At 45.1% G+C, this 288,358-nt stretch overlaps 2 protein-coding genes across 2 annotated transcripts; one reads left to right on the top strand and one right to left on the bottom strand.

Moving 5' to 3' along the window:
* Positions 1 to 60,861: 60,861 nt before the first annotated feature.
* On the bottom strand, positions 60,862 to 268,802 carry LOC121837522 (connectin-like). The gene is made up of 3 exons (XM_042293131.1): positions 268,756 to 268,802; positions 209,946 to 210,937; positions 60,862 to 61,424 (listed from the first exon to the last, which is right to left on the bottom strand). The coding sequence occupies exons 1-3, from the start codon at positions 268,800 to 268,802 to the stop codon at positions 60,862 to 60,864; spliced, it is 1,602 nt and encodes a 533-aa protein (XP_042149065.1).
* Positions 268,803 to 272,052: 3,250 nt separating this feature from the next.
* On the top strand, positions 272,053 to 279,075 carry LOC121837521. The gene is made up of 3 exons (XM_042293130.1): positions 272,053 to 272,323; positions 275,178 to 275,378; positions 278,627 to 279,075. The coding sequence occupies exons 1-3, from the start codon at positions 272,053 to 272,055 to the stop codon at positions 279,073 to 279,075; spliced, it is 921 nt and encodes a 306-aa protein (XP_042149064.1).
* The last annotated feature ends 9,283 nt before the right edge of the window (positions 279,076 to 288,358 follow it).

Genomic DNA, 288,358 nt, shown 5'->3' with positions numbered 1-288,358 from the left:
ATTTGCTTAAAGGCCGGCCCGCAAGCAGAGAGAAGGATCCCGACCCTCACTTTCCTTCTCGCCACTGTGAAAGGAGGAAATCACCTCTCGTTTCCTCCTCGCCATCTTCCGATTTTTTTTTTTTTTTTTGCTAACTGTTTTTTTTGACAAGTTTGGGGTGGAGGAAATGAAAGGCTTCAAGGATTTGAAAAGATTATCCAGAAGCCAGCCGGCACACCTGCGACAAGGAGCTGAACCAACCGAGTAGCTATTTTGAGCGAGCTTGGCACTTGCTCTTCCCAACGAGTTGCATAGGCTCTTTTTTAGCATTGGTTTGGAGGATGATTCTTGCTGGTTGTGAGAGCACAAATACCTCGTCCTGCTCAAAGAAGTAGTCATTAAAGTATCAATTTTAATATAAATATCTGATTTGGCATCTTTCGCTGTCGGATTCATGGCGACAACGGGAAGTACGAGCGGCGTTTTCTGTATATCAGGGATGGCGCCCCATAGACCACTGGTTCTGTATCATTATGGTTCGTAAACCGCCAGAGGTGACGGAGGACCCCATCCGTAGTGGGTCTAGCACTTTTCGGCGTGGAGCGTTTTGCTGTAGGGCATTTCGGTGCGGACGTTTTGGTGCAGAGACGTTTCAGTGTACGGACTTTTTGCTGCAAAGACATTTTGGTGTGGGACTTTTCGGTGCGCGGATATTTCGGTGCACGGACATTTTGATGCATGGACATTCGCCGCTATGGCTCGCTCGCCGGTATCTCTTTTCCAAAGTACGCGGACACGCTTCACATCGTGTTTGCGCGTTGAGTTGATAGAAATAGTCTCCTCTATAGGGTTTTGGCTTTATTATTGGTCAAATGTGTAGGAAAGGACCCAAACAGCAAGACGTTTGAGGCTGTTTGTGTATTCAGAACAATTTTGAATATCTTCAAATGCGCCGCCTCCGCGTAATCGCACAGCTCCTATTGTTAAAATTAAATTGTGATGACCTCGCACGACAAAAAAACAATGTAATTATCACTTGTAACTCATTAGGGAATAAACGAGGCGTGTGCGGGTACAAGATAAGTGTAATAAAATCAAATATCGATTTGAATTAAGTAAAACAAGTCGAATTTGGTGAATGCTAAATTTATTTTATTTTGTATCAAATGTTTGCTCATTCTCGTACGAAAAAAAAACAGTGACCACAGATCATACACAGCGTATGATCTGTGGTCAACGTCTCCTTCCATGCCGTGATGATGTCGCCGTACGTAAAGAACTGCCTTACAATCGCGCTTATACAAAGCGATTTTTTTTTTTTTTACGAGTAGACATTTTTCTACAAAAGACGTTCGAGTTACGCAATTTCGGTTTGTGCCTTATCTGTAGTCATCAAAAACACCAAATCATTCAGTTTTGAAGAGATGTAGTGCACGTGAAGTGGTTCACGGCATCCTAAAATGCCGAATTTGGACGCGAATCGTGTTACCGCAATCTTTTCGGCCGCCGCACTCCTCGCCCCTTCTACAGTGGCGTTGTCACAGCGATGCGCATGATTTGTCGTTTTGGCTTCATGGCGTTAGGCTGTGCCACGCGGAGATGGAGCCCACATAAAATCAGAACTATATTTTCGCGCCCAAATTAGGAGGACGCCGTATCAAGACGCCGTATGGACGGTTTGGTGGCTCGCGATTACGACCAACAACTTTCTGAATACACGATGTCGTTTTTCTTTTCTAACTAAAAGGTTAATTAGCGAATTTTAGGCAATCGATCGGTTTTAGTTGCGTTCTTTCTTGAGCCTAATCCTCGCCTGGCCGTATAGTTCACCTACACAAATCGCAATGGCGCTAATTTTCACTGGACAATTTGGTGGCTTTCGATTATGCCCAACAAACTTTATTTATTTATTTATTTGTACATACTGCTGGCCCGTGGGGCCGTGGAAGGGAGGAACAAACACACACACACACATCAGAAAAGAATATGATTCATGCCTCCAACAGAGCTACGAAGAATAAAGTGGTTAGAAGATTAAATACAAAACGCACCGAGAGCGCAAAATAGAAAACAAGAGCACTAAATGCACGTAAAAAGTGATCATAAAGTTAACAATGACAATATACTGACAAAAATTATCCCGTTTTGTTTTATATTCAAAAAGTTTATTATCAAATTTTAGGTAACCAGTCGGTTTTGTTGCGTTCTTTCTTGAACCCAATCTTCACCTGGCCGTAGAGCTCACATCCACAAAACGTTAATTTGCACGTCTTTTCTAATATCTAGTAGGTGAAAAAAAAGAGAAAAAACCAACGCTGTATATAAAACAAAGGGCAGTTCTTTTCTGATATAAATAAAGCGTGAAACACGCGGCTTTGCATGCATCTCTTTTTTTTCTTTTTTCCCGGCCTATAAAAACAAATCCCGGGACATTCGAAATTGAGTTTATGATGGGACGGGCGCTTTATCACAAGGTATTTTGTCATGTTTCATAAGCTTTGTTACAGGTCAGAAGGAAGCCACGCGAGTTACATTTGTTGACAAAAACTAAATGCACGTTTGGCCACGAAGAATTTTTTTTTCAAAGGCTGAAAATAGATGAAATATACCATAAACCGTTTCACTTTTTATGGAAGTTTGTTTTTACTATTCTTAGTAGCTTCAACGAGGCGGCCGTCACTCTAGAAAACACCTGTAGTGCAACCTATATATTATGCCCCAGAAATGGTCAGACTGTGTCCCTCCGACTGCAATATCTTTGACTTGTAATTACTCATGATTATTATTTTGTACAAAAAACAGAAAAACAAAAACACAATAGTGATACAATCACTCTTCAGTGTGCCGTTGTTAGAACGACCAATTTTCAAATCTCTGGGTAGAGCTCAAAGTTCAGATAAAAATACCCATCTTTTTTTCCTTCTGCTGTGATGTTCAAGTTCCGTTCACTCGAGATAAATATACCACCGTTTACGGTGTTGTAGCGTATGTGGCCGCACGCGGAAGTATCTGAATGTAAAAGAACTTGCTGTTGGGCTAGTTGGTGTTGACTATCTGAGTGTGCTTTAGAGCTGAAAAAAAAAAAGGAAGTAAAAAAAAAAGTAAAAAAAAAAACGAGAAAAGCGAGCCAGCCCGAACCCTTCCAAGCTCATGTCCAGGCTGCCTAACTAATCCCTGATGTTTGGGATTGAAGCAGAGAACCTTGAAGGGATACAGAGATTTTGTCGGGGGGCCGGTAAGCCCATTAGCACTTGTGCAAGAACGCCGTAAAAAAGCGAGGAGGAAAATGAAGGAGGAAAGGGGAGGAGGAAAAAAAGAAAAGAGGGGGAATTTCTGCCACGCTGAAGAAAATTTTGAGCGCCCGCCTTTAAAGCGGCTGTCGCGCTCGCTGACAGCCACACGAAGACGCAAAAGCAGGTGGGGAGGATTTGCAAAAGGCGAGGTCGAAGGGGCATCAACAACGCATAAAAGGAAAGGCCGCTTCTGCCGGTGACCTTGTCGCCTTGCCTAGTCTGTCAGCGTGCGGCTTCCATTAAAGGGGTCATGAAACGCTTTTCCAACTTTTTCCTGTTTCGCTTTCCTCCTGAACTCATAAATCGCGCATTCCACCAAACAGTTGAAGAAGACGGAAAGGGGGAGTCTCCTCTTGCTCGCACTCTCGTTTGTGTAATCCCGGACACATCCATTCTCCCCCTAGAAGATTAGCCCGTCGCTTAAAATTCAGACAAAAGTCGCTTTCCCCACCACGTTCATTTCGAAGCTGACAGGGCTGTTGAAGCTACGTGCTCGTTGGGCCAGCCACACTTGCCACGTGAGCGTGGCAAATGTGGCTGCAGAGAATGAAGTCAGGTGATGAAAGGGAGGCGGCTGATTGGTCCGGCAAGCGTGTAGCTTCCACCACAATATCAGCTTAGGGGTGAAGGGAATAAGTGAGGTCCGGTTGCGTGTGACGTCAGTTTGGACCCGATAACGCGCTTTTGGGACCGCGGTTGTATCACAGTGAAGAGGCAGAGAGGTTGCGAAGGGGAGGAGGTACGAAATAGTCCGCTCTGTTTTCAAATTTTCGCACTGAAAGTCAGGCTTTTGACTTTCTACCTTTTTCTTTTGGTCCACTGAACGATGTGCTATTAGTAAAATCCCAATCTAAAATGAGTTATCCCAACCCAAAAATCGTTTCATGGGCCCTTTAAGGGCCTAAGAAAGATAATCTCCTTTCTTGAGAGCGAAATGGACGGGGTGGTTATGTTTTCCGGGCTTGTCGCCATCCGATAGGCCTCAATTATTTCTCTCCCCATTTGCTCGCAGTGGCCTCCCATGGCTGTCGTGCCGGTGAAATTAGGAGCGCAAAAATACTCCACAAGCCGGGCGAAGACGTGATAAATGTAATAACAAAAACGGCTTGACATCACGAAAATAACAATTTAATTAAACGTTTCGCCTCCCATGCGGGAGGCATCTTCAGTAGAGCGCAGAGCGAGTGAGAGTCGCACAAAAAAGTTCGGTTATTTAGGCATAAAGTTTGTGTACACGTCCGGCAGGGGGCCACGGTTCTTGTTTACCAGCGATGAATCACTTCCGCGTTTGTCGTTCTGGATGAACCAAGATTCCAGCAGCTTCCTCGGTTCCCACCTTTTATCCCCCTCCAAGGTGGATGCCTTGTCAATGTCAAATTGGTGTCCTGACGTCCATCCGCGGTCGACGAGTTCGGACATGAAGCGGGTAGCGGTCCCGTGCGTGTTCTTTTAATCTTGTTTTTCTTTTTCGTCTCGTCGCTCCAATGTAGGAAGCGTCACATTCCTTGCACTGTACCTGGTAAATCACGACCCTTTCTGCCTCGGGCAGGGTCGGATCTTTTGGCTTGGAGATAACATTGGCGATTGTTCTGTAGGGTTTGTATACAGTTCGTACCCCCAACGGCCCAAGGCCGCGTCCCAATGCCTCCGAAACCCTTCACGTAACGTGTTCGTTCGGCTCGATCCAGGAGCCGATGGGACATTTGTTTGTTGGTCAACAAGAACGCATTGGTCTTAATGAGTTGAAGTCAGACAGCTCCATCATGATTTTAAAGGCCGACAAAGGAAAAAGAACCGTTGTGCTTGATAGGGATGACTACATGAAGAAGATGTATGAAGTTATAAACGACAGTCACTATTTCGTGAGGCTATCAAGAGATCCCGCTGCTAAGTCCGAAAGAGAGTTAGTTGACCACCTTCGAGAGCTGAAAAAGAAAGGACGCATCAGTGACGACCTATACCGTCGTCTCTTCTCCTTTGACGCCGCGACACCCAAGATGTATGAACTCCCCAAAATTCACAAACCGGGTTGCCCCCTACGCCCGATTGTATCTTTTATTAGTTCATCCACTTACAGCCTTTCCAAATATCTGGTTATGATTCTGAGCCCTCTTACAAGAAAAAATGAGTTTAGCCTCCGGAATTCCCATGACTTTGTTGAACTAATACGCGCTCAGACCCTGCTACCGCACGAGGCTATGGTATCCTTTGATGTGATTTCATTATTTACGAATGTCCCCAACGCCCTGGCGGTTGATGTCGCCCGTGACCGGTTGTTGGCAGACCAGTCGTTGTCCACTCGCACAACCCTCCTTGTTGAAGACGTTATACTCCTTTTGCGTTTTTGTCTCAACCAGTGTAATCTTAGTTTTAATGGGGACATATATCATCAGGTCAGCGGATGCCCTATGGGGAGTTCAGTTTCCGTCACCGTCTCGAATCTCGTCATGGAATATGTTGAGGAAAGGTAATGTCTGGCATTGATTTCCCCGTGAATTTCTACCGTCGTTATGTCGATGACACTTTTGTAATGGTTAACAGAGAGAACGTAACTGATTTTCACCGCAATTTGAATAGTGTCCACCCCTCAATTCAGTTCACCTGCGAACATGAAACCGATAGTACCTTGCCGTGTTTAGATGTACGTGTCCATAGAACTAGTGAACCTTCTTTTAAGATGGAGACATCCGTATATCGTAAACCATGTGACAGACAAAACTTTCTTGACTACCACTCTCATCACCCTACTCAACACAAAAGCTCAGTTGTAAGATCGTTACTTCATCGTTCAGAAACTGTCCCATCTAAGTCAACACTTAGCATTCAAGAACTTAGCCATGTGCGGGAGGCTTTGAAAAAACGTAACTACCCCGACTGGTTTGTCAATCGCGTTAAGAAACAAATGTCCCATCGGCGCCCGAATCGAGCCGAACGAACACGTGACGTCGTGTGCATCCCGGAGGCATTGGGACGCGCCCTTAGGCCGTTGGGGGTACGAAAGAACAATTGTCAATGTTATCTCCATGCCAAAAGACCCGACCCCGCCAGAGGCAGAAAGGGGCGTGATCTACCAGGTGCACTGCAAGGAATGTGACGCTTCCTATATTGGAGAGACGGGACGAAAAAGAATAACAAGACTAAAAGAACACGCACGGGATGTCGCCAATTCCACGAACGCCACCTGCTACAAGTCCGAACTCGTCGACCACGCATGGACGTGAGGACACCAATTTGACTTTGTCAAGGCATCGACCTTGGCGAGAGATATAAGGTGGGGACCGAGGAAGCTGCTGGAATCTTGGTTCATCCAGAATGACAAATGCGGAAGTGATTCATCGCTGGTAAACAAGAACCGTGGCCCCCTGCCGGACGTGTACACAAACTTTATGCCTAAATAGCCGAACTTTTTTGTGCGACTCTCACTCGCTCTGTGCTCTACTGAAGATGCCTCCCGCATTGGAGGCGCAACGTTTAATTAAATTATTTTTGTTATGTCAAGCCGTTTTTGTTGTTACATAAATTAGGAGCGCAACCGGGACATTTTCTCCCGTGAATGACTATCGGGTGCTTTGACTCCGAAGCAGCTCTTTCGGCGTCCATTTGATGTTCTCGGAGTCGGTCGTTGAGGCATCGCCCCGTTTGCCCGATGTACCTGGTCCCGCAGGACAGGGGGATCGCGTACACTTCCTTCGGTTCCTCTCCTTCCGCCAAGATTTCTCTTTCCGGTACTCCCACGGAGCGGGCGGGTTTTAAGGTTGAAGCCGAAAATAAAGTTCGCTCTTTCCACTTTTTTTTGCGTTTCCTCCTCTCCTGCCCTCCTTTCCTCACTTCACCGCCCTCTCCCGAGGGGCCAACACGGAGAATGGATTAGGAGACGCCTCCGTTAATCCGGCATAACCCGCCGTAGAGGGGGCGTGCTGCTTGACTAAAAATTATCTCGCTGCACAAAAAAAAAAAAAAAAAATAAAATAAAATAAATAAATAAATAAAAAAAAAGAAAAAAGAAAAAACGTCGCGGGCAGCGATTTAATGCGCTTTGCCGGATGCGTAATGCTTCGTCCGCCTTGAACAAGCTGGTATGCATTGGACTAACATTTTTCGAAGCGCGGCAGGTTTCGTGTAGGTGCTATCATAATGGTCCTGCAAGACTTCCCTGTCCGCCACAAGCTAGCCAATAATTCAAGGACATAACGACGGCAGCGTATTCAAACAGTGTAAAATAAAATGTATATATTATTTATAAGAACACCATCGTCTTCACTGCTTGGCTTTCAAATTTTTAGCGCCGCAAATAATCGTAATCAAAATATTTTTATAATTGAAGACCCCTCGTCGTGCATCGAACCCAAAATTACGCTTACGTGAAACATGATTCGGCGCGGGTGCAACTCGAGTCACCGTAATTTTTTTTTTTTTTTTTAACGTGGATTTTGCTTTTTAATCTAACTGAGGTACCACTGGCAGAACACGAATCGCATACTTGGAAGGATCTGAAAACTCATATAGTTGGTTGATGAATGCAATACTATCGCATTCGTTGAAGCTCGATATGTTGATTCGAACTTCAACAAATCACACGCACCCATTCTCCCTATTTCTGTTTACCCAGTCATAGTCGTTCCCTCACGATGCAATACGAGTACAAGTAACGGCAGTTTATGCAATGTTGACGATACACAGCCGTGATCGCACGGTTTTTAGAAGCGCTATAGAACGAGCACAAGCGTCGAATTTCGGTACTCTGATTGATTTCTGTCTTCCCGCCGTGACACCACACGAGAAAAGCGATTTCGTTCTGTCTGTGAAACTAGGAACAAAGAAATCAAGATATAATCCCATAATAAAACAACGCGAAATGGATCTCTGCAGCCAATACCCAACCGTTCGCGAGGTGACTGGGCAAAAGCATATATTACCTCCGTGCCTTTACCCTCTGCGCACCGCCAGAGAGAGTCATACAAACTCCTTTGCGCTATTATCAACACGATTGCGTTTGCAAGCCAGTAGTTTGACTCGGCTGGGATTCGCCCCTTTCATAGCTCTCTATGAAACCAGAAAGGTAGATACTTTTCTCCATTGGGTTGGTTTGCCCGGGGCCTCCAGTTATTTACGGCCAAAATCACACTAGAGGCGCTTCAGCAATGTTTACTCTGGTCGACACACGTGCTCCTTAAAGATGCCTGTCGTCAACTCTTTCCCGAAAGATACTTGAAGAGCCAATCTTAGAGGCCGACGGATAACGAGGCCTTAGACCTCAAAGAAATTATAACAGAAATTTGGCGTCGTCATTCCCAAACTGGTTGCCGGACGAAATCCAGGGTTGGTAATAGTAACATAAGATACGTACGGCAGAATTCCCTGCCATAAATAAAATGATTTGGCTAACGCCAATGTAACGCGAAATAGGTGCAAAGAGTTTTGCGATAGGAAGCGTAAACCGAAAAAAAGGGAAAAAAAAAAAGAAAGAAAGAAAGAAAGAAAGAAAGAAAGAAAGAAAGAAAGACTGAAGAAAAGGAGAAATTAGAAAAAAAATCTCTGGTGACTTGGCCAAAAAAAATTCTGTTCATGTTATTTTATCTTGCCACGTGACCAAACAAAAAAAACAAAAAAAAAAAAACGAAAAAAAAAAATAACGAGAAAAAAAACCATCCCCTGCCCGGTTTCGAAGCTAGGCCCTCTTGATCGTGAAACTAGCGCGCTATCCGTTGCGCCAACATAACTTTTTTTTTTCTTTCTTTATTGCAAGTTGCGCCAACATAACTTTGCCAGTAATGCTCACGCATTCCCACATCATAGGCGAAAGCTTAGGTGCCTTCGCAGTTTTTCATGCATGTGTTATTTTTATTTGTGGCAAGGGTTCACGTCCAGAATGCTTTTAGAGTTTTCGACCAAAACGAGTTTTCTTCATCCGAGTCACCTTCTAGAACCAGTAGACCGCACTGGGTCGTCCGGCTAATCAAGCAGCTATTTTCAAATTCTCTGGCGTGCCCGTCCTCGGATCCGAGGTCGCCGTTTGACAAGCTTAACTTTCTTCCACCTGGTAGCCGGAACCACCACGGCCAGCTTTGTTCCGTCCCCACTCCCTCTCGAGAGGATGGCCTCGCCCCGAGGCTAATCCCATTCTCTAAACCTCCTTCCATCCAACGCTTGACCTTTCCCTCCCCGTCCCCCAGCTTCGGGAGAGAAGGTTCTTCTCTGCAGAACGTCCCGTTTGTACAGCGGCTTTAAAGTTCAGAGATTGTCCTATCTTTATCGTCCCTTTTGTGTCTCCACTTTTTAATGTTTAAAAAGTATCAACACGCTAAAATAGTACAATTTCCGGGATTTCATTTTCATCCCCCAAGTGTGATGCGGGAACCGCGCCATAGAGCCACGGTCGTTTCTGCACTTTGTTATCGCTAGGATTTGACAGTGCTCAATCACAATGCAAGACACGCACAGAGCCACGCTCGCTTTTGCAATGCGCCGCATAAAGGAATGTCCAAACAGGACACGACTCCGACAAATCGTGAAAATTGAAGCGGGCTTGAAGCGGGCGCGTCCGCTTCAATTTTCACGATTTGTAGGAGTCGTGTGTTTTGTAGTGTCCAGTTTGGACACCCCTTAATAATGATATATCTTGTTGAGACGTGCGCACATCCGTCTTGCGCAGTGTTAGCTCAATGGCAGCACTTTCTGTAAAGGCGGATTCACACCGGGGATAGCAGTCGCGCGATCCAGCTAAATCGCATCGCAAAAAAAAAAAAAAGAAAAAAAAAGTAATTAGTTGGTCAATTTGGCGTGCGCGATGAGCGAGTCCAATGCCTTCGTTGGCGAGTCGCGTCTCAAAAACTCTCGCTCCGAACGCCGTTGGTTGGCTCGGCCTCTCCGCGACTAGAGTGCATCGCAAAACGTCGGGTCAGCAAGCGACTGCTCAAAACCCGTCACTTTTTGCCCGCGATGGTCGCTTTTGCGATGAAAGTTATGGCGCGACTAGATCGCATCGCCGGTGTGAACGCGCCATAATGTCGAACCAGTCTCACGGCGCGTCCCGATATTGGCTTGTGTACCTACGCGCGAGTAAAACATCTGGCACAATTTGCGTTTGCAAAGCCTGCTCCAGCCGCGTCAAAACATTCAGCCAACCTTTGGACTGCAGAAATCAAGAGACAACCAAAATAAGATAAAGTTGCCAGCCGAATAAAACTTGATTTCTATTTAATTAAGATGAAGACCACCCGCGTACATCAAATACCTCATCAGCCAAACTCCAAGGCAGTAAGCCTAGTTCTGGCACTTGTTTGGCACCGTTGGCCCGTCGCTGCCAGATCACAGCCAAACTATCGGGAAGCGAAGCCTAACTTGGGCACTCGCTTGGCGACTTGGGCCCAAAGATGCCAGATCTCAACCGAACTACAAGGGAGTAAGCCTAACTCTGGCACATTTGTGGCGATTTTGGCCCGAATGTGCTAGGTGACAGCCGAACTGTCAAAAAGTGAAGCCTAACTTTGGCATTAGTTTGGCGATTTTGGCCCGAAAATGCCAAAGCTCTGCCGAACTACAAGGTAGTAAGCCTAACTCTGGCACATCTGTGGCGATTTTGGCCCGAATGTGCCTGGTGACAGCCGAACTGTCAAAAAGTGAAGCCTAACTTTGGCATTAGTTTGGCGATTTTGGCCCAAAAATGCCAAAGCTCTGCCGAACTACAAGGTAGTAAGCCTAACTCTGGCACATCTGTGGCGATTTTGGCCCGAATGTGCCAGGTGATAGCCGAACTATCAGAAAGTGAAGCCTAACTTTGGCATTAGTTTGGCGATTTTGGCCCAAAAATGCCAAAGATCTGCCGAACTAACGGGCAGTAACCCTAAATTTGGCATTTGTTAGGCGATTTAGGCCCGAAGATGCCAGATAATAACCGAACTACCCGGGAGCGAAGCCTAAGTTTGGCACTTGTTTGGCGAATTAGGGCCAAGATACCCAGACTGTTGCCAAGGGAGGTCAGGTTTGGCACTACTTTGGCTTCTTCGGGCTTTTTAATGCCCTAAACTGCCAGACGCAAGCCAAGTTTTGGCCCAGAACTCGGTGCTGCCTGGGTTTGCTCGTGCATATCATGAGACGGCACGAGCCGTGTCGTGCATAGTCGCCTGTCCCCTGTGAACTAAAGTTATGGTCTCCGATCTCCCCAAGCACCGAACGCTTGGGGAGATTGGTCTATTGCCTGAATGTAGCAAGCTGCGTTTTTATAGCCCCATAAATTGCGTATTCATCGTCTAAAGTTTAAACTATTATTACATTTCAATAAATGCATTGCATGGCAGCACCTGAATTTGCGGTCACACTACTCATACATTATGCAAACACAAGTCACCGCAATATCCGGGGTTCGAACGCTGTGTGCCAAGTTTTCTCCTTGAACTCATTGCCATGCGGCATTCGAAGCACCGATATCGCGGTGACTCGCGTTCGAATCTGTTTTCAGGCTGTCTTTTGTAAAATATATAAGTACTATGACCCCGGCTTAACTTTCAAATGAAAGGACAAGTTGCGACGTCTAACTGAACAAACAAGGTGGCCTGCGCACATAAACTCCCGCAAAGGCGCCATCATATCGCGGTGAATTCAGTTTACTGAAACTTGAGTTAAAAAGTTCTTGAGTTAAACAATTCCTCGCAGTATTAATGCAGCACTTGCTAAATCCCCCAAGCGTCCCGGCCGGCACTCGAGGAACTTCACTAGTGATAAGGTATTTTGACCAATATGGCGCTTAGAGACTCTTGAGTGTAATCCAGAGTCACCCTGAACAAGCGTCGTGGAGAGCTTCAAGGACCTGCCATTTAACTTTTAAAACTTCTCGTCAATGTTAGTACGTTTTATTGTTTGCACGCAATGCACAATTCAACCCGGCTGAGATGCAGATCTATTTTACGATATTATCATTCTTATGATTGTTGTTGTAGCAGGAAGTGGTTAACAATCCGACAATTCACAACTAAAGCCAGGATTGAGCTCGGAATCAGCGGGGCTTTTAATAGCATATTATTGCGTTTCTAATGTAATATTAAGTTCTTTGAAGCTGCACGAGAATAATAATATTCTATAATATTCCTACCCCTCAACCAGGTTGAAAAGTGCATGGAATGCGCATTATATATATAAATATATATAAAAAAAACGATATTATGACGAGATATTTTAAAAGTGACAGGAGACTTCTTTGGGACTCTACCTGACGCTTGTTCAGTGTGACTTTGGATTACACTCAAAAGTGTGTAGGCATCGAATTGGTCGAAATTACCGATCACTAGTGAACTGAACTGAAGTGAACCCATGATTCCTCGAGTGCGGTCCGAGACGCTTGGGGAATTCAACGAGGGATCTATTAACAAGAATGCTCGAGCCACAACGTGAGTCAGCAAGGTACCTGTTTGCGCGGTCTGGCTGCATCGTTTCTCGTTAAAATATTTCTAAGAACACAAAATGTTTTAAAACAGCGGCGCTCTTTATCGGGACAGTCACATCGATCTAAACGTCGTTAATGCAAATGTTTCGGGTTGCTTACAACTTTCAAAAGCTTGTTTTCAAGCTCGATCTCATACTGTGGCTTTTAATGCAGTGGACTCCAGATGACTATTCGCCGAGAAACTGAGGGAGAGAAGGAGACGAGAGTGCGCGGTGTCGTCAGAACGCTCTGGTTGGAATGATTTGAGGGTAGACCTAAAGCTACCTTTTTTTATCTCCACCGCGGTAGTAGAACGCGTTAAAAAGCAGAAGACCGGCGTTTGGCTCTCGCAGTGGAGTGATGATAAAGGCAGCTAGCTGTAGGTCTACCCACTAATCATTCCAAACAGAGCTCGGCGTTCTGACGTCACCGCGCGCTCTCGTCTCCTTCTCTCCCTCGGAGTCTCAAAGGATAGGCATGCCCAGTGTTGTAAGGCTTCTTTTCTATATAATCACCCACGTTTTCTTCGCAACGCGAAGCTCATATGAGTAACTGACTACACTTCACGTCTTAGGATGAAAATAACCGGCGTTGTCAATGTTTTATTTTGATAAAGGCGCACTTGCCTAATTTATGTGCATACAGCAGCCAACTCTCACCGTGGCTCATAGATTGCAGTCTTGCTCAAAAAGCTGTGGTCTTTGGAACTGCTACTATATATATATATATATATATATATACATATATACCCAGGTTTGCAGTGCACAGCACATCCGAGAAAGCTCCAATAAAACAATCAGTTTAAAAAAAATTGTTGATGCGGCGAATATTTGTTTGCAGATTGTGATTGTGATCATGAAAAAATTATGAATAATGAAACTCGCAATTTCAGCTAGCATGGCGTATGCTATTTGTGATTTTTAGAACAAAGGTTTTGAATGCCAATGTCGTTTACTGTTTTGGAGCTTCCTGAATGTGACACAAATACAACACGAGTTGGGGTGAACACAAAGGTGTTATATAAATTAGACTAAATACCGTGGCTCGTTGCTTGCTATAAAATTCACTAAGAACGAGTCACTCTTCCCTGTTTTGAAAGCGTTACGGGCTCATCAATTTGTTTCAAACAAAGTAACCAGATATAAATAGTGTCACATTACTTGCAGCGTGTGACATTAAGACTGCAACGCTGTTATAACGCGGAAAAAGATCGTTAGCCTGTTTTAGAACTGAAACGCCATCACTAGAATTTAATCTCAATGGAATGTGTGCACCTCTAGTGCCTGCTTAGTTGGAAAAATACGGCATTCATCAATAGGACGCTTTAACTAAAGCAGAAGTACCGATGTCTTGTTCGCTTGAACCAAGTGGCCCAGCATTGATATCATGTCTGCTTTCGATCTCGTGGGATAGCTCTCCCTTCATACTGCGCTAGAACATACTACACGTGAACACATCTTTGTTGTAGTTCTACAAAGACCTGCTTAGTAGTCCGCGCTTCACAAGAAAAAGCCACCCGTAAAAAAAAAAAGAAGAAAAACATGAATTTCACAAAATTGCAGGCGTTGCCACGGCTTGAAGAGACGAATAAATATGCAGCACCTTGCACAGTCTCCACGCACACTGAACCTCTTTCTGTTAAACTTTAACAGAAAAATAAATACTAAAATTTTGCTAGAATAAAGGACTGACTTCAAGGCGCGGCGAACGGCTGGCGGAGAATAAAAAAAAAAGAGCCCAGTTAAACGCGCCCACGCCGTTTTCTAAGTTTGGCGGTCTCTGGTCCTGTGGGCGCCCATAGAATGTGGCAGGATGTTTCGTTTTGATTTAGCGGTGCGAGGCGCTGAAGTGGAAAAAAGAGTTCTCGTGATAAAATAAAGTAAACGATAAGAAATAAACGACCAAAAGATTGGTGTTTTTTTCAGCTAACAATAAAATTAGAAGAAAAAAGTACACATTGAAGAAAGGTGGACTACTCTGCTCCGGAGGTATGAACAGTACATAAAAAAGGCTTCTGTTCGCTTTGAGGTGTTTATGCACGTCTTCGCTGTTGGAGGCTTTCTCATCACAGACATTTGATTGTTTAAAATTATCTCCTTTTTTTCTTTTTAAGATTATGATATCACAAGAGGTGTCGCGCGCGAGTAATCGGTTTACAACTGAGAAGTCTGCAGTTTCTTGGCTGTGTTCTCTCTTCGCCAATTTCAAGCAGATACAAAATTTTTTCTTCTGAAGTGTGTTGGCACACAACCTTCATTGACGTCCAAAAACCTGCAAAAACTATCGGAAATTCCTTATTGAAAAATTCAAACAATGTGTCAAAATGCGGATAAAAATATTTTATTTTGTGCCTTTGAGGTCAGCCGAAGTTCAGAAACCCAGTATCGTCCCATGCATTAAATGACGCCATAATAACCCTGTAGAAAGGGGGAAAAAAGACGGGCAAGCACAAAGACCCGAACGCAGCTAAAAGTTTATTAAGCCAAGAGAGAGGCTTACGACCTGTACCCCCTGAAATTTAAACACAACAAACATTTAACGAAAAAGGTTAAAGCAGCGCAAAAAACGGCGGACAGGGTAAAGAAGTGTGATGGTTTTACATTGATGGTACGCTGCGCTGCGTAGTTACGCGGAAAAAACTGGAGAAATGAAGTTAAAGCAGAAGGACAGGCAAAAACATGCATGAATTGGCGCAGACTAACAACTGTTTAATTTCTTTCTCTTTTTCCTCCCCCGACCCGTATTTCCGAAATTTCGGCTAAGAAAACGAATGGTCGATGTATTGAATTTGTTGGCTTCTGAAATTGATGGTGTTTGCCGTAGCTGCATCTTTGATATACGAACTGGATGGTGTGTTTTCGTAGCGTTTACCTGGGGCCTGATGTTTGCTCCGACTAGTTTTATGTCTTATTGAGTAGATCTATTTCTTCTTGTCGCAAAGCTAGTGATGGCTCACTGACGCGCGCTCCGTGTCTACCCGAGGCCATGTGAAAAGCCTCGATTATTTCACGCTTTGTTCTGTCCTTTGATCTGGCCAAGATGGAAGTAGTGTCAAAGAGAGCTTTGCAGTTGCATTTTGAACAATGCGGTGCAAGGTTGCCAGGTGCTTGCAGTCGTTGGCATGCTTGGTTGTGTTCCCTTAGTCTCTCGTTAAGGCATCTCTCAGTCTGCCCAACGTAAGATCTTCCATACGACAGTGGTAGTTTGTATACCACACCTTCGACACATTCAACAAATTTGCTCCTGTGTATCACTTGGCATAGCGCCTTGCCGTTAGTCTCGTCCACTTCATTGTTGACCTTCCTGCATAGTCCTTTGAGCCTGAAAGGGGCAGATAGTGACACTCTGACTTCGTACCTTGCGGCGATATTTTTTATCCTGTGTGAAAAGTTGTGTATATATGGCGGTACAACCATTGGTCTTTTGTCCAAGATCTTCTCCTTGGTTTTGCACTTTCCTGTGAGTGTGGAAATACATTTTTCTGCGACAGCTACCAGTATGGGTTCAGGATAATCGCTTGCGTGTAGTCTGCTTGTCTGCCTTTGTAAAATTTCTGAGACTTTGTGGTGACACGATTTTTGTATTGCTCGCCACATGCATCCTGCGGCAACACTCCTCTTTACTAACTTTGTGTGTCCATAGTCATACGGCAGAATTCGCTTTTTTCCTCTAGTTTTCTACATCCAGCATGTGTGCCTGTGCTCAAAAGTCATGTGGATGTTCAAGAACTGAAGGCTGCCTTTCTCAGGTAACTGAACAGTAAATTCTAGTCCTCTGTGCGCTTCTCTAAACTTCTTCATGATGTTTGAGCGTACCTTGTCTGTTAGTTTGTGTATTGGAAAACACACCAAAAAATCGTCTACATATCTAAAGCACTTGCTGACTCCATTTTTCTGGAAAAACCCCTGCTTTTGCGATCTACAGGTCACATAGGGCTGGCGCTATGCACGAACCTATACATATGCCCTCTTTTTGAGTGTATACCTTCTCTTCAAACATGACCTTTAGAGAACCTAAATATGTTCTTAAGAGACTCAAGAACTCAGTAGTGCCGATTCCGCACTGGTTTTGAAACCTCACAGAGCCGTATGCGTCGATGCCATCTTCCACCGCCTCGATTGCTCTTTCCTGCGGAATGTTGTTATACATATCTTTTACGTCCACCGAAAAAGCTGTGATGGGTTGTGTTGTTTTAAAGATTCAACCACTTCATCGGAATTGGGGACCAGGAACGGATCGTCTACTTGGAGAAGTGATAAGTGCTTCTGTATCTCTTTTGCTATCACGTGTTGCCAGGTTCCTTTGTCCTGTACTATAACCCGGAATGGGCTGCCTTCCTTATGTGTCTTTACCGCAAAGAAAGGATTCAGATAGAGATTCTTGCTCCCTTTAACCTCCTTAGCAATCTTAATGAGACCATTATTTTCACAGAGCCGTGCCACTTGTGCTCTTGCTTAAACACTAATAACACGTTACTCTGGCTCAGAAATCACAACTGCCGCCTACTCATGGCTGACAAGACTGGAGAATTCGTCATTTTAGAACAAGAGATGTATGAGAAGAAATCTAGAGAAGCCATTATAAAAAACTTCGTGACAAGAAAAGAGATCACCGACAGAAGCATAATAAACGCAAGAGCACAAGTGGCACGGCTCTGTGAAAATAATGGTCTCATTAAGATTGCTAAGGAGGTTAAAGGGAGCAAGAATCTCTATCTGAATCCTTTCTTAGCTGTAAAGACACATAAGGAAGGCAGCCAATTCCGGGTTATAGTAGAGGCCAAAGGAACCTAGCAACACGTGATAGCAAAAGAGATACAGAAGCACTTATCACTTTTCCAAGTAGACGATCCGTTCCTGGTCCCCAATTCCGATGAAGTGGTTGAATCTTTAAAAACAACACAACCCATCACAGCTTTTTCGGTGGACGTAAAAGATATGTATTACAACATTCCACAGGAAAGAGCAATCGAGGCGGTGGAAGAGGGCATCGACGCATGCGGCTCTGTGAGGTTCCAGAACCAGTGCGGAATCTGCACTACTGAGTTCTTGAGTCTTTTAAGAACATATTTAGGTTCCCTAAACGTCATGTTCGAAGAGAAGGTATACACTCAAAAAGAGGGCATATGTATAGGTTCGTGCATAGCACCAGCCCTATGTGACCTGTACATGGCAAAAGCTGGGGTTTTTCCAGAAAAATGGAGTCAGCAAGTGCTTTAGATATGTGGACGATTTTTTGGTGTGTTTTCCAATACACAAACTAACAGACAAGGTACGCTCAAACATCATGAAGAAGTTTAGAGAAGCGCACAGAGGACTAGAATTTACTTTTGATTTACCTGAGAAAGGCAGCCTTCAGTTCTTGGACATCCACATGACTTTTGAGCACAGACACACATGCTGGATGTACAAAACTAGAGGAAAAAAGCGAATTCTGCCGTATGACTCTCGACACACAAAGTTAGTAAAAAGGAGTGTTGCCTCAGGATGCATGTGGCTAGCAATACAAAAATCGTGTCCCCACAAAGTTTCAGAAAGTTTACAGAGGCAGACAAGCAGACTACACGCAAGCGATTATCCTGAACCCATACTGGTAGCTGTCGCAGAAAAATGTATTTCCACACTCCCAGGTAGGCGCAAAACCAAGGAGAAGATCTTGGACAAAAGACCAATGGTTGTACCGCCATATATACACAACTTTTCACACAGGATAAAAAATATCGCCGCAAGTTACGAAGTCAGAGTGTCACTATCTGCCCCTTTCAGGCTGAAAGGACTATGCAGGAAGGTCAACAATGAAGTGGACGAGACTAACGGCAAGGCGCTATGCCAAGTGAAACACAGGAGCAAATTTGTTGAATGTGTCGAAGGTGTGGTATACAAAATACCACTGTCGTATGGAAGATCCTACGTTGGGCAGACTGGGAGATGCCTTAACGAGAGACTAAGGGAGCACAACCAAGCATGCCAACAACTGCAAGCACCTGGCAACCTTGCAGCGCATTGTTCAAAATGCAACTGCAAAGCTCTCTTTGACACTACTTCCATCTTGGCCAGATCAAAGGACAGAACAAAGCGTGAAATAATCGAGGCTTTTCACATGGCCTCGGGTAGACACGGAGCGTGCGTGAGTGAGCCATCACTAGCTTTGCGACAAGAAGAAATAGATCTGCTCAATAAGACACAAAACTAGTCGGAGCAAACATCAGGCCCCAGGTGAACGCTACGAAAACACACCATCCAGTTCGTATATCAAAGAGGCAGCTACGGCAAACACCATCAAGTTCAGAAGCCAACAAATTCAATACATCAACCATTCGTTTTCTTAGCCGCAATTTCGGAAATACGGGTCGGGGGAGGAAAAAGAGAAAGAAATTAAACAGTTGTTAGTCTGCGCCAATTCATGCATGTTTTTGTCTGTCCTTCTGCTTTAACTTCATTTCTCCAGTTTTTTCCGCGTAACTACGCAGCGCAGCATACCATCAGTGTCAAACCAACTAGCCCAACTCCAAGCATTATTACGGTAAAGAACGACACAAACAGAGCGCTGACTTGCAACTAAAATTTTATTGGACCCAACGGTGCAATATATGCACACAATTGAGAACAAGAAGAAGAAAATCAGCCAAAAAAACACCCAAAACGAAAGCACAAAAAACGAAGTATCACATCTAAAAAATCAAACAAAGGTCACGTGTTAAAACCAAGCTATCAAGTGGCCAGAAAAGTAATCTCCTTCCTTGATAAGACAACAGAAGGACTGCTGGCAGACATGATACCCAATGTTTCTATTTCTAGAGTCTCCAGAATTTCACGTGTCAGCTGGTCCCGGTGACGTTTAACGACCTCGCACTGCTGGAACTGAGGCTGGCATCTGCAGTCACGGCAATGTATGCCAAGGTGGCCGGAAACCGCCGAAGAGACGTTGTAAGCATGTTCCCTTAGCCTGTCATTGAGACACCGACCTGCCTGGCCAACATAACGCCTGCCCCAAGACAGAGGGAAAAAATACACAACTCCCTCAGCGCAGGTGACGTAACGGTAGCGATGCTTCGTAGTGCAGGCCCTCGCCTCCCTATGAGAGGGGTTAACGGCTCCGCACAATCATGAAAGCTCTTCAGGAGCGGTGAACAACACGTCCACATCACATCTGCCTGCAATACGTTTATTAAGTGCCACGCCATGCATATACGGATGACGGCGAATTTTCTTCCTTTTTTTCTCGTCCTTTCTACTGCTGGAAGGGATATCGCTCGTCGCAGGCCAAGTTTTGGATTCTTTGAGCAGTGACTCAGCAACAGCTGTCACCACGTCTGAGGGGAACCCGAGGACAGTAAGGCGTTATTTCGTTTATCGAAGCTAGGTTGAACTCTGGTTGAAGCAAGACCTTCGCAAAGCATGTGTGTAGCCGCAGGTCTTCGCGATTGCACGTATTACAATTTTTGAATGCGCGGATTCAAAGGGGGAAGAAGAGGCTCTCCGGCCCGAGGTTCGTAAGCCCAGCATACATGGTCCGGGCACATTGTTAATGTTAATCCGGCTCCAGGTACTTCATGAGCTAATACAAGTGGCGAAAGACAGTTAGAAAAGATGTCTAAAATATGAGCCATCGATGAATGAAACGACAAGACGGCAGTTTCCAACAGGACTAAAAAATCGTCTACATAGCGGAAAACCCTTGCAACCTTGGTACCCTCAAGGTGTTCTAGAATGATGCGATCGATGCTTGCTAAGAACAAGTCGCTAAGAACAGGGGCGATGCAAGATCCAATGCAAACTCCTTGACGTTGCAAGTAGACAGTAAACTCCCAACCCGCAAGGGTCGACCTCAGGTACTTGTCAAGGAGCTCTAAAAAACCATCAACTGATATTCGAGCAGTAAATTTCGATAACCAACAGCACCAAACCTGTCTATACAATCACGAATGCAAGCAAGAAGAAGGGAAAGGAAATATATATATATATATATATATATATATATATATATATATATATATATATATATATATATATACATATATATGAGTATGTTTGCATCGTGTGTGTAAGGTAAATTTCCCAGACGATTTCGGGGTCATCAGAAATGTCATGTGCCACAAGATCCGCAACACGACCTAAGAACAGAAATATCTGTAGCAATGTTGTGAGGGAGTAAGCAATGGTCATTCAGCATAGTCGATAGAAATATGGATTATTATTACTATTATATTTGATTTTATGAAAAGCGGAATCTTTACAGTTCGCTTAGTAGTTCCAGGGAAGCGGGCTCCGGCGACAGAAAAGACAGGCCTACAGCGAGTCAGAGTCGGAAGAACATAGCTAGCCATACTGCTGGTTCGGAAGTCGAAGTGTAAGAAAGCTTTTTAAGCAACCAATGAGATCGACGAAGGATTTTATAGCCCTACAAAGGGGGAATGATGGCCTGACAGAATGGCGTCCTTGAACATCTCACACCGATAATATGACAACGTCTTCTTTTCTGAGCCCGTCGTTGTTTTGTTTGCGGGCCAGTCACCAGCCTGAGCCTGGAGATGTATTTTATTGTGTGCAGATGGCAGTCCTTGAGAGATCCTGAGGGCACTTCAATGAAATGTATGGAAGGCTTTTTACTAAGGTTGTCTAAATTTAATCCATGGCAGGACGTTAAGAATTCGGTCCACGATAATGCCGCCATGTTGTTCAAGTCGGCTGGCGGAACACATCCAGCCACAATCATTCTAATTTGCAAGGCTCGTTTATATTCCGTCTAAACTCGGGTTCCAGTTTGATCTGTCCTTGAAGATAACACGTCACGCAGAGGTATCCAACCCTTGTTTGTCTTTTCCTTTCCTGTCTCCCCGCTCGATTTGTAATGCAAATCGAGAAACAAAAGGGTGGTCGCCTTTTTGACGCTGAGACCACTCGGAGGCAATAAGGCTCGCACATCGCTAAGCCGATTAAAAAGGGACAAATCGTTATTGTTACGAGTGCATTCTGGTGCTGTACAAGTGTAGGAACTTTTGAGAGTTCAAGAGGATGTCGATTTCTAAATCTAGTTGCCACACACAAAAAAATTAATTATTCCCATTTTGAAATTTAGTTCGCTATATTTCATCAATCACAGTTGGTCTCCAGCGTGACCAGTTTGTTTCTGTATTATAGTACAGGGTGTTTCAAGTGGCGGCCAGATTCTTTAAATAGACCGCAGAATTCGGCTTCTTAAACTATCCCGCTACGATTTTGTGCAGCGTTGCGCACAGGTGGTGCATTTTTCTATAAATTTTGCAAAGAGGGAACTTACCTGAGGAAAAAATTAATAAAAAAAGAAAGGCTTAACTGCCATGGAAAAGAGGCGAAGCCACTGGTCTTCAAACAATTGGCCACCGTATTGATGGAAGACCGGTGGCTTCGCTGAGTTTCCGTAGGAGTTAAGCCTTTTTCTTTCTTTACTTTTTCCTCAAGCAAGTTCACTCTTTGCAAACTTTATGCAAAAAAAAAAAAATGCACCACCTGTGGGCAACGCTGCACAAAATCGTAGCGTGATAGGTTAAGGAACCGAATTTTTCGACCCATTAAAAGAGCCTGGCCGCTCTTTGAGACACCCGATATATAATATATATATTTATATGTTTATATATATATATATATTTTTTTTTTTAATTTTGGAGTTTATCCGGACTATTATCCTCAGATTTCAACCCGGAAAAGCATGCCAGCCGAAGAACTTAATATATCTCTCAAATATTTTGTACAAATACTTTTGCCGCAGTTTTCGTCGAAAATAAGAAAAAAAAAAAAACGTGTCTATCAATAACTGCGAGACTGGCGCGTCGCTCCATCACCTCCGACCGCAGAGGCAGCCTCTTGTGGCAGTTTCAATTGTGCGTGGGCGAAAGGGGCAACGCGAGAAGACGTTCCCTCGCGGGGCGGATCGAACTTTGGGTAGGCCCAGATCGGTGCCCCTTCCCCGCCCGGGCTGCCACAAAAGGAGACCACCGGGAATGAAGGGGCATCCGAGAGGGGCTGCGGCGCCCGGTCACCGAGAGAAATCGGGTTTCCGTCCGGGAATCTATACGTCCGAACGATCCGAGGAACCCGCAGTACCAAGGATACTCACGTCCTTCACTTTTCCTCCGTTTTCTTACTCGGTTGGGTCTTCGTTTTCGACTTTTGTGGAGTTAAAATTGAAAGTATGTTTAGGCGTCTTGGATGGCTGTGCCCCGGTCACGGTTCAAAGCGTTTATATATGGACTTCTTTTTTTACTTTTTTTTTTTTTCTGGGGAGGTGGGTGGGGGACTTCACTCTACTGGATTCGGGCAGGATCGCGGAGAAGAGTTATAAATACTTAAACAACTGGTGAGAGAGTCAATTTTATTTCCTAAACAATATCCCCCGAGACGCAGGAGCACACGAGAGGAAACGAACCTTTTTGCATTTGTCTTGAGTTTATCCTGTTGCCGATTTACGGTTTTATTTATACAATGACTCAAACGGCACAGTTTTTAGGAAATCGTACAAATTCAAAGTATTACCTTCACGAATTTGTAGCAGGTCGGACGAGATGGCAGTTAAAAGCCGAAAGTTTCTTTCACGGTGACATTCAACCGAAGACTTGAGTCTGCCTGCCACAGTTTCATAAAATTATAGAAGTATTTTAATAGCAGGTACAGGAATGTATCAATATTGCTGTTTTACAAATCTTACACCAAACTGATGGCATTTTTAAAATAGGATTATGTAACGTCTCTTTCAATGAAATCACGGGATCACAATACCTGCTTTTATTACAGCATGAAATGCTTTTAAACGTAACCCTCATTCCTAACATTTTGTCCTTCCCTCCGTCCGTGCATTTACGGCTAAATTTAGCTGTAAATTTTCACATCATGTCACGTCACGTGTCCTATACAACCCGGTGAAATATACGGCACGTGACCTCCACGGCAATTCAATTTCCTCGCTAAATTTGGCGGGTGAAATCGACATCAAGGGACCAGATGCCACGTGACCTGCACATCAATTCAGTTTCCTCGCTAAATTGAGCGGGTCAATGTATGTCATGTGACACATCAATTCCCCAATCCCTACCCTCTCCCTCTCAATCCCCATCCCTTCCCCGTCCTAGCAGCACCTCATTTATAATCCTAGGTGATCCTAGGGCCCATCCCCCCTCTCCCTCTCTCTCTCTTGAGGCCATCTTCCCATGCCTCCCCCTTTCTTCTATGGAGCCCTTCCATTCCCCCTTCTTGGTCATATGACACACCAATTCAGTTTCGCCGCTTATTTTAGCGGGGAAATGTACTTCATGCCACCAACTCCGTCTGCCCATTACTCTCTCCTCCCTTCCGTCTCCTCTTTTCCCAACGCTGCAACGCCGTCTCCTCACACTTCTGCAGCCCTTTACCCGTTGCCATCTGCCTCCCTTCCCCTCTCTCTTCTTCCTTCCTCTCCCACCATTCCCTTCCCTCTGCCTATTCTTTACTCCCTCCTACGGTACCTTCCTTCTTTTAAATCCCCACTTGCCGTTCTTCCCCTTGCCCTCTCCCTGGTCAGGTAACACACCAATTCACATACCTCAAAATAACGACCGTTTAATTGATTAACGATTGAAACAATCGCTCCTATAAACTGCATTTCATGCATTTTGACTTTGAGGTAAATGTCGCTGCCATTTTTTTAATTACCGTCAATAGAAGTCATTCATAGCCATAAAAGAGTTGCTTACGACGATTAAGCTTGTTCTAGGTTTCGCAATGCTCAAGATTGAGGATTACTTATCGATCGAAGTATTTTCACTGAAATCGCAGAAATACTTACTGCATCCTGGAAACCCGGCCAAACATCATGCTGTGTGCGCAGGACTTTCCTTTGAACTTTGCAACGATCCGGCGTTGTTACAGGGCTGTTAAATATATGCATTCATGAAAGCCTTAACTACTATAGGGCCTCCCACACAGGTTCCGAGTGCTTACTACTGCTCTGCATATCGTAGAAAAAAAGGCCACCGGCCCACCTTTAATTTCTTCACATTATGAGGTGGGCGGTGGCCATCTTGCCACAATTGTCTTGGAAGTCTCTGTGGTACTAAAGCTGTGCGTCACTTTGCCTTTGATACTGCATCACCATTGAGGAGTGATGCCTTCTCTCCTTCCCATTGGCTAAGCTGATTAAAGGAAAGTCAGGGATTGGCGTCCCGAGTGCGTCGTTGTGCGGCACACACTCGTGAACGTTATAGCGCTGCCAGTGAATATAGAGAAAGGGTGAGCAGTTTTGGCAGGGACAGTCCCCCTTCAAAGGTGCATTCCTCCCGTCCCCGTAAATGTGCATCAATGACGCCTCACGTCCGGGTGTCGTGGGAAAGTGCGTGCAAAGTTGCAAGATGGGTGCTAAGCGAGTGGAAGAGATCTGAAAGAACACATACTACATTTTATAAAAAAAATAAACTGAGGATAAAAATCTTACCCGAAGTAAATTTAGAGCTCGTTTTGTGGTACCATTGATCAATACGTTCAGTTCGGATCACTTTTATATATTTACAATATTTGGCAAACTTTGATTTGTTTAAAAATTAAGAAAGGTGCTGGTTCACCAACTAAACGAAGTTCTTCGAAAGATTATGCATTTGCACAGTGTACTGAATAGTAGCAGAGCTTGCTTTTTCTTATGGCCGTGGTACCCACTTCCGTTCCACTCCGCCCCCCCCCCCCCCCCTTTTCCCCTCTCCCCTCCATCCATGTCCCGTTTTTAACTCTGTAGATTGTGATCACCCTACATGGAGACTACAGAGTAACCGGTGGATGCAGCCCCATCGGCCGCATAATTCGCTGCCACTTGGGAGCTCCAGGTTCTAGTGGAAAGTCAAGCGCATCTGTTTTAATGGCACGTAAAGACGCAACTTTTGTGTCCTTCCTCCCCGCAGATGACGCGTTTCGTAAAGAATGAAGCCACACGAACAGGCAGGAAAAGCTGCCCTTTTTCGGGCCCCCTGCAACCTCCATGCTATTTACGCGAAACTACAAAACTTCTTCGAATTTCAAGGAAGAAAAACAAGTGTATGTGCTTCTTTGTAAGGCAGCAAAAGCCGCTAGCTCGCTCCCGGTCTTGACCAAACAAACACCGTACCGAAATGGCTGCGTTCGGAACGCGAAGCGTTAAGACGGCCTGGAGTATTAGTGTGCTTACGCTACAACCAAGGATAGCAGTGGTTCGTTGTCTTTTCTTTCCTTGCGCGCACTGAAGCTGCTTTTTCTTTTTTTGACGAATTTCTCAGAACGTCTAATTCCGTCTTGTATCTCTAGGAATCAAATTGACAGCCAGATTATTGAACCAGCTACCATGGGTTGAACACACTTAATTGTTTTTGTCTGTTTGGTTGGTTGGTTCGAAATCTTCTTTATTGGGGTTTGGTTGGCGCTTTAGCTTGCTTTTTGACGCTGTAATACTTCTACAATACGAAGAGGCTTCTTTGAAAAAAAATTTTTAATGTCTTTTTTGTATTGTCTGTATGGATTTTGTTTCACCCTTAATGAGAGAAGAGTCGTTGTTTGGGAGAGCTGGTTTGCCATCTTACGCAATCTTGTGAGCAGCAAGGACGAGGACAAAAGGGAGAACAGGACACAACGAGGCGCATCTCTAAACTGATTTTTATTTAATACGTATTCCGGTTTTTATAGTCTCAACCATCGTCACAATGACAACAAACAAAACGACAAAAGCAAAGAAACAAGCACCACAGGGCATAATTGGGACAAAAAAAACACTATCGTTCTCAAGAAAACCAGTTCCTTCTCCGATGACGCGATTGGCGGCATAGCAACACACGTGTCACCTAAACAATCAATGCGTTCGGCTTCTACGATTTCGCGTGACTTGAATTTGCCAATTTTTACGCATTCATCCAACAGTGGGGTACAACCCCAAGTCCTGCAATGCAAGTAAAGATAATCACCGTTCGGTTTTTGCACTTTGTTTTTGTGCTCGCGAAGTCGATCATTTAGGCAGCGCCCCGTCTGCATAAGTAAGAGATTATAGTAGTCATATCTGCAACGAGTGTAGATTTTCGTAACGGCAGACGCTAACGATATTATCCGTCATAAACTAGCTCATTAAAAAGATCAAATGAGCACGTGAAGACTTCAGTTTCCGGAGAGTGTGAGATAGAACATGTTCTGGTATTTCTAATTTAGAATGAGTAGATTACAGTGATACTGCCTCAGATGTCACTGGCTACACACCGCATCATGGCGCACCTAGAACACCAATCAACCTCTGCTCAGTTCAGTGGAAGATTTTTTTTTATTATAGACTTGAGCGTGTTGGTAATCTACCTTGACTTAAAACGAAAGAGACACACACGAGGACGAAACAGACGACACGGCTTTCGGTTACTTGCAACTACAGATTTACTGGGGCGGCTCGCCGCTCAGAGCTCGACTTGGGGAGGCGATGGAGAAAGGGGGAGGGGGATGAGGGGAGGCGTAAGAAACACAGGGAGACCGCTGCGGGGGCGAGCACAGCGGGCGGTCGGGAGTCTGGTCCACGGCGTGGACCAGACTCCCGAGCCGTGTCGTCTGTTTCGTCCTCTTGTGTGTTTCTTTCGTTTTAAGTCAATGTAGCTTTTTTATTTTGGGTTCCTCATCACAATCGATGGAAATAAAGTTCCTAATGAGCAATAAGACCGGTAACAATTTCCAATAAAGAAACATCTCTAAGCAGAAAAGTGGTTCATGCTTTATTGGTGTGTTTTTGCTGCTAATGTAATTTTTGTTACTCTGAATAGAAACAACTCTTGGCCTTAGTAGCGTGCATATTATGCAAAGTTAAGCTCTAAAGTAAAAAAAAAAGAACGATTAAAACAAATAAATAAGAATGTATAAGAGTACAATTTGGGGGTTTTACGAGTGAAACTAACGACGGGCATCTGGCACGCCCCAGAGGAAGACTGAGGATTAATTTCAACCACCTGGCGATCCTTTGACGCGCAACCAAAAGCTCGGTGACACGGCGCCTTCTCTGCAATAGGCCTTCGTCATATTGCGTGCATCTAGGCAGGGATTCGAACCCTCCACCTAGAGATCCGCAGGCTGGAACTGTGCTCGGAGTCATCGAGGCTTTTTTCCTATTTTTGTCTCCGGCTTTTGACAAACGAAAAGGAAAGCACTGGAAAATTAAAAAAAGGACTCGTGTTGACCCTACAGCAGGCAACGTGGCATGGTTAAAAGAATCTCAAATGCGCCACACTTTCCAGCACAGATTCACAATCAGGCACAGCTTTGAGCTTTCCACACCTCTATAATTTGCCGCATCATTTCGCAAAAGCGCTTTGCATGCGGCACGGCCGTACGCGACTTTCAAATGCTTTGAAGCCCCACAAGTAAAACAAAATAGAACGGTATATTCTTGCAATTTTCAACGGCTAAGTACCGAATGCTGTGTGGGTTCAAAAGTAGAGCCTCTTCTTCAATGTACGTCGGAGAATGTCCCATAAATATACCCAATCTCAGCACTCCAAAAACATATGCTCTACTGTCTTTGGCTCATAGAAAAAAAATTTACCCCTATGCTACGAACATACCCTTCTCATCCAACGATGTCTTAAGCGGTAACACTCCGGTATGCAATTTAAAGAAAAAACGATTTCACACTTGCAGGCACTGCCATTCTCTTCAATCGCTGAAAAATATTTTTACCAGGGCGCACATAATACAGCATCCTGTATAACGGAACAATGAACGCAACATCGACGAGATCCCTATACATTTTTTTTTTCCACGACACTTCACTTTAATATTCGAAAAAAAAAACGAGTGGTCAAAGCCCGTGTCGCCTGAATGAATTCTCGCCAGTAGCCCCCGGCTGCAGCCCATGCGAGAGAAACAACAGACTGAGGCAAAGCTCTGCCTGAGCGCAGATGAAACATAGTGCGGAGAAAAACAACATTCGGATTGCGCGCAAAAATTAATCCGTTCACAACCTGACTCAGAAACAAATGAGCTAATGACAAGTCACCGAATCGGGCACGCCAAAAAAGATTCGTTCAGCTGGTCGTTCCGAGGTCAATCCCCAAATGAAAAGGACGAAAACTGTACGTTTTCTGTACGTTAACGCGCGAGCAGTGCAACCATTGAAGTGCATACCGGAATTTTTGGACAATAAACGAATTGCACACCGTGGCACGTGTAAACATCGACAAGTCCCTCCTCTTTCATCTTTCAGCTTTGTCGCGCAGCTCTACCGTCTGTCTTTTCCAATAGGAATATGCTAGCACGGTTACTTTTTAACGGGACACCTTGGCGCGTTTTGGGTGTTGTTACACAGATTTTTTCAAATACCCTGGGGGCTGGGCCCCATTCCCCATGCCGGAGAGCAAGACATTTACGGGTTTCTAACTCCGATTCCCACACACCCTGTCCCTGGATGAACAGGACACAGGAATACTTCGCTCTCGGCAAAAGGGTTTATTCACTCACTTATTGCCTGGGAGGTTTCGGGATTGGGGGACGGTCATCAGCGAGGCCGGGGGAAGTGCGCTGCGTCTGCAGCTGCTCCAAATCCTAGCGGTAGTTGTTCACACCTTGTCGCAGGACGACATCGTCCAGGTTCGCAGTCCGGTTCGTCCGTTGAGTCCTCGGCTCGACTTTGCATCCGCACTCCCCGCGCTAGCGTCCGTGTCCCGTCGAATCCCGCGCCAGCGTCCTCGTCTCCTGTCACCGCTGGACGCTTCTTGCTGTCCTCCGTACGAGAGCGTCGCCGTCCGAGAGAGCCTTCCTTTGTCCGGACTCCCCTTTTTAGTCCTTCCTAGCTTTGTCCCTCCAACCGTCCGATCGGGCACCTTGTCGCAAGCCGGCCATCCGACGTCAGCGCTGGGTGAGGGGGTACTTGCCAGGCCCCTCCGGGATAGCCCCGAACATTAGGGAGTTTTCGTAGACCGCGTTGCCCCCTCCACTAAGCGTTCCGCAACGAAAACGTTGCTACTGCGCCTGCGCGCGGATAGCCTTTACTGTGGATTTCCCGCTATCGTAGCGGGTTGCGGAGGGCCTTCCGGGACGGCGAAAACGATCTACGAAAACTGCCTATTCCCCGACAGAATGGCGGTGGAAGGCGGGAAGGTCACGGGAAATAGGGGAACGTCCGGACAGGACGGCTGCGGGCAGCGGGAAGGTCATGGGGAACGGAGGAACGGGGAGAGGGACTCCACACATTACAGCCAGTTTATCGAGCTGACACCATATTTGCCAAAAACATTAACATGTTTCACTGTCTTTCTTATGATATTTCATCCTCACAAAAATGGCAATGTCCATCTACATATAATAATACACGCATCTCACCCAACCTGAGTCAACAAGACGGCATTAAAAAAAGTATAAAATAATAAGCCACATACGGGTTTTGAAGGTGCCAGAAATTACTTTCTAAAACTTACGACTAGGAAACTAAATAATATTAGTGTTATTTTCATTAAAAAGAAGCTCCAAGCACGCGTGTCTCAACATCATAATGCTTCAATTAAAAGAAAAAAAAATATATGAGACGTTTTTGGAAAGCACGATATAAAATGTCACTAAAGAGAAAATGTGAATCGATCACGGCGTTCGCAGTTTCATGCAAGAACCTTCTTACATACGAAGGCGCCCTACCCAACAAATTAAAAACAGGATATTCACAGCCAAAATAAATGCGAGTACCGAGTAATGTATCGTAAACAGTAAACACAATACGACGGTTCTCTTTTTAAAATGTGGGACCGACTCACTGCAACGAAGATCCACCCGATTGCGCAAAGCTGCAGATTTGATAAATCAATTGCGTAAAAAATGTGAATCATGTATACGCGCAGACTCAATGCCACCCATTGTGCATGGTTTGCCACTGAGACCGTATGGTCATCGGGGCGCGATATCGGCTTACTTTCTCAGTGATTGAACTTATCAAAAAATATTAAAGTTATGTATACAATTTCAAAACGCAGGAGTATACATTCAGCAAGATCTGATAGTGTTCTGGTGGGCTCATGATAAGAATGAAACATATGCACGAAACACCGAGAAAAAATTGCATGGAAATCGAAACATGAGGGGATATGTTTTGCACTATCGTTTTAAAAACGTACTAGGCGTGAGTACATATATTTCGCTCAAAAAGGTTCATACACCCTTTCGGCGAAATTCGATTTACATAGAGTTGGTATCCTCGTTTTTACGAAAATAGCCGGGAACTATTTTCGCATGTTTTAATATTTCCTGCGATTTGCGGTAAGCTCTTCGCACATGCGTTTCAGCCTACTGTAAACACGTCTTAGGTTGTTAGGAAGTAGGCAACGACACTAATTTAGTTTCACGAATCATCTCGGGAGAAAATCTCCCCTGTACCACAGCACCCTCTTTTCGAAAGACGTCTAGTTCGTGTTCTCGCAGTCTGTAGGTCTTGCCGCTCCCTTCGAGCGCGCGCGCTGCTTCGAGAAGTATTCGAGACCCGCTCACTGAAGGCCTGCTGCGCGAACCCGCACGTGGGCGCTTCTCCGCGTTGTTCCGCTGCTATTGATCGGAATGCATATCCTCCACAGTGCTCCTTGGCAGTCTCGGCAATGGCTGAGAGAAAGTGCTTCGCTCAGACATGTGTCCGCGTACCATGGATGTAATGCTGCTCGAATATATTTATTGCTTCCCGGCGCCAGTTGTGGGGAGCTCTCAAAAGACAGATCGATATTGCATATCGCATTCTTTTGATCAGCGAGGATCAAGAATTGCGTCTGATACGGATCTTCGAGGAACCGCGAATGCATTTTGAGCAGAACCCATGACATGTGTGTGGAGAGGTACTTGCTTTTCTAAAGGGAGCGACGGCTGTTCTAGGTGAAAATGAATATTACTATAGCAATTACAGTTGCAAATAATAGATCGACAATATATTAATTAGAACGGGGTGACCCGACTGTTACCTGATTGAGGAGGAGGAGATGAGGCACGGTGAGGGGTAGTGGTTGCGTGTACGACGAAGCTCCGCCCGCGCAGCTGCTCCTCAGTCCGGAGGGTGGTGGAAGGAAATGTGTCTGAACAAGGTCAGAAACAAGGCGAAAATTTCACTCGGGCAGCGCGCATCTCCTGGCAGGGACACTATTGGTTTAGGGCCTTCGTGGAGGCGTGGTGGCGCCCCACGCGGCCTTTAAGCACGTACGCTAGCGCCCTGCAAGGCCTTGAATCATGTGCGCAAATAGGTACGCTTCTTCGAGACCTTATTCGCATTAATTTATTTATATCAAAATACGACCTTCACCATTCGGAGACAGTAACATCTATTGATTTAAGGAAAGGCTCACTCGTCTATGGATTCATGTCCCCGAGGCGAGAGGGAAAGGATTGTGGGGATGGATGGGAAATAGTAAGCGACCATGTGTAAATCTAGATGAAGTGATGGACTTTAGAGTCCCCGATGTTGCGAATCAGGGAGTCAGTAATTTATTTTTTGTGCTGCGGCTGTCCCCCGAGTAGGTCCAGTCCTCAGAGCGCCGTGGGCTTTTTCTCGCTGGGTGGCAAGTCCCGTGCCTCTGCTCTAAAGTCGTCCAGGCTTTTGCATTCCCAGCTGTGTGTGTGTCCTTCCGCTTGTCGTCCCTCGTCGTTTGCGCTGTTTTAACCTGTTAAAAAGGTCATACCTTGCATGAATGGTCCGTTCCGGTAGAAGTGAACAGAGCAGGTACTAAGTTCTTTGTTTTGAAGAGAGATATGATGGCTATTTTAGCGCAATACAGTTTTCGACGCCGCGAATTCTAAAGAAAAATGCCTTGACACATATTTCAGTACATTCGATTGTGAAACGTTCAAACTTTTTTATTCTATCACCACACTAAGCAATGTTTGCTCTTATAATCTAGCACGAAGAGGAAAACGCATTCGCGCTTTCCCGTAGGAATGCATTACCGGAATTGAAATTCAGACTGCTTGCTGTCTGCTTCAAAGTGCAACAACACACTAGCGCCACCTGAACCTCTAGCGTTCATTGTAAAAACTCTATGTGGGAAAGGCCTCGTCTTCTAAATGGCATCGCTTGAGTCTCCCGTGGGATCCGGAGGCCATTTTCTTTGACTGTTTGCACCGTCATCTTCCCATGTGGGCCTCGTTCAATAAAAGTGGCACAAGAAAGGAGAGTCGACAGTTTTCCGAGACGCCTTGTGAAAGCCAACGATGCGAGTCGGGGGGCGAGACCAATTAGATTTTAATATAACGGCCTAATCCTCCGAAGCGGGCTCCGGAGGATTTTTGTCCATAGGCTGCTCGGGGGAAGTTGTTCTGCGTTCACTCTGGCGTAACAGATGGCTGCCTGTAATGCGCTAGACAAATTCTGGAAAACAGATGTGAATTGTTTTTTTGGAACACTGTAGGTGGTAATTGAGGATTAATGCGATCAAAATGACTACCTATTTTGCTCCCACATTTGTTGCGTTTATAATTTATTCTTATTGGTTTTCTGGAAGTTGTCCCAGCAAACAGGCTGGTTAAAATCACTGGTAGTGCTTTTTTGTATTAAATTTGGCACATAAAGCTCCCCCCGCCCCCTCCCCTAGCTTATCAGCCGTAGTGCGGTAGCATCAACGTGTTGCTCGCAATCCGCTACTGATACTGGTAAACTTTTTTTTTAGGATGAGGAAGGGTGATTTTTAAATATTTCACTTTTACGTGATGACGACGAATAACGACATTTAGTTACCGGATTCTTAATGTTGGCATATTGGAAACTCGCAGAAGTGAAAACCCAAAACAAAAGAAACGGATACTTTGTTCGGCAGTTCTTATCTCGTTTTCCTTTGCATAGTCATATGGTTTTATTTTCCAAAAAAGCACACCTGGAAAAAGAGTGACGCCGAGTGGGTGCTGTCTTTTGGTAAGCCAGGCTGTCTCTCAAAGCAATTTACTTTTCTCGTAAGTTTTCGATATTTCCTACTAGTAGAGTAAGAAATACTACTCCCATTAGCATCTAATTAGATTAATGCGTGAATATTGTGCACACGTATACTCCATATAAAAGATGGGTTTCAGTTCCAGACAATTGCAATAGCCTTACAAAATATGCCTCTACCGATCTCAAAAACTCCGGAATATGCGACCTGCGACAGTTCCATTCCCGGAATGTCCCTATGAAAGCAAATACCGCTTACCTATGCACTAATGGCCTCATGTCAACTTCAAAGAACTCCTCTTTCGAAGCTATGCATATCGCCAGACGGTGGTGCCAGGGCTGGAGACATTCTTGGAAGTTATTTTCCGGAATACCTCGAAGTAACGTTGTTGTGTGGCGCTGGGTGTAAGGAATGTCTGAAACTATTACTCCTTTCAGGGCACTTTTTTTTTTCGTTTTGAGAAGAGCTTAAATTAGCCGAGCGCTAAGTCAGGTGAATAGAGCGGATGTTTTATTAACGTGAATTGTTCTTTGGCTAGTTGCTACGGATTTCGTGAAGCCGCATTTAGTGAAGCCTTGGCTTGTGACGTCAGTCAACTTCACTTTCCCCGGTAGATTTAGCGAGAAAATGAACGCCACGTTACCTCAACACCAATTTAGTTCCCTTGCTACATTTAGCGGGAAATATGATATCACATGACATCATGTCACATGACCTTACATAAATTTAATTTCCTCCTAAATTTTAGCAGAAGATATGGCGTCACGTGACATGATCTCACGTGTCCTAAACTCAATTTCAGTTTCCCCTCTAGATTTAGAGAGAAATTTGACGTCACGTGACCCATGCATAAATTCAGTTTACCCCCTAAATTTAGCGGTAAATTTGACACGTGACCGACGGGGAAAGTCAATGGGGTGGAGAGGAGTGGAGACGCCGGGAGGCACAGCTCGAAAAGAAATGCCTGGAGGTTACTAGCGCTAAACCAAGAACGTTTCACGTACACTCTGAAAAATTCGTGTGGGTCTACTTCCCCACAGAACACTCGGAGAGCCAATCACCGCAACTTACGGATGTAGCTCAGCGAATGACGATGCCGAATCATACGTTTAGACCAAAAAACGCAGTCCGTGTTGTGACATTAAGCAATGCAAAACGCCACGCTTGCATTGCTTAATGTCACAACTCAGACTGCGTTTTTTCGTCAGCGAATGACGGCATCGTCATTCGCTGAGCTACCTCCGTAAGTTGCGGTGATTAGCTCTCCGAGTGTTGTGAGGGAATGTAGCCGCTCGGGCTTTTTTTATAGTGCGAATAAGCAAATGTGGGTCGCGTTTTAGGCGGACCACTGAGTCGTCCGTCATGCCCCAAGCCGTGCGAGCCCCTCCCAAGACCGCGGTATATACTTTCGAACAAACCCTCCGTTCCTCTGACACGAGTCATGCGGCTTGCCTCACAAGAAGAACACTGTTACAATAGAAAGTGATAGCCGACACTGCCAAGACAAACCATAATTTATGTCATAAAATCAATGGCAAAACATTGAAATAAAATAGTTAGGCTCACGAATCGTCGGCATCATGCACGCGCGTTCGTCAATGCCTTATTTTGTTTCTTTACATCGAATCTTTTATACGGTGAAGGAATGCGCGTTCGGGCACCGGCGTCCACAGCAGTAACTGTTCTAAAGCAACAACCAAAAATAAAAGGCATCTTGCGCGCGCGCTCGTCAAGGCTTTATTTTGGTTATTTACTTCAAATATTTTATACTAGGAGGCGTGCGCGTGGTGCGCGTTCGGCGGTCCGAGCGTGGACTTTTTGTTTACGCACATGAAAAATACAAGGAACCCTAGCCATTAACGGCTTCGCTATAAAACCACTCCGCGGCACCCGCTCCATATTGACGAGCGGAAGACGGAGTCGCAATTTTGGAGCGACCTGAGGAGACGGTCGTTGAAAATGGCCTCTGTTTAAACTTACCTGAGCTTGAACTTGACGAGCTGAATTACATCTACGACAACCAGTCAATACTAAAGTTCCTAGATAAGAGCTTCCTACAAGTGGCGACATTCTTTAAAGCACCAACTGCATGCTTTAGGAAGCGAATGGAGGCGCACAGCAGGAGTCTGAACTATATGACGCCATTTGCTTCGAGCGGAATGTGATTTGTCATTTGTATTGGTTGGCGTTGCTTGTATAAAAAGTAGCAAGGGACTTTAGTGACAACCAGTCATTACTGTCGCACTCCACCAGCAGAAGAAATACCCGGCACAGGTCGAGCGCCAAACCAAGGAGTCCATGTCACATGGAGGGGGGTATAGACAGCAAACAACGAGGGAGATTGCCCAGGCGCACCACATATCTCGACGTGGAAATGACGTGTTTTGAAGTGCGCCCTAGATCGCTCGGTTTCATAAAGAACTGGCGTCCCTGGGAACACCTGTATGTGAGTCATAGTGCATGACGAGATGATAAGAATTGCCTCCTGCTTATTCACAGAGATTCTTTATGTGTTGCTTTCCAATAAAGTTCAGCTGAGAGTCAGCGCTCTGTCTGCCTACATATACTCTTGTCCATTGTCCTATTCGCGCTATTCTGATTTTTTTAGTATGCAAAACCGACTCGCCCGAGTCTTCACCTTACTGGAATAGATCCGCGTTCGGCACCCATGAACGTCGGGGCACGCAGTGACCTCCAGCGGCGGAGCTCAGGTCGCTGGCAAGGAATTAATGAACACAGAAGTAGCAAACCATCACTTGCACGGTCGTTGCTGAGTCTGCTCATGCATTATTGCACTAGAACATAACCGGCGGCATGCAAAGTACACAGGTAAACAATCAGTTGCAGCAAAATCAACATGCCTAAACTTGCATCTGCTTCCTTCGGTTTTTCTTTTGTGTTCTTTCTCGTTCTTCCTTTCGAGATCTCAGATGTCAGCGCTTGCAGTTTGCCACGTCCCAGTCCTGCCTCTGCACTCCCAGAAACATGCGAGGTAACCTCTTACGAGACGGAACGCACGTACCGCACGCACTGCCCGTAGCCGCCCTCGTAAACAACCGACCGACCGGACGAGATCGGACATACCCGGCCCAAGAAGCGCATGCGCAGTAGCGATCTGCTGTCGACTTCCGTGGAGATGTTCGGGAGCTGACAGGAGATGTGCTAGCGAAAGATGGGCGCTCCGAAAGGGACGCTTTTGGAGCGCTGCAAATCTGCGAGCGGAATTCACCCATTTGCTGCACAATTAATCTCCTGTCCGAGAGCACTAGGATATACACTTTGTCCACATTTGCATTTGTTCTTATAAGGGCAGGGCAGCTTCGCGATACAAATGTATCGCGAAAGTATTTTAAAGATACTCTCGAGCATCTGTAGATCTGTATCGAGATAAATTTGAAAACAAAAATATATATATTTATTTGTATCTCAATACTGGAATAGATCTACAATATCGCGATACTTTGCCAGACTCGGGTATCTCCTTAGATTTGTTGCCGTTTTCACAACAAATTGAAAAGATAAAAAATGAGCTTGGTGCAAGCTTCTTCAGAAATCATAACATGAACCAGCCCTATACCATAATCCATCACAATCACCAACATAAAGAACAACCTGTGGCAACGTTACAAAACCCCTCAGTTGGGAAACTCGCCGTCGAAACGTAGGCCGCTGGCGTCCACCGAGACCGAGCTAAATGGGACAACAGCGCCACTCTTTTTCGTTTGTCTGTACTATGGTCACCTCGAGCTTTTTGAAAGCCTGTTTTTGCGTAGAAACAAACGGAAAAGACTCTTTTTGTATGAAATTTATTGGAGTTTAGTACCAGATGATGGGCGCGTGATTTTTTTATCATATTTAGTTTGCAAGGTTTTGCGGAACAATTAATATTGTTTTCATACAACCATGCCTCAGCGGGCCTTTCAGGTAGCACGTCCTGACCTAGGTGCATTTTAACGTCGCCGCCGGGGAGACGGGGGTGGCACCCGTAACCTCTGCCGCTGTATCTGTTCTTAGAGCCAAAACAAAAGTCACGTGCAGTTCTTCGAGAGGCCGCTGCGGGAGAAAGGGTGGCGTTGTGTTCGTCATTAGCTCGGAGACAGATTAGGGCCACTTTTTCAAAGCTGGCTCTATAGGAGTTTCCCAACTGAGTGTTTTAGTAACGTTGGCCTGTGGTTTAGAGAAGGCTACTTGCAAGGGTAACAAAATAAGCTCCTCTCACAAAGCCCTCGACTCTTTTCAATTTAGCATAGCGAGCGCTGCAAAGGAATCGAGTCGAGAAAAAAATATGCGGCTCTGTCGTCGAATCTCCTCGAACTATGGATGACTCGGGGTCATATAAGACGACAGTTTTAGATGCGCTCTCACGTCAAAACAGGGTTCATTTCGCGCAAACGCCCTTTGTCAAGCATGGCACGCAGTCTTTACCGTTTTGCAACTATGTGATTCACCAAGCGTGATATGTCTTTTTTTTTTCAGCGGATTAAGTTTGAGGTAAGTGGAAGTACAGAAAATTACACAAAAAGTGGAGCACAAGCGTAAATCTCCATTTTCATTCGCCTCGAACTATGCCCTCCCCACGTAACACCTTTCGGGAACAAATTTATTTCTTTAAGTATATGTATCTGTATTCCGGAATACTCTTTCGGTGTTTTTTTTAGAGGTATCTTAGGGATATCCCGTTGCTTAAAAGACAAATGTACCTCAGCATCTGTATTTTTGGGTCTCAAAATACATGTAAGTCAGTATTAGTATTTCCGATTATTTTTCGGAGTATATCTGCCCAGTCATCGTTCTTGTGTTATTCGCTGCCTACTTCTAACATTACCGTGCGCCCCTGCTCCGATTTACTAAACCACCTTTGTCACTCAAAAACACCCAATTTTTTTCTTGAATGTTTTCCTTAAGCTATTTTTATTAGGGCTAACAATTCACTACTTCATTGATCTATCTTCACACAAAAGTTTATCCGCCGCTCCGGATTTCGTTCCCTGATTTTCCACCCAAAGTATAAAATACGAGCATGTACAATCTGCGGATCCTGTGTTTAATCCCCATCCTTGCCCGTTTCGGTCTGGATAAGGATCTCACCGGTGTGCGGTCGTGTATCACTACTGCGTGGTGCACGTTAAAGAGCCATGGCTAGCAGCCGTGCTGCACTGGCTAAATTTCCCATCTACTGCGCAAACCAGTGCCGCCGCAGCTCAAAGGAAGACCGACCTTACGCTGTATAAACACGAACGTCAAATTGGTTTTCGTTATACTGTTCTTTTCTCGGCACCGATTCACTAATGCCATCTTCGACTCAGAGAAGATTGCGTTAGAACATGTCCTCAACCTGCTCAGGTACAAATGTTTGTTCGATCGCAGAAATACCACAATGCCTGCCACTCCAGAAATGAATTTGTTACGCCTTGTATTCTACCCAAGATGCACTCAACACACATCACTTTTATTTTATTATCCAGATTAACCAATGAGAAGAATGGTCAGTGACTTAAACCCAAATATAGGAGCTCTGAAATATTTTATCGCCGGAGCCACCGGACATTTGGAGTATGGTAATATTTCAACTTCTCGCTGATTGGTGTAATTAAATGAACACAAATGGTGGGTGTTCTGCGCTCGTTGTTGCTCGGTATTAACTGGAACAAATTCAAGGGTTCACTATCAAAATGACATCTTATGCCCCGATGTGTCTTCTTTACGGGTTCCACGCGTAACCCGGCAATACAAAGCTTGAGAGGGCGTCCACTTTTCTTGGAATCTCCGCATTTTCAATAACGAGTGTAATATTTTCAACGGGTAGTTTCGCCGCGTCACTACGTGCGCTATCCTCTCAGAGTGATGAGGAAGCCACTCGCTGTTCATTCTCCGCAGGGGCCGCAAAGCCTTGGGAACGCCGCTCACGACGTTCCCAAGGCTTCATCCTCAGTACAGGCTTGTCTCGAACTGAAAATAGAAACCCCGGAACCTCTTTCCGCTGCACTTCTTTACTTTTCATGACAGTCGCCTTACTTCTTACTTGACCTGTTCAATTCCAAGCAGTCTCGCTAAACACGACACTAAAGTGTCGACGTCCTTGTAGAGCATCTCGGGAATCAATCGTAGCAATATTGAGAACAGCCTAAAGCTTTTTCCTTGTTACTTGTAGGCTCCTGCAGATCTCGGGTTGGAGCTGTGTGTATATATATATATAAACAAATATGTGCAGATGAATGAACCGTACTTAATCCAATGAATCAAGAATCAAAGTTTCCAGGAACCCGCCGAAAGCCAAAACTTGGCGGAGCCAGGATTTGAACTCTGGGCCTCCCAATGTCCGGTCGGGTGTGCTAACCTCTACACCACTCCACCTTGGCTTTCTGGCGTTTCCTATTTGTCTTATTAATGCACAAGAAACGAAATGTATCCAATCGGAGGTGTTCTGGAAGCACACGCCGCCGCGTGGAACGCGGTACGACGCTTAGTGTCACGTGGTACGTGCTCGTTTGTGCTCCAGAAATCCTCCCACTGTTTGTCTCGTCCCGTGTACATGTAGTACTATTTCTTTTATGAGCTTTAGAGACACGGTATCATCATCATCTGCGAGAATCAAGAGCCACGTTATTGAATATACAACACGGGCACTTCACACCATCGTACGTGGTCTCAGAGGAGAATATAAACAAATATGTGCAGATGAATGAACCGTACTTAATCCAATGAATCAAAGAATCAAAGTTTCCAGGAACCCGCCGAAAGCCAAAAATTGACGGAGCCAGGATTTGAACTCTCGGCCTCCCAATGTCCGGTCGGGTGTGCTAACTTCTACACCACTCCACCTTGGCTTTCTGGCGTTTCCTATCTGTCTTATTAATGCACAAGAAACGAAATGTATCCAATCGGAGGTGTTCTGAAAACACACGCCGAAGCGTGGAACGCGGTACGACGCTTAGTGTCACGTGGTACGTGCTCGTTTGTGCTCCAGAAATCCTCCCACTGTTTGTCTCGTCCCGTGTACATGTAGTATTATTTTTTTTATGAGCTTTAGAGACACGGTATCATCATCATCTGCGAGAATCAAGAGCCACCTTATTGAATATACAACACGGGCACTTTACACCATCGTATGTGATCTCCGTGATCTCCGAGGAGGATATAAACAAATATGTGCAGATGAATGAACCGTACTTAATCCAATGAATCAAAAAATCAAAGTTTCCAGGAACCCGCCGAAAGCCAAAAATTGGCGGAGCCAGGATTTGAACTCTGGGCCTCCCAATGTCCGGTCGGGTGTGCTAACCTCTACACCACTCCACTTTTTTTCTTTTTTTTTTATTGCCGTGTTTTAACAGGTTAAAAACGCAAAAACAAATCCAAACACACAAACGAGGTGAGACAATGCTAAAATGCAAGCCTGCTTTTGGCCAGCACGATGGAGTTAAAATTTGCTCATTGTAATCAACCCTTCAATACACGGGAGCCACTCAGGCACGCTCCGCTGGGCCTTATAGGTTTCAACGAATGATATAATGCTTTCCCGGAAATAATCCCGAGCCTCACGCGCATCCTGTTCAGCATGTCGCACAGCCATCCGACACCTTCAGATGCTGTGCAGGCCCAGTAGCATAATGCAATCTACCGGGACGTCTCCATCGGTCTCTACGGGCAGGAACCTGATCCCATGCTTGTCTAGCGGGAAGTCTTTCTTCAAGGTGCGCTGGAGGACATCCCACAGAAAGACGCCATCCCAGCACTCCAGGAAGACATGTTCGATCGTCTCCGGTTTCTGACAAAGGAAACAGTGTACACCCCAGGGAACAAACAGTCCCTTCTCCTCCATCCATGTTTTGACCGGTAGGGTACCGGTGTGTAGTTTAAAGAAAAAGGCCTTCACACCGGGAGATACTAACATTCTCTTCACGCGTTTTAAGACGTCTTGTCCTGGGCCTGCACAGTACAGAGCTCTATACAAAGGAACGGGAAAAACAGCATCACAAACATCCTTATACAATCTCTTGCGGGTTACTGTACTCAAATATTCAATTGAAAAACGAGTTAACAAAAACCGGCATGATGCAACCACTTCCTTGAGGTAGCCATGAATACCACCTGACATATAAGTTGAAGAAACTACCAACTCGGGCATAACCCGACCCAATCTCACTTGGCACACAGTGCGCAGAAAGGGATCGCTAACATCGCGAAAAAACAAAAAACGGTTGACTACTTGACGCAAAAACAGATGTGACAGACCTAGTCCCCCTTCGCGGACTCGCCGAAAAAGGTTCATTCTGCTCGTACGCTCCCAAGAAGAGCCCCAAATAAACACTGCTAATACTCGATGTAGCTTCTGCACATTTGCTCGAGAACAGTGCAATACTTGAAGCACGTACCACAACTTGCTCACAAGAAACAAATTGCAAACGGTGGTACGTGCGAAAATTGAAAAACCACTACCCCTCCATTTTTCTGCTTTATCTCTAACCTCCACCGCTTGATTACGCCAATAATGCTCGCTATCCCGATAATGCTCAAGGGGAACGCCCAAATACTTTGTTCTCTACACCACTCCACCTTGGCTTTCTGGCGTTTCCTATCTGTCTCATTAAAGGGATACTGAAGCGAAACTTGAAATACACCTATTATGGTCAGAAATAGGTTTAATATGATCAATGATATCCGAAAATCATATTCGCGCGTTTGTATTTTGAACGGATGGCTATATTTTTCACCCTGAGGGGCCCGATTGGGCGCGCGCTCAAAAATCAGCCATCGGAGAGCGCGATGCGTCTTGGGATATTGGGCGCATTCGTGACGTCACTTGTGCCAGACGGGAAAGGCTACGGCGTGGGTGTTGGGGTTACGAGCGTTGCCACTTGGTGGCGCGTCGACGATTTACGACCTGTGACAACGCGGCCGTTTGAGATGTGCAAGGGCTGCACGCACGCTGCACCACGGCAAGTCGGCAACCACGGCACCACTGACGAAACCAGCTCCGAGGCCGGATTCTCAAAGCGAACTTACGACGAAAAAAGTGCGTACGACAAATTTGAGAGAAAACCCGTATTCTCGAAACGAAATTGTCGTAACTTTTGCGCAGGTTACGACAGCTCCGCAGCTGTCTTACGCACTTTTTACGATCAAATCAACATGGCCGACAGCGTCGCTCAGTTACTTGGTAGCGACGACGAACGGACATTTATTTTTCTACGTGCTCTTCTCGTGCGTCCCGAATTCAACCAGCAAGAAAAAAAGGAAGGAGTACTTGAAACAGACCACGACGATCAAGAACGCAGGATCCACAAACACCTGAGAAGAGCTACAGCGGCCACGATTCTACCGACCCAGCGAGCTCGGCAGAATATAGGCCTAGCAGCAATGACTCGGCGCAGCGTTGCTCCGGCGGTCCTTGGCCAAGACCGTCTGCCCTAGGGTGCCTTCATGAAGGCTCCCTAGTCTGCCCATGACCGTCTGGCCTGCTGAATGGAATATGCCCGTGTGACCCTTGTGGACCCTTCCCGGATGAATAGTTTGATCCCTGAAGTAAATTTCAGAGGTTAATCTTTTTCCCTTGTTATCTTGATCTCCTTGTTTTCCGAGACAGCGGTGACACGCTGTCGTCGAAAAGGGACTCTCATTGATTCTATCTCCTTGTTTTGTGTGATATAGAGCTCAAATAAACGCCATACGGATTACCTTCGCAACACGGTATGTACACTTTGTAGTATGCCATTTTTATTCTGACACGACGCTACTTCACTGTCGAGCTATAGCAGTTTGTGGGAGCTACGCGATGTCGGTCCAACCTTTATTTGCCGAGTGTCATGTCAGTGTCGAGTTGCAATCGTAAAAGATCGGTCCAGAAGCGCTTAACGAAACGCGGTCTAACAGAGCGAATCCAACACTTCGATCAAACGCGAATGTCCGCTCCGAGTGTGAACAGGGATTTGCGTGGCTCTTGCTGACACTCTCGTAGTTCAAACCATTATAGAGTTGGTCGTGGTTCAAACATATATTTTTTAACGTCGCTCGCAGCTCGCGACTCACAGCAACTAATACCGGCCGCGCCAGAAGCATGCTCGGGTCGTGTCGTGTGAAGAGCCGCAACGAGAACGAGCTCACTGTGGCCAACTACGCTTCGGCTTTCTCCGCCAAGGTTTTGCAAACGCGTTAAGGCCTAGCCTAATTATGCCGGCACGCCGTATTGCCGCAGAACGGCGCTGCTCCTATGCCACAAGTGATGTCACGAGAACTTTCCCACCATCCACCAGATGTGAATTTGAAATCGTTTAATTAGGTTTAAAATTAGTTCTCCTGTGTTTTACAGCGCGATATTGATATTTCCGAGGTGGTGCCTGTCCCTAGCCCATATTTATGCAGAAAGATCGGCGCTAAAATTTCGTTTCCGTACCCCTTTAATGCACAAGAAACGAAATGTATCCAATCGGAGGTGTTCTGGAAACACACGTCGCCGCGTGGAACGCGGTACGACGTGTCACGTGGTACGTGCTCGTTTGCGCTCCAGAAATCCTCCCACTGTTTGTCTCGTCCCGTGTACATGTAGTATTATTTGTTTTATGAGCTTTAGAGACACGGTATCATCATCATCTGCGAGAATCAAGAGCCACGTTATTGAATATACAACACGGGCACTTCACACCATCGTACGTGGTCTCCGAGGAGGATATAAACAAATATGTGCAGATGAATATATATATATATATATATATATATATATATATATAATGGGCATGGTGGTGGGAGGCCGAAGGCGTGGGTATATAACTGAGGAGAAAAAAAAAATAAAAGCCGTTTACAATTCCCTGTAACGCCGGTTAGAGCGCAGCTCTTGAGGAGGAAGATGGAAGCGTACTGAGGGGTAGGTGACTCCTTGAGGTCACGTGACCTCACGGGGGTCACGTGACCTGCAGGGCTCACATGACTTTAGGGGGTCACGTGACCTCAAGAGGGTCATGTGACTTCAGGGGGTCACGTGACCTCAGGGGTCACGTGACTTCTGGGGGTCACGTGACCTCGGGGGGTCACGTGACCTCAGGGGGTCACGTGAACAGGAGTGTCATGTGACCTGGGTGGGTCACGTGACCCCCTGAAGTCACGTGACCTCAGGGGTCACGTGACCTAAGGGGGTCACGTGACTTTTGGGGGTAACGTGACCTCCGGGGGTGACGTGACCTAGGGGTGTCACGTGACCTGGGTGGGTCACGTGACCTCGGGGGGTCACGTGACCTCGGGGGGTCACGTGACCTCACGGTTACGCCGACGGCGATGGCGACGCCGACGCCGCTCAAGCCGGAAACGGGCCCCTAAGAGCTGCGCTCTAAAACCCTTAGTGAAAACAGCAACAACGGACGATTTATTTCTCGACGTTTCGGCCGGAGTCCGGCCTTCGTCAGGAAGCTATATATATATATACATATATATACAGGGTGTTATTTTTTATTCGAAACAGATTTAAAAAAAACGCGTCTTTACTGCTACGTGAATGCCGTCTTCACTATGTGTTTCTTGAGCTCGGCGGACATTCGAGAGGCGAACAACCGTCACAGTCTGGTGAGTCATTAACTAAAATCTGTTAATTAACTTTTTAATTATTGGTTTTATGGACCATGTTGCAATTGTAATTTTGAAGCCAGCCGTCCTGGAAGGCTATACCAACTTACACATTAAAAAAAAAATGCAACTGGTTTGGAGAAATCCGTCGACAATTTCTCCCCTTTCTATCATCCGATTCCGAAACTGAAAGTTCCAAGTGCGCCGGAAGCGCTGATCACGTGACGCTTGTAGAAGTGACGGTTTCGTGACGTACAAATCGTCATGATCTCATATCTGCACTGCGGCTGTCACGGTGCGGCTCGAGGTATGCAAACTCGCGGGGGCGGTCTTTAGCGCTCTCGCTTTTAATGCGTCATTGCCCTCGGAGCTTCATTCGCGATTGTTTGTCGGCGGGGGATTCGCTTCGCCAGATAGCGTGGGCGCACGAACGCCGGCTCTGCCACTTGTAGCTTTAAAATGGCTGCGCAAATTCATTCGAGGTATTCAGTCGCCGAGAAGGTTCAAATGGTTATGGCGTATGCTAAAATGAATGGCAACGTTCGTCTTGCCACGAGGCTGTATGCCGCCCAACACCTTCGTCGCACTGTTCCTGCCCCATCCACCGTCTTCCAGGTTGCCAAGAAGTTTCTGTCCACTGGGTCTGTGCATCGTCAAAGAAGAAGGAAAGCAGCTGTCTTGGACGAAGATTTTGAAATCGCTGTGTTAGCCTACGTGCGAGCGTACCCCGAAATCAGCATCCGAATTGTCGTCGAAGATTCCGGAGGCAGCATCTTTTCGGTATGGAAAGTCCTGAGAAAGCACAAGCTCCATCCGTGTCACATATCTTTGCATCAGGACCTCAGCGAGTGTGACTTTGAGAAGCGCTTGGAGTTTAGCAATTGGGCCCTTATTAAAACGGATGAAGACCCCGATTTTCTCACTAATGTACTCTTGACTGACGAAGCACAGTTTTGCCGAAATGGCAACGTGAACGTTCACAACGCGCAGTACTGGTCTGATTCCAACCCTCACTGGCTCCGCCAGCATAACCATCGGGTTCGGTGGTCAGTGAATGTGTGGTGCGGCATGTTTCGTGACGGAATAGTGGGACCATTTTGTTTCGAAGGCACACTGACAGCTCAGTCATACACAGCCAACATACTTGATGGTGCTGTCAGTGACTTCATCTGCGATCTCCCGTTAAGCGAGCCTAGGAGCACGTGGTTCCAGCATGACGGAGCGCCAGCTCACTTCTCGTCGCGTGCGCGGAGCTACCTCAACGCCTGTTTTTCCCAGCAGTGGATTGGGCGCGGTGGACCTATGTTCTGGCCGCCAAGATCGCCTGACCTGACCCCGCTAGACTTTTTCCTTTGGGGTCACATCAAAAACGAAGTCTATTCAACTGAGCCCCAAGGTGTCAACGACCTGAAGAACCGAATTGTCTCAGCATGCGCCAACATTGAACCACACGTCCTGAAGCGGGTGGTTCAATCTATGAAGAAACGATTCATGGCATGCGTAGTAGTGGAGGGTCGCCATTTCGAACATTACTTGTAGTAAGACATTACCTTAGGGTTTAAGCACACCAGAAACTTAAATTATCAGCAATTCTGATTTCTGAAGTTATTTCGCTGAAGATAATAAATAGAAAAGACTTCTTTCTTGTAGCGTTTCATTTTCTTTCGTTAAGTCGACTGGCAGAGTCAGCGTTCGTGCGCCTACGCTATTTGGCGAAGCGCCTTCCCCGCCGACAAACAATCGCGAGTGAAGCTCCGAGGGCAATGACGCATTAAAAGCGAGAGCGCTAAAGACCGCCCCCGCGAGTTTGCATACCTCGAGCCGCAGCGTGACAGCCGCAGTGCAGATATGAGATCATGACGATTTGTACGTCACGAAACCGTCACTTCTACAAGCGTCACGTGATCAGCGCTTCCGGCGCACTTGGAACTTTCAGTTTTGGAATCGGATGATAGAAAGGGGAGAAATTGTCGACGGATATCTCCAAACCAGTTGCATTTTTTTTAAATGTTTAAGTTGGTATAGCCTTCCAGGACGGCTGGCTTCAAAATTACAATTGCAACATGGTCCATAAAACCAATAATTAAAAAGTTAATTAACAGATTTTAGTTAATGACTCACCAGACTGTGACGGTTGTTCGCCTCTCGAATGTCCGCCGAGCTCAAGAAACACATAGTGAAGACGGCATTCACGTAGCAGTAAAGACGCCTTTTTTAAAAATTTGTTTCGAATAAAAAATAACACCCTGTATATATATATATATATATATATATATATGGGTGGTTTCGTTTGAATTCGACCAAGCTTGTCGGGGTCGGTCCTCAGAATTATCTGTCAAAAATATATGTGAAATCCCAATCCCTGCGATGAACAAAACTGCCTTTCAAAAAAATTAGAAATATGTAGTTCGAGAGAAAAAAAATATGGAACGCTGCCGGGTGAAATGCGTGGAAATCGCGATTCCATTTCTGCTCAGGTTTAGACGCTCTTTACAAAATATTGACTAATCACTTACTCCTAATACTTTTTATACTATAAGTATGCGATGTGTTCTATTTTTAGAGGTAAATTATAGTTTTTTACCATTTTTAGTTATTTTTACATAAAATCGCAAACATGCCACCGAGAGCAATTTCGACTAACATTGGGATAGCTATATCAAACGAACGGTATGGAGCTGTGTCATGAGACATATATCAATACGTAGCTATTTAAATAACCTATCGATTGATATGTGTTTCTTGTTTATCGATTTTATTGAACACTATTGATTTCACCCCAAATATGTACAAAAATTGAAAATATACAAAGTTCGACATAAATTTTTTCAAAAAGGCCATTTTTTATTTTCTTCTAACTTCTCTACTTCATAGCCCATAAGGTGTAGAAATAGTGTATATAAGTCTTGGGTGTAATATTTTTGTTGTATTTTGGTGACAACCATTTAAATAAGCCAATTTTATGCCTGTCACTCAATCCTTGGTTCATCTATTCTGGCTTCACCACATTGGTACTGGCGGCCTCAATAATAAGAATCGGTTTTAGAAGCCAGTCCCTCATGATCAGTTTGCCATTATATATGCTCATGACGACTCCTGGAACATCTGACATACGTTACGGAGGGCAAAACCTACCATTCACGTTAACAGTAATGCCACCTGCAGTCTGAGAGCGGGACAAGCTAGACATTATATTTTGAGATTTGGCGGGCGAGTGTTCTTACCGATTAAATCGCTGAAGCAGAGTGCGGTTAAGTGAACTTGAATATGCAACCTATATGTTACATACGATAGCCCGGTTTGTGAGAGAAATGAAACCCCTTACTATTATTGCAAAAGCCGTTATAGCTATGGAAAGAAGAATGATTAAAATGTTCTTATTGCTTTGTAATTTTGCCTTCAAATTTAACGGCTAAAGGAAGCTTCTTGTCATTTCCTTTACTTTAAATCACGAACAGGAGCGAAATTGGTAGGAATTAAGAACGTAGAGCTCCCGAAAGCGGCAGCCGGCGTTTCACCAAGAGAGTTGGACATCTGGTTGTAATTTGTTTACGTAGTTTAACAAATCGCGAACAAAATATTTCTGACAGCCACGTAGAACTTGAAGACGACTCCTCTTCAAAATAAAAATAATAAAACAAACGTTTTTTTTTCTTGCATCAAACGGGGTGCTAACGTAAGTAGCACTCTGTTCTTCATCGAACTGACCCAAACGCGGGTCCCTTTTGATCAGCGCGAGGGAGAGCAATGATTGTCTCAGACGATACATCTGAGACAATCATTGATAAGCTTAGTTGACCTCGTTGACCTACGATAAGCTTTGCTGACCTCGTGCTCCCGACCGAGGCTGTTTATCGGACCGGTTCGCTGTCCCCAACTATCCTTCTCTGACCAAAGGACCTCACTGCGCAAACTTGTCTGTCTCCGTCTAGTCAAGGTTATCTAGGGAAGGAAACGAACAGAGTAGAGTTTTGACTTTATCATGCCGATCTCCTGAACGCGCGGAACTTTGTTTACGCAGGGGTCGCAACGCATCTTAGTTATGATCACTGTGATTTTTGGCGGTTGCCGGCAAGACCAGTCTCGGGCACGCAAGCACCACACCAAAGAGAAACTCTCTGTCGGCGTCTATCTCTTTTAAGTTCGTCTATTTGATTTTGTACGTGTTTCCTAAAGTTTGCAGTCCTCATTTATCCCGCGATTTTGTTATCGTCGTTTTTCGCTATTTATTACTTCCCTCCCCTTTAAATGAAAAGTCATACAGCGCGCTCTTTCTCGGTGATGGTTTTCAGCGATTATATTCACACAGTCGTCGATACTAAAACAACAAGAAGATAAGCAGAAAGAGAGAAATAATAAACAAGCAAAAGATCGCGGCAAGGAATAACACACCGGTTTGAACGTAGAATTAGGTGGCCACTCGTATTTCTCACGTCCACGTTTCAGTCATGGCTGCAGTTTTCAGCGTCAAAAGGAAGTCCTGTGCCGACTACTTTGAGAGACATAAGCGAGTGATATACCGCAACCGACATTTTCGACCCGTAACCGACCTCAACGTAGAAGCATTGAAAAGAATTCTGTCGCCAGCCAAAGCTGCTACTGTTCTGTCGACGGATATGCTCTGCCAGAACTGTTTTCGACGAACCGGTTAGCAACTTTCAGCCTGTGCGGTGAGTGACCCATCTTCAAGCTCTCCGGCAAGCTTCATTGAAGAACATGAAGTAGTAGATGACATTAACGAAGAAATATCTGCTAAAGGGCTTGAGACAACTCCCTTGCGGATGCCGTCTGTCGTAAACCCGAAGAGCCGTCACTCCTATGCGGCAAGAAAACAGCGGGAAATGGAAGTGTCGTACAGCAGACAAGTACGTAAAAAGTTGGCTACAGCATATAGCCTGGAAACGAGTGAGTCAAACTCTGGGACTGAATCCTCCTGCCTTAACTGTGACGAGTGGTGGGCAAACCTCAGAGAAGCCTTTGTCAAGACACCGTCTTACCAGGAGAGATGCCAGCTGCTCACGCTTGTGCCTGCAAGTTTAACTGTTAACGAGGTCGCACGTTTAATCCCGGAGGCATCGAGCTACATACTAAAAAAGGCCAAGCGACTTCGTGAACGTTTTGGCGTATGGGATCGTATCGAGCCATACCAAGGCGCTAAGATAGGCGAGGACATCGTGCAGTCAGCCACGCGGTTTTACACCGACGATGATTTCGACTGTTCCCGGCAGAGCCCCAACAAAAAGGACGTTGCAAACATTATGAAGGATGGGGAACAACAAGCCGTTGTCAAGCGCTACATGACCAGGTCCATAAGAGAAGCCTACAAGCTGTTTAAGAAAGCTAACCCGGACTCCAAATTAGGATTGACCAAATTTTATTCGCTGCGACCAAAATGGGTTAAGCTGAACCCTGACCAAACCGTGTGTGCATGCGTGTGCTGCACAAATTTTGATTTGTGCTTATCTGCCCTCAACAGCGTACGGGAAGAAAAAATAACGGCTGAGGATATTGTCGCTCTGTGCCTTTGCCCAGACTCAACGCCCAATTGCTTGCGGGGCGAATGCAAGAAATGCCCTAGCATTGATCGGCTCTCCTTACAAGAATTACAATTGGTTCCAGATGAGGAGATTAGATTTTGCACGTGGGAGAATGGCAATTTGGTGAATAAGACTGCGGACTCGAACGCCTTTTTGAAAGAGATGCAAAAATGGGCCACAAGGTTTTCTACTCACGACTTCATCCGTAGAAGTCAACGGGAAGCTGTTCGGGTTGAGAAGAGCAAGGTGACCACAAGGCATATTGTCATGAACTTTGATTTTGCGGAAAACTGGACGGTGACCCTGCCACACGAGATACAAGAGCATCACTGGCACAAGCGTCAAATCTCCGTGTTCACATGTGTTGCGTCGACATCGCAAGGTCCCAAATGTTTCGGTGTCGTGTGTGAAGACCTGTGCCATGACACTGCTCACGCAGTACTCGCTCTAAGGTGCATTGAGGACTGGCTGGAGAACAACATTCCAGTTTATACGTCATTAACGTATATATCTGACGGTGCACCAGCTCACTTTAAGAATAGATTTCAGCTCTACGAGTTCCAACGAGCCGGTCTTCCGAAGGTGAAATGGGTTTTTTCTGCCTCAGGACACGGCAAGAGCGCCTGTGATGGAGTAGGGGGGCTACTGAAGCATCAGGCGACGGTGCACAACCTCCGTTCGCCTGTGGATGAGGCCATACAGAAATCAACGGACTTTGTGCGCAAGGTGGGAAAGTGTGTAAAAAATGTGACTCTCCTAAATTTAAAGCAAGAAGACGTGAGTGATTTCCGCAAAACCAAGAGAGCCGAATGGGGATCCATACCGGTTCAAAAAGGCATCCGCCTCTCCCACGTGTGGCGACTTGAAAAAGGGGAAATCCATCTTCAGCGAACTGCATAAACGGTATTTTAGTGCCTACATGTTGTTTCAAAATGTGTGACTTTGTTAACTGTGTAGGCAAATTCCAGACGTTTCGTAAAAGCCTCTGCATGTATAGACGGGGGAGTGTTGTGCACCATGTATTTTATTAACGTGAATACATTAGTAGTTAAATCGAGTGTCTTTTTGTGTCGTGATACCAGCGTTTTTGTTTTTCATTTTGTGAGCTGTACTTTGTATTACGTGTGTAAGCTTATAAGCAAAATAAAACTATCTACATAGCTCAAACAGTTCAAGTTTGTGCAAAAAAATGTCCATGCGTTCATCAGTGTAAACAAATTTCCATGATCACAGAAGATAGGTACTGAGCTGCTTCATGAGTGATTGTTTGGTGTTTATATTGAAATTACACTTATTTATGTCACACTGTGCATGAGAAATTTTTAAGATGAGAACGTTCACCTGCCAGAGCTTTGGACATGTCGGCTCGTGTCACAAATAGACTGAAGGTGGCATTACTGTTAACGTGAATGGTAGGTTTTGCCCTCCGTAACGTATGTCAGATGTTCCAGGAGTCGTCATGAGCATATATAATGGCAAACTGATCATGATGAACTGGCTTCTAAAACCGATTGTTATTATTGAGGCCGCCAGTACCAATGTGGTGAAGCCAGAATAGATGAACCAAGGATTGAGTGACAGGCTTAAAATTGGCTTATTTAACTGGTTGTCATCAACATACAACAAAAATATTACACCCAAGACTTATATACACTATTTCTACACCTTATGGGCTATGAAGTAGAGAAGTTAGAAGAAAATAAAAAATGGCCTTTTTGAAAAAATTTATTTCGAACTTTGTATATTTTCAATTTTTGTACATATTTGGGGTGAAATCAATAGTGTTCAATAAAATCGATAAACAAGAAAAACATATCAATCGACAGGTTATTTAAATAGCTACGTATTGATATATATCTCATGACACAGCTCCAAACCGTTCGTTTGATATAGCTATCCCAATGTTAGTCGACATTGCTCTCGGTGGCATGTTTGCGATTTTATGTAAAAATAACTAAAAATGGTAAAAAACTATAATTTACCTCTAAAAATAGAACACATCGCATACTTATAGTATAAAAAGTATTAGGAGTAAGTGATTAGTCAATATTTTGTAAAGAGCGTCTAAACTTGAGCAGAAATGGAATCGCGATTTCCACGCATTTCACCCGGCAGCGTTCCATATTTTTTTTCTCTCGAACTACATATTTCTAATTTTTTTGAAAGGCAGTTTTGTTCATCGCAGGGTTTGGGATTTCACATATATTTTTGACAGATAATTCTGAGGACCGACCCCGACAAGCTTGGTCGAATTCAAATGAAACCACCCATATATATGTATATTTATATATTTATATAGGTGAAGTAAGGTAAATATAAAAACAATGGACCGGGAAAAGTTAATAAGTGAAAGATGCGTACTGTCGGAGTTACTAATTCGAAGTTTATTATGATGCTCTCGAAACGTCGTAATAAACTTCGAATTAGTAACTTCGACAGTACGCATCCTTGACTTATAAATTTATATATATATGCATGTATTTTTGCCAAGAGCATACGGGTGGGACAATCGCTGCGATCCACGAAGCCTGTAGTCAGAATGATATGGGTTGGCATCGAAATCTCAATCTGTGCACGGACGTTCAGCTTGCTCATTGTCCGTCGCATAGATCGCGTTTTGAGTAAGACGGTTTTTAAAGTGTGGAGTGCTTGATGCGAAATCCACTGCTCCCAGAAAGGGTTCCGTCTGTCCTTCCGTGCATGCACCATGGCAGGGCATGTCAGCACAGAGACTTTGGTTACGACAGCAGCACAAGTGAAACAAGGCATGCAAGCGCTTACTTCGAATTAAAGCCATCTATAGGGACTATTCACTGGACGCCATGTTTGTGGGTGCTGTTTAGAGCGCATGCTCGGAACGAGCTCACATCAATAGGCTGCTAAGTTTGGCACTCTTGATGGTTTGGTATGCACGTTGCAAAAGAACTGTGGAAGCTCGCCATCAGCACGCGCTCCCCATTCGCGCACACAGATATGGCCGCCAGTGAATACTGGCTATATGTACTCATGCTCCATCAGAAATCGAACACATTATGTCGTGAAGCAATGAAGAAGGTGCAGGCTAGTTGGTGTAAATTGAGCATGGTTGTAAACCCGAGACTGGAGCTACGGACAAGGGACTTCGTCCGTGTCGTTCTGTGTCTGTCCCTTGTCCGTATCCCCAGTCTCGGATTTACAACTATGCTCATTATGTCGACGGCCTGATGCTCTACCACTGCACCTGCTGGACGACTTTCCACGAAATCCGGCTAATGTGCATGCCACAGCCTCCCACTATAGTCACGACATGCAGATACCCTCCGTAGTGCGGGGTGACATGTCCAATAATAAAAGAATATTGAACTAAGCTCGTAGAAACAACTCTCCAAATCCTCAAATATCTTCTAAGCAAATTAAAAATGGCCCTTAAGTAATGCATCTAATACATTATAGGTGTTTAAAAATAAATGTCGCTGCAGTTTTGTTTTTGTATCGTCTTTTATTGAAAGCGCTTTTAATTTCTGACACAAAGCGTGTTACTCGGGGGTTCGCAGTATTTTGGGCACTTTTAAGGTGTATAAGCGCTGTTTTCAAGATGTTTGACGGATCCACTCAAGGTGACTCGAATGTAAACAGAGAGAAAAATAATGTACGAGTGAGCTAATCATTAAAGCCGAATTAAGGAACATTGTAAACACGTTATTTGGAAGTTAGTGAAAATGTTTAGGCGAGCGTTCCAGGCGTCCCATTGTCCTCCGACTCCTGCTGTCGCGAACATGTAGCTCGACATTGAACGAGTAGTGAATGCCAACGAACCTGTTTTGCAATAATTGGAAGCCACCGCTTGTTGTGCCTATTAATGAACTTGTCTAGAGCACCGTAAAACTTTCAGGGGTCCTCGCCCGTTGCCGAATTTAACGAGCCTTAATGAATTCGACAGCGTGCCAGCTTTTGAACAATCTGCATAAGAGTTCATGCGACAGGGCTTCGCTTGAAGGCTCCCGTTTGTGAGTCCCAAGTGGCTAAAAAAAAACAAAAAAACAGGTAGTTCTTGCTACAACATCGCACTCTTCGCTAAAATATCGCAACGCAGGCAGTTCAGTTTCTCACTGTAAAACATTAATCAAACTCCAACGCTCTCGGCCGTTCCTCATACTGCACCGCGAAGCTCTCACCGGACAAATTAACTCCTTTTTTTTTTTTTATCAACTTGACACAATGGAAAGGTCAATTTTCAGCATGCCCCGATTGGCAGGCAATTTCAGTGGTAAAAAGCTGGACACCTTTTTATCACTGAGAGCGTGTCTAACGGGGTTTGCTACCTTCTCCCTCCTTACAGAGAACATCAGGCGCTTTCCATGATCGGCGCTATATTTGTTGGCCTTGCCAACCTCTTAATACCATAAAATACATAATGCGCCATTATTACCAATTTTAATCGCTTGATGCCGTTTGCTTCATTTCATTTTTATCAAGATTTAAAGTTAGCTCGCTAAAAAAAAAAAGAGAAAAAAAACGTTTTTTTTTTAAATATAAGACAAGCTATCGGTGCTTTCATACTCTCGAAAGTCAACTGTAGCTGTTTTGTATAAACCGGTTTTTATAAAACCCGTTTCTTTTTTGTCTAAGATCCTATTATCTTTTAAACAGCATCACTGACTTCAGTTTTCTCGAAACATCACAGCAGCGCGCTTTCATGCAGAAAAGAATGGCGATTACGTATCCGTTTTAAATAAATGTGTTGAAATTTATTACTTTATTACACACGTCCGCCGAGAATTAAAAAAATATCGTAAAAGATTTCTTTCTGCTTCACTTACAATGCCATGAACATGTAATCTTGCCAGTAAACATCTTACATGGTGTGTTTGGGAATCTATTAAAATGCGTAAATACATTACATTTACAGCGCAATCTCGCGTTAAAGGCAAAAGAAAATATACTGAGTCAAAAAGGTTAAAGTTTTAATGTTTCCAATGTATATTTACGTCTATTTCTAGCTTCTTAGTTTTCTTTTGTATTTCAAACAAAATGTTTAAGAGCTTTTCTTTTTTTTACGGTAGCAGGTTAGGATAGTCTGGATTGCAGTAAGAAGTACAAGCGAACAGATTGTTCAGCCTGGGCCAGAAACTAAAAAAAAAAAAGCGAATCAACAATTTGCCGGGCGGGAAAACAGTGCTTTACTTCTCCTGAAATTGACATTTGACCCAAAAAGGCACTGGGTTTACATCCTGGGGCAGATGAAGCTCGCTTCTCTGGCAGGACGTCGCTTGATCGCAGAAGCGGGGACACGCAACACACAAGCAAAAGAGCCAGGGTCGAAGCCCTCATCATTTCTTAGAGAATAAGCACTCTCGGAGATGCCTGGCAGCATACTTTTTCGAAATGCACCTGTAGCATCTATCTTTAGGTGATTTTAACCACTTCGCTTGCCTCGTTGGCTAAACTAGTTAAAAAAAATAATATCGTTCTGAGTGCATTGCGGTGCTTTATACAAGACCCTTACAAGAGTGCATAGATCACCTGAGGTCTCATATCGCTTCACGCTCAGCTAATTACGCTGGGCTTTGGGAAATCATGCACATAGTATTCGCACAAATCAAACAAGCAGACATTGTACAAGCGTAAGGTGAACATCCTCCGGAAGTTCTTATGCAAACCCTTAACGCAGATTACAACGATATTCGAGTCGCCGTGTAGTGTTAGAACATTCCAAGCAATATTTAGCGCCGTTCCTCTGTTGAGAGAAATTTTACTAGCCAGATATTGCGCTCCCTGCTGGGATCTTCAACATGTGGACCTGCAGAAAAAATTATATTACGCCTATAAATACTTTTTTTTTTTTTTTAGAGCTATAAACATCATCTGTTCTTGGTACAGAAATTACGGACACTTTTTCAAAATTATTATGCAAGTGAATTTGCGCTCAAGCCGTGGCAGAATGACCTTGATCGCGCGTTTAGTTTAATGATATTTTCTTAAACATTTCTACGGCAGCATTGCGAATAATACGAGCATTTCAGACGAAACTATATAAACAAACATTTCGGGAATGTCAGAAAATCCACGTCGAAACAAGGACAGATATAAAGGTTATGACTTTGTTTTTGGCGTCAAATACACGTTCATATTAATTCAGGCTGATATCCGCGTGCACCAAATAGCATCGTCATCATTCCGTGCGTAAAGCGTGTTCCACAAGGAGAAACGTAAGGATTCACTCACAAAATTGAGACGAAAACACGTTGTGACTAGCTGCGTATAGGGCGCGCAATAGGATGCTAATGTCACGACTAACGCATTCTACCTTCAACGTGATTCATATTTACACTCCACCCTATCTGTACAAGCTTTGAAAATACTCTTTTTCTTTAGTATGACCAGGAAATGAAATCATCAGGAGCTATCGTGTTAATTAGCCTCGTCGTTAGAAGAGGCAAAAAAAAAAAATCAATTCTGGTATATTATGTTTAGAAGGTGAGCACGTTGATGAAATTATACGTTGCTGAAATAATAAACACAGGGACGGACAGAAGACACATCTTCATGTGTCTTCGCGTTCGTCCCTGTGCTTATTCTTTCAATAGCATATACCTTGCTTCCCAAACATTCAACTGGCTCGTGTCGAGACCATGCGAAAAATAGCAGAAATCACACGCTTCGGGGATGTTCCTTCTTAATTGTGAAACATTGTTATTTCCACCCTAGCATTTACAGTAATTTTTATGTTTGTTTCCATTTGTATATTTTGGAGAAACTACAAGAACTAGAACAATCTCAGGTTCCCTTTTCTTGGAACGCTTACTTTTGACGAGTGTCGTTCATGTTATCACTACCTTAAGAAAAAATAACAATATTCAAAACTGTACTGTTTAACCGGATTATATTTGTTTGCATTCGTGTTATAAATCTCAGTTTTAACATATGAAGAGTCTGAGACAGTTAAATAAGGAAGAATCACCTCAAAATGCAGTGGCTTAAAGCATTAGTTGTCAAGGTTGGACTCGGCTACGTTCTATGTGTTTTAGATACTATATTTGTTAAGGCTCTTTAGAAAACGTGGTTTTTTTTATAGTTAAAAGCTTTCTTCGTACAACGTATTTCGGAGGTATCAATAAATATTTAATGTTAGTTATGCACACGACTTTCTGTAGAATACAAGCATTTTTTTCCTTATTCGCGCAAGAACAAGCACGATGAGTAAATCCAATCCGCGTTTCAAACTAGCCTAAAAAACCTAGCATTTCGCAAGATTCTAAACTATCCAAAACAAATATCACTGTTTCCCTTAATCGTCAAGTAATAATCCATGCAAGAAGGTATTGGGTGCACACATACCAATTCTGCTCACTGGATCCGAAAATAAAATGAGAGACACGAGTGAGAGGAAACAAAACGCGATTTCGAAAACAAATCATCCGAGGTTAACAGACTGATGTCACATCCGTTTTAGCTCACGGGAACGCTTCCTGCGAGCGAGATAGTTTATGTATTTCAGGTGATCTCACTGGCCGAGAACCTGCCACATTAAAAAGAACCAACCACCGGCCATTTGCTCAAGCAAATAGCTTTGGCTTCGGAGAGAGAAACAAAAATCTCAAGCAGGCACGCAGCAAATCGTCTCGCACCTCAATCGCTGTGGGAGTATTTCTACACATTCGAAAGTTATTGCATGTATGCTGCGTCGGTGATGCACAGAAAACACCAATCACTCGGCACTCTCTCTGTGAAGTCAAAAAGAAACATCATGGGAACGTGGAGTGGCAGCTCGCGTTTTTTTTTTTTTGAGCAGTCTGTGAGTGAAACGACGGTTGCTACCTTGATACAGAGTTTTTTTTTCTTTCACGTTTTTCCTATAGTTATTGAGAGCTTAAATAACGCAGGGCTTGGAAAATTGCAAGCATCATACTATCATCTCTCAGCCAAAGAGACTGCTGCACCCGATGAGAAGGATTCTAAAGATAGAATGACGTGACGAAAAGCATATTAAGGCCACACTCCTTGTCAGTGGCTATACCAGCTACGAGTACGGTTCAGTTCTAGTTTATTACAGAGTTTTAGGAAAACATTTTTGCACTCCCAATACGGTTCGATGGGCCATACGGTACGAACTGAGCATATGCGAGCCTTGTGGGGTAGCGCACGCGCAGTTTGTACCGGAGGTCCCATTGCAGCGTGTCAGATGTGCAAGTACGGTTCCCTAAAACTCCCCATTGACTAGCGAATGTGAAGGGCGAGCGGTACAGCGCTCCGATGGTTACTCCCTCTCGGAGACCTCCCATTTGAGAGCGCAGCTCTTAGGGGCCCGTTTCCGGCTTGAGCGGCGTCGGCGTCGCCGTCGCCGTCGCCGTCGCCGTCGGCGTCACCATCGGCGTACCGCGCGGTGCATTATGGGTAAATTTCCCGGCTAAATCTAGCGGAAAAATTTCCCCACTAGATTTAGCGGAAAAATTTCCCCGCCAAATCTAGCGGAAAAATTTTCCCCGCTAGCTTTAGCGGAAAAAATTCCCCGCTAAATCTAGCGGGAAAAATTCCCCGCTAAATGTAGCGGAAAAGTTTCCCCGCTAAATCTAGCGGGAAAAATTTATCTGCTAAATCTAGCAGAAAAATCTGGCGGGAAAAATTCCCCGCTAAATCTAGCGGAAAAATTTCCCCGCTAAATCTAGCGGAAAATATTCCCCGCTAAATCTAGTGGAAAAATTTCCCCGCTAAATCTAGGGGGAAAATTTCCCCGTTAAGTCTAGCGGAAAAATTTCCCCGCTAGATTTAGCGGAAAAATTTCCCCGCTAAATCAAAAATTTTCCCCGCTAGATTTAGCGGAAAAAATTTCCCGCTGAATATAGCGGAAAAATTTCCCCGCTAAGTCTAGCGGGAAAAATTCCTCGCTAAATGTAGCGGAAAAATTTCCCAGCTAAATCTAGCGGAAAAATTTCTCCGCTAAATATAGCGGAAAAATCTAGCGGGAGAAAATCCCCGCTAAATCTAGCGGAAAAATTTCCCCGCTAAATCTAGCGGAAAATATTCCCCGTTAAATATAGCGGAAAAAGTTCCCCGCTAAATCTAGCGGAAAAAGTTCCCCGCTAAATCTAGCGGAAAATTTTCTCCGCTATATCTAGCGGAAAAATTTCCCCGCTAGATTTAGCGGAAAAATTTCCCCGCTAAATCTAGCGGAAATATTTTCCCCGCTAAATCTAGCGGAAAAAATTCCCCGCTAGATATAGCGGAAAAAATTCCCCGGTCTAGCGGAAAAACTTTCCCGTTAAACCTAGCGGAAAAATTTCCACGCTAAATCTAGCGAAAAAAATTCCCCGCTAAATCTAGCCGAAAAATTTTTCTGGGGGGTCGCGTGACCCCCAAGGTCCCATGACCCCCCCCCCCCCCCCCCGCCCCGAGAACAGGTAACCCTGAGTACCCTTCCCTCCTCCTCCTCAAGAGCTGCGCTCCAATTCGGTGTTACAGGGAGTTGTAAACGGCTTTCATTTTTTTTTTCTTTTCAAACCGCAGCTTAGACCACGTAAAGCTGAAGTTATCGCTGCGAAATAGAGAAATTCTGACATTAGTCCGCACCCCTACCTGCTACCGGCGTGCGGAAGCTAGCAGTTTGAGTCCACGCTCTTATCTATGACAAGAACCACTGTCGCCATATTCTCGAAGACCGACCCCACATTGTCAAAACATCTAACGTCTAAAAGTTTTATTTGCATTTGTTGCCCCAAATTTTTTAATATCATTTCGTGTTTCACAAGTGGGACATTAGATTGATTGCTTTTTCCGTTACAAAAATGGATTAAAAAAAGTCCAGTGAATATTATTTGGACCGCCTCCCGATGCAGCATTCACCGAAAAACTTCTAATAGCTCACAGCGTATTTAATAAAGGTATGAATGATCCCCAAGACTTCACCGACATTGCCTCCAGGTAAAGTGATTTTTGCAGCATCGTATCTTGACGTGCAAATATTTATACACTCCAGAAATAAATATTTGGGATCCCTTTAGTGCAATCTTGGTTATAATTATTGTGTTGTAAGTATACAGCACGTTCCTATCAACGTAAACACGAGCGAAACCTCTGGCCCTGTACAAGAATTTACATTGACTGAGGTGTAAGAGGGTTGACTGCGTACCGGTGTTTTTTCGCACACACTCTGCTTTCTCATGGGTCTCATCATTCGTCACGCGCATTTCTTTAAGTGAAAAAAAAAACAGGCATAATATCGGTTTGATGAGATCAGCTATGCCGGGCCAAAATCCCTGCTGTGGTCATCCCGCTCGCAGCCACGGCGAAGAAAAGCTGCAGAGTGATGCTCCAGCCGACCAGCGAGGCGCAGGAGTTTCCGTTGTCCTTCCGCGAGTGGGCGGCTTGCTTCTGCATCACCTTCCGCTGACTCAGCACCATGTCAATCTCGTACTTCATTGTCTGCATCGTCGCGGTTACGTCATCCCGCGCCTCCGAGACCAGCGCCTCTTCAGACTCCTCCTCCTCGATCTGGTTCCTGTCGTCCCGGTGTTCGAAGATGTCGCCTTCGTCCGGCGAAGCGACGGTGGTCATTGTTGTGCTGTCGACTCTAGCGTCAGGGTGGGAGTTCTCGAACTTGGGCTTCTCGTGGTCTTGAGGGCAGTTGAGCTCCTTGGCACTGAGTCGGGCCACCTTGCTGCTGGTACCCGTCGCACCGTCGGCCGCCGCGAAGTCGCACTTGATGTGCCGCAGCTCGCGCCGGAAGTTGTCGTTCCTGGTGGAGTTGGCCAGATGCGCGATCCAGGAGATCCTGCAGTCGCAGCTGAACTTGTTGCCTGGAAAAAAGAGATGGTACGAACGAGGCAATTAGACACGCTGCTAAAAATAATCATTCGTCGATCCAACCGCAACTAAGCAAGTTACTCATTTCCAGAAATTGTCAGGAAACTGAATTTTCTGGGAAGCCTCACAGCAACGTCCGACATTTCGTTAAGAGACTTAGCTTAGAAAGTCTCTTAAAAATATATCCGCTTTCAGAGTGAGTATTCAGGATGACTCTATTCAAGTTCACCCAACAGGCTTTGGTTAGTTTTTTTTGTTGTTTTATTAACTTACTCGTCGCAGAGTCTCATATGTAACCCTTTCCTTCCCTCGCTCCTGACACATAAGAATTATTAATTGTAACTAGGTCTAAGAAAGAAACAAAATTAAAGTGCCTGCAAAGTTCGGCTGAAGCTACTACTTCTACTTATATTCCGCCTTCTTAGGTGCAACAAAAAATGTGGTACAGCTGGCGTGTTTATCATCAAGTACGGCAATGTACTATTAAGTGTTTACTTTTTTTAATGTCTGTCTGTCGTTTCATGATGTTTTAAGATTCAATATTCTAAGGCAAAGATGGCGCAGGATAGGGTGAGAATAAGACTGGAGTTTTTTCAGGTCTACCGATGAAGTAACTGAATCTTATTTCGCGTGACCAAACTAATTCGTACATAGAAGAAAAAACTCCACAAGTTTGGTCTTGATAGTGCCGTACCCCGATGACGGGTGGCCACAGATATTCAAGAGAATAATGAACAGCAGTTGTACTACGTTAGGTTAGGTTACAGTGTTACAAGTGCCGAAAGTTTCTTGAGGCACTTGCTGTCGACGTGTTACATATACAAAGCAAGAGTTACGTCGCATTTAGCGCGTGGTTCCATCAGCATAAAGCTCCTCTCCTCAATGCAGAGAAAGAATATCAGCATATTGTTACACAGAAGGGTACTTTTCACCACTGCTTATTTGATATTGTCCAAGCTTAACGAGCATGCATATTATAGACGTCGTGCGAAGATATGACATAGGAGATCTGTGTTCCAGAAAAATTGACACTCGACGACTTTCCGTCAAAACACTGTGGTAAAAAACGCTTCATGCAAATTGGGGACTGCGACGCCACTTTTGTTTCAGGGTGAAAAGGTGACAACTCTCATAGGAAAGTCAAATTTAATTAGTTAATCGTGTCTTTTTATCCCAACTTGCGCGTACTGCGGCTCAGATTATTTTGAATGACTCATTGTTCTTAGTCTGACGTAAATAATTTTTTCACATATGTAAACACAAAGATCCAAAAACAAAATAAAGGATAGCTCCCATGCATGGAAATGGCGCAGGGCGGACTTACGAAAAAAGAGGTGTTTAGTAGAGCACAATTAATACGCGCAAATTCCATGGCCGAACACATACTGAGAACCTTATTAGAAGGCGAGGCCTGGGCCTTCAATTGGCTTACCTCTCTGCCTTTCACCCACCACTTCTATATTGGAAAACGCAAACAATTACTCCTATTCCTTTCTTCTCCAAGCTTATCTGTTTTTTTATTCTTTGTTTCTGCCGGAGGCCGCTGTGGTGCACAGCGGTGGTTAAAAGAAAACAATACAAAAGCAATTTTGCTTGACGATTTCTTTTAAATTGTTACTTTTGAAGTGCGTAACGTTTAATAAAGACAATTCCCAACATCGGCATACTTAAACACAGATTCAAGACTACAACGGAAGTTAGCAAAAAGTTATTTTTACTAGGAGATTTCGTTAACTGTAGACATTTTCGCCCTCCGACGCATGGGCGCTGCCATCTTGGAATTACGTGACGCGGCCGCCATAAGGTGGCTTCAAATCGTCGCTCGTCAAGCCCCTCCGCGCCATGGCGAAGGCGTTGTATTTAGTTGTTTGCTTGTCTTTTGTTGGCGTTTCACCGAGATTTTTGTCTTGCCTTGTGAAGTTTTTGATCTTACTTTTACTACCTAACTACATGCCATCATTATGTGCATAAATTCTGCACTTTATATTATAACAGTTTATGAATATTTGCACCGTCGATGTTCCGGATACGCGCGAGGAAAGGATTCAGCGTTAGCCCTGCCGCACTTTGTGTATGTTGATGTTTCTCAGACAGGTGAGGGCTGGAGCCAATTATTTATGGAAACGGAAATCTCTTAAGTGATAGTGACTGAGTGTTAATGGCCGAATAAGAAGCGCAAGGTTTCTTTATGATCACGCATTTATGATCTTAAAGAAGGAGGCAAATATAGTCAATGCAAGTAGTCACTACGTGTGTTTCTTCAAAGCATAGTGCTCTGCCATCATAAAAAATTTGAATCAGTTGCTTTTGATTATAAAGAGGAATGATTTTTCCGATATAAACATTCGCTTGGTCTGTTTCTTCATGAGTTCAAAAAAAAGTTCTACGTTGTGCTTTGTCTCATGTCTGCAGTCACCCAATTTTCTTAAGATACCCAACCTTGGTGCCTCGTCAGACGACGCGATTGCTTTTTGCAGCAAGTGTCATTTCAAGGAGTGTACCCGTGCTGTATCACATCCCATACATGTTTTGCGCCACCTGTCTCAAACAATGGCACTCTAGATGAAGCCGCTTGTCTGCTCGGCGTTCAGATGTACAGCTTCCTGAGACGCTGACATCGAAATAATTTGCTGCAAAAGCCCAACTTCCAGGCTGCGCTGGAAGCTTCCAGTCTGTGCATCCCTCATGTTTGAAAAATGCGAGAACTTTTTGTTGCGCTGTGCTTGAAAGGACTTCTTGCCGCCGTTCAAATCTACAGCAAATGTGTAGTATGCACTTTGTTTGCAGTAAAATATAGACGTCATTTCCAGGCTAAACGGTCGTTGGTGGATTATTTGTTTATTTTGTCACCCATGTACTTGGTATCGTTTGCAGCGACTTCATCCTCTTTGTACTTTTTCATATAAATTTTAACAGCGCTCGCATAAAAGAGCTGCTTTCGCCACGTTCATAACCCAAAAGGCACTAATGCGTCGTGTATAAAATATGAATGCTTGAAGTATTTAGTCGTTTTTGTACAACGAAGCATGTAGATGACTCTTTGGTCGTATTTTTTCGTGTCGGCGTCCTGTTGGAAGAAAAAACTTTCAGCGATTCGAAGAAAAAACGTGCACATATCACGCATACAAGACACAGCGCAGCATTAGTTTCAATAAACAACAAGCAAAAAAGAAGCGTCCAAACCACATTATTATAACAAGGCACCCCTTATAAGAATGCGAAGCACGTAGAGCTCACCGCATACGTTTCCCGATAAAGATTACCGTTGCCCCAGCTGCCGCAGCGACTGCAGTTTGTGACGGGGGGTGCAAGGTCACTAGCCTTTCATATATAAAAGAAGAAGCCTCTTAGCAACTGATTTTATTGTTGTTGCAGCACCGCCATGGGTAGGCCATGGCGATTACCTCATCAACTCAAAAATACTAAAAAATACAAAGCATGCGTCATCCCTGTTTTAACCGATATTTTAGTGAATTCCTTTCGTCTGGAAACGCAACACGTGACTGGAAAATTAGCCGTATCATCCACATACATAAATTCGGAAAACAATTAATTCACCTTTAAACTACCGTTCTATATAACTTACTACCATTTCTTTAAAAATAGTCTAAAATATCTTATGTTCGAGGGTTATTAGATATATCGAATATAACAACCTTCTCACGGTAACAAACACGCATAGTTAGGACTCCCGAGGAGCGCAGCGCAGATACGAGGAGCGAGAAAGAGAAAAAAAAATGGCAAAACAACCAGCGGCGGCATTTGGTATCATGCAGTTGTCAATCGTTCCAGGTGATGCCATAGCTTCGCTGGCCAGCCACTTTCACAGCCTGGATTGGAGCCCCAAAGTTTTTTTTTTTTTAGTTCTTATTTTAATTAACTGTTTCTATTCATATTTGGAATTATGTTTTATTGTAGCGAGCACTACAAATACTTTTACGTAAAAGTACTAAAACCTGCTTTTTGGTGTCAAGTGAATAGACATCTTGTAAACCCTGAGATGGGGAACGATAAAAAAACGGACGAACGCAACAACATCTCAAAACGCAGCTGAAGTTTCATTGATAGGAGCATACCAATAAATAGACTTTCACACAAAAGGATAAACAAGACCCTTCGACTTTTGGGCAATCCGTGCATACTACGGTCACCTACCTTGGCTTACGGAATATCGCATTACTTTTATCCCGCCGACAAACATTATGTTCGTTTCTTCCTAGGGTTCGTAGTGCGGCTGTCTTTTTGAGCCTCGGAAATTTGGACCCGCTCCCTATAAGCCACACCTAAAGCATGGTAACGCGTCATCGTTATGTCATTGTCTATTGTCATTTATGTCATTGTCTTCGTATCTGTACGCGCAACCGCCGGTTATACTTTTCTTATTTGCACATATCTCCAAAAATAAATCATCATTCATTCATTCAAAATTTCATAGTCTCAAAAGGCAACTTTTTAATACCGTTGCGACATCCAAAATTAAGCGGCGTCCCCATCTAGTCAAAGCAGTGCGAGCCCGCGGGCTCGATTGTCTGGCTCTTTTTCTGTTCTAGAATGCATATTTTTTGTTTAAAAAAAAAGGGGAAACATTTATTTAGAAGCTCGTTAATAGAAATAAAAAAAACGACCGGTGCTTGAGTACAGTGATCAATTTCATGCGTAATAAATTGAAAAATGAATAAAAATAAATTTTCTAGGTCAGTGCATACTAATTTTACCGGATCAGTGCCTTATGGAAAGGGTCGTGCCCATTAAAAATGCGGGAAAGTGACTTGATTGCAAAAAATCGCCCTATTTTTTGGACCTGTACATAGATCGTATAAGTTATTGGAGCATAATCTAAATAAGCAACTAGTCAATTTTATGGATGAGAACCACACACTAAGACCCAGTTAACACGGTTTTCGTAGAGGGTTGTCCACATTGACCCAATTAATTTAATGTTATCATGAAATATCTGGTTATATAAACGATCAACTGCAAGTGAATGACACTTTTATTGATCAGCCAAAAGCTTTTAATCTAGTGTCCCACTATAAGTTAATTAATGTACTAACTGACTTCCGTGCACCTTCATTGATCATAAGATGGATTACTGCATATCTCAGAAATTTACAGCAGTTCTTTGATACTAATGGCGGTTTTCAAAAACTATTAAAGGAGTCATGAAACGCTTTTTCAACTGTTTTCTGTTTAGCTTTCCTCCTCAACTCATAAATCGCATATTGTACCAAACAGTTCAAGAAGTCGGAAAGGGGGGAGTCCCCTCTTGCTCGGAATCTCGCTTGCAGCCGGACACAGCCATTGTCCCCCTAGAAGATTAGCCCGTCGCTCAAAATTCCGACTAGTTGCTTTCCCCACCCCGTTCACCCCGAAGCTGACAGTGCTGTGGAAGCTACGTGCTCGTTGGGCCAGCCACACATTTTCCACGTGATCATGCTCTCTCGCGCATACCGCGACCCGCAGAGAATGAGGTCAGGTGATGAAAGGGAGACGGCTGATTGGTCCGGCAAGCGCGTAGCTTCCACCGCAGTGTCAGCTTAGGGGTAAAGGGATTAAGTGAGGTCCGGTGTCGTGTGACGTGCGCTTGGGTCCTGGTGACGCGCTGCGGGGGCCCGGTTATGGTGGCTAGTAGCTCGGTGACGCGCTGCGGGGTCCGTGGATGTATCACAGTGAAAAGGCGGAGAGTTTACGAAGGGAAGGAGGTACGAAGTAGTCCGCTATGTTTTGCAAATTTTCGTAGCGAAACTCAGGCTTCTGACCATCTACCTTTGTTTTTTTGGCCCACTGGACGATGTGCTATTATTCAAATCCCAATATAAATTGATTTACCCCAGCCCGAAATTCGTTTCATGGGTCCTTTAAGAGGGCATTCCGGTGTTTCGCAGGGCTCTATGTTGGGTCCCCTGCTTTTTAGAGCGCAGCTCTTAGGCGCCTGTTTCCGGCGTAAGCGGCGTCGGCGTCGTCGTCGCCGCCGGTGTATCTGTGAGGTCGCGTGACCCTCCCCCCCCCCTAAAGTCACGCGACCCACCCCCCCGGAGGTCACGTGACCCCTCCCCAGGTCACATGACCCCCCCCCTGGTCACAAGACCCTCCCCCCCCACGAGAACACGTGAGCCTCAGTACCCTTCCCTCCTCCTCCTCAAGAGCTGCGCTCTAATTCGGCGTTACAGGGAGTTCTAAACGGTTTTAATTTTTTTAACATTTGTTAACTGTTTTTTTTTATCAGCAGTAACGAGGAGTGAAAATAAGAATGTTTGTTGACGACTGAATAATTTATGCTCCTACAGGTATATTCAGTAGACGACCATGATAATGTAAACAATACCGTATCTCGTAACTCATAATGGTGTTGTAAAAATAATATGAGAATTAACATAACAAGAAGCAATACATTCATTTTAGAACAAAAAATCTATCATATTTTGATCATGAGCTTAACGCTGAAGTTGACAGTTATAAGTATTTAGGTGATATCATCTCGAGCTATCTGAAATGGAATAAACCTGTGGAATACATAATAAAGACAAATAAAAAAAAAACTGGTATTTAGGTAGAAAACTATAGAAATCAGCTCCTCTCTTTTGGTTAGAAAGCCCCTGTAACACCGACACTAGATTATGCGTCCGACGCCTAGAACTCATGGCAGGTCTGTCTCTCTCTCTCTCTCTCAAATAAACTTGAAATGGTTCAGTCACTTACGGCACGTGCAATCTTTTCTGATTTTAGAAGCACGACATCGGTTAAGGCGCTGAAAGAAGCAAGGTGACATGCAGCCATTAAGGAATCAAGAAATCTGGCAGCGGCTAAATTTTTTTTTTCAAATTTGACTTTTTCAATATCGTCAGTTCTAAGTATATGAAGTCAAAAAAAGCCACCGTTCAGAGCATTTGCATCACCTAAAAAATTCTTACTTAAATTCTCGCCTACATAAACAAATTTAAACAATCTTTTTTTTGTACAGGTTTTATATCTAAGAAATAATATTTGGTTGTCTTGTTTGCTTTGTTTCTGTTTTGCCTACATGTTCTACTTGCAGCAATGTACCCACCTGCTAAAATCCCGGCTAGGGATTGCAGCATTAATAAATAATAGTAAAGAAAAAGCTTTCCCAGGAGGTTGTCGCTATTGATAAGTTTTGGAGTTTGACAGTGCTTTAAGTGTATTGTTTAACAAGCAAAACATTCGTTCTCGTTGTTAGGATGTGAGCTTCGTCATGTTTCTTTTTGATACTCCTATGTGAGGTGCGAATTCGTAAGTGTTCTGAGCATGCAGTGAAAGTTTTCCTCTGTATCGTCCTCTCCTGCCTCGTCCCGTACTAGGGCTGGCGGATATTGTGAAATAACATAATGTGTGCGAGAAGTCGTTTTTATAGAACAATCTGCCACCCGCCACCAATTCTGCCACCCGCCACCAATTTGTATTGGCCCACGGAAAGTAGAGCAGTCAAAACCAAGCTCCACTGGCGAATGGCCTGAAGAATGCAGGGCGTAAAAAAGTGAGTTTTGGTACTCATGCTGACACGAAATGTCTGCTTTACAAATTTGCAAAATATATATACTTCAACCCACGTGCACATTCTTGGTGCGGAAGCAGGTTCGCACGCTTAATAAAGTGCGACAAAGCGTTCATGATACCCTGCCAAGCAGAGGGACGTCTATGGTCCCGACAGATCTGGTAGAGGATGTTAATGAGAAAATTCTAGAGAACGGACGCTTTTTAGCTTCCTATCTTGCAACGCGTGTCGGACAGTTTTGAAATCAGTACCTCACGAAATGGCTATAAAATACTCTAGCAGCACAGGTTCTTTTTATGATGTACTTTCATGAGGTGACTATGTGCCACGATATCTGGAATTCCCTAATATGAAAGGCGATTACATTAAAAGATAGATTAAGGTATGGAGCATTTATGCTGGCTACGTCTTTTCTTGTGTTCAAGGGGAAGTTAATTTGTGAACACGCATTGTAGATGCCTTCATAATTACATTAACATAAAATGAAGGACATACAGAAAACAATATATTCCCAAGTTTTGACAGCAATCTGTTCTTTAGAAAAAAACGAATTATGCATTTCATCTTAAGGGTTAATGAACAAAACGGCACAAGAGAAGCCAAGGTACTAAACGACGCTTCCAAATGTAAACTACATAACAAGAAGAGCGAGTATGCGGGCGAGCTTGTGATAATTAATCATAATGTAACACCTGAGAGTGTTGTATAAAAAATAAAGATTAGCTGCGTTTTAGACGTTCTACTGACTTTTTGTTTCGACTTGAAAGTCTTTTTCAATTTTTCTGCACCACCGTATTGGGTGTTACATAACGATGATGATGGGAAATCTACATAGTTTACAAGCTGAGCAGATTATTAAAGCGGTCACATAGATTTCTTTTTACAACACAGGGACATTCAAGTGGTGTCATGTTTTACTACATACAAATAAGCCAATAAATGGTGAGGGCGCAACAGAAGTTTTAGATCATACCAAGTATAAAGGATGATTTTGTTCCAAATAAGAAAAAAGTTCACATTTGTACCTATCGGGGCACGAGTCGAAACAACTACATTGTTTATCAGAAATATTATATAGAGCGTAAATTTGGTAGTCAAGTTTTGCTATCTCATTTTTCTTAGAATTACGCGAAAATATAAATTATTATATAATAGAGTAAGCTCTTTTGCCTCCATATTGTCGAAATTTCAAATTGCAATCATCTTGCTGCGTAAGGATTGTGCCAACTGAAAAAAATTAATTTTATATATTATAGCGTAGTGCCCGATGTGGTGCGACTCGCAAAAAAAGTCTGGCACGCTTCCATAGTACTCAGCATACACACGTAACCCCCTAATCTTGAAACTGAAATATATATATATATTTATTTATTGTCGTCGTTATCCACTCCAAAATACCGTGGGAGAGGTGTGACTGGAAAAACGAGTGGTAATGCAAAGTTCCTGGCAGATGGATATAAATCGTTATCTTTTGCATGTATTCAAGATATCTTGATGACTACGTTTTCATAGGGTGGATGCGCGAATTACATGCGAGTTCTTTGTCAAGTCAGGCAGTAATATGTTTATGTTTGTTTACATATTTTCAGGAGGCACCCTTAAATTTAATGGTTATCGTGTCCACTTGTTTGTTTACTGGAATATATATTACGCACGTTGTTTAAGGTGCATTGAGTTGTAGTTTATTTCAAAATAACCAATCAAACTGCTTCAATGTAGCTCTTCATAATTTACTTAATAAATCATATGACCATTTCACTAAAAACAAATTCGTGTCGTCTGCGTACTTATGTATGCAGAAGACGATAGAAATAGTTATCTTGAATTTCACTATAGACTAATAATACAGTCAACATTCTAAGCTAAGTTTGTCATCTAAAACGTTAAGTAAAATTTTAGTCTCTTTGAAAAGCACGTAAGAACACAAAATGCAGCTCCGCGCAGCGAAATGTTCAGACATTTCAAGAAATCTTTCTACATAATTCCACACTAACTGCAGAACCAGTTGAGTATAGACTTGAGTTAAAGCTCTGGTAGGGCATGAACCCTTTTCCCGACCCTGACCTGATTGATCTAATTTCGTATTCATCTCTATGACTGAAGAAGACGGCACAATTGGCTAAATAAAATAAAATATATTATTACGGTTGTTTGTTGCTAACAAATTACATTCTGGGACAACAACACAATCTTTGAAAATAACCCCCCCCCCCTCCCTCCTTGTTTCCCAAAAAGATGGAACTGAAGGCGCCGGGAACGGTCTGCATCATATTAATGAAAACATTCTTAAACATTTAAACGACGAGCACGCAACCATAAGTATATGCACAGAAACGTACACGCACACAAGACATGCTGGCACGGAAACTTGGAGACAAAGACTCGTTCACAGACGATCACAAAGAAACAAACACAAATGCATGCCTCCGCGCAAATACACAAGCAACCTATCTTCAGACGCGCAAGCCGAAGGAAAACATAATGAAAAAGAAACACAGTGAGTAGTATACGAGACTACTGTCTATACAGACTCAAAAAGAAGCGATTTCATAGCGAAAACAGATGTGAATCCTTCCCACGTTCATTAAAACGTTCCGCACTGCAGACCACAGCGCCGTGGAGGCGAGAAGCCTTAAAAATACTTCGCTCACTGAAGCTGACGCCTGCATAATCAAGATGATTTATTTGTCAAAAAATATTAATAGTAATAATTAATAAAAACCCTAACCGGGGCCAACGTTTTTACGAAACAAAACACTGCCCTTATTAGTTGTGAAGTGGGAGCAAAAAACAATTGGAATATACGCGAAAGGAATTAAGCCGGCAGAATAGCGAGAGAGGCAAGCTGTTTTAGTTCTCTGTTTTTCGTACACCCCACTAGAAAGGCACTAAATGCTTTTTTTATTTTGTTTATTAAGGCACTGATTTTTTTTTTTTTAAGTTTAATCTTTTGATGCGTCAGCTGTTAGTAGAGGCGTCAGCTGCCATATATATATGTATTTTTCTGCAAGATGGTAACAGGTAAAACAAGTCATTCAATCCATTATAGGGAATAGATTTCAGTTAGATTTCAGGTACGCATTTAACGTACAATCGGCGGAGTCGACCAGCATTCCGCAATATAAACCGAAAGGCAGTTAACACCAACGAGGCTTAGTTCTCGGTTGTTCATGGTTACAAAATTTATTGAATAACATTACATGACTATAATAACAAGTATTACAGTCAAACCCGTTTGTAACGACCAGCAGGAAACGCCAGGATCAGTTCGATATAGCAAAATTCCTTTACAACGAGCTTCCACGATGCGTTCGTTATACACGGGTCGTATCGTCATAAGCAAACAAATAAACTCACGGCACTTACCACTCAGGAAATTCATTTATTAATTTTTTTTGTGCATGCGTACATATATATATATATATATATATATATATATATATATATATGTATATTTTTTAGCGTACCTCATCTTCTCAAGCGCTTGGGTTTTGGGAATTTTCTTTCTCTTCTGCTTTTTTTTATTTTTTTTTATTTTGGGGGGGGGGGGGGGCGGGGGGGAACTTGCTAGAAGACGATTGTTTGCGCGTTTCTGGAAGCCTTCCCGGGGAAAAAAGTTCGATATAGCCATTATGTTGTTCTTTATAAAATGTACTTTTTATGTGCGTTTTTATTCAAATTTTTCGTGAGTTCGATATTCACAATAATTCGCTGTACGTGGGTTCGTTATAAACGGGTTGCACTGTATACCCAGTCAGCGCAAAGAAGGTCGGGAAATCGCTATTCCTTTTTGCCTCGGAACGGCGTTTCTCCAACCTCCCTGTACTAACCACGTATTTAATAAAAAAAAAAAAAAAACTTTGTTAATTTAGTTTTGCGATTGCTTCTTTTTAGTATTTAGCTGAGATTTAATTATATACGGGGTGTTATTGTGAACATATAATTAATGAAATCTTGCTCACATACTGTAACGAACAGCGTTGGAACGCAAGTAAAGAAATTAGAGGAGGGCGAGTATCCACTTACGCTCATCAAAGGAGTTGCAGAAAGATTATTACGAGAACTTTGAGGAGAAAGAAAGAGTGGTAGAAAGCCAAGAAATAATGTTGGACCTTATATGAACAAAATTAGCCATAGCTTGAAGAAAGTGGGGGGAAAACATGAAGTTCCGGTACTACTCTCAGCGTTTCAAAAATTGGGTAAACTATGTGAAACAATGGAGCAGGAGGGTCTGGGGAACTTGTCTGTAAGATGAGGCATGTGACTGGATTTGTAGAGTGCATGGAAGAGGAGGCATATAGCATCGTCGTAACTTTTGCGAGGGTTTACATAGAACACTCCGGGCGTTGCGGAAATGATTGAGTAAGAGAGCACACACCGCAATGGCAATGAAATCGTCGCCCGCGGGTCTGGCGGCGCACCGCAACCGATGCGATTGTGTCCCAAAGTTTCAGGAAACAATTATTTTGTGCAGCAACCGAAACAGAGTGACATGAGGAATTTCAAAAGCGTATTTTATAAACAAGTGCGGTTAGGATACATACGCTAGCGCCCCATCGATTGCGCTTTATGTTTTAGAAGTGGCGCATTTACAGTCATTTGATAGGCCAAGCTAGTAAGCATAAAAGTAGACTAGTAGGACGATGTGCGTACATGACATAGGTGTTTTGTTGATAAGGCCTATATGTTTTCTCTTCTTAGATCAATTCAAATTAAACCTCAGTTGCAAGTGGGCTCTTGGTGTTTGTGTGTCTTCTTTTATTGGTCTTCGTCTTTTTAGTGCTCTTAATCGTCACAATGTATCGCCACTAGCCCAAGTGAATACCCTTATACAGAAAATATACCTATTGACGTGGTTCACATATATTTTAGTCTTGATACAAAGTGTGACCTTCACATTATTTTATTCACCACCGCTGAAGCAAGCAAAAATATGTGAACATGCAAAAGAAAAAAAAAACGAACGACATAAAGGTTAGTTGTCCAGACGGCATATTCTGCGATGGTGGATCGGTGTAGGATTGGCGGTATATACAAAGAGAAGCAGCAAAACGTGAACATTTTTGTGCCAATGTTGTACCAGGCACGTAGCCAGAAAACATGGTTTTACTGAGCAGTGCTAAACTTGCGTGTGTCAACAAACCGCCCCAAGTGGTACATATTCCGGTTTGCTTTGATACTGTACCCACGCTGAGAAACTTTGATACTGTACCCACGCTGACAGAGTCAGCGTGGGTACAGTATCAAAAGTTTCTCCTTTTTTCCAAGTTTTGCTAAAAACAGTTCAGATATGTCAGAAAACAATCTGTTCTATTTCTACCGAGCTCGGCATTTATTTGCATTACTTCTGGGTCGTTTGATTTCAAATCGAACGCAGTGGTCGGGGTGGGTATTTGGACTTTTCACAATTAAATATATATAACAGACCCATGTCTAAAAAACACCAAAGCCGTTTTAAAAAAATGCCTGAGAAAAAGTTTTGTTTTACAAAAAAAAAAAAAAAAAAACAGTATGAGGTGGAGCAAGCCAATAATAAAAGTTTGTGTGCTTGATTTTTGTACGTAGTTTAGTTACTTGCTCTGCATACTCAAAACATTAAAATATTTAAAGAAGTTTGTCATGTACAATCTATTGTATGCCGAGTAGTTTTTATTATACACTCGACAAGTAAAGCAAATTTCATTACCGAGATAAAAATTGCCAAATATTGTACCTCTGACGTTCGGGTGGCATATTTTGAGCCTTATATCACCATATTATTTTCAATTCCCGGTTGCCAAATATTCTTCACGTGTAGTCCTATCCTTGGGCTATATTAGGCTTACTGTACTTTTGTTTGATTTATATTGACGAATTATTTTGTATTAATTTTTAAACTTCATGAAAACCTAAATTTGGTACATTTTAAGGCTGTTTTATTTAAAAACATTTTTTTTGTAATTCCCTTAATAATTTATGGTCATACTGCCTTTTTAGTGGTGTGATCCGACTACCATTTTTTTGTATTTTTGCTAGAAGACGTCAAAATCAGATCCATGTACCGAGATCCGCAAAAAGCTAGGTTCCTCAAGTTGGCTTTTTTTCAATGTTTATTTCTTGTATAGTCGGGGTCAACTTTCTGTGGCAGTGCAGTCAAAAGTAATAGCGTGTGCACTCGCGCACTTTGAGTGCCTATCGAAGTGCGCAGGAGAGCGTTTGGAGGAGCGCGCGTGCTCAGCTTCAATCGGCGCTCAAAGTACAGGAGCGTACGAGCTCCTACTTTTAACAGCATTATCAGAGAAATTTAACCCTGAGTATAGTTTTCAGACTGAAGGGTTAAATATTTGTGTCACATCAATGAAAAAAGTCGTGTTGGGTGAATAATGCTATTCCCCTAAATTAAATATGTCCACCCTATCGTCCACACTAAAAGACCCACCACCATTTTCGTGGTGAGATTACCTTTCAAACAAACACACTTCCGCTAGGGTTGAAAGCGCTTAGAACTAGATTTAATGCACACCTGCAAGGTAAACATTTCTTCTTTTAATTGTCAAAGGTCAGTAATACTTAGTTTTCTTTGTGCATCTGGCAGAGGCAAGCAACCATGACTTTGTGACCAGTCTGGTGACAGCGACCCGTGAAAGACGCATTTTCTTATCCCTAGCGCCAAGGCGTGGCCCGCCATCACTTCGGCGCGGTTCCTTTAATCTTAACCTTTCTGTTTGCCACATTGTGCTGCCACTACGTCGGCTTGCGTTGTCGCAATAGACGCGCTGCTTATACACATTGCATGTGGTCGGCAGTTTATAAGCCGTATCTCTCTGCTTGTTTTCCAGTCGTGTTCTTATGCTAAGGAGTAATTTACCAACTCGATCATCACAACTGTTAGAGACCACAAGAACAAGAATATTCGGAGGTACCAGAGTTGTCCAGGTGTGACAGCGACACAGCTAGCATTGACATTCCCCACTCTAGCCTTCTACAGTCGCAGTTGATCCTGTCCACTTTGGTAAATGGCCAACTTTTACACTTCTAATCGAGTGTCCAGCGCTGACCACGACCGTCGCCATAAAATGAAGATTTGTCGTAATTAGTGTTTTCGCTTCGTGAGGGACCTGAACATGGATCTGCTGAGGTCAGCCCTGCCCCAGCATTGCAGCAGTGAGGGATATCCACATGTTGTGCCAGAATTGCTTCGCACGTCTGAGGAAAAAACGTTCTGTGTCCCGTACTTGAGAATGAAGCTCAAGTTCATGCCCAAGCGCTGTCTCCAAGCATGAGTTACTGAGAGACATGAAGAAAGATATTTCCGGCAAAAGCCTAGATACAACTTTACTGAGAGTGACGTCGGCAATCAATTTTAAATACCAAAAGTCTTCGTGAAAAGAAAGCAAAGCGAAAAAGATGTCTTTCAGTCGAAATGTTAAAACAAATTGGTTACTCCCTATGGCACAGAACCAAACAGCTTGTGTTTCCGAACATATCGTTCTTGCTTTACTTGCGGCGACTGGTGGCTGAATATCCACCTAGCGTTTGTCAAGGTGCTTACAAACTGGAAGAGGTGCCAGCTTTTGACACTTATTACTACCATCGTAACTTTTACTGGAGCAAGGAAATAATTTCCAGAAGCATCAACATACCTGCACCGCAAGTCCAAACAACTGCAGACAACGATGATCTTCATAGTTCCATTAAAACTTCGAACAAAAAGGATGCCATGAATGTCATTAAGGATAGCAATAAAGGAGTAGTAATCTATATATTTATGACAAGGTCTATTCGTGAGGCTTATCTAAGGTCCATGAAAGCCACCCCGAGACTAAATTAAGGGTAACGAAAAATGTTACTCGCTCCGTCAAGCGTGGATGAGGGTGAATCCGAAACGACCAGTATGCGCCTGCGTGTGCTGCAAAATTTTTCAACTTTGTTTTTCCGCTCTGAACTCTTCGCGCAAGAAGCAATCACAAAGCAGGAGCTGATTGATGTCTATGGGCATTTGTTCGGATCCAACACGTGCTTGCTTGGGATGCGAATGTAAGGAATGCCACAACACCCATAGCCTTACGTCAGAACTTTTATCAACTGCTGAAGAGGAGCAAGTAACATTCTGCGTGTGCGAGAAAAGAGATTTAATCGAGAAGACAACTCAACCACATGATTTTCTTGAAGAGATCCTAAATTGGACCTTTCGGTTCATTACGCATGATTACTTTTGAAAACTTCAAAGAGATGAAAGTCGACTCGTGAAAGGCGAAGTAACCAAGAAGCGCGTTATGATTCCGTTTGATTTTCCCGAGAATTTGACCGTTCCACTACCGAATAAAGTTCAAGAGTGACATTGGCACAAACACCTGCTTTCGATGTTCACGTGCGTCGCATCAACAGCTAAAGGTGTCCGGAGTTTCGGCGTCGTGTCTGAAGACAATCAGAGCCGCTGGCAATTTGAAGGATTGAAGAATGGCTGGAAGACAACGTTCCGGTTTATTCAAGCGTCACCTGTGTTCCTGGTGGAGCTGCATCTCACTTTAAAAACCGTTATTAGCTCTTCGAGTTCAAGCACAGCGGCTCTGATAAAGCGAAACAGTTGTTCTCGGCATCCGGCCATGGTAGGAACTCATGCGACGGAGTCGGTGGCTTACTGAAGCGCCTCGCCACACTGCACAGTTTTCGTTACCAATACGAGGTCCTTACTAATGACGTCGCAGGGCTTCGTCGAAGAACTGCAGAAACAAAGAGGAAATATATTTCTTTTGAACGTACCAAAAGAAGACCTCGAGACATTCAGGCAGCACAAGGAAGAACAGGGGGCATCCCTAGGTGCTGACAAAGGGAAATGCTCTTCGCATGTCTGGTCCAAAATTCAAGTTCCTAGTCAAGAAGCTGAGGTGACATTGGCTCGAAGTGTTCCGTCTCGTCCCTAAGCCCGGCGTGACCGCGTACAACAAAGAAATGAATTGATTGAATAAGTGAATGCTATCGTTGTCTGGTAATTAATTAATTATTCGTAACCTGGATGAACCAAAATGCACACCTTATTGCGCTTCATGTGGATGGTGAAAACTGCGTTCTGAAATGTGTGCAACCAGTATATTTAATTATTGTTATTTACTTATTTCGAATAAGCAGCGCGTGTTCCGTATTATAGTGTGCTTGTTTTTTGTAAATATTTATTGTAAAAAGCATTTATGACATATCTCGTTTAGAATTTTCAGTTCTTATTGAACAATTCTTGGCCATAATGTTCCAAATAAACCCTGCTTGTCTACGATCCTAGATTTAACTCTAGGACCCAAACCGTACAAAGGCAGAACAAGCTTCTGATATCTCTATATCCCTGGTTTTACGTTAACTTGAATGTTACTCTCTCTCTCCTTATTAGTAGGGTTCTGAGTTCCGGATAAATCCAATGAACCCCGAAAAACACTCGCCGGTAAGAAATTTGCCGATTCAGATTTACCTGAAAAACTACGAATTTCGAGACTCAAGCTCTATGAACTCCATCCTTTTTTTCTATTTTCTGCATTACTTTGGCGCTTCTCTTCTTCTTTGTTCTAACTTTTGCGCGTAGGCTAAAAAAAATTATTAGCTTTTTATTAACGAAACGCGTCATCAAACAAACCTCTACGGCAACAGTCCAATATGGTCTCACGTGTAAAAAACTTCCGGACAAAATTTTTCTGACTTTTATTCGCCGCAGATAAAACTCAGAATTTGTTTTAGAAAATAAACTCCTATAAACACCTTTTGAATTTGCTCAAAGAGAAACCCTGAAAACGCATAACCATACATAAAAACCTCGGCTTTTCGCTTTGATACTAGTATATAAAACAAATGTTCAGTTAAAATGTGTTTTATTACAATAACATACATCATTGATAAATTCGAATAGAAATATTCCCCCAAGACTTTTCTAATTAAAGCGGTCCCAGCCTGCAGTCTTTCAAAGCAAAAACTACAAGCTACAACAAACCTTGCAACGAAGCCAACTTCCGGAAACTATCGTTTTGCCGATTCGGGCGTGTTGATATGTGGTTGACGTCTTCTAACAAAAATACAACAAAAAAAAAGGGCGGGGGGGGGGGGGGATTCGTAATACATGTCTAGAAAAGCAATATGACTGGAAATTATAGAAAAAATTGCGAAAACAAAAAATTATATTTTTTTGTGTTCATCGTAATCGTTTTTATAAAGTTTGAAAACTAATATAAAATAATTCGTGAATATAAATCGAACAAGATTATTATCATGAGAATATAGGCCATGGAAACTGCTACACGAGGACAGTGTTTGGTAAGCGCTAATTAAAAAGAATATGAAGAAACAAGGCTCCAAATATGTCACACGAACGTCGAAGGTGCAATGTTGGTCGATTTTTGTCTTGGTAATGGAATTTGGCATATTTGTCAAGTGTATAACAAAAAGATACTCCACTTACGATAAGTTTACACACAAAAATATAGATATTTTAGTTTGTTCAGTATGCATACCAAGTTACCTAACTTCGTACAAAAATAAAACACAAAATATTTTTAGAAGCGGTTTTGTTTCTTCTAGGTATGGAGCTATTATATATATATATATAATTGAAAAAAATTCAAATACCCAACCCGACCAGTCTGTTTGATTTGAAATGAAACGACGTTCTATTATTTGAATGGCTCGCTAATATCAATAGTCAAGCACAACTAATAGTATAGGACGACCAAAAATAAGCCATCTGGTGTTTAACTTCATCGATGCTTCCAACAGGGAAAAAAAAATTATAGATCGTTGTGTAACATTTTGATCCTCTGGAACACGGAAATAACCAGGGATGACGAAAATTTCAAGCCAGAGTAATTCCCACATAGGCCCCACTAATCCGCCAACGCGAATAGCGCTACCAGTCGGCCAACAATAGGATGGCGTACACAGGTATAGTGTTCGAAGTCACGAACAGCCTCTCGTCTAGCCTGCACACTGTGTCCGTACATCATTATTAATCGCGAGAAAGATGAGGCAAAAAATAAAAAGAAGAATACCCCGAAAGTTACGACGCGAGCTACGCATCGCTGATTACGGCATGGATCATCGAGGAAAAGTGAGGACAGAGCAGGCGTCCTGGAGAGGGGTTCAGGACTCGCTCGCCGTATTCGGGCTGAAATGTACTTGGGGAAGCCCAACGATTTTTTTTTTTCTTGCTAGGAGCGATGGAGGCGGTGTTGAAGGATTATTAACGCGCTCGTTTTCCACTGACGAAGCCAGGTTGGGCGACGTCAACGCGGTCCCGTTAGGGTAGATATTGCAGGCGTCGCATCCTCAGAAGCGCAAACGTGTTGTGTGTTCATAACAAGCACTAAGTTGTTTGGAAGCGCTTTATATCGAAACAGAAACGTGGTATTCGACGCCACACAAAACAAACTTCGCTGTTCTTTAGAAAATGAGAGGCCGGTCAGCCCTTCAGGTATGAAGTTCGACGGTGCAGAGAAGCAATTCGGCTGGTGCAGTGCGACTGTTCAGATTGTTATCGTAAATCACGCACCAGTACGCCTGGCAAAAACGGCCTGTTATATAGTGGATAGGCTGCACGGAGTAGTATTTAATCAAACATGATCTGAGGAGGCTTCATGAACAAGGATAATTTCGGGTGTGGCGCTTCACTATTCTCAAAGCACCAGAGAACAACGCCACGATCCAATGTAGAACACGATCAAGTATAACACCCCGAAAGAACAGGCTGCTTATTCTTGATCAAATATGCTAAATATATACGGGCGTTGGCTCCGTTAATTTTTTATATATATTTTTTTTAATGAAGAGGCGTCCTCATGAAGCACAAGAAGAAAGACTTCTAAAACGTCTTCCTCTCTCCTCCGAACTCGGGTTATTTTTGCTTTGTTCTCCATAAGAGCTATCAAAAAAGGGTATCTGGAAAAAGCGTCGGAGCGAATGACGCCTCTTTTTGCTGGCACTCGAAGGTAAGCAGAAGGTGTTTTCTTATTGTTCGTTTTTTTTTTTTTCACGTTCCTTCTATCATTTTTGACTACCAATTGTAGTTTTGATTGGAAGACGGATACGCTTGACTAAAATAAAACGCGAAGAGGTGTCCTGTCTTATAATGGCGTGACAGATCACATCTCATAATTTACTGCGGGAAGAAAAGTATGGTCCTGAAAACAGGTGCCCTTGGAAATTTATCGGCTGTTGGCCGTTTACGAACACAAAGATTGCAGAGGAAACAGGGTTAAAGGGGCCCTCCGGAGCTTTCTGCGATCATCCGTTTATGTTGTTATATTTCGTAGTAGGTGCAAGTTAATATGTATACAAAATGTTAGATTACAAAACCATTTATTAAGCAGAGGGCAGTAGAAATATATCGGGACTATTTTTTCTTGGAAGACAATCCCCCATTCCCTGCCCATCGCTAACACTTGACCAAAGGAAATGCTGCATCTCGCGGTGAATGCGAACGTTATTATTGCAACACTTTTTAAGCTTGTGGTAAATTAGAGTTTGAGAAAAACGTAAACTGATTGTGGTGTGGGAAACATAGTCCGCAATTATCGCTCCAAAACCAGCGAACTATGTTTTCCCCCGCAAGCTTGTTGGTAGGGGGTGATGCGTCGACGCGTCGGCTCGGCTGCTTCCCGGGGCGTCTGCAGGCGTGCGTTTGCGGGACACGTGCTCCTTTTTCCCGTAGATCCCGACTCCGAAGCCAGCTTTGCGATCCTTCCACGTCAACGAGTCAAGCTTTTCCTTGTCATCTCTGGAATGCGACTGCGTATTGCAGTAGCAGCGCGACGGTGCGGTGCGACAAACGACGACTGCCGAGCACAAAGTCCGGGTTCCTTGACGACGGTCCGCGCGTGGTCGAGAGATTCCTCCGCGGGTCGGCGGTCGGCCGCGTTGGTGACGCGCAGTGACGCCGGAATCCTTCGCTTGCTATTGGCTGACGCGTAAAGAGATGCCCCTCCCATTTTCCGGGGTCATCTTAGAAAGGGGGGCGTGCCGGGGACTTTGATAGCAATTTTAATGGGGAAATCCACCGCGCATGACCGTAATTTTATGATTTTTAGGATCCTTAGGGCCTGTAGATTGAGTTACCGCCATAGATAGACCATCGCAGAACGCTCCGGAGGGCCCCTTTAAGCCTTTCAACCTGCTTCGAAAAATCTATTTATTCTGCGTTTCAAAGAACGTGAGCTACCCCAAACAACCAACAGACGTGCACACACATGGGCGCCTATAGAGCAGTTAAATGAACGGAGTCTACGAGCAAAGTATAACCACGTGATTGTCCCTGTTTCGATAGCAAGGAGGGATTCACCGCCACCCAAATACTACTTTATCTCCAACATCGTGACTAGCTCAGTTTTTGGCTATGATTAAGAACATTAGAAAGTCTTGCGGCAAAGAACTACGGATATATATTTATCTTTTCTATTTCTGTCTTTCTTTTTTTAATGCTATGTATACATAATGCAGTAAAGTAAAGAAGACTTTATTGCAATTGTGAAATATCTGCATTAAATCAATTCGAGTTGCGTTTTGTTATGGCTGTCAACCTGCGAACAAGCGAAGGTCTGATGAAGGCCCAAACGTCGTCTCGTTTAGTGTAATAAAACTGCGCAGCCCTTCAGGGTACGTCTTTTCATTTATGAGCACGGGAGATTTCTTCTCAAATTGGACAGAGTAAAAAGGTATATATATTTTTTTTTTTTTCATCTTGACAAAGAAATGTATGCATTCGATCGATACTGACAAAGTTTGTCATGCTTTTTCGCTTGACGTAAATAACGTTCCCTACTTGTTAAGACGCATATGGAAAATGTATAGCTAGCTCATTTAGTGATTATAAATGCAGTACTGCGTCTTAAATAAATAAGAGTGTTACTGTTAAATTAAGAAGCGACTGTTTAAAAACTTTTGCAAGTTCAGCATCGATTTTCTCGCGAAACCCAATTTCGGTATTGATTTCCTCATAAAGCTGCTCAAAGTGGCCGTCCTCTCTTAAAGGGTAACTGCAAAGAAAAAAAGTTTTTTTTTAAATAGCCTAATTGGGACAAGCCTGTCAAAAAACAATATTTCCGCGAGAAAAAACATTTTTTTACAGCAATATTTATTGCGTGAGACTCATTTTAGTTTGCGGCTATTTCGTCCGTTTTAAATCGCGCGCCACGAAGTTGTGATTACGTGACGTCAATCCCAATAGGTTCTCATTGGCTAAGAGTTTGATTGACAGCTTAGATCTTGGTTGTTAAACCTTTGTTATATGTTGAAATTTCCTTTTGAGCCGAATATTTTTACGTTAGAGAATAACCCATGTGATGAGAGTTATTATTCTTTACAAAAGGTTTACAAGACGGGCACTTCCGTTTGGATTCATACAAACAAAAGCTTCGCCATTCTTTCATGGCCGCCGAAGTCTCTGCTCCCGTCTTGTCTCGCCTACCTCGACTAATTGTTTCGCCGAAGTGATCAGTGCTTCGTGCTGACCCAGGTGCTTGAGTGAGACTTCTTGAAGTGAAGTAGTGTGTGTTTAGCAGCTGTCGCAGGCGTTAGTGATAGGAAGCGACGCGGGGTTTCGGCTTTCATAGCGCGGTTCTTTCGTTTTCCTCTTTGCTTGCATAGCAAGTTTTTTTTGTGTTTGTTTTGCTTGTTTGCGCGTGCAAATGCTGACTTTTCGGAGATGTCAGATGCGTGATCCCGACAGTGAGCATTCCAGCAGCCATGTCGCCCCGAAAGGAATGCTATTTGGCTGGAGGCAATCGGGCGTTCGCGTAGCGACAAACCTGTCCAGTTACGTTCTCGTCATATCGCTCCGGAGGCCATCGAGATTCGCACCGGGTGCACCTAACGTCCACAACTAGACACACAAAATAAAAAAAAATAAAAACACCATGTTCACTACGTAAAAAGTGGTCTCAGTTCATGCATCTGTAGACAGGTACGAAATCTTGCCCAAATTTATTCACACCGCACGACGAGCGCAACACATCGCTGTGCAAACGCAGTCCAACAACACGAAGCATAAAAACGGCAGATTTAGAAGAACAATTCGGCGTCCATTGTTCAATTAAAACGACGTAATTTATTTTAAAACGCCCGCCGCTTTTTACTCACGGTATGCGTCCGGAATCTTCCACATTTTGAAACAGAACGAAGGAAGATTTACTTTTAAAAACGCTCGCTGCGTTTTCCGGGCCAGTTTTACTGGATCAGCTGACGACAACGGGACTGGACCCTTGTACGTCAACCCCGCATTACACACATAGTACCGCATTACACACACCACGAACGTTTCAGCTCTGTCGCATCGCCGTGTTGCACCAAACAGAACGAGATCGCCGAAACGAACGCAGTGCTGTCGTGAACCTTGGCTTGTGGTTGCGCACTCGTGGATTTTGTGACTCCCTTCGCTTTCAAAGCGCGCACGACGATTACGAACGATATTTCCGTCTTCCGGGAACATCACAGGGGCACTTCTCCGGTCACGTCTTCGCTACATGTGCTCGCAAACCGCGTCAAACCAAAACAATACCGCGGCCTGACGTAGTTGCCAGATCTTGCCGGAAGTCGAGACGCTGCGTCGTTCAACTCCGCAACGCAAGGAGGGTGAGGGGCGGGCGTACTCCTCTTCCGCGGGGGTCGAAAGAGCGGGAGTTTCAAATGTGGAGAGGTTCTGACTCTACTAAATTACGTCCTGTGGCGTAAATATTGATTAAAAAAAATCATTTTTTTCGCGGAACATTTGTCTTGTGACATGCTTGTCCCAATTAGGCTGTTTAAAAAAAAAACTTTTTTTTCTTTGCAGTCACGTACCCTTTTTTCCATCCCTCACGTCCGGACTTAGAGGCGACGGGGGCTTATCCCTCATCCTCTCTTGTTTTCGCGTCTTTTTATTCTGTGTGACGTGTTCATTTCTACTCGCGCCTTTACACTAAACCTTTTAAAACAAGTGAAAGTTTCTTGATCACTTCGAGGCTGCTGAAAAAACGATTGCCAAAATTGAAACCCTCCGCCTCTAGCGGTTCTTGAAACTACGATTTTAAGCATTGCCGGGGCTATAAGGAGCTTTCTTTTGTATGTATATATATATATATATATACTATGTGCATAATATGTGTACAGGGTGTTTTCAAAAACAAAAAATGACATTTTGAAATGTAAATTATTTTTATAAGGATTATTGTTTGAAATGATGGACGAAGAGTGTCTTGTGCCGGTCAAGATTAAAGAAAAAATAAACATGCAGGACAAAGGCAACAAAACCACGTCTTTCAACTAGCGAGGGGACATAAAAGAATTTCAAAAGCGAGCATCCGATGAAAGGCGGGAAAATCAAGGAGAAGAAAAGTAACTGAGAAGAGAGGAAAAAGAAAAGATGCGAGAAGAGAAAATGCAAAGTCAGGACGGCAGAACTCATTTGGTGAGGCCTATATCATCTGGTTTGGCCAGTATTAACGACGAGCTGCAAATCTCAAATTGAAATATGGCAGCTGAAATGAAGAGTTAAAAAGTTAGTTAGCAAATTTAATTTAAGTCACTAAATGCTTGTTTATACTTGTGTCCCGGCCTGGCACCCCGATCGATCACGTTATTCTGCAGAAATATATTTCCTCTCAGTGTCTTTTAAATGTTTTCACTCTTAGAAAAGAATGCCCTGAATATACAACCACCTTGTACAATAGAAAATTTATAATAAAACGTGGTAAGAATCCGAAATAAAGACAAACCAAAAAACTTCCTAGAAGTCAAAAAAAGAAAAAAAGGAGTCCACGGGTTTCACGAGGTCCAATTCAAGATGATCTTTGATGGAAACGTCGACTGCAATTTCGACGCTTCAAAAATCTTAATTTTCGAACGATTACAATTGTATGAAACACATATCGAGACAAACCATCATTATTTAGGATATCTAACTTTTTTTTAAGGGGGCCAGTCTATTTCATGTGCTAATTTTATTTTTGTACCAATGAATTATGCATATACCAAAGTCAAATCGGCATCGCATAACTAGTTTTAATGAAATAGGATTTCAAAGCAATATTAAATGTAAAAAGATTAAGTACAGCCTTGCTGACGACCGCTTTTTTTTTAGCAGCTTCCTTTTATTTTGGGCCAAAATATTGAGGGTGGGGTTGTTTAACTGTGTTCCACCGCTTCACTTCTATATTTCAGCATTGAGATCTTGCATAAAAAAAATCGTCATCCAAAACACGAAAGACACCATTAAAGTCAAGGGTCTGAGCATTATGCTCGCTTCCGTGTCTCAAATCGATATACGCAATTTGAGGCTTTGATGGGAGAACCCATTTTTATAAATCTCATACCGCTCATGCGGTATCTATAAAAAATAAAGACATTTGTAAAAGCGCTTTCTTTAATAAACGCAAACCACGTTTTGAATGCTTTTTTTTTTTCAGGTCCTAAAATTTGAAAAACACCTCGCTAGTAGCTTTTACTTAATGTATGCTAATGTGCTAAAGAAAGCTTTATTCGGGACGCCCAGTTTTTTGTCTGGAAAGGAATGTTACGCATATTTAGAGATATAGCTTCGTGCATGAAGACACTCGGCGAACATCCATGACGTGCTTCGTTAGGCCTAATTTGGTAAGAAGCTCTTTTTGTATTATTCCTTCATTTGTTTCATTCATTTGTTTATTTATGGTGCTCGTAAACAACTTTCGTCTTTGTAACATTGCACAATATACATATTGCCGCGCCCAGGGCTGAGAAAGCAACGCTCGGTCACGGACCTCCAGAAAGTTCTCGTTTATTCATGTACCGCTCGTAACTTCTATCATTTATTCCTGCTTTTGTTTTCTAGAAAGTGCGTGTTCATTGTCGCCCGATCACGCGACGCTCGAGCCGCTTTCGCCGAATCTTCGAGATAGCGACGCACTCTAGATAAGAGGCCGCCCGCGACCTTGTCGAGTCAGTCTCGCCTCAGCGTTTGATCGTGCTGCTTCGCCGCCTTCGACGCCCGCGACGCTCTGTTGTTATCTTTCTTTTGTACCCTTTTATTTTTGGCACAAGTTCGCCACATTAAACGTTTATTTATTCCTGTTTATTTCTTGTTTATTAGTCACCACCCGTGACATTTTGGTGGAGGTGCGGGGTACCGCATGTTCGTGCAGCGCAGCCCCCCAAGTTCCCGCACTGCAAGTCCGAACCCAAGCTCCCGAGGACTCAACGAAGACCAGATCGAGACTCGATCAAGTCGCCGAACCCAAGGGCTACACCCGGAATACGGACCTTTACCACCCAGGACCAGACAGCCGACGATGGCCAACCAGTCGCAGACCCCCACCGCTCCTGCCGTCGTCTACCTACCCGTCGCTCCTCGGACACCGGCTCCATTCCACGGCGAGCAGTACGAAGGCGTCGAAGACTGAATTGACCAGTATGAACGCGTTGCCCGCCACAATTGCTGGACAGACGAGCAGCGCCTACACAATGTCTATTTTTCGCTTGAGGGGACTGCCAAGCACTGGTATGAGCATCATGAGTCCTCCCTGACGTCGTGGGACATTTTCAAGAACGATCTCAAGGCTACCTTCATCAACCACCACCGCCGAGAGAGAGCCGAGGACCTACTGCGAACCAGAACCCAGGGCCCCAACGAGAGTGTCGCCGGCTTCGTAGAGGACGTCCTGCGCCTGAGCGCCCGCGCCGACCCTCGGGCTACAGAGGAGAAGAAGCTACGAATCCTCGTGAGAGAAAACATCTTTGGTGGCCTTGTCCGCAGCCCTCCGACAACTGTCGAAGACTTTGTCGCCGAGGCAACGAACATCGAGCGTGCCCTGCAAGCCCGAGCCAGCCACTACCAGAGGCTACCCGGCGTCAGCGCGGTTCCGCCGTCCGCTTGCGACCTTGGCTCCAGCATCCCAAGCATTCGCGAGATCATTCGCGACGTCGTCCGGGAGGAGCTGCGAAAGCTACTACACGCCGCGGACCGACCAGCTTCGCTCTCCATCGCTGAGGTCGTGCGGGAAGAGGTGCAGAGAGCCATTCAACCAGAGGCTCCCATCAGCGCAGCAGTCTCCGAAGAACCCGCGCTAACTTACGCCGCAGTGGCCCGACGGCCACCGCCTCCTCCTCGCGCCTATGTCGCGCCGCCCCGACGCCAGTCTCCTGCGCCGCAGCACGACCGACGCCACGACGACCAGCCCCAGTACGCCAGCCAGGAGCCCCGTGCACCCCGGAAGACCGATGTGTGGCGAACGCCCGACCGACGCCCTCTGTGCTTCCACTGCGGGGAGGCAGACCACACCTACCGCCGATGCCCATACCGTCGACTCGGGCTGCGCGGATTCCACCCAAGCGACCCGCGCCCCCGGTATGGTGAACGCCCTCGGGAGATCGACGAGTACCTGCGACGACCCCAGTCCCCCGAGCCTGCGTCCCGCCGAGAGTTCCGGTCGCCGTCACCGCGACGTCCAGCTTCGCCGATGCACCGACCCCGACGTGAAAGCCTGTCCCCCCTCGCTCCTCGCCGGGGAAACTAGGCGCGGCAACCCCTGGAGGTGGAGTTGCCGAAGACGACCGACGCCAAGATCCTCCACGAACGTCGGGGGGCCCCCACTCGAACGCTACCAGAGACCAAAACGACGCCGCTGCAGTGGTGTCCAATAACCTAAACGTCGTCATCGACGGCCACGACGCATCTGCACTCGTGGACACCGGAGCAGACTACTCAGTCTTGAGTGGGAGGCTCTCTCGCCGCCTTCGAAAAGTCATGACGCCGTGGGATGCACCACAAATAAGAACCGCCGGAGGACACCTGATTACACCAGTCGGGAGATGCACCGCTCGCGTCGAGATTTACGGCGAAACATGCCCTGTGAAGTTCGTCGTTTTGCAAGACTGTTCGAGGGACGTCATTCTCGGAATGGACTTCCTGTGTGAATACGGCGCCATCATCGACCTTGCGGAGAACAAGCTGACGCTTCGGAAGCCTGCCCCATCGGTGGAAAATACCAAACCGACGTTAGCTGCAGTGCGAGTCCTCGCCAGCCACGTAAACCTGCCGCCGCTGTCGAGTGTCTTTGTGCCCGTTGGGACCGAAGGAGCCACCTGCGGTGTAGCACTGCTGGAAGGAAGCGTCCAACTTCTCCTCGTACGAGGGATTGGCATTGCAAGAGGCGTAACTGAGCTCCAGAACGGGCGTACAGTAGCCCTTGTCACCAATTTCCGGCAAGAGTCGCAGTACCTTACAAAGGGTACAACTGTGGGCTACGTCGAGGAAATTGAAGACTCAGCCGCGATCGCCGTGATCTCAGAAGACGCCTCTCCGACGCAGAACAAGACAATCACGTCCCCAGAGCTCGACATCGACCCATCCCTCCCAGCCCCACAACGGCGACAACTTCGTGACCTTCTCGCCGAGTTCAGTGAGTGCTTCTCCACGTCGTCGAAAGTGCGCCAAACGACGGTTGCGAAACATCGGATAATTACTGATGACGACGCACTCCCTGTGCATCGGCCGCCGTACAGGGTCTCTGTGAAAGAAAGGGAAGCCATCCAGCAGCAGGTACAAGAAATGCTTGACGACGACATTATCCAGCCCTCAAGCAGTCCGTGGGCTTCACCGGTAGTCCTGGTGAAAAAGAAAGACGGGACTCTTCGGTTCTGCGTGGACTATCGCCGACTGAACGCCGTAACAAAAAAGGACGTCTACCCACTGCCACGCATCGACGACACCCTGGACCGACTACGCCACGCCCGATACTTTTCGTCGATGGACTTGAAGAGCGGGTACTGGCAGATTGAGGTCGACGAACGAGATCGTGAGAAGACGGCCTTCGTCACGCCGGACGGACTGTATGAGTTTAAAGTAATGCCGTTCGGGCTGTGCACAGCGCCGGCAACCTTCCAGCGCGTTATGGACACCGTCCTTGCCGGCTTGAAATGGCAAAGCTGTCTCGTCTACCTCGACGATGTTGTGGTCTTCGCAAGCGAATTCGACGAGCACCTGAGACGACTGCGAGCCGTGCTACAGGCCTTCAAAGCTGCTGGGCTGACCCTCAAGCCTTCCAAGTGTCGGTTCGCCTATGGTGAGCTCAAATTCTTGGGCCACGTCGTGAGTGCTCAGGGTGTAAGCCCTGATCCCGCCAAGACGTCCGCTGTCGCCGAGTTCCCGAAGCCATCAGACAAGAAGACCGTTCGAAGATTCCTTGGGCTGTGCGCCTATTACAGACGTTTCGTTCGTGACTTTGCGAAAATTTCTGCACCGCTGACGCATCTGACGAAAGACGACGTGCAGTTCCAGTGGGGAGAGGAGCAAGAGCAAGCGTTCGACGAACTCAAGCGAAGGCTCCAGTCGCCCCCTATCCTCGGACATTTTGACCAGTCGGCGGAGACTGAAATCCACACGGACGCCAGCAATACCGGTCTCGGTGCGGTACTCGTTCAGCGACAAGAAGGGGCAGAGAGAGTAATCGCTTACGCAAGCCGGGCGCTTTCTAAGGCAGAACAAAATTATTCAAAAAACCGACAAAGAATGTCTTGCTGTCGTCTGGGCGATAACCAAGTTCCGCCCGTACTTGTACGGGATCCCGTTTCGCGTGGTCACAGACCACCACGCCCTCTGCTGGCTCGCAAACCTCAAGGATCCGCCCGGACGCCTCGCCCGCTGGAGCCTACGACTGCAGGAATTCGACGTAACCATTGTGCATAAGTCCGGCCGCAAGCATAATGACGCTGACTGTTTGTCTAGGGCTCCAGTCGAACCTCCAATCTCAGGCGCGGACGAAGATGACGACGCCCGTTTTCTAGGCGCACTTGACGCTACCGACATGAGGGCACTGCAACGCGACGACGCGGAACTTAGCTCCGTGATCGACAGCCTCGAAGGTCGAGGAGGCTCTGTCCCACGGGTCTTTTCTCGGGACCTACCGAGCTTTGTCCTGCGGCGAGGCGTGCTCTTCAGAAAGAATTTCGGAACCAGCGAAACCCCCTGGCTACTGGTTGTCCCCGCCAGCCTCCGAGAAGAAATTTTTCAAGCGTGCCACGACGACCCAACGGCCGGACATCTCGGCTACAGCAGGACCCTTGCCCGGATTCGTGACAAGTACTACTGGCCAAAGCTTCCGAAGACCGTCCATCTCTACACACGATCGTGCCATGAGTGCCAGCGACGCAAGAAACCACCGTCAAAGCCAGCAGGTCTCCTTCAGCCGATTACCCCGCCAACCAAGCCCTTCCAGCAAATTGGAATGGATTTGCTGGGTCCTTTCCACCGTCGACGATGGGGAACCGCTGGATAATCGTCGCCACCGATTATCTTACTCGTTACGCCGAGACGAAAGCCCTTCCTTCGGGGACTGCTGTCGAAGTCGCCAAGCTCTTCATCGAGTCCATCGTCCTCCGCCATGGCGCCCCCGAAGTACTGATCACAGACCGAGGGTCATCGTTTATGGCACAGTTGACCCTAGAGATCCTGCGTCTAAGCCACACGGAACACCGTCGAACAACGGCATACCATCCGCAGACCAACGGGTTGACGGAGCGGCTCAACAAAACAATCGCCGACATGGTCTCTATGTACGTCGACGTGGAGCACAAGACCTGGGACGAAGTGCTGCCCTACGTCACGTTCGCCTAGAACACAGCCGTGCAAGAGACCACAGGAGTGACGCCCTTCCAGCTGGTGTATGGCCGGGCGGTGACGACTATGCTAGACTCAATGTTGCCGCACGAGTCAGTCAATGACGGGAGCGATGACGCCCAGGTGGTTGCTCAACGGGCAGAAGAGGTCCGCCAGCTAGTCAGACTACGAATTCAAGACCAGCAACATGTCGACGCTCACCGGTATAATCTTCGTCGCCGCGACGTCCACTTCCAGCCCGGAGACAGAGTTTGGGTGTGGACGCCGATTCGTCGTCGCGGTCTCAGCGAAAAACTCCTGAAGCGCTACTTTGGGCCCTACAAGATCATCCGACGCCTCGGCGATCTGAACTACGAAGTTCTACCCGACGGAACGCGCCCATCTGCAAGACGTCAGCCGCGACCCGAGGTGGTGCATGTCGTCCGGCTGAAGCCGTATTACGAACGATAGGACTCTCCACTCTCGTCGACGAGTGAACTGTGGACTGTGAACTCCGGCTAGCAATTCTGCTGTCCTTTTTTTTTTTTTTTTTTTCCGTTTTTGTGCTGCATCGGGACGATGCACTTTTCAAAGGGGGGGATAATGCCGCGCCCAGGGCTGAGAAAGCAACGCTCGGTCACGGACCTCCAGAAAGTTCTCGTTTATTCATGTACCGCTCGTAACTTCTATCATTTATTCCTGCTTTTGTTTTCTAGAAAGTGCGTGTTCATTGTCGCCCGATCACGCGACGCTCGAGCCGCTTTCGTCGAATCTTCGAGATAGCGACGCACTCTAGATAAGAGGCCGCCCGCGACCTTGTCGAGTCAGTCTCGCCTCAGCGTTTGATCGTGCTGCTTCGCCGCCTTCGACGCCCGCGACGCTCTGTTGTTATCTTTCTTTTGTACCCTTTTATTTTTGGCACAAGTTCGCCAGATTAAACGTTTATTTATTCCTGTTTATTTCTTGTTTATTAGTCACCACCCGTGACAATATAGCAAAAAGAGTACCATTGAATTCTAGAGATTGTTGAGGAAAAACTTGAACGCGCGAAACGTTGGATTAAAAACATCAATACATGGAGCGTTGACGGTATTATACAAGTTCTAAATGCGTGTCATGGCGCAAGCTATAAATATTTTATTGACATGAAATGTAAGAGAAATTCGCGAACATTTTATCGGTACATGAATAGTAATCGCTGAAGTTAGATCAAGGCAATCAATTACTCCGTGGAGGCATTGAAACAAAAATATAAAAGCTCTGTCACGTCGTCTTGCACTCAAGGTAGAACAACCACTTCATTCTAAGAGTCTTCTATATTTAAAGTAAACTGTCCAGCCCACATACTGATCATAAACAACTTCGAAAGAAAGACTCCCAGACATTCGCCCTATAGAATTCCATACGACGGAGGAAAACTCAAGCTTTGACCTAATTAATGGAATGCATAAGCGCGTTATGCAGGGAAACATGGAAAGCTCACGTGTAAATCGAGAAATGAAACCCGACGCCCAGAAGGAGGCGTTAGCAATTCTATTGACATACGTACTGAATGACAGAGAAGGGTTCATATTAACTCCAATTTCATGGGAGCACTCGGCTCCTTACAACGGGGCATTGCCAAGTTCCAAACACAAATTAATAGGCTTTAGTTGCCTACGTAAACACGTAACAAATCTTAGTAGGATTAAGCGTTAACATGTTCAGACCACACCAATCATGTACTGATTTCACATCATCCATAAGTTTCACACAGTCCTTCACAAAGTAACTCAGCACCCCCGTAATCCATTCAAAGAAATCTACGACTGTTCTAAGGCAAAGACCGCCGAAATAGGGTTAGCCTTGAGGATCGTTTCGGGCGAGCCTGAGCGGTCATTCTACTTACGGTCTGTCGAAGAAAACTGGACTTCTTTCAAAAATCAAACTAATTATATCCTGAGCTCCTTTGTTTCAAAAATTAATATTCCGAACAACCCTCACCGTCCGTGGTTTTCCGAAAAAAAATTGAGCCTCTTAACAAAAAAGAACGTTTGTATACAAGAGCTATAGAAAGGAACGATGATGTGTCCTGGGATTTGCACAATCTCCATTTATCGATATGTACTTTTGAAATAAAAAAAGGTTAAGTCAACATTTTATTGAGAAGAATCAAAAGATCTTTTGAAGTCTATTCCCAGGAAATTTTGGAGTAGCATAAATCCGCCGAAGTCAAGTCATGCTATTCCTGGCTTCACGGGTTCCGAAGGAAATTGGTCCTCCAATCTTGAAACTGCTAACAACTTTATTAACTTCTGGCTTCACGGATTCCGAAGGGAATTGGTCCTCCAATCTTGAAACTGCTAACAACTTTAATAACTTTTTCAGTGAAGCCTTTACTAATTAATTGTTTCCCCTACCTACTTGTGAATTCAATTATGACCAAGCTTTCTTAGAAAATATCACTATATCTTCATGTAGTGTTAGCAAAGTTATCGAAGTCCTCCCTTATCGTTCATCACCAGGAATAGATGGCATTATTTCTAAATTGCTAAAACTTACACAACCCTACTCTAATGACATCCTAGCTTCGTTGCATATGAGTTTCTTGTGAAGGTTGTTTGCCGAGTGAGTAGAAACATGCCAAGATAATTCTTGTCCATAAGTCAGGTGATGCGTCGTGTTTAAATAATTAGCGACCCATATCATTTACTAGCCCCTGTGAACGATCAGAGCATAATTTTTATTGTCATATGCTCAATTTTGTCTCAGAGAATAACGTTATTTTCAATGGTCAACATGGCTTCCGCGAGGACAAGTCGAGAGAAACCCAAGTTTTTGAACTAGTAACCGATCTTCATGGAAATGTGCATTCCCTTAAGCAGACTGGTATAATGTTTTTAGACCTTTTCAAAGCCTTTGACTGTCTGCCCCCACAAGCGGTTAATACATAAACTTGAAAATCTGAATATGAACCCCTCAATCATACTTTGGATTGAAGAATCGTTTCTGAATAGACTCAAACCGGTTTTAATTTCTGATCACTTATCAAACAGCACAGAGGTTGAGTCCGGCGTATTGCAGGACTCTACGCTAGGACCCCTTCTTTTTATTTTATTATAAATGACCTTCCCGCTAAAATTTATTCTTCGATAAGACATTTTACAGACGATTGCGCGTTGCACAGAAAGATAGCTAAAACTGACGACGCTCATACTTTGCAAGACGATTTTAACCCTATTGTTTCATGGTGTGACAAGTGGCAGATGCGTATCAACATAAACCAAATTTGTGTCTGTGTCAACAAAAAAAACTATAATCCATTACAACTACACAATCAGTGGTGTCCCTATCGAAAAAGTAAATAAATATAAGTACCTGGGCTATTTTTATTTCCAATACTCTTTCTTTTCAGGATCATATCAACTATGTCGTGGGCAAGACAAGTCGTACCTTGTGGTATATTAGACGCAAACTGTTTTTAGCAACTTCTGAAACTCGTCTGCTAGATTTTAAATCTTTTGCCAGCTCGCAGCTGGAGTATGCTAGCATCATATAGTCTCCTAATCGGGATTATCTGAAAACTAAATTGGAGAGCATTCAAAAAAAAGGGATGCGCTTTATTTTTCATGACTATTCACCTTACAAGAGCGTTTCGGCAATGAAACAAAAAGCGCATTTACCTCTATTAGAAACCAGGCGTACATCTTCCGTCTAACGTTCCTTCACGACATGTAGTACTATAATGTTTCTCTCAAAGAAAGTTTATTAATTCAAGCCCATCGAGTTTTTCATACATGTGATCATGCCCCACAAATTCGCTTACCTTATTGTAGAACAAATCAAGTTTGCAACTCCCCGTTACAGTTTGCCGTTTCAGGATAAAACTCTCTACCTCAGTCTATAGTTAAACTTGCAGATAGAGCAACTTTCAAATCGTCATGTGAAATATTATTTCACATTATCCTGAAATGAACATTATGTGCGATATATTTTTGTTTGTGTTTCTTGTTATCGCTACACATGTGTATACTATTGTGATAATTAATTGTGCTATACTTTCGTTGATTTCCTATGATTTATGTATGATATGTGTTAGTCTGTATTGTATTGTCTTCACCTTGGTAATTCCCCCCTCATACAATGCGGGAAAGGGCGCTTTGAGGTATATAAATAAATGAATAAATAAATAATATATCTGCCTAAATAGCTTGAGATCATCGGCGTATTGCAGAATCTCTGAGTGCATAACAGATGAGCTGAAGTCGTTTATGAAGACATTAAAAATAATCGGTCGAAGTACGGACCCTCGAGGAACACCAGAGAGTGTAACTTCTTTGGCGTTCCTCGTCTTCCTCAACTATATGTATCATTGAGGAATACCAAAAAGAGTGACCTCTCTGGTGTTCCAATTACTTCCTGTAGATACAGATGTTAGACTAATTTGAAGTAATTAGGAGACCTAATCCTCGTATCGTGGCAGATCCCTTAATAATAAACGGTGCAACTTTTTAATTTAGCAAACCTGCCAGTTGAACAACTGAGACGGATATTAAATTCTTACTAAAATAGTATCCTGATTCTCGGGAGACCTTGATAATTTAGACATGGTTGGACGTACGTTTTTAATTATTTTTTTTCCGCGCAATCATAGTGTTGTGGTGGTGCTGCGAATGAAAAGACGACGAAAAGGAGGACAGGAAGAAGGCGCGAGAAAAAGAACGGATGGCAATGAACGCTGAACGCCGAACGCTGGGGTTTTAAACCGTCTTGATTTTCTTAACAATTGGTGTCAGAAGTGGGATCTTCCATAACCCCACTTCTGACTACAATTGTTAAGAAAATCAAGACGGTTTAAAATCCCAGCGTTCGGCGTTCAACGTTCATCGCCATCCGTTCTTTTTCTCGCGCCTTCTTCCTGAGTATATCGTCCAGATAAACCAAGCAAATATCGAGCGGCAGGCCCTTTAGGACCTGGTCCATGAGACAGTGTCAACACGGACTTGAGGTAAAATGAGCTGAGGCGTGCTGTTTCTTCCGTCTTCGCTCTCCCAGCAACGATACTGCAATCCATCCTGTAGAATGAGGGAATCCCATTGTGCCCAGTATGCTTTCACGACGCTGTTGTATGGTGCAACCACGTTCCAGCTGGGTACTTCTCAACCCGCTTCCACTGAAAAATAGGTTGCAAATTGCTGTCGTTTTCTTGAAGCACACGGAGAACATCTGCAAGTTCGTCCTCGATACCGACGCGAGTAACGTCGGTTTGGGTGCTGTGTTGTCCCAGATTCAGGATGGCTCCGAAAAAGTAATTGCGTACTATAGCAAAGTTCTAAGCAGGGCAGAACAGAACTACTGCGTTACGAGAAGGGAGCTCTTAGCAGTTGTAAAAGCCGTGACCCATTTCCATCATTACTTGTACGGCACAAAGTTCCTCTTAAGGATTGATCATGCATCCCTCACTTGGCTTTTAAACTTCAAGAACGCGAAAGGCCAAGTAGCTAGGTGGTTAGAGCGGCTGGCACAATACGAGTTCAGGATTGAGCATAGACCCGGCAAGGGACATGCAAACGCCGACGCACTTTCGCGGCGACCTTGCTTGTCTGGCAACTGTCGCCCATGCCTGAAAAGCGAGCAGCGCCTTCCATTGGACTGCCAACCGTTGTCGTCCTCCGAAACGAATACTTGCCCTGCGATGGTAGAACGCCAGCAAGATGACCAAGACCCGACCAACTAGACTGCAGATGTTCTCCGTGTGCTTCAAGAAAACGACAGCAATTTGCAACCTATTTTGCAGTGGAAGCGGGTGAGAGAAGTACCCAGCGGGAACGTGGTTGCACCATACAACAGCGTCGTGAAAGCATACTGGACACAATGGGATTCCCTCATTCTACAGGATGGATTGCTGTATCGTTGCTGGGAGAGCAAAGACGGAAGAAACAGCACACTTCAGCTCATTTTACCTCAAGTCCGTGTCGACACCGTCTTGCGCGAACTTCATGACAGCCCTGCTGGCGGACATCTTGGGATATAAAAGACCCAACAACGAGTTCGAGAAAGGTTCTATTCGGTTGGATCAACTCGAGATGTGCGCGTATGGTGTAAAAAGTGCGACCACTGTGCGTCGCGTAAAGGACCATCATCACGAAGCCGGGGGAGGATGGTAACCTACAACGTCGGTGTCCCGTTTGAAAGAGTGGCCATTGATGTTGTAGGTCCACTACCGAAAACCACACAAGGAAATCGGTACGTCATAGTCATTGCTGACTACTTTACCAAATGGCCAGAAGCATTTCCAGTAAGAACATACGACGCAGACACTGTAACCAGGATCTTGACGGAAGACATCGTTCCAAGATACGGGGTACCACTGGAAAGGCATTCTGATCAGGGTCGGACTTTTGAGTCGCAAGTGTTCAAGAGCATTTGTGAAACACTCAGAGTCAGGAAGTCGAGAACCACGCCCTTGTATCCTCCGTCGAATGGCATGGTAGAAAGGCTCAACCGCTCACTCAAGCAATACCTTTCGCTCTTCGTTGACGAGCACCAGGACAACTGGGACACTCTAATTCCATTCTTCCTACTTTCCTACCGGTCAGCCGTTCATACTGCGACAAGCTACACGCCAGCGATGTTGTTAATGGACCGGGAGCTAAGGCCGCCTGCGGACATGACTTTTGGCACGCCAGTGCTTCCATCGCGTGAGACAACACGCAGAGTTCTTTACTCTGACTACTCCCGCCACCTGCGAACGAAACTGAACTGTGTGCACGATTTTGCACGAAGACATTTGCACCTGAGCAGTGAATGTGCAAGAACCCGCTTCAACCGAAGCTGCTCGGGTCGTACACTCCAGCCTGGAGACAAAGTGTGGCTGCACCAGCCACGCCGCATCAAAGGTCGCTGCCCGAAACTTCAGCCGAATTGGAAAGGCCCCTACGAAGTTGTCAAGCGACTAAACGACGTCGTGTACCGGGTTCGGCACCTGCTAAGCCGAAAAGTTCACGTAGTTCATTTTGATCGGCTGGTTGCCAATCAACCTGACTGAATATTTTTTTGCAGCACCTCGGGACGAGGTTCATGTGTTGTCGGGGGGCAGTGTTGTGGCGGTGCTGCGAATGAGAAGACGACGAAAAGGAGGACAGGAAGAAGGCGCGAGAAAGTGAACGGATGGCGATGAATGTTGAACGCCGAACGCTGGGATTTTAAACCGTCTTGATTTTCTTAACAATATGTGTTTTTTTTTAATATTCACGTTGAAATTAACATCTACATTATATATGTAAGTGCAAATTTGATTGCAGGCACCGCTGTGACATCCAACCTACTGTCAATCAAGCTTAACTTCTATCCCATACAAATATAAATCACACAATACTTTGTTAATTGTAAACCTTGGTTTATCGTTAAAAAATATAGTAATTTGTGTCACACAACAAATTCACAACACCTCCAGATTGCACCTTTGTACAGATATAAGCTGGAATACAGTTCAAAACTAACTGCCGCCTTCAGGATTATTTTTGATGCACTACGTACACTTAGAGAAAAACCAGATTCTAAAAGTAGACTCGTTTTCTGCGCTCATAAGCAAAAAGTACGCCTAACACATAGCAAAACGTAATACAATTTTAGTATACTTTGCATTTTAACGGTGCTGTTCGCACATCAATTCTGCCTCGCAGGTAATGTGTTGCTACACACAAAAAGTATGTTGGATATACTATCAGTAAAAGCTTCAAATTATTTACACTGTCTTAGAGTATTCTACGTTCAGTTTTGTGATTGGCGATACCATAATACGGAAATCAACAAAACATTTCACGACAAAACAAGACAAAACCGGTACAGTGTATCCCGGACACTTTATACTAAAGTATATTCCAAACCAATACGCGTCATCCCAAAGAACTTCATGCCAGGAGCCAGGCACGTAGCCATGATTTTGATTCGGGGGGGGGGGGGGGGCGCCCATGACAAAATCCTGTATGAGGGGGATGGGGGAGAGGAGGCCCCTGCAAAATGTAAGATTTCAAGGGCGGGATCTATGCCCCCCCCCCCCCCCTGGCTACCTGCCCTCCCAGGAGCATTCCATTCCATACTCAGATATTTATTCTTTCAATGCAAAGCATCTCAGCATGAAGTGAGTATACGTTAAGCGTTCTAGGCACTGCGTTCTTGTGTCATGTAATGTTGCGGTATGAAATCTCCCCGAAGTAACAACTCTTGTGATAAAACATCTTGGAATGAAATGCCTTCGGTATGAAGTTTCCGCGACGAAGTGACATGGCGTGGTAAAGCTACTATTCGCATTATATAGAGCAAAGGCGTGAATTGACATCTCTACTTATTTACCGAGTCTCAGGGACTTGATGACGTTCGCCCTTTTGCCACCAGGACGGCATGACATTGACGCGCGACACTGCTCGTCTTTTTTATTGGGTAAAGTGAGAGAAGTAAAGCAAATTATTGCTATTCTACACGAAATATATATCACGTTGCTTATAAACAGAAATTGGGGTGTGTGCAGGTTTATATGCCTTAGAACTTAGTCTGCCTCAACGAGCGACTCGTCTCCCAGCTGTAGATGAGAAATTTAGCCAGTGCAGTACAACCCCTAGACTAGAGTCTAACGTACAGTACGCAGTAGTAATCCACGACCGCACGCCGGTACAATGCTCATCCAGATCGAAACGAGCAGGGGTGGTGGGGATTGGACCCAGGATCCCTAAGTTCTGCAGCGCGAGCCCAGTTGCTTCTCAGTGAAAGTTGACAGTGTCTCTAACTACCGTTCACTGAATTGCTGTTTATTTTCAAGTGTGCAGTGTAGTGATTTTTGTCTGATTTTTTTAACCTAGCTAAGTGCGTATCTGCTATCAGTATTAGACGAAAGGAACTTTCATTCGTTCCCAATTTCTGTATTGATTACGCACTTTATTTTTTGTTCATAACCTGACAACATTAATTAACAACTTTGTCTTCTACCACACTGATATTCAATGAGCAATTAAAAAACAGTGTGCGCTATGTTGGTTAATCGGTGAAAAGTGTTGTTTTATTTTAATTTATTATCTTCTCGACGTGCAGAAACACCGGAACTAATGAAGGTTTCTATTGGAAGCTTTTTGTCCGGTGTCCTCGGTACACTTTTTTTTGTAATAAAGTTCAAGGTTAAAAGTCCGAGTTCGAGTGTAGCTCATTATTTGTCAATAACAAAGAAGCTTCGTCAAAGAGAATCCTTATTTATGTTCTTTTATACCTCATATTTTTATAGTTGCGCGACTGAAACCTCCACGGCACGAATACTGCAGGGTGACCCCTTGTCGCCATGCAAAGCGCGCTTAGCTGGATTAATGTTAACTTGAAACCAGCAGCTTATGAAAATACAGATCCGGTAAAAAAGTTGCCATGAGCAAAGTGCGACAATGTGTATCATGTCCCATTTCAAAATTCCAGCTATAATTCGACAACTGTCGAAATATGTCTATGGTATAACAAGACTTTGGCACGAAATTTTTCGAGGCGAGTTTTAAAAAAATATACGAATAAGTCCGAAACATCTCACGTTCCGTTCCACAAACTTTATTCCTGCGTCCACTGGGGTTCTTGAGCGTATACTGCATCCAATCATGATCTAATCATCTGTTTTCCTTCAATCATTCCAACCAATCAGGAAGGCAATTTCTTCATCTCCGACGGCTATGCTCTTTCGGTGACAAAAGCGACGGTCCCCTTGTTTGTGGCTTAGGCAGCGTGCAACTTGTGGAACGGAACCACGCTCTGTCTGTCAGATGCTAGGCTAATGAAGTTCAAATCCATGAATCGGTGTTTCAAATATATTAGGGGCGCATAACTTTGAGGATACCCGAAAATGTGTCGCTCAGGGTTCTCCCTCGCTCTTGGATGTTCATGAGTCTTGAATTCCCCGTACTTTCAATAAGACTCTATCATACAATTGCCTTCTTTCTGAAAACAAAATGAATTGGGATATCGACCAAGTACTGTTGGTGCCTCGAGTGCGTCTCCGATTGCTGCGGTTACCGCGTCCTCATTTTCGATACCTCCATGTCCGCCTAATGACATCGTAAAAGTCTTATGATGTTGCCTGCAACGATAGTTGCAGTTGCACAGCAGCGAAGGTGGGTACGGTGAACGCCTGTCCTACTGAAGGTCGCTCTCCAGCTTTCCACCAGACGAAAGCTTTGGCAGTCAAAAGTTGGGACGCTGCGAAATTAAAGCTGTTAAGTTCGCTTCCTTCTTTTTTCTTTCAGAACCTGTACGATTAACTATTAAGACTGTGACATCCGTCAGGATGACAGCCGGGTCCCGTGTCGTCATGTGGTGCCACTTCGAAACCACTTTGAGGCATGGGCGGTATAAAACTCTAAACCCACAAGTGAAAGACGCGTTTGAGGCAATGTAATACTATGTACGTTGCTTAGACGAAGGCTCTCACCTCGTACCGATCGGATGCCTGTCCAAGAGGCACGTTCCCTTATCTCCCGCCTCCCCTACTGTGAACTCCCCAGTGCGCTCGACCCGTGTGTGCGTGCGCATCTGTGTGCGTCACTATAACGGAGTTGACGCTATAAACGGGAAGAAATTTACTGTTCGTGGCTTATGTGACTGCTCCCATCCTGTAACGATCCGGAGGTGTGTCCAAGCGGCGAGCCAACGCCACTAACGCCAGCCTGGCAACATTCCACGCGAGCCGGAGATTCGCGCAGGAATAATAGTCTTCGATTATCCGCTTCGTCGAGCAGGACGCACGTGACCTTAGAAATGGAGGGCCGTCTTTAGATATAGTATGCATCAGTCTTAGTTTCGCGAAAATCCAACCGCTATGCAAAACCAAAACAAAAAAAGACAGGCGAAAAAGACGACAGATAAACTTTCGGTGCTGAAATTTGGTAATTCTGCCCATTATACCCCACAGGAAGCCCCAAATTTTTTAGGTTCTTCGGTTAATTTGTTTTTCGTTAAATAAAGAGCAAAGCAGCAATAATGTAATGGGAAAAGCTAGTTCCCCGGTTAAAACGTGGAGCTTTGAACTGCCAAGGTGCGGATCTCGCACTCGCGAGTGATGGAGCACCGAGTTATCGATCGCAGACCTTGATGACTGTTATGATTTCTTGTTGCTTGTATTATTATTATTACTAGTATTTATCCATTGGTAATCAGGTAAAATCCAGGTGCATTCTGAGCATCTCTGCATCCATCGAGAAACAGACAGAGAAGTGTAAAGAGTAGTATAACTACCAAACAAGCATTCTCGGAAGTACTGCATGAATGCAGCACGGGAAAGGCTTGGAAGACCATCAATCATTGTTCCTTTAGACAGTTTGGAAAATTACTCGGGCGAGCTTTATATTGCGCTCCCATTGACTATGCAGTCTCAGCAAAACAGAGACGGCCACCTCCTTTGCCACTAAGGCTGCATTTATTGGCGCATGCGAACTTAACATAGTTCTTGTGGACTTCCATGTGCATCGCATGCAGTATAGATATACAAGCGGCTGACATTGCGACTGAGGGGATGGCGAACGTCATTCAATTTACTGCAAATCGTACTCGCGTCACGATTTGCGTAGAAAATATGGACGCCACTTCTCTGCGGTGGCGCTGTTTCAAAGTACTACGCGCAAATTATAAGCATCTGGCATGCCTGTGTATGCGTAACAAAAGACAAAAGAACTCCGCGCTTAGAACGGCTCTGTCGAGCACCTGTGATTGTGCGGATCATGAATGTTTCAAGGCAGTATGCTCCCGCATGTTAAGGTTCGGCTTCGCTCACACTTATGGTGAGATAGCCTTGTGCATATGCATGGGCAGTGTCGCAGTGCCCGCAGATTTCACTTTACGACAAACTTGTCTATGAACAGTGAGTTGGTCATTGGATTCTACTTTGAGCAGACCCGAAACCTCGTTGACGAGTTACACTCGGGTTATTCAATATCAGACACAAATATTGATTGAACCCTGCTCTCGATCGGAGCGGTGTGTGAAGGTTTGGAGAGTTCAAGCGATGCGAAATTTCGCAGCGGGCTGCAATATGCTTGAGAGGGTAATGTGTACATTGGTAATTGAAATGGACGACCGCCGACCTCATTTTCGCCGCTTCTGATTTTAGACGGCCGCATACATTAGTCGCTAATGAATACACAGGACTCTTAGGGTTTCTTTTCAGTTTTGCTTTGAGTGTTCTGAACGAACTAAGGTCTTTCTGGCTGTTATTATTTTAATTATATGCTCTCGCGTGCATTTGCAGCTCGAGCAATTTAAAGCCTCACTATAGTAAATTCTGTTTGCTTGTTTCTTTCTTTATATGAAACATCTTTACAACACCACAATTTTCACTATATCAGTACTTCACACCCCTGCGCACAAATATGACGAGCGCATTTCAATCGCGCTTAACTACATTATTGTCTTCCTATCAGTATTTATTATGGAAGCTATTTTTGTATATAATGCTACTCTTGCTCTATTCTCTGAGTACTGCTATAATTGTTGGCGCGGCTAATCTCTGGCTGGAGATTATGATAGTAGACTATAAAAGCACACACTAACGCAGCATAACTCGTATGAATAAGCATCTTGTTCATCTATAAGAAGAAAAACAGACATGCTTGCTGAGTCGTTACCTGTCGAAATATTATTTCTTTAGTCGAAGACTCAGAAAAAAAGGTGAACTAACTACAAAAAATATATATATATGATCTATTGATCTATCTGCTTTCATTGATAGCGAGGACTTCAAACTAGCTAAATAGTTTCAATAGGAAACGAATATTTTAGGCGTGGCTTCCAATCCCGTGCGTGTTAATGCGCATTGAATCTACATGTTCACTGTTGATCAGAGCCGAGTGCCCTAGCTTTTATACATCCTTCAACACTCAACGAGCACTGCTTGGCAGTCTAAACTCTTAGGCGTTCCGGAGTGAATACGAAATCTCGGTGGCGCTAAGAACACCAATCAAGGGTCTTCTTTGAAGCAGTTTAATAAGTAATAAGAGTGATAGGTATCGTAATCCAATGGAAGTCAAGTTGCAGCAGTAAAGCGGTGGGCCTCATTGCTTAAACGCCATAACCATTGGGATCGCGACACCACTCGCCCGTCTCGTTGGCTGAACTGATTAAAGGAAGAGCAGTGATTATAGTCCGATCGCATCACGGGGCGGTAGGCAAGCGGGGCACCTGACAGTGTAAACGAACACAATTAATCTAATGCAGTCGAATGGATTGACCCCCGGGACTTCTCTCGCGCCACCGCAGTTGGGCACTGTCCGCCCTTTCTTGCGCTTTCTCGTGATCTGCTCTTTCATCTATTATTCGACCACTCTTCCTACGCGATCTTTCGGCTAATTTCCCGTTTCTTATAGGGACGTAAATCTTCCTTAACTGCTCTTCCTTTGCCTTTGGATTGGGCCTTCCGGAAAAGCTGACGCCAGAAACGTCCGCTCCCCCAAATGATGTTGCCCAAATAAACTCTACTCGTTACATTCGTACGTATTCACTGAACTACGTTACTGACTTCACAACCTCAAAGGAAAACGTTACATTCGCATAGAACGAGAGTGTCCGCTTTCATCAATGAAAGCCTAAGAAACAGAGGGCTTATTTGTCCAGGCTGCTTGCTTCGTCATTCTTCCTTCGGCAATCTTATGGGCCGCTCTCTTACTAGGCTACGGAGCGAGAATGAGAAGATCGAGACTCAACACACAATGAATGGGTTTCTTAAGATGCCAGAAAAATGCATCAGCGTCCGTTGCTCCCAGGTTTCGGATGAATGATTCTTGGCGGTGCTGTTGATGTTGTTTTAGCCAGTTTGTCACCACGATGTTTGTGGGTAAAACATGTGTATCATCTCGCGCTTCGTGTAATATTTTCCTCTGTCGCTGACGGAAAGGAGAGGCTTAGTCAAGCGACGCTTCTCTGCTTTGTTTTTTCTACTTTACCCTCATCATTAGAGGGAAAGGAGTAAGGCTGAAATTTGGAAGTGAGTATTCGTTCTCCTGTTTAATTAACTTTTTTTTCTTTTTTTTTTCAGTGCGGCGATTTTGAATTTGTTAACATCTTGTTTCGAAAAAAAATTCTAAAGGTTTTGCGCAAGGCTGATGTAAATGATGTATTGTGCCACTTAAGAGGTCTTGCGTATAAGTTAACTTTTATGCAGACATCTTATTAGTCTCAATGTTTGCTCGCAATATGTATAATATTTCGCAACCTTCGCTGATTGTGGAATCTTATAACAGCCTCGACACACATCACGTTGACGTATGCGCGACAATTTTTCGTGCCGCTTTTTAGTTAGATATTGCAAGGACCTCGTAAACTAAGTAAATTTCCGACAAAAGTAACATTTATGCTCACGTATGTTTTTAATATTTTTCATGTATTTATTGTTTTGTTTTTCTTTTTTGTTTAGGTGTACCTAATTGAAAACTGAGATGCGATAGGTTTTGGGCGCCAGAAAAAAAATATTTATATTTAAACATACTCACGGCTATACATAACTAATCATGCACGTTGAACGCCGAGCTAGTGCAAAGTAGGGGGGAGGGGGGGATCTCATCTCTCCTTCCTTAATATGCCGTGATCGGCAAGCTAGTAAAAAGAGCCGGCAAATGATTTTATCTTTCCACCTTTCATGCGAACACATTGAAAAGAAACGCGATCTAAAAGCGCATCCGTGTTCGCGATTTCGCATGCGAAGACGGCTACTTCGCTTCTTCCATCGTGAAGGTCCATAATTCACCAAAAAGACGAAAAGAAAAGTCGAAAGAAACTACGCTACCAAAGCACGTATCAAAAAGGGAGGTCAGTTTCCTTCCCCTTCCCCCCCCCCCCCCCCCCCCCCTCCGAGGTCACGAGGAATGTTTCACCTTGAAGTTGACCGCAAAGGACGCCACGAGCCAACTGGGCCAATTCAATACCCTGCGAATGTCACGTGACCACACAGGCAGAGGTAAGAGCACACCTGCGGCGCGTAGTGACGTCCCATGTGAGATGTGCTGGATTCAGTAGTGTGGCTCGAAACTTCCTCCCCCCCCCCCCCCCGCGTCATCGCACTGTGACACGGAGAAGGTATTTTTTTTTTTTTGTGAGGGTAAAAGCGCTAAAAACAACGGTCGACTAAAATAAACGAAAACACAGAGCGCTACAGGCAACTGAAGTTTATTTTCAGAAAACACACATATATATACACTCTAAAAAAAAAAGGCGTCATCTTAACACTTTTTGGAGTGTAAATGGTTTGTCGCAGAATCCACCCTTTTTTGAGAGTTAGGGTTACTCTTCGAAAGAAGGTGTTGACTTTACTCTTTTAAGTGTAACAAGGAGTTACTCTTGACAAGAGTTACAATTACTCTTCAAAACGAGGTGTTGACTTTACACTTTTGAGAGTAACAAGGAGTTACTCTTGACGAGAGTTAGTGTTACTCTTTTCTAGGGTAAGGCTTACTCCTTGAAATGAGGTGTAAAATTAACACTTTTGAAGAGTAGCATAGACTCCTACAGGTGGTGTTGTACATACCCTCGAAGCGAATGTTGTGGCTACTCTCTTAGGTGCAAATAGAACAACTCTAATGAGTGGTCAAGGCTACACTCTCATGCCAAGAGTTATTTTATCTCCCTCGTAAAGGGTAACTTCAGCTCCATAAGAAGTGTTAATTAAGCTCTACGTCAGAGCTAAAAGTACACTCTGTTAGGTGTTATCTTTTCCCTTTCATGTAGTGTGCCTGAACTCTATAGAAGGGCAAACAAAGAGCTTCCAAGTCATTGAATTCCTTAAGCAGGGTGTTTATCTCCCTCGAATATGGGCATTTCTTGTTCACAGCTACAACACTCCGCAATGCACGGATGCGAATGTCCGAAGAGAATTCTGCATGTGCTCACAGGACGATGGATTGTAGGAACGGGTGGAATGCAGCACGAAAGGTGTTGCTTGAGCCTTTTCAGAGGGTGCCCATACAGGCCCTCATACAAGGTCGAGTGAAAACAGTAATACGGTGGTCGTTAAAAAAAACAGATTTTAATGTACATGTAAAAAAATACACTCATTTAAGATCTCAATCTTCCAGTTTTGGAATTAAATCTAGTACCAAGAATGACTTGGTCTTGTAGGTCAAGCCAATGAAGTTGCCAATCGCAGCAAGTGACCGGGATGCTTTTGGACAGCAGGAAATGTCATGGACCCAGTATAGCGCAAGAATGAGCGCAATACCGGCCACAATGTCCGTTACCTCGAAGGAACAGTCCTCCAGCACCACTGTGAGTGGTGAACTTGAGGCCCCTCCCCTGACTTGCATCACAGGGAAGGCTGGCTGGACATGATCCTCCTCCCGTGAAGAACAAACATGGGCAATTTGTAGTATTTGAAAGGAAGATAATTACCAAAGGAAGTCTACTCAGTCTCCTCGGGGTAATTACAGCAATTTCAGGGTGTCTAGCGAATTATTATTTTGAAATTCCCCAACTTTTCCAGATTTTCCCTGACAATTTCAGGTGAAATTCCCTGACCTCTGTAGAGGCGGTTCAATATATGAGACCATTACAACACAAGGCATTGAGCATTGAGCACTGTCAGCATCATTTTGCATGGGCTTAATCCAACTTGCGTATACCGAAATATTCGAATTCGTCCAATCCGGGTTAAAAGAGCACTTTCTTGCCGCCGACATCTTTAGTAAGAGGCGACTTCCGGAAACATAATGAAAACACCAACGCTCAACCATACCCGTTAATAACCGAATGGCAGCATGGCCGCCAGATGCACACTTTCAAATACTTTCGGCTTAATGCTTGGATTGGATTGGTGTCTGCGGCTTTCCCATTTGTTACTAAATCTAGAAGCTCCAACTGGACATAGCCTAGTATCGTGCCCTCAATCCAATCCAATCCAAGGCTTGGACTGGATTTGTTGGCTGTTCCCTTTGCATCGAGTAGCGCACTCTACATTGGGTGAGCAGAGCCTGCACTCCGGTCTAAGCAGAATTTATTGCCTATTTTTCTGCCCCCAAGTCCTCAAGTTTTTGCTCAGGGCACTCAATAGCGTTTCTGACTCATTTTCCTTGACTGGGCTCACTTTTGACAATATCACTGACAATTCCCAGATTTTTTCCAGTAATTAAAATTTTCCTGACAATGCCCAGTTTTCCAGGTCACTAGACACCTGAATTTACAAGACAAGAAAATAATATAAAATAAAACTGGGGTGGAAAGGGGGGGAGAAGGAGGAGGTGTACTTCCATTCACTTTGCCCCTCACATCAAAGCTAGAAATGCTACAGATCAAGCAATTAAATGCCACTGTTTGAGTAAACAAGCTATAATAAAGGGGCTTGCTAATAAACTTATGACAAAAGCTAAAAAGGGAAGATATCACAGTATCAAATATCCGTTTTATGATTGAAGCTATACTGTCAGAATCTTTCCGGTGACAGAAAGGCATGAATCTAAAAATAATGGCAACTGCGATAAGATATTAGGACACCTAAACAGTCAATTTTTCTTGATTTCTGACCAAGCAATGGTTTAACCTGGCCATTTTTGCATATATGAGCCCATGCGTTAGGTTGTTCTGAGCAATGTCACTAGAGGCACTTTATGGTTCAGTTGCAGAGTTTCCTATCACACCAATGCTTTCGAAGTGTGCCGAAAAATTTCTACCGCCGGCCCAATTGCCGATGCAAGCGCCTTGCACGGCTGGCAGGGAATCGAGAGCAGTCATTAAAAGTTAGCCCAAGCCTAAAAATGTGCTCTAACTTTCTAGCAGTTTCTAGCAAATAAAAAAGATAACAGCCACCTACATCAGTCAACCTTCATTGGCACTGCTAGAAAGTGGGATCAAATTTTTAGATTTGGGCTAACTTTTTATTCCCTGTCATTATGCTTGCATTAACAGTCATGTGATATCCTAGCACGGGATCGCACTGCCACAGATTGAAGGGGCATTTTTATATGTATTCATAATAAAATTTGTCAGTTGATAGTCAGCGCTCCTCCCGTGTTTCTTTTATGTCGCCCTCGTTTTTTTTTTCACACTTTTTTGCATGATGAACTTGGAAGAGCAACCCAATTAACTCGATGGTCAGTCTGGGATGGGTACTCGAAGTGTCCTGTGCTGACTTTTTAGACATTTGTAAAGTATGAGAAAGTGCTCATTGAGACATGGGTGTGGGCTCAGTGGGCTCAAAAGCCCCTTTATAGTACCTGATTGCAGTTATATTTAAAGAAAAAAAAGTTAGCAAATACATCTCCACAGGGCATTAATTACTACAAGATACTACCAAGTCTTGATTACAGAATTACTGCACTTCAAATAATTACGTTTTTTGCCAGAAATATTTCTTAAATGCATATGCACACAAGCAAAAAGAAATCTAAAGAATATGAAAATAGTTTACAGAAGGCAAATATAAAGCTTTCAATTAGTGCCTGCCAAAATAAATAGTGTGCAGAGATGCTATCAGGCAGGTGTGCGTAGGTGTCACCATAACTGATCTGCACATTTTGTTTAATTTAACTTCATTCATTTCACTTTACATGTCGCACGATAGGTTATTGACTTTCTAGACATCACGAATTCGGACTTTGTTTGGGTTCCTTATTGCCCTTTTCAGTGGCTGGGCACCTCGGTGAAAAACTAGAAGGCTGTTATAGTGTCCCAAATCTGGTGTGCATTAAAAGCGTCTATATCGTAACGTATAACAGGTGACAAAGCGAAGATAAACTGAGGAAAATAGACGTTTAAGAAACGTGTGTGCCCAATTGCAGTCATCGAATGTCGGTGTGACAGCAGAGTCGAGCGCTGGCAATACACTGACCACGCGGGGCTCTTCTTATAGTCTGTTCCCAATTCCAGAACATTTCCCCTAAAACTTTTGGCCCTAGAACATTCTGTTCTAGAACAAACAACAATGTTCTAGAAATTTCTAGAACCACGGGTTTTTCGAGTAATTAAGCAACTGCAGTGGTCCTGGGATTCAAACCCAGGACCTCTGCATGACACCCAGGAGTGGTGCCCACTCGGCCACCACATCATGCGCGGCAATATATGTGGCCCCCTTGTGGGCCCAGAAAAATACAACACAATGCAAATAGCACATCAAGTAGCACACCATTAAAGGTACACTTCAGTAAAGTGAAAATTTGTAGATGAAAATATTTGTTCATGTTACACCAGCACACAATAAGAGCAACAACACCATATCCTGCCTTTTGCTATAATTTTGGCCTTTCAACTACCTCAAAGATTGAAGCCTAAACTTTCTTTCCCCACTTCACACCACATTGTCTTTATAAATTGCCAGAATTACCAAATAAGCACGACAGGCTTATTTGCATTTTATTGTATGTATCTCGGTATGCTCGGAGTCTGCTGAGGTAGTACATGTCTATATAAAACACTGTTGCTTGTTGCTTTATTAGAGCATCTTTTATAGAGGCTGAAGGCATAAGACCAATACTGCCTGTCAGCCCAGCAACAGGTGCAGAGCAAGTGTTTGAACATCTCCTTCACCATATTTAGTCACATTCTAATATTTCTTAAATTTTTTTTGGCAAACCAAGTTTTTAAACAACTTCATCTTTTTAAAGCTACTCTTCTGATTTCTTTCGATGATTTTTGTGTGTTCTTCGAGTTGGTGATGATGAATCTCTGTTAAACTGCAGCTTTCTTTTTTTCTACGAGATGCCAGAGAGGCTGCTCTTAGAACAGCCTCCCTGGCTGCTTTTGCTTCACAGCTACCTGCGAGCAGGGTTCTGAGTTACCATGCATACTGAAATTGATATGTGAGCCAGTTTTCACTTCGTTTAAGAGGTTAGAAATTATATCAGAATGGAATACCATACCTTCTCAATGAGAGAAGCTGTTGAATCCTTCAGCAGGGCTGCCAGGCTCTTTACCACCTCCATGGCAGGAGCTGCAAAGAATGAGGTTGCTTAGTTTTCTGATGGAAAGTGTATTCTTATATGGCAATAATTCCTAAAATTCTATGCCAAAACACTATGAAATCAAGGCAATGCCCACCACCCCCCGACTGCATAAAAATAAATATCAAGGCTGGGATAAGAAACCGATATGTTTCATTCAACACAGCTGAATGATCACAATAATGCAGAATCCAATCAAGAAAGATATACCCAACTTTTTTGGACCTAATAAAAAAAACTATGCATTGCAGAAAGCTGAAAGTTCACCAGCTTTAATGTAAAGTCAGCAATATTAAAAATGAGTAAACAGCTTGCTAAGTGCCCTTAGTTAATACCAGCACACTAATTTGCAAGACAATAGACCATTTTCGAAAATCCCAGGAGCCACTCATAGGATATACTTGAATAGTTGACTGGGACTTGCTTTTTTGCCGATTGAACAAGAGTCCGAACCGAACACTTAGGCAGCACTCATGGCTATCTCGCTCAGCCGCAACCATCCAAAACCATTAGTACCCCTTCTGACATGAATACCTAAGAGAAAGATAATCCACATCGCTCTCCCTCTCTCTCTATTTTCTCCTTTGGATGAAATGGCAGCCGTAAGTGGTTGCATTTATTTATGGCATCCCCAAGTTATTACCCCCTGACAGTGGCATCGGGACAAGGGTGCAAGGGGAGGGGGCAGTTGCCCCCCCCCCTTTTTTCTGATATTTGAAACAATTATAGCAGACAATATGGGAGAGAGGGATAGGGCTTAGCTTTCCTGCACATCATCCCTCCACCTTCCAAACGGTAGCAATTCAGCTAGCCTCTGCCCACATTGGCGAAAGACATAGCTCTATATTTATACAGACTTTCCCGAAGGGTAGGATGAATGCAATTTCTTAACAACTGGATTTGTCCAAGTGGAATCGTCCAAGTTTTTATAGATTAATTAGTGTGAACAATCTATTGTGTTTCAGTGCTGGCTGCCGTATACTATAGTTTATTTTACACCTTTACAAAAAAAAAAAGCTAGCGAATGCCTGTAACATCTCAGCTTGGGGAGACCATTGACTAAATGTAATTTCCGCTCTACAAGGAGCTAATTTGCTATAAAGTACCATTTAACCTTAATAAAAAAATAAAAAATTATACATACTAAAATGCACAAATTCTATAAAAAATATATATATATACATATATATATATAAAAGTAGCCCAACCCAAGAACACACAGGTTGTGATTCGCAAGAGTTAAAATAATTGATAAATGTGCTACATGTCAAAACAGAGAATGCATTGTGGCCTGCTTAAGCTCCGCCACAACCGACACTACTAGATAGTCAGCAAGCTGTAAATGTGTGCCACTTCATCATGTAGCTAGCTACACAATAGATGTGCCCTCTAAATTTCTTGGTGCATGTGAATGAACTGGTTGCACCACTCTGAATGCAGGTGCAGGCACATGCATTGCAAGGTCGAATTTAGAGCTCTTTTTTTCAAATAGTAGGAAGGTGAATTAATAAATTTCTTAGGCCTACTCTTGCAACATCATAGTAACCCTCAACCCTTCCTCTAGCTTTAAAGGGCCTCTAAAAAATATATATATATATTTTAAACAGTTTAATTGGGACGCGCGTGTCAAAAGAATTATTTTTATGTGAAAAAAAATGTTTAGAGCAACATTGTAGGCAAAAGATTGATTTTAAATTATGCGGGCAAAGTCCATGACATGACAGAATGGTCATTTGCTCTTTCCACCTCAACGAGATGGTCATTCGTTCTTTCCACCTCAACGTGAAGGCGAAGCCGATCCACCTCTCCTCCACAAGCCCGAATGCCAAGAGAAAAGCAGTTGAAAGGAGGTGACTACTGACTTAATTGCAAGGCACCTCGCGCCATCAATATTTCTCTAAAATAAAATGTTTTTTTGCTTAAATTTTTTTTGACACAACAAGATTTTAAAAAAAAACTTTTTTTTTTTCAGGTCTTTTTAAGAACTGATAATTACAAACTTGCCATTTAAGTTCACACCTATATTTCTGCGTTGATTTGAAAACAAAAAAAGAATGTTTTAAGACTTGCGGTATTTGCGGCACAGAAATATGTAGTCATAAATGTACCCATATTACCTCCATATTATTTAAAAGTTAAAAATCAAACCGCTAGCCTCCCTCTTCAGCTAACCAGTGTCAAATGTACTACTAAATTAAGAGTCCAATAAATAGCCTGTTATATGAAAGAACATGACAGTTAAACAGAACATGACATTTGAATGAATCAAGAATTTAAAATAAATCAGTCACATAACGAAACAACTCGTTGAGTAAAGATAATTCCTGGCAAATACATTCACATATCGCAGTGACGTAACTGACACTCCACTCGCACCCAACAAGCCGAATCTTGGCAAATAAGGACTAACTCAACACTCTGTGGCATTCGGCTTTGGACCTACTGGGAGGACTTTACTACAGCACACATCTACCGCCAAGAAGACTGCCATATTTTAACAGCAAAAATGAAATAAACATGACTTCGAACACAAAAATAACGAATCATAACGTCTCTTACGGACTATTAGAATAAAAAGCACTTACAAATAGCGCTGTACAGGGCCTTTCGCCATGGATTACACGCTGGACTCGTCGGAGATTCCCGGTCAAGAGTTAGACACAATCCAAGCTCATCGGATCCTGACAAAAAGTACATTAACTGTAAAAACAAATTCCATCAAATTAATAAAAATTGCCAGCTAATTTTTGATGCCGATACAATTAGTGTTGTCTTCCATCACGGTCACAGCATTAACTATGTATTACGTGCATGACAGTAATGAGGCCCCACGGTTTTCCCCGTAACTTGACCTGGTAGAAGCATGGCAGAAAACTGTAACTCTCAGTCACTGTACTGCACGTGATGCCCGGATACGGGTATTGTTCCGCAATCATAAATTAGCTGCCATGTTGTCTGTAACTTGCGACGGCAAAAAACTGCAACTCTCAATCACAGAGTTGCACGTGACGCACGACGACGGGAATCGTTTAAATTAGCTGGCGTGTTGTTCGCACCTTGAAGCAACGGCCAGAGCCTGTTGAACTGCTAGCTGCAGTAACTTAACCAAATGGACGTCTCAGTGAACAATAAATATAGCATTTTACTAATATAATTATTGTTCACTGAGATGTCCGTTTTATTAGATCATTGCAGCTAGCAGTTCAACAGGCTCTAGCCGTTACTGCAAAGTATGGACAACACGGCAGCTAATTTTTAATGTCTGAATGATTCCCGTTGTCACGCATGACGTGCAGCTCAGTGATTGAGAGTTGCAGCTTTTTGCCGCCGCAAGTTACAGACAACACGCCAACTAATTTTTGATGCGGGAACAATTCAAATAAATATCTAGCGACCATAAAATGTGATTAGGTTGTGGGCCCAAGTTACTTTCAGGAGTTAACGCCAGCTGCGCATTCCAGCGGTTAGCAGGTGCTTAAACACTATTAGAAATTTGAAGCAAGTGCACACAAGATACAGTATTAAGTAAAACATGTTCATACCTTTTTTTCTTAAGAAATAATTAGTGGGCCATTTCCATCTTTCATGTACAAGGCAATCTCTGATTTTCAGAGCAATAAAGTCCATATGAAGAACTACAGATCCCGGTAAAGCAAAACAGAAAATATGGAATGTGATTAGATTATTAACAGAGTGCGATGACAGAATAAATTTCCCAATTTCTGCAAACTTTGAGTTAGACGTAAGCGCATTGCAAGAGCTCTCGCGGGAACTAGACAGCAAAACCAACTTCAGACCTATGCTACGAATTAACAAAGGAAGTCCGAAAATGCCTTCGAAGACAAAATTGCTGCAATCAATGAGTTTCTGCAAGCATGCTGTCACGAGTTACTTTCAGAAGTTACTGCCAACTGTGTCTCTCAGAGATAATTACACACTGTGTTAGTAAGAAATTTCAAGCAAGCGCACATAAGATGCAGTACGGAGTAAAACCTGTTCATACCTTTATTCTTGAGAAATAATTAGTGGGCCATGTCCAGCTTTTATGTGGAAGGTAATCTCTAACTTCCAGAGCAATCAAGTCCATACGGAAAACTACAGAACCTGGAAAAACAAAAGTGGAATGTGATTAGGTTCTGAACAGAATGCAATGACAAACTAAACCTCCCCATTTCTGCAATCTACGAGTTATACATAAGCGCAGTTCAGGTAACTCAGATTCATTCTGGCAGGCACTAATCAGAGAAACCAACGTGTGACTTATGCTATAAAACCATTTTAACAAGGCAAGTTCGAAAAATACCTTTCAAAATGAAATTTCCACATTCAATGAGTTTCTTCAAGCCTGCTGTCACAAGTTAATTTCAGAGGTTACTGCCAAGTGCACCTCCCAGAGATAGGTGTTCGAACACTGTGTTAGTAAGAAATTTCAAGCAAGTGCACACAAGATGCAGCACTGAGTAAAACATGTAAGTAAAACAAAACAAAAATTTACAACATAATTGTCAGAAAATTTCGAGAGAGCCGTGTTAAATTTGGCCATCACTGGGCCACAATACCACTAGCAGACATTAGTTGCTAGAATGACAGCAAGCTGAAGTTTTCAAATAACCAACCTGCAGCAAAAAGATGTTTGAGTGCTCCATCACGGCTGTGGTAGCGTGCCCCGAATGACCGGCATGGGATAGTGGCTTTTGTAGAGGCATCGCAGCTGACGACCAACGTTGGCAGGCTCCTAATGCTCCTAACTTGAAATACACCAGGACGGGTTCTGGGAGCTGCTGTTTTCCCGTGGTTGGCTCGAGAATGATCGGTTCAGTGGCATCCCATGGTCCGTCCAGCACATGGGCCCCGTCATTGCTGGCGATGCTCAGAAGTATAGTCTGCAACAAAAATATGTGTGAGTGCTCCATGATGGCTGTGGTAGCGTGTCCCCCCCCCCCCCCCCCACACCCTCCTCTTTCAGCTTTTGGAGCAGGTGATTCTGGGTCATCGCCTTGTAAAAACCGATGCAAGTACTATAGAAAAAACCCCAGTTCCTCAAAGTACCATAAGAACTATTTTAACTGTGATTATAACAGAGACAAATATTTGCAGCAAAAAAATTGTTGTTGGAAGTGTTGTAATAGAAGGGGATAGAAAGTAAAAATGCAAAACGCCTTTAAATCTCGATCCATTTACTAAATCAGTTCAGTCTTCAACAACTGCAGGGCAATAAAACTATTTTAACAGAGCGAATAAACCACACGTCACAACATGCATTTTTCCTTAAAGGGAATGGTGAACCGAAATTTGGATTTCAGAAAACAATGCAGGAGCTGTAGGTGGGACGCTACAATCCCTACAACACTACTCGTAAGGTGATATTTCGAATGGACGGCCGTATTTTTGGAAAAAGAGGTCAAGATTGAACGAGGCCGACGAAGGACGTGGCGTCAATGTATCTGGTTTTTTCCTCTCTTCGCTTCGCCCTATCAAGGCGGCGAGGCGGGGAAGACGCGAGACCGTTCCCTCTCCTTCTCGACTCTTCTTGGAGAAACAAGACGTCAACATATCTGTCATGTGTGCCTCCTTTTTTAGAAAATATGGTCGAGGTATTGCTATACGGGTGATGTTATGGTGTTTGTAGCATCCCGTTGCAAGCTTTTGCCGCTGTGTTTTGTGGAATCCAGATTTCGGTTCAGCATCCCTTTCAAATGCAAATATAGCGAGGAAGAATCGTACGAGTGTTCCTCAAGTAATCGGGGCCACTGAAACAATGATTGACACCTCACTTCCTCCCACGCAAGGCATCAATAATCGTTCCAGCCAAAGGGAAGCAACCATAAAGGGAAAGTAAAAGTTGAAAACTTTTCTCAGAAAGTGGCTACTTTTCGCTCGAGCACATATTTTAATAGTTGCCTTTACGTAGGGAAATATAAGCGAGTAACTTGGGGTTCCTTAATTTCATGAAAAGACAAAATTGTTTCCGTCTATGGCAGAGTGCTTGCTCAGCTCACCGTGGGACAGCAGTGGTTCGTTTACCTCAGTCCTATTTATTATCGAGCGGTAACACATCATATCCGCTGAGAGTATTTAATAAATCATAGCGGCAAAAGCAGATGGCACGTCTTCGTCAGCTTCCAGCCAGCATCTAATGATGTCGGTGGCGCCATCCTGCGGTTTTGTTATGCAAGCATGGTCGTCGTTCGCCCGCTAGGCCTACCGCGAAACGAACGAACCACCGGTCCTATGACAATTTCCGGATCACGCATCCCCGCTTGCTCGCTGCAGCGCGAGTGCGGCCACCGAACAACCATCTTGCACGTCGAAAAATTGCTTTTGGAACGTGGCTTAGGCTGGCGGTAGCGAGCTGAAGACAAGTTTTCTACTTGTTTGTCGTCATTTGCCAAAAAAGTTCTTTAAAACCCCATGTAAGCCGTGAAACTTGCCGTTGAGAAAACATGGAAATTTTTACGGCAGCAGAGTGCCACAGGAAAAAGGCACAACTTGTCGAAAGCAAGTTGTACCGGTCTAGCGGCGTGATCAAAGCTTCCCTGGCCCACAAAAGCGCTGCGTCTTTGTGCCTTTGCATGCTCGGATAACAATCAAGAATCGACGTGTAAATGTGTTTTGCGAGTGCAATGTGCGTGAGGACATATGTGCTTCTGGAGCAGCGTTTTACTTTACTCCGACGACTCGATTTGTAACTTCCAGCACTCGCGGTCCAGAAAGAGCTTGATCCAGTGTCCAGTGGAAACGAACGAGGAGGGGAAGGTACACATCACGACACTGTTAGCGCGAACACGACCTCGGCACATTTTACTTCCAAACAGTATTAGCGAACACGAAATGTTTTTGCTTACATTATATGAGCTCTTTCCATAGCAATAATAACTTGAATGACATCCCTTGGTTTCAAAGAGAAAAACTGGAAAAACCAGCGATCACTTGTTCGCACAAACTGTGTCGCACTCAGTAAGTCTTTTTTCGCCGTTAGACGGTTTACAGTATATTGTGCACAACAGCTCCTCATCACTGACCAGTGCAGACTCATTATAAACCTACTTTATTGCACTTGACGTTTGAGCGCGACTCGCCTAATTGGGATTGGCCAAGGGACTGCACACGACCGTATGGGTCACGCTTAAAAAATTTTAATTTTCGCTGTCTTGTAGTTTTGCCTTCAAACACCAAACTTGCTCCACACCGTTGCTCTATTTGTGCTGCCATGTGATTCATTAGAGCAGATATGGAACATGGTTAATAGTGCATAAGAGCAAAAGTCCATATTGTTTTCCCCCTTTATTCATAGCAACTCGCCGGAACAGCTGGACGACCCAGAACTCCGTGCCCGATATATGATGCAAAGACATCTACGCGCGACACACCTTCAAAACTTTGCCGCGGCGCCGATTCTTGATCGGTATCCAAGCGCGCGAAGGCAGAGACACGCAGCTCTTCGGCGTGCCAAGGAAGCTTTTATCACGCCGCGGTAAACTTGATTTCGACGAGTTGCGGCTTTTTCCTGCGGCACTGCGCTTCCGTAAAACTTTTCAGGTGTTATCAACGGCAAGTCTCACGGCTTACACAGGGTTTTAAATAAATTCTTCGGTAAATGTCGACGAACTAGTAGAACACGTATCCTCAGCACGCTGCCACCAGCATCCGCAACGCTCCAAAAAGGCAATTTTTCGACATGTGACATGGCCGTCCGGTGGCCGCATTCGCGGAGCGGGGATGCGCGACGTGAAACGAACACACCACTGCCTAAGACAATAACTTTTTTTATATATAGATATATAGACTAAAGAAAACATGACAGGCTCTCTTAAATTTCAGAACGCGAGAGCGCCCATTATAATTATTCAACGAGTACGGGCCAGTTTTTTTGATTTCTTCCGTTCTTACGGCGCCGGAAAGCGAAAAGGTTCGAACAGGAAGTGTTCGGAAGAAACCAGAGCAAACCAAACTCCTATGGCAATGAACCCTTGTCCTGCACACGTCAATCGAGTCGAGTCTGATGCGAGGATGCGTTGACCTCGTGCGACTGAGTGGGGAAAGCGGAAGCAACAAGGTTGAGCGCGTTTTCTGCGTCGGTTTTCTGACACAACACGCGCTATCGCGTTAAGTTGCGCGTCTTTCATTCCTTCTGCACTTCGATTATCTCTAACAGCCGCATGCGAAAATGATCTACTTACCTTTTAAGTGCGGTTGAATGTTGACAGGTGAAAGCGGCGACAACAAAGTCATGGAAGAGCTGGTGGTTGTTCCCGCGCGAGCCAGTAAACATCACGTGGCGGACGTCTTCGTCCGCGAGCTGAGTGCGCCGGCTTTCGTCTCCCCCTGCCGCTGCTGCCGCTGCTGCCGCTCCGATGGCGAAATGCGCCAAAGCAAAGAGATCTTGCCTCGACGGCGACGCGGTGTTTTGGCCGCGCGCCTCTCATGGCGCGTTCACACTGGAAGCGGATCCGCGTTCGCGAAGCGGATCCGCGCGTTCTCAACCGCAAAGCGGCTAGGATCGAGCGGTTGGAGCGCGTTTTTGCCAACCGCTTCGGGACCGATTTCTCCCAACCGCTTTGACGAACCGCAAAGCGGCAACCAATCACAACGCGACGCTGACGTGACGTCAGTGACTTTCGAAACAAGATGGCACCTGTCGCTGGTTAGGCGTCCAAGGCGCTGTAGTCCTAGCGCTGTAGTGTTAGCTTTCGACAAATCAACGGAGAAACTTGATGTTCACGTCCGTCACTTGAGTCCGCCGCGAAAAGAATTAACTCGTAATTTTAACGGGCTTCGCACCGGTGATTTGGCTCGGGTAAGAGTTTGTTTATTATTCAGGGTTCCACATCCCGAAGCTCGCTGTTATGTTAGTCTCTGCCCGTAGAATGTCAGAACCCACCCCTGATCGACCGAAATGTCAGCTTTTCTACCCACTAAGATAGTCGCGTGAACTATTGAAAGCTTTCGACACCGTGCATGACCACCACGAAGGCCGATAGAGACGCCGTGAGCTTGATTGCGTAGTCAACGCACTACCGCGGACGGGGCAGGGTACCTGCGCTAGCTCGACCTGTAACGTTTACTACTAATAAAATAAATAAAGGAAACCTACTCAAGGAATAAAGTGTACGTACCAGACAATGCAGAAGTAATCCATACGGCGTTTATTGGAGCTTAATGTCAAACAAACAGTAGACTCGATCGACGAGCGAGTGACGAGAGGAGAGTCCGCCACCAACGAAGCCACGACCGGCTAGCATCGAACACATTCCCCCGCACCACGGTCCGCCCCACAGCTCGCAACTTCGAAAATGATAAAAGTGAAAAACAACAAGGGGGGAGGGACAACTGGCCCTCTATCCCGAAAACAAGGTCAGCTATTCATGTGGGAAAGGTCCACTTCAAGGAAAAGGTCGGTGGCATCCTGTTCTAAGTCAGCAAGGCGCACCTAGTTGGGCTTTGCTTGTGAGCGAAGTCGAGGGAATCACAGGCGAGTTTGGCGGGTCCATGAGCACTTCTTTTTTCGCTGCCTGAAATCGTGATGCGTGCAAACATCCCGGAGAAAAATATTTCGAGTGCCAAAATAGCAAAACTTTGACTTTGGATCTTGAATTAAAGTGGATTTTGGATTGTAAAACAGGGTTGCCAAACGCAAGTCTCAAAAGATCACGCGTGATCGCCGAGAAACCGCCAACCGCCTCTCGGTGTGTCTGAACGGGGTCGCTCGCGAACCGCATTCGCGACCGCTTCGCGAACGCGAATCCGCTTCCAGTGTGAATGCGCCATCAGCGCCTTCTTCTCTCTTTTTTTCTTGTTTTGTTTTGTTTGTTTACAGCGCGTGTCTTGCAGGCTGGACTCCGTCACTCCTAAGCTGAAAGTGTAGAGGAAGCTCTGGGGTGCCCGGTGAACTAATCGCACGTCTTTCCTTAATCACGTGATCACGCTCCCTCCTGTAACCACGCGCAAAGAGCGGGGCAGGTGGTAACTGGTCCGGTGGGCGCTTAGCTGGCCCGGCACTATCAGCTTAGGAATGAAAGGAGTCTTCCCTCAAGGACGCCGAGTCCGCTTACAAAGAGATTTGGAGATATTGGTGATGGTGTAGGGCAGTGTGGGGAAAACGGGAGGGGAACTGTTCTCTCATCACCCTCTCTCGCCCTTTCCCGGGGAAAGATAGAGGTCTTGCACCAGGCCGAGCGACCTTGTAAGCATTCCGTGTCGAGGCCGTCGGTGCGTGCGCTTTTCCCCCTGTAGGGGAAAGGAAGCGTCGATTTCTTTCGTTTTTCTCTGCTGGTATTTGCTTGCCGGATATCCAAAAAACCAATGTGGTAGAGATTGCTTAGACATGACAGCTCTAGCAAGAAGACAAAAGGAGTCTGGCAGACACGACGCTCCGAACTCAGCCTGAAGCCTAATGTCAACATTAAGAAGAGAATGATAAATCAAATGTCTTCCAAAGAAAAAAAAAAGAGGCAATATGATTTTCAAGAAAATCGTCAGCCACTTTCGCGTTGCCTCGGAGCACCAGCGAAGCTAACTAGGTTATGCCTCAAAATAAACAAAACAACAAAACATGCGCACCAAAAAAAAAAAAAAAAAATCATGCACGCAAACATGTGGATTGCGCCAGATCGGTAGTCTAAAATACCAACCACATGTGGGCGATCGTACGGGTGTAGCATTATAGCCTCACGTGCAGAATCACTGTGCGAGCTTCAACCAGCATTGTTCCATGTCTTAACCTAATATGTTGAGGGTCTACAAATGACGGCATGATTACGTTACACACGCTCGCGTGCACACTTGCTGTCTCTTAATTAAAAGCAGAAGGCTCAACCGTCACGGTGAGGAGCCGGCCATATGATCTGGGGATTCGAGTCATGGGCTTCTGATCAAGCTAGTCTTTTAAAGGCGGGGCTAAAGGGTGGGGTGTCAGTCGTGGGGCATTTGGCACGGGCTTTTGACATTGGGTGCTTTCGTGCACCACCAGATCGTACACAGGGCATGAACTTCCTGTAAAGCGGTCTCCCTTGTGGAACTTGGCAGTCCACTGTGATAAGTGTTCGTATGATTTTTTGCTAGATAAAATACCTATTCCGGGCAAGTATGTACCGAAAACAGAGGGGGAAATTTTCGAAGCATTCAAAATCAGTGTAAAGAAGGATGACGGTTGCATTAGTGCGTCGTCACTCGTTTCATCAAATAAGAAATTCAGATTCATTTGGGGTGAGGTATAATAATGTGTGTACATATGTTCGTGTTTTCCAAATAAAATTCAGTAGCCAGTAGCGCTCCGAGTGTGCACACGTACTTCTTTGTGCTCGCTTTTTTTTTTTTTTTGCGTTTTGCGTTTTGCAGTTGACGTTATTTCCGGCTAAACTCTAAATCAAACACGACGTTATCGTCTGCTATCAGTGCCTTGGTGCCATGTTGGAGGCACTCGGCGTGCTATTGTGGCAGCAGTAGTGCCGTAAAGTCATAGAGCCGTCCTTATATAACCACGTTTCAGAATATATTCTTGTCCTGTCAAGCGCAACGGGGTTCTTCACTGGACACGAAATGGAGTTCATAAACCCGTAGTTAGAGCACGAAGCTTTTCTCTCGAGGTCATAAAGTCAACATAATAATCTGGAGCGAAAGGTCTCATGCATCTGGTCGCGACGGAATGACGAGGCATTGACGCGGACATCGGCAGCCCCATTTGGCGGCCCGGTTGAGCCCATATCGAGACATTTCTTATCGTAGTTTTCGGTTTCCAGAAACAAACATACGGTCCTCATATCAAGATCGGCAATGAAATGAAAGAAATTCTTCATTAACCCTTTGCTCATGTGTAGTCATAAATTGATGCATTTTTATCCGGGTCTCTGGCAAAAAAGTGCTGAGGTTTCGTACGGGTCATCGAAAAGCTTTTGTCCGGCAGAGCTCTTGTTCGGGATTCATGGATTCATCAGTGACGATGTTTACATCGCCCGCACGGATTATAGTCACGTGACCTTGTGACTATTATATGGAGCGCTATTTCCACTGTGGTTACGTGGTGGCTCCAATCTGTTGTATGGTTACAGACGACCGACCGGCGGACCGTTACGGACGCATAATGCGCAGGGCTCGCCCATAAATGCTATCACAAAGCAAGCTATGTTATGAAACGACACAACGCTCGTTTTGATGAAACCGTCGGTGGGACAGCACAGGGTGCCGACGAGACGATTTTGTCGATGAAGCATCCTCCAACAAACTGATTGCCATAGCGGATCAAACATGTCGATAAAACCCATTTTCCGGATTGCTAGTTGGAGGGGTTATTAATCATATGATTTGCGTAATACCGAGGCAAGAGAGAGCGGGTGCACTACAGAAGGAATGCCCCCACTAAACAAGAGCTCACGCGTTGAAAGCATACGCCACAGTAAATATATTCAAACCAACATGTCCGAAAAAAAAAAAAAAAAGTACATTGGAGAGTGTATGGCGTCTTACAGCGATAGCTCTTCGAATCTCTAAAACCCGCGAACGGTTCCACGTTGCCTTCACCACAAAAACAGATCTCAGCTTAATATTTGAATGGATATTTATGTGTTCAATTTATTTATAAAATGCCTACAGTGTGCTGAGGGCATTATTTAGGGATTCATTTCGTACATAAGCTATCAAATTGTCACAGATAGAGAAACACAGCGTCCGACTACATAAAAGTCCAGTTGTCAAATTGCAAAAAAAAAAAAAAAAAGAATAATAAAAAGGAACACGATGCATCAAGAGCACAGCACTCAAATGTCACGCCAATATGGCACTATACAGGTATCTGTGGTGACCGGTATTCTCGGAGATCACTCCAATCACGAATCAATTTTTGGGGAAAAAAGAACAAATAGAAGATTATTCAAACAATTACAATCTGTTTCTAAAAGTGGTAGCTTACGTTAAAAGTACTTACGCTACTTTCGCGAGCACTCTGCTCGTGAAATAGATGCGGGTGGCTTCCAGCTTTACTCCTGCACTTCAAAATACTACTACAACACCAAAATATATTTCCGCGCGAATGCTGCACGTGCCCGAGGCTTGTCCTTAAACAGCGAAGGCTACCGGCACGAAAGTGCAGCCTTCAGGGGTGTTTTCACGGAATGACCGCTTGCGCTAGAAATTTCTGTTTCAAAGGGAGGATTTCGCGCTAGCCCGCGCGAGTCGCTGACTGGTTGGAGCTAGGAGCACGAGGAGCGCAAGCTCATTCTACAGAACGTGCTATGAACACCAGGAATACTTCGTCTCACCTCAGCATGGACCATTGTTGGTCACACGTGCTAAAAGCGCGAGCTAATTGTTTTGGATGACGCCTCGGCGGGCACACGAGCGCTCGCGGATGCACAAGCACTGAAACAGCATCTGCGGTTCATTCGGAGGTGAAACTAAGTATAGCGCGTGATGCACGTTAACGACCTCAGGTTAGCGGTCGTGCTGCACTAGCTACGCGTGTCTCATGTACAGCGTGAACCAGTGTCGCAAATCTTGAAAGGCAGACCGACTTCACGCCGAATAATCTCTCACGAACAGTTTGACCTTTGAATCGAGTGTACACCAACTCATTGCGTGTAAACAAGCACGCGTTTGCACACAAGAGCTCCGCGCACGACGCGCTGCATGTACCCATTTTCCGAAGTGTGAAGCGTTCGGCCATGCTCCGTTCAACAGGCTGCACCACCGCCTAAGCGCGACGTCATAGATTTGGTGTAGGTGGGACTCTTGTTTAATTAACGATTCACTCTGGCACATCGACTGTAATTTCGCCCTCATTTGCTTTGAAATAATGTTTTCATCCGAAATACTATCTATAGATTACGAATGACGAGTCACTGATCATTTATACGCCAGGCGAGCACGGGATGGCGGCCCCTCTCATTGGAAATGCACCGGTGATTTTGGCACGGGTGTTTATTTCAAATTTATAATATAAGCACTCCTGACCTGTCCTATCAAAAAGATGTTTGCTTTTTTGGCAGCAATGACAGCAGGGTTGCACAGAAGCGTATATGCATTTAAGCACGTCCCTTATTATAGGGAAAATTTAATCGAGAAAAGTAATTAAGGTAAATTAACGTAAAATTCTTTTGTATAAAAATAAAAAAAAAAAATTCTGCCATATAAGTGCACACGTTAGTACTTAAATGATTGTGTTGTTACCCATGAAGCGCGCCAGAAAGACCTTCTTGAGAAAAAATGTGAAACAGATACTTTTATAAATATATTATTTAATTCATTTATGTATTTTCCGTGTTCACAAACATAACAAATAAATTATCGTTGTCCTATATATTTATGCATAATTGCGCATGGAATACCTACTATCAATGACACATTCATAGTAATAAATGATAATGTAGTGATTGCGCAGGCGAGCTGGTGGATGTTAACCATTTTGTTCTTAGCCCGAGACTGAGGCAGGAAAAGAGGAAAGTTTCAAAGTAGAAGAAAAATGAACAGTCGAGGACGTGTCCTCGACTGTTCATTTTTCTTCTACTTTGAAACTTTCCTCTTTTCCTGCCTCAGTCTCGGGCTAAGAACAAAATGGTTAACATTCATAGTGTCACTAAATCTTAGTTCTGTGGAGATGCCAAAACGGTATTCGGTCATATATTCCGAAACCGTTCGTGAAATCAAAAACAGAACTTAAAAATAAAAAAAAATAAAAAAAAATATGGCAGCGCTACTTTTCCTAGGCCCCATCGTTCGCAAGGCATCCGTTCTAAAGTTCCGGGAAGCTTGCTCGTGGGCAAAACGATCTTGTTGCTTTCAAGGTTGGAGGTTTCGCGCGCAGAAAGTGATGTCAGGCGATAACAGGCCGGAAATTGATTGTAGAGGTGAGCTCTTATTTCGTTCTTCTCTAAGTTGACAATGCGGTGAAGCTACGCGTTAGCCAACCATTCAGTGGCCTGACTCCTATCGCTTGATTTCGCTCGCCTCGCGTGTGTATGCGGAGAAGGGGTGATCACGTGGTGCGAGACTGACAGTCAAACGGTCTAACAAGCACGCAGTTTCCACCGCGCTGTCAGCTTACGGGGGATAAAGTCCCCGATCCATGACTAAGGCTTTGTGTGGCAACTGAGGACAGCGTGTGCTTCCGAAGGCGGTAATCCAGGGAATCCGGACTCAACGGGCGCCTCGCTCGTTCCTTGCGCACCTTGCACCCAGCTTGCACTAATGCTCCATACAAAAAAAAGAAAAAAAAAAGAAAAAAATATTAACGAACTTTAGTGTCCGCAGCATGCCCATTCCACACACTATCTTTTTTGTGTTTATTTATTTGTTTTTTCGAAGTTTTTTTTTAAAGTTTTTTCGTGAAAATATTTGCGTCGTAAAAGAGCTGGTTGGTCGGTGCTGGTTTGTTGTCGATTCGGTAACTAACAAACACAGGAGACCAAATTAAAGTTCACAATCTTTCCACATCATGACTTTCAGCTGGCTGGATTACTACCAAGACCAAGCTTATAAGTAAATTTGGCTGTCTCTAAAAGACAGATTTATTTATCTTCTAAATTCCTCTAAATTTATTTACTCTCTAATTTCCTCTGGGTCCTCTAAATTTCCGGTTGCGACACTTCCCTCACTTCCGAAGCAATTCGATGGTGAACAATTTTTTGTGAATCGGATTTCTTTAGCTCACGGATGCGGCAGGCTATGCTTCTCGGGACGCGCTGACCCACGTCATCTGTACAGCCCATTTAGGGCATTCGGACGGCACTCAAATGCGTGCTTAGAGTGCCGTCGCACGTGGGCACTTGAACGCTTGGCAAGAGTACCACGGTACTCTAGACACAGGCTTTTTCAAAGGCCATGCTAGATGGAGGAAGCTACCGCTAGTTACAGAACATAATGACATTTTCGCTCATTCATTTTAACTGAGCTTCTGTCGTTCGTGTTTCGTACCTCGGGGGCATCGAACCTAAGAAGCTTAGCATACTTTTTAACATATCGTAGGGCGACATAGAGCAGTCTACGTTCTTCCCAAAATAATTGAGCTATCGCTTGCTGTGTAGAATCAACTGAACGTAAGGTGAACCCGTCAATGGCGGTTTAAATGTGGCTCTGTTGGACAGCGAAATAAGACTTCTGTAATACACACTAATGTATCTATATTTAAAGCCAGTGAGATCCGTACCACAAATATCGATATCCGGAATGCTACACGGTGCTTCCGCTGTACATTAGGAACTGTTTGATGAACAGCGGAAAAGAGCAGCGATCTTGAATGTTCCCTTATATCGAAAACCTTCCTGTCAAGGGAGCTTCGGAGAGCGAGGTTAAAACAGTTAAAGGATGTAGCAAACTGTGCAGAGTTAAAGGTTTAACCCCCCAGAGCTTTTCTTGAACAGAGCAGAAGATTGATCGACTCCCGCGCTTCGGAAAGTAAAATGTAAATATTGAAAAAAAAGGTAGTAGTCAAGCCAAGCTTATTTAATGACTCAAAACAAAGACCGCATAACAAGTTTGGAAATCATCGCTAACAACTTTTCCAAACGCTCTGGCTCCGTCGTTTATTTTCTCCACGGCGGTGAAAATAAGGGAGCCCCTAGTGTCACGTACCATAAACCTGGCTTGCCGCCATGTATAGGTTTTTTGAACCTATACAAGGATTCGAAACGAACGCCGTGTTTAGGGCGACGCTCTATGAAATGGTCGTCACGTGGCGTATGCAATAGATCGCGCGAAGCCGACCTCTTCTGTCACGGAGGGAGGTTTTCCTCTTTGCTTGCTTTTAATGCGAATGTGGAAAAAATACTTTTTTTTATACATATACCTGTTCCTACGATCAGTGAGGTCGGGCTCAGCAGTAACTTGAAACGACCCTCCAAAAATATAACAATGCCCCAAAAACATCCCTGGGCTACATAACAACCCTAGGCACTTACGTAACGAAACATAATCGCACTAGCGCGTCAGCATCCGCTCATACACCCGTTTACACACTGATCTATATGTTTATTGTTTAATATATCTGTGTAGCAAAAACATTAATTGCCTATTGCTTGGATAAAGGAGTGTCCCCCGCTCCAATGATCTTCCTGCCGCAGGTAATAATTAAGTTAATAAATACTGAAATATAAACCCGTCAAGGCAGGCTGTACCAACTCATTTATTAAAACATCCTTGCCCATCTCCCCCCCCCCCCCCCCAAAAAAAAAAAAGAAAAAAAAGAAGAAGAAAAAAAAAAAAGAAAAAAAGAAAAGCGGATAGGAAAAAAAGGTTTCCCCGAGAAAACGAAAAAAATACCTGCGCCGAACAGCGTCGAACTTGCGCCGAACCCATAGCGGCGCCATCTATCGACAGCCCGTGATATCGCGAGGAGAAACTAACTCTCGTTACAGTTACTCTCGAGGTCGAGGGAGGGTTAAGGGAGAGTATCATCGAAAGAAGCGGTCGGGAAAGAGTAACTTCCATGGAGATAGAGTTAAAGGAGAGTAAGTTAGGGCACTTACTCTCCCTTGACACCTTTTTTTTTTTAGAGTGCACACCGTGAAAGCGCGCCATGTACTACAGAAATGCGACATCACCCAATCAGTGTTCGTCTGTCCGCTATCTACTTTACGAAAGATTTTAAAAACGCCACCTCAGAGCCAAACACGGCTATAGGTGGAGCGCTGACACACGTTCCTTCAACGCACTCAGATATGAAAAAAGCTTCGGATATCTCCCTTGTCATTTTGTTTCGGTTCCGGGCCAACATAATGGTGTTGTCAAACTTCGGGACACACCCATATCTGTCACAGTGCACAGCCAGATTTTCCTAGGGCGACGATCGAACTGACAGTGCATGCTCCCTGAGCTTATCACTTAAACAACGTCCCGATTGGGCTGTGTATACTTTGCCACATGATAAATTAATCTTGCGCTTTTACCCTTACAAACATGGATAACCAGCTAGCCAAAGTGCATACCCTTCTACGGAGTAGGTATACCTCTTTTTAGCCCTAAGGTGATGGTGCGGCGGAAGCTCCGTGCTCCTGGACCGGACGTACGTCGGTCTTCTTCACCTCGTGATCACGTTCCTTTCCATTCCCACGTAGCTTCCCCTGCACTGTCAGCCCAGGGTAAAGGGAGTCGCACGAGGGCGACGAGCTCACGATAGGGCAGGTCTGCGTACTTCCGCTGCCATATTAGTGTGCCCAGATTCCAGAGTGTTGCCAACGGCTTGATGGGGGTCACGTGTTTCATGAGTCGCGTTTGCGATACTAGGTGCGAAATGGTGACGGAAGCGATGATCGACTGCAAACGACTCTTCCTCTCCACCCGCTTTCTCCTTTGCCACGCGACGACGCAACGCATGCAAACATGCAGCCCATCGGCGCAGGAGGCGTCCGCCATTAAATTATAAACACAATTCTGGGTACGAGTTGTACCCTCTCTGAAATCTTGTATCTCCAGCCCTTCTGGGGCACACCTGGCTCTCCCTCTCGGGACTCGACGGCGCAAGAGGGAAGCGCGGCCTTTGGGGCTGGAAAGGGGAAAGTAGCCGCAAGGTGTGCTTGACCTCGCGGATCGTTTAATCATTCAGAGGGCGCCGGCACGCGAACGACATCGCTCGGCGTCGCGTGTTCCTGGGAGCTTCGAGCTCGCAAGAAAACTGCTCTTCGCGACTCGAACGGTGCGCGTTACATTCCCGTTCCAGCGTTTTATATTTTTGACACCAAGCCGCGGAAGTTTGCTCTGCGCGTTTGGATAGGTGCGAGATCGCCGTCTCTAAATGTCGCGTCTTTGCCGCTAGGTGGAGTCTCCTCCTCTGGAGTTGCCCGTAGAGCGAGACTAGTACGTGACGTGTTACAAGTAACGCGTTACTTTGTGAATGGTTACACGACGAAATGCTACAAGAAAATACCAATAAACAGCGCGCTATATCTTGTACACTCCTCCTTGCTTATGCAGGATCGACCATGTGTTACCGAAGAGTGCGAAAGAGGATTCCGCAGTTGGAAGCCTGCCTTCCGCCGCTCGCCCGCGTTTCCTCCCTCGCCTCCGTCGTTCTCTCCAACTGGTTCTGTACATACCACTTCCGGAATCCCTTTCGGCACAGGGGAAACGCTGCACGCTTTGCAGAAGGTCTATTGACCCCTGCGGAATTTTGTAGAAAGAGGGCGTGCGGAAAAGAATAGACCTGCTTTCGAGTAAGCGTTATGTTCTAGAAACCGAAACGATTGAAAATCCCGGAATTCTGCGACGAAAGGCTCGAGGATGGCAAACGACTGAGTAACGAAGCGCCGCAACCCGATATTTACCAGTACTGTCAATGAGAGAAAAACCAAAGTACCATCTCGTTAGGAGCCGTGAGCCGTTTTGCACCCATAAGCTGCGAAAACGTTAAAAACAAACTGGCCACAAACAAAATTCGAGGTTTATTCTGTCGGCGTATCCGTTACGTTTCTTTTGAGCAATTAGATGGCACACGCCGCGCCACTGCACGGAGACTGCGGCGACGGAAGGGCCATAAAACGCAGCGATGGCCGGCAATGCTTGTCTTGGCGACGGCGGAGCGCCGGGCGATGCCCCATCGAGGGGTACGCCCATCACGTCTCCTTTCTCGGAGAGAGTGCGGAAAGAGATCCAAACGGTCTGTCCGCGCCGGGCGGCAACAAAGTGTCCAGACAGGCCAAATCAGCCAAACATTCAATGTGTTTTGAAATGCTTGACAAATATATCGTTAATGTTCGAACTGCGCATTCGGAATCGGGGTCACCGAAGTGTCTGATGAGGCGGTCGCAGCGGTTAAGGTTTTAACGTGCAAACGTGAAATTCTGAAATATTTATCGGCTCGTGCGCTCTTAGATAGATCTACGCACTACATGCTGATAGTAGGAACGTTCGCTTTTATTATTATATCCACAGTCGTTTTACAAGACACGTACACTGCTCGGCAGCGTTAGCCGAACACGAACCTCTTCCACAATTTACTTCAAGAGAGCACTGGGGGCCATCAAAATGTAACACTCGGGTTGCCACCCCGACTGAGCACTTTCCATCGCTAGAGTAGTTTTGATGGCAGTCCTTGTGTATTGAGAAACAACGAGCAAATAAAACAGGCTTATTCTCAATAAAAGTGTCGTGGAGTGTGCATTGTATACTTGCAGTCGTAGTATCGTGTTTTCGGGTGTTCATGCTTCAGCTCACATGCCCACATTGGTCTTGAAATAGCCGATCCCTAAATAAGGAACCAAGTCCTCCGCCCCATCAATTAATTATGTAGACACGAAAACATAATATATATACAATTATTCGCAAATTTACCTTTTCATGCCCAAACATCTTACTCGAATTACTGCAGACCTAGAAAACCCGACGTGGTTTAAGAACACGCAGAATAATAGAAATCTTCTCTCCTAAACGCGTTCTTTTTTTATGTTGCTCGTGAGCAACATTTGGCATTTGCAGCGCTACTTTAAATCCAGAATATAAAGCGTCATACAAAAAAAAAAAAAAACGACAGGACAAAGAGGCCCTTCGTCTTGTTTGCTCTCCTCTTTGTCCTGTCGTTTTTTTTTTTGTTTTTTTTTTGCGCTTTATATTTTGAACATGAACCAACTGGCCCAAATTTCCACTTTGCTACTTTAAGTCGAACGGCTGAGAACAATTACGATTTGGGAAAAGTCACAGGGGCATTTAGAATTTCGTACACTAGAGAAAGGTGTAACAGGATTTGCAATATTTACGCCCGTTTCTCTTCCCCTAGTTTTGAGGCCAGTGGTGCACACCATCCTACCTCGCGTCGGCTTTGGTTTGAAAGGACGAGCGATCTGTTTTGAATCTGCATTGCGACGCTCCACTGCTAAGCGTATCCTACACCCGCTCTCGCGACAGAGGGCGGTGTACATTCATTGAGGCGCACGTGGCGCCGAATAAAAGAAATCATTCTGGAGTCCTGGCTCCTAGCCGACGCCGGACATCAAAGGGTTAAACAGTTGGTAGCAACTGTCTGGAGAAAACCCAGCAACTGACAACGGGTGGAGCGTGGCCTATCATGATCAGGCATCGTGACTGGGCGTTGTGATTGGCTAATACCGCAACCTCGTTGGTTGAGGAGCGAAAATGAGACGCTCGCCACGCCTGTGTTCCTTACGATCTCAGTGAGTATGGACTCTCACAAGTCTGTGGGTGCATACGGCGAGAAACCGATGGAGAGGAGGACGCCGAGCAATGAGCAGAATTATTATTTGGGAGACACAAAGGCCTTTATCTCGCTCAGTGTGCAAAAGAGAAACGCAGGACGCCGGCGTTCGACGTTGATACGCGTACTAAAGGCTCCGTTATACTCGTATCTTGAGTGCACCGAACGCGGCGTAGAGCAGAACGCGCGTGTTTCATTGTCCGGCAAGCAGGAACTCGATACCTGCGACCAATCAGTATCTACTGGCGCTACGCTGCGCCGCGTTTGTATGATGTAAAGCAGAGTATAAAGGCTTGGTTCACACAGTTGCGTCGACCCCGTTGCGTCGTGCAGCACAGCGCCTCTCCATTGGCTCGTCGCACTCTTAACGAGACGCCAGCGGTTGCAGTCGCACCGGAACGCAACTGCGTGAACGAGCTTTTACAGAGCCATCGGAGTGAGTAGAGACAATAGGCTTTGCCGTGTAGGCCCTAATCATTCCACTCGGAGCTCGGCGTTCTGGCGTCTCCGCGCGCTTTCGTATCCTCCTCTCCCTCAACTTCTCGCCGTATACTACGCCGCGAGTCACTCGAACCCACGATAGCTGGTTTTCCCCGAGGCAAGTGCACCAATGAGAAGAGCGGTCAGTACCACCCTGCGATAAGTCCGCAGTCTCGGCGTGACCGTCTAGACATAATACCGATCCCCATTCTCATCGGTTGATGCGATTAAAATAAGCCCAAAATATCGTATTCCGAGTGTATCGCTTTGCAGTATTTTGTCACGCGCATCGAGCATGACAGCAAGTGCGAGAGCAGCCGACGTACAACCCGATAGGGGCAATGGAGCAGCGCCGAAAGTGCAACTTCATGTCGCTCATATCGCCTTTGTGCGTCTGCTATCGACTAAACCAATCACGCCCGCTGAATGCACCGTAATCTAACGCTTTTTTTTCTGCGCGTGATTGTCTCAGCTGGCGCTGTTTGAAACCTTCGCAAAAATCGCCTTCTGCGCGCTGCCATCTTCGTCTGCTGCAAGGCTGTGGAACGCCCTCTGAGTAATCGCATGCGTCCACAGCTCAACGACTCGGCTTTTTTTTGCCCGGATGATAAGCGATGGAAAGGACGTGCACTCTGCACTTTTGTAATTCAACCACACGACGATGGGGATTCCAGATCCTATAATCGACTCCTATTTCGAACTCGCTCGATTGGGGCGCACCGCGCTTTATTCTGCCGAGCCGCGCGGTCGATGCGGCGTTTGCGGGTCCAAGGAAGCGCGAGCGCGGGGGTCAAAGCACACACACCCTGCTGCCGTCTTTGGGGCCTCCGAGCCTGTCGCTTGTCTCGCTCTGGATTCAATTTGCTCCTGAGTCGCTCGGCCCTTGCTATACGCCCAGCCCTGCTGAATCTATTCTGTCGGTAGAGCGAAGGCGGCGATTCGCGCTCTCTGTGGGCCGACAGACCGGAGCTGTGGCCACGACCGGTCGAACACTTTAGTGGAAGCGGGCGGAGTAAAGCTCGCCTCTTTCGGTGACTCTGCGGTTCGTCAGGCGACTGGACCACGACCAAACTGACCGAGTGGACGGCAACGGGATTGCATTATTTCCTCTGCGCGTCTGCGTCTGTATGTTCGTGCCTGCGTGTGTGCGTTTGTTTTTGTATGCGTGTGAGCGTGCATGCGTTCGTGCGTATCTGTGTGTTTCTTTGTGCGTATGTATGTGATGTGTATATTTCCGGCGCATGTCTGCGTGCATGTTTGTGTACGTGTGTGCGTGTGTGTGCGTCCGTATGTCTGAGAAGGTCTGTAAAACCCCCCTTAAAACCGGCTACTGTTTTATTTATTTTTGGGTTCATTTCTACGTTTGTGAAGCATAGTGTCTAGAGGTGCATTTCTGAAGCATATAATGTTTATAAAATTTCAGATAGAAATGAGGCTATGAGGGCGCCATTCACTTTTATTAAGAATGTAAAGCGTGAAGGGTAAAACCATTCACTTAATATACAAATATATGTCATGGGCAAGAAATGCTAGATCAAGTAAAACAAAGAGTTTGCGGAGCAACTGAAGTTTGCAAGCGACCAAGTATTCAAGATGCGAAAAAAAAAATAAAATCTGCACAAGGCTCATCGGTCAAGACATGACCACTGCCACGCATAGAGCAACGTGGCCGTGCACATAAAATATATATATCACGCTCACAAAAACCGCATAAAAGCCCATAAGCGCAGCTATGACTGCCCACGTTCGAAAGGAATCATTCCGATGCTAAACGAGGAATTGAAGATATAAATAGACCAAACCTGGCTACGTTCCGCCCGGGCTTGGTCAATCCATGTTTAATGTAGTAACCTATACAGCCAATTCATGCCGTTGGTTCAGGGCTCCAAGGAACAAAGAGAGACAGTACAAACAAGCAGTAAACTGGACACATCTCGGTGAATATCGTCGATTTCAATTTCGTAATGCCGTTTATAGTATAATGCGGAGATATGCCCGAAAAGCCACAGAACTACATAGCTCAAGCTAGGACCGATAATATTCCACCTCATTCGCCCCTTAGACCCAACGTTACCCTGCACACCGAGGCTATTACGCTGTTCTGTTATTAAGCGCTCTAACCACTCAATGCTGAAGAAAAGCAGAGCGTGTCCCGGGCACCTTCTGATCGCAGTCGATCAGGGTGCAGCCGATGAGGATGCAGAAGAAGGAGGTTGATAGTTATGGTTTTCTGGAGATCGATGATGAGCGGTTCCCAAGAACGGAGGGGTCGAGGAGAAATTGCTCATTTCACGGACCAAGATGGCGACCCTGTGGGGAGCTTGGCGATACTTTCCCAGAATCCAGTGACTTCATTCACACCCAGATCTTGAGGCCGCCAAGCGCTTGTCGATCGTGTGGGCAGCACGTGCCATTGCAAGATTGCCAGGTAGAGACAATTGCAAGCATGGCGTCCACACTGATGCCCCATGGGTGCAGGCACGAGCAGGGTGCGCGTGAGCATAGCTTCGGCAAGCTTGCGATTGCACTGGTTTGCCCGCGCGAGCAGTGACATGGCGGCGCCCAGTCGCCTTGTTCGCAATCGTTTATACACCTTTTCCGCAAGGGCGCAGCCATCTTGATTGTCGTCACTTCTGGTATGCGTTAAAACATCGTTTTGATATCTCCACGCCACTAAAAGGTGTTCACGAAAAACGCGTGATAGTCAAAGATTTTTGTTTCGCCCAACCTATATTTTCTCGCATATTTCAGGTTAAAATGTTTTAATATTCTTTCGTCCCGCATACAAGATACGGAACCCACATGACTGAGAACGAAAGGAAACGAAAAAGTCTATATTCCCCCGCACTGACACACGGAATGGCTTCTTTTTCTGGCCTTTTTTAAAAATAACGAGAGTGCGCGTGCATAACTTTGATAGGCTCTGAAGATGCGCGAGAGCGGAGATTTCGAAAACTCCGGATATGACGTCACGCTCCGGCGAGAAGGGGCTTCAGCGGTCTTTGAAACGGAATTCATGCAGCCTCCGGGCACACAGTCGAGGAATAATCTCCATATTCGTGAGTCCAAATGAAGACGACTTAAGCCTGTTTTTTTTTATTGTTAACAGTTTCAGTTTCCCTCTAAGCTCTCAGTGGCCAGACAATATCGACTCGGCAGGATTGCATCGAGGGACCTTCTCGACCCCGAGCCAGCCGCATGCAGGCTCTGTTGCCACTGACCCGCGGCAAAGCGAAACTTGGCTCTGTCGCCGTGGGCCTCTCGGCAGCTCCGTTGTTTGCGAGGCTGACAAGCAGCCGGGCCCGTGTCTGTCCCCAGCTACAATACGGACACTTCCGGCGTGGATTTATTTGAAGCTCGCGACCTCCGATCGGTTTTCTTTGGAGACGAGACCCTGCTGCTCTTGTCCCACTTTGCTGGGCCCCCTCGTTCTCCCGCCGACTGGATCGCACATCTCCTGGCGCCCGGCCCGCGCCGTTATTTGCGGCTATATTTTTTAATGCCAGCTGCGTGGGGTGCGGGAGAGTTCCATCGTTTCATCGGGTCGTCGGTTTGCTTTTATGTGGTATAGTTTGTTGCATCTCGCGTGGCGCAGGGGCTGGACTTCAGACGTCGTTTAAAGGGCGTACTGGACCGGCTCAAGCACAAGCCAGGTGAGAATGCGGTGTAATGCAGTGGTCACACTACAAATCACACAAGAGACAGGTCTGCGGACACTGCCTAAGACGTTCCTCGTATAACATCGGTCATACTGTCTGCAGACGTGCTGGAAGCATGTAGAAAGCGATTAAAACATGTTCGAGACTTGTCCGGAGATGACATCATCTGCAGCCAACACGGTGTCTTTTTATGGTGTACGTGCCTGCGGCTTAAAGGTGCCATGAACCGATTTAGAAACTTTCTGCTTCTCAGCTTTCTTCCTCAACTCACGAATCGTGCAGCGTGCCAAACTGTTCAAGAAGAGGGGAAGGAGGAATTCGCTCTTGCTCAAACACTCGTTTCTGTACCCGAACATTACCGTCCTATAAGTCTAGAAGATTAGCCCGTGGCTCAACATTCAAACAAAAGTTACTGTTCCCACCCCGTTGACCTCTGAGCTCACAGTACTGTGGAAGACACGTGCTCGTTGGGACAGCTACAGTTCTATCTTTTGCCGCGTGATCACGTCCCCTCGCGCATACCCACGCGCAGAGAATGGGGTCAGGTGATGAAAGGGAGGCGGCTGATTGGTCCGGCAAGCGCGTAGCTCCCACCGCACTCTCAGCTTGGGGGTGAAGGAAATATAGTGAGGTCTGGTGTCGTGTGAGGTGCGTTGGGGCAGGGTTACGTGCTTTGCGTACCGCGGATGTATCACAGTGAAAAGACAGATAGCTTTCGAAAGGAAGGAGCTACGAAATAGACCGCTATGTTTTCCACTTTTCGTAACGAAAATCAGGTTTCTGACTTTCTACCTTCTTTCCTCTGGCCCGCTAAACAATATGCTATTCGTAAAACCTCAATCTAAACTCGTTTATCTCAGTCCGAAATTCGTTTCATGGCCCCTTTAAAACACCTAACCGTAGTACTCCGACATTTGCAATAAAATTTTGTCAACTTCGTTTTAAGATTTTTTAAAACTCCACTCTCAAAGATTTAGCAGCCCCGCGTCAATTCACAGTATAATCACAACGACAGCTGAAACAAGTCACGGCAAAGTCGTCGGATGTCGGCGTCGCTTTCACGCACCGTGTGGTGTGTGAATAAAAGCGTTCGTAACAAAATAAACGTCTAACCATTTTGTTCCGACCGCTTTTTTTTTTCCGCACCGCGTGAAAGCGATTTTCCTGGCACGGGTTTTTGCATAGCGTCCTCTATACTGAGAAAGCCTGGCAGATCGCCACGAGACGCGGCCGCCGAGAGGGAGAAGGTAGAGCGACAGACAACGGATGACAGGAGAGCCACGTGACTGGCACCCCGCTGCGGCGAGGCGCCGAAACACACTTATCCCGAGCGAACAAGTGTGTTTCGGGTCCTCGCCGGTGCAAAAGCCGTGCGCTGAATACCAGGTTCCCCGAGAAATGCTCTCTGTTACCAGATCCTCGCACTCTGATTCTGCGACCGGGCCTCCATGGCTTCGTCGTCGAACAGAGAGGCTTAGGTATTATAGAGGAGGCTTTGGTTTTCGGCGTTTACATAGCCACAACAGCACTTTGCTGTCGGCCTAGTCTCTCTCTTTTCCTTTTTTCTAAAGAGCACGTGTAGTGGGCATTGGGCGCAACAAGAACTTTAAGTATGTAGCAGGTTGTTAACGGTCTGTTTTAACGCCTTCACTTTACAAGCAGCGGACCCAGGTTCGATTCCCGCCGGCAGCGGCGATTTTTTTCAAGGACATGGCGAGGGTCAGCGGTATCTTTCCAAAACCAATCGGGTGACTCCCGTTTTACTAGAATCACGCGGCCCCACCATAAAAGTCACCAGATTCCATAGATGGAGTCCGACGATTCCCAGACAGGATTCACCGGATTCCGGAGCAGCCACTGGGTTGCGGCGCCTTTATTGTGCGCGATTGATTTAGTCGGTGATAGGAAACCTACAAAGACGATTATCGCAGCGACATTTCACTCGTGGTGCTGCTTCATTCGCTGCATCGAATCGTAGCGTCGGTTGCGATCGAACTTAAAGACCGAAGACCAGTTCGCGCTTTCCACTTTTCCCTCGTTTCCTTCTCTAACACCTTCTACCCCGTCCACCATAGCCTGTTTCCTCCTCCCCATGCTGAGGAGGATCTTCTGCCTTGCAGAATCTCAAGCCTGGTCGTCGGCCTTTAGATTGAAACTGCCAGTCCGCAGGCGACTGTCGGCGCGCGCCGCTGGTTCCTGACGAGGCGTACCTCTCCACGTGGCCTCACGACATTAGGGGCTGAATCATAACATACAAAGGCATAGCGCTGCAGGCAAATGACGTCGCAACTTTAGACAAAAAAAAATTCATAAACGCAATAAACCGCCTTGATCCCCTCGCGACTAACTTCAGTTGCCCCGAGGGGCTCTTAAAAATCCGAGAGTACTAAGAATTCAAGGCCCGACACGCACCTACTAAGAAAGCAGCACCCGTGGAAAACTTATCATTAGTTAAAACATGGTCGTGACACAATCTTCCCCCGAATAAATTTAAACTTGTCTCACGGCCGGCTGCCCGCCAACGCGGTTGCTCATGGCTGCCCACAACCAAGCATAGAGAATCATCAAGCACGCATAATAGGCATATCATGCAATCTGTGTTCCTCGGATTTATCAAAATATTCGAACCAAGTTTAATTATTTCGTTAATAAAGTTCCTTCGCCAGCTTGAGAGCGATGAATCACAAGGACGCTTATTTTCATAGTATTTTTTTTTCGGCCTTTTGTTTCCGTTTTATATCACGTCTGGATTTTCTATAGCTGATCCTCGGTCAGCAATTAGCGTACCTAGGAAAGTAAGGAAAAGACAAACACAAAAAAAACATCGTATTTGTAACGTGTTTTCTTATACTGCTTACCAGCAACACGCCTAATTACTTTTGGAGGGAAATACGATGCACGGTAGTCCTTTTACAGTATCTTGCTTCTGCCTGATGCGAGTATACCTTCAGACGAGCGAAGCAGCGTGCTGATCGCGGCGGCTCGGCGGCTGCCCGCACCTCAGCCCCGGCGCGAGATCTCTAGAGACCTTCTGCCCGTGACGTCTGGAGAGCATGGCATAAACGAGTCATTAGACCCGCAAGTCCGATGGGCAGCCAAAAGGGCCACATCGAGTGGACGGCACGAAGTGGCCGGGCGCCAGATACTCGCAGTCGCCGTTCCCCACAAATGGTGGGGTAGGCGCGTTAAACTCTCATTTATTCGCGCTTCATTCGTTTCGAGTTAAGTACCCGAGGAATGTGAGAAAGAAAATTTGTTCATTAGTTTTCTTCCGAACATCGCAGGACGGACCGTGTTAGCTCTATGACAACATCAAAACAAAGGTTTCATATTCATTCTACAGGGTGTCTCAAATAGTGGCGAGGCTCTTTAAATCGACCGCATAAATCGGTTTCTCAACCTATCGCGCTAAAACTCTGTGCAGCGTTGCCCACAGGTGGTGCATATTTTCTATAAAAAATGCACCACCTGCGCAATTTTAGAATCGGTGAATCACTCTGCCCCTTCCAAGCGGGATTCGAAGCACAACCCGATGGTATAGTGCCGAAAAAAAAATGAAAGACGTTTACAACTCCCTGTAACGCCGAATTAGAGCGCAGCTCTTGAGGAGGGGGGAAGGCGCAGAGATGGGCGGGTCACGTGACCTGGGGGGCCACGTGACCTGGGGGGTCACGTGACGTCGGAGGGAGGTCACGTGGTGTGGGGTCACGTGACCTCGGGTGGGGGGTTCACGTGACCTGGGGGCCACGTGACCTGGGTGGTAACTTGACCTGGGGGTCACGTGACCTCGGGGGGAAGGGGAGTCACGAGGCCTAGGGGGTCACGTGACCTGGGAGGTCACGTGACCTTGGGGGGTAACGTGACCTGGGTGGTCGCGTGACCTTGGGGGGGGTCACGTGGCCTAGGGGGTCACGTGGCCTGGGAGGTCACGTGACCTTGGGGGTCACGTGACCTTGCGGTTACGCCGACGGCGACGCCGACGCCGACGCCGCTCAAGCCGGAAACGGGCGCCTAAGAGCTGCGCTCTAAAATATATATATAATGCATTTTTATGACGAGACCTATTGTATACAGGGCGCAAGCATGATGGATGCACGCTCCCTTTCGTTTCCTTAAATGCGGTCTTCGGCAGCGTGAGTATTACCGCGCTCGAACATGTATCACAACGTCTTGTCGTAGCTCCGTTTCTGCTCGTGAACTTCCACTTTATTTTTATACTAACGCTTTATTTTTGGGCACTTCTCGAGGGATATCGGACATTTCTCTTCTACCCTCACAGCCCGCAAATAAAACAAAATGACGAATCGTGACGCTGGAACAACGGCATGCACTCTCATATACAAGACACGTTAGACCCAAAGCAAAGCTCACTCAAAAAAAAAAAAAAAAGGCACAGGCAAACGCACACACCCCACGCACCTATCGAGACACATGTACACGAAAGAAGAAAAAAAAAAGGCGAAGTATTTTACTGCGTCCTGGGCTCCTCGTCCGGAAAATCCGGGCATGAGCCAAAGCGAGCCCGCGGCCGAGACAGAAGGTGTCTCTCCCGTTCTTGATCGTGACAGACGGAGCGAGAGGCTTCGTTCGCGTCGCTGGACGAAGCGTGCCGAGCATCAATCCAGCTTGACTTTAAGGAGAAAACAAATACCAGGGAGTTATCGGAGACCAAATGTATGCAGGATACATACGAACTAACGCGTAAGGAAACAAAGGAAACGCCGTATTTCTTTTTTAACGCGGTGTGGTGTTCTTTACACTATATACGTTTAATACTGTTCCAAGGGATTACGTCAAGATGCGAAAGCACGTTATCACAGCAGCCAAGCAGGACAACGCTAGGTTATTACTGTAGTTCGCAGTCGTACTTAACGGATGCCGTCGCAACGGCACTCTAACGGAAGGCCCCCGCAGAACACGAGGCAACAAATTACGGTAAACCACACCAGGATGAAGTTTCAGTTGTCCGTTGTACAATGCTCATGATTATAACGTTTCACTTGCTCATTGTACAATTTTCGTGCTTATGACGTTTTACTTGCTTATTGTACGATGTTCATTGGTATAATGTTTCACATGCTCATTGTTCATTGCTCATGAGTATGACGTTTCACTTGTCAATTGTACAATGCTCATGAGTCTGACCGTTTCACTTGTTCATTGCACAATGTTCATGAGTATAACGTTTCACTTGCTCATTGCACTTCCCTCATGAGCAAAACGTTTCGCTTGCTCATTGTGCAATGAGCATGTGTATAACGTTTCACTTGTTCATTGTGCCATGTTTATGAGTAGGACGTTTTACTTGCTTATATTACGAGGCTCTTAAGTATGAAGTTTCACTTGTTTACTGTACAATGCTCATGAGTATGACGTTATAGTTGCTCATTGTACAGTGCTCATAAGTATGACCCTTCACTTGCTCATTGTACGCTGCCCATGAGTATGACGTTTCTCTTGATAATTATACAACCCTCATGATTATAACGCTCCCTTTGCTCATTTTACAGTGCTCATAATTATTACACTTCACTTGCTCATGGTGCCTGTGCCACTTGTATCTTTTGGCTTAGTCTTAACCAGACTAAACTAAAAGATACAAGAAAGAAAATGATATCGGCGGATGATATAGAAATAAAAGGATATCAGCGAATGACCTTCGTCATCCGCTGATATCCTTTTATTTCGCGCCGTGATTTGGTTTGGCTGTGTTCTGCTGGAAAGTGAACTCACATACTTTTTTTTTTTGGAGCGTATAGTCAAACGTTGCCAAGCACTTCATTGCGAATGGGTCATTATTTTTGTTTTCGAATCGCGCAGTCAATAAAAAAAAAAAGGAGGCTCGGACTTTTCATTGGTTGTTCATGAATGATCGCTGCTCCGAGTGCACTGCTGGAGAGTCTACGTTCGGGAACCTCCAAGAGTGCTGACAACGAGACAAGAAAAGTTGCCTTAAATATTTTGGACGGATGTCATACAAACACCAGAAAACAGAATCTTCGACGAAATACCCCGCCAATGTGCCATCACAAAAGACGTCTTGCGCAAAGAGAAATATGTGAACGTTGTTAGAACGGTTTCTCAGCGTGGATGGAAGGAAAACGTCGTTTCCCTGCCGAATTCAATTTTGCCAAGAGGTTTCTGGAATGCATCACCACGCTTGTATTTTGTTCATATTTGCTTCCACGTCCATTTTTGTCAACAACCTCCATTAAAATAAGCCCTGGTAGTAAGATACGGCAGGCTAATAACCAAACCCCCAGCCCCCTCCCCCCAATCGCCATCTCCGACAGTTATATTTCTTTTCGCTATGAAAATATCGTTGTAATACAGATTATGTTGAAGTGGGACAGTAAATATATGTCAATGCTGCATTTTGTTTTCTCTTTCTGCTGTTTTTTTTTTTTTTTTGTTTTTCTACATGCTCGTGTGTCATCATCGCGTTCTTTCGCTCGGTTCTGCTTTTAACGAAATTGTCGTTCGGTGACGGCGGCCACTTGATCGAACCATTCTCTTGTCGGGGAAGAACGATCGCTTCTCCCTTCTATTCATGCAAAACATGTGAATATATCTAAGAGACACGATGAAGAGAAGTAAGAAATCTTAAAGCACTAATACAGTCTCAGTACTTCCTGAGTGTATATTACGCCTGGATAACAAATAAAATTGGTAACCTGCTTCAATGGTAAAGCAGTTTCAGCAAAAAAAAAGGACGAGGCCATGCCACATTATTCGTGCCCAGTCATCGAGCCGCATTAGGGGTCGTATTGAAAAATAGCTCTGGTGGGGGCGCCTAACTGCTTTATCTTCATAAATAAAAATTGCGAAAGAGCGACAAAGTTCTCCGGATAAAAAAAAAAGATATACATCCAATTAATTAAAAGGACCAAACGGAAGCGTATGATCAAGCATGTATGAGAGAGAAACAAAATCTATCACCGAGGCTGGGCGACTCGAGAAAGTAAAGCGTTCTGAGTCATCCAGCGATGATGCATGGAGCCAGTCGAAAAGGCGATGTTTCCTCCTGAGGGGTATCCCATTCCGCAGACGCGTTGCGTTGGATTCAGAAAGCTTTCCAAAAACAGAAATAAAAAATAAAAAAAAGTCAACAAATTGGTCGCTGTGAATGTTTACACACACTGCAGGAAGTTCCTGAGAAAAGAGAATCGTGTCTTTCGACCCGGATAAATCAACAATGCACCGCAAAAAGCTCCAACTCCGCGGTATTGTGACGCTAGCGGTTGGGATAGAGAACGCGCAAGTTTCAAAACACGACCTGGACCTAATGAAATTTCAGAAAAACGTAATTTCTTAATGAGCCGATGTCCACCTAACCCTAATATCATCAAAAAAGGAACGAAACTAGGGGCCGACTGTAGCATCTGCTTAAATTAAAAAAAAAAAAAAAAGAAAAAAAAAAAAAAACTGTCAGCAAGAACGAAGATATTGTTTTCTTCCTTTCTGAGAAGTTGTTTTTCACTGAAAAAGATGCTAAAGGCACCCAAGTGTTATTTCTTGTTGTGACGATATTAGGCTTAAGTGGACGTCGGCGGAGAGAAATTTTATTTTTCTCGATTATATATTGATCCAGGTAACGTGATGTTCCCAAAATGATGCGTTTTATCCTAGCCGCTGCGTCACATTCTCACAAAGATCGAGCTTTCTGCGATGAATAGTTTAATTACCCGGGCAGAAAAACACGGTTTTCTTACCTTGGGGACTCACTGTGTACATCGTAGTTTTGTCCTGGAGGTACGGCAACACCGGTTAATCCCTGTGAAGGAGAGATTTAGTCTGTGAAATTAGAAATCTTGGCCGGCTTGATGGAATCAGCGTCTTAGCTTAGTCTGTGTGAAAGAAAGCCTACGTTAAGCCTGGGGAGCGCGAGCGCCGAAGATTTGACTTGACGTGCCACTTCGCTCGTGTAAGCTTCGGCAGTAGCTTTTTTTTTAACAGTTTTATTTTAGACGTTGATTCTAGAAAGCCGGCCCTGGTGCTTCCACGCGTGTTGCGTGCAGTCAAGGGCAGCTCGAAAACGGCAGGAGGCGTGTCTTTCGAACGGCCGCTCTCCATCATGCGATCTATGCCTTCCGCCGTGCTTCGACTGCGCGGGCGCGCTCGATGTGCACGAAGCACCGGAGTGTTGTTGATGGCAGAATGTCCGTGCTGGAGGCGGACAACTGAAGCTCCTTCCTGCAGTTTTCACTTCGTCAGTTACATACACGCTTTAAACAGCGCCAGATTGAACCGCTATTGCCGACCTTCCCCTGTCTTACAAAGATGCCGAGCCACCGAAGCGGGCGTTGACGAGCGTCCACAAAGACTTATATGCTAGGGAGAAGAACACTGTAGCATCTAAAACGGCAGTAACCTGTCCTGCTGTGGCAACGATGAAGTGGAGGGAACGGAATAAGAGAAAACACAAGCTGAAGGTCGGTTATGGCGGCGCCCATGCGCTGCTGCCTGAGAGCGTCTATAAGACGCTTTTCGTTTCCTTTCGTTCTGAGTCAGGTGGGTTCCCTATTTGGTATACGGGACTAAAAAATAATTCATATTTGAGTCTGGAATATGCGACAAAGAATGCCTGAGGCAAAACAAGATTCTGTGACAATCACGCATTTTTTTGTGAAAACCTTCCAGTGGCGTGGAGAGATCAAAACACCTTTACCACAAGATGACTGCACCTTTGTGGTAAAGGTATATAGTATGAGCATTAAATATTAAAAAAAATGACCAGTAAGACGGATACATTAGCATAAACGGTTATTCTCAGATTGATACTTAACTGAATCAGCTCAAGGTCTAAAGTAAGACCCTTTTTTACACCTCCTCGTTCATATAAAAACGGGCAGGGACGGGAATTAAGCCCAAAAATGAATCTTGCATTTTGCAGCCCGTGCTTGGGCTGCTGTTCGTTCGAGCGACGATGCTCCAAAACAATATGCCACCCATTTTATTTGCCCCCTCCTTTCCCCGGGAGGATAGAAAAAACGAGGCCTTTCATATATACAGGATGTCACAAAAGAACATTTACACGTTTTTTTTTACCGCAAAAATAATCTAGGCATCGCCGAGCGCTCATTCTCCGCCCAAAGGTAGCACTAGAGGTCACAACCAGATGGCGAAGTTTCAGCCCGATCCGATAACTTAATCGAAAGTTATAACTGATTTTCTGAAAATTTCAATGAGAAAATGGCGGCCGACGGAGTTTTCGAAGACATGGGGCTCTATGGCACCAGAAACCAAAACCGGGCAAAAATGCGCTTCATTTTCCCATTGAAATTTTCAGAAAATCACTTATAACTTTTGATTAACTTATCGGATCGGGCGGAAACTTTGGCACCTGGTTGTGACCTCTAGCTCTACCTTTCGGCGTAGAATGAGCGTTCGGCGTTGCATAGTTTATTTTTGGGGTAAAAAAGATGGTGTAAATTTTCTTTTGTGACACCCTGTACCGTCCAACCTGACCCTGGGTCACACTGCCCGTTATGCAGTTCGCAAAAGTTAGGACTCGGAAACATTTTACAATATTTAGTTGCAGGATCGCTGGCTGGCACCAGCAGAGCGGGTACGGCTCCCGCACGATATATACCGCCCGGTGTGTTCCACTCTAGCACCCTCGAATCCCCGAGCCTAATTGTTACATCTCGTACCGGACGCCTTCTTTTTGTTTCAGGTTCGTCGAGCATGACGAACAAGAAGGGGCATGGCTTTAACGACATAACACGCTCTCTTATGCCAGCCTCCCCCCTCCCCCCTCCCCCCACACAGACACATGCGAAAGAAAGAAAAGGACTAAAATGTTCCGCCGGGGACATAACAAACGACGCTGAGTTAATTACCGCCGCTTGTTACTGGTTCGCGTCGAGCCCAAATAACCGTCGCTCGCTCTCCCGTGCGGGAGTACGCGGTCCGCTCGGAGGACGCCGTCCATTCATGCCTCGCTGACAAACGACATTGGCCAGACAAAAGCCAGGAGGGCACACCGCGCTCGGGGACGCTGCCGCCACCGGGCTATCTCGCTGCAGCCGCCCCCCTTCCCCTCCCCCGCGGCTTCCCTCGGCAGTGCGCAGGGCCCTGCCACGCTGCCGGACATTGGATCACATATATTGTCCCGGTTCTTTCTGTTCTCTTTTCCTAGAACTCTTGCAACATGCCACTGTACCGGACGCGACCGGTATTGAGGCATCTCTCGGATGTCCGCCTGCGCGGTGGAATTTCAGTTTGTGCTCTCGCCGATTCGTGACTTTCGGATGGTCTCGTCCCCAGAGCAGCGCATGTGTTGCAAAGGGCGCCCTCCACGGTTTGAGGGAAGGCTAGCCGAAAAAACAAAAGTGAGAGAGAAGGAGAGAAAAGGAGAGTGAGAGAGAGGCAGAGGGAAGTAGAAAGTTGTCTCTGGGATGTAACCGTGAGGTATCGGCCATCCGATGGCGCATTAGGGGACGGCGGACGAGAAAGACTTGGAAAACCCAAAAGCTGCGTCGCGAGATGTATTTGTAACACTGAGCGTTCTTCTCCCTTTAGACCAGTTAAGGCAATCGGGAGTTATGGTACATCGTTGCAATAACTCTGATAACGATACTCGATAGTCTGCCAACGCCTGTGCGCATGCATCGTGCCGTTATCGGGTGTCGTTACAGGAGGTATCGGAACGATGAACGATAACTTCCTAATAAAAAAATGCAATCACCTCCCGTAAAAAAGAAAAAAAAAAAAGGTGGACGTGTTTTTGGTATTGAGGGGGCATGGCCAATGGTAATGAACCGCGATGCTGTTCGCCTTACTCATTGGCTAAGCTGAATCTGCAGGAAGCCCAATTATTATGGCGCAGTGAATCAAAGAGTAAGTCCGGTGCAGTTCCTCAATTTTAGGCTTATGACTGTGTTTAGTAAAGGAAGTGTGCCTGAATCGGGAGGTTATTTTTTTTCAATGGTTCGTATATTTTTGTTGATAATTTCTCTGAAGGTTTTGTTTCGAGGGTCTTCGGAGACACCGAAATTACCGGCACGAGAATGATGGCAACCCTGGTGATCGGCTGCATGGTCATCGTGTGATGCACGGTTCGTACCGCGGTACAGCAAAACGTACGACTGGCCCAGTCGCAGCAGCATTTCCGATAAGTCAAGCAAGATGCTACGGCTGATTTACTGCTTTTCTTCGTAGATGTCAAACATCATACACAGCCGCCTAAAACAAAAATTCGCCAGGATTAACGCAGGCTTAGCGAAGGCTCAGAACAAGCCCCCCCCTTCCGCCCCCCCCCCCCCCCGTATTTTTTGAGAACTACAATATCGATGCTATTTAATAAAGGTTGCAGAAGCGCTTTCGTATACGGCTTATCGTAAGCTCGCGTTGAGCAGGCACTGACTCAAAAATCGCCGCAAGTGAATGCCACCTTCGGCACCCTGTCGCTCTTGAGAGAGCAAGGTGTCGAAGATGCTCCGTGCGCAATCGTTGCGGAGTATTCCCACACTACGGCAGCTAAAAAATATCAAAACGACAAAAATCGTCCACGCGGGCGACCGGAAACCCAGCAGAAAAACACGGTGAAAGAGGTGGCAGTACAAACCAGTGATCTCCTTGAGTTCGAACATGACGTCTTTGCATGAGGCTGGTTGACAACCAGCCAACCCGCTGAATGCTCGCTGAGTAGCATGGTGGTGGCATTTTTAATATCGGTTTCAGAGCGGTTAGCGGATTCTCTTTAGTGTAATATTTTGGCAGTGCTCGTAATCGTAACTTTTAGGGATGGCGGTACCACCATGTGAGAATCAGGCTTCCTAGCGCCTGTATGATAAGCTTCAGAATAAAGATGCACACTTAAATCTTTCTGACGTGGAAGTACGAAGTAAGACACTTATATCGCTCGGAGTTTACTAAACTAGAGTTACTTACTCGTCGCAGACCCTACATCGTCCTGCTGTTCTACGCGGATGATCTAGATTACAGCCATTCTGATATAAAGCCCCTTCATGTTTCAAAAGTGGCGCAAAGTGCGTCGACGGAAGAGACACGTGCGACGTGCACCCCTCGAGAAGATCGTCGCGGCACAGCACAGCACTCATCTAGATTTCAGACGCCATGTTCTTCCCAAAATTGGCGCGCGGCACGTGTCTCGAGCATTTCCACAACAATGCATGGCGCCACTTTTTTCAAGATAGAGGGGCTGCCTGATTCACATGGTGCGATTTTCTTCTGCGAAATCGGTGAAGCGATGAACCGCACATGCGAAATTTCGCGTTTCCTTTCACATTGATTGATAACATATGCGATTTTCCGCACTTGCGAAACACATGGTTGGAACTCTTGAATTCGTTTGAGGATACTAATTTCGATATTTAGCAAAATTATAAAATTTTCAGATTTATTTATTAGCTTCTGGTAAAAAGTACGCGGTATACTTATATTTAGGGCCGATTCAGACGTTTGCATCGACTGCATTCGCATCAACGAAAACGACGAATGCGACAAGGACACCGGGAAAGCCACAGCTCATAACTGCTTGAGCAAGCTAGTTGTTGCGTTGCTTGGCATGTCGCGCAAGGCGAACAGTTGTCCCGGTGGCTTCGTCACGTGGACGATGTTCCATATTGAAAAAGGGCAAGTAGCAGCGCGTCTTGACTTTCATAAAGCATGATGGCCGCTACTCTAGATGACGACGAGTTCAGACTGCTCTGTAAAAAGGAATACCTACTTCTGCGGAAAAAAAACTGCTGCTCCTAGACGGAAGCCCGCGGTGATGGTGGGTCAGGCCGTGCTGGCAAAACAGAGCCAAAGAATCGGAGTTTTACTCATTGGTAAGTCAACTTGTGCTTTTCTGCGAGCAGGTTTCTGGAATACCTTTTTCTCTGCAGACCCTCTTTATGCTGCACAGGGACCCGGAGCAGTTTCGAAGATATTACCGGATAATGCCGAACGCCTTTGAAAGACTCCACGCTCGCCTGGAAACAAAGCTTACGAAGCAATATGTCGTCAGAGAGCCCATTTCATCGCGGGTGCGGCTTGCTATCACTTTGAGGTAAAATGGTATTCTCTTTAGCTGCACTGTTTGGAGTGAATACGAGGTGCAATTAAACTGGTTTATATGGCGAACTCATTACTAGTTTCTCGGCTTCCATACATTAATGTACACAGCAATGTTTTGTTTTTATTCAGGTACCTGTCATCGGCAACGTCAATGCAGGATCTTGCACTGCAATTCAAGGTTGGAGTGTCAACAGTGGCATCCATCGTGCATGAGAGATGTCCGCATATATTGTCACGGGTGGTGACTAAAACAATAGATAAACAGAAAGAAGTAAACGTTTAATGTGGCGAACTTGTGCCAAAAAAATAAAAGAGTACAAAAGATAATAACAGAGCGTCGCAGGCGTCGAAGTCGGCGAAACCGCAGGATCGAGCGCTGGGGCGAGACTGACTCGACAAAGTCGCTGTCGGCCTCTTATCTAGAGTGAGCGCTATCTCGAAGTTTCGGCGGAGAAGGTTCGAGCGTAGCGCGCTCGGGGCGAGAATGAACATGCACATTCTGGAAAAACAAGAGCAGGGATAAACGATAGAAGTTATGTCAGTAGTAAGAACAAACGAGAACCTTCTACAAGTCCGTGACCTTGCGCGCGGCATTATCCCCCCCTTTAAAAGCGCATCGTCCCGATGCAGCACAAAACGAAAAACAAATCCACAACTAAAGGACAGTAGAATTGCGAGCCATAGTTCACAGTTCACCAGTTCACTGTTCACCGTTCACAGTTCACAGTTCACAGTTCACACGTCGACGACGGTGGAAAGTGCTATCGTTCGTAATACGGCTTCAGCCGGACGACGTGCACCACCTCGGGTCGTGGCTGGCGTCTTGCAGATGGACGCGTTCCGTCGGGAAGGACTTCGTAGTTCAGATCGCCGAGCCGTCGGATGATCTTGTAGGGTCCGAAATAGCGTTTCAGAAGCTTCTCGCTGAGACCGCGGCGACGGATGGGCGTCCACACCCACACCCTGTCTCCGGGCTGGAAGTGAACGTCCCTGCGACGAAGGTTGTAGCGGCCCGCGTCGACGCGTTGCTGGTCTTGAATCATGAGTCGGGCGAGCTGGCGGACTTCTTCGGCGCGTTGAGCAACCACCTGGGCGTCGTCGCTCTGATTGTCAGATGGCTCATGGGGCAGCATTGCGTCCAGCATGGTCGTCACCTTCCGACCATGTACTAGCTGAAAAGGGGTGAATCCAGTGGTCTCCTGAACCGCCGTATTGTAGGCGAACGTGACGTAGGGCAGCACCTCGTCCCACGTCTTGTGCTCAACGTCGACGTACATAGAGATCATGTCGGCGATTGTCTTGTTCAGTCTTTCCGTCAACCCGTTGGTCTGCGGGTGGTACGCAGTTGTACGACGGTGGCTGGTGTGACTGAGTCGGAGGATTTCTTGGGTCAGCTGCGCCATGAACGATGATCCGCGATCTGTAATCAAAACTTCTGGAGCGCCGTGCCGGAGGACGATGGACTCGATGAAAAACTTGGCGACTTCAACAGCCGTGCCTGCTGGAAGGGCTTTCGTCTCGGCGTACCGTGTGAGATAATCGGTGGCGACGATAATCCAGCGGTTTCCCGACGTTGACGGCGGGAAAGGGCCCAGTAAATCCATTCCGATCTGCTGGAACGGCATAGACGGGGGAGAAATCGGGTGCAGAAGTCCTGACGGCTTCGTCGGCGGTTTCTTGCGTCGCTGACACTCATGGCATGATCGAATGTATAGGTGAACGGTCTTCGGTAGCCTCGGCCAGTAGTACTTTTCACGAATCCGGGCGAGCGTCCTGCTGTATCCAAGGTGTCCAGCCGTCGGGTCGTCATGGCATGCTTGAAAGATTTCCTCTCGCAGGCTGGCCGGAACAACCAGCAGCCAGGCAGTGTTGCTCGTTCCGAAGTTCTTCTTGAAGAGCACGCCTCGCCGCAGAACGAAGCTTGGCAGGTCTCGGGCCAAGACTCGCGGAACTGAACTTCCTTGACCTTCGAGGTGGCCCATCACGGCGCGAAGTTCGGGGTCGTCTCGTTGAAGTGCTCCCATGTCAGTATCCGTAAGTGCTCCGAGAAAACGGGCGTCATCGTCGTCGTCGGTGCTGTCGGGTGGAGATTCAATTGGGGCCCTAGACAAACAATCGGCGTCATTATGCTTGCGGCCAGACTTATGCGCAATGGTTACGTCAAATTCTTGCAGTCGAAGGCTCCAGCGAGCGAGGCGTCCTGACGGGTCCTTAAGGTTGGCGAGCCAACAGAGAGCGTGGTGGTCCGTGACAACGCGGAACGGGATCCCGTACAGGTACGGACGGAACTTGGTTAACGCCCAGACGACAGCGAGACATTCCTTGTCGGTTGTTGAGTAATTTTTCTCTGCCTTGGACAGTGCCCGGCTTGCGTAAGCGATCACCCTCTCTGCTCCGTCTTGTCTTTGGACGAGTACCGCGCCTAGTCCGGCGTTGCTGGCGTCCGTGTGAACTTCCGTTTCCGCTGATGGATCGAAGTGTCCGAGAATGGGGGGAGACTGGAGTCTTTCCTTCAGTTCGTTGAACGCCTGTTCTTGCTCCTCCCCCCACTGGAAGTTCACGTCGTCCTTCGTCAGATGTGTGAGCGGTGCAGAAATCTTAGCGAAATCGCGAACGAAACGCCTTTAGTATGCGCACAGCCCAAGAAATCTTCGCACGGCCTTCTTGTCTGATGGCTTCGGAAATTCGGCGACAGCGGATGTCTTTGAAGGGTCAGGACTTACACCTTGAGCACTCACGACATGGCCCAGGAATTTGAGCTCGCCGTAAGCGAACCGACATTTTGACGGCTTCAGTGTCAGTCCGGCATTCTGGATAGCCTGTAGCACGGCTCGCAGGCGTCTCAGGTGCTCGTCGAAGTTGGTGGCGAATACCACGACGTCGTCGAGATAGACGAGACAACTTTGCCACTTCAAGCCGGAAAGAACGGTGTCCATTACGCGCTGGAACGTCGCCGGTGCTGTGCATAGTCCGAACGGCATAACTTTAAATTCGTACAGCCCGTCCGGCGTGACGAAGGCGGTCTTTTCACGATCTTGTTCGTCCACCTCGATCTGCCAGTACCCACTCTTCAGGTCCATCGACGAAAAGTATCGGGCGTGGCGCAGCCGGTCCAGGGTGTCGTCGATGCGTGGCAGCGGGTAGACGTCCTTTTTTGTTACGGCGTTAAGTCGGCGATAGTCCACGCAGAACCGAAGGGTCCCGTCTTTCTTTTTCACGAGGACTACCGGTGAAGCCCACGGACTCCTTGAGGGCTGAACAATGTCGTCATCGAGCATTTCTTGGACCTGCTTCTGGATGACTTCTCTCTCTTTGACAGAGACACGGTACGGCGACCGATGAACAGGAAGCGCGTTGTCTTCAGTGACAATTCGGTGTTTCGCAACGGTCGTTTGGCGCACCTTTGACGACGTGGAGAAGCACTCGTTGAACTCGACGAGTAGGTCACTGAGTTGTCGTCGTTGTGGGGTAGGCAGGGTTGGATCGATGTCAAACTGCGAAGGCGGCGTTGTCTTGGGTGGCCACGAGGAGAGGTCTTCTGATATTCCGGCGATTGCGGCTGAGTCCGGGAGTTCCTCCGCGTGACCCACGGCGGTGCCTCTTGTAAGGTGCTGGGCCTCCTGTCGGAAGTTCGTTACGAGTGCGACAGTGTGTCCGTCTTGGAGCTCCGTGACGCCTCTTGCGATGCCGATCCCTCTTCCTAGAAGCAACTGGAGGCTTCCTTCGAGCAAAACGTCGCCGCAGAAAGTCTCATCGACCCCGACGGGTACGAAAACACTTGACCGCGGTGGTAGGTTCACGTGGTTTGCGAGGACTCGTACCGCGGATGACGTCGCTTTGGGGTCCTCCTGCGGTGGAGCAGGTTTTCGTAGCGTCAGCCGGTTTGCTCCGAGGTCGATGACGGCGCCATACTCGCAGAGAAAGTCCATTCCGAGGATAATGTCCCTCGAACAGTCTTGCAGAACGACAAACTTGACAGGGCACGTCTCACCGTGGATCTCGACGCGAGCAGTGCATCTCCCAACCGGCGTGATGAGGTGCCCTCCGGCGGTTCGTATTTGAGGTCCATCCCACGGCGTCGTGACTTTTCGAAGACGGCGGGAGAGACTCCCACTCAAGACTGAGTAGTCTGCTCCGGTGTCCACGAGTGCTGATGCGTCGTGGCCGTCGATAACAACGTTTAGGTTGTTGGACACCGATGCAGAAGCTTCGTTGCGATGCGTGGCGTCGGGAGAGTGGGAGCGCTCCGTCGTTCTTGGAGGCTCTTTACGTCGGTCGTCTTCGGCAACTCCACCTCCAGGGGTTGCCGCGCCTAGTTTCCCCGGCGAGGAGCGAGGGGTGACAGGCTTTCACGTCGGGGTCGGTGCATCGGCGAAGCCGGACGTCGTGGCGATGGCGACCGGAACTCTCGGCGGGAGGCAGGCTCGGGGGACTGAGGTCGTCGAAGGTACTCGTCGATCTCTCGAGGGCGTTCACCGTAACGGGGGCGTGGGTCATTCGGGTGGAATCCGCGCAGCCCGAGTCGTCGGTATGGGCATCGGCGGTACACATGGTCGGCTTCCCCGCAGTGGTAGCAGAGCGGGCGTCGGTCGGCCGTTCGCCACACGTCGGTCTTCCTCGACGAGGGTTGCTCCGGGCGAACGTCGTAGACTTGTCCTTCCTGGCGTCGAGGATACTGTGGCATCGGAGGGTCTCGTCGGGGTGGCGCCGTGGTCTGGCGGTTAGCTTGCGGCGATCTTCGGGCCATGGCGGCGTAGCTCAAAGTAGGCTCCTCTGGCGTCGTCGTTTTGATCGGAGTCTCAGGTTGGAAGGCTCGGTGGACTTCCTCTCGGACGACCTCGGCGAGCGACAGGGAGGACGAGCGATCCGTAGCGGGGAGCATCTTGCGGATTTCTTCCCGGACGACTTCACGGATGATGTCGCGTATGCCGGGGAGGCTAGGGCTGATGTCGTGGCCCAATGCAGAAGAAGCAGCGATGCTCGAGTGCCGATGGTAATGGCTGGCTCTTGCGAGGAGGGCACGTTCCATGCTCGTAGCTTCCCTGACGAAATCTTCGACGGTGGCTGGAGGGTTGCGGACAAGACCACCGAAAATGTCATCCTTTACGCCTCGCATCAGGATCTGCAGCTTCTTTTCGTCGGTGGCGTGAGGGTCGGCGCGAGCGACCAGGCGCAGAACATCCTCAACAAAACTGGTGATCGTCTCGTTTGCGCCCTGGGTCCTCATTCGAAGAAGGTCCTCGGCCCTCTCCCGTCGATACTGGTTAGTGAATGTCCGTCTCAGCGCATCCTTGCAGGCGGTCCACGAGGTCAGGGAAGTTTCGCGATTTTCGAACCAGTGCCGGGCCGTTCCTTCGAGCGCGAAGTAAAGATTCTGCAGGCGCTGTTCGTCCGTCCATTGGTTGTGCTGGGCCACTCGCTCGTATTGTTGTAGCCAGTCCTCGACGTCTTCGTGGGCGTCCCCGTGGAAAGGCGTCGGGGTCCGGGGTGCGACGGGCAGGTAGAGGACGGCAGGAGCGGCCGGGGTCTGCGACTGGTTGGCCATCGTCGTCTTCTTTGGCCTGGGCTTGTCCGGCAGCAGACCAAATTCAGGGGACTGACCTCTGGTACGGCGGCTTCTTCGGGCTTCGGCGTCTTCGGCGAAGGGTAGCCTTCCGGGGCTGAGAACGTCGCTTGGCCGGGATGTCTTTGGAGGGGTACGATTGACGGGCATAGAATGGAATACCCCGCACCTCCACCAGTATGTCACGGGTGGTGACTAAAACAATAGATAAACAGAAAGAAGTAAACGTTTAATGTGGCGAACTTGTGCCAAAAAAATAAAAGAGTACAAAAGATAATAACAGAGCGTCGCAGGCGTCGAAGTCGGCGAAACCGCAGGATCGAGCGCTGGGGCGAGACTGACTCGACAAAGTCGCTGTCGGCCTCTTATCTAGAGTGAGCGCTATCTCGAAGTTTCGGCGGAGAAGGTTCGAGCGTAGCGCGCTCGGGGCGAGAATGAACATGCACATTCTGGAAAAACAAGAGCAGGGATAAACGATAGAAGTTATGTCAGTAGTAAGAACAAACGAGAACCTTCTACAAGTCCGTGACCTTGCGCGCGGCAATATGAAAGGTGCTTCGCCCAAAACACATGAAGGTAAGCAAAGAAATCTGATTTCGTTTTTGGTAACTTGTGGAAAAGAGGACAGTTTCACATGGATCGATTTTAGTTGCGATTTCGCATTTGCGACGGCGCTGTTGCGGCAAACAGGCGGGTTCAATGCGATTATGAAATAATCGGAGCTGCGTCAATTGTCAAACATCTTTCGTGACGTCACCAGCGCCGCTGCGACGGTACAAAAAGACAGCCAATAAAAACGCGCCTCATTCAAAACCAACCGTATCCTTAGTGTCGCATGCATGCTGTGAAAGAGTCGCTGGCGTCTCGTGATGAACAAAACACTTCAAAATGGAGGTGGTATTCCGGTCGTGTGGTATTCAGGGGGGCCATAGCTTGCGCCGGTTGCTGTTGAGAGCACGTGCTGTTAGTGAATTTGCACAACGCTTCTGCAACGTATATTTCACACCGTCAAGATTGTTTATCTTTGCCAGCAGTACGTAGCAATTCTTTTTGAGCTCTAGCTGCGAATAATGCGCGCCAATACGGCGTCCACTAAATACCGCCTTTAAAGATGTAGATCATTACGAACAAGACTCACAGTGGTGGTCTTGGGAAATTGATGAATTTAAGTTCCCCCCCCCCCCCCTGCCCCGATGTACTCTTTCTACACACTACCAAACCACGGAATCATCCAGAATTCTAAATCAGGGGGTGTTGCAATTATTCGGGGGGGGGGGGGGGCTTTTGGGAGGGGGTGGTTTTAGGTCTAGATGCATTGGTCAAGAAATTCTGTGGGGTGTCGCCCCCAACCTGAAGATAAATAAGGGGGTGTTAGAAGGAGCTGGCTTTAGGTTTATATACATTGCTTAAGACGTCCTGGGGGGGGGGGGGGGGTGTCACACCCCACCTTGAGATAATTATGGGAGTCGGGTGTACAAATCACTGCAGCTAACTCGTCCTTTGCAGCTGCTCCTAACTATTCGCAGCCGAAATATCTAAATGAATCATGTTGAAAGCTGTACTGTCAAAAATGGTTTCTCAAAAAGTTTACACAACAGAGAGCCATTGATTTATGATTCTAGGGACGAACTTGGGAAGAGAGGGCTGCAGACCTGAGGATGTTGAGGGCCCCACTGCTATTACTGCGCCACCTTCGAAAGACGGGGTCACACATTACGCATCCTACGAATACAGTTTGCAGGCAAATAGTAATTTGAGGCACCGCAGCATCCCTGCTGTTTTATGTCGCACGGCAAACAATGAAAGGAGCAGCCTGTCACGCGGCTTATGAAACACAGATGCGTCAGTGAGTCGCGTTCGATCGATGTCTGCAGACTGTTTTTTTGTCTTTTGTATAAGCAGTCTGACACCGGCCTTACTTGGGCATAATATGATAGCTTAAAGAAGTAAGTGGTGTGTGCCTGGAGCTGGGCTAGTTGGCTAAACATGATTCTGAAAGTTTCTAGCTGAACGTAGAAAAAAAGGAGTGAGGGAGAAAAAAAAACAACAGACACACAGCTTTTCAGATCCAGTTACAAAAGTATTCGCAATTGTTCAGCGTCAACAAGTATTTCTCATATTTGAGGATGCATTTATTACCAGTATTACCATAGGTAAAGATTACATGAACCGCTTTTAAATAACAACGTAAAACCATGTGTGAACCTTGTGCTGTACTTCTAGCTCCCATCAAGAATCACAGACCAAGGGAAATTGCCAAGGGCTTTGAGACAGGGCGGAAGTTTCCTCATTGTGTGGGGAACGTTGACGGAAAACACGGACATATCGAAACCCTTGCCGAATAATTTTTGAAGCCTGTACTATAACTACAAGGTGCTGTTTATGGGTCTACAAATTTACTTTAACACACATCATGTTTTGGAAGAGCGCATGAAGTGACGTAACATTCGGCTTTTCAGGGTAACCTACTCTGTAGTGCTGATGGCCGTCGTGGACAGCAAGTCGAGGTTTATGGCCACAGACGCTGGAGCGTATGGCCACCAAAGTGATGGTGGCGTCTTCAAGGCATCAAGGATAGGACAGTGCCTCAGTCAAGCTGCCTTGAATTGTCCACCACCAAATCTGCTGCCATCTTCCCATGTTATCGCCGCGTCCGTCTTCGTTGGAGACGAAGCATTTCAACTGAGGTCGGACTTTCCGAGGCCCTGTCCTGGTTGATACCTCAGCGATTATCTAAAAATATTCAAATATCTACTGTGTAGAGCGAGGTAACTTTTAGAATTGTTGCACTTGCATTATAATAACAAAAATCACAGTGTTGTCTTTGTCCCATTTCCAGAAGGTGCGTCCAGAACGCATTCGAAATTTTGGCTACTAGATTTTGCATCTTCCGCAGGCCAATCGACCTCCTCCCAGACCACGCCACTGGAGTCGTCCGCGCAGCTTGTGTACTGCACAACTACCTACAAGACGACAAGTTGCACATGCTAAATGCCAATGCTGATTGAAGTCGACAACATCGGCAACATCGTTGATGGCCAGTGGCGCAAGGAGGTCTCTCAACAGACTAGAGTGCCTTCATACACACGCGCGCCTTTGCTTGAGTGGTGACATCTCAGCCATTTTTCCGCTCAATTGTTTTTCATGCCTTTTGAAGTGCGCGCAATCCGGTGTCACTCAGCTCGAGCGCGTAGCTTTGGCTAATGCATAGACGCCATTTTACCGCCCAAGTCAAGCACCGAGTGCGCAAGAGCGTCACGCGCTGGCACATTCAGTGCAACAATGGATGTCTTCACCCTGAGACAGACAGACATGCAGGCACCCTACAACAGACAAACGCGTTGCTCCACCTACCGAGGCTGAGATCGCGGCACGTCGACCAATCTGTCCGAAAATGCAACATAGTGGCCACCGCAGTGAGAGACGTGTACCGCAGGTACTTGGTAAAGGAAGCTGCAGTGTCATGGCAAAGGAACCGCGCTGGACTGAAATCCTAAGTAGTGTCAGCGGTATGGTGACAAATCACGACGTTTTCAAGTTTTTGTGTGTGAGGATCGTCTGACCTATTTCCGGTGGAACAGGGAGCTGAGGCCACCATTACAACAACATTCTGCCGCTGCGAGTTCGCTACTTTTGAACGGGCGCTCTGGTGAGAGACGGCTTCCGTGTGAGGCCCACTAGGACTTTTAACAGAGAAAGTGAAACATTTGTATTGTACCAGGACCGGTGCGACTGGAGGGGGATGAAATTAGGGACTCTCCCTGTTCATGTACGCTATTAATGTGCTTAACTAGGGGTGGACGTAATTTATACTATGCCGCCCGTAAAGGAGTGACAGAGTCCTCTGAGATCCTTGGTTGGATAAGTGGGACGAGTGTTTTCAGTGCACGTTCTGCAAGATCCTGAGCTGAGGCGCAGTCCTTAAAGGGAAGCCGGAACACTTCTTTAAAAAAAAAATGAGATAGAGCTTGATTCTAGCGTAGTTTTATCCCGTGGATATGAATATCGCGTTCGTTTTCCCCGAAGATATAACTTAACGCGAGAAAACACGAAAAACACCCGACCCGTCGTGGCGTCATAAGAGGGCCTCTCGGCCGCTAAGCTCGTGACACTCGAGGGCCGCGCATGCAATCCCTAGCTTGCCAGGTGTATTCCCCCGTACTGGCAGAAGTGTTAACATCTTTTTCTGCCCTTCTTAAAAAAAAAAAAAAAATAGCAAGAATACGCGTGCATAGCTGTGGTGGACGCTGCTGGAAGGAAGATTCCGAGAACTCCTTTTATGGCGACACGCTCCTGGAAGGAAGGCCTTCGGTGGTACTCCGAAAATGATTTTCTGCAACCTCCATGCCCCAAATTATAAAAGAAAAAATTTCGATATTCGAGATCCTGGGGGTGAAATGAAGACGACTTAAGTGTGTTTCCTCAAATACAAAACCGCTTCAGCTTCCTTTTAACTTGGTGTGTGAGAGTTATTTGAGTAGTCTCCGGAAGTATGTGCATTTAGGTGGTTCAGGTAAATCTGCAACGTGCTGGAGGTAGTGTAGTGTTGAGAGGGATTGTGTTCGTACACGCCGAAGAAGCGTAGCATCTGCCCTCTCTGCAGTGTGGGGTGGGCTGTAGGGGGTTATGTGGTTACGACGAAACTATAACAGAAGGCACGGCGAGTTTCCTTCTCGTCGTGCCTTGCGTTGTAGCTTCCGGGTCACGTAGGGGTCGATTTCGTCTGGCCATTGACAAGGGGTACTCGGATCGTCGGTGGCGTGCGTAGATGAGTGGGCGGCCTTGCAACACCGGCGCACAATGCAAATATTTGCCTTTTGGCGACGGTGCACCCCATGACTCCAGCACCGTGTTATGTTCCTCTTTATTCATATTTGATGTCCGCCAAAAAGGTGAGCCTGTACTTGATTTTTTTTTCTTTTGTAATTGCATCTTTTTTGTCTTTTGTTAGTTGTTATCTTTCAACATTTAAAGCCAGCAATAAAAAATTGATTTCTGAATCACCCCTGCATCATGTCATCACTCTAGTTCATTTCCACCCCGGACCTGTTGCCTGCAAATCAGTCAATTTTTTTTTAGAAAATGGGTTGTGGTCTTTGCCCCTTTTACGGAGAAACTGGCGGACACTTTTTGTGGCAGGTATAGCCCAAAGTAGATCGACAGAGTACTGGCTGATTCCCCACAGGGTAAGGTGCTATTTTACTGTTTTCGTTGGACCTACGCTGCCCAATCGGGTCTTTACAAAACACAGAATTCGTTTTATCGGCCGACTTTCATGAAATGAACGACACGCTGGACGTGCAAAACACATTCTGTACTTCCTCAGTGTAGGTCAGCATGAACAAGCTAACGTAAATGTTAAGCTTTCTTTTTAATTCAAAACAATATTAGCGATTGCGAACATGACAAAAACAGTGAAGATAAAGGAAACGACATAAATAAAAAAACTACAGGTTTTCAGATGCAAAAAAAAAAAGAACCAAAACAATCATGTTGGCGAAATAATCGCAAACTATGCACAAAACCAAATTGTCACAGGATTTCTATGACAAATGTCACGCGTGGCACGTGTGACATTTGCGTAGGGGACTCATTGAATAGTAGAAAGACCCTTTCTTGAAATCTATTTGGGGATCTGACACGAAGGTCTGTCCAGAAATTGAGAATCGATGATCGGCACTTTGTAATTAAAGCCATTTTACACGCGTGTCGCTCGCGTAGCACGCGTCCCGCGCGTTTACATATCAAATAGTTATTCTCACTATACGTAAAAATGTGAAGCTCGATTTTTATCAAATGGCTTTAATAACAAGGTTCTGTTCAGCGTTTCTCAGTTTCTAGACAGACCTTCGCGTCATCTGCAAACAGATTTGAAGAAAGGATCTTTCTTCTATGCCACGAGTCCCTTACGCAAAGTGATCGAACGGAAGCGTCAATTGTTATCGCCTGCAATTTTACAAAGGAAGCAACCACAACCCTCTCGTGGTACGCAAACGCCAGTTCGTTTTAATGCCGTACTGAAACTTACATCCCCCGGCGAAAAATATTCACATGGAAGAAGCACATCCGCCGCCCCACCCCCGCAGCGAATTTTGAAGACGACGACGTAGGTGACGCATTTTTCGTATTTTTGATTCCCACGTTGCTATGACCACCGTGACGTCTTTCACGAACCGCGTTTGATTGGCTGTCCGTCCCCTTCGCAAGAGCGGCCGTTCGCAAGGAAAGTTTGGCAAAATACGGAGTTGCGAATTAGTCGAATTCGCACCGCAACTGCGTCGTGCCGCAAGAACGGCGTCGCAATTGCGAAATCGCAGACAAATTCGCACCATGTGAATCAGGCATCAGACGGCGTTCTAAAAATCCTTTTTACTGCGCTCCTTTATAAAAGCGGCGAACCCGCGCACGCCGTAGGGCACGTGCGCACTCAACATCGCGAGCAGATTTTAGTGAAAGGGCTCTTTAGAACGCCGTCTGACGCGGATATTGTTCTGATAGGCACCAGTAAGGCCTATTCCCTGGACGCCATATTTGAGGGCGATGTTTAGAGCGCATACTCAGAACGAGCTCCCATTAATAGACTGCTAAGACCGGCAATCTTGATGGTGTGGAATGCACGCAGAAAAAGAACTGTGGAAGCTCGCCGTCAGCACGCGCTCAGCATCAACGCACACGGATATGGCCGCCAGTGAATACTCACTATAGATCGTGAAAGTTGCGAATTAACATACAGGGGGAACAGCGCACCCGGAAAACAGTCACTCAAGTCCACGCACTCAAAAGAAGACAGAGACACTTACGCAGCGCTAACTAACAACTCTCTGGTACATTTACACCTTTTTCTTCGTCTTCTTTTTGTATTATGAATACCACACAGTAGTTAGTCAGCGCTTAAAAAGCCTCTGACACGACCAAAAAAATGCTTTTCATGCTAGGTGTTGAAATGCCATGTCAGGACATTACAAAAAAAATTGTTTTACTATAGAGGTGCGTAGCTTTTCATAAAAAATAGAAATACGAGGCCCAATTCAAAGTTCCCGCCAGTGCACTGTGACGTAACTAGTGTACCGCAAGGTGTCGGGGCGGTCAGTAGGGAGGCATCGCCGGAAGTCACGTGAGTTTTATCTCTCCTCGTGATTACCACGAGCGCGTATAATATTCTTATAAAATATTTTTGTTATTCTCAACACCTCCACGAGCAATCCAAGCAGTCAAGGTTTCTTTTATTTGCTTTTCATCGCTTAATGTTACTGTAAAGGTAGAAGAAGAGGAGTCAGTGAATTGACGTGATCAACTACAATGCGTAGAAGGTGCTGTGTGAGGGACTGTGCCGGTATATCAGCAACTGAAAACGAGATCTCACTGCATGCATTTCCGAGAGACGGCAGGCATCTTCAACCTGGAGAGTATACGATGATTTGACGACCTCGGTGTCCGAACCTACAGCAATGCAATTGGGCGTGTCATACACTAGCAATCCTAATTTCTGTTTAGTACGCTCGAGAAATTAGGATTGCTAGCGTTTGACAATTAGTGACAATTAGTGACAATTAGGACGCTCGCAGAAATTAGGATTTGTTTTTCGAAACTTGATAGCTTCTTTTGTACTCAGTATAGCTCTGTATCATCGGACTGACGGCATGCACTCGTACATTGGATTGTACTCGGAACGCTTTCATCATTGACCTTCATCACGTCGATCCACTGACTCCTCGTCCTCAACTTTTACAGCACGCAAACTAGCCAACGCTGCAGCGATAAAAAGCTAGTGGAACCGAAACTTCGTTTTCTACAATCGCTTGTACGAAGAGCAGAGAAAAAATGAAAGCCGTTTACAACTCCCTGTAACGCCGAATTAGAGCGCAGCTCTTAAGGAGGAGGAGGGAAGGGTATTGAAGGGGAAGGGTCATGTGACCTCGGGGGGGGGGGGGGGTCACGTGATCTCGGGGGTTCACGTGACCTTGACGATGACGATCCGATGACGTCATCAGGGACGTCACTGATGACGTCATCCGTAATGATGACGATGACGATGCGGATGCCGATGACGTCACCAGGTTGCATGCAACCTGGATTGCATGCAACAGGGTGTATACAACTCGATGCATGCCAGTTGCAAGCAACAGGTTGCATGCAGCCCAGGTTGCATGCAAGCTGCATGCAACCTTTTGCATGCATTACACACACCACAGCGCACTATAACAAACAACACTCACACCTTACACACGAAACATAAAGCAAAATTCAAACAAACAGCGCGGTTTGTTTGAATTTTGCTTTATTTTTCGTGTGTAAGGTGTGAGTGTTGTTTGTTATAGTGCGCTGTGGTGTGTGTAATCATGTGCAACCAACTCGCCCAAGCTGCTACGTTTTGCATGCAACTCCTGAAGGAACTTGAGGTCCTCCCGAAGAAACCCGACGTCCTCCCGAGGTCCTCCCGAAGGAACCCGAGGCCCTCCCGAGGTCCTACCGAAGAAACCCGAGGTCCTCCCGAAGGGACCCGAGGTCCTCCCGAAGGACCTCAGGTTCCTTCAGGACGACCTCGGGATTCTTCGGGAGGGCCTAGGGTCCCTTCGGAAAAATTTACCCATAATGCACCGCGTGGTTACGCCGACCGCGACGGCGACACCGCTCAAGCCGGAAAAGGGCGCCTAAGAGCTGCGCTGTAAAAAAGTCTTAGGCACGGTTGCGGAGGGCACGAGGAGTGAAACTCACGTGCACATTCTTCGTGACGTAGGTCGATGCCTCCCCTCTGACCGCCCCGACACCTTGCGGTACACTGTTACGTCAGAGTGCACTGGCGGAAACTTTGAATTGGGCCTCGTATTTCTATTTTTTATAAAAAAAATGGAAGCCGTTTACAATTCCGTGTAACGCCGGTTAGAGCGCAGCTCTTGAGGAGGAAGATGGAAGCGTACTGAGGGATAGGTGACTCCTTGAGTTCACGTGACCTAAGGGGGCTCGCGTGACGTCAGGGGGGTCACGTGACCTCGGGGGTCACGTGAACTCGGGGGTCACATGTCCCCAAGGGGGTCACGTGACCTCAGGGCGGTCACATGACCTTAGTGGGGTCACGTGGCCTCAGTGGGGTCACGTGGCTTCAGGGGGTCACGTGACCTCAGGGGGTCACGTAACTTCAGGCGTCACGTGACCTGAGGGGGTCACGTGACCTGACGGGGGTCACGTGACCTCAGGGGGTTACGTGACCTGTGGGGGTCACGTGACCTCGGGGGTCACGTGGCCTGAGGGGGTCCGTGGCCTCAGGGGGTTACGTGATCTAAGGCGGGTCAAGTGACCTGAGGGAGGACACGTGACCTGAGGGGGGACACGTGACCTGAGGGGGGTCACGTGACCTTAGGGGGGTCACGTGACCTCAAGGGAGTCACGTGACTTCAGGGGGTCACGTGACCTCAGAGGGTCACGTGACGTTTGGGGGTGACGTGACTTCAGGGGGTCACGTAACTTCAGTGGGTCACTTGACCTCAGGGGGTCACGTGACCTCAGGGGGTCACGTGACTTCAGGGGGTCACGTGACTTCAGGGGGTCACGTGACTTCAGGGGGTCACGTGACCGGGGGGTCACGTGACCTCGCGGTTACGCCGACGGCGACGCCGACGCCGGCGCCGCTGAAGCCAGAAACGGTCCCCTAAGAATTGCGCTCTAAAAAAAATGAAAGCCGCTTACAACTCCCTGTAACGCCGAATTAGAGCGCAGCTCTTGAGGAGGAGGAGGGAAGGGCACGGGGGGGGGTAAACTAACCAGGGGGGAGGGTCACGTGACCTTGGGGGTCACGTGACCCCAATCCCGATGATGTCATCACTGACGTCACTGATGACGTCATCCGTGACGATGACGATGCGGGTACCGATGACGTCATTAGCGACGTCACTGATGGCTTCACCAGTGATGATGACGATGACGATGCGAATGTCGGTGACGTCATCAGTGACGTGGCTGATGACGTCATCAGTGATGATGACGATGACGATGCGGATGCCGGTGACGACATCAGTGACGTCACTGATGACGTCATCAGTGATGATGACGATGACGATGCGGATGCCGGTGACGTCGTCAGTGATGATGACGATGACGATGTGGATGCCGGTGACGTCATCAGTGATGATGACGATGACAATGTGGATGCCGGTGACGTCATCAGTGATGATGACGATGACGATGTGGATGCCGGTGACATCAGTGATGATGACGATGACGATGGGGATGCCGGTGACGTCATCAGTGATGATGACGATGACGATGCGGATGCCGTTGACGTCATCAGTGATGATGACGATGACGATGTGGATGCCGGTGACGTCATCAGTGATGATGACGATGACGATGTGGATGCCGGTGACGTCATCAGTGATGATGACGATGACGATGGGGATGCCGGTGACGTCATCAGTGATGATGACGATGTGGATGCCGGTGACGTCATCAGTAATGATGACGATGACGATGCGGATGCCGTTGACGTCATCAGTGATGATGACGATGACGATGTGGATGCCGGTGATGTCATCAGTGACGATGACGTCATCGGGGGGTCACGCGACATCGGCGGGGGTCACGTGACCTCGGGGGGTCACGTGACCTCGAGGAGGGGGTCACGTGACCTTGAGGAGGGGGTCACGTGACCTCAGGGGAGTCACGTGACCTCGGGGGGTCACGTGACCCCCCACGAGGTCACGTGACCCCGGTGGGGGGCTCGCGCGGTGCATTATGGGACATTTCCCATGATGCACCGCGCGGTTACGCCGACGGCGACGGCGACGGCGACGGCGACGCCGCTCAAGCCGGAAACGGGCCCCTAAGAGCTGCGCTCTAAAAAGCTACGCAACTCCAGCGCGCATTATCATCCCACATATGAAGTAACTCAGGAGTTTACTTTTAGAGCGCAGCTCTTAGGGGCCGTTTCCGGCTTGAGCGGCGTCGGCGTTGCCGTCGGCGTAATCGCGAGGGCACGTGACCCCCCCCAGGTCACGTGACCTACCCAGGTCACGTGACACCCCTAGGTCACGTGACCCGTTGAGTACACGTGACCCCCCGAGGTCATGTGACCCCCTGAGGTCACGTGATCCCCTGAAGTCACGTGACCCCCTTGAGGTCACGTGGCCCCCTGAAGTCACGTTTCTGGGGGTCACGTGACCTCAGGGGATCACGTGACCTAAAGGGGTCACGTGACCCACCCAGGTCACGTGACCCACCCAGGTCACGTGACCCACCCAGGTCACGTGACACCCCTAGGTCACGTGACCCGTTGAGTACACGTGACCCCCGAGGTCACGTGACCCCCTTGAGGTCACGTGGCCCCCTGAAGTCACGTTTCTGGGGGTCACGTGACCTCAGGGGATCACGTGACCTAAAGGGGTCACGTGACCCACCCAGGTCACGTGACACCCCTAGGTCACGTGACACCCTGAGGTCAGGTGACCCCTTGAGGTCACGTGACCCCCTTGAGGTCACGTGAGCCCCTTGAGATCATGTGACCCCTTCAGGTCCCGTGACCCCCGAGGTCACGTGACCCCCAAAATTCACGTGAGCCTGTCACGTTCGCCCGGTCCGACACGCGAAATGATTGAGACAAGACCAGGTGAGACAAAGGCATGTGCATACGCAATAAAATAATGAAAGGAAATCAGGAGATAGTTATCAAACAGTAAAGAAAGAAAAGGAAAAGTTCAAAGCAGACCGGAGTCCCCGTCGTCAAGTCCCCACAAAAGCTCGACTCACGCCTGACGTGGCGGGGCTCGTCGTGGCCTCAGGAGTCGGAGCGTTGCCGGGTTCTTCGTAGCTTGAGGAACCGTAGCGTTGCTGGGCTCTCAGGAGCCGGAGCGTTGCTGGGCTCTCAGGAACCGGAGCGGGGCCGGTTACGGTGGGGCTTCAGGAGCCGGAGCGTGGCCGGGGTCTCAGGAACCGGAGCGGGGCCGGTTTCTGTGAAGCTTCAGTAGCCGGAGCGTTGCCGGTTTCAACTAGAGTGCCTCAATGTCCTTCTGTTTAGGGTGATGCCATCGTTTGTAGTACCCGATGACGACAGCGCGAGCTCAAAGGGAAAATACAAAGAAATCGCAGGAAACAAAATGTCGCCGTAGCACAGTCAGCACCACGAGCGCGTGCAGGGACACCCTCTTTCACGCGCTTTAGAACAAAAAATAAGAATAAGCGTTCGAAACGAAATGGCCAGATGTCATCACCCCAAGCAAAGCGCACATGAAGGCACCCTAGTTTCAACAAGCGACGGGTAAGAACTCCCGCACCTGCCCGTCGTTTCTCGCGATCCTCTTCTTCCTCTCTTCTCTTCTTTTTCTGCTTCTCTTCCCAGCTCCACACCCGTGACAATGCCCCCCAACTTTGAGAAGTTCATCGCTGAACTTCTTCTACACCGTCAATCTTGAAGTTCATTGCTAAAGTCTCGGACTGACGGTAATTCCTGCCGGCACTTGCGCAGCACTCACTCCTGGCCTGGGCGATATCGAGCCTTGGCAAAGACCGCATCCGTTCTCGTAGTACTCGCACGCGCACCACCAGTCTACACTCTTGACCGCCCCCGATGTAACATAGTTCCTTCATTTCACGCTCGCGCGCAAAAACGAAAAAAAAATCATGCGTGAAGAACTTCGAAATAAAACTCAATTCACATTAAATTGCGTCCCTTTTCCCCCCTCAAAAAAAAAAAAAAAAGAACCATGTTTGCACTTCGAAACCAGTAACTCGATCCCCGTATTACCCCATGCGCTATCGAGCAAGAAAAAAAAAAAAAAATAGGCACGAGGGAATTCAATGTCTAAATTCCTTATTTGCATCCTACTTAAGTAGTCTGCACCTACATTATCCTTCCCCTTAATGTATTCGACGTGAAAACTACAGTCTTGCATCTTCATGCTCCATCGCATGACTCGACTGTTGGTGGTCAGTTTGCACTCGGAAATGCTTGCCATATAAATATAGTGCAAACTTTTCAACGGCCCAAACTAGTGTCAGGCATTCCCTTTCAATCGTGGCATAGTTCTTTTCCGCCTTGCTTAACCGTCTGCTTGCGTACGCGAAAGGGTGCAGTATGCTATCTTTTTCCTGTAGATGGACTGCTCCCAAACTCACGCTTGAGGCGTCTGTACGTAGCACAAATTCCTTGTCTAGGTCGAGAGCCATGAGGATGGGAGGTTTACACAATTCCTCCTTCAGGCGCTTGAATACCCTTTCCCGCTCGTCGTCCCACTGCACCTCGTTGCGAGTTCCCTTTTGGGTCAACACTGTCAGAGGAGCCGCCACCTCTGCGTAGTTAGGAATAAATTCCCTGTAGAATCCAGTCAAACCCTGGAAGGACCTGACCTGTCGTTTTGTTGTCGGCCTTTGTGCCTCTTGGATCTTCGTCAGGATCTCCTGTCTTGGGGCTACTTGGCCTGATCCTAATCTGTGGCCGAGAAAGCTGATTTTGTGAAATCCAATTTCACACTTTTTTGGCTTGACTGTGATCCCCGCATCGCGCAGCCTCCCGAATATAGCCTTTAGTGCATCTATGTGTTCCTCCCACGAGTCCGTTGCCACCAGAACATCATCGATATAGTGGTGTGCTTTCGGTATGCCTCATAGTAGGTTCCGCATCAGCTTCGTGAAAGTCGCGGAAGCTGTCTTTAAGCCGAACGGCATGAATCTGAAATGATAGAGACCGCTCAAACCTGTGAACGCTGTTTTATGCTTCGATGATTCAGACATGGGGATCTGCCAATATCATTTGGCTAAGTCTAACTTTGTGAAGAAACGTTTACATCCCACTTTAGCAAACGTGACATCTACCCTGGGAATCGGCTCGGCATCGGCTACCAACACGTCATTTAGCCGCCTAAAGTCAATGCAGAATCTGCTGGACCCATCTGACTTCTTCACTAATACTATAGGCGCGTTGAATGGTGATGTTGATCTCTCGATCACTCCCAGCCGCAACATCTCTGTTATTTCCTTTTGCACTGTTTCGTGTACCTTTATTGGCAGAGGGTACTGTTTAACATGCACTGGTGCCTGAGTTGTCAGCTTCAGATCGCACTCAATCAAGTTTGTTTTTCCGGGTAGATCAGAGAAGATTTCTTCGAATTTTCCAATCAAAGTCGTCTCCTCTGTACTCAGGGCCATATTCACCAGTACGTCTTGCCCGTTTTGTTGTCTTGTCAGGGTCAGAGTCGGGACATCGTCTATGGCGTCTTCCTCGTCGTTTTTGTTGTCATCGTCAGTTGCTGTTGCCGCGCTGCACCTCGTTGCCGCCGGGTCCATTTCGGTCCTCTCTTTATATTTTTTAGCATATTTACATGGAAGGCTTTTCTCGTTCCGGCAATCTCCAGCTCATAGTCAACTTCATTTCTTCGTGCCGTGACGATGAAGGGACCCTTCCATTGCATGAGCAACTTGTTATTGTCGCTTGGAAGGAGGATTAGTGCTTTATCCCCTACCTTCATTTCTCGGTTGACTTTCTTCCGATCATAACACGCCTTGTATTTTACCTTGGCTTCATCCAAGCATTCGTGTGCCAGTTTGCAGGTCTCCTCCAGTTTGTCTCTCAGTTCCATGACGCAGCTGTACGTTTTTGTTTCCTCGTTCAACGCCTCGTTGGACCACACTTCTCTCAGTATAGTTAATGGCCCCCGTACCGTTCTCCCATATAACAACTCAAATGGAGAGAATCTCAAACTGGACTGGGGTACCTCCCGGTAAGTGAACAACAGCGCTGGCAGGTACCGGTCCCAATCCTTGGGCCTCTCCTGACACATTCTACGTAGCATCAACTTTAAAGTTCCATTGAATTTCTCTACCAACCCGTTGCTCATGGGATGATAGGGAGTAGTCAAAAGGCGTCTCACCGAGAGCAGGCGACCCACCTCCTTCATCAGGTCTGAAGTAAACGCGCTCCCACGGTCGCTAAGGACCTCTCTCGGTACGCCGTATCGCGTAAACATGTCAACTAAAGCTTCCGCTACTACCGGAGTCCTGATGGTTTTCAAGGCTACCGCGTCGGGGTATCGAGTAGCCACATCCACCATAGTTAAGATGTATCGGTTCCCCGAGTCTGATTTGGGAGCAATCGGACCTATGATGTCAATGGCCACCCACTGAAAGGGAGTTACAATCGTCGGCATGGTACCTAAGGGGGCCTTGCCTACTCTCCCTTTGGGGACCGTCCGTTGGCAAATGTCACACGACCGCACTTACCTCTTAATGTCGCTTTGGACACCCGGCCAAAAGAACTCTTCAGATACTAGTGCTATTGTGTTGCTCACGCCCTGGTGGCCTGACATTATTCCGTCATGTGCCATCCCGGTGACAGTTCGCCGAAACTTTTTCGGGAGAACCAACTGGTCGGTTTTTCTTCCGGAACTGTATGTACAGCTCCTGTACAACAGATCATTCCTAATGAAAAACTCGTACTTCGTTCTGCCCCTGTGCTTCTTGGTTACTTTCCCAACGTCGTGGAAGCATTTCTTCAGGGTTTCATCATTCTTTTGCTCCTGGATGAGCTCCTCATTAGTTGTTTGAGGCAGTGGCACCTCAGGTACTCGCAGTTCGGGAGACGATGGCGGGGGTTGACATGTAGGCCTCTTGGTCTGCACAGCCTCCGCGGTGCCCATGAACTCTTTATCGCCTCGTTCGAGTAAAGATTCGTGAGCACAGCGTTCTAGAGACTCCACATGTGTCTCTTTCGCCAGGACGCCTTCCGTCCCGGTCTTCTGTTCATCGGCTGGCTCTGCCGCCAACATATGAGCTTCCCTCGTTTTCACATTCAAACTCCAGTTTGGATCGGGGTCATTGGCATCTCGTACAAGCGGCACATTTCCCAACACCAAATCGTACAGAGGGTCGTTTACACACTTCGCTGTTAACTTTCCCGTGTAGTATGGTGTCCTAACCATAATCTCGGCCTCGGGAAGGTGCCTTACTGTTTTGTCCAGTAGAAACACCGGGCTCAATATTCCCGTGTACGCTTCCCTCGGAACCAAGCTTTGGCGAACAACGACGGTGTTGCAGCCCGTGTCCCTGAAGACAGTTATTTTGTGGCCACCCATATCTCCCTCTACAACTGGCAGATTCTCCACTAGAAACTTGGGAGGATGTCCTACTGCCGAGTTGACAACCGGAATCTTGTCACCATTCTTGAGGGTAACAAAGCCATCTTCGGGCTCGGTCACCTCTTCGTTTCTTGTCTTAATCCGAAGACATGACGCCTGATGATTGTCGTTAGGATTTGACCTGCAGCTATCTGCACGGTGTCCAGTTTTCCCGCATTGCCAGCAAGTAGTTCCTTTGGAGGCCGGCGGACGTCCATGGCAGTTTTCCGCCTTGTGCCCAATTTTGTTGCATAAAAAGCAACGCAAAGCTTTCCTGCCCCCTCCTGTTCTAGACTTATCTGCTACCGCCACACTAGACTGGTTACTCGTCTCGTCGATTTTCGACTTACTCGTAGTAGGCTGGGCCTGAGCCTCTAGGAACAGGTCCGCCTTTGACGCAACTTCTTGCAAGCTTTGGCATTCTCTCTCTCGGAGAAAAATAGTCAACTTGGTGGAGCAAGTGAGCAGAAACTGCTCGACCAAGACCTTGTCACGGAGGGCTTCAAACGTGTGTTGAATATTGGACATCTCAACCCACCTGTCAAAATACCCAGCGAGACGGGCGGCAAACTATCTCCTCGTCTCTCCCTCTTCGGGCTTTGCATCCCTAAACCGTTCTCTATACCCTTCTTTAGTGTAGCGAAACCTTTGAAGCAGTGCCAACTTCACTCTCGCATAATCGAGTGCGTCTTCTGGCGACAACCGACCCACTACCGTCAATGCTTCACCAGTGAGGCACAAACTCAGAGTCGTCGCCCATTTCTGCTGAGGCCAACCCATTCCCGTTGCAGTACGTTCAAAGCGTAGCAAATATGCATCTAAGTCATCCCTTCCTTCTTCGAACTGAGGAATTAACTTATGAGGGCTAAAGTGTCGCGCCTCGCCGGTTGTCGCGGCCAAGTTAGTAGCCTCTCCTTCACCTATACCTTGGATTGCATCCTGACGTGGCGCCCCTGCGCCTTGTACTGCCAACCGAAGTTGCAGAACTTCGAGTTCTTTGTCCAACCGGACACATTCCTCGTCGCGTTCCTGTCGCGCCCACGCTCTTTCTTCTCGTAGTCTAGCTTTTTCGTCCTCCATCCATTTCTTCAACTCATCTCCCTGATAACCCAACTCCTTTCCCACCGCCATTAATTTCTCGTTCTCCATGCTAGTCTTTTTGAATCTAGCAATTCTTGTGTGTCCCGGACGACGTGATTCAATTAAACTGATGATAAATGGGATCCTGGCAGGCTCGCCACAATTGTCACGTTCGCCCGGTCCGACACGCGAAATGATTGAGACAAGACCAGGTGAGACAAAGGCGTGTGCATACGCAATAAAATAATGAGAGGAAATCAGGAGATAGTTATCAAACAGTAAAGAAAGAGAAGGAAAAGTTCAAAGCAGACCGGAGTCCCCGTCGTCAAGTCCCCACAAAAGCTCGACTCACGCCTGACGTGGCGGGGCTTCAGGAGCGTGGCGGGGCTCGTCGTGGCCTCAGGAGTCGGAGCGTTGCCGGGTTCTTCGTGGCTTGAGGAACCGTAGCGTTGCTGGGCTCTCAGGAGCCGGAGCGTTGCTGGGCTCTCAGGAACCGGAGCGGGGCCGGTTACGGTGGGGCTTCAGGAGCCGGAGCGTGGCCGGGTCTCAGGAACCGGAGCGGGGCCGGTTTCGGTGAGGCTTCAGAAGCCGGAGCGTGGCCGGGGTCTCAGGAACCGGAGCGGGGCCGGTTTCTCTGAAGCTTCAGTAGCCGGAGCGTTGCCTGTTTCAACAAGCGACGGGTAAGAACTCCCGCACCTGCCCGTCGTTTCTCGCGATCCTCTTCTTCCTCTCTTCTCTTCTTTTTCTTCTTTTCGTCCCAGCTCCACACCCGTAACAGAGCCCCTGAGGTCACATGACCCCCTGAGGTCACGTGACCTCAAGGAGTCACCTACCCCTCAGTACGCTTCCATCTTCCTCCTCAAGAGCTACGCTCTAACCGGCGTTACAGGGAATTGTAAACGGCTTTCATTTTTTTTTTGACTCCAAATAATGGTTGTTAATTTAATCATCTATATCTCTATAGATGGTTAAATGTCTTCTTTAATTTAATATATACATGATTTAATGTAATTAGTATCGCTCCTAAGATAAATATCCTTACAGGATATGTCTTAAGAGCGATTACAAAACGTTGAACATGAATGACATGAATGAAGGAACCCTAGGATATATCCTAGTATATCAACTACAGTACACATAAAATTTGCTTCGCGCAGGGTTTAGAGATCCTAAACTACAATAAAATTGTGCGCGCAATTACGTAATGAACGACATTCGCATTAGGTGTATGAGATAAAAAGATGCTTAGTATCTATGGTTTGTAATTTTGTAAGTAAGCTTTTATGCGCATTTTAGTGGAGTTTTGTTTTGGTGTTCCGCTGTCTCGTCCAGTAATTCTGCGTATATTAATGTTTATCTGCAGGTTTTAGTTTTTTTCACTATTCCCATTACGAAATAGCGTGAATATAGTAGATTGTTTGGTGGACTACAGTAGAATATAGTAGAACTGTTTGGTGGATGGGGATTCTCTCAGGTAGCAGTACTTTTTGTACCTGATATTCTTTTCCGGCGACGCCGGTAAGAATCCCAATAAAGAAAGAAAGAAGCAAACAAAAAGTGCTCTCATGTTGTATTCCTTCAGGTGCTCGGGAAACTTGCGCCCGGTCAGAATTCTTGGAAACAAGGTTACCCAATTGTGTAGCGGCGCGGGACATACAAAACCCGGATCGATCGTGGCGGGTGGCGTCTTCAACCTCCACATCTTCAAATCAGACCAAAAAAAAAAAAAAAAATGTTTCTCTTATTTTGAATAGCGGTACGCGCTGTAATTGACCTCTGTCAAAATAGGAGAATTGAAGGGAAAAAAATTCGCCAGTCACGGGTCGTCTTGCTCCGGTTGGAAAATAACATAAAAACATAAGAAAATGATGGGATGGAGGAAGAAGAAAACTGGGGGAAGGCGGCGGCGATGCCGTGACCAAACTCCAGCTGTAGCATAAAACAAAAGTCAAAATGTTTCCCTTTTTTCCACGCAATCGCGTCTCCAACACAGAAACTGCCACAGTAGTAAAAAAACAAAAAAAAAAAAAGTTGCGGGTTTTATTTATTTATTTTTTTTTTTTGTTTTTTTTCTCCCGCGCTATCCGAAAGTCGGCCATCTCCTCCAGACTTGCCCTTCACAAAAAAAAAGAAACTCGTTTTCTTCTCCCGCATACGAACTCTACGCAATTTCAAGATTCAAGAGTGCTGCAACCTCACGTTTGGTCGTTTCCCCCACGCATACAGAAAAACAAAACAAAAGGAAAATACACGGGAAATTAAGATGGCTTCGGATAAATCGGGCTCTTACGGCAACGAAATCGATGCTCCACGATTCGTTTCCCTATAGGCTGCAGGGGGAAAACAATCGCCGCTCTGGAATTGGTGTCGTCGGTCATTTATTTTTGCATTTCGTCGACCGATCACTTGCATAGAAAATGGTGACGCTTATCACAGGCATCTAGGTGAACGGCACAATGTACCAACCTCTCGCAGGAGCTAGGGTCGAGTGTTCATTAGGAGTAATCTACAGTTTTCGTGAAGCACGTTGAATCGTAGGAAACATATTTTAGTCATACATTGCGATTTGATGACCTAAATAGACGCGCTGTGGATACGTTCGGTATTAAATAAACTTTTTAACTTAGATTAACTTAAAATTAACACCAATTCAATTCCCCGCTAAATTTAGCGGAGAACTGAATTGGTGTTGAGGTCACGTGACGTCACTTTTACCGCAAAATTTAGCGCGGTTACGCCGAAGCCAACGGCGACTCCGCGAAACACCGAAACGGGCACCTAGGAGCTGCGCTCTAAAAGTATCTGCTAATATACACATACCTTTCGCGAAAATATTACCTTATGATGCGAACACTCCAGAAGCTTGGACCACATGCGGAGATTGGGCCCAAGATTAGACGCGACAAAATGAAACAAGAACTCAAAACTTCCTTCGTTGGAGCAAAGTACCGGCGCAGATGGCAGACGTTTTTCTACTCCTGTTTTTCCTTTTTTATCGCGCGGAAAAGCGCAGTTAGCATTTGCTTTATTTCAACCTTTCTGTGATTGGTTCTCTCGCCCTGTCTTCACCCTTTCCGAGTCCATCGAACACCCTTGCCTCGTCAACCAAGCGACAGAAGCACCTCGAGGGAACATGCGACGCGTAGACACCCAGACGTCCTCCGACGGTGAGCCCAGCGAAAGCAGATAAGCGCGGAACACGCCCGTTTCATTGTGCGGCGAGCAGGATTCCGATATCTGCGACCAATCAGTACCTGCGCGCCGCGCTACGCCGCGCTTGCTGCGCTCTACGTCGATGTATAACGGAGCCTTAAAGACCGATATAAAACCTCGGTTTTCTGCAGGGAAGATAATCGGATAATCCTCCTAGCGCTCCCCTCTTCTAAGCTGTGAGGGGAGCCGGATCGGGGCAAGGCAGAAAGTGAAGAGGATACAGGAAAGGGGGAGGCGGGCAAAAGTGAAAAGCGGGAATGTACGTCGATCTTTAGGGAAGCTGAAGAGGTTTTCGAAGAAAACGAGTTAGACGTGAAATCTAAAGTATTTTTATTCCGTGAATCTCAATATCACGTTCGTTTTCCCCAAAGATGTATCTAAACGCGAGAAAACACAAAAACTCTGAGTAGTCTTTACGTCATAAAAGGATATTTCGGCCCCCAAGCGGGTGTCGCTCGTATGAGCAACGCGTACAATTGCAAGCTTGCCAGGTATATTATACCGCACTGACACCAGTCGTGACGTCTCTTTCTGACCTTTTTGAAAATGGCAAGAGTGCGCGTCATTGCTTTGATAAGCGGTGAAGTTGCGCGAGAACGGAGGTTCTAAAAGTTCCGTTTATGGCTTCACGCTCCCGGAAGGAGGGGCTTCGGCGGTACTTTGAAAATGCTTTTCTGTAGCCTCCGTGCGCCAGATTGAAAAATAATTTCGATATTCGTGATCCTCGAGTTCAAATGAAGACGATTTAAGTGTTTTTACTCAACTACAGAACCGCTTCAGCTTCCCTTTAAAGAGATGCTAAACCGAAACTTGGAGCTTACAAAACAAGACTTGAGCGATAAGCGGGACGCTGCACAACCACAAAACACCACTCATACAGCGATATCTCTAACGGTTGCCTTTATTTTCGGAAAAGAAGTACGCGATGGAACACGGCCCACGAGGCCGACGAGACATGTCACGTCACGATTCCCATTCCCTCTCCTCTTTCCTTTGTCCCCTCGAGCAGCTGAACCGAAGCGAGGACGAGAGAAGGGAGGCCGCTTCCCCTCATTCTCAACTGTTCCAGGAGGATCGTGGCGTCACAGTTCTCGCCTTGATAGCGCTCTCATTTTTCAAAAGTACGGCCATCCGTTCGTGATATCGATCTATAGACTGTTCCAATAGGGTCATAGCAGAGGGGGTAAAAAGAGAAAAAAATGCCCTCCCTCTCTCGCCTGCATATCGTCTGCTCCGCCGAGTGGGCAGTACCTAGCATCCGGCTGGCGTACAAACTCTGTTTAAAATCGCGTCATTTTGGAAATTTCAAGCGCAGATGCGCAGATTTTGGTATGCCAGTTATCGTGTATTACTATGCTAGATAAAAAAGACAAACAAAGTCCAATTGCGTTGTTATCTGCGTGCAAATAAAAAAAAAATAGGGAAAGCTGTGTCAGACTGGTTGGTCTCTCCGGCGAAAAGTGAATCCGGTGGCTCTACCTTTTTTACTATACAAAGTTCGTACTGGTGTAGGCCTTTAGCGACCATGAGTGCATGTCTGAAGTAATAAATAAAAACGTGCTCTCCTGCCGCAATACACGCAGTAGTTGAGGGTAGTACTGCCGGCTGACTCAACTGCAATTTAAGTAACGGAAAAAAGATATGTCAGTTGATCATTTAGCGAAGTAGAACAACAGAGAGCTGTAGGCTGATTTTGGAGTAGCCATAACTATTCTAAGAACGCGAACCACATCATAACGGCAGCCACGAGCGAGAGTTCGATGTTCCGTACAGCCCGCCGAGACAGCCCAAAGATGGAGAACGGCACCCTCCCGTTTTGTCGCCTGCTAGCGGAGTCGGGCGCGCGCCCTCTCTCTCGTTTTACCCCGCCGAACCCGCTGACTTTCCCGGATGTATGGAGAGGGCGTTGCTTTCGAACAAAATGGTGCCGCCCAGAGAGCGCTAAATGGAATGGTCTATAAAAGATGTTTGGAATTCGTTCGACGCTTCTGCGGCCTTATTTAGCGAAATCCAAATTTCGGGTCAGCATTGGTTTTACGGTGACCTGGTCAACGCCGAACGAGAATTTCTGCCGTCGGTACCACATCAGACGTGGCATCGGTTCCACAGCCATCAGGGCGCGATATTGTTCCACCTGTTGACTGGTTAGTTAAGCTTGACGAATATACACCATTTCCAATATGCCATGAAGCAACACGGGCGGCCGCCATATTTTTGACATCTCTTTTTGAGCGAAGGGTGAGACTCGATTCGAGTTTACGCCGAACTCTGACGCAGTACTCGAGTCGAGTAGATTTAGACCCGAGCTCGCCCCAAACGCTGACGCAGCACTTCTATTCATGCGGGCTCAAAGTGCATGCCCAAAATATGGCGGCTCGTATAATCAACGCCACAGGTACTGGAGTAGGCGCAGTTTTGAAAAGGGCCAACATAATATTTTCAATATTCAGTGCCATCTGATAACTCATAAGGCAGTTTCATTTTCGACAAACCAACGGCGATCCTAAAAATGCATATCAAGGGGCATCGCTCAGATAATAATTGGTTCTCCAATCACTTCTTAATTCTGTCTTCGTATATCTCATGAAGTTTCGACAGTGCGAACATAAGAACTAACCAGTACCAAAGCGGCGACCGATAAACCCCCCCCTGGATTAAATTTCCGTCACGAAAAGGTTTTAGAGCCATACTTGTGCGAACAATTTGATTGGACCATACTCCAAAATAAACACTCGCGCAGCTGTTGTATCTAATTCATACGTCGAGTTGTACCGATGACTCGAATATACGTGCCTCAATGTTGGTGTCGTTGTTTCCAAAGGTTCACTTGGTAGTATATTCAACTTCTTTTTCCATCTTCCCCAAGAAGGCCGCCATTAGTTTGGCACAAATGCCACACACTTATATAAGAATATTGATCAAAGTTGCCATAAGGAGTGTCCAAAAGAATCTCTTGTGCTCCGAGTTCAGAAGAAAAGCAATACAAACGTGCAGATGCTTGCGACGGATAAAACGCGATTTTATTCTCGCGTATTCTTATTCGTCTTATATTTACTATTGTAATGGATATCCGCCATTCTTCGCGCAGCCTTCGAAAGGATTTTCCCACAATACTTTCTTCCCGCGCATTCACTGAGACAGACAGCGGGAGAGAACACAATCGTTTATTCGCAGCGCAACCGCACCTCGTGCGGTTGCGTTGGGATCAAACGCACCTCGTGTGGCGCGATGGCGGGGCAAACACGCACGGAGGGAGGGAGCTGCGCGGGATTCTGCGATCGCTCACCGGAAATCGCACATGTGTCCTCCTTCGAGGAAATCCCCGCGTGGCAACCCCTCACCCGTGCCTGGATTCCGTTGAGCATGCACTGTGTGCAGCTAGGACCCGGAAAAATGTTTGCCCGTACGGTCGCCCAGACTGAATGCACGATGCATTTGTTTTTCTGATTTGTTTCCTCCAATGTTGTGATCCTGCAAACGGCTCGATGAAACGAGGGTGTGCTACCTCGAGCCGGAAGAGATGATGTTCGAGACGGGAAGTTTCAGATGTATACAAATGTTTACAAAACCATTGCCCGATGACTGAAAAGGAAGCTTGTGGGAGCCTCGCAGACGCATTTTTCCTTTCGCTAAAGCCGCGGTCGAACTGCCAACACATTGTACAAAAGTCAGTCTGCAGACAGTTTCTGATGAATGTTTCTTCCTTGTATAACGGTCCTGTTACATTGGACTAAAAAACCGCGTGCAGAGATGTTCGAAGTAAATGCATGAAGCAACCATGCTTCGAACATGCTTCAGGCGTTATCCGCAGATAATTCTGTCAACATGTCTACAGTGAACACCGTGTCGTTCGTGTGATATATGAGGAGGGTAACTTCGGTTTAAGGGAATGCGGAGCCCAACTTCGTCTGCTCTGTGCGCGGGGATTGCACCCTAGTCAGAACGCCGATCTCTGATTGGCTTTCACGGAGGGATAGTGGGCAGACCTCAGTGCTAGCTGCCTTGAGGTCTACCCACTATCCTTCCAACCGGAGGCAATCAGAGATCAGCATTCTGACGTCAACGCAACACCTGCTCAAGAAGCAAACGAACTTCCACTCTATATTGGCTTCTCAGAACGCACCTGAAAAAACGCCAAACTAAAAAAAAAAAAGATAAAAAATTCAGTGCTCTGACTTTAGAAGTTCCCTCTCGCACTTCAACGAGTATTATAAAAGATGAGGGCTGGTGTCAGGTCATTACTCGAGCGCGTCTGTTTTAATGCACGCTATAGCACTCAAGCTATCAACACGTTGTATCTCCAATATCTGGCCATCTTATCGCAATGTTCGCTTTATACTGATGGAGGTCGACCTGCTAAGTGCCATCGAAAAGTTTCATTTCGATTCTTTGAATCATATGCCCAAAGCCCTTTAGGACTGGAATTCGGTAGCGAAACATATAAACTTATAAACTCTCGTTTGTCCTTTGGAATTCGGTCGTGGCTTCAAATCCCGCATTAAATTTTAAAATTTTTGTTTTAAGGCAAATTAATTACTGTTTAAGGTAAAATCATTTGAGACATGGCGCGACTTTGAAGTCATATTACACATCTTGTTTCTTTAGTCACTTTAATTTCACGCATGACGTCACGTGAGCGTTGTGGGTTGTTCAGCACGAGGGCATCTGGCTGTGACGTCATGAGACTCTCGACCAATCCTGGATTTTAGCGCACGCCACCGACGCCGGCTTTCGTGTGACACGAGCTCCTTAATGCTCTCGCGTTAAAAAGAAAGATAAAAGAAGACAAGAGGCATCAAGTCGGCGAGCGGTGATGAGGATGCTGTGATGTCATCGTGATAAAGCGTCGATCTATAAACTAAAAAAAAAAGTCTGTGCGTCTACTTTCACGCACAACACTCTGAGAACCAATCAGCGCTACTTACAGAGGCAGCTCAGCGAATGGCGATGCCGAAACATATGTTTAGACCAAAAAACGCAGTCTGAGTTGTGACATAAGCAATGCCAGCGTGACGTTTTGCATTGCTTAATGTCGCAACTCAGACTGCATTTTTTGGTCTAAACATATGTTTCCGCATCGTCATTCGCTGAGCTGCCTCCGTACGCTGCGGTGATTGGCTCTCCGAGTGTTGTGCGTGAAAGTAAACTGAGACATTTTTAGAGTGTAGATATTCGCGTCTGCTGGAATAAACGGGGGATTCTTGATAACCCACAGTTTCGTGACTGACCGACACGAAACGAATCGAAATCTATCGCGTCCCTCCAAGCAGGATGATCAAAGAACGGAATTTATAAATCCAGCAGCGTATGAGTCAATTGTATAGACTATAGAAGTTGCGCTGCTTTGAGGAGCACCATAAATTACTTTCGGTATCTATCTGTCTTTTGCAGGAAGTAGAATACTCAAGAAATATAAATATATAAAACATAGTCGATTGCAAATACCTCAACATAATCAGTGACTCTGAGATGTAAAGCGAAAGTCGACTCTAAGAAGCTAGAAAAGTTCAAAGAAGAAGGAAAGGCTTTGTCTTCCCCTTATTCTCAAGCTTTTTCGCGTATGTTTGAGTTTGTGTGTGTCTGTGCCAGACATGTACAAATTACTAAAAAAAGGTAGTTAAGTTAAGTTACTGAGTATCGACGCCAAAAGTAGTTGGAGTAGAGTAGAAATTACGCATTTGTAATAGTAATTGAGCAAACTACTAACTACTGTAAACAAGTAGCGAATTACTTCGAAGTTACTTGCGAAGTTACTTTTTATGTTTTTGTGGCAGCAAAATGAGCAGAAGTTTTGATCACTTAAAAACCCTGCGAGCCGGAAATAAACGCACTCATTTTATGACTTCCAAAATAGTTTATTCGCTTGCCGAAGCAATTGTCTTTCAAAGTTGTTATCGGAGAGTTTTCCTCTTTTCTTTCTAATGAAGTCCTCGGTCAAGCTATAAAGACGTTCCACCGTGGCGCTGGATGCAAAGACAGCGTTCAATTTGAGAAACAGGCTGTGCAGGGTCGGGTAAGCAAGTGTCGGCATCTTTGGTGTCCGTGACGAAACATGTGAGGCTTGCCTCGACTAGAGGGTCTTTTATAACAAACTCTCCGCTTTTCTTTTTTCTTTGGCAAGTTGAGATTGTTATGACTGGCCCCTCTTTATTCTTACGACGTTCGGATATTTCGCCGAGCGAGTGCACCTGACCGTCAAGGGATCAAGTCTCGCGCCACGTCGATGAGATCATCCGGACGACTGCGCGTCTCGTTGCAATGTTATAGCTACGCTACTGAAAAAAAAAAATTGCTTTTTGCCATTGACGTTGGGTCCAACCAAAGGATCTTCCAAGGGTGACTCGAAATACTCGCCGGCGACTAGGTAGCCTGACGCGCCTGACACGCCTGACAAGTAAAACGGTTTCAAAAAAGAGGAGGTCTCCCTGGCGTGGAAGGTCGGAAGGACGCGAAGGATTACGTGAACAAGCATCGGCGCCCGTACAGTTGCAGCTGGAAGCGGGAACGTGCTCCCATGAACGGATTATCCGTGTCTGCGTTTGTGCACGGTGGAGTCCGGCTTTGCAAGGGAGTATGCGCTGGCGACGAGGCGACCATGGGAACAGGCGCCCAGCTGCGAGGTCATTCCAGTGGCGCCTACTGTGGATCCTACCACTTGAGTCAGAACTCACTAAAGGCACACAACATGAAAACAACAACCACCCTCGGAGTGTCCCCGTCTTTCACGGTTGCAGCTGGAGGCGCGGCGCTTGCGTGCATCACCGGATTAGGTCAACACCCGACCAAGGCTGGTTAAGCCTCTCTGACTACGTTCGCGCGCGCTGGTGTTATGTTTTGGCTGCTCGTCGCCACCTTGGCCCAAGGACGACTGTGATGCAGTTTCTAGGGCTGCCGAGTGTAGGTGCGTGGGAACGCAACGTGGGGGGGGGGGGGGGGGAGGGGGGGAGGGGGGGCCTTGTTTGTGAATACCACTTAATCTGCCAGCGTCTTATTTAATTCTGCACTCAAACTTTTCTGATGAAAAGAAAAATAGGATTAAATTTCGAAAGTAGTTAGTAATTTGAGTAGAAGTTACCTGAAAAACGTAGTTAGATTAAACTAATAATTACCCATATGAAGTTGTAATTTAAAGTTACCAAGTTACTCGGAAAAGTAGTTAAACTACAGTAGTTTGATAAAGTAGTTGAACTACGTCCAAGTCTGGTCTGTGCTTAAGTGTTTGTGCGCGTGTGTCTGTGTGTGTTTGTTTGTGTGTGTGTGGGTGAGAAAGAAAAGTAGATTCCACTTCGTGCTTTCTGGCCAGACGAAGAAGCCGCCAAAGACCGGGAGCCCGGAAGATTGGGGTCACTCTCCACGGAACATTAACACTAATGGCGGCTAATCCAGTTATCCGTCTGCAACGCCTCCCCCCCAGGGCCCTTGGCGTCTAGGGAATTCCCGGCCGTCTGCTCGGTGCGTTTCCCTTCGCGCCGACAAAAGCTCTATCGAATCCGGCAACGGCAGTCTTAGTGCTGCCAGCTTCAATTAGACGGGCGGCCTTGCTTATTCCGTGATTTGTCGAATGGCCTTTCCGCCTCTAAAGAAAAGCGTGAGCGGAATAAGGCGACAGCCTCTTTTTACTTTCTGCTTTATTCTTTAGGTGGTGCAGCTATTACAGCGAAGCTGTAATCGCTCGGAGTTAATATGGGCATCAACCAGGTGACAATTTCTCTAAAAGCTGTTTTCTCCTCACTCGTAGTCGTGGCACACGCGGTAATTTCCTCAGATCCTAGAATCGATACAGTTACAACGGTGCATTATGCAATCGTCTCTCTTCAGAATATAAAGACCGACGGGACTTTTTTGAATCTGGGCTTTCCTTTTAAAAATATGAAACCAATGGAGATGTTCCAAATAGGCGTGGTTCTTCAGATGATTGAATCGCGCACAGCTCTGGATCTAGCCGTCCAACTTCCTCCGATTTAGTTTAATTTTAATAAAGTTTAAAAATATTTTTATTTGAAAAAACAAAGAAAAAAAAGAAAGCCGTTTACAAATCCCTGTAACGCCGAATTGGAGCGCAGCTCTTGGGGATGAGTAGGGAAGGGTACTGAGGGGGGTCACGAGACCTCGGGGGGAAGGGGGTCACGTGACCTCGGGGGAGGGGGTCACGTAACCTCGGCGAGGGGTTCACGTGACCCTGAGGGGGGTCACGTGACCTCGGAGTGGTCACGTGACCTCGGGATGGTCACGTGACCTCGGGATGGTCACGTGACCTCGGGATGGTCACGTGACCTCGGGGGGGGGGGGGGTGTCACGTTACCTGGGGGGGTGTCACGTTACCTGGGGGGGGGGGGTTACGTGACCTCTAGGGGGAGGGTCACATGACCTCGGGGGGGGAGGGTCACATGACCTCGGGGGGGGGAGGGTCACATGACCTCGGGGGGGGGGGGGTCACGTGACTTGGGGAGTCACTTGACCTTGGGTGTCATGTGACCTTGGGTGTCACGTGACCCTGGGGGAGGGGTCCGTGACCTTGGGAGTCACGTGACCTTGGGATGGCCTTGGGGGTCACGTGACCTTGGGGTGACCTTTTTTACGCCGACGCCGACGGCAACGGCGTAAATGGGCCCCTAAGAGCTGCGCTCTAAAAAGAAACACTTCAATTATTTTACTCAGAGTTTAGAATCTACTAAAAAGAAGTCCAAAAAGAATTTTCGATACAGAAAACCAATTTGACTGCGATCTCGGTTTCTTTCGAGTACATGAATGTGACACCGAATCACAACCTTTTCTGGGAAGTTACGTAAACCAAACATATCTTACATAAACTTCCTTTATACTGGAAAAGTAGCGAGAGGCTTTGATCACGCCGCCGAGCTCAGCGGTAGACCCGTGTATGACACTCGACCTTCCCCTAGCATTCCGCCCCTTTGGCCGCTATGAAGGATCCAGCATACTTGACCGTGTCTGCTCGCTGGCTGGGCCAGCTACTCCGGACTCACTTTCCGTCGGGCAGATCCGGACTTGTTCAGATGATCGTGCTTGCTTTGCCGAGCTGTTATGGTCTGCCGGGTTCGTTTACCTTTTGTAGCTTTGCGGCGGTACCAGGGTACCGCCGAAAAGGTCGCTCTACGCTTTACGCATCTGCGTTTTAAAAGGTCGCTGACGTACACGCGTCTGATTGGAAGAGGGGGGGGGGGGCAATTGCCTTTACGAATCATGGTAATTGGTCACTCCCGTGACCTTTTCAAATTGTCACGGGATTTACCGCCTCGGGTTTTCGAACAATCGGAGTAGAACTTTCGGCGCATAGAGCCTTCGTGCCTCGATCAGACGACAAAGTTCTCGAACTTACGACAAGACTAAATTAAAAGAATAAATAAAATACGCGTCGCTTCCAGGAACCGAACCCGGGACCTCCGCACGAAAGCCAAGCACGGTAACAACTCGGACACGCACGCGCTTGTTCGGCGACGCGCGTGGCAATATTTCAGATTAGTATGAGGCTTTTAATCATTTGCTTTTGTTTTCAGTCTCTGTTTTTGTTAGAACTGGACAGTGCGACCGTTTTTATATTTTTATTTAAATGTTTTGCTTGTTAAGCTTTTGTAGAGTGATGCCTTCTAATAAGTTTTCATTTATTGTTTCTGTTGTTGTAAAAATTGTATCTGAACATGTGTACATATGCTTACATTCACTGCTGTCTGGGCAAGGGTAGTCTATGGTAATTTGAAAATAAATACATGCCACATATTTTAATCTCCAAGGGTCGGTTACTTTATTTCTCCACTAGAATTTTCTCACTCTGGTAATTAACAAAGCCTGAGCCTGACGTAGCTGAGAGCGAAACTTTGCTCCATTTTCATCAGGCAGACATATATGCCAGGAACATTCCAATTATGATCCGTTAAACCACCGAAATTGCGTGATCGGTGCTCAGGGTGAACAATCGCCTAAAATGAATGCACACGCGGATATTTTCAGACTGCATGCAAGATCGCGTCATTTTAGATTGTAACTTTGTAACATCATCCAATATTCAAAGAGAAGTTCTCGAGTGATTCAGGATGCGCTGGAACAGCTCTTCCACGCAGGCACGCCAAAAAACAAATTACGACTTGTTATTTCTAGACCTAGAAGCACACTTGGAGAAAGATCGTAAGCAACCGGACCGTTCGCTGGACACGCACAAGTCAGACGGCCGTGGTTGGGATAGATCAGAAATATATATTAAAAAAGGGGCCTCGCTCCCGCGTCGAAAAGCGAGTCCGCGGTGTTCAAAATAGTGAAATGAGTCATCCTTACCCGTAAACAAACGTACCCCCTCACACCCAGGGTGCATAACTAAACTAAACAACACGGTAAAAAAAAAAAAAAAAAAAAAAAAAAAAAAAAACGCCGAAACAAGGGCGCATTTTCCTTACTCCATTTAACAAAACTAAACAACCCGGTCAAAAAAAAAAAAGACCGAAACAAGGGCGCACCTTTCCTTATTTCATTTTCCTCGTTTAGAACAAAGAAACCCAGGTATAAAACAAAGGCCCCCGTGAAGAGCTAATAAAACCTCAAAAAGGCAGTTCGATTCGAAACTGCAGCTTACAAATGTAAGATTTTTTTTTTTCTTATCCTAAGAGTTGCTATGCTTCGGACACGGGGTTGACGCCCGAAAACAAAGAGCTGCAAAAGCAAGCGCAAACCCAGAGTTCCCCGCTTTTTTCTCCCAAAAATGTCGGGAAGGGGAAGGCCAGTGAAGAGAACGGAAAAGAGCCAAGAGAAAGGAAGGTCGAAGCGAAACGTGGCAACAAAGTGTCCTGTGTAAACACAGTCGTGCCCACCGCTTTTTCCCCCGCACGCTTCGCTGTAAACAAGAGATATCGGAGTCTGCAGCAAGCCGGGTTGCTCTGGAAGCAATAGTAATGGAGTTGTGTATCTTTTTCTCCGTAGGCTAAATGTCGACAGGGAGGTGGAGAGGAACAATCAAAAACACATCACTCGCCTGACCAGCGTTTTTTTTTTTTTTTTTTGTCTTCTCTTTTCTTGTACCAAAGGCACTGTAAACATTACGAACCCCAGAGCGACTAAACGAGATATGATTTAAAGTATAGAAGCGTTAACAATTTGGATGAGTGGATACAGTGTTGCCAGTTGTCACAAATCCTTCGCGGACTTCTCTAACACGAAGCGCTTTGTCGTGTGTACTAGTTGTCACATCAAGAAAAACAAAGTTTGCGCATTATTCATGCACAGCACAAAGTATAGCTCTTAGAAGATTTGGTTGTCGGAAAAAGAAACTATGCTGTTCGCGTCTGGAAAGTGTACGTCTTGATAAAACTAACGACAAGCCAATCTAAAATTCTACCACGTATATTTTAATCCAACACACAAAGGAGTAACCCTTAGCGAAAAAGGGTATATATTGTCCACACAAGAATACATTTCTAATGTAAACGTACTTATTGTTGGACTAGTTGATGGTTACTGTTTCGAACCATGGTTAGCGCTAAAAAGAACACAAGCGCCCGTGTTTGTCTTCTCTCTTGTGTTCGTCGTTTTACGCTTCTAACCGCGTGGTATGAATAAAAATATATTTTTTTATCTATTTAAAAGTATGCGATAAATATGTGTAGAACATCTTTAATATACTAGCATTGTTTGGGAATATATGTGTAATACCTATTTTAATGCATGAGGGATGGATTTCAATTTTTATTTTCTGTGTATTTAGAACGAGTTACAAGTGTACAAACGTCAAATATACAGGAGACGTAGTACTAAAATGGTATGATTATAATCTTCTTAAAATAGTGTTTCTAATAGTAAAATAGTAAAACTTGTGACCATCCAACCCAAAAGGCAGAACTCTCTATTCTAGGAGACTTCGGCCGATAGGCGAAGCTTGTCGCCCGCTAGAAGAAGCGGATTTTACGATGCCACAATGTACAAGTTTTTTTGTTGTTTCCCAGTCCACTCTCCATGCGCTAGTTCAAACTGGCGGTAAGAAGTTGTTTTATAAACACAAGGTCTTTAACTCGGACATTTTTTTATGCTTGTAATTTATTTAAGTGTCCAAGCACCATTCATATTTTATTTATCTCCAAACGCATACTTCATATATCTATATATATATTAATTTGGTTTCATTTAGATTCAGGCAACTGGGTGCAGTAGTTTTTTTTTATTTTGCTTCAGATTTTTATACTTCGTGGAGCATGCTTCAAGAAGAACAATCCTTTTTATTTTAATGTCTTCACATCTTCAGTTTCCGAAAAAAAGAAAAAAATCTCAAAGAAGCTGGAAAGAACGACGAGGTTTTGACGATCGATTGTCGCGTGTTTGAATCACTCTGAATCTCAAAGTATTGAAAAGAGAGAGTCCATTTTTTTTTTATTCTAGTAACGATGCAAGTCGGTAAAACGGCATTATACCTACTATTTATTATTCGTCGCTCCAATCTTTGCAAATATCCCCAAATATGCCTCCGCGAACAACTGTGATCTAAACTGCGGATTTTTGTTTGAGTCGACTATGTTTGATATCGCTTTTAAAATATTACCACGTGTAGAACCTTTCATTACCTTCCAAATTAAGCAAATTTTGTGCCTTTATCATCTACGAGTACTGCGAAATAAATTATGAAGTTTTTCACTTTTTCTTCAATTTCAGCGCGCTGTAAAAAATAAAATTAAAATTATTTTTGCTCGCGTTTCGTTTTCTTTTTTCATCCTTCTTCTAGCCAGAATACATTCCGTTAGAGGTATATGCTCTCGTTTTGAGTTTTAAGCCTCTAAATATGCCAAAAAAGGCAACCGCCGATGATGGGTTTATTGGTTGAAGTGACGATTATCGTGTGTGGCGTATTTTAATCACTCTCGATCTCAAAGTATTCAAAGGAGAGCGTCTATATTTTTTTATTGTGGTATATATGCAAGCGGGTAAAACGACATTATAACTACTATTTATTATTCGCCACTCTATTTTTGTAAAAATCCCCAAACATGCCACCACAAAGAACTGTAACCTAAACTGCGGATTTTTTTTTATTTTTTAGTGGACTATGTTGTTTAGTATTGCTTTTAAAATAATACCACGTGTAGAACCTTTCCTTGCCTTCTAAATTAAGCAAATTTTGCGTCTTTAGCATGTATGAGTACTTAGAAATAAATGATAAAACAGAGAAGGGTTTCACTTTTTGTTCTATTCCATCACGGTGTATATAAAAAAAAAAAAAAACATGTTTAATTTTTTTTTTTTTTGCGTTGCGTTTATTTTACATTTTTCTTTTAGCCAGAATACATTCCGTTAGAGGTATATGCGCTGGTTTTCAGTTTTAATCCATTAAATATGCTAAAAAAGAGCAAATACCGATGGTGGGTTTATGGATCATAGCTATATATTTTATTATTTATTATAAACCGACACGGCAGAGCGGCTCCGTTTACCAACACGGTCGGAAGGCCGCGCATGCGCGGTAGCTATGTGGGCAAAAGCGGCACGGCTGTCCGTGTCTTCGCCATTGCGTTGTGTGGCGTGCGCGCGTTGCATACGTTGTAGGGACGCTTCTAGCTTTATTTGTGAGTCTTATTTCCTGACAACGTATGTCGTAGGCTATGCCCGACTATTTGAGCTCGCTGCCCGAGCCTGAACGGCGGCGGTATCGAAACAAACTGTGCGTGGACGGTGTTGCCTACGAGGATCCATACGCCGTCAACATGGCCTCCTAAACTTCCGACGTGATGTTGCTGCCACTGAAGTCGACGGCTAACGTCCTCGTTTATTTAGTTTTTTCGGCAAGCCAGTTCACGGCCGACACAGTGGAGGCGTACAAGTCACTCGAGGCTTACAATTACTTCGAGTCGGTTTCCGCACTGCCGGCGAGATCAGCAGACTGTGGGTCTCCGGAAGTGTGTTTATTAATGAAATAAATACACACAGCGTATTGAAGCCAAGGTATGATATTTTTCCTACCCTCATGACCACAAGGCATGACAAGCAGTAACGCTTTGTCCGTTCTGCAGTCTTGGGGGTAACACGTTACAAGTAACGGCGTTACCAGGAACGCGTTACTTTATTTAGCAAGGTAGTAACCTACTTGTTACTTTTTTGACACAGTAACGGGTAACGTACTTACGTAACTATTTCAAGTATCATAGTTACGTTACTCGTTACTATTTCCCAAGTCTTAAAGAAATTACACTTCAATTTTTTCCGTGTTTTTAGGCGTCAAGCTATGTTATTCTTACCGTTTTTTCTCGTGAGAATTTGGGTGAAACGGTAAAAAGAGATAAAGTAATTATGTTCAGTTTCTGCATAAACATAATGTTTCTTTATATATGAATTTATGCATGCCTGTATCGTCAAAAACCGGAAAATATGTTAAATCATAATTTAAAAAGTGAAGCAGAAGTAACGTGCATTACTTTTTATCGGTAGCGGTAACGCGTTCCTTTTATTTTTATTTTACGTAGCTCAGTAACGCGTACCTTTCATTTGCAAGTAACGAGTAACGTATTCCGTTTCTGTTTTTCGCTGACGCCTACGACACTGCCGTTCTTTCACCGATCCCCTTCTGCTGGGTAGCACGGGCGTAGCGAGCCTCCGACGAGCGCTTGGCCGGTGCTTTGTGCGCGAACACCGTGGGAACAAAATCCGGGTGGTCTCGATCAGACAACGGTTTCCCTGCACATAACCAAGCCTCAAGACGGATATTGAAATGGAAGCCGCGCTTACTTCAAGAAAGTGCTTGCCGCACAAACGGTCGTTCGCGCGAGGCTACCATTCTTTCCGATCCACGGATATTATCCACCTTCTATGCCTTTCACAGTATGCCGGGAACTTGTGGAAACTCACTCCGCTACTTTTCTTGCACATTTCGGTGCAATTAATGGCAACACAGCCTCGCGGCATGCTGAAATGCTATGACACTCATGCGAAATGTGCGCCCTTTTGCCCTCACGACCCGGCTCCGGCGCGATCGCAGCGCCACCGTAGCTCCGTGACGTCAAGCCCGCGTGTCGGTCTATAAGAAACTAAAGGACGTTTAATAAATAATCAAATGAAAGACATGGATGTCGTTAGGCGTACAATAACCAGTTTGCAATTCCGAACGTCCACACACTCTATAAAATCGCAACTGCCGAAAGCGGGTTTGTAGACAATTTCCTCCGGTTTGGGGGGGGGGGGGGGCATAATTGAAGAGGTCTCAAGACTCTCCAATCATGGCTTTCTATGCGCTACGTGATCTATACTATGCTCGGAATGTCAAAGTATAATCTTGTAAAATATTAGAGAAAAATACACTTCCTATTGGCCTAGATTTTTAAATGCGAAATTTTATATTTTTCATGCGGAATTCATGTTGATAACACAACAGAATAATTTTTATTTATTTTTTTCTCTCTTTATTTTTTTGCGTTTTTTTACGCTGCGAGGAACTGGTCGGGTTAAAAAAATTTTTTTTCTATACAGCTGCTGAAACTGAACAAAAAGTTAAAACCTCTATTTCATAATTTATTTATCAGTACTCGTACACAATTAAGACAAACTTTGCATAATTTGGAAAACAATGAAAGTTTTTACACGTGGTAACATTTTAAAACGATACTAAATATAGTCGACTAAAAAAATCCCCACTTTATATCACGGTGGTTTGCGGAGGCATGTTTGGGGATTTTTACAAAGATTGGCTCGACGAATAATAAATAGTAGTTCGAATGTCGTTCTACAGACTTGCCTGTACATCAGAATTAAGACGAACTTTTCATAATGTGGAAAACAATTAAAGTTTCTACCCGTGGTATTATTTTAAAACGATACAGTGAAGGTTCGTTCTTTTCTTACGATTGCGTCAGGGACCCGATAACTGAGAACGTCGATGGTCTGCGGATGTTGGTGGTCATAAAAATGACTGACAGGCCTCCATCAGTGAGAGAAAAATAAAAAGAAACGTATATTTACACTACAGATTGAATCGTTGCCCGACCGACGTTCTTCACGGCCCTCGCGCGTCTCTTGTTGCTTCCTTCTCCATGTCTCCTCAAGCCACAGTCGCGTCGCTCACTTTAAAGTCATCACTGAACGAAAAGAAAGACGAAACCGAAAACATGCGCAAGTCGCGCCTTTGGATTTACGATTGTCGTTTACGTTGACCTTCACAGATACCAAATATAGTCGACTAAAAAAAAAAGTCCCCACTTTAGATCACAGTTCTTTGCGGAGGCATGTTTGGGGATTTTTACAAACATTGGCTCGACGAATAATAAATAGTAGTTGGAATGTCGTTTTACAGGCTTGCCTGTATATCACGATAAAAAAACATGGAAGCTCTTTTTTGAATACTTTGAGATTGAGAGTGATTCAAATACGTCACACACGACAATAGTCAATTTAACCCCAAACCCATTATCGGCATTCGCTCTTTTTTTAGCATATTTAGATGATTAAAACTCAAAACCAGTGCATATACCTCTAACAAAATGTATTCTGGCTGAAAAAAGTGTGGAAAGAAAACGCGCCGCAGAAAAAAAGAAAAATATAAAATGTTTTTTTGTTTTGTTTTTATACAGCGTGCTGATATTGAACAAAAAGTGAAAACCTTCTCTGTTTCGTAATTTATTTCTCAGTACTCGTACATGATGAAGACACAAACTTCGCTTAATTTGGAAGGCATTGGAAGTTTCTACATGTGGTATTATTTTTTTTAAATCAATACTAAACATTGTCGACTAAAAAAAAAAAAAATCCGCTGTTTAGGTTACAGTTTTTTTTTGCGGAGGAATGTTTGGGGATATTTACGAAAATTGGAGTGACGGATATTAAATACTAGTTATAATGTCGTTTTACCTACTTGCATATATATCACGATAAAAAATATCGACGCTCTCCTTTGAATACTTTGAGGTTGAGAGTGATTCGAAAACGCCACACACTACAATCGCCAAAATCTCGTCGTACTTTCCCGCTTCTTTTAGATTTTTTTTTTCTCAGAAACTGAAGATGTCAGGACATTAAAATAAAAAGGATTGTTGTTCTTGGAACATGCGCCACGAAATATAAAAAATTGACGCAAAATAAGAAATACGACTGCACCTCGTTGCCTTAATGCAAATGAAACCGCCCATATACCTATGTATAATTATGCTTTCCCTAACAAAAAGGAATCTGGCAATCGAGCGCACGGGTTCGCAGCACCTCTCCTACATGGCGCCCGTCACAGCACTGGATGTTGGCGTTGGTCAGTTTTAGGGCATAGAATACTCAAGATACTGAAAGTTCATTTTTGACAAACGAGGAATGAATTTAACATCATATAATTTTAAGAGATTCTATCTGATAAGTAAGCTTAAGCGGTTGATCGTGTGTACAGCAGCAAAGACGCTTACACTAACGAGCACATTCATTACGATGGCGAGACACCTCATGCCTGGCGTGTCTGTTTGAGATGGTTATAATTTCGAACCCAATACATGGCGGAGGCCATATTCCAGTTGAACGGTTGCCCAGTGCTACCCACCCTAAGAATTTTGCCCTTGATATAGGGATTTTCTAGATCGTTTAGAAGAAAAGAGGAATTTGCTCAAATCTAGGGATATTTTTTTTCAGAGATGGTGTCATTTTTTGTTTAATATTTGGGCAAAAGAAAAATCGTTTTTTTTTACTTACCAGAATAAAATGTTTTACAGCTGTGGGGATTTATACAGCTATTTTTAAAGGAATTATTGAAACAGCATGGTGTCATGCTGGCGTACACATGCTTCCTGTCTGTAGAAAATGTTAAAGGAACCAAAGTCAGGTATTGGCAAGGTGCTGAAGATGGCATTAATACGATTGCCAGAGAATAGAGGTTGCTCCGTAACAAAGATCTGAACCAAACTGCTGAAGTAAGTGGGGAACGCTTCTGGAAACAGATGAAAGGCACCAAACAAGGCGACTGCAGTCCACTGTTTCAATGCTCAGCAAGTTTGTGAGCAAGCTTCTTTGCTTGCAACATTTTACTGCCACAGTTGAAAGAGTGCTCTCCCAGATTAGCTTCATAAAAACCAAAACGAGGAACAGTTTGGCAACCTAAACCATAGAGGCTTTCCAAAACGTCAAACGAGCTCTAGGCTGAGCAAACTTTTATGAATTCGCAGCGCACCAAGCGCCACCCTGATCGCATGAGAAATGACATGAACAGAGTGTAAACACGTGTACATGTGCTCCACACTGAGTAGATGTGTAAACATTGCCAATCATTTTCACCCGCTTTTTATTTGGTAGCTCTGGCAGAAACCTCTCCGTACTTTTTCTTAGTATAGACTATTTTTGGTTTTCATATCGAAATGTCAGCTAAAGTAGGATTTTCCTTTAATCGCTCTTACTTATTTAAGTTCTTGGTGCAATAAACAATACCCTTAAAAGCTCCCTATAGTCCGTTCCGAGTCATTTTCAGTTATGTGGTACTTGGAAAATTACTGTCTATGTTATTATTTAAAAAGCCCAGTAAAAAAATTTAAAAAAAATTTAATATTCACTGTATAGTCGTAACCCATTCTTTAGCTAGAACGTAACGATGATCTCAGTATTTTCGTGGACAAAGGCATTTTCCAGAAATTTAAAGAAATCTAGAAAATTTGTGGATCACATTTAGGGAAAAAGTGACCTCGGAGTTTGGTAGCACTGCGGTTGCTTGACTTGTTGTGGCATGTTAAAAACGTGCCAAGCTTCCTCCGTACAAAGGGCTCGCCAAAAGGTTGTCTGTGCATAGTCTGCTATATTTTCAAATTACCGTACCAAGAGCAGGTTTTTGACTTTCTACCCTCTTTAGTTTAGTCCACTAAAGGATATGCGATAAGTAAATTCCGAATATCAATCATTTTTTTCAACCTAAATTTTATTTCATGATCTTTTTAACGTGCATCCAAGCGGCAAGCATATTGCAGTTGCCGCAAAATCTCGAAAAACAGATTTGTTTTAATCACTGTGTTGAACTCTTTATTCAGGTGTTGCGTAAATTTTTGTTCTCTTAGAACAAAACATAAAAAAACACGGTATATTGCTCAGTTAACAGTCATTGTAACAAGAACATGCTGAGCGTGCCTGGTTCGACTGAGCGAAGGCAATAGCAATAAACATAAGGCATTCACAGTTCTCGTCTGGTACGACACACCTGAATGTCATTTACGTAAATGCCATCTACGTAAATAACATTTGAGCTGCTCGTCCGACAGGGGTATAAGCTAAGCCCGAGAGCATGTCACAAAAACGGCAACACCGAGTATACTACACCACATAAAGGGATAATTTAGTTACGCTGCGCGAAAGGACCAACTTTTACTCTAGATTGCGCTTTTTGGTCGGAGTAACTCGATGAAAACGTAAAACGTAAAAGCAAGACGCCAAAACGTTACGGAAATGACGCCACGAATCATGTAGCGGCATTATTCACGTGACCTGATGACGTCCTTTAGGTTTTATAGACTGACACGTTGTTTAAAAACAAGCCCACGTTTGTCTACACAAGGTGTGGGCACTGCGCGTGCGCAGGAACTGAAAACGCGTAAAGTGAAGCGTCTGCACCTGCGCAGTGCCGTCAACAGCGCCACCGCAGCTGCGTGAGGTCAGGGCCGCGTGTTGGTCTATAGTGTAGCCGCTGCAAAACATGCTTCCTCGCGGATGGCGTCTTCCTATACCAATTGCTGCAGTAAGCTATCATGTGATCATAGGTAGAACCAAAGAAAGTTCTCGTGGGAAGCCGCAGTATGAGTCCTCTTCGCTTTCTTGGGTCCTCGAAATGCATCAAACATCGAGCTGCCCGCGTGGTCTTTCCTTTATTTGGGATAAGAGTTCCGTGTTTTCGGGGTTTTATTTTATTTCAGTAACGGGCGTGTTTTTTCAGGGTTTATTTTTTTCAACAGATTCAATGTTCTTCGGTGCCGAATTCCGGGGTAAGAAACACAATCAGCGTTCATCGGTTAGAACATCGGCTATGATCTGTATACATAGGGAATGTATTTGTGCCGTAAACAAATAAAAGTGGGATAGCGGACGTGGTTCCGAAGTATGAAGCAGCCTCACGGACACTTCAGTGAAAGTTCTATTTAACGTTACCATTAAAATGAAACTGTAAACACAAATCTTCATCACGAGAAGATACGATATTTTCTAGTTCAACACAAATCAAATTCGGGCTTTTCGGCGTTTAGCAATTTTGGTAAAAAAAACTCTCGGGGGTTAGTTTTCGGTATTTATGGGTATTCACCAAAAACACGAAACACTACTTATAATTCGCATTTTCACTCCGCTGCCATTTTGCCTTTATAGACCAAGACGGGGAAATGTCGTTATGCCCCTACAGTGACGCTGCTGTTGGCAGTCACTGCACATGCTCCCCCTATAAAAATAATTTCTGACTTTTAATTGAAAACGTGTTGACTACTTGTTAACTCTGATTACTTTCATTTGACTCTTACTTCCTGTTGACATGGTCAACGAAATTTTGTTACTTTTGTTTTAAATGTTTCTGATGATTCTCTTCAGCCGGAGTCAAAAGAAAAGTTGGTGACTTTCTATTGACCGGACGTTCATCTTTTTCAGCTGACTTTCTGTTGACAGTATCGTCAGAATAACTGCAGACGTTCTGTTTACTTCGTGTTTAAAATGTTCAGTTTATTCTCTGTAACCAGGGTGAATACAGAGCTCAAGACTTTCTGTTCACTTTTTATTGAACATAGTACTCCTCGACGAGATGTCTAGAGTCACTACGTTTCTTAATAGTCCCTGACAAGCTAAGAACGGTAGGGAGTACTTTCGGTTGTCCCACCTTCAGCGTGAGCCTACTACCCTCGACATCGCTTCGGCGTTCGTGCACCTCGAGCGCGCGCCTGCAGTCACAGCACCACGGAAGGCATGGGGCGCGTGCTGAAGGCCAGGCATTCGGAAGACACGCCCTACCGTTCTCACTTTGTGAGTGACTATAGCGACTTGAAGGATTATATTAAACCAGTCAACTAGTAAAGGAAAGCAAATTAATTTTTTTCCAAAGTGGACACACTGCCTTGACTCGCTTCGCAGAAAAGCGAGAACATTTCTTATATAAGCCGTTTTTGTAGATGTGGTTTCAGCGACTGGGCGCCGAATGATTATTCGTTGAACGAATTATTATTAGTAGTAAACGATATCGCCCACGAACTTCGAAACACTGTTTTTTCCTTTGGTAGACTCCCAAGGAGGAGATCGGATATTTGGAACCGTAATAAGTGCTGAGCTGGTCACCGACCAAATGATTCCCTTCAATATGTAGGCTATATAAGGCTCTGGAGCAGTCCAGGTGACTGTGGTTTAGGTCAGTGGTCCTCAACCATCAATGTTTCGCGGACGCCTTGTGAATCAGCGGCGACGATGGAGGACACCCTTCGTGATGAAGGGAAGGGAAAGGTATAGGTTAAATATAATATTGATTTAATAAAGGGATATAAATAAGGGCTAGAGTGAATTAGATCTGCCTTACTGACGTACACACTCCCGAACAATAAAACATTTCTTCTCGACTTGAAAAAAGACAACTTTTATAGCAGGGCTTGACTGATGAGGCAGGGCTTCGCGGACCCCTAGAATGCTTTCGCGGACCCCCACTTGAGAACCACTGCTTTAAGTGTTCAATGCTTTATGGTGTTTGTGTTTGTTTCTAATGTGTAGTTCTTTTTTTTTGGATGTCTGTAGTGCTTTCAAATCCACACAGGGGCAACATTTCCTAACAAAATGTAAATAAAAACAAAAATCGCGTGTTTCGTTTTTTTTTTTACGTTATTTTGCTGCAGCCATTTAGGGGCAGAGTGGACAGCTGTAGTAAGCTTTCAAAACTTTGTTGAATGAATGGCTTTTGTATTTTTTTTTTCTTTTTAGACGGCTGTAGTTTTTTATTGAAAGGCTGTAGCATTTAAATTAAAGAGCTACAAAAACAATCAGCTTGGAGGCGACAGAAATTTTGTTGACTTTTTTTATTAAAAAGTGGGCCAATATTTAAAAGAAACTCAACAGAAAAGCTTAGACAAAGCGAGATGAAAAGCTGTTGTCATTTATAACCTGTGATGACTTTTTCAAGAGCCTTAATTTTGTTTTCAACAGAAAAGCACCACAGTGTTTTCGTTTCTGCTTTGGTAAAGGTCAGATGCTTCATCTAAAGCAAACCTGGCTACTGCGAACGCCCAATTCCCACACGGGGCAAACGCGGGCATGTTTAAAAAATGGTGTTTGTGTATATCACACATGGTACCTCTCGCGCTCCACCACGCTTAACATGCGCTCTAAATCTTCACAAAAAATTAACTAATTTACTCTTTTTTAACGACGCTCATAAGGTTTCTAATGCGCATCATACATTTCTTTTTAGTAAGAAAAAATATAATTATGCCTTCGTAAGTTGTCGTAAGTTGTCTTAAGCCTTCATGAGTTGTCCCCCCAATAAATTGGCCCGAATACGACATCAATGGCTTTTGCGGTCAAGGTATAGTTTTCCGCAAGAAACTTTTGGTCGATATTCAATCAACAGCCGGTATATGATGAAAATAAATCTTATAACTGCCGTTATAGTTTTCGTCAAGCTGCAAAGTTATAAGTGTGGAGGTCATGCAAGCGCAGTTGTGTTACTTTCTTTTTTGTATCGCTTCCTCTCGCACGAAAAGGTACAATATCTGTACGGCGCGAGTCGCCGAAGTCACTTCTTTGATGCACAAGCACGTCCGACGAAAGAGGGTCCTTCGAGATATGAAAACACTCCAACCGCCAGTTTAAAGAGAGCGCGGGGGAAGACACCCAACTCGCTAACCGCTGTTCAAATTGAAAGGCCGCAAAAAAGGCGAGCACGTTTCAAAGCCTACTTCATAACGTTCAGAATGCACCCTTGAACTTCGCATAGTTTTAAAACGTGATCCCATTTTGTTGGGTTCCCCACCAAAGAAGACATAGTATATTCAGCCACGACAAAACGTTTAACGACAATTCACACGTAAAAATTGTCTTCGTTTTTGTGGCAAAATTCACGTTTTCTTTATTTTTTTGTTTCTTCTTTTTTACGGTTGATTTGCGGACAGTATTTCGAAGACACTAGTACTATTTGCAATAGCTAGTAGGAGTATGGAATGAGGAAGCAGCTGGGAGGTGCTCAGAGCTTGTACTCGAATCGCTTGCTAGAGGCACTTACAGAAAGAGAGGGCGTGACTTTTACCGGGCACCTCATTATCACTCTGCGCAGCCAATCGGTTTGCGAAATTTGCAGGCAAAAACGCAAAAGAACGAAGCAAGTAGCGTGAAAATGATAAGCCCTTCGTTTCTTAAACTGCCGTGGACATGCACTCTAAGCAATCTGGAGCGTCTGCACTCCAGCAAAGCCCCTTGGATATTTCTGCTACCTGCGGATGGCCCGCGGTCATAGACGTCACTGATGATAAGTCTATACTGAGATGAACTGTCTGTGCTGGGGCACTGAGCATGACCAAAGCCTCCTATATACTGACAAAGCCTGGCAGATCACCGCGAGAAGCGGCCGCCGAAACGGAAAAGGTGGAGCCGCAGACAACGGAAACGGAAGAGAGCAGAGCCACGTTACTGGCGCCCCGCTGCGGTGAGACGCCGAAACACACCTCTCCCGAACGAACGAATGCGTTTCGGGTCCAGCCGCTGCGAAAGCTGTGCGCTGACGTTCAGGTTCCTCGAGAAATGGCTCTTTAACGCTCTGTGCTTCCAGAACCTCGCGCTCCAAACCTGCGACCGGGTATACTCTATGGCTCCGTCGTCGAACTGCCAGGCTTTGTGAGTAGAGAGGAGGCTATGGCTTGACATTTCACCGTGTTCAGTGCCACAGCGCATCCTGTCTTCGAAGTCTAAACATATTATGAGCCCCGTCGTTGGCCGACGGCCCTGCGACTGCAGCGCTCTCCCAAGCGCTTAGCGGGCGAGCAGACGATATACAGACTGATTAGGGTGTGACGGCGAGCAAGTAAGTGTTCTAAAATGTGTCATTGGTGCATCGAAACCCCCAATCAAAAGCAAACGTGGGAAACACGTAGAGTACGTGCGATGACGAGGCAGTCAAGTTTGGGATAATCATTGGTTCAGGTCGGATGAAATGAAAGCACGTGGGCGAATTTGGGGGTAAACAAACGCACGAGGTGCGCGAGGAGCGGGCGAGCCTTACACGCTGTAGAGTAAACATTGTACTTGTTTAAAGGAGCCCGGCAAGAACAAAAGGTGAACCTAGTTTGAGCGACGTGCCGATCAGCGACAAGCAGGAGCATTCACTGACAGAGCAATGAAGGAAATCCCACACAGCGTGAAACAGTGACATCAAGTTTATCCAGTGGCACGCACTGGGCTGAAAGTAACACTTTCAAATGATTTGGAGCGCGTGAGATTCGCTCAGTTATGCAAAAAAAAAAAAAGAAAACACAAAAAACAAAACACCCAGATTTGCGGGCCGCGGGCATCCTCAAGCTCGATTAAACATGGGGGCATTTCACGATATGGGTGAGAATAGTTATCTGAAGCTGTGCCTGCCGTGGCATGTACAAACTTCGTTTTGGGCAACGTGCTCACTCCTGTAACTTCGGCTTCGTTCGAAACTATGGTGAAACAGATTATAACCACAATCGTCGGTCGTGGTAACTTTACATTCTTTGTCAGGTTCTCGTAACTTAGAATTGGCTTTACGAACTTATCATATTTATCACTCCGCTTTTATATAGTTACTTCGAGTCCACATTTTCGTACGCGTATCACTCGAAATATGTTGGAAGCTGAGAAAAAGGACGTACCATTTCGAACTCTCGAAACATAAGGCGGCATGTTTAATCAATGTTACAAAAGTACGTCGGCCTCGTTTTCAACAAGATGCTTAGCTTCCCTCCCACTGCACTCAAACGGGCGAAAATATAACTTGAATATGTTCCGCTACAGCGACCACATGTCGTCTATTCTTTTAAATATACACGGTTTGCACAACACGTCGTCGCACCATGCCGATGGTCATCGCTACTCGTTCCTGGCACGAAAAATAACTTCGGTAGTACGGAATTGGCGATGCAGAAGGTACAAGCTTAGTAATAAGCCCCCCCCCCCCCCGCCCCCTTCCCCACCCAATTGCAGCTGATGCGACGTCAGTGCAGGCCATGTATACGAAAACGCCTTGACCCTGAATTTCCCTCACAAGAAATTTCCTATACACCACCGAAAAACGTTTAAACCGACAGAGGCCCTTTAGGTCATGCCTTAACGGCCGGATGGCTTCCGGATGGGAAACCATTATCGATAGGTGGAAGGAACATTCCTCGCGCTTCTGGCGGGTGCCCATCTAGGATGTCCAGTCGTACCACGTGAAGCACTGACCCGATCCACCCATCCAAAATGGCGAAAGTTGAATAGAGGGAACGACGTCCCATCGGTTTCCAATAAAGGAAACCGATAAGATGACCTTCCTTCTTCGTTCTTCCTCTATGATCCGCTGGACCGATCAGAACAAAGAAAACAAAAATGGGAATATAATTTAAACGGAGGACAAAGAGGTCGTTTTGTCAGGATGATACCGCAAACAGAAGCGACCCTTCGGTTGCGTAGTCCATGGAATCAATCTACTCGACCGCGCTGGAAGGGAAGTATCACTCGTCGCAATTTCCTTCGGTGTTGCAGCTAAGCTCTCCCTGGCTTCCTAATACAGGGCGTTGCTCCCGAAACACCAGAGTATTGTGTATTTTTGTTTTTTCATCGGTTGGGCAATTTAGAGAGGCTTTCGGTAGCCCTCTAGCCACAGTCACACTACTTAAATATCTACCAAAAACATTTTTGCTTTAGGCATGATGACAGAATTACCTGCGGACACCCCTCAAACATATTAGAAGCATGTTTCCTTCATACAAGCTTCGAACATGTCTAAAAAGTGTTTTTGTATCAACAGTTAGACAGGATCACCACGCAAGCAAGAAACACACCTCAGAAAGTGTCTCTGCAGAATGTATTTTGTACGGTGTATTATCAGTATGAGCGCGGCTCAGAGCTAATGCAGTTTAACTGGAAGGGGGTTTGGCCTCTGGGTGAGAGGGGTCATCAGAGCCCGATACCGCTCACCGCTCAGTGGTTAAAAAAAAGGAAGCATTGTTCTTCGCTATACTCGGAAAAAAACATTAAAAAAATGCAGGACTTGCAGAGTTCCGGACACCTTATTAATAAATTATTTCTCATACGTACGTGTACCTGCTTGGCAATTCTACTATCCAACGTGTCATTCGAGTCCGTGACCTTCGAATGTATTTTGACGGCAAGCGTTCTTTTTTTTTTTTTTGCATCACGTTAGCCAAAATTTACCGCTGCTCTTAGAGTGATGGAAATGATATCAAGCCTTGCAACGAACTTTTCAAATGATTGGTGCGTGGTGCGATTGTTATGCTACTTGCTTAGGGTTAGACTCGAATTTCTGTAGTGTCGTACGGAACTCGCTGATGCGGCTCAAATTTGGAGAGTGCAAAAGAGGATTTATTCACATTGTATATGAAACGTACTTTGGGAGGATATGTTTTTACGACTACGAATACACTCTTGAATAACTGTGGTTGCTGAACCTGTAAAATACAAGAATAGCTCGTGACGCTCTATATTTACGTAAGGTTGCGGATTGCCATATAGATAGTGAACTGGCATCACTGCGATAATCTCTTGTGCCGGCTCGTGTTGTTAGACGACTGATCGTATGTACCCCTCCAATCAATCGAAATTTTCATCATTGGTTAAGATCAGTCTTGTAGGCGTTACCGAAAAAAAAAGTAACGAAATACTTTACTCGTTACTTGCAAATAAAAGGAGCGCGTTATTGACCTGCGTTACCTCAAAATAAATGGAACGCGATACCGTTCCCGATAAAAAGTAGTGTACGTTACTTTTGCGTTACTTTTCTTTAATTGTGAATTACACGTTTCACTGTTTCGACGGTACAGGTACGTATAAGCGCCATATTTCAAGAAATTATATGTTCATGCAGCAACTGAACATAGTTATTTTATCTTTTTCACGGCTTCACCTAATTGTTCACGAAAAGAAACGCAAAAAAAAAAACGCTAAAAACTCCAAAATTCACATGGCATGGCGCCTAAAAAAAAAAATTGAAGTGTTACTTTTTTTAAAGTTCGGGAAGTAACAAGTAATGTAGCTACGTTACCCGTTACTTTAAATAACTAACGAAAGTGCGTTACCCGTTACTCTTTTAAGAAAGTAACGAGTACGTTACAACGTTACTGAAAAGAGTAACGCGTTACCGTTAACGCCGTTACTCGTAACACGTTACTGCCAACACTGAACTTTTAGGATGTAGATTTGTGTTACTGAACTGTCTTCTCATGTTTTTTTTGTTTTTTCTTGTTTTTTTTAGAACTTTTTGTATTTAGGAGAGAGCTGGATTTCTAGGTTTTTAATTCTTGATTCGTATATGTTTTCTCAGTGGCAGATATTGTGTTAAATTTTATTTTTACCATTTTATGTGCCACCATATACTGGTTGTTCTTGGGCATGATGCAAATGAAGTACTGTTGTTATTATTATTATTATTATTATTATTATTATTATTATTATTATTATTATAGATGCGCAGCCAATAAGAATGCAGAATTAGCCGATGAGACAACACAAGAACGACTCACGAACTGAGTTGAGTGAAAGTAATACGCCACGCCCTGGGTGTTTTAAAATCATCTGTGACTTTATCCTGCTTATCATATGTTGGAAACGGAGAACAACACAAGACCAACGAGCGACAAAATGTTTAGCTGGGCTTGTTGGTTTATGAATTGTTGGTCCATGACTGGCTAACGGTAATGCAATGCTCATGATCTGCTTTTTAACGAGAACAAAAACGCCATCTCCGTGTGCATTGTGATCATTACGGTGGACGTTGAAATGGGAAGGGAATAGTTCTGAATAACAAAGGGTATCGTGCAACCACTATTCTGTACCAATAACTATGTCAGGATTAATGACAGCAATCGGATCATCAAACTCATTTGTTTTATGCTTCATACTACGACAGTTTATAACGATTGAAAGATGTTCTTTTAGTTCAATTTTACGGCGCTCGACAGGGGACCTTCATTCCTATCGGACGCACTCAACAACAAGGGTTTCGGAATCGTGCACAAACGTTTCTCCGCCTATAGCAAGCGCGTTAGAGCGGCATTTGAACCTGTCATTATGCTCCTTAGCATACTGAAGCAGTTTCTTTCTCTCAGACCTTGCACGTAGCAAAAAGCCCTCGCTGATTGACACATTACTGCTCTTTACATTGTGGCCTTTGTCAAATATGTTCTGTTTTTCTATGAATGATCGAAGCTGAACGACAAACGGCCTGCTTTTTGTTGAAGATAAACTAACGATTCTATGGGCGCGATTAATTCTATAACGGTTCAACCTGAACCACGCCAAAGTTACTACCGCATGGCGATATATCATTTCGTTCGGATCCTTCCCACGTTTCGCTAGCAAAATCTAGCAGCCCATAAAAAAAAAAAAAAAAAAAAAAAAACATTGGTTTTTGCGGATTTATTTTTAAGGTCATCCTTCTGCGTCATAACCGCACCAAGTTGCGCAGAAGTGGTTTCATTTCGCTCTTTTAAGCAACGTATTTTGGTTCCCATTTCCTCCCCCCCCCCCCTCCCTTTGCCATCCAAGCGATCCGGCCTGTGAGCGCAGCAAGCCTTTCGTCTGCTACCTGCTGAGTTTGCGTAAACTCCCTAGAATCCGAAAAGACCTTTACTTGTCGCTCCTGTAGCTTTGGCCTAACACAGAGTGCTTCTGAAACCCTCTTTGCTGCTCCGCAGTGAGAGGACCAGGGTTTCTTCCACATCGCCAGGTATAGTTGATAATGTTTCCACCCCGGACAAGACAACCCGAGATCTCAAAGAAAAAACTTCAGCGGTACGCTGAAAAACAAGTTCTGTAAGTACAACAAGTTGGGTCTCGGTGCCGTTTCACAAGACTGTGCGTAACGCACAATAGTATCATGAAAGTAAGGTGCACTGAGCTGAAGAACGAGAATACATGAGTAACCCGCCTCCATGACGGCACCGAAACCCGTCGGGTATTGGCAGAGCAGGCTCTTAGATAATTCATGATCATATTTCCACGCGGTCGCTGAGCGAGTGCGTGCATGGCCGAATGGATACCGTGCTTGGCTGTCGCAGAAGATCTGGCTTTGATTCCAGGCAGCGGAATGTTCTGTTACTTATTATTTCTGCTTGGCGTTCTCGCAAATTCGAGAACTTTCTTGTCTGATCGAGTTACGAATGTTCTACGCGCCGAACGTTCTGAGCCGAATGTTCCCGAGACCTACGCGGCTACAAAAGGTGCTCCCCGTGGCAAGCCGCAGGTCAGTCTCGCCCCAGGGTTCTATCCTACTGTTACGCCGCCATCGACGCCCGCGACGCTCTATTGATATCTTCTGTTTCCTTTTTATTTTGGGCGTAAGTTCACCCATTAAACGTTAATTTTCTTTTCCATTTTTGTCGCCTCATCAATTGTCATTTGTGAGAATATGGCATCCACCGTTGTTGCCAGACATGATGATCGACGAACGTCGAGTCCGGATGAAGTAGCGTCAACTACGCTGAAGAATGATCTGGCAGACTAAACGGAATCACCGGCACCCTTCGCTGATCCATGTTTCCTCGGTCCGAAAGGTTGTAAACTGGGCACCGAATGGAACGGTTAAAACCAGCAGAAACTGAAAACCGAGAATAGGTGAGTATCCCGCCTCCATGACGAATGGAATTCTCACCAAATAAAATTTTTACCCTATCATCACTTTCATTTCATTTCATTTATTTATCCTTAAGGGCCCGGGTGGGGCATTACATAAGGAGGGGAGTAGACGAGAACTAAAATACACTTTGACACTTGAAAACGACAAAAATAGGAAAAGGAGAGAGTCAAAATAACAATAGTAAAAAACACAAAGTACTGATATGGTTTAGTCGGGAATGGTTAGTGGTTGTGTAAAGAGACTTCCTGTCGAAACCTTATTGGGTCAGTGATGACTACAATGTCGTCGGGAAGGGAGTTCCAGATGGCTATTGCATGAGGGAAAAAGGAAGTGTTGAAGGCAAGCGTTTTGCCTGCAATACGCTTGATGCATTGACTGTGATTAAGGCTTGATGATACTCGGTCTGGAGGAGCAAGAGGGGTGGTATGGGAGTATGGATAGTTATAGTAGAACTTATGCAATAAACATAACCGAGAGTTCAATCTTCGACTGGACAGTAAGGGTAGTTCTAGAGTTTCTTTAAGTTGGGTTACACTGATGTCATGAGTATAAGCTGATGCGATGAATCGGGCTGCGCGGGTTTGTATGCGTTCCAGGTTATCAGAGAGGTAAGCTTGAGAAGGGTGCCAGATGGATCTTGATGTTCTTGTAGACGCTATTAGTGCTTTTGGGTTAAATTTGCTTTGAATGATCATATGTAGCCACCCATGCTGTGACTTACCGATGCAAGCCGCCATAATCTTTAAATGAAGTGAATAAATAAATTGCGATATAGTCACATATGTGACGTTTTGCAACACGCAAGTTTTAATCTGTAAAAGCTCCTACCTCAGAATTTTGTCTTTCGACAAGAACTGTTATATTTCGTCTCTCCTGCGGATGATGCACCTCTTAGAATACTTGCGGTATCGATTCAGTCTACGAGTTTCAATACCCAGGATTCGAATCAATATTGCATTAATTTTTAAAAAGAACTGAGAGCAATCCTAAAACACTAAGTTACAGCAGGTATACAGGAAAGCAGGCACGAGAATCATAAAAATCATTCCTTTTTATCGAATACTCATATAACTGATCACTCTATTATCTCTCTCTCTCGTCTTTCGTTCTATCGCTGAGAGCAAAGGAAAAAAACTGAGACACTTCACCGTATAAATTATTCATAAATTATCATACCGTTACTGTCTGAATGCACTATAGAGGTATAAAAGCAGATGTGAATCCATTTGTCAAACTGGGTTCGATAACGCCAACTTGGACTTTCCACGAGAGAGGCTAGATTGAACGCTGTCGCCTGCCTTCTGCTTGTCCTTTCCGCTCCTATTACCTCTTCCTGTTTCGCTAGATGGTTTTTATTCGCGCCCTTAACCCTGTACACCAGCTTACGAAAGCCTTCTTGAAGACAGGGACTTCAATTTTACTAAAAGGATGAGTTCATCCGGAATCTGAAACTCGCTGCCAGCCACTTCAGTGTACCAATTGGTGTATGTACTGGTTTTGATGTAGAGTGCCGCAGTCGGCAGGGAATAAGGTTTCAAGGTCTGTCACACAAAACCGGTCCACCTTTCTGGCCGCGACGCCGCTTTCATATTACGTGAACGCGGTCTGTTCATCTCACTAATGAAATGGAAAGCAGGAGTTATCACGAATAACGCCTTACGCCCAAACGACTGACTCAGACTATGCTAGCAATTAATGACCTTTACCTTAATTCCCAGGAGCATCCGCGGGCGAACTGTAGATCTGTTAACCTAATGAATCTCTTTTGAAGCTATCTTGAAACCATGCGGCAAACTACCTGGAAAGCACCGACGATCTATCTTAAAAGCGTCTTCAAACTATCTGACAAACTGTGGGAAGTGTTTGACAAACTCTCTGGAAACTATATTCGCCGAACTATCTGGAAACTGTCTTAACACTTTCTGAAAAACTCTTTTTAGCTATGCGGTACACTGTCTCAAAAATCTTACAAACTGTTTGCAACATATATGGCAAACTAGTAACATGGAACTATCTTGAAACTAGCGGGCTAACTACGTTAACGGTCTTGATATATCTATCAAACTTTCTTTAAATTATTGTAAAATTAATTTCGAAACTATCAAAAAATATTTATGAAACAAAACTATTATGCAAACATTATGAAAATGAAAAAAGAAAACTTTCTGAACACTTTCGGGCAAAACATATGAAACTTTTCTTGAAACTAACTGGAAACTATGTGAAAACAATCAGAACATTACGCTTACTGGAAAAGTTTTAGGGGAATTTAAAACCAGTTTTAAGTTACATATCTTATATTTCTTATATTTTGACGTATTTTTTCGATCCAAGTTCATTAGAATCTATATTCTGTTTTATACTTAGTGTAAAACGCTGTAAAAACTGCTGGAGCGAGTATGGGGTACGCGAGCAAGCAAATTTTCTCGCAGACCATTTACATGCGTTCTCGCGCAAATGAAACCATAGATAAAGCCACGCGCGCGCGCTAGTAGCTTTGACAGTGTTCTATACCAACTATGAAACGAAGCATACATATTTTCCAAGGTACCGACACTCTTATGATCTTCATGTTGATAGACGTCTTGATTTCTAGAGTTCATAAAATCGTGTAAGACATTTTGGTTTCATTTTGGTTTATAAACGTTTTTATTGAAAAGTGATTCTAATTTTTTTTGTTTTGTCTTGCATTGAAGTTTTTTCGGTGCAAGGTGTTGGCAGTATGGAGGATGTGCTTGAGTTTATTAATCAAACTCATTGCGCTACTGTAGTACTACAACCTGAACAAAGTTTGGGAGCGGAAAGACCTGCACGGATATCAGGAACCTAATATTGGTAAAATATTAAAAAAAAAACGAAACTCAAAATTAAGAAATATGCAAGCGGCATTTTTATTCAATTTGAAACTATTTTTAGTTGTTTTCAGAACGGTATTTCACTCCTAGTTCCAACATGCTGAAGGAAGAATTATGATTGAATTATTATGATTGGGAACCACAGGAAATCACTATAAGTCTTCGAGTAACTTGTAGAGGCTTGTCAGATGATTATCACTATGTAGAATGCTTTATAGTGCCATAAAGATTAAATTTTTCATTACAGTTCACAACTTTGTCAAGCCACGACTCGTCGGTGAGGTACGAAGTGGCATCCTACAATTCCATTTATATTATTTTTTTTTCCTTTGAGTTCCCTCATGTGAGGGCCATTATATAGGAATAACCTAACAATAACCTTCATGTGTTTGGCATTTGTTGTATCCGAATCTTTCAGGCTAGCCCTGGTACAGTTTGCCCGCTTACCTCATCGATTTGAGAGACCATCGATGTAAAGAACAAAGGGTTTTCCAGGTTGGTCGTTGTGTTCCATCTTTCCATCTCCAATTCAAAATACCTAAAACCATTGTCCTACTTATTGCCTTCTCAAGTGGAGCACCTTCTCTTTGAATCCTATTCACATTTAAAGCTGGTTCAAGAGCAACCGAGTTTGAATTTGTAAACAAGATGCATGCAAAAACTGACCTTTTCTTGTGGTAACAAGTAAGAACCCCGATAAATAATAATTATCTTACAAACTTCATTTTAAAAGGTTTAAATTACTGAGTGCTCATTTTTCAATATTACCGAACATATTAAATCAGTCTGAGATAATGTAGATTTACACTCTAAGAAATGTCTGCGCGTCTACTTACCCGCAAAAGACTCAAAGAGCCAGTAGTTGTGTTCTACGAAATCATCTCAGCGAATGATGAGGCGGAACATGCGTTTAGACCTAAAAATGAAGTCTGCGCTGCGGTATTACGCAATGCAAAGCGTCATGCTTGCATTGCGTAATGCCACAAGCAGACTTCATTTTTAGGTCTAAAGGCATGTTCCGCCTCATCATTCGCTGATATGATTTCGTAGAACACAACTACTGGCTCTTTGAGTGTTTTGCGGGTAAGTAGACGCGCAGACATTTCTTAGAGTGTATTAAAGGTCACTCTTGTTTTCGTTGGGATTGAATTCCGTCAAAACTTTACGAATGTTCTAATACTTTAGATACCTGGAAACTATCTGCGAATAATCTATAAACCTTGAAACCTGTCTAGACGCTACCTATAAACTCTGGAGACTATTTTGAAACTATCTGAACTTCTCTAGCTAATCATCAGGGAAAGCCTGTGAGAGCTAGGAAACCAGTCCTCTTCAGGCAAACTTGTGCAGTATAGTAATTGCACATTCACAGCCGCAATAGTTAATAAATTTGAAAAGTGACAATATTTTTGTTTTATTCTTATATCCGAAGCAGTGCATCAAGGCTTCGAGAGCCACTCCTCGATTTACATATTCAAGAACATCATAAAGAAAATAGGAAATTTTCGTAGACTATGTGCAGAACCATTGCCTTGCTAGTGTAAGCACTTGCCGTCACTTTTATTACTGATTGAGCATGCGCTTGCGGAGCCCGAAATCCGCAGTGTAATGCCTATGAAAATTCCCTGCTGGACCAAAGCCCGAACCGCCCGTTCTCTCAAAAGACCATTCAAAAAGCACTGACCAGTGAGGCTCATGTCGAAGGACTCGGCGTCAATCTTCCTCAAGTCCTGGACAGTCCTCCAGGTAAGCGTGAGCAGCTGGTTCTGCGACAGGTCCACGGTAAGCAGGTTGGGCGCTCCTAAGAACATGTTCGCCGGTAAGATCCGCAGCCGGTTGTGAGAGAAGTAGAACTTCTTGAGGCGCGGCAACCCCTCGAAGGCCAGCGGATCCACCTCCGAAACCTCGTTGTATTTGAGGTCCAGTTCCACGAGCGCCGGCGCCCCGCGGAAGACCCGGGCGTCCAACCTCTGCAGCTTGTTCCGGAACATGTCCAGACGCTCCAGATGGTCGAGGCCCTTGAATGTGCCCTCCGTCAAATCTACGATCATGTTGTCGCTCAAGTCAAGTTCTTTTAGCGCACCCAGGTCAGCGAAGGCCGTGTCTTCGATGCTCTTTATCCGGTTCCGCTCTAGGAATAGGTGCGCCAGTGCCGACAGACGCGACAGGGCGTGAGCAGGGAGCTTGACGAGCTTGTTGTCGCCCATCTCCAGTTTTGTGAGGTGAGGCAAGTCGGCAATGGACTCTTTTTCCAAGTCGGTGATGTCGTTTGAATCGAGAGATAGCGTCCTTAGTTTAGGCAGGTTGTAGAAGGAGTGAGTTTTAAGCGAGCCAAGGTTGGCTTGAGTGAATTTGAGGCTCTCCAGGGAAGGCGCCGCGGAACTCAGTGCTTCTGTCGGAACGAAGTGGAGATGGTAATCACTGCGGAATGTGCTGAAGGTAATCGAAACGATCGATGGCTGGTTCTGGAAGGCTTTAAACACAACGTGGTCTTCTGTGAGGTTTCTCACAACAAAGCAGGTGATTTCGACGTCGTCCTTTCCGATGTGTTTATTCTCGCACTTGCAATACATCGGCTGGTCCCTGAGATCGCAGAGTTCGGGGACTAAGTCTGAGTCACCGCCCAGCGCTGGTTGTAGCGTTGAACACAAGAGAAGAAAAAGCAGACAGAAGAATCTGAAATAACAAAGAAATGGAACTGATTAAGATTTTGGTAGCACTTAAAACAGTAGTGCACACTATAAAAACAATATACATAATGAATGTCTTCGTGAATGCCAAGAAAAAAAATAGTGCATGAACTGACTAGTATCTACCGTCATAGAACACTTCTTCGAACCATTCAGTCAGTTGATGACGGTTTCCACGTAATACATATAAAAAACGTAGTTGCCCTGAGCAATCCTTGTGTTTAGCAACCAATTTTGAACTGTGTGTGAGAGCGTTTCTGTACCATCCTTGTCAAATTAAACGCGTTGAGCTCGAAAAAGCACCATCTGGAATTTTCGAAGTGGCAGCCGACGTTTCTTGAGATCTGGCGGGTTGCTTTTAAAGTTCTTACCAGCTTCTACTACACTATGTTTGTTTATTTTTATATTGAATATTAATATTTTTTTTTTTGCAAGGCGTTTGGTGATTTAAATACAGCAAACTGCGGGGGTTGCATAGTGTGTGAAAAAGCTGAACAAAAATCATTTCTCTTGTAGGATGCGGTACAGGTCATAATGACTCATCCTCTCGCCATGTTCTGAGCTTCACAATCCCTACTCCACTATAAGGTTTAGACTTCTTTCAGCCTTGTCATTTACCGGGATATATTTCCGTATAGATCAAAGTGTTTGACTATCCGAGTTCTCCGTTGAAAAGTGAAAGCACGGGCTTAGAGTGTATGTGCTTTATTGATAACCCCTAAAGTCACTCGCATCTGAAAAAACTCAGGGCGTTTCTTATTACGTGGTAATTTTCTCTCCGGCATTCTTACCGAGTAACGCAGCACTCTTGCCTGTTGACCGATAACAAGATGATCGGGACTGTCACGGCCGGCGTTATTTAGGTTGTCACCAACGTTCCTAGGACACTCAGTTGGGAAACTCACCCTTAAAATCTGGACCTCTCGCGTCCACCAAGACCGAACGAGATGCGATTATAGCTCCGTTTTTTAGCGGCAAGCCAAAACATGAAAGTTGTTTTAAATAGCTACAACAACATGGCGGTGCGAGATAGCCACACCGGCCCTACCCGGCTAAACCGGTACGTGCACCCGTGCAATTCCCGCAGTGGACGCTGCGGGAAAAATGGCGGCCTTGCGATCGCGTCTAGTTCGCTTCTCGAGTACGGATCGGAGCCACTTTTTCAAAGCAGGCTCCTATGGCGGTTTCCAAGCTGAGTTGTTCTAGTAACCATAGCTGTCACTGACTATTGCTGTGGTTTGAACGTTCAGATCAAAGTGATCGCCATCTTGAGGGTCTAGTACCTAGGTATATTTGCGAAACGTCAACAAAGGAATGGATGTCAGCATAGGTGAAGATAAAATTACTATTCCCAGGAAATACTTGAACCTCAACTACGACTCCAAACCCTTTTTATACACTTGTTCACTAGTGTATTTTTTTCCCTCCTCTATGTGTCGCAAAGAGTGAACCGCTCTGAGTGAGAAAATATTTAGCTAAAAAAATTATTCATTTGGCTTACAGATATTGCAGATATATTAGAGGAATTTCACGATTAGGGGGTGAGCAAGAAACAAATAGTATCACGCACGCAGACAAAATAAAAATAAGATCAAAGAAAAAAGGGTAAGCAGTGTATACACGACACCGCCACAAGTTTAGATGTGACAACGTCTACCTGCCGAGTCTAGTGAAATGCAAGGCGTGTATCGAACGTAAGCAGATAAATTTTTAGCTAACAGAACTAATACAAACATCAGATGGAACACATTTGTTTGGTAGTTACAGAAACAATCGAACGAAACAGATATTGAAGTATGAGTCAGACTTACACAACTAAACGATATAAGGAACCGAACGAAACAAATATCAAGCCTGAAAACAAGCGTATTTAACTCTTGTTTTCAGGAATGATTGTACGCGTGTGTCGGCATGATCGGGGGGGGGGGGGGGGGGGGGGGGGAGTTATCAGGTTGTTTGTTTCTATTTTTCCCAGCATCATGTTTGCTTGCTGTATCGTGCGGAAGTAAAATATTCAGTTGTCAGTCAGCGCTGTGTGTGTGTACTCCAACTTCTCTTGCATGTTTTGCGCGTTTTTTTTTCCCTTCAATAATGCTGAACGAACTAGTTCGACCTTGTTAGAAAACAAAAAACCCATATCAAACAATATCAACAGCAATCGATGGCAGACAGAAATTGTAGTGAACGAGCGTTCAGAGCAATAAGTTCAAAAGTTTATGGTTTAAACAAAAAAAAAAAAAAAAAAAGAAAACGGAGTTAAATATATTTATGCGTGAATGAAACACTGAAATGTTACCCCACATTGACTCCTTGGTGGTAATGTATCAAAACCTTGAGAATCGTTTTTGATGAGAAGAAATATGATAAAATAAATAATCAATGCACATTTTAGGCGTTTGATGCCACGACGTGCAGAAATGATGGCCTTAGCTTAATGTTAAACATCGGGCTAAAAATCTCTTTAACCTTGGCAATAAATTAGCCGAAACGCTTCCTCTGAAAAAAATCGAGTTGATTTACGTTTTACTGTCTGAATTTCGAAATGACTGAACCGTATTTGAGGGTTCGACGGACCCGAGTTTTGTGTGTTAGAAGCATAGCAGGTTGTGAAGTTACACATAATATTTGCTGCAGGTATCCAATAATTGTTTCAGTGCTGTGTTTCTTCTCAACTTAAGCTTAGACCAAAACATGACGCGTACAGAAAGAAGACTGAGCTGAAACTGTTTAGTGGATATGCGAACAAGAAAGGAGATGAGTGCCTTAGAAATTATATAAATACGGTATTGGGGTAAATACGTTTATTTGTCAGGTGTTAAGGTTCATTCACAAAGTTTCGTTTGACAGCGTTAGGACTGCTTGCGTCGAGCTGTTGCTATGGCGACCAATACGACGAGCCAATGGGAAGTCGCGCTGTGCTGCCCGACGCAACACAGCACAACGCAGTCGACGCAGCCTTGTGAACAAGCCATGTGAACACTTGAAAGAGTGTCATTTCTCAGATGTTATAGAAATGATTAAGAGTATTATGATTTCGTCATAATATGATCGTGTGATAGAGTGTGTAGTAGTCGATGTATTTTTATGCACAATAAAAATAGTAGCTCTTAGGGAAGTGAAATCCGCAATAAAAATATTTGGGAGTGTTATAACGCATGACTGTGAGCAATGAGAAAGAAAACCAGATATTAAGTTAACCAGAGGTGGATTGCCTAGTGCGGTGTTACGCTTATGCAAAAGTGTAGCCTGAAAAACTGTCTTAAGTGACTTAGATGGATCTAAAAAAACGAGGTTGGCCTGGTCAAGCACACAGATGTTGGCTTTTTGCCCGTACACCCGTCACCTGTACGTACGCCCGGCGGCAATATGAAGGTTAACACCTTACCTGGCTTCTTGCCTGTTTTACGGCTCCCTAAAGCTATATTAACTTTCAACGTCTCAAATGGTACGTGGCCAAGGGTCTAAACTTATCGTTCTAACCCTCTTCTGGAACAAAGCGTGTTCCAAAACGTGCAGGAGCGTCAAAAAGAAGACGGCTGTTCACCATCATATCGCTCCCGGGTGTGAGCGATATGAAGCGTCTACTTACCCGCAAAACACTCAAAGAGCCAATCTCTGCGATCTGTGAAATCAGCTCAGCAAATAATGAGGCGGAATATCCGTTTAGACCTAGAAATTAAGCCTGCGCAGTGGCATTACGCAATGCAAAGCGTCATGCTTGCATTGCGTAATGCCACAGCACAGACTTCATCTTAAAGTCCAAATAGATGTTCCGCCTCATCATTCGCTGAACTGATTTCGTAGGTCGCAAACTTCTTAGAGTGTATGTATGTAATTTAAATTTGAATAATTATTGCACTGATTCGATTATATTTGTGAAAATACACCAGTATGACGAGCAAATTCGTTTAATGAAGTTCGATTACTCTCAAACCGCAATGTATTCTGGACCGGGAAGAAGAGCTCACGGAACGTCTAAAGAATGCGGTGTCACATTTTAAAACATTGTTTAACGACTTTTTTGAAAGATTAAAATACAGCCTAGACGAATAGTGGAAGCACGTGAAAGGTTCAAACAACAAGGCATTCCGCCAATCAGCGACTCGGGTCGGTTGGTGGCCAGTGATGTTAATTAAGCCAGACTCTTCAAAAGTGGTATTGCATCTGTATTTACGTCCCCAATAGTAGTTGCCCCGTCCCCATTTCTTCACTTGTATAGGACAGCATGCCAGATACTGAACTGAGTCACGAGTGTATATTTAATCCGATCAATAACTCGAATGAAAACAAAACACTTCTGTTCTGTAGTAACATAGCCGTGTACTAGAAAGCACTGTAGTATTTCTTCTTGCCTTTTTTTTTGCATTATTTCATAGTTCTGATCTCCGGAAGACCGCCTCGCGAATGGAAAAAGAGCAAGTGAAGCCTGTTTTTAAAAACTGGCCAAAACGATAGGGATGACAAAGGTAGGCTTGCTTCGCTACTCAGCCTAAAGAGACTAGAACATAAAATTCCACACTGTGAAACGCCAGCACTATGAGAAAAATCTGGTCGTAAAAGAACGCTTAGGGGTTCTTCGGCTTGTCCAAATTTTACACCCTAACAAGTTATTTTCAACACCCCCTTAAAGGTTTCTTCGCGAAAAAAAAAAGAAAAAAACCTATAAGGAATTTTCTAAGCTCCCTTTTTGATAACAAAGAGTTCATCGCTTACTTGCCTCTTGAGTGCACCAGATGGCGGTAGCGGTTAAGGCAGAACTGCGTTTCATGAGCTGAAAGAATTTTTGGGGTGTCAAAAAACCTTTCAGAAAGATTTTTTTTTATAGTGTATACATAAATAATTTTAACTTTAGAATGACTTCGGAGGTGGTTTTTGATGCAACAGAAAGCTATAGTCAGTGACAGCTGAAAAAACTCAGGATGTGAGGCTCACAGGTTTTGCTTGGTGATTCGTTCTTCGGCATCCTTTCATGTCTCCATGGCTGCAGCGGCAATAGATTGCACGGGGATCGCCCCGCCCCGGGTTTATTAAGCTGGTAGGGACTATAGTTGAATTCTACCACGATAGAGTCGTTGCAAATCTCGGACAGTCTTTTTAACTGGCTCACTGATGATCGAGAAAATGCAAAATCGGCAGCTTTTCTTAACGACAAAACGTAAACTTACAAAGGCGAAACGTCCGGTGTCCCCCAGATATCGGTGTTAGGGGTCGCTCATATTTTAAATATGCATAAATGACATTTAAACACAAATTACGTCCAGAATTCGTATCTACCGGGTTGACTGCGCTTTATACCGTATGGCATCATTAAGTCGGAAAAAGCAGTTACTGCGCAGGGGAACCGGTTGAAGTTTACCGGTGCCCTCTTTTTTTTCTAGCACTGTAAATATTTACTTCTCCCTGCCTTAATTTTTCGTGAATGGCACTATATGAGGCCGAAGCAGGACTGCTTGGTTTTCTAAGATGTTGGTCGAATTTCAATAAAAATTAAAAATGAGGCGAAGTTTTGCGAATTGGACAACTAAATGTTTACTTCACAATGTCAACCACCTCCTTTAACATACACAACTCGGTGTACCGCTAAAGAACATAAACATAGTAGAGTATCTGGGCGCCCAATATACACGAGATCTATCGTAAATTGTGCACTTAGATTCCGCATATTAGAACCCAATCGTATGTTAATTTTTTTCAAACGAAGTCCACCGAAAGTAAAAATATCTTCGGTTTATTTTAACGTCAAGCCTATCATGGAATGCGCCAGTGTTTTGTGGAAACCCCAAAAAACTATCTATAGTAGAAAAATAAATTGAGAAAATGCGAAATGAGGTTGTAATAAAGTAGAAAGTTGGGCTAGTTGGTTTTGGTTTGATTTTGGTTTTGGTTTGGATAGAACAGCGCTCTGTTCTATCCGGTGTGTCTCTTCCCTTTTTGTCCTTTTGCGCTGTGTATTTGTCAAATGAGGTTGCCATATTTATTAAACAAATTGCAATTATATGGAAAGCGTCATTGCTAATACAGAACTAGGCTGGGAGCCACTTGACTTTAGAACACGTTTTCGCTTAAAATTTCTTCAAGATATGTACCAGACTTGTACGTAACTTAAATACTCTACTCAAGTTACTGTATCTTAAATACTTGTGTGAATAACTTGGTATCGTGCAAATACTTTCGAAGGTCAGTATTTAGTACTCTAACTTAAATACTTTTTTATGTAACTTGTACTCATCTTAAAGCTACTTTTAAGTTACTTTCTGTTTTTTTATTCTCTTTAGAGGCGGGAAGCTTGGAAAATATTGAACTCTAGTTATTTTGGCTAGGCGCACTGCCATCGCAGATATATTTCGTGCCAGGTAATACAGTGCACTTCCGTGCTTCTGCTGAAAGAGGTGACACGGAGAAGCAGGTGTGGCAGCCTCAAGCCGAGCGGACGTGTGTCGTGTCTTCTAAGTGGGCAAAACGTCAAAGCACATTTTCTTACAATTTGTTTGTGGCCAAGTCGAAGAGCAACAGAGATTCCGAAGCAGAAGGGCATGCGGGTGAAAGCGTAAGATGTGTAATAGGCTACAAGCCAGAGGGATGGCACTTGTGTCGGAGAGAGGGGGGTATTACAAGTGTCTGGTAAGAGTCGACAGTAAACCGGAGTTTATTTTTCTCTGTTATGGAGTGAAAGCATATAAAAGAAAGCCTTCCAGCTTCAGAAATGCCTTTGAATCCGCACGCAGTCGCACACACCGCTCGTTCGTTTCATTAGGCTCTCTTCGCACACAAGACTCGTAAGACGCGTCTACACAGCTCCATCAAACGTCCCATCACTCGCGGCGTACGCAGCATTGTCTTCGGTAGCACGAATAGCCGCCAAACGGCTATTCGGCATCGGCGGACATGCGTTTAACAAAAAACAAGGGTAGACCATCGGACATGAATTTCAAAAAGCAGCTGTTCCTCCAAAGGAACAGTGTCTTTTGGTAATGGCGTTTTGATTTTCATTTTCGCAAATGAAATAAGGGTTGATTGAATGACGGTTTTATTTTTGTTTCTTTAGTAGTTACTTGGGACCTCATAGAAGCCTGAGCGGCAGCCAAAGTCTAGCTAAGAGATTTCCAGGAGATTCCATTGTAGCTGGGAGGAAGAATGTTTTCTGACCGGTTGTGCTTGACAATGAATCGCAGGGAAATTGTAACTTGAGAGTATCTTGAAAGTAACGAGTTACTTTTGTGGAGTATTTTGTACTTTCCTCAATTACTTTACTAATTTGGGTATTTAGTACTTACTCAGTTACTATTTTTCGTGGTCCTCAGTAACTTAACTTAAATACTTTTAGTGAGTATCTTGTACAAGCTTGATATGTACCATGCATGGTCGAACCAAGTCAGATCAATCGAAATCGACTGCAGTTTACGTGATGCTTTGGTATCTCGTAAATTAAATTTATTTTAATTGATCTAATCTACGAGATGCTTTCTTTTTTCGTAGATCAGATAAAAAAAATTAAAAAAAAACTTTCCACCATATAAATATATTTTTTCCCGACACCCGAAGAAAGCGAAAGAAATTACCTGATGAGGTTGTCTCAACCTCGTCTAATATTGTTCTGTTTTCTGACAGACCGACGTACGCCACTTGGGCCGGCTGTCATGAGTAAGAAAATAGTTTGGGTGTAAATGTTACGTCATTCTTTCTTCGATGAGGGTGATAACCCGAGGGTGAAAATCTTCCTGACATTGTTTTGTACTAATCTGTTCATGTCTTCACATGTTGTGTAACTCTTCTTCTTTTATGTGGTTTCCCAAATCAGCAAATAATTCGTGTTCCTTTCTGACTGTGTCATCAATCAAAGCGTTGTGCATGGCGAGCTGTTTTGTTAGTTCCCCTCAGGCACGTAGCTAGGTTTTTGCATCGGGGGGGGGGGGGGGGGGGGGGGGGCGGACAAAATTGAAAGTTCTGTATGAGGGGGAGGGGGGAGAGGAGGCCCCAGCAAAATGGGAGATCTTTTTTTTTTTTTTTTTTTTAGGGGGGAAGGCGGGCCCCATGCCTCCTCCCCCCCCCCTCCCTTGACTACGTGCCTCTGGATAAAAACACTACGTGATTCATTCAAGCTCAACCGAGATAATAAAACTAGGTTTTCGGCCTCGCAGAAGTAAACTACGCATAAAAGTAATTTGAAACTTCGTGTGAACGTGACGCTATTGGCGGTGATAAAAACCCACAGCTTGAGCACACAATTTTACCAATATCAAAAAATAAAACAACAAATTATTTAGCAAACCGAAATTGGAGGCTGTGGGTGTCCGAAGCATGTATATCAGTGAAAAGAAAGACGGCATTTCCTTTTTCGGTGACAAATGTTTTTTTGTTTTTTTTTTTCTCACAGAAATAAAGGTTACAAACGTTCACCACCTCAAATTTCTGTTTTATGAATATTCGTTTTAGGTATGACGTAGGCTCATAGAGAAACATGTTTCTTTTCTTTTGTTAATACTAGAAAGAATAAAACATTAAGGGACGGAAAAGATGACCCATGTTTTGTCCGCTCTTCGTAATTTATTCGTTCTAGTATTTAGCTTTATCACAAACGTGCTCCACAAAGATATATATATATATATTTTTATCTTTTGATTCAGATGACGTCATATGCTCAAATGTTCGCATTTTATACCCCCTGCGAGCGATGCGTAGTTTATTTGAGCTAACCAAAATGTCGTCTTTTTTGTTTTGTTTTTTTACTTTTATTGAACGCTTTTGTGCACTCCTTCTACCGATGCAGTAAAGCCTCTGGCGCGGCGGCTTAACATAAATAAAAACAATGATCCTAAACCACTCATCTAAAGTCGTGCTGAAAATTGCATAAAATTTTATTAGTTCCCAAAAAAACTTTATAATGTATTTGCAGATAATGTATTTTAATAGTTTTCATAAATGGAACGTAAACAAAAATATTAGCTCGTATTGTGACATTGCTTCTGTGTCTTGTGATTTACACGAAGGAATGATATTCGCAAAATTCCATCCGGCGCTCATCGTTTTTTGTTTTTTTTTGCTACCACCGAATAAAGCATTTAGGCAAAGGGAACCCGCCGTGGTCCTGCAGTCTTTTCTGTGCGTGAATAATTTAGCTGGAGATAGCAAAGTCACAAAAACGACAATCGCCTTGACGACGCATTCTTGACGCTGTTTGATCTTCTGCGTCGTTGATCGTTTTCGTGGGCAGCAGTCTGTCTTGGAGTGAAACTGAGCATAGCGATGCGTTGCACCGACTCATCCAAACATTGTAGCGAACAGTTAAAATGAAGAAAACTACAACAATCTTGCAGGGGGAAAACATGAACCAAAAACAAGACTGCGAAGCATCCTTGTTTCCTGTCTGCCCATGCACACACTCCGCAATAACACATGAAAAAAAAAAAAAAAAGCTCTTGCCTTTTTATATTCAAATTTATGGTGCATGGCCATCACCATCGATATTTTTCTCTTGAAATATGTGTGCGTACGTGCGTGTGTGTGTGTGGGGGGGGGGGGGGGGGGACGGCAAAACTGCTCTCCGGTGTTCGAGCACAAATAACTTGGACACAAAAGTCCGTGGAAGCAGCTACAACTGACAGCTCCTTTCAGAATTGCCTGTCGACCGTTTAGCTGGCTCCCCTCTAAAAAGTGAGGTTCAGGTTTAGAAAAAAAAAGTGTTTTTAGGGCATGCTTTTTAAACGTTTGTGTCGTTGATTTTTTCTACTTATTTTTAGTGATGTTTACGACGAGAGTGCGCCGTAGCACCAAAATGAAAAGGATGTTTCTGTTGAAAGTGTGCTTCTCATTTCGTTATATAGAGACGCGCCGCCCAGCCATCCAAGTTTTTGACTGCGATGACCCTTAACGGGGCCCAAAGCTGTCGGCGATCACCATTTTTGCGCTGAACGAACTGACAGATAGAAACACGAGCGCGATTTGAATTGACCGCAACACAAAATCTTTCAGAACGTAAAACAACGACGGCAGATATAGAATCTGACGTTTGCCCACTTTGCTTGCATTGTACAGAATCGCCAATATACTTACGGACGTATCGGCATGCACACAGCCCAGACTTGTGCTTATCCTAAATTCGCCACACAAGATACTGTATTTAAAATACTTTCGGTAGTATTTTGGTACCTTGCAAATACGTTTAGTCTAAAGTATTCGCTACCTACATTTCTCAGTAACTTGAGCTCAGTATCTAAAATACATTTCGCAACCTCGGGGAAACAATTTAGGAGGAACAATCTGCGTAACTAGTAATCGTCAGACCCCAGAGAAAAGCTGCACCGATTGCAAACTTGGAGCCAAACGACCGAACACACGACAGGAAACAAGGCGCGAGCAAAACGCAGTCTCCACATGCGAACAAAAGAACAAATGGACAGTTTAAAAGGCTCTGGATAGCTCCAAGTACGCCCGCCTGTTTGTATCCACTCGTCCTCTTGTCCACTTTCTTCTTTTTTTTTCTTTTTCAATCTGTAGTCTGAAGGGCACGTCAGGCTTGGAGCCAGAGAAGTGTTGGTGACATCATTCGGAGTTTATACTCAAACCCCATCTTTTGTATGGAGCTGGAGTGGCTCCGTCAGCAGAGTCTTGTGACGCCAACACAAACAACGATTATAATGTACCGTTTTCGATATACAGCGGTTCAGGGGGTTCCGGTATGAAAATGCGCGATCACGTTTTCATGCGAGCACAGGCACTCCCTCGGCCAAAGAATGATATGGCTTTAACGAACTGCAGTGACCTAGATTCACCTTCACGAAAGCTCCCAGTGTTCCTGTTGTGGCTTAGCACTTGCTCCGAAGCTCGTTCAAAAGCGTTTTTTCATCTCATTCCAAATACGCGCAATTTTGTTTTGTCCTCAAAAGTTTGAAAGCTATAGTCAGTTACAGGTTAAGGAGGTAGCGGCAAATGCCCCTCAAAGGGAATCAGATATCCCTCCGCCACCTCCGCATCCAATAGCATCCCACCGTTTCCTTGACGTCGCGGCCAACGCGCGAGGAGGGTCTTGCCTTTCTGTGCATATTTGCTTTATTTTTCGACTTTGACTTAGCATTCTGGAAGGCACAAGAGGGAGATTAGAGTTCTCCCCCACCGACGGAAACAAATACGACTTTCGGGGATTAGCTTCCCCCCCGATGGATACAAAGGCTGCTTTCAGGGGCTCGGTTCCCTCTCCGATGAATACAAAGGTCGCTTTCTTAAAAAGTGGGATCGGAGACAAGTTGGAATCCATTGAAGCGGAACAAGGAGCGTTTCCAGTGAACTCTTCTTTCGACCGCGGAGAGATTTGAAACGGGCGCATCACACTTGTGGGAGGAGCTTCTCCTACCTTCTAGACTTGTAACCGACTATAGTTTCCGACAGGTGAGGTCATTTAAAAACTGGTGGATTCTGATTCTAGAATCTTGTCAATCTTCAACTGGCGCAGAAGGAGGCAAGGGAAGGGGTTTTATATATGCTGTTTTGTGCAGACTCAGCTGTGTTTCAAGTGTTTCCCTCCTAATCTTCCTAATATATATATATATATATATATATATATATATATATATATATATATACACATACATATATGAACGAATATGTGCAGATGAATGAACCGTACTTAATCCACTGAATCAAAGAATCAAAGTTTCCAAAAACCCGCCGAAAGCCAAAAATTGGCGGAGCCAGGATTGGCGGAGCCAGGATGCCAACTCTACGCATGCTCGCGTAGGGTTGGCCGAAGGCGTGTATATATATATATATATATATATAAAACTGAGAAGAAAAAAACCCTTAGTGAAAAACAGCAACAACGGACGATTTAATCTTCGACGTTTCGGCCAAGGCCGGACTCCGGCCGAAACGTCGAAGATTAAATCGTCCGTTGTTGCTGTTTTTCACTAAGGGTTTTTTTCTTCTCAGTTTTATACCCACGCCTTCGGCCTCCCGCCACCATGCCCGTTGTATATATATATATATACAACACGGGCACTTCACACCATCGTACGTGGTCTCCGAGGAGGATATGAACGAATATATATATATATATATATATATATATATAGGGCATGCTCGCGTAGGGTTGGCCGAAGGCGTGGAGTACACAAAGTTGAAAATCCCAAGTCAGAGAAGCAAAACGGAAGGTTTATTTCAACGTTTCGGCAAGAGTCTTGCCTTCTGCAGGATTCCTGACGAAGGCAAGACTCTTGCCGAAACGTTCAAATAAACCTTCCGTTTTGTTTCTCTGACTTGGGATTTTCAACTTTGTATATATATATATATATATATATATATAAAGCTACAGGGTATTACTTCTCGCTTTTGACTGGGGGGACAAAGTATTCGATTTTGGTTGCTAATCAGCGACAGAGGCTCCTGTCCTTGAGTCGACGCTTGTCCTGAGCGTGCACGTGTGTCAGTCACTCGCGTACTCATCAATATGAGTAGCTACATGATGAACTTTTAGTTCGGCTGTTCTTTATATGCAATGGCGGACTACATGTCAAGCCCCACGAATCGCAGCGGGGCATATTACGAACTTATTGCGGAATCCGACATGAGCCGAACATGCCGTCAAACTATAGAGCACGGCAGGTACCATGCCTACAATACATGAGTCCCGTTTGTTCCTAAAAAAGAAGGTCATAAAGATCACAGCAAAATGTGATTCTCATAGAAGTCATCACTAAAAGAGCATACCTTTCTGACTGTTATTCTTATATTATCAGCTTGCAAAACTTGCCAAGTATTTTCGAATCTAATGCCATTACTTTTTCAAAGTATTTGTAGTCTACTAAAGACAGTTAGTACTAGAAATAACTTGAACACTACTCTAAATACATTTTCAAATGTATATTCAGTGTCTTATCTTAAATACTTTTGTTGAGTGTTAGGCACAACACTGACACAGCCTTGCGAAGCGTTCAAACACCAATTATTGTTTCTCCTTTAGTCGACATAGCCACTGACACTGGCTTTTGGTATCGTTCTTGAATGGTCATGCCGCTCAGGGGCGAAATGGTGGTGTGGGCATAATTATACAGCCTGAACTTGGTCTGCCTCAACGGGCAACTTCTCTCTCAGCTGCAGATCACAAATCGAGCCAGTGCAGTCCAACCGCCAGCCTGGGGTCTTTAATGTGCATCACACAGTGGTGATACACGACCGCACACCGGAACCATGCTCATCCAGATCGAAACGCGTCCACGGCAATTCATTGGTTCGTCATCCTTGATCGCTATTTTCATTCGATGAACCGATTAGACAAAGTCCTATGAGTGCTGTCCCGAGAGCTCCGCGGTGCAGCACACAATCACACACCTTTGAAAGTCTGGTTCCCCGTCAGCCGTGTAACAAGTTGAGAAGATGTAGGGTGAAAAGTGATTGATTGTATATCGCACTGTGGCTGATTCGGAATACGGATCACTGTCTTTTATTTAGTCAGTTCAGAAAGTGAGTAAGGACGTAAGTTGCTGCCATGCTGTCTCAATGGCAAAATGCGCTGACGTTTTTTTGCCACCTAGACCGCGTGCCCATTGTGACGCAATACGGTTCATCCTTCTCAATGGGTGAACTCATTAGCGCGAGATCAGTGATTGGTGATCGAGTGCATCGCGGAGAAGTACGCATGCAGGAGCATTTGGGAATGTAGGGAAATATTACGCCTTCCACAAATTATTTTTGATTTACTTTTAGGGTCATTAGGCGTTAAAGAGGAGAGCGTGGGGCAAACATATTTTGTTTCAACAAAGAAATGGGTAGAAGGAGCGGTTACTACGACAGATGATTAGAAACTACAGGGTTAAATTGAAAAGTATTGGCGAGATAGACGACGGTGAGGGGAAGCTGGCTCCTGTCCAGGCTTGTTTTGGGCACAAACGAGTTTCAGTACAAGTTATTTCTAGACCTTCGTACACCAATTTTCAATTTGTGGTCGGTACAGGATGACACATATATGTGGGAGCTCTAAAGAGCACAACGTTTAGACTATCATTGGTGTCATATATTTTATGAAAAATGCATAAACTAGGGAGGTTTACCGCGATAAAACTGAATGGCTAAACTCAACCTGATTAAGCGATGCACAAAGACGTCAACTTCGCAGAAGCGAGGGTGCTTTACCCTGAGCAGTCTTTGGTCTCGTGGAGCCATCTCATTTCTTCCCAAAAATAAGGGGAGAACCGGGAAATGGAGGGGAGGAGGGTTCCGGGCACTCCCTCACCGGGGAATACAAAGAAGGTCATCAGCGTAACGAGATGCCGTAGCCAGTGGCAGCGCTAATTGGCAAAGACGGGACTACGCGCTCTGCGTCCAATGGCCGTTGTCGCAACGAGAGCCGGAGCGCTCCGACGCGCCGGCCGACGAACCCGGGTCCAATTAGAAGGCGAACCGCGGCAGTGCGCTGAACTGAAAGGACAATCTAGTTCTGTTTCGGTTTGTTTTTTTCTTTGGAAAGCTTAACCCTTTTGGTTTTCAGGAAATACCCTATAAAAAAATTAAAAAAATACGTTCTTTTAGGAACTTTTTCTTTCTTTTTGCTGCCACTCGCTCCCTTCCGAGTGGCGAAAGTGACTGAATGAAAAGATAACTTCGGTTTCAAAGGCGCGCTATTGTTTGAAATCTGCATCGCGTCTGAATAGTTTTGGTAAGACTTGCAGGCAGTGGCGCGTCGGAAGTTTTTTTGTATATTAAAAAAAAAAAAGGGGGAAGTATCTTTTTCTCACGGAATTCTTTTTTTTTTTTTTTTTAGAAATGTGCGACCTACAAAAAATTTTCTTATTACCCACCAATAAAATTCAGCTATCGTTTTCCCCTAATTTCAGTTTGATACATTCCATCTGTCCGATCCACTTACTCTATGGCTCATTCTCTTTTGTCGTCTGTCTTTCATTCATTTTTTTACTAATCTGGGGCATTTTTATTGGAAAATCCCTTTGCTCGAGGATGACCTCGACGACGGAGATATAGAGTGCCCGGTCGCAGATTTGGAGCACGAAGGTCTGGTAGCACAGAGCATCAAAGAGCCATTTCTCGGGAAACCTGACGTCAGCGCACAGCTTCGGCAGCGGCGAGGACCCGAAACACACTGTCTCGCTCGGAGAAGTGTGTTTCGGCGTCTCGCCGCAGCGGGGCGCCAGCCACCTGGCCCTCCTCTCATCCGTTGTCTGCCCCTCCATCTTTTCCATTTCGGCGACCTCTTCTCGTGGCGATCTGTCAGGCTTTGCCAATGTATAGGAGGTTACGCCTCGAGCGACGCGCGCAGACGCTGGCGCGGACGAAGCACGTGAAAAGACCCCCGTTGTGGTTGGGCCTTTATATTTTAGTTTATATTATGATAAAGCCGACGAAAGCGCATATAGCTTTTATCATAAATCCTGTATTTTCAATAAGTCGAAATACTGGTAATGATAATCCCGCATGTAAAAAACAAAAAGAAAGAAAGAAAGAAAGAAAGAAAAAGGGAGAAAGGAAGCGCATTTTTTGTTTGAAGATAAATCGAGGTTTCCTGTTTTCTGGCCGAACAATTCCCTGTATACGAACGCAGGGCACCACGGGTATTGTCGTGAGTGGAGTAGAAGAGTTCATAGTGTCTTGACGAAGAAACATAAGGTAAACCAGCTTCTAAATCCCGGTTGTGATCTTGATTCTTTGTTCTATGTTAGGTGCTCTACAATATACGAATCAAATCTTGCTACATGTAGGGCTTGGCGTTGAACGTTCTTAACCGTCTAAAGCGCAGACCGCATGGCGCGTTTTTCTACACGGGAAAACGCGACGCGATATGAACGCTCGCGCGGAAGCTGACGCGGGGGCACCCGCATGCAGACAAAGCCAAGCACCACCGGCCGCGCGTTATCAGCGTTGACAGATAACAGAATTCTCAACACGCGATGTAAATGTTGACGCATATACTACAAATGGGAATTAAATGAACAAATAAGTAAATAAAGCGGGTTTGTGTGTCAAAAGAAACACCTTTTCAATTTTTATGTGGCAAATAAAAATGCATTTGAACACTTTGAAATGTGCTGAATACGAAACAGCGTACTGTGCAGGATCACGTGATAGTTCGACCGACCCTCATTGGGCGAGAGCCGCTTTGACGCCTCGGCGCGCGCGTCTTGTTCTGGGTCGGCTAGAAACCAACGCTCCCGCGAAAACGCGCACCCGCGCGCAGGAAATGACGTCAGTTTGACGCCGACGCGCCTGAATCGCGAGCAAAAACGCGCCATGCGGTTTGCGCTTAAGGTGTGTAATAGTTAACCTATACTCCGTGCTACTAGCACTAGGAACGTTATAGAGGAAAGGACAAGCACTACGGAAGCTGGGGAGGAGAGAAACCGACTTTCCTGTCTAACGTTCCTAGTGCTCTCCCTTTCTCTCCTCGCCCTTCTCTTCAGTTCCGCCTTCCTAGCGCTCGCCCTTCCTCTCTTCGCCTGACGTTGCCTTCGCCTGCACTGCACACAACTAGTGACACGTAGTATAGGTCGGTGCGGAGGTCGTCGCGATCACGTGGACTACGTTACCTTTTGTTAATTCGCTGGCACAAATCTGCCTAATTAAGTTATTTTTTTGTCGGTTGCCTACACCATGTGTAAATTCGTTTTCTTTAGAAACTCTAAACAATTGAACTTTAGAAACATCACAGAAAAAGCAGTGCATAGACAGTGTCTAAGGCCTGTTTCTTCTTTGTATGGCGGCGGTGACACTTTTGTCACACAAAACATGGCGGCAGACGTGTTCGAAGCTCACCATTGGAGGAAGCAAACGCGCTTGGAGAATATTTTTCCGTGTCTGCAGGTACTTCTGTCATCACGTCTGCAGCGAATATTGTGTCTTTTGTATACATGATTTACGCTCAGTAGGAGTGCTGCAACTTGGTCCCTTATCGCAATCGGTCAGCTTGTCCTGTGCAACAGAGAAAAACGAACACGTTATTGTTACGTTGAAATGCGCCCGTCGCGAAAAGCCCCCGCGGAGTAGTTGGCTCGAAATTCCCCGAGATGGAAACTATGTCGCCGGTGAAAAGTGCGAATACGACGGCACATTTCAGAAGGACGGCAGAGTAACACAAAAATTACATACGGGGAGGAAGAAAGCCTCCCGAGATTCGGAAGCACGCGCGAAAGACCTCGTCAAGGCACAATAACAAGTTCCACAGAATTCGCCAAAGCGCTTTTGTTTTGTGAAACAAGAACTTTTTTTTTTAATATAGATATATATGTTTTACTCGACGTCCTCAGAATCTTTTTTTTTTTTTTTTTTTTTTTTTTTCCGCTTTGAGCATAGGGTTTTGAAAGCTTTTCTTGCGCTTTTCATATTCTTTGTTCCTCATCCTCGGGTTTTCAGAGTGTTGACGGTTCCGTCAGCCCTGAGCCCCCTTGAGCCTAGTGTCGGTTTGTGGCTTAGATATGGCGCTCGGCGCGTTATGTTTCGAGGCATATGAAGCTCTAGAAAGCGCGCAGATGGTACGTCCTCCGTCAAGCGTTTTCTTTTTCTTTTTTTCGTTGCTTTGTAGTTCGCTTGTTCGGTGCTAACATAAACGTTTGGAAAACTTTGACAGTTTTCCAAATGTAGTTTCCCGTCCTAAACGATGTAATTTCCTAGATGAGGCATAGCGCTAATTGAGGAGCTTTTTATCTATCTGTACGACGAGGCAAGAAGAGCAAAAAAAAAAAAGAGTTTTGTTACTTGTGACTGACGTTACTAAATTAGCTCAGTTGCGAAACTCCTGCAGAAGGGGGCAGCCCCTCATTCCCGTCAGTTCGCCTCCCGTCGTTGGAAGCGCCATCTAGGTTTTTTTTTCAAAACTGTGTGTTCCAGAGAGGACGGTGAGAGGCCATCTAGACGCTGTGCTTCAAAACATGTGTTGCATAAAATACACTGCAGTTACCGTAGCAGATATCCTCTAAACGGTGGCGCGTCAAATGACGGGAGGTGAGCCGCGGAGAAGGAGAGGGAGGAGGAGGGGTCTTGCTCCTGGAAGCAGCGTTTATGGGCCGTTCCCTAGCTGAGCTAATTCACTAACGTTGGGTATGACACTAAAGACGTGGCGTGAATACGTAAACATTGTAACATGTTACAGAAATAATAAACAAAAAGGACGGACGAGGACGGACCCTTTTTGTTTATTCTTTCTGTAACGACGTATTGAAAACCAACGCGCTCACGTAATACTTTGTCAAAACATTATGCAAGCCTGATGAAGAGGCCGACAAAAATTTTTTGCCTAAAATATACTTCGTTCGATGTGACATTATAGGGATGATATGAGCACGTGAAACGCCACGTTATAGCCTGGTCACTTGCCAAGCTCGCTCCGTAGGCAGAGGTCAGTGATAGTCGACCTTTATTCTGTTCAAGTACGTTTTGCGTATGTCGGTGCGCTTGCTTTCTCCCGCGCTTACTACACCATATATTGTATTAAAAAATATCACCTTCTATTAAAAACCACTACGAAATACGAACCGCCGAGAAACAGAAATTGCACTAAAGTACTGCGTTTCAAACAAAGTCCCAGCGGTTCGTTCCTATGGGGTGAATCAAGCAGCTCCAAAAGTGCTTCGTCCCGCGCCAGTCGTCTTTGTGTGTCGGCTCAACCAATCACGCGCAGAAAGAAAGCGAAGAATAAGAACACACTCACTGCTCAATGTTGGTTTAGCCGGTAATAAGAAATGCGCAAAGACGACCAGCGCCATGACGATCCGCCTCTTGATTAGGCTCCCTCCATCCGGTAGTGGCGTCGCCTTCGCTCGGACTTTCATTGGAGTAGAATGCATTACACGTGCGTGGCCAAATTTTGCTAATATCGTTAAAAAAATTACATACTTTTTTATGTCACTGAAATCCGTCAAAGTTATTTGGAAGTAATTAATTTACGTCGCAAAGTGCGCTTGAAAAAAGAAAAGCTCCTCGTTTTCAAATTTTTTAACTTCAAAGGAGATGTTTCGGTGAAATGCTCGCTGCTGTTCAGAGGCTTCCAGGGGGCAGCACTGTAAAGCACAGGGCCTGGCAACCACCGACAGCAGATTGAGCGGGTCAGTCGGATAGCCGGAGCCAACGGGTCTGAGTGCTCAGACCAAGAGGAGTGTGAAAAAAGCGATAATCGTGCGAAAAGCCGCCTCCTCCATGAGCTTTCCGTAAAGGCTTTTTGTACCTCATCGACAAATTTCACCATTTCGAGTTTTATTAAAAATTATAGCAACTCTTTAACTAATCTGAATGACATCATTTTCCAAATGTAAAGGCGCTTACTTCGCAAATATTCTTTCATCCCATCACGTACCGACGCAGCTTTTCGTTTCTCTCAAGGTAATTTATATTTTTTCGAATAATAACTAAAGGCGAGTACTATTTCTTAAAATTAACGAGTAGCGTACTTATTCACGTCACTAAATTACCCTAATTATAAATTTCCAAATTCAAGTACGAAGTTTTATTGAGAGGTCACTTAATGAATGAAATTTGTCGCAGGGACAAAGTCATTTTTGACGTTGGATGTTTAGGCAGCGTGACTTTAGTGTGCCAGGGTTTTTGATGGCATTGTTACACACCGTAAATGAGAAACTTAGCCAGTGCAACGCGACTGCTCGCATGGGGTCTTTAACTCGAGGAACGTATCACGCAGTAGCGATGCCCAGCCAGTTCCCGGTACGACGCTCGTCCAGATTGCAACTGATAGGAGTGAGGATTGAAGCGCCAGCTTTCGCTCCACGTGCTTCGAGCTTCCCTCGTAATTTGTTGCAGTAAGTACGTGCTGCCAGCTTTGCCTTTCAAAGACGAAGCAAACGCAACTTACACCACTCTCATAAAATTCTCGCACGCCATCTTAAAGACAATAGTACATCCTGCGATGCCGTTATCATCAATTCTCGGTGTACCTTTAACCAGCGTAGGCCATGAGTAGGGCGATAGATATCGTTCTCTCATAAAAGTCATCGTGACAATGAAGCATGGTACCGACCACTTCCCTCGATGACTAAACAGGAGAAAGGAAAATGATTTATGGTCGGCGTTCCGCGTGTACCGCAGGGCAGCATACGCACAGGAGCTTCTGAGAGTCAATGATAAGCGCACCGCGTTGACGGGCATTTATTGCCTCGTGCCCTCGTCTGCATGCCGGAAGCAATTGTCGTCGTGCATCCGTCTTGCCTGATGCTCTCCAGCGTGGCACTCTCCGATTGCCTTCTCCCCGGGTGCGCGACGTTCCAACAACAACGGGGCGCCAAACGAGCGGTAAACATTCCCGTGCTCACACTTCCCTTTCCCCCTCTCCCACTGTTTCTCCCCCCTGACAGGCGAGAGTTCAGGAAGCCGGCCTGAAATTTGCTGTGCTGGGCCTCGCGGTGCGCCCCGCTAAACGTCCAGTTCACGGGGAGCCTGGCACTTAAGCGGATGCTGCGACTGCACGTTACTGCATTAACCTTGCCCTGAAAGACCAGCTCCTTCGTCCTTCTCCGTGTATTTCCCCCAGCAGTGACCATCAATTCATTAAAAGTCGAAATTTGTTAGTGTCGTACCACTGCTCAAATCGATTCTTTCGTATGCCAGAAATTTAGGTATCCGAATGAAACCACTTTCCCGCGCTGTGGTGTCAATATCGTAAATCCATTAATTTAGAACTAAAATGGCCAACCCTATTTAATAATGTAACCCTCGAATGTTCATGTTTTCGCTGCATATTTTTTAATGTTATTTTTTTTTATTTCCCATTTTGTTTGTTTTGTTTGTGTCTCTTTTCTCTGTAATGCTTCCAGGCCTCGATAGTTATGAAATTAATAAAGTAACGAATGTAATTATTTCGTAGATCAAATCGTAGCTGTGCCCGCTACTCTGCCCTAAGTTAAAAAGGCGAAGTTAATTGATCGAAAACTTGCAATTTTATAAGTCGTTTTATTATTTTTCAATCTGGAGTTTGTAAAAGCAACAGGTGTTGTACAAAAAGAAAGCAAAAAAAAAAACCTAGATCGGGTAGCCCAAAAACATTTTGTTTATTTTTCGCGTTTTCATACTAGGAATTTCCAACTTTGAGCATGTCTGTCCTCGCTACTTATTTTTGCAGTGCGTCTGAGTCTTAACATAAACATAGCACGTAAGCATAGCACGCCAATACAACGCGCACATTTTTTCTGTTAGACCTTTTGCCGTGGTTGCGTTACAATCCAGTAGCGCAGGAAGGACGCATGCGGACAGGTATCCAAAAAGTTGCCCAAGTTTATCGCCTAAACACGCCAATTTTATCCAATAGCTTGGACACGCACACTTGAAAACAGAAAGTGGACAACACACAATTTCTTTTCTTCTATAAGTCGTTAAAAAAAAAGTGCTGAAGATTCACCAGCTCGCCCGCATGTTCTCTGTTATTTCAATCATTTCTGCAATGACTCATAATAATCGCCCCTTGCATGCCAGGGAAGGAACGAGACTTCTCGTCAATTTGATTTTCTTATTGTGCCGTAATTTGGACTTGCTCTCTTTACGTCGGTGACCATAACTCTAACTTGGAATGCAATAGCAAAAACAATCCGTTATTGTGAAATGAAGTAACACGTTCCTTTGTGACCCTTTAACGACTTTAGTTCTTAGGCGCTTTTCCATCGAGTAGGGATCCCTACGCCCCTCGACCGGTGCTGCAGTGTCGTGAGGGTTCTTGGACTCCCGACACACCCTTAAAAGCTCATTAAGAAATAAAAGCCGTTTACAACTCCCAGTAACGCTGAATTAGGGCGCAGCTCTTGAGGAGGAGGAGGGGAAGTTACGGAGAGGGAGCTATGCCCCTCCCTCTCTCCTGCTCGCCCCCATTTAGGGGAAATTTTCCCGCTAAACTTAGCGGAAAAAATTTCCAGCTAAATCTAGCGAAACATTTTCTCCGCTAAATCAAGTGGAAGAATTTCCCCGCTGAATTTAGCGGAAAATCTTCCCCGCTAAATTTTACAAAAAAAATTAACCGCTAAATCTAGCGGGAAATATGCCCCGATAAATTTAGTGGCGAAAAATTCCGAGCTAAATTTAGCGGGGAAATTTTTCCGTTAAATTTAGCGCGAAAATTTACCCACTATGCACCGCGCGGTTACGCCGACGGCGACGGCGACGCCGACGCCGCTCAAGCCGGATACGGGCGCCTAAGAGCTGCGCTCTAAAAGGACTGCAGCGCGGTGCACACAGAACACCAATCATTTGCTTTTTTTTTTTTACGAGATAAACCAATGAGACGGAGGGCAACATGCTCAGATGGTCATACGGTGGACGCTTCCTACATGTCCGTCACTGTACGATCCTTGGTGCATGACAACGATCTCCCGCCTGATTGGCTGAACTAATAGAGGCGAGACCCATGATTGGTGGACAGTGTGCATCGCGGTGCAGTATGCACGCAGGAGCATTCGAGAGTGTAGAAAAGGGAAACGGAACTTGAATTCGCCTTTGCCTGCTTCTACAATGCGGTAGCATCTCGGTTACCAGCTTCCTAAACTTCATAAAGTAACGGCGAGGTTGATGCAACACCGCTAAGAACAGTAACGATACTTGTTCTTCTGAACTCTTTAATGAGTAGCATACTTAATTACGATTTAAGGAAGTAAAAATTAACAATATTTAATTTCTTTTAAGGAACGTGCACACAGCGCGCCACAATTACTGTCACCCCGGTATCCGTTTAGGGAGGATTTTACTCACACAACTTATTGTTAAACAATTGTATTGCCGCGATTTGGTGCCCCACACGAAGAACTTTCCACGGCACTAGTTTTTGTAATTGTTATCATAGCTTTTCTAGCTCTAAGTGGTAAAAGACTAGAGCCCGTGGGGCCGTCTGCAAGTGATACATTCCTCGGGTTATGTACATGTCTAATCCTATAACACGATGATGTTATACGTACACTGGCCCAATGCTCGTATGGGCAACCGCGTTAACCCGAAAGGAGACGCGGTTACCGCGCGCTCGTAGGAACCGTTCTCTCGAGAGCGAGGCGTCTATGCCAGTGCCATTCCGCACCTAGAGCCTTCACTTTCACGCGACAACAGAAACATCAGATGACGTTCATGAGTCCTAGGCTGCACCCTTTGCCTTTTTCGTTCAATCGCTTCCTCGCTCATCCTTTTCTCGTTTCCGGCTTACTTATCCCCACACGTCCAGAAACGTTTCCGTAGCACAGACCCCCAGGCAGGCCCACCCCGTGCGCTGCCCGACTTCCACCGCGAACAAAAGAAGAAGCAAGAACAGAAGGAAACGAAAACGGACCGACTGAAGGATCGGCTTCCTGTCGACACGTCCCTTCTGACCATTCCCCGTTCCGATTTTTCTTTGGGCGATCCCCAACTCGCTTCTTTTGTCGCTGCTGCTCTTGCGCCGGGTCTGGATGGTCGGGACGGACGAAGCGTTCCGTCTCATCAGGGCAGCGATGGCGCAGACCGCACGATGGGCGGGCGCTGCGGCGCGGCAGCCGAGCGTGCAGCGACGTGCGCGGACTCATTCAGTACCGCCTGGAATACAAGGCCTGCGCGTGACGTCATCGTTAGTGGATTCCTTCCCCGTACCCACTGAAGGTCGGCAAAGGATCGCCGCCAAGCGGCAGACGCGTTCGTCTTGGTGGCGCCACGTGAAAGCGTCACGCTCGCTGGGAGACGCTGCGCGACACGCTGGCGGCCATGGTGGCTTCAGCGCTGCATGAATCCGCTAGGGTCTAGTGCAACCAGTGATGACGTTTTTGCGTAGGCCTTATTCTCCGGGTGATATTCACTCAGTCCCCTCTTCCCGCCGTCCGCTGGCCCAAGCAAATGGCCTCCGACGTCGGAGCTCCGGCGAGCGGAAGAAGAAAGCTCGCAGCATCCCGAAGGATTCAAGGTCGACGATTGTGACGGCGGCCGCATCCTTGCCGTCGTCGCTGGCCGTGTCCGCCGAGAAAGAACGGAGTGGGAGGAGAGGGGACGTCGGTCGAGGCGCCGGTTTTGTCGAGCAAGGAGCATATTTCCGAATCCAGACGCGAATCGCAATAAAAGCCAGGAGAGACTCTGCGGGAATCAATCAAACAATGGGCGACAACGAAATGAGAATACGGAGAACATGTTGTCAAGTTTCTAAATAATCGTTTTGTTGTTTTTTTTTGTCTTTTTTTTTAGTTGTGTGAAAAAATCTTCGACTTTTTTATCACTTTTCTCTTTAAGGCAGATTGCGAAATGCTTTATTTTCCGTACATCTACCATAAAAAAGCGGCCATTCGTTTTTTTTGTTTATGCCTAACCGAGTAAACACGAAAGTAAGGAATCAATCAATCAATAAATAAGTAAACAGAGAATGACATGAAACAAAGAAAGTTATATCAAAATTAATTAATTAATTAAAATGAACAAGATATAATATTAAAAGGTAAATGAATATAAAATCATAAAATAAAATATATAAGAATGCCACCATAAAAAGTTTAATTCAAAGACTAACGATGAATAAAAAACTAGACCACAGAAATACAATAAAACATTACTGTGTTAGCTTTGAACACCTGATTATATCCTTTTTTTTTTTCAGACAAATAAAAAAGTTTACGAGTGAAATCCTCCTATACTGAGTTATTCTTTTTTTTTTTTTTTTTTAAACAATGACCTCTAAACTGTACAAATTGTCTACCCTCGTCGTAGGAAAAAGTGTCATACATCTCTAGTGACATTTCAGAAAGAGCCGATGCCCCTGACATCGAATACGCACTTGACGGAAAAGTGGTGCAGCGAAGCAGGCTTCAATGTTAGGTAGAAAAGTGTCGGGGTTCGCTATTCACAGAGATCGCACCTTAGATCACGTCGATTGGCTCTCCGACTGCTTTTCGGGAAAGTACTAGAAGCACAATGATTTCTTACGGTCTCGGGTTTCAAGAGAACCGGCTTGCTGTTTACGCTAAACCCGTCTTCGGCGCATGCTCCCACCTTTGGCAAGACAAAGCGTTTGAAGCCACGTCTTGCATGCAAAAGGGACACGGTCATGTGAGGCAAAGAGTCGACGAAGAGTCACCTGAATATTGAGACTCGGTCAGTGGACTTATAAGTGACACTCCTGAACCTGGCCGTAAAAAATAAAACCAACAGAAAACCCAGAAGCGTAAATACGATATAAGTAGACAATCTTGTTTATCGTCGAAAATCTCGGAAGGGGTATGATCACATTTTCCACACCCTGCTTCCTATATCGCACTCGGCTATCCTCGTGAGACGTCACCGATTTTCATAACATGTAGCTAAGGTCAACTTTCCGAATGGAGGTGGGGCCGTCAGGATAGTGACGACCGATAATGGTGTTCGCCCGATGGAAGTGCCCCGGGAAGTCGAATAAGAAAAAAAACAACTAAAAGTTGTTCGATCCCGCTGGACACATTACGACGTTGGTTGGTTTACGGTGGCCAGTGTGGCCACGTTTACTTCAAAACAAAACGACACCAAGTCAACAGCAATTTACAATTCAAGACTCCCAAAATTAAAACCCATACTTTAGCCCCAGTCTCAAGAGCCGAATCTCCCTGATCTTAAAAGCCGAGTCTCCGAGAATCCTCTCGGCACCCCTTTTCTAGATTCGTAGAGGCCTCCTTTCATCCAGAGACGGACCAATCACTTCAAATCTGCCATTGTCACGTGGTACACTCCTACCCAATGATCAGCGAGCTGTCAACGTAACCCCCCTCCGACACCTCAACGGTCAAACCCATATTCTTTGTGGGGTCACTACATGCTTTCTTCGCCGTCTGGCTGGCGCCAGCAAGTTAAGTTATTGCGTCGATTGAAAGCGAAGTTTCTATACTAACCGGCGAAAAAACCGGACCGGAAAAACCGGAAAAAGCCCAGCCGCTTAAAGGGGTACCCGGCGATTTTTTATGGTCGCTGATTTGCCTCGAAAGTGGCTCAACACACCAATAGACAAGGCTCTCCGAGTTCCCCAAGTATTGTGTGAAAAAAAAAAATTGAAGTTCTTGAGTTCTCGAATTTCGTTTTCATCCTGTTTTCAAACCGGGAGCCCCTTCTGACAACATTGAAGTATGACGACAGAAATGGTATAAAGTGGGCAGTAAGCCATGTTCCCAACTGATTACAAGGCGTTTGATGGGGGGGAAAGAATGTTTGGTAACTGATTCACTGAGAAGCTCGCAAAAAACACTCGACATACTCTGTTTAAGACTACATGCACGACCTGAAAGTTTGTACCATGTGTGACGTCACACCACTGAAGAGCGCGCGAAAATTTGAATGCTGGTTTCGGCATCATCTTGATTTACGGTATTCTCATTGCTATTTTGAATTTCGAGAAAATAAATAGCATACCATGACGACTGAAGTCCGGGTAGTCGGAAAATGCAATTTGTTTAGGTAGCTCAAGAAACGGCCGGAGGTCCTCTTTAAAAGCCACAAGTGCGGACAGAAGCCCAAGACAGGGCTGTTCCGGCGCCTCAAACTGAAACCCAATCCGTTTGTTAACGACCGGGCTCCGACTCTTCTCCACCGAGCTCCGCGGCTGCTGGAAGCCCCCCCGCGCGTGGGGGCGGAAGACCACTTCCCGTTCATGCTCCCCCGCGGGCGTACTGCAAACGCCCAAAAATAACGACACAAGCGTAGGCAGATAAAAAAAAAAAAAAAAATGCCGGCGCAACTATACAAATATAAACTTTTCTAAAACAAATCTTACTTATTACAAACAAAGTACTTCCTTACTTAACAGTAACAAATTCCACAATGAATGACAGCAAACAGCAGTCAAGTTGTTTAACGCTCGCAGCAATGTATTTCTTAACTTGACGGTATAAGGGCGCCATTAAAGGAAATATTACATTTTTTTTCCTCCGTGTTCGTGCGTTGAATATATTATTTGAGGTTATTATATGCACATTAATAATAAGAAGCTTTCCGTCGAGCACTCGATTCCCGGGCAGAAGATGAATAAAGACACCGAGGAAAGCATCGGAACTGTCATGGCCGTTGTCAATTGAAACATGAATCCCAAAAGGGGAAAACAAAAAAAAAACAAAAAAAGAAAGAGAAAAAAAAAAAAAAGAAGAAAAGGAAGAGAGAAAACAAATAAACCTTTGAGAAACATGCATGAGGCTTTTCTATTGGCACGTTTTGTTCGTGTTTTTGTTCTTTCGAACTAGTCTTTTCGGGCTATTTGATACTCACCGTTTCAGTTTCCGGGACGATGCAAAAGGCAATATTTTTCTGTCTCTAAACTTTTACGTGTGAATGGCTGTTACTGTAACAACGTCCCATGGGCGATTCAAGAACAACTCCTGGCCGGAGATTGTTGAGGAAATGAGATACCCGATTTATTTTCGTAATTTTTTTTTTATAAATGTTGCTCGTGGGGTGGATTCCCGTGTGCAATTCGCCAAGAAAAGGAACAATCCGATCACTCGATCGAACCAGGCACTTTTTTTGTGCATCGTGGAATGCGAAATCAGGTTGGTGGTTCTAGAAGCCGTTGGTCGGCCAATATAACACGTCTGTGTTCTATGCCACCATATGAATACATGTTAAAAAAGAAAGGATATTAACCCTTACTTTATCATAGTGACTTGGTGCGTCAGTGCTCACCAAATCTCAAAAACAATACGTTTTTTTTTGCCTTTTTTATTCTTTGACTTAGAACTACGAACGTAAATACCTATAGCAAAGGTCTGCTTGGCAGCGGCTTACTGGTGACATCCATTAGGAACTATCGGATAGAGATGAAGCATTCAACAAATATCGCGGCCCATTGTCCAGCTCTGGAGATGCCTTTCTAGAAAAAAAAAAGGCAATTATAGGTTAGATCAGTGGTTCTCAAATGGGGGTCCGCGAAGCCACTTCTGGGGTCCGCGAGACCCACAACAAAATTTTCTTTTTTTTTTTGTTGGCACGTTTTGATGAACTGACCAAAATGAAGTGATGTGGCACCGTTGTTTTATGTTTTTCTGCTACGTAGCAATAAAAGGCACCTGTTTCATGCTCCAGATGTGTTAACTTACTAACGTCCCCCCCCCCCCCCCCCCCCCCCGGCCTGGAAGGGGTCCCCCATCACTGCCAGCGGTCCGCAAGGGGTCCCCGACACATCCATGGCTGAGAACCACTGGGTTAGATGTTTCGGCAACGTAATGTCGGTCTGACTTTGTAGAGCGATAATAAAAAGCTTCAGCAAACCGCTACGGTGTTCCGCGTGCCGCACTTCCGGAGCCTTGGAAGCAAGCTTTTAAGCGCACACCCGAGTGACACCGCGACCGCGGGGAGCGCGCGCTTAAAAGCATGCTTTAAAGGCTCCGGCAGTGCGTGCGGTAGTCGGAACACCGTAACGGTTTGCTGAAAGTCCCCACTGATTCACGCCATAGGTGAGAAATTTGGCCATTTTAGTAGAGTGGCTAACGTGGGGTTTTTATGCGCATGGCGGATAGGCGACGTACGCCGTTACCTGGCGTCAAATTAAGAAACTTTCTTTTTTAATTGAAACTTTTATATGTTAGGTTTTCAAAAAGAAGTGAAGCCACAAAAATGGTGCATGCGAATTTACCCGAAATTTACTTGGGGACATGACGTCGCATGGCTTGACATCACGCGACCTACACACAAATCAAGTTTTTCCGCTAAATTTAGCGACGGAAAAAGTCAATGGGTCAATAGTCAATGGGGTGGAGAGCAGTGGAGGGACCTGGAGACACAGATCATGAAGAAATGCTTGGAGGTTACTAGCGCTAAACCTGGAACGTTTCACGTAGCAACACGATAGACCATATGCGAAATTGTTCGAATGTCTGGCAACACCCATCTTTGTTGCGTCGAGATTCCTCTGCTGTTTGTCGATTTCGTAGCGTTGTGGGTAACAATCGAGGCCTACTGCTTACCCTCCTCACCGATTCTCATCAACATCTGCGAGCCAAGAATATTGTTTTACGATTATCTTGCGCATGTACGTGCTCGTCGCCCCGCCGGTCTCTGGTTTCTCGCTGTAACCATCATGGCGGACGTACAGTCCAGCTCGAAATTCTATATTGAGTGCCGGCAAAAGCACGGGCATGGGCGCCCGGTTTTCGAAAGAGCTTTCTTAGCGCGGGTTCTTGTGCGAGCGAAGGATTCCTCAGAACTACGCTTTCGCAACCTAGTCTTTTCAGCGTCTCACCAACTGGTGAGACGGAGCATGATCTTCGGCGCAGCACTATTCGGCGCTGTGCATTTCGGATATCGTCTTTCGCAGAACAATTTTCGATACAGTTTTTTAGTAGTATTATTTTAATTATTATACAAGTTTGCGGTGAAAAAAGTTGATCGGATTTTTTTCTTTCCGATACAATATTCTAAAATTTTACAAATAAAGAATTGTTTTTTTTTGTGTGTTTTTTTTTTCTTGGGGGGGGGGGTTCCGTTAGAGTCTTATGGCGTTTTAACTTTTTCCCATTCTTTTCCCTATCTTTATATTTTACAGCACAATTAGAGTTCGTGAATAGCATAAATTGGATCAAGTGGTCTGACGCAGACGACCCTCTTCTCTCGACGCCCTCTGAGACTGGCGCAGCCATCGAGTTCAGAACACTTCCGCGTTTTCAAGAGCCCCCCATTGCGCCGGCCCGTCACGCTATGCCCAGTTTCAGTGACGAAACTTTAGAGGTGGTCGCATTTTTGCGCGCCGCCAAGGCGGCGCTTTGCTTCCAGCATTTGTTTATACCTTCCGGTACCTGTTGAGAGAGAGTGAGAGAGAGAAATAACTTTATTGAGAAGCTGCTGATCCGAGGCGTCGGCCAAGAGCCCTTGAGCTCTGACAGCGTCTTCGGCCAGCTGGATGGCCAAGTTTTGATCAGCTGGGTCGGAGCTAAGCACCTATAGTTTTTCCACCAGCGGCGATGTTCTCCCTTTCCCACAGCGGGTCATTGCCCGCAAGTCTCCCCAAGGGCCGTTGCGTCCTGACACACAAACCTATACACAACCAGCATAACTCCTAAGCGCACTTGTGAACGGGCACGCCGTTTCATAAACTAGAACAAATGCCGTGGACGCGGGTCTCGGGCACAGGCCTCACCCGCGGAGACCGCGGATCAAGTTCCAGTGGCTGTCGGGGCTGCCTTCAGGGGGTCCCGAGCGCGACAGAGGTTTACGCGCAGGCGTAGACGCAGCATCGGGTGAAACCCCGGGGTGGACCCCGTATTTCTGGAATCCGATGTGATCTCTCGCTGCGCTTGCGTTCGCGAGACCCACGCGTGTTGTGTCTGGCAAGTTCTCCGTTTATCTATTGGTATTAACGTACCTAATGCTCACACTCCGAGCGACGGTTTTTCTCGGTGAGGCCCGGCCTGGGCGATTCTCGCCCGAATCCTCGGAATCAGTTTAATTTCTCCGACCATAAACAGATCAGGGCTCGTGTCTTAATGTTTGGATTTTAGCCCTGGGACCTGTCCTTGGGAGCTGACTTTTTCGCCTCCTGGCGCGGGTATTCTTGCCCCTCCCATCGGTTGAGAGTGCGTCGGGGCCTGTACCCAGACTTGTACGTGACGCGTTACAGGTGATGGATTACTTGTAATCAATTACATTTGACTGTAATTTTTTAACGCTTCAATTACTTCCTTTAAGGAGTAACGATCCTTGTAATTGAATTACTTTTTTGCTTTAATCGATTACAAAATTACCTATTACAATTTTTCTCAATCTCTTTTTTTTCCTTCTTCTTAGGAGGGGGGGGGGAGGGGGGTTAGATGTGCTGCAATCACTCAGCTCTAGGCAACCGTCTTTTTTTTTTTTTTTTTTCGAAACCACCAAGCATTGTATTTTGAGAATTAGTAGGCCACTTCACTATGCTTCGTTTCCTGGGTACATTTGTTTTGTGCACCGGAGACTACGTTTGGTTATGACCAATCACCTTATCCAGCCTCTTCTGAGTACTGTATTTAAACTGCGCTCTTTTTGTTTATTTATTTTTTCGCCAGAGGGATTGGGTGTGATGTCGTCACTCACTCAGCTCTAAGCAAACACGGTCGAGGATTTTTCTTCTTTTTTGGAACACTTGAGCCCGAGACTTCAAGGATTGTGCTACCGTAATAAAAAAGTTGAAGGAAAAGTAACGTGGGAAGTAATTGATTACTTTAGAGTAATTTTTCGATTACATTTTTGAGGTTGTAATTGTAATTGTACTTGGTTACTTTTAACAGTGAAGTAATTGTAATTGTAATCGGTTACTTTTTACTGTGAAGCAATTGTAATTGTAATCGGTTACTTTTGACAGTAAAGTAATTGTAATTGTAATCGGTTAATTTTTTCAGTAACGTGTAAACGTCTGCCTGTACCGATTCTAACTATACCTTTATTAGACGGGATAGGTTTTGGCGCACTGTTGGAACCTTACTACTACTACCGACCGGACGGAAACATCGTCGAGTTTGGACGGGCCCGAGTGGCCAACTAGTTCTCTTCCGCGGTGCGCCGCGTTTCTCCTCTCGTGCGCCACAGAGCCGTGTATAGAGAGAGTATGGTCAGCGGGAGGAGCGGGAAGAGCCAGTGCGTACACCGGACGCAGAAAGAGCGCTTGACATGCTCTCTCGGCCAACCAGAAGCCGAAAAGAATCCCCGAATGGTGGAAGCAAGAAACAGCTTTAATCATAGATGTGTGGTTTTAATAAGTGCGTAATAGTTAAATGTACTAACCCTTCATGGTTGAAAATACGGTGCACTTGATGTTTCGAATATGATCATGCAGAAGGGTGTAAGAAACGAACCTGCCGCTCGAACTCTATTTTGCCCTGACAGAGTGTGACCGCTCGGACGGCAGATTCCTGGCCCTTGGCGCCTGGCGCACGGATGATGCGATCGTTCCGCTAGTCGCGCTCTTGCATCGTGATTTTGGATGACTGTTATTGAAACATCACGTGCACTATATTTTCAGTTGCCGAGAATCACTCCGACGCACTTATTAATTTCGTTTCTCGCAATTACCACCAGAGTATTATTTCTGTCTTCTGGTTGGCCACATTCAAATTTGTAAAGACGCCCTGGAACACGCCCACGATGCTTTCGGCCAATGGCATCTTTTCATTTGACTCCTATACTTCCGAATGAATGGCCAAATTCTCTCTATATGCGGCTCTGGTGCGCACCAGCCCCTGCTCTGCGGCTTAGCCGCCGTCCTCACCGTGCGCGGAACGACACTTGACGCCGAGTCGTCCGTTTTTGTAGCTGCTGAGCTACGTAAACCGTGCGCGGCAGTTAGTGACAGTTTTCAATATTTGTATTGTCTTCGTGTAATTGTTTTATGCAGCAGAAAAGTTTCTTTCTGTTTTTTATTCATTCCAACTTCGCCTCCAAGCCCGTTTACCCCTCCGCCGTCGGCCACAACAAGAAGAAGCAAGAAGTCTTCTTTAACTCCAGCCAGCATCCGGTCCCATCTTCCACAATCACCCGGCCCCGGTCCCCGACGGTAGATACACTACAAGGTGTCCATTGAGGTCCGGGACCAAAACAACCTAAAATCACTACAAGAACTTTCTCTGTGAATTAGAGTAACAGTTTCCCTAATGGCGAGCACTCTTAACGGTCACTGAGCCTACAGCAGTTGACTCGATCACGATCGACCGGAGTTACGAAGCGGTGGCGTTACCCTATTTTATTAACAACATCCTTACAGCCCTCGCAGCCTCTCAGCCCTTTAAGCCCCCTTAGCCCTTCAAATTCCTTCAGCCCTTCAGACACCTAAGTCGTTCAACCCGTTGCCCATCTAACATTTAGACAATCTAATTTCACTACTTCAGCTCTTTATCCCCCAAACCTTTCGCGCCAGGATAGCAGGTATTGAAAAGGGGTATGGCAAAAGCAGACGCCTGCACTCTATAAACGTACCCATTGAGCTATGGCATTACGAGTGTTTCTCTCTTTCCCTGTGTTGTTAATGCTTGTATTCGTTTTGCTTTTATGCTTATTTATGGTAATGAGCCACGCAAGGCGTAGTATGCGGTAAAAGAACACGTCTGAATACACTAAAAATAGACTATAAGCCATAAATCACGTGGCGCCTGACTTCATACTTTATTCTCATGTCCGACCGCTAGAATCATGACCGCTCATAGCGTTACCTGGCGGCTCCGTTGGCGCATTTTGTTGCCTTTTCGGGGTACTCTCTTGCATAAGTGGCGACGCAACTGATGCGAGTCGGAGACAAATTTGAGGCAATATACTTCTACTGCGTATTTTATGAAGCCACTTCAGGAATGAGTTTAATTATATTTCTATATGTACGCAAGAAAGTGGATTTTCGATCAGTGTAATCGTTGCTAAATTTTTCAAGCCACCAGAGGGAGATTTTGTTGACCGGAGTCGGTCGTCGGTAGACTGAACGGCAGCGAGTGGCTTTCGGGCGATATCAGAACGACTCTGGGAACTTCATTAATCACGTCCAGATGAAAGATGATCGGCGTTAGATGCCACGCTCTTACGCCAAGCTTGCTCTTATGGCCACGTTGGCTTGTTGTAGTCGCAGGTTTTTTGCAAAGCCTCTCGGTTTATTTATGGCATCGTGCAACCACAGTATACTTGGTTGTTGAGCCACCTGGAGGTTCCAATGCTTAAACCTTCAATTTAAACCTCGACTACAGGGGAAGACTGCTGCCACCCAGAGACATGATGAAAAAGAAGGAAAGATGATTTACCCCTCACCTGCCCCAAATGTTACAAGATGTGCGGCCAGCAGCAAATGACGAAGACGCGTCAATTTATTTGGAAGCCGGGCCGTGCGCGCGGGGTCCAGCACGCGATGGTGAGGCGCAACTGCCCCAACATCGTCGTCGTCTTTGTCACAGTGTGCAGCGAGGTAATAAATACATCATGGTTTTTGAACGTACATACAACAACTATTCGCACATGAGATTTTATCTACTTGGGTTGGAGAAACACATAAGGCGACTTTTAAACAAACTTGATAAGCAGTAACAGAAAAACACGCTATAGACCATATGCAAAAAGAAGCGCCATCTAGTGAGTCATGATCAATTATCAGATTTCCCCCATATTGGGGGGTTCCCATACCGATGGTTTGGCCCGTTTCACAATAGTCCCGGCAAAATGAAAGTCGTAGAAATTAAATATGATCACCTGATGCAAGTCCAGTACGAACCCTTCACAGACGTCTTCGAGAAATACCGTTCATTGACCTGGATGGCCCAGTTCACTGCTCGAGTGACGACTCTTGCGACCTCGTTGATGACAATTCCTTTTCCAGAATTTTTTGGCCATCGTACTTTTCTTCTTTGAACCGAAACTAACCAGCAACCAGTTGAGTGTACAAATAAATTGCCATAATATCATGAAAACCGAGACTAATGTAGATGCGCCTCGTCCACAACTGGAAGATGTGATAAACCCCCCAATATGGCGGCTCCTAATGGCATGATGATGATAGCTGGCAAGGATTTTGCATATGACCTATTACCTAAGCCGAACATTTAACAGCTTGAAATAATAAATGATAAACACTTAGGAATAAAAGGGACATTAAACAAGATCATGCGAAGTATTGGTATGTAAATCTAAGTTCTATGAGGAGAAGCTGAAGCTTTATCTCAACATGTTTATGCATAACTATAAAATATGAAACCCTATGAAAGGATGTCTGAATAAGAGCGACGTTCAACCAGATTAGGCGAAATATAAGCGTGCTAAACTACACCGTCGGAGCAATGGCCGAGCTTTTCTCCCCGCATGTTTCTGCATGGGGTCCTTATCGAGTATATTGATGACCTGCCAGGTTGTCGCCTCTATACAGGCGAAAACCCACCTTTAATGCGACGTCAAGGAAGCGTTCCCGCCAACAAAGGATAATCGCCATACAGAATGATTAAGCGGACGCTTAGTCTTGCGTAGCTTTCATTAGCCCTGTCTCTCTCAGCGAGAAGAGAAAAAAAAACTGCTTCAAATCGTTATTTTGGTGAGGTTTACCAGAAACAGGCGATGCCACAGAGCTTCTGGCTGTCTGATTCCTCGCGAACTTAATCTTTCGCTTTGTATTCTATTCTTGCCGAAAATGACAATGAATGACTTCGTTTTCCAAAGAAGAAGGTAGCATAAACAAAGCAGGGCACAAATTCGAATGACGACAGCTCAGAAGGATTAGAAGACGAAGCAATTTCGGTAACTCCTACCAACGCCCTTGAAACACGCTAAAAAAAGTTGTTGAGATGTTCACACCTCACAATATACGTCAGAAGCTCATATGCATATACTGCACCACGATGCACTCACATCCAGTCCTTTTCCCTCCTTCTATCACTTCACTTTAAAATAGTAATAAAAGCAAAAGTCGTGGCGCATCAAGCAGCACGCAGTCTCAGTGTCACAAAGGTGCACCCCTTTTGCCGCATGAAATGGATTGCCTTGGCGAATGCCATTTCACGTGCTCTTCGGCGGCCAACTGTCGAAAGGGAGCGCAAACTAAAATTACAAAAACTTTTTTCAACAAAACACGGCATGAAATATTTAAGAACGCGCAACTATATCACTAAGGAGATAATTCAAAACTAAGATAAAGCTATATTGGAAATGAACGCACAGGGGTAAACGCTTTACGAAACTACTTATTGACATAATCTGCGGAGAAAAGAAAGGAATTGATATGACTATTCGCTTGTTAACTGTCCCAGCACAAACCGCGGTTTCAGGTCTTTTTTTTTCTTTTTTTTTACGTTTACATTTATTGAACGTGGCTTTGAATAGTCATGGTTGACCCATTCCGTACACCGCGGGGTAACAGACACTAAGACGTTTTTTTTTTTATAGCGTGCATCACCTTAAATGAAAGTCATCCACGTACGATGATGAAAGCGCCCGTGCTATTTATATTACGGGCAGTCCTAGAGAACGTCCACCTCAGACCGAAACGTTGACTCCATGAATTATATGTTTGAAAGCGCCACACAACGATTTTAAGTACGTTTTCTTTCCTTTATATATATACAGACTTGTACACGTTACTAAAAAATAAGGAATTCTATTTACAATTACACGAGGCTAAATTGTAACTAATTACAGTTACAATTACCCTTTCATAAAAGTAAGTGCCCATTAGCACAAAAAGTAATTTGTTACTTTCGCGGCGTCAATTTCTACCTTACATTCCCAGAGTAAGGCACCAAACACAAGAGTGCTACGGAAGCGTTTATTGTTGCCGCAAGTCACACGTTTGTGACTTTGAGCAACAGCTGGCTCTCGAAAGCCTCGACGGACTTCTTGCGTTGCGTGCTTCTTAACAAGAAAAAAAAAAAAAGAGCGAAAGATCTTTTTGCTTTTACGAAAGCGCAAGGCTTCGTTGTTACAGCCGGAGTTTGACGCTGTTAGAATCGCAGAGATATATAAATTGTAATACAGATAACTAAACATCAAATAAAATGAATGTATGTGAATACGTAAACATATTTCCCGGCCGGCAAGTGTCGCTAAACAGTGGTATAACAAATTAGCAAGGCGCGGTGATTACACATAACAATCACATTATAGATTATGTTTTAGAATGTTGGCATCTGCGCAGCGCTGCGAAATGGCGGCGCATGCTCAGGGGCACGCTATCTCGGGCCCAGCGTCCGCCGGCAGATGTCGCACGCAAAGTCCGGTGCGCATTTCTCCAGCGCTCTAGAGAGGTTTGACGCCGAGTGTACATGTATTATTTTTTGTTTATGTGCTTTAGAGACACGGGCATATGGAGGATGTTTCTCAAACGCGGGCCAAATTGTTCCTTCTAAAAAGTACGCATCGCACTGAAAAAAGGCTAATGTCGTAATGATATCTGCCAAAAAGGTGTAGTTCTCCTCAAACTTAACGCCGCCACGGCATTCGCCGTTTCTGACAGTCCCTGTGGCGGCCGATTGAACTACCTGATTGTGTGGTTTACGCATATAAGCCACTAGATCAGTAATTTCCAAAAAAAAACCTTGAGCGCCTGAGAATCGTAGTAGTGCGCTAAAGTTACCACACGTGGAGCAGGCACAAGGCAAACGGTTATATTAAGAAGCCCGCGCGATTTTCCGTCTCTTGTGAGAGCCCCAGCCTTGTACCTGCCCACATGTGGTAACTTTAGCGCACTACAACGCTTCTCACGCGCTCAAGGTTTTTTTCTTTTTTAATTACTGATTGAGTGTTTTTTGATGACGCTCAGCAAGTTTCTAATTGCAACAATATGTCTATTTCCACTGACAAAAAGGTCAATTAGTCATTTTTAATAAATTGGCAAAATAATTAGTAAGTATCGCGCGTTCTCTCTCCTCACCTGAGAACGTGGCTGCACAATATGTATATTGAGAGTGAGGAATGATTAAAAAGTGCAGCCGTAGTAATAACGAGAAGAAAGTGAGAGAGGTTGTTCAAATTTGTGCATTAAAATCTAGGAAAAGGAAAGGGAAAGAGCGCTGGCGAAACATTGAGCCAGGAGCGGGGATCGAACCCGCAGCCTCCGCCCATCCGGGGCGACGCCTTAACCTATTAGACCATCCCGGGCACAGGTTTTGTCGGACTCGATTGTTCACCAGCTCTCCATGTATTGTTAATCTGGAATTCGGCTAAGTGGATAGACGCCAGCCTCTTGCTGAATTAGGGCCCATGCTGGCTGCGAGTTTCGGTAGTGACGCAGCAGGTATTTTAGCTTGCGAATGTCGGAAAGGGCCCGCTTTTTCCAGTTCCATTATATCTGGGAACCACTCCTGTGGTTCCCTAGAGTGAAAGTGCAGGGTTCAAGATCCGAATCTGTTCCTATATATTAAGGGTTCTGTTTGGCCGTCGCTCGTAGCTTCAATGGCTTATCGACGTGAAGTTCCAACATTTCTTCTACCGCACCTCTCTGTAATTGCTGCAAAAAGCTGGAAAAAAAAAAAGAACCCGAAAAACTAAAAACTGAAAACGTGGTAGAAAACAGAAAGAAAAAATTACTCCGGAATGGAGCTGGATTGCACCAACTTCCAGGAAACTCCTTCACTTCTTTCTTTTTTTTTTTTTTTTCTCTTTTCTTCTACACATTTGGTTCACCATTTCCATCGGCAGAGTGATGCAACTGCGGGGAAACATTCCGAGCCGGAGGAGTCAGGAGGCTAAAAAAGGGAGCGCCTTTCCGCGTGCCGATTGCCGCTTCCAGGCGTCCCAGGGTCACGTAGGCTCCGCGATGGCTGCCGACGGGCCTCAGTGAACAAGTGCTCAGTCGGCCGACAGAGCGAAAGGCCGATTCCATTCACGCCAGTCTTGTATGTCACGTGTTACAAGTTCTACTTGTAACTTGTTGCTTTGTTTTCTTTTTTATTCTTAAGCATAACGACTCCGGTACTTTTTGCGAACAAAAAGAGTGATTAAATCTTTTGACCGAGTAACGAGCAGACTTTTACGTAACGCGTTACTAGTAATGAGTTACTTCTACCTCGTTCCCTCTTTCGGCAACGAGTTACCTATTTCGTTACCTTTTCTTTTTTTACAAAAGGATCGAGTAACGTATTTAGGTACATTTAAGGCCAAGTAACGAGTGACGGTATTTCATTACATTTGAGAAGTAACGTGTACAACAAAGTTTAAACAGTCTCGTATTAATTCTAACCTGAGTGTGCCTCTACCGCAACAAAGGGAGATGAACAACCCGAAAAACAACTAAACAGCGTGACAGTATAACAACGTTTATCGCTGAACACTTTCAGTGGAACTCTACAGCTGGGAATGTCCTTGACGCAGAGAACACAATAATGTTCGTTTATTGAACCTTCTGCAATCTTGTGCAGACCGAATGTAAACACGGAGGTTGCCAATTACGCAGGAAGGCGCAGAACCCATTGTCAGCTTCGAACATTAGAAGCAGAGAGAAAAAAGGAGAGAGCGGAATCCCAGATTCACCAGCTGTTTCTAAAGCGCAACACAGCCGTTCATTCCAGCGCGTCAGTAGAACGACTCTACAGCCTCGCCGGAGACGTATTCTCAAGGAACCGGGCAAACATAACTGACGGAAACTTCGAGAGGCAGCTACTGCTTAGGAGCGACGAGTGCTAAGAAGAAAACAATCAGCCATGAAACAAAAGCAGTTGTGCATTTGGTCGTCAAAGGAACGAGAAAGTAACTCGCTACTTTCGAGGTTAAGGATCTCATTGCTTTCGAGAATCGGTAACGACTAATGCATTTAGTTACTTTTTCAGAGAGCAACGAGTAACGGTATTTAGTTACTTTTACTGTGTAACGTGTACATGTCTGGTAATGAGACTTCGCTGCTATGAAGAGAGCAAGCGCCGTGGCGGGCACGGGTTTCATGCACTTCACACCTGAGATTTGCGGAAAATTCCAGAACTGGCGCCAAAGGACAAATCGCATTCACAACGTTGGACACAGTGGCGTAGCCGGGGAGGGGGGGGGGCTTATGGAGGTAAAACCTGCCTCCCGCCGGCAAAAATTAAAAAAAAAATGCAGCCTACACTTGAATAAGTTATACATTCCTATATTATTACACCTCCCCATCCGCGCCCCCCCCCCCCCCCCCCCCTCCGATTTTCCACCGGAAAAAGTTCCTGACTACACCACTACAGACATTTCTTTTTTATTTCTAAAAGCACGTAATAATTACCCTCGTTAAGGGTTAACGAAAACGTACCTAGTTCGCCCTCAGTGAACCATGTGGCAATATGGAAAAATCGGATCGTAGTGAAAAAAGAAAAAACCCCAAAAACGCAATTATCCCACAAATAATTAAACCAGAGAATAAGGAACAAAACAGTGCAGGTGCTGACTCTCAGCGCGTGTGCTCTTTAGTTGCCAATTCTCTGTTTTGAGCGAGCAAGAGTGTATCGCGCTTCTTTGCAGTGTCGCTTATACTGGTAATGTGGACGTGTCCGCTTGAGGGGTCTTCTGCTGCGCGTGCAGTCGTTGCTGCAGACGAAAAGACCTCGGCGCCCTCTCGACTCCCCATAGAGCGACGTGCGAAGAATGACGAGCGTCGGGACACAGTCGGCAGATATCGCCTCGCCCACCCGGCGGGAAATCTGCCGGCAGCGACGACAAGAGTACTAACGAGCCGTTTCTCATATATTGTCACTGAGAGCAGGAAAACGGCGGAGCGTGGCGAGTCCTGCAACATCTTCACATGGCTCCGCAGCCAATCGGGTTCCCGCATCGGCCGATGACAATGTGCAAGGACCAACCCCAAGCAACACGTGGGAACATAGGAACCCACACATTGCTTTTCTTAAACTGTCGATGGCGGAATTAGGCCAACTCTTCGAAAGCCAACTCGTCCAAAGCCAACTCGTCGACGGCCAACTCGTCGACGAGTTGGCCACCTAATACTTCTGTCAGACGGGCACCTAAAAGGACCTTTACGCCAAAGACCTTTGGGATTTTCAAATAACCTTTACGTTCTGCCGTGCGAGACAGCGCAAGTAAATGTCATTTAGACGATGTTTACAGCGACTGATGTCTCGTAGCTCGGTTCAAACGCATAAATTCTGTTCACGCCAAAAAAATAATATTTTGTGGATATAAATATTTTTTTAAAGTTTTTCCGAAGCAAACAATATATTAAAAAAGACAAAATGACGAGTTTAGTCGAGTAATTACAACAAAGTCCACTTAAAGCCCAAGCAAAGTGTTTTCTTTGGCGACTAGCAGCAACCCTGGGCGTCTCCCGCTTCAGTACTAACCAACCTTGGTTGGTATACTAACTAGGGGGTCTAGCCCTAATGTTGCTCAGTGCTCCCGCTCCTTTCCGTGCTTCTGCTACGCTTTTGCCCTGTTCAGTTCGGTGTCGTGCTCGCGCTTGAGGTTCATCGCACGCGTTGGAGGTCTTTCAGACGATCCTCCCAAAGTCGTATCAGCGCCCAGGTCGCCTCAACGCTCCAATGGAAGCGCGGCGACCCCTTCCTACTCGTGGACGCTCCTCCATCGATCGACGTATCGCACGACCCGAGAGCGGGATACAAAAATGTATATGCACAAAAAAACCTTAAATATATAAAGTACGGATAGTAATATAAGTAGTGAAATAAACGCTAGATAACTATATTTGTAAAGAAAATCGAGAGGAGCAAAACCGAAGTGCCGAAACAGACGACGCGAGCAGGCGGCGACGAGGCCTACTAGATAGCTGGGGCCGTGAGTACAGAAAACTATTAGTAGAACTAGGTTTGAACAGAATAGACGTGAAACACGCTCTTTTTCAATAATAAAAGTGCAAACGCATTGATTTTAGATGTCGGTATGATTATTTATTTTAATTCGCTTCTCCAGTGTAGACCGCTGCTGGCGAGAGTAGGCCTTTAGCAGCCGTAAAGGAGTTGCGGGAACTCAGGTTCATGAAAAGGACCTTTACGTTAAATGCCATTTTAGTTGCCGTGTGGCACTGCCTAAATGACATCGCCACTAAAGGTCCTTTTAGGTGTCCGTCTGACAGGGGTATTAGGAGTGCTGACAAAGAGAGAGAGAGAGAGAGAACGCGTAAAAGTGGTTTCAGTTTTCTACTGTTTTGTGAGACCGATGGCCACCGCTTCTCTCGCTCTCTATTCCCTCCCCTGAAGTGGCGTTCACGAAATATCAGTATGAAAGTGAGAACCGATGAAACGATCGATAACCAGTAACCGCCACTTCTCTTACTGGTCGAGTTTTCGGTCATGCAATGTCCGTCGTCTCCATGGCCATCTCTTAATGAGATGTTTAAAATTCAGGGCATTAAGGAAAACCGAAACCTAGAGTTTCAGTGCATACTTTGCTTGCCAAAAAAATATACATTGTCATCAGCAAGAACAACCAACTCTAATATACGGCAACACATTTAGGTAAGCTGGGACGCCTGCATTCTGCATTGGGTATACTTTGTAACGCTAGAACCAAGTTTTCGTTTCTAGTGAATAACAGGCGAAACACCCGATTCAAAAGGGCGCTTTCGTAGATTGCTTCTTCAGCTCCGAATCTCATAGCGGAGGTAGCCGCTGCTACTGAGCATGCGTACCTCTAGCTTTGTCTGCATAATTCCAGGAATGATTTGCGGAGGCCGTAAGCTAGCGGGAGGGCGGGTGTGGTTGAAGCTTTCGGTGCCCTGTCAGCTGACAGGTGAACGGAGTGCACCTACACTCTTCCTCTTAAATACAATATTTTATTTTTACAAAGACTGCTATAATACAGACGTATGAGAAATGAAAAGTAGCGTTAAAAAGCATTTTCGAAAAATGTATAAACAAAATTTTTTTTTTTTCTGGATAAGTGTACGTAAAAAGTAACGTGAAAGTAATTTGTTACGTAACGAGTAAAGTAATCAGTTTCTTTTCAGCGAAAGTAATTTGTAACGCTATTCCATTACATTTGAGGCTCTGCAATTTGTAATTGTAATCTACAACATTTTTTAAGTAACAAACAATTCTAATTAAAAATAAGAATTGCGCGTAGAAAAAAAATTGGCTCATACGGAGCGTTATTAATTTTTCAGTTCATGCGGAGTATTAAGATAATTGTATATGCATTTAAGACACACTTTTATTATATTATTAAAGCGATCGAAATTCCACATGCGAAATGCATCGTTTTCCCTCTTACATGCAAATCCTGTAGGAAATACTTCACGCAACTATGAACAATGCGCTAAACTTGCCCTTTCCTTGAGGTGGCACCTAGTATAATCATCACTGGCAAAATTCAAGTGCTGATGTCGTGTTTCCACTAACATTGTCGCGCTTTGTACAAATGTAGTCAAGCCCGTAGTCTTGTAAACAGGGAGGGTAAACAAGCTATTCCCTTTCTTATGACTACGCGCGTGGACCGAGTCGTCGCCACTCCTTATCTTATCATTCCGCTTGCTTAGACTATTCGGACGTTGTGCGGCGTTTACTGGGCTGCGGTCGCGTGCTGCAGATCTAAATGTGTGTGCAGTCCGAAGATAGCGCACAGTGTATCTATTACTGAGGCGTTCGCCGACGGTCAGGTTGTATCTACCGAGTCCTGTACCTGTAAAGAACATGTTGCGAGAACCGTGTTGTCTAGGGACGTTGGAAATGCCGCCTTCTGCATGCCGCCATGTTTGTCCACCGAAATATAGAGCGCGTTCTGAGCTTGCGCAGTAGGTCTCATCTGGGAAATATGTGACGCCGCGCGCGCCTAATATATCTCAGAGGCCCATTCCAGTGATCCGGCATTTTGTGCCCGCTTGATAAGGGATAGAAAGGTTCGTTGAGAGGGTTCAAATATTTATTGAGGCTAACGACACGGAAACGAGGAGCCACTATTGGCCAAATGTATGTCGAGCGTGTCCGCAAGCATACCTTCTGGTCAACCCCGAGTCCAGAAAGATCTCTTGCGATTTACGAGAGAAGGTCATATTTGAATGAAGACAGGTGTGCCGACAAGGTGAACACCTCGAGAGCATTATCCGCACTTATGATCCGAGCACGTCAATTTTCAGCCTCAGGGTCCCTCTTGTCCCTGGTGTATTTAGAAACGCACGGCCTGGCGAGTCCAGAGCATGTTCTCATAGCTCCGCAACCAATCAAATGACTGCATCGGCCAAAAAAGAACGCCGAGGAGTACATTACGGGGCGAGAAGCCTGGAGATAACAAGTCACGCGCTGCGTTTCATCAGCAGTCAGAGAAGACAGCAGAGGGGGCAGTTTTGAGTCTAATCGTCACGCCATTCGCTGGACTCCTCCTTCGAAGTTCCGGTAACGGGCTTCTGCGGTCTCGGAGTAGAAGTAGAAACATACGTTCGAGTCACTTAAAAAGTAATGAAGTTACTTTTAAGTGACTCGTTAAGTGACTCGTACTCAAATGATTACTGCGTAGTCATTTGAGTACTGCGTAGTCAAATGACTACGCAGTAATGAATCACCGCGTAGTCATTTGGAACATCGCCGCGTACGGCATCACCGCGGCTCGGAGCCGCCGTCATCGGACTTCCAGCGGAGCGTTCTATTCCACGTCCCACCAATATCCCTGGATGTGATGAGAGCGCTAGTATTGTGCACATTCTTCGTGAAAGGTTACTCACTGGTTACTCGGTCAAAATTAATTATAACCCGAAACAAAATTCTGTTCACAATAGGGAATTGTAGTAGAGCGTTTCCGCAGCCCTCTAAGCACCCGATAGCGCTCCGTAATCCGCCACACGACCTTGAACTATGCAAACAAGGCTGGGGGCGCGCATGCGCAGCTGCGGCGGTTTCTTCGGGGATACCGTAGCGGAGGAGAAAAACGATCTACTACAATTCTCCAATAACTCTAAGCACTTTGCTACCGTAGATAAGTAACGAGGGGCAACGTACAAGTCGGTTTTCGAGAAGATATAGTAGAGAGGAGATAAAGACATATATTGAGTCACGAGAACGACAGAAAACAAGGTCGTTCTTTTATCTGACCCCTTCGAGTCCGTGTAACTCCAGATGTTGCTTGAGTCAGACTCGTTTTTTTGGCGGCAACATTTCCTTGCCAGTCGTCATGGATATCTTTATATCCAACCTTATCCAGAGGTGAATTACAGAAGTGGCTTACCATTTGTCTTTGTTTGCACATCTGGAGTCAATAAATACAGTGCGACCGCAAAAAACGGAAACGAATCGCTTCCTGATAAAAGTACTCGAAAGTCGAGGGACAGCTCAATCGAAGCCGAAGGGAAAAGCCCTATCTATTAACTTTTATTTATTTATTTTACAAAAATTAATTTTTCTGCATTGCATCTATTCACATATGTATAGAGTTCCTGTTATCGAGTAAATTGCGCGTGAAGAATCGCAACCAGAATTTTCAGACGCTAATGAGGAGTTCAATCGGAGTTTATTAATCTGCAAAGCTCTGTTAGTGCTATGTCAACCTTGTCAAATTATAAATCCCAAGAATTTAGTTCAGCCAAGTCGAGTTGTTTTTAAGCGGACACCTGTTATCGTTAGACGCCAAGCGGTCAATTCAAGCCCTGGAGAAAAAAAAAAAAAGGTCTCTTCTTTTTTGGTTGAGCGGGGTTTTTGTTCGAAAGCGCTTCAGGGACGCACTTTTACGACTTCCAAGCGCTCATCACCCAGGCGAAAAGTGCCGAGTCACTCGGCCGTAAACATATGCCTGGCTAAACCTTGAAAAAAACTTCTACGCATTCTAAAACGCGTTCCGCATCCCACTGGAAAAAGACAGCAGCCTGCAGAAGGCGAAAATAGGAGTTGCCTTTTAAAAATAGAGGATGCAATTTTACGGTTTCATTTTTATGCGTTCGCTTTGAAAGCTATTTCAGAAGTGTCTTAGTTTGTTTATACCTCTGTCCGTGTATTTTGCCGCTATATTTAGTGGACAAATGGACGTCACGTGACATCACGACATCGCGTGGCGCTATGACTGGACACAGACATAACGTCACGTGACCACTTCCCGTGATGCCCGGTCACGTGTCATGGCATCACGCGACGTTAATTTCTCCGGTAGATTTCGGGTTCAAATGTATAAACAATATTCCACACTGGAAATAACTCTATTGTCTTCTATGCAAATTTAAACGACCGCACTTTAAATACCACATTACATGAATTATAGTGCTCAAGATAAAGATCTATCTCAATTGTTCTACTTAATTTAGTTCTTTTTTTTTTTTGCTTGATTTGAAATTCCGAGAGGAAATTACGTGTGGCGTTTTAGTGTATTTATCAGAGTGAAGGGTAAAATTACATAGTTCGGATATCGAGGTGTTCAGTAAGTCGGGGAGAAAACCAAAAAGGTCTGCCTAAACTTTCAGAAAAAACTGCTACCTTGCAAATGGGATCTTAAGATGAAAGAAGTGCATAGAGCGTATAAATTTGACGATGCTCTGTCGCCACCCTTTCACAAATTCGCATGGGCTTATGTTAGGAAGTCTAGGTGTATGTGAGAGCTGTGGCTTAAATTAACAATTATTTAATCGATTAAGCAAATTAATTTGCACCTGGCAGAAATCTCATTTACTTTTTTTATTATATTATGAAGTATCAAGAAAACGGCCTTGAGTCTTAGAGAACTTGCATATTAAAGCTGGGGTCACAATTGTTACCCGGTCATTAAATACAAACCAAATCTGAATTGTTTTTAGTTCGGTTATAACCAGGGTTCAGATTTTTCGGTTTAAACCGGTAAAAGTACGCCGAATACATTTTCAGAAATTCGGTTTTAACCGAAAAACGTCAGTTTCTAGGTTCGGCATTTTCGATTTAAACCGACGAAAACCGATAAAAGTACGTCGAACACATTTTTTTTTTTTTAATTCAGTTTTAACCAAAAAAGGTCACTTTGACTTTCCAGTCGTACGGCAGAGCCTTGGCGAAAGCGAGCAACGACAATGTCTATCGAAACGTGTTCGAATGTATTGAATACACGGGTGCCATCACGACGTTTTGGTTTAATGTTCGCATCATCGATTGAAACGTGAAGTCCGAAATGCCCCATGACTTCGCCATGTAGGAGCGTGTTTTCAAACTCGTTATAAGGAAGACTGACTTGATGGATGCTCTCTATGTTGTGTTGTGCTTCAAAACGTCGCACCGTGCCTCTTTTGGCGGTCACAATTGGTTGATTGGCCGATTTTGGCTCAGGCAGCGCTTCATCTCTTCAACCTGCCAGTGTCCAGTGTTAGCGTTGACAGGGCATTCTCAAAGCTCAGTGTCATACTAACAGGAAAGAAAGAGTGCGGATCAACGAGGAGAGCCTGGGAAAGTACATGTGTGTGTGTACTCTAATAAGATCACGTAATCCTGATATACAGAAGGTGAAGTACCATGATTTTGGGCGTAGGCTTCATATCTGACTTGTTTGTGCTTCTGTATTTTTTTCTTGTTTCCTTTACAGTTGCACACATTTGCCAAATGAACTGTCCATTTCTTTTTCGACGCATCTGTGCCGTTATTGTTTGAGTGATCACAAATATCAGCGCTACAAGGATAATCTGATCCGGTGTCCATTGTTGTTTATTTTATATTCACCGAAAATAACCGAAAAATTTTGTTGGGCATAAATATATGCCAAAAAAACCGAAAATTTAATTTTAAAATAAACACCGATATAAGTCCGCCGGATTTCGAAGAAATAGAAACCGAAAATGCTGAACCCTAGTTATAATACAAGTGCGAGTATCCGTGCAAGAAACGTACTGCTAAACCATTTACCAAGTCCATACGACACAAGAATTAGCTGCAGTGTCCGTCGTTCATCTTTTCTTTTAGTGATTGTTTAGAGTTGTAATGTCCCCGTCCAGGTCGAACACCAATGAAACCTAAACTATGGTCATCTCGTACTGTCCAGCCGAGCTCAGCATTCCACGTGTGGGACCAAAAATTATTCTGTACTCCACACTCTACATCTACTCCGCGGATGAACGAAATGGGCGCTCGTACGCTCTTCTAATTCTTTTTTTTTTGCAACGAGTAAGAGCGCATAGATATAAAAGAAAAAAAGATCAACGTTGAGGACTCTTTTGTTCCCCTTCAACTGACGCCGTCGCGTACGTCTTTCGAGGACCACGGTCTATTCAAACAACGCGGTACGGGTTTCCGGTCCGCTGCAGAAGACAAACAGCCCCGCTTTGTTCGAGTGCTTCCCTTTCGGAACTGTTCGCGTGTTCGACCCAAACGCGCTTGAATTCTAGTACGCGTATCCAGAATGTTTGTAGCGCTCAAAGCACAAGAAACGATGGAAATTGGGCGAGTAGTAAAAAATGAATGGGCCTAGATGGGCCTCTTCAGAAAAACAAAAAAAACAAACAAAAAGAACATAAACATATGAGACACTTACGGGAAAATAAAAGCAACACCCGCATAATAAGATAAATGCGTACAGAGGAAAAAGAGGAAAACTACTAAGCGCATGGACTTTCTTCGAACGTTTTGACGTTACATACACTCGCAAAGATTCTTGCAGCTGCGTATTGTCCCGAGATGCACTCTTGAGCCCTGCACTTGTTGGTTTTCTCCGTTTAACCGATCCAGCCAATGAGAACGGTCCGGGGTAAAGCCGCAGTAACACTGTTCACACATAACACAAAAGAAGTGGGATCGGTGGCCGAGTGGGTTAAAGCTGCTAAAGCGCACACCCAGCTCGACGCGCGTGGAGCGAAAGCTCGCGCTGCAGAACCCAGGGATCCTGGGTTCGAGCCCCACCCCTGCCCCTTTCGATCTGGATGAGCATCGTACCGGCGTGCGGTCGTGTATCACTACTGCGTGGTGCACGTTAAAGACCCCAGGCTAGCGGTTGTACTGTACTGGCTAAATAGTTCATCTACAGCGTGTGACTCGTCGCAACTTTAATGGCTGACCAACTGCACGCTGTATAAATATCCCCACAACCCCCCAACACAAAAGAAGGAAACAGTATGTGCCCCGCAGACATATGATGACAGTAGTATTTTTCGCAGACACGCCTGAGCCAGGTTCGAAGCGAGTTTGCTTCCTATAGACGTAAGCTTCTAACATGCCTGCAATATGCAATTGTATGACTGCCAATCTGACAGTCATAGAATTAAGGAACGCCTCCGACATTCTCTGCTCACTGATTTCTGTATGATACATCAGCTGTGTTACCCTGCGGCTTAATGGTTATGGTGTATCAGCTATAGTGGCAAAAAAGGACTTCATCCAATTTCTGCCGAAACCGCGTGAATAATGGACATGGTAGATAATAAAAATCAGTATAGTATAAATCGTCATTTCATTCATTCTTTAAATTGTGATTTAAATCAGGCCACTTTTACTGTGATGATTTCAATGGAACCTCTCCTGCAAAGCAATCCCGAAACTATTCTGTATTTAGCGCTTGTCTATCATTTGAGGATTTTTGTTTGCGTTTGTCTTCTATTGTATTAAGAAATATTTATATCAGGCTGAACGCGACCAAAAATAGGTGCTCTTCAAAAAAAAGTCGGAGTATTGAGCTTCATTTCTACTACTTTGTTCGACCGTTGCCTGGCGTCCTCGTGCAACAAAATCGATGTGCAAAAGAAACAAAATCTGAAAAAAAATGTAATGTATTATTGCAGGGATCTAGAACGCGAAACAAAATCGTTTTATCTAGCCAACAAACAATCAAGCTTTTTTTTCCCTAGTATGGCGGGGATTACACCAATAAAATGTGGCTACATACACCGTACTTTTGCAATCATTATTACTCCCGCATTGTTATCAGTGATCATACGATCTATCATACGATGATAAGGCAATGCCTTTACCTTATCACTTAAGTGGACTTTTCTAATTTTTTTTTTTAGGGTGTCATCCCACAAGCCCTTCGCTGGCTTTGATGTGCCCGCAAACGTATGTCTTTAATAGTCCCACTGAGTCAATAAAATGTATGTATGTATCAATCTGCAATGCTCAGAAATGCATTGCAGATAGATATGTAGTAGTAAAGAACCTCTAGTTTTCAATTAATCTGATTTAAATAAAATAAATGTGACTTAACTCTGACAAGAAACGACTTACTAATTGTTTTATCTTTTTTTTCTTCTAAATTGCATCATGACGCCGATAACAAGTCTCGTTGGTTGTCCCAATGAATGAAAAACTCGCAATTGATCTTTTGACTACATTGTGGAACACTCTATGCTCCAGAACAAGTAAGATACGTTACTAAAAAAAGAGTTAGCAATTACATTTACAATTACCAATGGCTAAATTGTAACTAATTGCAGTTGCTGTTACACTTCCATAAAAGTGACCGTTACATCAAAAAGTAATTTGTTACTTCCGCGGCGTTACTTTGGCAAAGGCATGTACGTAACGCGTTACTAGGAACGGGTTACTTCAGCCTAGATACTTTCTTTTGGTAACTAGTAGCGTATTTAGTTGCTTATAAGGCCAAGTAACGAGTGACGGTATTTTATTACATTTGAGGAGTAACGTGTACAACAACGTTTAAAAAGTCTCGTTTTAATTCTAACCTAAGTGCGCGTCCATCGAGACAAAGGCAGATGGGCAACCCGAAAAGCGACTAAACAGTGTGACAGTATAACAAGGTTTATCTCTGAACACGTCAGTCAAGCTGCACAGCTGGGAATGACCTTGACCCAGATAACACAATAATGTTCGCTAGTTGAACCTTTCTGCAATCCTGTACAGACCGAATGTAAGCCCGGAGGTTGCCAACGGGGGAAGGCACATAACCCACTGTCAACTTCGAACATTAGAAGCAGAGAGAACAAAAGAAAGAGGGGAATTCTACCATTGCCATCTCTTACTGAAGAAGAACACCGTCGTTCCCTCGATCGCGCCAGTAAAACGAGTGTTCAGCGTCGCCGAGGATGTATTCTAAATAAAGCGGGGAAAACTGATGAAAACTTCAAGATGCAGCTACCACTTAAGAAAACGACTACTGAAAAGAAAACAATAAACCACGAAACAAAAGCAGTTGTGGATTTGGTCATCCAGTAACGAGAAAAGTAATTCGTTATTTTGTAGTAAAGTAACGCGTTCCTTTTAAGGTTCTGTAACGAGTAATATATTTAGTTAGTTTTCGAGCGAGTAACCAGTGACGGGATTTAGCTACTTTTCTGGGTAACGTGTGGATGTCTGCTTGAAACGAAACTGTCCTAGGGTGAAAAACAAAACGCAAGTGTTATAGGACCGAAGCGCTCAAGTTTCGCCGCTGACTACAGCTCCATTCCAGCCCCTGGCGGTACACGCCAATCCTAGTTGCTCGTTGTTTTTCACCCCGCTTCGCCACCATAGGTGGTCCGGTACGCTAGTCAGTAGTATTAACATAGATAGAAAAGATATTAAAGCCCGGCTAGCACAAACCTTTTGTTATTGATTGCTGTAACAACCTCCGATATTCTTGTAGTCAGACCTAAAATTTCTGCCGCTTCCCTGAAAAGCCGTACGAGACTTGAACGGCGCCAAGCCTGGACCCCGTCAGTGCTCCGACAAAAGTAAGTTTCTCCTTCGTTGGAAGGTGAGTTCTGCTAAACCCGCCGGAAAAACGAAATGGAATTGATGCCAGAACAAAAACAGCGTGACTGCTGAACGCGGGAAAGTCAGTTGGCAGTGCCTGCGTGACGGAATAGTTGATTTATGTGCGCGTCTGTTGCTTCCCTTGAAGTGTTTGACGGGGCCTGGGTCGTGGTGTTGGATCCCTTTGGCACGAATATTTCAACTATAATCACTGACAGGAAGAAAACGGTATGAGACGCTTCAGTTACTCCACCTCCCGCACTAGCTTCCAACCTTCGATAGGACCTTGAAGTGTTTGACGGGGCCTGGGTCGTGGTGTTGGATCCCTTTGGCACGAATATTTCAACTATAATCACTGACAGGAAGAAAACGGTATGAGACGCTTCAGTTACTCCACCTCCCGCACTAGCTTCCAACCTTCGATAGGACCTTGAAGTGTTTGACGGGGCCTGGGTCGTGGTGTTGGATCCCTTTGGCACGAATATTTCAACTATAATCACTGACAGGAAGAAAACGGTATGAGACGCTTCAGTTACTCCACCTCCCGCACTAGCTTCCAACCTTCGATAGGACCTTGAAGTGTTTGACGGGGCCTGGGTCGTGGTGTTGGATCCCTTTGGCACGAATATTTCAACTATAATCACTGACAGGAAGAAAACGGTATGAGACGCTTCAGTTACTCCACCTCCCGCACTAGCTTCCAACCTTCGATAGGACCTTGAAGTGTTTGACGGGGCCTGGGTCGTGGTGTTGGATCCCTTTGGCACGAATATTTCAACTATAATCACTGACAGGAAGAAAACGGTATGAGACGCTTCAGTTACTCCACCTCCCGCACTAGCTTCCAACCTTCGATAGGACCTTGAAGTGTTTGACGGGGCCTGGGTCGTGGTGTTGGATCCCTTTGGCACGAATATTTCAACTATAATCACTGACAGGAAGAAAACGGTATGAGACGCTTCAGTTACTCCACCTCCCGCACTAGCTTCCAACCTTCGATAGGACCTTGAAGTGTTTGACGGGGCCTGGGTCGTGGTGTTGGATCCCTTTGGCACGAATATTTCAACTATAATCACTGACAGGAAGAAAACGGTATGAGACGCTTCAGTTACTCCACCTCCCGCACTAGCTTCCAACCTTCGATAGGACCTTGAAGTGTTTGACGGGGCCTGGGTCGTGGTGTTGGATCCCTTTGGCACGAATATTTCAACTATAATCACTGACAGGAAGAAAACGGTATGAGACGCTTCAGTTACTCCACCTCCCGCACTAGCTTCCAACCTTCGATAGGACCTTGAAGTGTTTGACGGGGCCTGGGTCGTGGTGTTGGATCCCTTTGGCACGAATATTTCAACTATAATCACTGACAGGAAGAAAACGGTATGAGACGCTTCAGTTACTCCACCTCCCGCACTAGCTTCCAACCTTCGATAGGACCTTGAAGTGTTTGACGGGGCCTGGGTCGTGGTGTTGGATCCCTTTGGCACGAATATTTCAACTATAATCACTGACAGGAAGAAAACGGTATGAGACGCTTCAGTTACTCCACCTCCCGCACTAGCTTCCAACCTTCGATAGGACCTTGAAGTGTTTGACGGGGCCTGGGTCGTGGTGTTGGATCCCTTTGGCACGAATATTTCAACTATAATCACTGACAGGAAGAAAACGGTATGAGACGCTTCAGTTACTCCACCTCCCGCACTAGCTTCCAACCTTCGATAGGACCTTGAAGTGTTTGACGGGGCCTGGGTCGTGGTGTTGGATCCCTTTGGCACGAATATTTCAACTATAATCACTGACAGGAAGAAAACGGTATGAGACGCTTCAGTTACTCCACCTCCCGCACTAGCTTCCAACCTTCGATAGGACCTTGAAGTGTTTGACGGGGCCTGGGTCGTGGTGTTGGATCCCTTTGGCACGAATATTTCAACTATAATCACTGACAGGAAGAAAACGGTATGAGACGCTTCAGTTACTCCACCTCCCGCACTAGCTTCCAACCTTCGATAGGACCTTGAAGTGTTTGACGGGGCCTGGGTCGTGGTGTTGGATCCCTTTGGCACGAATATTTCAACTATAATCACTGACAGGAAGAAAACGGTATGAGACGCTTCAGTTACTCCACCTCCCGCACTAGCTTCCAACCTTCGATAGGACCTTGAAGTGTTTGACGGGGCCTGGGTCGTGGTGTTGGATCCCTTTGGCACGAATATTTCAACTATAATCACTGACAGGAAGAAAACGGTATGAGACGCTTCAGTTACTCCACCTCCCGCACTAGCTTCCAACCTTCGATAGGACCTTGAAGTGTTTGACGGGGCCTGGGTCGTGGTGTTGGATCCCTTTGGCACGAATATTTCAACTATAATCACTGACAGGAAGAAAACGGTATGAGACGCTTCAGTTACTCCACCTCCCGCACTAGCTTCCAACCTTCGATAGGACCTTGAAGTGTTTGACGGGGCCTGGGTCGTGGTGTTGGATCCCTTTGGCACGAATATTTCAACTATAATCACTGACAGGAAGAAAACGGTATGAGACGCTTCAGTTACTCCACCTCCCGCACTAGCTTCCAACCTTCGATAGGACCTTGAAGTGTTTGACGGGGCCTGGGTCGTGGTGTTGGATCCCTTTGGCACGAATATTTCAACTATAATCACTGACAGGAAGAAAACGGTATGAGACGCTTCAGTTACTCCACCTCCCGCACTAGCTTCCAACCTTCGATAGGACCTTGAAGTGTTTGACGGGGCCTGGGTCGTGGTGTTGGATCCCTTTGGCACGAATATTTCAACTATAATCACTGACAGGAAGAAAACGGTATGAGACGCTTCAGTTACTCCACCTCCCGCACTAGCTTCCAACCTTCGATAGGACCTTGAAGTGTTTGACGGGGCCTGGGTCGTGGTGTTGGATCCCTTTGGCACGAATATTTCAACTATAATCACTGACAGGAAGAAAACGGTATGAGACGCTTCAGTTACTCCACCTCCCGCACTAGCTTCCAACCTTCGATAGGACCTTGAAGTGTTTGACGGGGCCTGGGTCGTGGTGTTGGATCCCTTTGGCACGAATATTTCAACTATAATCACTGACAGGAAGAAAACGGTATGAGACGCTTCAGTTACTCCACCTCCCGCACTAGCTTCCAACCTTCGATAGGACCTTGAAGTGTTTGACGGGGCCTGGGTCGTGGTGTTGGATCCCTTTGGCACGAATATTTCAACTATAATCACTGACAGGAAGAAAACGGTATGAGACGCTTCAGTTACTCCACCTCCCGCACTAGCTTCCAACCTTCGATAGGACCTCTATCTCGCGAGCCTCGAGCGTGCACGTGCAGCCAAATCGCTGCGAAGGGCAACGAAGACGTGCTGAAGGTCGGCCGTTCAGAAGAGACGTTCTGCCGTTCTTACTTTGTAGCTAAAGGAGGGGCTTATAGTGGTGGCGAGTACAGCTTTGTCCTGCGTGTGTGTTGCTTAATCGCTGTTCCCGTTTGTTGAGCTGTTTATCGCCATCATGTACGACCCTATAATATACACATGCATCCCCCTCCTTGCCCACACACAAGGAACGCACACTTCAAGCAGCCCCCCTCCTAAAAAAAAATGCCTGGCACGCCATTCCTTGTCAAGGACAATGATAGTTTTTTTTTTTTTTATTATTTCGTGTTGATTTTCCTCTGATCACACCAGAGATCTTATGCTCTTGATTACTTTTTCAGTGGGGGCGGTTCAGTTCGGATTCCGCGATCGTCAGCGTGGATCTGTGACGTGCACTTCGTGAACACCTGCAAGGACGATGCTGAGGCTCAACATACAACAAGTTACTAGACGAGACGCCAGCCTAGGTTACCTTAATTGAGTGGAGACTAATCGCAGGGAACCTACCAACCGTGTAATTGCATGTGAAAGATTCTTAGTTGATTTAAATTAAATTTCACTCTCTCGCTATAGTATGCAGGTGACCTTTCCCCGCCTATTTTGCATTCTCTATATGTGCCCAGTTCTTAGCCATTGAGAAGTATTGTTAGTTATTTTGTAACCTCTGTAGCCTCTTCTCTTTTCAAGTTACATGTCTTATCTTAGTCTATACCCCAAGTTTAAGTATAACTTAGCTAAATGTACTATACGTCTAGGTGATGACTGCTTTCTCACGAACTGGGAGATATCTTTCTTGACATTTTGAAGATCACGAATAGCTGATCTGCCATGCAAGATCCCTGAAGTAGTCTGGGTTCTTGGCCCTACAAGTTCTTCGAAAGGCCAAGCTCCTTGAAATGTCTACATCATCTGCAAGTGTCCCGCTGGGCATACTTTGAGTCTGCGCCAATGTCACCGTGGTAAGGGCATCGGAAGAATTTTTATATTGACACAAGTTTGTGTATGCTTACCTACTCATGGTTGTGATAAAACTGTAAATAAAAATGTGTTTCACTGTCAACAAAACATTACCAAAAGCGTTGTATTATGCTGTTGTACCGTATTTTCCGGAGAATATTCTGCAGGGGCGAATTTGAAGTCAAAAATAAACGTTTTTGCTTAGATTGTTTACACTCTGTGCATAGTCTGCCCCTGATCATTAGTCGACACAAAAATCTTCTGGCAGACAGCACACCTTAAGAAAGGTATGGTTTTTAGCTCAAAAAAGTATATAATATACATAAATCTTCATTAAAATACTATTTCAGTCACAAAATCTGTCTCGTCTTATAATCATTGATATTTAAAATCAAAACTCCTCTTACACAACCTAAAATTTCAACTTTTAAATGTGTACAGTCCACAGACTATAGCCCGGAAAATGCGGTACATTCCTGGAAACGCGTAAAAACATGCAAGAAATATTTTTTTAATTAATTTATGTGTGTCCAGGAAATAGTACGAAACAAACTTTATTCATTGAAGCAGCCATTAAACACTGACAACCACGGATTATTTTTCGAGACAATAAAGATGGTTCTAATAATGGCAACATATCATGTGTCACTGGTGTTTTCTTTGCGACATAACATTTTCTTCCTAAAATTTCCTAGACAGGAAAGTATAATTCAAACCCCCACCCAATATTTAAACTCTTGCATGTGGTCTGGACATATTGAACCTGAAAGAGAAATTAAATTTTTCTAGCTGTCCATCCAAATGAACATTTTCATTAAAATTCGACTAAAATTATGCGCAGGCATCTGCATTGAAGATATTTCTGCGGGAGATTTAGTCTAGGCTAGCCTCTTTTCGTTGTCAAACGTGAAAACAGCGCAAAAAATTGAACAAAGGACAAGTGAAAGAAGTGCACGGACAAAGCGCTTTGTCCGTGCACTTCTTTCACTTGTCCTTTGTTCAATTTTTTGCGCTGTTTTCACGTTTGACAATGTTCAACCAACTAGCCCAACTTACCGCCTTGTTAAACTTCATCTCTTTTCGTTTTCAACTGTTTTGCCCCTCTTTCTGAAAGAATCTCAAGACAGATTGCTGTTCAAACTCGCAGAAAAAGTAGTTCCAGCAATCAGCAGGAGCAGGTCCCAGTAACCGCAACCTACTGCCTCAGTAAAGTGGGACAAAATACCTGTCAATAAATCCACCAGGTCTTTGTTCAGGTCGCGCCTTGGCCTTTTAGTTGCCTACTGTTGAGGCAGGCTGGTGCAGGAAGCGTGTTCAGCAAAACCAGTAAATTTAAGAAAATCGTCGCCGCAATGCTCGCATCGGTCCGCGACTCCAGCCCAGCGAGGTCCTGTAGTCGCAACTTTACGCGGGGGTCTTATCTCTTCCCGGAATTATCAGCTTATGCCCGCACGATTCCCTACACGTTAATATTCCTTCGACGTGGACGAGCGCGAAAAGCTATCCCACTCGTAGCATCTAGCGCGAGAACGTAGCCTGCCGGTGGTTCAGCGACCGAAAAATAGTATCCCGATCTCGTCTTACAGGACTCACGAGAACAGTGGTTCATTGTGATTAGAAATCAGAGAAGACAGAACGTCATTTCAGCGCAAAATTTAAACAAGTGTCGCTCACCTGTAAAGCTTTCATCTAGACGCCGCACGGCCGTAATTGCGAGGCGGACCTGGGTTGTTGGTGGGACAATCAAACGCTTTCTCGGCGGAAGATACGTGTTAACGAAGCTACACAGAAAAACAAACCATCATAAATCCGCTCGTTTTACTGCACCGGCTGAGTTACCGATCTATAATTGAGAGTGAAGTCTCCCGTTTAGGAAGACTGACTCCAGGGTGTATAGACATGGAGACAACACAATTTAGATCCGTTGCTGAGTATGGTCTGCAATGATGCCTACAGTAAGAGCCACACAAGAAGGTCCCAGTTTCGTTCGTCGGCGTCTTAGAAACGAAGCGGTGAAGATGCGCAGACGGCTGTGAAATTGACTAGCAATGCGCAGCCAGAGAGAAGAGTGAGCCACGGCTCGCCGGGATTCGGAAATTGAGTGCATGATGGCCGGAAGTTTGGGCCTGCCAATCTCTTCCTCCTCTTTCTGATTTTATCATGTGGCGTTTATTTTTTGCTCGCATCGGTTTCAATTTTGTTTTTCTTCTTTTTCGTGGGTCCCTCGTGCTTATGCGATCAAGTATCTGCTGTTTCTTCTTAGAACCATTAGTGGGCGTTTGCGGAAAGTGCATCATATCCTGGATATCTCTCCCGCGGTTGATTTTTCTGGATCCTTTTTTTTTTTATTTAGAAAATTTTTGTTTGAAACTGTGGTAGTATAATACACGACACAATAATAAAAGTGTAAGAAAAGTAAGTGCGCTAGCGCCGTGAAGAAGGTTTTATTTGATTTTTTCCCATATCTTGATGATATATCTATGTTATTTGCAAGCTGCCGAGTCAAACTTTCATTGTTCGTGTTCATGTTTTTGATTTTAGTAATGGAACTATTTCAACATTATTATTTACAGTAGACTAATTCACAGTAATTCACAGTTAGGTGGAGCCGTACGGCTCCACCTAACTTTGCTTCTGCCACCATGCAGTGTGCATTAACGAATATTTTCGTCATTCTTGTCAAGCTCACTTGCATTTTTGCATTTCACTGCGTTGTAATCATAACTCAGTGTGGATTATCTTCCTGTTGTCACAAAGAAGTTATACTCTCCCTCTTAGACAGCAGGAAACAAGGAAAGAGTGTAGAGGTAAACAAACAGAAACAAAAAAAAAGGTGCCCACAGATTCGCTACATTAGTTTGTGCGCACATAGATGTTTTTCCTTTAATAAGATGAAAAATTTGAATTTCTGGAGTTTGCCTAACAGTTTTGCATGGAGAGTCCGGTTCTTTGTGCAAGTGTGCTTTCTCCTTCGTTTTGGAAAAGCAAGCTGACGAATTGCGATATGCAAACAACCAAACCTTAAAAAAAGAAAAAAGATTTACGGTGAGGCTTTAGGTTACGCGAAGTAATTCTTTCAGCTTCTGAAGGGTGCCATACCTTGCGTTAAGTGCAGATGACACCGGTAAAACTTACCATAAAAAAAACACGATTTTATTTGTCGATAATAAAAATTTCTGTTTTTTCTTTCCTGATTGAAAAAAAACAAACAATGTAACCTTGGTTGTAAGAGGGATTGATTGTTACGAATTACAATCAATTCCCGAAATAAAAAAACTAAAGAAATTACTTTACAATTACCTTTTGAAATATCGACTTCTCCGTTACAAACTTTGGATATATGTCACGGATTACAAGTAATTTCGTTACTTGTAACGAATCACGTACGAGTCTTCATCTGAGTGTGCACAAAGAAAGAAAAAAAAACAGCAAACCAGTTACAGAAAAAAAACTGTGTTGCGTGTATGTTTACGCAGCCTTGATGCGATGTTTGCCTCACCGGGTGACTTGTCTCCCAGCTGTAGATGAGAAATTTAGCCAGTGCAGTACAACCGCTAACCTGGGGTCTTTAACGTGCACCACGCAGCAGTGATTACACGAACGCGTGCCACTACAAAACTCATATAGAGATCAAAACGAGCAGGGGGTGAGGATCGTACCCAGGAGGTTTTGCAGGGCAAGCTTTCGCTCCACGCTCCCAGCTGAGGTACACTCAAACTCGGCAGAGCTCCAAATCGTATAAGTTTCACTTTTGGGCGCAGAGCCCAGTGGAGGCACGGCCCATGTTTATATCCGCGCCATCGACACTTACTCACTCCCTCCATTCTCCCACGCACCACTCGCCCATTATCTCAAAGAAAGAAAAAATAGAAAAAAAAAAGACAGAGAGAATGGGCTGCGAAGGAAAAAAATAAAGCAGTTACGGAATCTCATCATCGTTTGTGATCCCTTCGAGAGGGGACCGTCGCTACTCAGCCAAAGTCAAGGCCATCCCCCGAGGCCGAACCCCACCCACGGTCCGCGGGGGGTCACCCTCTCGCATCCTCCTCCCGATTGGCGCTAATAAACTGTATCGCCCCTGGCGATCGCGCAGGCGATGGCGGCCGGAGACTCCCCCAAAGCAAAGAAGTGCTGCAGCAGCGGCGCTGGAGGCAAGCTCGCCTGCCCCAAGATATATAATGCGCGCATCGGCTTCCTGCCGTGTCCCGATAAGGCCGACCCCCGGCTAGGACCCGCCACAAAGCCCGCGGTGGCACGCGGCGTTTCGCTGACTGTCAATCTGAGAGCCGCCTCGGCAGGCCTGCCACACCGCGAAAAAGTGCCGGGATATCCTTCGACAGTATATTTAAAATATACACACAGCCCCCAAAAAGACGTAGTGTTGTTGTTCTTGTTTTTTTTTTCACCGCAAAAATAATTTACTCATCGCCGAACGCGCATTCTCCGCACAAATGTAGCGCTTGCGGTTCGAACCAGATGCCAAAGTTTCAGAACCGCTATCTTATTCAAAAGTTACATGTAAGAACCAACTGTCTTTTTCAGTACGTATCTTTGGACAGATCATCCCTACAATTTTCGGCACACCAGCTACAGAAGGCGAAAAATACGCACAAACTATGGCATACAAAAATTAGATTATCAAATACCTGTACTTCTGAATGACCACCCTGATCTCATGACCATTATTCTGGGAGGTATGTCTATACAAGCTTTAAAGAAAAACATAAATGTCTATCTATTGTCCCTTCAAAAATAACATGTTTTTTTCAGTATTTTGTTTTGTGCGCGTATGTTGTTTTTTGTGCAGCATCTCTTTGTAGAGATGGCTGGCTGGCTGCACTATGTTGTTGTTTGTGGCCCCTTTGTTTGTCATGTTTGTGCAGGCATAAAAATTGATATGCCTCGTTGTTGTTTGTCTTACGTGGGGGAGAGTCTGGTTTTAGTTCATTGTTTTCTCTTTGTTTACAGTGTTCTGTACCGCTTATGGGATTTTATGTTCGATCTTTCATGATCATGTAGTTTTCGTCATCTAAGTCTTTCATTTTGCCTGGACGTGGAGATGGCGGGGGGCTATCGCCTTGTCAGGCATGTCGATGCCTTTTGTGACGGCCCCCCAGACAGCAGTATTTCTCGACGGTTGTCTAAATAAACTTTGATTTGATTTGATTTGATGTGATTTGATTGATTGAAAATTTTCAATGGAAAAATGTGGCCTGTTCTTAGTAACTTGTGCCAATCGAAGGCTCCGTCGGCCACCACTTTTCCCTTAGGAATACAAGAAAAACACTTATAACTTCTGAATAAGATAACAGTTACTTCTGGGAATTTGGGCGGAGAATGAGCGTTAGCTCAACATTCACTTGGTTGAGCTAACGTTTCTACAGTATAGGGGCTTTGCCACACGACGTCGGCTCCGAGGACAAATGTTTTTACGCCCGAATTCAAGAACGCCACTTCACTTTCCGCCTTTCCTTATACCTTACGCAAGGAAAGGAAATGGGAAAAGGAAAGGGGCCGTTTCGTGTCAGAAACGCGTCTCGCCCTTTCCTTACGTAAGGAGCAGACGAAAGGTTCTTTCGTCGTCCAAGGATACTATGAGCACGTCTGGGGTCGAGACTGCAGTACATTTTATTGTTAGTACTCTAAAAGTCGTGCTGAGAAAAACTACAATATCAAATAATTTGTAGTGTAATGTGTTCTGGGGTTCGATATACGTTAAAATACGATTCTAATAATTTAAGGACGTGAATGTTTAGCGGATTTTGACAATATCGTAGTCTCGTCTGGCAACGCACAGCGCAGCTCGGCGTCGCGTTCTGTATTCTTGCTGGTCGATCCCTTTTTATCGTTGCTTTTCCTGCTGTTTTTCTTTCCTTTTTTCCAGTCTCGTTTGTGCTCTGATCTTTTGATTTACGTTGAGCGCCATGGCGGAGCCGAAGAAAGTTTTTTTCTCTGAAAATGAGAAGTTTCCTCTCGCGGAGCTGGTGCCGAAGTACCCAGTCATCGAGAGCCGATGTACGAACAAGTCATCGACAGAGGCAAGGGCGAAGGCGTGGGAGCTCCTCACGATCGAATATAATAGTAACCACGGGGTCCGAGCACGCGATTCAAAACAGCTCAAGAAGTGCTGGGACAACTTAAAAACAAAATGGAAAAAGGAAGTATCGTCCGACAACAGAGACCGCATTGCAACAGGTGAGTTTGCTTTTCATAACTACGTTGAATGAGGAGTCCGTGTGAGCCGGTGTAAGCTTGACGTCATAAACCCTTTATCGAGAGGAAATTGTGTTTAGAGCTTTCTGTTTTAACTTCGCCTCGTGTTCTGTTCGTTTCAGGGTTTATTTAACGTGCTGGCAGCTGCATATCGGTAGTGTCCGATTCAGGTATCTAGTGTTACGCGAAAACCTTTGCTATCGAGAACCATAGGTTGTACTAGTGAAATCGGAGAGGCGCCGATCCCGCATTGCAGTGGCGCCGTCGTCTGTGCGTGTGTAAAAAGTGTGTACTCAGTAAAAACTTCCCTTTAAATTCACTTGGAATTCCAAACGGTATTAACTGGAACCAATGTGATTTAGTTGGTTCCAGCTGGCAACATTCTTCTAATGAAAAAAAAAATCAACTTTAACAAAAACTAAGCATTAACATGAGTTCTGATTGTTACTGGTTCCAATTGGTTCCCGATTATTTTCTCCACAGACCCAGCCGGTACCAATAGCATTTTTCAGTTGGGAGTATATGAGGAATAACAGTATCAAGTTAACATTAGGTCTGTTTGATTCCACCAGAAAGTTCCGAACTAGTTCAGTGCGAGTTCAGAAAAGTGTAGTAGCAGTGAAGGAGTCGTGCAGCGGCGATGCAAAGCCAGCCTGGCGGACTTCCAGACAAGGTTTTAAGAAGAGTTCCATGCGTGCAGGCTACGAAACGCAGATTTTCCGAGAGCTGAAGGCAAGGACGTAGCACCCTCTTCAAAAGGGCAGACCTGAATTCACCAGAGTCGGACAGAGTAGCTCAGGTCAGAAAACAGTACCACCCAAGATACCACGTCTACCTCATCAGCCGCACCTTTGAGAATTTTGAAAAGCTTGCCTGGGTTGCTTGCCTCATCGAGGAAGCTATTCATGCCGAGCGGAACTGTGCCGCCGCCACCAGCCATGCACGCGCTCGAACCGGCATGGCGGGGCCCCGAGGCATCTACGCAAGTGGACTGTCCGAACGAGACCTCCCTTCCCAACCACGTCAACCAGGAGGGTTGGTGTGGCATGCATGGCGTTCTACCGTGCGGGGTAAGCGGATGTTTGTCTTCATCGAGGGGTCCCCTGAGGTAAGAGCGGGGCCCATGAAAGACCCGAGCGGGGTTTGCCACGACAGGTGGGATGTCGTTGGCCGCGCCCTATCGAAGCTGGGGCCCAACGGAGATCACCACCCAAGCGAACCATCTCCATCAGTCTGCTCCTGCAAGTGCTGGGAAAAACTGGCACGCTGCGGTCAAAATCCCGCAGCCATGCAGCATTGACCCCAGCCACAACAGAACAAACCCTCCCCTAGACAGCCGTTCGCAAGCCTAGTGGAGGCCCTCCTATTGTGGTCCTTTACTCGATCACTGAAGGCGGTCGGACGGGCACCTCAGTGCGAGTGGCCTAAGCAGGCAACTGTCGTCGTCGGACTGCTGCTATGAGTGCAAGCAGCCCGGACATCACCAAAACCATTGTCCAAGACTTCTGGACACTACAAACAAGAGGTGGCACGAGACGGCGGCAAAGACCTGGAACCAGAACAACCAGGGAAACTACTACGGCCAGCGACGCTGAAACCAGACAGCCACTCGCCGACGGCCGTTACAGTCCCTGGGGGCAGCGAGGCCGCAGCACAGATTCCATCAGTATGTTGAATCCAGCCCGAGCCTAACATCATTGAACTGCGCATGACGATTTCGCTGCTTGATGTTCCCGTTGTCGCACTTCTGGATTTGGGGTCCGCTATCTCGTTTATAGGGGATTTCGTTTTTTAAATCTGCGAAGCAAACAAGATAAGCCTCCGGGAATACGAAACCCATTTGCAGGTAGCTTCTGGTACAGCGATGACAGCTGGAGGAGCCGTGAGGCTGCAGACTCTGTGTAATGGAAAGAAGTGGCATCAGTGATTTCTTTATCTGCCAGGACTCGTGGTAACCTCTACAGGACGGCCCCGCGGACCCTAACAGCAATGCAGCACAATGGACTGCTGTACCTGGACCTTGCGTGAGGATTGCCCGTCTGTCAGGGAAACGTTGAACAAATTAGGCGAGCGTGACCTCGAACGCGCCATCGCGCTCGTCTAGCGGCGCCGACTGGACCTTCTACGCCAGTCTGCCCAGCAGCGCCATCCACCCCGACGCCCACAACGACGACACTGTCATCGACATGCCAGTGAAGTTTGAGGGGGGGGGGGGGGAGCGGTAGCTCCCCAGCCAGTTGCCCGACTACAGGGCACAGGTGGTGAACTTTCCCTCGTAGTGGCGGAGTCAAGCCGGCCACGCACGCATTGCACGCGCCGCCTAGATAAGGCGGATCAGAGGCGGCGCGCAGACAGTGACTGGCGAAACTCAAGCGCCGCCAGTGCTTGTTGGTTTTCTGGTAGTATTTTTCATTGTCTCGTCCATGTCCAATTGAATGTAGTTTCTTGATGTTCGAACCGTTGGCTCCGTGTTATTCCTCCGGGTCGCGTATGCAGCAAGGCATGCCGAGGATAACTCGTGCAGCACTGAGATGAATCAAACGCGGCCATGCAGGGGTCGTGCAACCTCCGGTTAAATCGAATGCGCCAGTTCCTGCACTGCGCGAACTACTTCAGCCAGTTCAGGTGAATCGAACAGACCTATTGTTATGATAACGGTGTATTGTGCAGCACACAAAACTAGGGCCAGGTGTTGTCTGTGGTGGGCATCTCTTTCCCAAGTTAAATTTGTGTGACTGTACGTTGCGCTTTTACTCTTCACTGTAATATTTGCCGTTTTCCCAAAGTCTGTGGAACCTGCCTACAAAGTGGCGTGTATGGTATTACATCTCTTTAGGAGGAGGACCACCAGGAGCTGGCTTGAGCCAGCTTTCCGTACTTGTGGGGGCTGCAGCCCCACACATGGCCAGGCGGCTGGTCAACGGCGGCGACAGCGACGGCAGGCATGCCGGCCAAGCACTCTTTAGCGTGGCCGACATCCTGGAGCCGATGGTTGTGCAACGGGCTGATCAGGAGCTCTCCTTGGAAGGCTTCTCAGGTAAGGGAAGGAAACCTTCCAGAGTTCTCTGGGGGTCGGCCTCCTGAAGGACGGTAACCCTCAGCTGTTATGTTCTACAAGGTGTTTGTAATTGATTTTACTGGACTGAGAGGCACACGTCCCTCAGTCCAGTAGATACTTCGGAGAAGCATAACGCGAAAGAGATTGAGCAAAAGAGGGAAGAAACAAAGCAGACGCAAAGTAAGACCTATTTGCTTGGTCGCATTGCTCCGCATTTATTCCACTGTTTTTGATACAATGCTTTTTCGCCGGTGGTTTGCGCAAAAGTAAAGCTGACTGAGGCTCGATAACTACTTTGCAAGTGATATTGTACCAACTTATGCATTTATGACCAAGATAACTTGCAATTTTGGCTTTTGGAATATGGAAGGAACGTAAAGGAGAATAACAAGTAGTGAAATGTTTCTATTCCTAAAAAGTCGTCTTACTTAAAACAAAATCAGCACAACTGGTACCAGATATTCATCCCTTACAACACCGTTGCATGTTTCTCTGCCAATATTACTGCCAGCCATATTTGTATAAATGTTAGTGCAACTTCTGAGGTTGTTTTCCGAACAAAATAGCTCGCGTGACCTGTCACACCGAAGGGAATTTTCAATCGCAAGTGCTGTGAAAAAGCACTTTGTCCACTGATCGACATCTGCCAAGCTTTCCCCTACTGTCTACCAGTTTTGCTGGTGCAAAATCTTCTGGTGGCTACTGTGCGAAATGTCTACATATCGGCATACAAGCTGCAGAAAGCCGACCTTTCACCTGTGCGAAATGGAAGAATGCATGGAAAGTCCATTGAGTAAATATGAATAATCCTACAAAAGTAGTTTTCTGACAGCTCGCAACTGAACACGCCGTAATGGGGTCAAAATGTGAATATCAAGGCCCACACTGTCGCATTGTAGGGCTAACGATGTGCTTGATGAGCAGGTACCTTGGATGAAATGTCAACAATCCGACCATGATGATGCCTGCTTCCTTTTCCTTGTTAGGAGCTCCGTGACGCGGTTTTCACATTCGGCGAGTAGGTTCATGGCAAGGTTGCCATCATGCGCAGCCACGTAGTTTCCGAGAACGTCGAACACATCCAGTACATGTGCCATGGATGGCGGAGGCTGCAAGTCCGGCACGTCGTCTTCATCTGACTGCGCCTCGCCGCGGACACTTTGTATAATGTCCTCGTCACTCACTTCTTCATGAGCGATAACCTCCATGTCAGCGTTGATGAAATCTTCCAGCGCGACACCGGATGGCGCAGTTCCGGCATTCTGAAGCGCAGCCCAAGAAGTAACTGCCTCTCTCGGCGGACGCACTGTTTCCTTATCCTCAGCAGAGTCGGCGTCTGGGTATTCGAGCTTGAAGCCCGCATGCGTGAAACAGTTGGCGATGACTGAACGTTTGGTTGCAGTCCATGCAGCAGCCATCATCTGCAGCGCGATGTAGAGATCCAACTTGGTGTCTCGACCTGCGTGCACGTTTAGTAGGAGACGCTGCATCACTCGCTGGCGGTAGGCACACCTGAGGCTTCTAATGACACCTTGGTCAAGGGGCTGGATTACTGAAGTGCAGTTAGTTGGAAAGTACTTAAGCTCCACATTTGTGAGCTTAGCATCCGGAATTCAGTGAGCGGAGCAATTGTCCAGCAACAAGCAAACTCGCCGGCCCTGCCTCCTCATGTCGCAGTCGAACCTTTCGACCCATTCCGAAAAAATTGCCCGCGTCATCCAAGACCGGCTGTTGGCCACATACTTGACGGGAAGACTCCTGTTCTCTTTCAAACAACGGGTCCTTGCACTCTTGCCAATAACCAGCTGTGGACGCTTGTCGGATCCGTCCATGTTGGTGCACAGCAGTATGGTCACGCGCTTTTTACTGTGTTTTCCACCATGGCAGCGCTGACCTTTAATTTCCAGAGTCTTGGACGGCAGCATCTCATAGAAAAGTCCTTTCTCGTCGGCGTTGTAAATGTCAGACATCTCGCAGTCATTCAACAAGGCAGAAACGTTTGTTGACACCCAAGCAGAAGGATTGCCTGTGTCTGCCGATGCCGACTCGCCACTAAGCGTCTTGCCGACAATGTCATGGCGGGCCTTGAACCTGTCGAGCCAGCTGGTGCTAGCTTTGAAGTTGTCGATTCCCACCAGGCAAGCGAAATTTAAGGCCTTCTGCTGCACGACGCTTCCGCTGATGGGTATCTTCTTTGCCCTCGGTTTCACAAACCATGTGTACACAGTCTTGTCGAGCTCTTCGTGCGCCGACGGTGTCAATTTCTTTCGTTTGGCCGATGTCCCCGATGCAAGAGCCTTTTTGACTGACTGCATCTTTCGACTTTAGGATCGTCGACAACGAACTCGGAGAAATTCTGAACTTTTCGGCGATGACAGCTTTCTTCTGTCCACTTGCAACTTCGGCCAGGATGCGAGCTTTATCTTGTAAGGATAAAAACTTTTGCGTTTTGCTTGGCAGTGCCATCATGCCATGTGCAAAAAGCCCCTGTACCGTTGTTGTCGTCGTACCATACTGATAAAATGACAACTGACAAAGGAAGAAAAAAAAAACTGAGCTTTGGCTTTAAATAGTCTGCAGCAGAGCGTTATCAAGCCAAGAGCTAGAGAAACATCGGTGCAACAGCGTAGGAAGGCCAGCCTCATCGCCGTCTTTATGAAGTAATGGTGGCCTGCACGCCCGGTCAACGTCGCGCTCGGGTATCGGTTATAGTGGCAGTTTCTGGTGGTTCAACATGCGATTGAAACTTTATAATAGACATATTTTATGTGCCAAAATGCACCAGTGCTCGAAAGTTTGTTTTTCGTATGGAAAATTAACCATTCAAACTTCGAATTGCTCTGTAAAATTTTGTTTAAGCGGAACAGCACAAGATTTTGTTCGCCGTAGTGAGAATTCTTATGCATTGACTCCAATGGGCCGTTGACGGGGAACCAAAAAATATTCGTTGAACCGGAAATTTCGTTCAAGCGGCGTTCGTTGAAGCGGGGTTCGACTGTAATGGGTTTCGTGTTAACACAGGAAAAAGGGTATCTTGCACTTCAGTATGTAACCTCCATTAGTCCTGTAAGCCAAGTTAGTGTTGCAAAAGGATGTCCAGCGTACCTATAGGGAATAGAGCCTTCAACTTTTTAAATTCCTATAGTTTCTATTTTGTCAGCAGACTTCACATATTAGAGATCATAATGTGATGTGAATGTATTCTTTGTTTCTCATACTGTGTGCAGATTCTGCTATGGGTGAGCCAGAGAGCCAAGTTTCTGTGGTGCCTAGTGGTGGAGCAGCCCCCATGGCTCGAGTGCCCCTCACAGCTACGGTGCAGCTCACAGCTGCAGCTGGACCATCTGCAGCAGCAAGTGATCGCCAGGGAAGTCCCCACCGGGAGGCGCCTACTCGCGTTGGAGGGCGCTTTAGAGTGCTGGAGCGCACGTTAGGTGCTGAACAAGATGTTCGGCTTGGTCATCTCACGCGGGACCAAGAAAGGAAAGACGAAGAACACGACCTCCGCTTTAAGATCCTAAAAGCCGAGCACGAAATGAGGCGGAGTGAGCATAAGCTTAAAATGAAGAAAATTAGAAACGAAAATAGGCTCGTCCTGCTCAGGATTGCTGAGGCAAAGAAATTAAACAGATGGAGGCCACAAATAGGAGCGTTGTGTGCAACATTGCCTGGGTAAAAAAATAAACAGTTAAAGGCCCTTTGTTTTGAGATCTTTTATTCGTTCCATATTTCTTCAAAAAATGAGATTCCACAAGAGCATCTACGAGAGTTACATAATTACCAAGTTATGCCATGGCATGGGTCATTGGAAAAGAGTGTTATCTATGCTCTGTTTACCAGTTACTTCAACCAGGATGAAAGCCTTCGTCATGAGATAAGAAGTTTTGAAGGTGCTTTCTTTCCCTGATTGCTTGTGTTGCCTGATGGCAGCTTTGAGGCACATGACTGCAAACACACTGGCCAAGTTAATAATAATAATAATGCTTTATTTGATCTGTGCCCCAGAAGTTATAATGTGGCACATAAAATATAATACAAAAGAAAAATCCATAAAGATGTCTGCCACTGTTACAAAATATGGTGTGGGTCCATAGCCGAAAAGGTATAAATCAAACTCTCGTTTAAAAACTAAAAAATCTTAAAAAACATCAACATGAGGCGATAATTCGTTACCACAAATTTGCATCTGCACCAATCGCGACAATTGCAATTGCGCTGAGGGATAAAATACACTCGTTCCTCTAATAGCACGAGCTGGAACATGATATACCAGCAATATCACCAACTCACTATCTATATGGCCGTGAACAAATTTATGTAAAAATAAAACATCACAAGCAGTCAGTCTTTTTAATAAATTGTGCAAAGAAAGTTCTCTAAGAATGTACTCATAATCGTAATAACATCTTCCAAAATACCTATCACCAATTGGAACAAATTGTTTTGCAACCCTTTCAATTCGCTCTGCTTCAACTGCAGTCAGCGAATTCCGTACAGCACTACAAAACTCGGGTCTAATAATAGTACCTTTATTTTTTCCAACAAAAACAATGTTGAAAAGGTGACTTGGGAAAAAAGCTGTAAAAACAGCTTGACGACTCTAACTGGCAACAAGGAGCAAAACAAGCGGACGACACATAAAGAATTTGAAAAGTTACGCGTCACACGTGATATTTCCATCGCTCGAAAAGCTGAAGCAACATTCTGACTAACACCACTTGAAAAGGAAAGATTGCTATGAACATAAACGCCGAGGTCACATACTTGTTCAACCGATCGAATAGTACAATTGCCAAGTATGTACGAGTAAGGAATGTTTTTGCGTTTTCTAGACACAGTGAGTACATTGTTTTTAACGGGGTTAGCAAGTAAAAAATTTTCGGGACACCGTTCAGAAATGCGTAATATTTCATCCTGTAAAAAAACACAGTCATCTTGTGATTGAATTTTCGTAAAAAGTTTGATGTCATCCGCATATAAAAGCATCCACATTGTTTACGCACAAGTTTCGATCATTGATAAATACAATAAAAAGAAGTGGCCGTAGGTCTGATCCTTGGAGGACACCGAAAGAGGGTGCAAGAACTTAAGTAAAGTGCCTAGCAATAATTGTGTTTCTCACATTCGTTCCTGTGTCGGCTGGAAGCCGCGGCAACGGTGGCAAGGGCCTTCTGTGCCGGGGCTTTGGCAGTGGGGGCAGGGGCACGGCAGGCGGACAAGGGTCCAACAGTTGCCGTCCCAGGTTGTGGAGAGCCGCGCAGGCCGTGATGATGCCTGCAGATCGCTCGGGCATGCGCTGAAGCCTCATGTCGAGGCATGGAAAGCGCCGCTTCCAAACCCCGAATGCCCTCTCGATGCTGTTTCGAGTTTTGATATGGGCCTTGTTGTACCTGCATAGAAAATTTCGTTTTGTGTATAGGCAAGTTCCCCAACTTGGTGAAAATAGTCTTGTATTCAACAGGTTCCTTTTGTGTTGTGATAAAACAGACGAAACTTGGCCATACATAAAAGTGCAAATTCCAAATTGAGCTTAAAGATGCAATGTTTATGACTCGTGTAGCATGTGTTCCTTTTTTGTCCCGTTATGCCTTCCTTGCCTTCTTACTCTTGCTTGTCAGTGCATAGTCGCAGATTTTAACTTCTGGAATGCTGCTTATGGTTCAGCACATGTGTTAGCTCGTCGAAATAAAAGTTCAGATTGTGTATAAGAATTTACCATGTAAGAATTTACCACGATAGGAATTAACAGCTTGAAAAACGAAGACAACGGAAGGAACACACACACACACAACAGGACAAGTGCTGTACTGGCAACTCTTGTGTTCCTTCCAGTTGTCTTCATTTCCTGTGCGGTTAATTCCCATCACATTCTATTTTTAGAAGCTTTCAGTAGCTTTTAGCTGGAGTCGAGAGTGGAATGAAGCAAAGTATAGCCTGCTTATGCATGATTGATGAGAGCATGTAGGAATCACGACATCGGACTCCCGATCTGCATACTCACAAGTGCATCGTCACCTCCGTCATCAGCTTTGTATGACAATGCCAGCTTATAAGCACTAAAACTGTTTACGCATAAATAAGCTGTGCAATCCTGACACCTATTTTACTGCTGGGGTATAGTGCGAACAGCTTACCTGTCATGAGGGCTGCCTGCCTTGCCTGGATCTGCAAAGCGGGTCATCAAATACGGTGTGCAGGCATAGCCCATGTCCCCAAGGAGCACCCCGGTCATCACTGCTTCCTCGTAGAGGACCTTGGCTCGACAGTTATCAAAAATCCTACTGTCATGGACGGAGCCAGGCCAGCTTGCGACGACGTCGAAGAACTGGAGCTCGGGTCCTGTGATGGCCTGTAGATGCATATACACATTGGGAATAAATGTGGAGTTCATTTTTTTCTTGAAATGAGTCACATCTTGACACCGAAGGTTGGAACTCTCTTCTTACCTAAATTATGGTTTGTTTAAAAATCTAAAATATTGATGCATTAAATAGAAATATTAAGCACTTTGCAGACATTTCCCCTTTCGATATGGATATGCAAAATAAACTACTCAGTGGAAGTTAGTTAACAGTTAAGCCTGGGTGTGTTTAGTTCGCTAAAAAAATCAAGTGAGTGCTTCCCTGCGTCAACACTCCTTTCATAGCAGCATCTTTGAAAAGTATGATTAATGACGTGGGACATATATACGTTTCTTGCGAGCACATAAAAATTAAAAAAAAAATATATATATACATATATATATATATATATATATATGAAGGGAAATTAGCGCACATCGCAAAACTTCTCGAGTCGCTCTTACCTGCACGTTGATAGGGAAGTACCCTTTCCGGTTACGGAATACTTCAGCGTCGTCGCCGCCGGGGCTCTTTATCCTCACGTGTGTGCAGTCAATGCAGCCGCTCACTCCCGGAAACTTTCCGATCTTGTAAAAAGCGTGCGTTACGCTGCGGCGCCCGGTAGCATCGGGAAACTGTACCACTTTTGGGAAGAGTTCCTGTATGATCAGGTCGGTGATGTTGCCGACGACGCGACACACAGTGGGCTGGGAGACGTTAATCAGATCGCCGATGACCGTCTGAAATGCACCTGCCCCATAAAAACGCAGTGCCACCAACAGCTGGAGCATAGGCGAGAGAGGCTTCCCGCGATCGTCGGTGCTCGGACGAATGCACAAAAGGCACAACAGTTCTCGCACCGTCGTTTTGGAGAAGCGATAGCGTGCCGAGAATTCCCGATCACTGTAAACCTCCATAGGGTTTCGCCGATCCCTGAGCGGAGGACACACGATAGGTGGGACCGGGTAGATTTCTCCGTTGCATAATTCGGCTGCCCTACACCAATAATCAACAACACTTTCGAAATCATCGTAATCATCGAGCTCCCGAAACGTCGCCATGTTGCAAGTAGAAAAGGAAAGGAAGCATCGAAGGTAGCTACGTTGCTTCCTTCGTTCGTAAGGAAACGTCTCAGGAAACCTTTGAGTAAAGGAGCCAATCTAAGGTAAGGTTTATTCATGATTCGTAAATGTGGCCACTTACGAAAGGAAAGGCGCTGATCTAAGGAAAGGAGCCTTCCTGAATTCGGGGGTTAGACCCGACAAAGGCTGTACAGCGGTACTGTTCTATATCGTAGGGTAGTGAAAGTCATGCTGCCCCCAGCCTAGTTAGTTCTATATTTGAGTTTTCTTGCCGTTGCTTCCTAAGACCCCCCCCCCCCCCCCCCTCAAGTCTCCTTTTACCTGCAATTAGCTCACGAAGGACTGTCGGCGGACGCCACTGCTGCCGGCAGTTGAGAACTGTATGCACAGAACATTACCGTGAAGCAGACGTTTACGTAGTTCCACTACTCTACTCAAGTCACTGTAGTTTAACTATTTTTCTGAGAAGTTGAGTAACTTCCAATTACATTTTGATTTTGGTAATTAATAGCTTACTTGAATTACTCTTTCCGAGTAACTTTGACTCAAGTTCTAAATTACTTTCGAATTTAGGTGGTAGGTTTGATTATAAACAAACGTTCCTGCACAAAAAGAGATATTTATTTATTTTATTTATTTATTTATTTATTGATACTGCAACCCCTGAAAGGGATTTTAGTAGGTGGGTATACACTTGATTAACAAGACATGCAGGCATACAAAATAGCAAACAAGTCGCAGAAACAAAAGAACAAATATTTTTCAGAGGGACAAAAACTAATTTAGAAGGGATTCAAATAAAGACAATAATGGCTGCATAACGACACTTTCAGAAAGGCTATTCTAATCAGTTACTGTTCGCGGAAAAAAAGAGTACTTGAAGCAATTATTACACGATTGAAAAGGGGTTATTGTTAACGCATGCCTCTGTCGAGTATCGTAGCCTGATGAGAAGTTTGGTAAGTGAGACAGATCTATCCTATAATGTCCATTTATTAATTGATACAAAAATTTTAGTCGAGAATGCTGATTTCTGAGAGATAATGACTGTAAGTTAGCTCTGGTTAAAAGTTCGGTTATAGAGGTACGTCCAAAGTTATTGTAAATGTAGCGAACTGCCTTTTTCTGCACACGATCGAGCTTGTTAATGTTTAGTTTGGTGAAGGGATCCCAAATGATAGCCGCGTAATCTAATGTTGGCAAGACTATGGCTTTATATGTTAGAAGACGCAAGCAAGGGGTAGAAAGTCTTAGAGCCCTTCTAAGAAAGAATAACTTTCGAAGAGCATTTGAAGTTACGTAATCAAGCTGTTTTGTCCAAGTAAGATTATGAGTGATCCATAGTCCAAGGTATTTATATTGTGTTAGTTCTGATAGAAGAATATTATTAGTATTGTAAATAAATTTCAAAGGATTTTTCTATGAGTAATTCTCATAAAAACAGTTTTTTCAAAGTTAACAGTCATTTGCCACTGCGTACACTACTCCGCCACTTTTTAAAAGCTCTATTCAACAAAAGCTGATCGGAAGTACTAGCTATTTCTGAGTAAATTAAACAATCATCAGCATAAACTGATTTTTACCGGAACATATTCTACTATATCATTAGCAAAGCAACAAGAAAAGGAGAGGTCCGAGCACAGAGCCCTGGGGAATGCCAGAGTCAACCGAAAGTCGTTCAGAGCAATATTCATCATAAACTACAAATTGTCGACGATTTGAAAGGTATGCTGAGATCCATTTAACTGACTGTGTGTTCTTACATATTTTTTTCCAATTTGTATAGTAACTTTTTGTGCGAGACCTTATCGAATGCCTTCGAAAAATCCATAAAAATAGCATCAAATGTTTGAAGAACAAACAGAAAAATAGCATCAATATGTTGGAAGATCAGCTGATATTTGAAAAAAGAAGGGAATAAGTGACGTTGTCAAGGGGGGAGAGTAGTAGTTGGAACGGTCCGAACTCCCTGAAATTTACACGGGCACCCAACTGCAACAATCCTGCCGCGAGGCGCGGGGATTGGACAGGCACGTCGCAGGTAAGGCCGAGCAACTGCGGGATTAGCGCCGAAGACTGATGTTTCTTTTTTTTGTGTGTGTCCCAAAGCTCAAGGAGTCGTAGGAACTGTTTCCCCAGTACAGGAGGTGTACACACTGCATCCTCCCTCAAAGGAAGTAACAAGATGCAGCACCCATTCTGAAGCTCATCAGGCGCGCGCTCCTGTATAGTCTGTGCTGTCTTTCGAGACGTCATCTGGTAATTTCTCTGGATGAAGTAAAGGCGGCCATAAGACCGATACTAATAAGTGCGTTAGAAGTTGGTTCTGCTAAATAGTTCGTCAGCAATAATAAAACAATTACTCTGGGGCGACTTTTATTATTTGCCGCCATTTCCGAGAAAGAAACCAATGCACCACCGATTTTGCCGTTCTTTCCGGAAAAAAAAACAACAAAAAAAAAAAACTGATGGACCTTCGATTTCCCATGAAGCAATGCATACCAGCTGAGAAAAACGCTCTATAGGGAATGAAGGGGCATTCTGAGAGATTCTGTTAAAAAGTACTTCTACTTTACTTTGAAAGTACATTGTTTTATAGTACTTTACTTCAAGTACATTGCACCCGTTGTACTTTTTACTTCCCTTGAAGTACATAACCTATTGGTTACTTTGTACTTCCAAGTAGCTTTTAGACGCACTTTACGCAACACTGTAAAAGAGCAAACACTGTCTGCAAAATTAAGCTCAGGCAGTGCTAAACCTTAAAGGAGAAATAATACGTCTGCAGTACATCACTGACCGAAAAGAAAAAGAAACACAAAACAATTAGGCATGCAGAAGCAGAGCCAGCTATTAAAGCATTTCTTTGAATACACAAGCCGCTTCATATTCGGCTAGCAGAATTTCGCTAACGGTTCAAGACCTATGCACTCCCTTCTTAGCACAAAAAACATAAAAACACCCTCAAAAGTAATTTGCTAGTTTTTTTACGGTAATTAAAAATTTACTCAATCGCTTTTCATTTTAGTAATTTCTACTCCACTCAAAATAATTTTGAGGCTAATATTCAGTAACTTAACTTAATTACTTTTATTTAGTAACTTGTACATGTCTGCTGTCTGCTGTGAAGCTCAAAGCCCACACACGAGGAAAGTCTACAACCATTAAAGCAAGGCCAGGGAAGAAGTATCTGGAGAGTTGGTATCTTGGTGTTCAACATTGTGTGACGAAAAACAAACCAGCTTATCTTTTATAGGTATCCATGCGTAACTAGTGTAATACAGATATAACTTGATAAAGGTGCAACAACAAAACCACGAAGGTTTTTTTGTTGCATGTTTCAATATCAGTTGAAAGAGTAATGGTCAGGCTCATATTTTGTATATTTATGTGAAATATATACGATATGAAAGTAATGTCCTTGGGGGAAGCCCACAGCTATACATACAGGGTGTTTCACGAAACACGGGCCAGTTGGTTCCTCTGAAAAGTACGCATCGCACGAAATAAGGCATGTGATATTGGTTTCTGTCAAAGCGCAAATTCAGGAAACAAATAAGTGGGACATGATTAGGTTAATCATTACTTTTAATGATTAACTTTGTAACTAATAAATGTAAAGGTAGAATATAAATAACGCACATTGTACGCATAAATCAAAACTCTTAAATTCATTGACATAATGGATACATAAGGCATGCTACCTTCTACTGCACTCCGTAAAATTCTCAGACGAGTTTTAAAACGGACGTGTTTTGAATCGCGGACGTGTTATGAAAAAAAATTTAAAAAAAGAGCGGGGGGGGGGGGGGGGGGAGAGGGGGGGGGGGCCGTTAGGAGCCAACACAAATAAATTCAAATATAAAATCAAAACTTGGGACATCATAACTTTTTACATCCCACGATAGAGCAGCACCGCTGAACAGGCTTTGTCAGTCGTTAAAAATGGTCTCCTTGGAGCCGAAAGTCGTGCGGCAAGGCCCCTATGCCGAAGATAAGCTAGCTCAATTTGAATGAAGGTTTGTTGCGGCGTCTCCCTAAGGATGTCATATGTTACGCACTGATTTGACATTACAAATTAGTTCAACTCACTGTAAACGGTTGAAGAGAGTTAAAAAGAAAAGATGTAGCTTTTTAATATTGACAGCCAATTTTACCCCATTTAAAGAAATGACCTGCATTTCTGCATTACGAACAGCCCTAAAATAATCGCTGGGCATATTTTTTTTTGTATATTAGTAAAAGGGATTTAAAGATTATCATTTTGATATACGTGCGAAGTTGATCGTTGGTTAATAATTTGTGAATTTGTCTCTATAACGTGCTTATTTGACCTGTTTTGTAAATAATTTTATACAAATACTTTATCATAATATTTAATATTATGTGTACGTGTCGTGAACCTTTCATAAAATAAGTCGAAAATATGTCTACATACATCCTTCGGTGTGAAATCGAGGGCTCTGCATAACAACGTAGCGAAAGCTTGTAAATCTCCATGCCTCGAGCTTCGAAATCGCATATCTCTAGAAGAAAATTAGCTACGGCGTTCGCATGTAGTTGAATGCTCCTCCCAAGAAAATGAAGTTTACCTTATGTCTTTTTCTTTACAAAAGTATAAAAAAGTATGACCCGGACCAAGACAAAAGCATTATGCGCTATATTTTGTTTTACACAGAGCACGCGCAGTGGCCATTGGCTATTATCAAAAACCCAAAATATAGCGAGCAGGTTATTAACGCTGTGTCGTAGCTCTCTCCATGCCATCTGGAGATATCCGGATGGCGGTACGTCACCTTATTGAAAGCGTATACGTATGCTATTAGCTGTGTACCGGAAACTCCATCCTGAAGCGAATTAGGCTGAAAACGTTTTTGAAGCTGTCAGAATCTATAAAAACATTTTATCATCGGCCAAAAGAAAAAGGCTGCAGAATGAAGTATAAGACCCCATAACGAAATTCGAGTGAGACAGTTCATTGTACGACGCTGTGATTGGGTGCATTTCACTGTTTGCAAAACATCAACAAAAAATTCAAAGGGTCTCTTACGTTATCCTTGAGACGACTTAAGGCCCAAGCGCTGATCCCCAGTGAGAGCGAACCTCCGAAGACAGCGCGCTCTTTGACGACGAACTTTCGGCGCCGTTAATCTCCCGGCATGTCGCACGTCCGCTCTTCACCGCTGCCCGTGCGACAGTGTCCTTCTCTCCAGATGGGTTTGTGCCCCCGCTGATTCTTGCACAAGTAACGCCATCTCGTGGTCTAGTGACAAACCGTGGGTTTTGGTACCTTTCATGTCACCAACGTATTTTCGTACTTTTCGTGTCGTTAACATGTTTTCGCTCTAGGGCTTTGAAGGTCGACTGAACGATGAGACAAATACCTTGATAAAAAATTAGAAGAAAGCTATGCGTAGCTCAGTAGTATCGTCTCGGCTTCGCGCGCAGTGGACCTAGGTTCGATTCTTCCGGATGGCGTGCGATCTTTTTGAAGGACCAAGGAAATAAATGTAAGGGCGCAAACGAGCTGGTGTAC

The sequence above is a fragment of the Ixodes scapularis genome, unplaced genomic scaffold (genome assembly GCF_016920785.2).
Source record: "Ixodes scapularis isolate PalLabHiFi unplaced genomic scaffold, ASM1692078v2 PGA_scaffold45__5_contigs__length_3442486, whole genome shotgun sequence".
NCBI classification, from domain to species: domain Eukaryota; kingdom Metazoa; phylum Arthropoda; class Arachnida; order Ixodida; family Ixodidae; genus Ixodes; species Ixodes scapularis.
Note: the sequence above shows the minus strand (reverse complement) of the source record. Positions and strands in the feature narration are given on the sequence as shown.

What these genes read in the sequence shown, in the direction of transcription:
- LOC121837521 (XM_042293130.1), top strand. Translation starts at nt 272,053, where the DNA reads ATGGCGGAGCCGAAGAAAGTTTTTTTCTCTGAAAATGAGAAGTTTCCT. An exon ending in CAGAGACCGCATTGCAACAG is followed by an intron (nt 272,324 to 275,177) that starts GTGAGTTTGCTT and finishes ACATCTCTTTAG; the next exon opens with GAGGAGGACCACCAGGAGCT. An exon ending in CTCCTTGGAAGGCTTCTCAG is followed by an intron (nt 275,379 to 278,626) that starts GTAAGGGAAGGA and finishes TACTGTGTGCAG; the next exon opens with ATTCTGCTATGGGTGAGCCA.
- LOC121837522 (XM_042293131.1), bottom strand. Translation starts at nt 268,802, where the DNA reads ATGACGAAAATATTCGTTAATGCACACTGCATGGTGGCAGAAGCAAA. An exon ending in TGCATGGTGGCAGAAGCAAA is followed by an intron (nt 210,938 to 268,755) that starts GTTAGGTGGAGC and finishes TTGTTATTTCAG; the next exon opens with ATTCTTCTGTCTGCTTTTTC. An exon ending in CTTCGACATGAGCCTCACTG is followed by an intron (nt 61,425 to 209,945) that starts GTCAGTGCTTTT and finishes TCTTTTTTCCAG; the next exon opens with GCAACAAGTTCAGCTGCGAC.